Here is a 241,465-nt window from a genome sequence, read left to right on the forward strand (position 1 = left end):
TTTTTGACTTTTTGCTTATAATCATTATAGTTTTTATTTTTCTAATGTAATTGATGTTGTTAACAGCTTATGGAGAGACAGTCCAGTAGAAAATTTCCTCCCAATTCCAGATTCAAGACGTGAAGATTAATGCATTTTGTTATTGTTTTAGTTTAATTAGTTGTGATGTATTATTATGTCTTTTGTTTTTTGTAAATTTATGTTTTGCATTATGACGTAACAACAATATTATTTATTTTGTATTTTTATTTATTTTGTACTTTAATTTTTTTTATAAAAATATTTTAAAAAGTATTTAAATTATTATTATTTTTTAAATCGAGGTAATTTTAGCATACCATTTTTTTTAAGGGTGCTATAAAAACATTTTTTTAAGTTTTAAAGTAAAAAAAAAAAAAAAAAAACCAAATTTATCCAGTTATAACCCGGATCCGGATTAAACTTGGATATTCAGTTACAATCTGGATATCTGGATTGAATTTGGTTATCCTCTCGCCTGGATTTTAGCATTCGAATCCGGATCCGGTTATGTCCAGATATCTGGATCCGGATTTGGTTGAATACTCCTACTGCTAAAAAGACATTAATTGCATTATGTAAAATGACCTGTACGTATTAACCACACTCGATGACTTAACAAATGAGAAACTTTGCCATAGAAAATAAATCTAGGTGAATCCGTGCAAGTAACTTATAGGTTACATGTATTATCTTTAATGACTCTTTTATAGATAAATGATTTATCCACAAAAAAATTTATAAAAATAAATACATAAATAGATGTACTTTGATATGATACGTTAAATTATAAAACTATTTTTATTAAATATTCAAACGGCTCTAAGTCAATCACAATAATATTTTTCAATCATACAGTGCTCTTTTCTCATCTAATACTTGCAACAAATACAAAAAAACACTATTTTTTAAGCAGATAAATATAGTTATGCAAGCAAGGAGTGTTGAGAAAGCAGAAGTGATGGAAGGTAAGAAAAGTGGCCGTAATAGTTTTAAAATTAGTTATTTTAATGTGAAGATTTATGTGAATGAAATAATTAAGAGTTAAATTTATCTTATATTTATAAAAAATATACTTTAACTTTAACCAATCCATTGATTGAGAGTGCTAAGAATAAAATAAAACTATTGTTTTAATTATTTCAATAAGTACATAATATAAGTTAACCGAGGAAGGACACTAGTAATTTTTATACGACAGAAGGGGATTATTTTTTATATTTTTAAAAAAGAAAAAACATAAAGACACGTCATCGTTTAACCCAAGATCAACTTGGAATGTCTTGGATTGGTCCCTTCTACGTTACCAGGAAAAACGAAAACGAAAACGACAGTCGCTTTCTCTGGTTCTCCGACTCGTTCCGGAGAGGCGAACACCCACTGTTTTTCAGACATAACGGTATTCTATACGAAACAAATCTCGAACAAATTTTCTTTCCAGTCTGGAGGACCCCGTAACCGTTCTGCCAAGAAGCTTGCTGTCCAAGAAACTTCAAATTTTAACCGTTTCCCAAGGACCAATCCTAACTCAAGAAGATCCAAATATAATACCACTCCCATCACCCCCATGCTCCGAAACCCCAAACCCTAACGTTTCCCCCCGCCCTCTGTACATCGATGGACAAAGAGGTTCAAATCCTCTCTCGCCTCGCTGCGAACCACCTACGCCTAGCTCAATTCGAGCCCCTCCGAGCCATTATTCTCGCTCTCCGATCTCGGAACTCCGACGTCGCTGTCGCCATCCTCCAAACCATCGTCGCCCATTCTGACCGATTCGAAAACATTCTCTGGTCACCTTCTTGCCCATCCCCACCTCTCCTTGCATACCTGTCCACTCTCGAACTCTTGCAATTCGATAATGCCTCATCGGCTTGGAGCTTCGATCCTGAAACACTGCGATTACGGGCCGAGTTCTTGCTTTTAGTTCAGCAACTGATCGACCGTGTATCGGAGAGTATGCGTAAGAACTTTGATTTTGAAAACATGGAGAAAGATTTTTTGGCTGAGAGTGAGGGTTTGGAGGAGCGAGCCGTGGTATTAGATAAGAGCGAGGATTTGAGAGATGCAAATGGTGAATTGGATGATTGCGTGCGGGTCTTGGATAGGGTTTTAGAATTAGGCGCTGAGAGGTTGAAGCCAGATGTTGAAGGGGACGAAAATGACCGGAACGAGACTCGGATAAGTCCAGGTGCCATGCCAATTGATGAAGGTGGATTGATGTGTTTGAGCAGGGTGATATTGGATCATTCGGATGTTTTTGATGCGCTGTGTTGGAATATACAGCGGCAAGTTAGGGGGTGGGAGAGTTATGACTCGGGTTTAGCAATCACGGTCCAGGGGGGTGAGAATGCAAAAAAAGAGGAATTCTCAGTGGAGGAGAAGGATTTGAAGGTTCTTGGTTTAATACAGAGGATTGTTCAGTCCGCTCATCTGAACGCTATGAAGGAATGCATGAAGGAGGGCGATGTAGAAGGAGCGATTTCTCGAATTCGTTTTCTTCACATTGATTACGGAGTGGAAGAGGCCGAGTATCGGTATTTATGTTTTTATTTTTTTTGACGTATATCTCTTGGAAGTAGCGGCTACGTTTCTTGTTAGGTTGGACTGATAATGTTTTACATGACTTTACAACTCCTCCCAGTGCAAAATCAGTTGTTGTACTCTTACACTGCTTCGTGTTGTTAATAACTGCAATTAATCTCTATCTTTCCACACAAGAATAAAGGTGAAACCTAAGTGGCAGGATTCTTTTGATGGTTGCTTTGGGTGTTGCTGATAGCGGTTATTGACACATAGTTTAGAGCTTTAAAAGCTAGGCTTTGTTGTCTCGATTGCTTTCAAACATAAATGAGAAGTGCTGCCTTAGGTTGCTACATCCCTTGTGAATATGTCAGGGGATGGCATTGATGCAGTGTTCTGAAACTAGGCTAGAATGGCCATAGTTACTGCCTCAGCTTATAGACCTGCTTAGAGCTCTTGGGTTTGTGTGGGACCCTTCGAAAATATCACACGACTTTAAAGATTTTATGGGGTTGGGAGATTGTTTTAACAAGGTTCTATGTTTGTTACTAAAAAGGGTCCCCTTGTTCGTTTACAGACAAGGAAAGTAAAGAAATGAAAGGAAAAAAAGAATTCAGTTTCATTGTCCCTTGTCAAATTTAGTTACATAAAACTGTATTTAATATCATGAGTTTCCATTTAAACTAGGGGCATTTTTAATTGAAATTATAAATTCATGAAATGACAGTTATAGTTCACGGCTCATGTATTGAATATTGTTTTTTGTTGTACGAGTAATTCATGCTGCTAAAACTTGGAGAGCTTTGGTTTTCTTGGAGTGACCCCTGCTGTTTTTCTAATGGAATCGGGCCCTCGAAAATTGTTTTAATTTATCTGTGCTCAGTTTCTCATTTTGTAAGGAGATCATGTTGCAATAATCTTTATACATTTTTACTTATTTTTCATGGAGGTCAAAGTCTAGTTTTATGCTTTCATGTCCCGACAATTAAGAAACTTGTCTATATGTTTTGTTTCTGTTCTCTTATTCTCTTCTAGATGTCTATTTGAAGTCATTTGTTGTACCTTTCAGCATGGTTTTGCAAGATCTAATCAAGAGCATTTTGTTGAGAAGGGAGGGTTTTGACTCATGGCATGCCATGAGAGAAAAATTGCTATGGATTTATGAACAAGCCCTTTCATCAAATTGCAGACATCTTGTTCAAATGATTCAGGTAATAACTTTTCCCTTTTCTTGGAAGGGATCTCATCAGTAGCTTATTCTTTATCAGCTACAGCTGGCATGTTGTCAAAACTTTTGACCATGTTCTTTTTAGTATATGAGTTAAACATGTGAATCCGGTTAGCTAAGAGGTATGGGGGCTGTGTCGAGTAACTGAGTATTATTTGTCTGGTTTTTACTTTATTTTGTGTTCAGTATGCCAAACTCTTTGATGAAATATTGCCTAATTGGCATTGGATTAAATTGAGTTTAACTTGGAATTACTGTGAATTGGTTTATGCTAAGGTGCCCTTTATGAAGGCATGGAATTGTCCATTGGCACAAATATGTGCATGATCTTGTGATTTGACATGGGAAGCTAAAGATTTACAATTTAGTGAAAATTTATAATAGATATTATTTGGCCATTCTTGTTCATTCCAAGAATGTAGTCTCCGATCAAATTCTTTGAGATAGTAGTTCAAAGATTTCCACTGAAATACATCATATTTTATCATCCTTGTGGGGGTCCCAAGGGTTGAGTTTGACATTATCAGTTAAGTACATGCATATTGTCAAAATTTCATCCTCAATGAAGGATTTGACTTTATTTCATGCAGTTTATTCAAGACGAGTCGCTCTCTGAGGAGATTGGGATGAATGGAGCTCTTAATAATAGCCAGCTTCCACCTCCACTTGAGCGCTTTCAAAGATATCTTGTGGAGTTGGAATCTAATGAAGATAGATATGACAAGTCTTCATCCTTGAATATGGCTGTCACTTATTGTACAAGAGATATGTACCATTATGCTCGTGTTTCTGGATTACATGTACTTGATTGTGTCATGGAAAGTGCCCTATCTGCTGTGAAGAGGGAGCAACTTCAAGAAGCTAGCAATGTATGTGTCCAGTTTTATGTTTTAATTGAAGAAAAATTCTACTCATCATCCTCACACCACACATACACACCACACATGATTTTTTAATTTTTAATTTTTAATTTTTTCCCCTTACCAAATGTGTGGTGTATGGATGATGAGTAGTAGAATTCAATTAGTTTAGGAGGAATAAGTGTGGTGTGTGGTGCGTGGGGATGATGAGTAGCAAAGCTCTCAATTGAATATGTGAGCATGTAATTGATCCCCTTTTTTTGGGAAAAAGTTTACTGAAGTTACATTTTTTATTGTCGAATTGATTGCATCTTTAACCTTACAAACCTTGTTGGTCTGTATATGTGGCAGGTTCTTATGTTATTTCCACGGCTTCAGCCCTTGGTAGCTTCCATGGGTTGGGATTTATTATCTGGTAAAACAACAGCACGAAGGAATTTAATGCAAGTGCTATGGATAAGTAAGTTTCATGTACTGCAATTGGAAGAGTCTCTGCTCTATGGTAATCAATCGAAGGAGGTAACAAGTTTTAAAAGTTTATGATATTAATTTCTTTGGCACAGCATGATCTCACCTTTACTAAAAATCAGTAGAAATAATGCCTGTTTTGATCTTGGCAGATATCTTGTTTGGAACATCTATGTGATAATTTATGTTATCAGCTTGATGTTGCCTCTTTTGTTGCCTGTGTCAATTCTGGTCGAGCATGGAACTCAAAATTCTCGCTGTTGTCTGGAAAAGAGCAAACAACATTAGGATATGAAGGTGCCCAGTCAGACGATTTTGTTGAAAATCTTGTGTTGGAAAGACTATCTGTACAAAGTCCTCTTCGGGTAAGAATGTATGCAGTTTGTTAAGAAAGGCTAGGTATTGTCTGCCTACCTGAACTGCATCTTTACCATGCTATAGATTTTTTTTTAAGAATACCAATGACTCGTGTACTTTTTTTTTTGTTCATCAGTGACTCATTTTTTTGATAGTTAATTGTAAGTTTTATTGGTAATACCAATAAACATAGGCCAAGTACATAGGTTGTATACACAGGAGATACATCTAATTAGAATTAGGAGCCAATGTTCAGCAGTGACTTATTAATGATTCAAAGTAATAAATTGTCCTAAAACATAAAAATAAAACATCATATTTTTGGTATTTGCTTCATTTAAAATTACATATATTAGTGGTAAAAGTTATAACCATTAGTATTCACAGATGACCAAGTAGTGGAACTTCAAATTTGTGCTGAGTGTGGTTCCTTTAATTAATGAATGAACTCAAACCAGCAGAATAATACGGAGAGCTGTTGAGTCCTGCTTGATTTGTTTTGCAGACTATTATTAAAAAATAGGTAAGTGATGGTGATCAAGTTTGAAGGCCAATGAGAATAGTATGAAGTTAGATAAAGATTGAAAAAAGATACATGTAGCTGACATTGCTTGCTGAGCCGATTCCAATTAGTTGGTATTAGGACTTAGTGAGTAAATGTGGAATCGGTTGATCATTTGTTTCTGCATTGTGAGGTGGCAACGACTTTTTGGGACGAGATTTTCAGCAGGTCGGGTATTGCTTGGATGATGCCCAAGAGGGTGGTGGATCTCTGGGCTTGTTGTAAAGGATTTATGGGCAATCATCGCATTGCTGATATTTGGAACATGATTGCTTTGTGCTTAACGTGGTGTCTATGGCTGGAAAGGAATGGAGGCTGTTTTGATGACAGAGAACGATCGTTGGGAGAACTTGGAGAGTTTTTCTTTCGAACTCTGTCTTTGGGCGAAAGTTCTTGTTTTGAATGGGGATAGTTTAAATGTTTTTCTTTCAGACTTCACTAGTTCCTAGTCCCTAGCTTGTATGTAGGTGTTTCCACTTGTATACTTCTTGTGTACTTGGGCTATGCCTATTTACTTGCATTAATAAAATCTCTTATTACTTATAAAACAAAAGACTTAGGGAGTAAATGCCTTCTAAACTAGTTGAATCTTCTAATCCTTTGTTATAAGATAGAGAGAGATTACTCATAGGGTGCAGCCTTGGGGTGGACTCGATTGTCTTTGAGCTCTCACCAAAAGCAGGTATTTCTGTTCTGGGAAATGTTGAGAAGAGCATTAGGGTGGTGAAATTGTCGTTGGGCAAAATGAGGGTGGTTTGTGGCTACAGTGGAAGCAGCGACATGGGCAAAAGGACGGCCAAAGTTTGTGAAATCCTCCCATGTCAGAGACAGATCTTACCTTGGCCAATTTGATTCAATGCTCATGGTAAAGGGATGTTTTGATATAAGGTTTTCATGGATGGTTCCCATATGTTAATGTGGAGTATTTTGCACGGATGCAATGCCCAAACTTTTGCAGTCTGAGAAGGACAGTTGTAGAGTTAAAAGCTACAATATTTAGCACTCTTATGTTTGGTGGCTGCTTACCACAACTTCCAATCTCCGTGTTCTCTAGACTTCAAAGACTCTTGTTCTTTTTCTTCTTCTTGTTTGTTATGTCCCATGTACTTGAGCCTTGCCTATTCTTATTCTCATTAAAATTTTGTTTACCGATAAAAAAAAATATTTTCTTTGTACATTCTTTGTCACTTGGATCGCACCCCTTTGCACTGTTACTAAAATACGTTAATAATAAAGAACTTTATTGATAGCTGTTTTTAGTCTATTTGGGCTTAAACTAAGGGATAAGTGGTAGACTTGTTAGCATGTTGGAAAGGATGGTTTGATGGTAACCACAGTGAGACCCTGTGGAAATTGATCACGATTTATTTGATATGGTGCATATGGGGAGAGATGATCGGAGCTTCGTGAATAGCACAAAGACTCGGTGGACCTCAAGACTTTCTTTTTTAATCACTTTACCATTGCATGAGAACTTACCAATGTTTTTTCTTGCTTTGGCTTCTAGGATAAAACTTCTCTTCTCACAAAAGACTTAGGCCCTGGTTGGATACGCATTTGGTCTCATCTCAACATCCAAACACTACTCAAACACAAACAATTTTTAATTTATTTTTCATACATTTTCATCAAATTTTTACTAATTATTACAACTTTCCCAAACTTTCATATAAAATCCAAAAAACAGTTCAACTTTTTCAAATCCCAAAACAAAAATAATATTTTAACAATATTTTAACTTTATAATATTTTTTATTTAATTCTTTCTCCTCCTTTTCCAAAACCCAATAAAAATCTTAACTCAAACTATTTCACTACTATTCACAAACCATCTCACTACTATTTACAAATTTCTCATCTCATCTGACTATCCAAACAAGGCCTTGACAGTAATCAGGTTACATGTTTTAGAGCTAAATTCTCGTAATTCATTCCTTTGAAAGCATAAGTGGTTTGAATTCTTGCCAACGTGTTAGTGGAATTTTACACGGTATGCATTTTATGTACTGCCTTTTGTTCTTATTATTTTTTTGGTTATTATTAATTTCTTTTTGAAGCATTGACATGTGAAACACTATCTTTTCCGTAGGTATTGTTTGATGTTGTTCGGGATATGAAATTTCACGAAGCTATGGAATTGATCAGCCTGCAGCCAATTGCTTCAACCGCAGATGCCTGGAAGAGGTGTATAGGCAAATTCCCTTCTGAACTTTAGCTACTTTGTTTAGAGCTACTTGGAATCATTATAAAGTTCAACAATTTTTCTCTTCTAGGAAATGTGGGATCACATTCACCAAGCTTCCTTTCACTGTTTGTAAATTGGGGCATCACAATTTCTCCAACTCAAATGCTTGACACCCTCGTTAGGCCATAATATTGTGCCACGGTTCAAGATTTAACACGAATCAATCCCCACACTTTTAATTGTTTTTGACTTTAAAACCATTTCTAATGACCCAAAGAAAACCTTAGTCCCTTTTAAATTCATTCTCTAAGAGGACTCGCCAAGCTTACACAGTTGGAGCCTCTGGAATCATATAAAGCTAAGAACTTCCTCAAAAGCAACGTGAGGTCCCATTTTCCAAGGTTCCATTCACCCCCCCTCCTATAGATTTGGGCCGTTACAGCTTTAGAACTCACTTCTAGCAACAATCCAATCTTATCAAATATAATTCAAGGTCTTTCCTTTTTCTGATAAAATCTATTGCTGCCCATCATGCGAATAGTACTACATTTTAATGTTTTTCAAGAACATGTGAAAGTGTCATTGTCTTTCTAAGACGTAAAAAGGTAATGATATGGGTATTCTGATTGTGCTGTGCATGTAACAATAGCCAACAGGTATGTCCTGTTATGGACAAGAGCTTTAAGAGACTGTTAACCCTACAGATCTCATTACAGTTGTTTTCAAACGAGTCATTATAAATGTTGAAGATGGTCTATTCAATGAGTCCAGTTTATGTTGATGATGGTTTATACTTCCTCCTCAACATGTGATTATCCTCTTCTAAAAAAAATGCATCAGGAATATTTGATGCCTTGACATGGTTATTTTATTATATAACCTTCTTCCAATTTCCCATGTTTCAGAGCGAGGGATGGTCTATAGGATTGATACTTTGGGCTTTTCATGGACACTTGTTCCCTCCAAGTGAGGGATGCGGAAATAAAAATCTAAACTTGACAATTCAATATAGGAACACATTATGTGACAGAACAAATGGAAAGTAACCCTAATTTCTGTGATGGAGGAACATTAATTTAAAGCATTAGAAAAAAAGAATTGGACATTTAAGATATTTGGCAGTGCCCATGCATTATTAATTTTGGGGCATCTCTATTTGGTACCAATACTGAGATTTACACCTGATGTCTGTGTGTGTCATAGGTGTTGCTATTCAAGTTTTTTTTAACCTTCTCTGTTCGGTTTGCCTTTTTGACTTCCAATATGCTCATATATTTTGTTTTTGTCGGTTTTTTTTCTTTTTTGGGGGGTGGGGGGTTGTGGCAGAAAGCAAGATGTGGAACTTATGCACATGCGCTATGCTCTAGAATCAGCGGTTCTTGCACTAGGAACAATGGAAAGGGGCATGGCAAATGAAAGAGAAACCCATCACCAGTGGGTATTAGGCCATTTGAAGGACCTGCAGAACCATTTGGGAGCCATTAATAATATTGCCCGCAAGGTCAACTGCTTATTTTAATGAACCTTTTGCATTGTGGTTTCCTTCTTGTGTTGGGCTGTTGTTATCTTCGTAAACTTGCATGGCCAGTCCAATTTATGATCTTCAAACAAGCACGAACAGAGTGTTACTTTTGTTGAAAGTCTAGCCTGTTATTTTTCTTAGGACTCAGCTTTTAGGAAAAAAAATTAATTATAACTATTACTGATTCATCATATTAAATGTTATCTTCACCATTAGCTGTCGTGCATCCCATCATTGTATCAAAGACTAGCTGCATTTTATAGGCAGCATCTGAAGTGATTCTTTCTTGGATTTATTGCTCTTTTAAATTTTCTAACTTGACCTTTTGAGAGGTTGTAGTATACAACCCATGGGCTGATAAACTTTTATCACCACTAATTCATTTAGTTCCCAAGTTTTGGGATCATAGATTTATTGTTTTCTGTTTTCGTTATTTTTCCCATATCAATTCATGTTAATTGTATTCAATGTTGCAGATATTAATGGTGAATGTTATAATTTCGCTTTTACATATGGATGATCTCTCTGGGAATATGGTACATTGTGTCTCCCCAGAGAGAGACTCTGAATCTGGTTACACCTGTGCTTGGGAAAATTATGATCTCTCTCCATGTGATGAAGGAAACAAAGTGGTTATATATTTCACGGAGAGAATACTTGATATATTACATCGCAATCTTCCTTCAGCTGTAATTGAACTAGAGCAAGGACTGAGTGAGGGTGTAAGAACAGGTGGAAGACAGGCCTTGGAGTGGAGAGTCTCTGTTGCTAAAAGTTTCATTGAAGAGTGGGAATGGCGTTTGTCAATCTTGCAGCGCCTTTTACCATTATCTGAACGCCAATGGGGCTGGAAGGAAGCATTGACTGTATTACGTGCAGCCCCATCCAAACTACTCAACCTGTGAGTTTAATGAACTCTTTCTGAAATTCATAAGATGAGTAACTATTTCTTTTTTTGATCAGTAAATAGGAATTTTATAAGATGAGTAACTATTTCTTGCTCGCTATATGTATGCTACATATCTGTTATTAATTAGTTCCAATAATTTTTGCAGACCAGATTTCCGCTTCTTTGGTTGCTGATAAACTTGATTATAAAATGTGGTGAATATAAAAGTTTTTAATCTTCGTTGTTAAGTTATAAAGAAAAGAGATTTCTCAACCCATTTGGTGAACCATCATAGAGTTTTTATTTTTATTTTTTTATTTTATCAGTAAATAAGAATTGGAAAATGATAGGGTTACTACCCTCCTTCTACTCATTTACTACACTTTTTGTATTTGATTTTTTTTTAAATTTTTTATTTTACTTAATGGTTAAGGAAGTAACTATTAGTAAAATTATATATATTTTTAAATTTTTCTTAACGATTAAGGATGCTAAAAAAATACTTAAAAGAAAATGATAAAAAAATAAATACACTACAAGTAGTAAATGGGTAGTAAATAAGTAGTAACTCCATCACCCATAAGAATTTTATTAAAATAGGTGGAGCCAAGTACACGGGACATATGTGAACCATCATAGAGTTCAAAGTCATTATGTTCAAATTCCTTTATATTTGGATGGTTTCTCACAACAGCTGCCGCTTCTCTATAATTCATGGTTCTTTGTTCTTTTTCTTCTTCTATTTAGTAGGGTATGGTCTTTTGTATATTTCCCATGCACCTGGTTGTGCTCCTCTGAGCTTTTAATGAGATTGTTTTACTTATAAAAAGTAAGCTCATCTATGATGGTTGATGGCGGAGTGTTCAGAAATCCTCAGCAAGCAAGATTGGAGCTGTAGTGTTCAACACTTTTAAGGCCCCATTTGGATGTTGAGATGTCTCAACCCATCTCCTCTCAACATCCAAACACCACTCAAACACAAACACTTTTCAATTTCAAATTTTTAACTTTTTCATCTAATCATTACAACTTTTCTAAACTTCCGAACAAAACACAAAAAACAATTCAACTTTTAAAATCCAAAAACAAAAATAATATTAAAAAATAATATTCTAACAATATTTTAACTAATTTTTTTATTCAACCTTTTCTCTCCCCTTTTCCAAAACCCCATAAAACATCTTCACTCAAACCACACTACTATTCACAAACTATTTCACTACCATTCACAAATCTTTCTTCTCATCTCATCTCAACATTCAAACGAAGCCTAACTCTCTCTCTCTCTCTCTCTCTCCCTCTCTCCCCCAATATATGTTTCATTATAAGGTCAAAATATTCTTGACTTCGGTTTTGGTTGTGTCCTTTACATGTAAATTCTTTTAGTACTTTTAGTTGGGTGTTTTGCTCTGTCCAGCTCTCTGATTGATCCAGAACATACATGCTTGGTTAGGGGCAGATTTGATTGAAATTCTTAAAGCTGAGGGTCAGGGTAGGGCGAAGTGTTTCTTTTTTTAATGACTGCTCCTGATTTGTGCCTGTCTTGTTGCTATTATCATAGGCATTGATGAGACCCCTAGCCGGGCAACTTGCATCAGTACCTAAGGTGAATATTGTTATGTTATTCTATTTTGCAGTTGCATGCAAAGAGCAAAGTATGACATTGGAGAAGAGGCGGTCCAGCGATTTGCATTATCTGCTGAAGATAAAGCTACACTTGAATTAGTTGAATGGGTTGATAGTGCCTTCAAAAGAGCATCGGTATGGTTCCGGTTGGTCTTTTTTTAACTTTAGATTTTATGCTTTCCCAGAATTATTACTATTGAGTTCCAAAATGTGTATATATATGTATATATATATTTATAAGTAATGAAGTTTCATTAAAAAGGTCAAAAAATGCATACTCCATGTACACATGTTGTATACAAGAGAGATATGTATCTAGAAAGAGGAAAAGATACAAGAAAATCATGCAAGTTTAGCCCATTAAAGTCCCATGGAGTAAAATAATGAAAAGGAAGTCTTGAACATTACATGTAAATTTATTCTTTTACTTATAAAAAGAAAAAATTGTTCTTTGCACGAAGCCTATTCCATGATATACATATGTGTAGACCATATACACATATAATGTGGGTTTAAGACTTTGAGAACCTTTGTCTCCTTAAAATGCCTGTCAAGCCTCGTGGACTCCTCCCCACATGGACTTGAGAGTTAGGTCATCCAGTTTGGGCCTCCAAGCAAACTGTTCAGATAACAATTCCTTAACGAACTGTACGACATGACTCCTAATCTTATTTTGATCGGTAGGGATTGAGCCATCAACTAGGAGCATCTCAATAAAATTGTTTATTCGATTCGAGTTGGCCACCGGCAGCTCTTTCTTTTGCTTTTCTACTTTAACTAGTCTATGCCTACTACTCTACTTCAATTGAGCCATATATGTATGCGTTAGAGGCTTTAATAGTATCTAACTTTTTGATCACATTCGCAGCTCTAGATGAATGGTTTGATAGTGCCTCCCTTGGTTGGAAGTTAGAACATATTATTGACACTGCAGCCATTGACTGGATTTGCCAAACACTGAAAATTTGGGTCCTGTGACTTCTAATATGACGTTTTAGTTTACAAATTAGAGTTCGTGATTGATTGTTACATTTGTCTTAGCAGTCCCATCTTAGACTAAATAAAAGGGTATATAGTAGTTTCTATTATTATTGAACGTGGGGCATAGCTGCTGAGGCATGGTTACATGGAATTTCCTAGGAGAAGGTAAGTGACAAGGAGCATGAGTTTCTGGTCTCCCATCTTTGTAGGGTAGGTCTGAAGTTTTTAAAAATTTCTTTAATAGTTGTGAAAGCTTTTTGAAAGGAATTTCTAATTAAGTTTTGTGGAAGTGGTGAGACCCATTGAGAATATGTTTGGATGGAAAAGTTTTTTAGTGGAGTTTTTATGGATGGTGTAATAAGTAATTAAAAGACTTTTTTTTTTAAAGAAGAACATCCACCTCATGGTGACCACAGGGTGGACTAGATTGGGCCACAAGTAGTGGCTGAGTTCTGGCCACCATGGGGTGGTTCCTCCATTCTTGTTCAATTATTTTTGTTATTTTTATATTCATATTTTTAAAATATTATTTTTTATCTGGGAGAGTTTTATTTGATCTTTTGGCTGTTTTTGGAAATCCATCTGACTAGTGAGTTTTTGCACCATAGAGGTTTGGTAAGAAAATTGTCTAAAATATGAAGAATCCCAAAGGGTTCTTGACACCCAAACAATCTTGTTTCTTGAATTTTCTGGCTCTTTTTACTTTCTCAAACTGGGAGCTTTTGTTTGATGCATGTGTATCGTGTAATTTATTTTCATGGTTTTAATAAAACTTACCTCACTGAAAAAAGAAGAAGAAGATTCAGGTCATCCTCTAACAGTATAGGATTCTGGTCTGCAGTATCAGTTCTGGTTGTAGGCCTGGTTTGAGGTTTGTCTTAAAATAGTGGGTTTTCTCAAAGAAAATTTCAGGTGAAATTTTAGGCTTCTTTATGTATTTGTCGAAAAAAAAAATAATAATTTAGTTGGTTTTGGCGGAAAGGTTGTGACTGAAGACGCAAAAGATGCAATTTCTGGGTTGTTATTCCCTAGCTTTGATGGTTCTTTGGTGAAGCAGTGGCTTTTAAGTTGAGGGAAATTTTGTTGTTGTACATCAAGCTTAATTAAGATGATGCAGCCTTAAAATCTCGGAGGATGATCATGCCAAGTAGGGATTTAATTTGATTTATTTCACCGTCTAGCACTCAGGTCTTGGTATCAAAGATGTTATTCTTGCCCATAAACCTAAGAAAACAAGGAAAAAGAAAGCAGAAGAAACGTGTATGTCAAGGAACTTATAAAAAAAATCTTGCATTTTATAATTTCGTTAGTAAAAATTCAGGCTGTACTCCATGTAGAGTATCTTTCATCCATCATTTTAACTCTGGTCCTTTAATTTTTGAGGCGGTAAGAAGTTCAGAACACCATGCTGCTCCAAACATTTTGATGAATATAGTTCAAATATTGCCCAGAAGATTGTGTTGTGATATTTGATGTCTTTATGATTAGTACTCATACTTGCTTCTGAATAAATCTTATTTTCGTTGCAATTTTCAGTTAACTTGGGAACTTATGATTTTTGCCTATAATTTTTCCGTCCATTACAAAAGGGGATCTTCTTGTTTTCTTTAATTTATTTTTTTCCAGGTAGACGATATAGTGTCGTGTGCTGATGACAGTGCAGTACAAGATCTAGATTTTGCTTCTTTGCGCTCGCAATTAGGTCCTTTGGCTTCAGTAAGTGCCCACATTATTAATTCTCTGTTCCCCTATTCTCCATTTCGGTAAATAGTGAATATTACATATTCTCCAGATTCTCCTTTGTATTGACGTTGCCGCTACTTCTGCGAGGTCAGCAAAGATGTCACAAACGCTTTTGAATCAGGTATTGGTTACTTATCCACTACAAATATAATGTTCTTCTTTGGTGTGGTTGTAGTCAAATGAGTGACATCTCCTTTTCTTTTAACAATTTTATTCGGGTTTTTTAACATTATATTTAAATTTTCTAGTTCCCCGGCAAATAAGAAAGGAGAGATCTTGAAAATGTCAAGGAATTTTCACTATTTTTTAAAAATGTAATGGCAATGACACCAGTATCATATTTAGTTTTTTATGTTACTGTTGTGGAAGATATAGTGGAAATCCTTTTTTCTAAGTACTTAGTGACTCATATTAAATGATTAAATGATACCAAAGTTTTCTTTACCTTCAATGTTACTAATTTTCTTACACAGCCTATTTCATAAACTTTTGAAGATGCCATCTTTCAATTCTTGATGTGGAAGTGATATGCAAGAAAATTTGCTTTAGAAAGAAAATGACCTACCTTCATTGTTATCATTTGTCAGTAATGACTTTTTTTACCTGTAGAGAACACAATACTTTTGGATCAACTGCATTTGCTACATCCTCAGCTTTATCAGTTCCCCAGTGTATCAATAATTTTTCAGAATGATTTTCTTTTGCTCCATGTTTTGAATTTTTTAGCCACATCCTTCCGTCCTCCTAGTGAGATGTTGCCCTGTGGTATGTTTATACATTATTCATTAACTTGTATCATATGCAGGCACAAGTTATGTTATCTGAGATATATCCTGGAGGTTCTCCAAAGATGGGATCCACTTACTGGGATCAAATCCTTGAAGTTGGAGTGATTTCTGTTTCACGGCGGGTCCTCAAGCGACTACTTGAGTTCTTGGAACAGGTACAATCTTATATATTTATATGGTTGGGTATGGAGTTATTGTTAACCCATCTAATTTTGGTGTGGTAATAAGTCCGTGGAGTGAGGGCTTCTTAAAAAATTTGAGCTGTTAGTTGTCTCATAAAAATTTTAAAGAATGGTCTACAAGAAGATAATATGTGGCTATTGATCCTGTTCTATGGTCTACTCCAGGATAACCCTCCTACACTTCAGGCCTTGTTATCTGGGGAAATAATCATCTCTTCTTCTAAGGAGACCCACCGACAGGGACAAAGGGAACGTGCTCTTGCTATGCTACATCAGATGATTGAAGATGCTCACAGGGGCAAGCGTCAGTTTTTAAGTGGTACTTTTCTTTTTACTTCTCTTTTGGGGGTTTATGTTACAGACTCTCTAAACTTCTTTTTGGACTTCCATTTTTTCAGAGTTGTTTAATGTGTTTTTATACTGTAAAATTGTAGGTAAGCTTCATAATCTTGCAAGAGCTGTTGCTGATGAAGAAACAGAACTCAATTTCCCTCAAGGGGAAGGCCCACATTCTGATCGAAAGGCTCTCTCCAATTTTGACAAGGATGGGGTTCTTGGGCTTGGGTTAAGATCTGCCAAACAAATACCCTTAAGCCCAATGGCTACGGAAACTGGTGTGCAGCCTGTTGATTATGACATGAAAGATTCTGGGAAGAGATTATTTGGTCCATTAAGTACCAAGCCCACAACGTATCTTTCGCAATTTATTCTCCATATTGCTGCAATTGGTGACATAGTTGATGGGACTGATACAACTCATGATTTCAACTTCTTCTCGCTTGTGTTTGAATGGCCCAAGGATGTAAGATATTTTATTTTCTATATTGAAGATTATCCTTTTTTGTTTGCTTTCAAGTATTTCTCCTTTCAATTTCATTGTAGGGCAATTTTTTGAAAAAATGCTAATGCTTCCAGAGTCCATATAGTTATTTACTACTAAGAAGAATGGTATAGAATAAATTTGGATGTTCTAAAAAATATTAAGGAGAAATAATTTAGATGAAAAATACATCATTAGCATGTTTTGAGACCACAAATTTACCACATCACTTTGGGATTGGGGAATTTACCCCGTGTGTTTGCCCAACAGTAACTTAACACTAGTCAAGATACATGATTTTACAATATGTTTATATGATGAGGAATGGTAAAGCATGCAAAAGAAATTACGATAATTTGATTCATACCTGTTGAATAGCTTATTGTGTATATATTATGAGTTGAATCTACGCCTATTGATGAAATTTTTCCATGTCATGAATAATGATCAAGAAAACATAATTGCGAGGGATTTGGTTTTGAATAATGATGATAGAGATTTTTTTCAGTCCATGGAGATGTGCTCCAATGTTATTGGATTACATTTTTCTTTAAAACCCATGATTGGCTTATAAAAAATAATGATGATAGAGATATATGTGGGAAAATGTCCCCTTTTCTTATTGAATGATAGGTTGAGCTTAATGTTCCCAATAAATATGATTAACATGTTGCTTAAATATAACCGTTAGTCAAATAGAATTTAGTATTAGTTACATTAAGCTGGAAATAATAGTATCTTTTAACTACAGAAGGTATCTGCATTTCTTTCTTTCTAGGTTATACTACTGTTGAAATGCTACCACCAAATGCCTCATAGATGACTATATATGAATGACCAGTCTGGCTTGAACTTTATCAAGGAGATGTAGGAACTAGGGTTCTAAAGTACAATACAAGTTTTCAGCAAGCATCAATTACAAGTTAATGCTTTAAGGAGTAAGCATATCTTCCTTTCCGACAGGATCATAAATATGTTCATGTATCATTATTGTATCTTGCAGCTTTTAACTCGTCTGGTCTTTGACCGAGGCAGCACCGATGCAGCTGGAAAGGTTGCTGAAATTATGGGTGCTGATTTTGTGCATGAAGTGATCTCTGCATGTGTACCTCCAGTTTATCCTCCACGATCTGGGCATGGATGGGCATGCATTCCTGTCATTCCTACCTGCTCACAGAGTGACTCTGAAAATAAAGTACTCTCCCCCAGTTCTAAAGAAGCTAAACCTAATAGTTACACCCGTTCCTCAGCAACACCTGGAATCCCACTATACCCTCTCCAATTGGATGTAGTAAAACATTTGGTTAAAATATCTCCGGTGAGGGCTGTCTTAGCTTGTGTTTTTGGGAGCAGTATATTGTACTCTGGCAGTGACTCCTCTATATCAGGCTCCTTCAATGATGGATTTCTTCAGGCACCTGATGCTGACAGGTTGTTTTATGAATTCGCGCTTGATCAATCTGAGCGGTAAGATACTTCCACAGGGAGTATTTTTCACATGAAGGATTTACATTATGGTTTTCAAGTTTAACCTTGTGTTTTGCTGTACAGGTTCCCAACTTTAAATCGATGGATACAAATGCAAACTAACCTTCATCGAGTCTCAGAATTTGCTGTCGCAACAAAGGAAAGAGCTGATGATGCCAAGCTTAAACCTGAATCAAGATATGCTATTAAAAGACTCCGGGAGCATGACAATGATACAGAGTCAGAAATGGATGACACTATTAACAGCAGTAATATTTCAGCAGCTTTGCAAGAATCCAGCAGTCAAGGGGTTTCGGCTCTTGATCCTTGGCACGATTCCTTGAAATCTGAGGTTGATGAACTTGATGCCACAGTTTTCCTTTCTTTTGATTGGGAGAATGAAGAACCCTATGCGAAAGCCATTGAACGGTATTACTGCCTATAGTCTCTCGCTTCAGTATCCCTTACTATAAATCACTGGTTAACTTGTTTAGTTTTCTCGGTTGTATTCTTTAGTCATCTTTGTTTTCATGTTTTATATGATTGAAACATAATTTTTTTTGGATCAGTACTTCCAATTTTTTGAGTTGCCACATCCAATTATCCTGGTTTGAATTGTTATCACCATGGGGCTTGTTTTGTCACTTTCTTGTTCAGCTGTATATCTGGTAAGTTTGTAACTTGTATAAGAAGGATTAATAAGAATTGTAAATGGTTCTTGAGATGGAAGAAAAAAAAAGGAACAAAGACAGATGTACTGAATCTTAACCAGTAACAGTTTTCTCTATATAAATTGTGAATTGCATTTAAGACGTTAAGAAGTTTTTAGGAAGAAGTTTCCTGTTTTCTAATGGCGTATTGGTCAGAAAACATGTGTCAAGACATGACAACATTAACAGAATCAGTGCCTATCTTTCTAGTTTTCCTCACCACTATTTTCCCTTTTCTTTTTCTTTCTGGGTTTTGTTTTGAAAGGTTTAGTGGGCCATTTTCTTCATGTTTTGAAAGTTTTAGGTTTTAGTGGTTTGTAGTTGTTATTTTCTCCCCACGACTTAATATTTTTTGCACACTTTCTCCTTCTAATAGGTTGATTGATGAAGGAAAATTAATGGATGCTCTTGCACTTTCGGATCGCTTTCTAAGTAATGGAGTATCAGACCGGTTACTTCAGCTACTCATCGAGCATGGGGAAGAGAATAATTCAATCTCTGGACAACCTCAAGGGTATGGCAGCCATAACATCTGGAGCAATAGCTGGCAGTATTGCCTGCGGTTGAAAGATAAGCAGCTGGCTGCTAAACTTGCCCTCAAGTATGTGTGGGTATTTTTAGTTATTTTGATACTGGCGAATGCTTGCTTATACTTTTTTTATTAAGTGAATGCTTGCTGATACTTGAGACACAACATTTTTTTACGACCAGCTTCTCCTTTGATTCTTCTTTTCCCCAAATTTGAAGCAGTTTTTTCTTCTCCTTGTTAGTCCATGCTATCTGATATCTACGATTTTAAAATTGTTACAATGTTAGTATTTGCTTTATAGGAATTGTTGGTCCACTTGGTTCTTTTAAAGGTCATGGTTGAACCCTGGGTTTGGAACCCCGGTAGTTTCAAGTTTTTATTTCTAGTGTTTCCTTTTCCTCATGTTGATTTGCAGTTTTGGGCGAGGGAGAGGTATTTGGTCCACTTCCTGACAGTTAAAAAGCTTTTGGGTGGATAAAATAAACTGCACGTCCATTGTCTGATCACCATAAGAAAAATTTAGAAGTATTAATCCTTTTTTTTTTTTTTAATCAGCTTCTAGTCCTTTTTTTTTACTGTGATATTTAACCACGTCTTTCAATCAGCATAGTCCTTCTCATTATTTTTCAATCTTACAATATCTTTTGTTCAGCGCCATTAATGGAGGAGCTAGCTATACATCACTTATTAATAAATATTTCTTATCAAAATAGAAAATGGAGCTATACACGTTTTATTGATGTTTATGGGGAATATTGGCATGCTTATACCTGTAGGCCGTAATATTTAAACTCACATTTTATTCCAGGTATATGCACAGATGGGAACTTGATGCTGCTTTGGATGTTCTGACAATGTGCAGCTGTCACCTGCCACATAGTGATCCACTTAGAAATGAGGTGCTGGTTTTATTAATTGTTTTGCTTCATTGTATTTTTGTTGTAATTTGATGTGTTGATTCTTTTGTTTGAAGCTTGGCAGATTTCCTTTGTATTGTTGAATTTATATTGCTGCTTTAGTCTATTATTTTTCCTTGATGACATAATTTTTTTAGCTGCTTAGGTCTTGCAAATGAAACAAGCTTTGCAGAGGTACAGCCACATATTAAGTGCAGATGATCATTATAGTAGCTGGCAAGAGGTTTTTATTCTGTCCTATATCTGGATTAAGATAAAAAGCCTCGCAGAGAAAAAGTGCTCTAAGAATTTGCTGCTAGGAATTATTTCTCCGTAATGCTCTTTATTTTCAGGTTGAAGCAGAATGTAAGGAAGATCCTGAGGGCTTAGCACTTAGATTAGCGGGAAAAGGAGCTGTTTCTGCTGCATTAGAAGTGGCAGAAAGTGCAGGATTATCTATAGATTTGCGGAGAGAACTGCAGGGCCGGCAACTTGTGAAACTTCTCACTGCTGATCCTCTCAATGGTGGAGGTCCAGCAGAAGCTTCACGGTTTCTTTCTTCCCTACGTGACTCAGATGATGCTCTACCAGTTGCCATGGGTGCAATGCAGTTGTTACCTAATTTACGGTCAAAGCAACTTCTTGTAATTACTTGTCCTCTTTCTTGGAGATGTGATTCAATTACACTCATTGTCTTATTGGGTGTTGAAATTTCTTGTTACTTAATTATGACTTTCTTTCTGCCTTTTCAAAGGTTCACTTCTTTCTCAAGCGAAGAGAAGGAAATCTCTCAGATGTTGAGGTTTCACGGCTTAACTCCTGGGCCTTAGGTCTTCGTGTTTTGGCTGCCTTGCCTTTGCCATGGCAGCAAAGATGTTCTTCACTACATGAACACCCTCATTTGATACTGGAGGTGCTTCTGATGAGGAAACAACTGCAATCTGCAGCCCTGGTACTGCAGGAGAACGTTTTAGATGCTTAAACTAACGTGCATTTTTCTTAAAAAATAATAAATCATTTTGGACGCCCATTGATCATGCCTTCTTAAAAAAAAAAAAATCTTCCTATGTTCAGGTATTGACATCATGAACATTATGTTTGGATTATATTTGTCAACAGATCCTTAAAGAATTTCCGTCATTGAGAGACAACAACATAGTTATTGCATATGCAGCAAAAGCTATTACTGTCAGTATTAGCTCCCAACCTAGAGAACATCGGATATCTGTTTCTGGAACAAGACCAAGGCAGAAAACAAGAGCAGGTATTCCTGCACGGTCCTCTTTCACCAGCAGTCTAAGTAACTTGCAAAAAGAGGCTCGCAGAGCTTTTTCTTGGGCTCCACGAAATACTGGAGACAAGGCTGCTCCAAAAGATGTTTATCGGAAAAGAAAGAGTTCTGGTTTGACTTCATCTGAAAGGGTTGCTTGGGAGGCTATGACTGGAATTCAAGAGGATCGTGTTTCATCATATCCTGGAGATGGGCAAGAACGGCTCCCCTCAGTTTCAATTGCTGAGGAATGGATGCTGACAGGTGATGCTGTTAAAGATGAAGCTATTCGTGCATCTCACAGATATGAAAGTGCCCCTGACATTACTCTCTTTAAGGTATTCTAGTGAAACAGCTAAAATATGTTTTGTTCATATGTTGGAAGCTCAGCACTGTGTAAATTATATTAAATCACTCTGTGTACTTGGGTTTCGCTTACTCTCTTCTATTAATAAAATTCTAATTTTTCCTATAAAAAAAATCACCATTTGAGTACTGGTACTGCTGTACGTAGGGTAGCCAATTACTATGAACCTAGAATGGGACAAGTGTTAGTCGAAATAAGAGATAATGATTGTTGGTGCCTATGACTCATTGTGAGTGGGAGATTGTTTGTCTCAAGCTCAAAGCGGAACACATGTTACTGATCCAATCTTGGAGTTCATCTCAGGGCCTCACCATGCTTGAGTGTGGAGTGTAGTATTAAGTACTTGTTTTATACTATTGGTGCAACACAAACTAGCAAACAAAGATGGCGTAACTGTTGGTATGTGAGGTTGTGCAAGTGCAATTTTGGGTTAATCACACAAGTTTTTGCTTACATCATGAGTTTTTTTTTTTAAAACCAGAATTTAGATCCTAGATATCCTAGAAGAGAATTATGAGAAGTTGTAGTTATTAAAAGAAAAATAGAGACCAGAGTTATGAGAAGTTGCGGATTATGTATCTGTTGAAAATTTAGATATGTTGATAAATTTCTCCTTTGAAAGCAATACCACTCATATATGTAATGTAGAAAGTGGCCACTTTTGGCCTCGGAGTTTATGCATATGTTGTTTAGATTTGTGACTTGTGCATAGAATAAATTTTTTTTATGCTGCTGCTCTGAGTCTGTTGAAGGTTTGGGTGTTTTATTTCTAGGCACTTCTTTCTCTGTGTTCTGATGAGTCAGTGTCTGCCAAAAGTGCCATGGACTTGTGTATCAATCAGATGAAGAATGTGTTGAGCTCCCAACAGTTGCCTGAGAATGCATCCATGGAAACAATTGGTCGAGCATATCATGCCACAGAGACCATTGTACAGGTATTACATTTGCCTAGCCCTTAGAATGCATGTCAGGAGAAGCAATCGATTTTTCACATGTTTGTGTTATGTGCAGTCATTAGAAACCAAAAGTTAAAGTAGGCAAGGACATGCATTTTTTCTTTCATTACTCATGACCATATGGCCTTGTTATCCAATTTCCTTTACATGTCTAGTTTTTAATGCTTGAGATATATTTGCTGTGTTGCATGCCAGGGACTACTCTATTGTAAATCCTTGCTGAGAAAGCTTACAGGGAGTAGTGACATGTCAAGTAATTCTGAAAGAAGTAGGGATGCTGATGATGCATCTTCTGATGCTGGTAGCTCCAGTGTGGGTAGCCAGTCTACGGATGAGTTATCTGAACTTCTTACACTGGTAGAAATCTGGCTAGGACGTTCTGAGCTGCTTCAAAGCCTCTTGGGATCAGGAATTGCTGCTTCTCTTGATGACATTGCTGATAAGGAGTCATCTGCACATCTCCGTGACAGGTTAATTGTAGATGAACGATACAGCATGGCTGTGTATACTTGCAAAAAGTGTAAGGTAAACATAATGCGTAGACATTTTTGTAATCAATGTTGCTGGTCAATGGTGATATTGAGTTTAATATTTGGGGCTTCTGACAGATTGATGTTGTTCCTGTCTGGAATGCATGGGGACATGCTTTGATTCGGATGGAGCGTTATGCACAAGCTCGTGTGAAGTTTAAGTATGTAAAATCCCAGTAATGTTTTAGATGAGTTGCTTAATAAATTAATGAGATACATGTTCTCTCTCATTATCAAGTGGAAATGTAGATGGTCTTCATATTTGTTTCCCTTCCAATGATTTTCAGGCAAGCCCTTCAATTGTATAAGGGTGATCCTGCACCTGTCATTTTAGAGATTATTAATACAATAGAAGGTGGTCCACCAGTTGATGTTTCAGCAGTTCGTTCCATGTAAGATATCATGCAGCTTTTACATAAGAATTCCTATATTTATTTCTGCTTTGAGCTTCTGTTGATGTTGCTGTTGAACTTGTAGCTGAGCCATGTCCCTAGATCCATGCCAGGCTAAGTTTTAATTTATAGGAGATCTTGGCCCCTGCTAGTTACAACGTTGGCTTGATATTTGCTGAAAGCTTTGTATCTTGTATATTGCAATACTTCCTAATACTGTAGAATAACATATAATTAATTTGAATTAGCATAATTGCACACCTAGAACTACTGCCACTGGCTGCCAATTATCATGTACTCTGACACTTTAGACTATAATCAAGTTGATTTATTTTGTCTTCTTGGATGAGATCTTTTCATCAAAGAAGACCATTAGATAAAAAGTAAAGAACAGATAACTAACTTACTAAGTATTAAGTCCAACTAGACGTTAGGTGAAAATTCTTGCATCACCTGCCCACTTGGGGTGGGTTACATGAAATCCTCATTGCCATTGTGATATGTGAAGTGAGGAATCTTTTGGTATTCCTACGATAAAAGCTCAGGTTTTCCAAAGATCCGCATAGTATATTTGCATTCTAAGTGAGATCTGTAGTCAACTGCATCAAAATTAACTACATCTCTTAGCAACATTGCTGTTATAGATTCACGTTCTTCTTGTCTTGTACCTTGTTAGACCAGTTGAATCCTTTCGGTTGTGTTTCTATATGACCTTCTATGCTGACATAATTCCAGTCGCTTTTTGGTTGTGAATAAGTACAAGTACATTTAAGCTATTCAAAACAAATTTTCTATAACCAAGACAAATGTAAATACAGTTGTCAGATTCTATTTGTTGCTTACATTCTGACCAATGAAAGATATACTGCAGGTATGAGCATTTGGCCAAAAGTGCACCTACAATCCTGGATGATTCTCTTTCTGCTGATTCATATCTCAATGTTTTATACATGCCATCTACCTTTCCACGCTCAGAGAGATCCCGACGGTCTCAGCTGTCCACGGATAATAATTCCTCCCAGAGTTCCGACTTTGAAGATGGACCTCGCAGCAATCTGGACAGCATTCGATATGTTGAATGTGTTAACTATTTACAAGAAGTAAACTTCAACTTTTCATGACCAAGCTTATCTTTTTATGTCTGGCACTTAGATACCAGTTCTTTTCTTTTTCTTCTGGATTTAGGCTAGCAGATATCTCATGAATTAGTTTAGCAAATTTAGTTCTTATTCTGAGCACACATGGACATGCTTTTACACAGAGAAGTCAATAGAGCTGTTAAAGACTTACGTTTTTAAGAGGTTTATCTAGAAAATTTGCAATATAACTATGAAGAAATTTCAAATACCACTTACTGGACATGCCATTTTGATATAGCCAATTTGGTATCTTCATATCCGAGAATCCACAGATTCGACTCTGCTTTGTTCACAAAATATTGAGTACATAAAAAAGAACGATTCTGGCTTAAAGTTTGTTGTGCTATTTATTTTGATCCAGTATCTAGAATTCTGTTAAATCTTTTCCAATATTTCTCTTTGACCCTTTAGTCTTTCCCCATATGCTGTTGACTTCTGCAGGCAGTATGGTTATCACTGTTTTCAGTATCTCTCACCAGCATAGTATTTTAATATTAATTTTCTAGTTTTATTCATGGTGGTCTGGTTCTAAATATGCCATCTTCTAATCTTTGCAGTATGCACGCCAGCATTTGCTGTATTTTATGTTTAGGAATGGTTACTACAATGATGCTTGTATGTTGTTTTTTCCTCCAAATGCCGTTCCTCCCCCTCCCCAACCATCAACGATGGGGGTAGTTGCAACTTCATCTTCATCTCCTCAAAGACCTGATCCTTCAGTGACTGATTATGGGACAATTGATGATTTGTGCGAGTTGTGTGTTGGTTATGGTGCGATGCCTGTTCTTGAGGAAGTGGTTTCAACAAGAATGTCCTCAGCAAATCCGCAGGATGTGGCAGTAAATCAGTATACAGCTGCAGCCCTTGTCAGAATTTGCACCTATTGTGAAACACACAAACATTTCAATTATTTATACAAGTTTCAGGTAATTTTTTGAGATTATATTTTTTAAATTTAGGCTGAAAATATAAGTATTTCTACTGCTTTGATGGCTGTTATAACATTCCTCTTGTCCTTCTCCCTTCCCCTTCCCCTAATAAAGATGTAGGTTTGGGTGGAATCGACAGTTTAAGTCTGTTTAATTATTCATCTTTTGACATTTTCCCTTCGGGCATATTGCTGACTCCATATATCACAGATCATTTACTCTCTCTCTCTCTCTTTCTCTCTCTCCTCCCTTATGTTTACTCTAAGGTACTAACATTTGCTAGAGCAAAGCTGCCGGGTGATTCAATAAGCTTTTTTGGATGAGAAATGCTACAGCCACAAAGATATCGCACAAAAGTAAATCCACAAACTGACCTGGCTTGATGTGATACGTTAGATTGTAAAACTACTTTTATTGTAAAGTAGATCTAACGTATCATATGACGTTAGATTGTAAAACTACTTTTATTGTAAAGTAGATCTAATGTATCATATGAAATCATGCCAGTTTGTGGGTTTACTTTTGTGGGATCATTTTGTGGCTAAAGCATTTATCTTTTTGGATATATTGTTAAAGAATTCGTACAGATATGGGGTTGAACTAGTCTAGTCTGAGTGGAGGGATGTTAGGCAAATGGAATGGTCCTATATTCGTTTTGAACTGTTTTGAACATGTTCATTTGACATTGTTTCAGCAGTAATTCCTCCGTGGTTGTCCTTCATATATTGTAGGTTTGTATATGAAGTAGTAAGAGACTTTATATTTTCTTTCTCCTTTTAGCAGCATTCATTTTTGGTCAAACATGAGTTGCATGTTATTATTCTTGTTCTTTTTCATTTTTCACTATTATGCTAAAAAAAAAAACAGAACTCTTTCATTGATTGAGTTAGTTGAATTCCTATTTTTTCCAAAAGATTGTTTTTGGCTGAATTTTGATTGAAACTATTTTCTTGCTTCAGATTCATTTTAGGTGGATTAATCTGAGGTCTTCTTGGATTTAGTCACTGATCCAAGTTATGTAATGGTCCAGGTTATTAAAAAGGACCACGTTGCTGCTGGACTTTGTTGTATTCAGTTGTTTATGAACTCTTCTACACAAGAGGAAGCTGTGAAATATTTGGAACATGCTAAGGTATGTCCTTTATTATTTGATCTGAAATGACCTCAGTTGGTCTAATTTAGAGTAGAACGATGGCATTAGTTGGATAGCTTGGGAATTTCAGCACCATTGCTTGAGAAATATGGTTACAGTTGTTGGAGATTGTGTTTGGGTGAGTTTGGGACCGATGGAGTAATGGTTTGGAACGCAAGTGAGAGAATATGCTATGTATGAGGACTTTCCCAGATCTTATAGATGGAATAGCAACAGGTTAAAATTGATGAATGGGAGGGGGGAAGTAGAAAGTAAACTTTTTTTTCTCTTAGCAGAAGAAAGAGAACTTCACAATGCTCTGTTCTTTGCAAGTACAATAGACACATTTGATGTGCGATAAATTTATTGAAAAGTGCAGAAAGGGGGCTTCTCTAACACATGGTTTGTTTTAAAGGGCTCAATATGTAAATATCATTTCAAGAAGCACTGACTTGCTATAGACGCATCTCTTGAATATCAGTACAAATTATTTGGTACTGTGACAAGAATAGTAAAGTTACAAACCTTATGTGGACAGTAGTTCAAGATTACGGCAATGCCGTGATTAGAATCCTTGTTAAGCACTAAAAAGGGGGGAAAAAGAGAAAAAAATGGACTCTTCTGATCTTTAGTCACAGATATAAGAAGCCTTACTAGTCAAAACACATGCTTAAAGCTATTGAAAAAATAGACAACTAGCAAAGGTTTGCTAGGCCAGGCCAAAAGGCCTTCCCTTCCCCCTCCTCCCTTTGGGGTCAAACACAAGGGGATCTTATTTTGTTTGCATCACAATGCTCTTTCTTTGGAATTCAAGGTTGACATCCCTTATTGAAAGCATCTTTGCGTGCTTTTTTTCTTGCTAATTTAACAATGTACTTAGATAATACAACTTTGCCCAATAACATGGCTAATTTGGTAATACGTGCTTCATGAGTTTGTATGTAGTTTTTCCGTTTTTATTATAGATCTTTCCTTCTGTCATTGATTTTTTTCCCTCTGGTTATAGATGCATTTTGATGAAGGTTTGTCCGCCCGACATAGAGGAGGGGATTCTACTAAGCTTGTCACAAAGGGTGCTAGAGGAAAAAGTGCTTCTGAGAAGCTTACTGAAGAAGGACTTGTGAAGTTTTCTGCTCGGGTTTCGATTCAGGTAATGACATCTACTGGATATGGAGCAAAATTTATTACTTGTAAGCTGCTAGCAATCCTGGAAGACAATGTTCAAATATTCGGTGAGGACATTGGTGGTTGAAGGGTATGCTGATGAATATGTAATCAAAACTTTTAAAAAATATATTTTGGAAGATTACCTTTTCACTTGAGCAAAAATAGTTTTCCTCAGCTGAAGTTCATGCAAGCATTGTCAAAATTTGAGTAACCAAAGTTACATGCTTCTTAACTACACGCATAATGATGATTTTTTTGTGCTAGTCATCATAGCTGTATGTGCATGTGGACATTGATCTACTTTTGCGCATTGCCTAATAAACTGATTGGTTACAAATTCCCAAAACATGATAGTATATATGAATGTGATCTATCATCGTTTACCATTTATATTGTCAATGATATGTACATTCTTCTTTCACGCAAGCATTGTCAAAATTTGAGTAACCAAAGTTACATGCTTCTTAACTACACGCATAATGATGATTTTTGTGTGCTAGTCATCAAAGCTGTATGTGCATGTGGACATTGATCTACTAATGTGCATTGCCTAATAAACTGATTGGTCACGAAATTCCCAAAACATGATAATATATATGAATGTGATCTATCAATGTTTACTCTTCTTGAAAATTTCATTGGTCAAGTTCTCACGAACATCCTTTTGATTTGTTATAGGTGGAAGTTGTGAAATCCTTTAATGATTCAGATGGGCCACAGTGGAAATATTCACTTTTTGGGAATCCAAATGACCCTGAAACATTCAGGTTTGCGTCTATGAAAGCCAGTCTCAAGTAGTACATACAGAAAGAAAATGTCGGTTTTAATCAGTATAGTTCCAACTCTTTGTGTTATTTAAATATTTTATTTTTTAAATATTTTTTATTAAGTAATTGAAAATTTTATTACGAAAAGCAAAAGGCAGAGCCGAAATGTTATTTTTTGATGATGGATGGCAAAACTATTAAATGGAGAGCATAGAGTGCCACATTAGAGCTTCCCAAATTTGTTTCTTAGGGACATGTTTTAATTATTTGTGTTTTAGTGTTAATGAATGTTCAATGGATTTTTTCCCGTGTACCTGGATTATGCCTATTTCTATCAATAAAACTTGTTTACTGATAAACAATATGTTCAGTGGATTTTTTTACTTGAATATTTGAATAAATTGCTTCCTATTAATAAATAAGGCAATTCGATTGGGAATGGGGGCCTCCTGGACATAGGCTATTGAACATGGATGTAGTCCCCCTTCTCTCTCTCTCTCTCTCTCTCTCTCTCTCCCCCCAAAATCTATTTATCCATCTCTCTAAGACAAACCTGTTGGTAATCTTCATGGCTAAAATGGTACACTTTTTCTATGAATGTACATGGATTCCAAACTATGAAATCTTATGGGGTTATAATTTAAGTCGGTAAAAAAGGCTTTGCATTTGTACATTCTTCTTTTGTGGAATACTATCTCCAGAAATGTATTTATATACTAAGAGAGACTTATTTGCTGCTGCTGTGCAGGAGAAGATGCCAAATTGCTGAGACTCTCGTGGAGAAGAATTTTGATTTAGCTTTCCAAGTGATATATGAATTCAGCCTTCCTGGTAGCCATTACATTATGATTTCCAGTTCACTCTCACACTTCATCATAGTAGCATAGCTTTTGGAATTACTATTTTGTGCTTATATATATATATTTTATAAGTAAACGATTGTATTAATAATAATAGGCATACCCCAAGTGCACAAGATGGTATACAAGAGATAACACCTATCTAGGAAGAAACAGAGGATACAAGAAAGTCATGAACATCACGACCATTAAAATCTACAGCTAAGGCCCATAGAAATAAAGTTCTAATAAAAACAGATCTAAGTTCCTCTATTGTGCGCTCCTTGTTTTCGAACGTCCAATCATTCTGCTCCTACCACAAACACCACAGAATACAGATAGAAACCATCTTCCACACAATTTTGATTTGTGGGATACCTCCCAGCATTGTCACTGAGGTGGGCATAACCCAAGCCAAGTCTAATATGCAAAAAACTTCATCCCATAGTCCTCTAGCAAGCTCACAATGCAGTAAGAGATGATCCAAGGTCTCGCCAATTTTCTTACACATGTAGCAACAATCTATTATGATCACCCTGTGCTTCCGCAAATTATCCGTCGTCAAAATCTTACCCCGAGATGCTGTCCAAGCAAAAAATGCCGCTTTAGGAGGTGCCTTGTTTTGCCAAATCTTTCTCCATGGAAACTGAATGTTTTGCAACTATGTGAGAGACTTAAAGAAGAGCGAACCGAAAATGTGCCTTTACCTGTGGGTACTCACCACAACGAGTCAACAACTAGAGTGCTCGATTGCAACACGGAATACAAGAGACTAAAATATTCCTCAAAGCTACCAACTTCCCAATCTTGGGCCGCCTTGTTAAAGTTAATCTACAATTGGACCTGGTCCCCATATATCACCATTACATCAGCCACTGAAGCATCTTTCTCACTTGCAACACGGAAATCCGAAGGGAAGGATTCCTTTAAGGCATTATTCCCACACCAAAGGTCACTCAGAATTTTATTCTAGAGCCATCTCTCAACACAAGTCTAGTGTGACGAGTAAAAATCCCCCACCCTCGTCTAATGTGTTTCCACACTCCCACTCCTTAAGCTCCACTTACCTCTCTAGTGCACCAATCCCGCCACACACATCCATATTTGCAATCAATCAACAACTTCCATAGGGCTTCCGGTTCCATATTATATCGCCACAACCATTTCCCAAGTAAGGCCTGATTAAAAGTCCTTAGATTTCTTATTCCCAAACCACCAAATGCGATTGTGGAGCAGATCTTATCCCAATTGACTAGATGAAATTTGAGTTCATCCCTCATGCCACTGCAGAAGAAATCACGATAAAGTTTCTCAATCTGGTTTGCCACACTTCCTAGAATTGGGAATAGAGAACGGAAATACGTTGGTAAATTAGACAAGGTGCTCTTGATTGAGGTGATCCTGCCACCTTTGGATAAGTATAGTTTCTTCCAACCAACCAATTTATGTTCTATTTTTTTTTATCACTGTATCCCATATAGATTTGGCCCTTGAGGCAGCCCCCAATGGGAGACCAAGGTAATGCATAGGGAGAGAGGAAACCTTACATCCAAGAGTGTTAGCCAGGTAGTGGATGTTACGAACATTGCCAACTGGCACCAGCTCTAACTTGTCAAAGTTCACTTTCAAACCTAACACCGCTTCAAAACAAAGTAGAAGTGCCCTAAGTGCCCGAACCTGGTTCTGGTCTGCCTCACAAAATATTAGTGTCATTTGTAAACAGAAAATGAGAAATGGTAAGAGTACTCCTATTGGGGTCAACAACTGAGAATCCAATCACAAAGCCATTAAGGACCACAGTCGAGATCATTCTACTAAGCGCCTCCATAACCACAATGAAGAGGAGGGGGAACAACGAATCTCCTTGTCTTAGGCCTTAGGAGCTGTTGAAGAAACCAACTAGACTATCATTCACCAAAACTGAAAATTTCACTGTTGAAATGCACCAATTGATCCACGAACACCATCTCTCCCCAAAACCACAACTCCTAAGTAAGTAGAATAGAAAGTCTCAATTAACGTGGTCATATGTCTTCTCCATATCTAGCTTGCATAGGATACCTGTATTGGCGGATTTTGGTCTACTATCTATACATTCATTGGCAATGAGAACCGAGTCCGATTTGCAAGCACCTTAGAAATTATCTTGTAGACCCCATTCACCAAACTAATAGGCCGAAAATCATTAACCTTTGTTGCCCCAATCTTCTTAGGAGTCAGTGCAATATATGTGGCGTTAAGGCTTTCCTAAAATTTTTCCACCGAGAAAAGTTCCTGGAATACCTTCGTTAGATCATCCTTCACCACCTCCCAACATGATTGAAAGAATCCCATAGAAAAACCGTCTGGACCTGGTGCTTTGTCTCTTACCATTTTTCTCACCACTCCATGAACCTCCTCCTCCTCGAAGGGCCTCTCCAACCAAGAGACAGTATGTGGCTCAATTGACTCACAAATTTTTCCATTTGGCTTTCGCCGCCACCCTTCTTGTTTGGTAAGCAATGTTCAAAAAAATCATAAACATGTTCTCGAATCATAAGAGCCTCCATACAAGCCACATCATCTATATTTAGCATCTCAATGTTATTTGTTTTCCTATGAGAGTTAGCCACTCTATTGAAGAACTTCATATTTTGATCCCCTTCTTTTAACCACAAAGCTCTTGATTTCTGGCGCCAAGAAATTTCCTCTAATAAGCTCACTGCACACTTTCTATATATATCTATCTCCATCCAATCAAATACGTCCATAGCAGCCTCTGCTTTCTTTTCTGAAGCGGCTTTCTCGATAAGAAAGCCTAGCCCGCATACATATATATAAAAATAGCATTACATTAGTTGTTGCTTGCTGATGCAGCAAGGGAGGGTTAGACTATACCGCTTTGCAGATGCAAATAGGTGCCCCCTTTGGCTGCTCCTCTTATTCCATCACCGATTGCTTCTAGCGGCGGATAATAGGCAAACCCTTTCTAATTCTGATATCAGCTCTATCTTCTGAGATAACTCATATGAAAATAGAACCTGGTCCTCTTGTAACCTCTCTAACTCTTGTAGCTCCACCAACATGGATTTCTTCCGTTCACCTATGTCACCAAAGGAAAGAGAGTTTCAAACCTTTAAATCATTTTTTAAAGTTTTTAGTTTACTTGCAATTTTCAGCCACATTTTTTCGAACTTGAAGTACCGACGCCTAGGGGTGTAAATCGGTCCAGTCCAGTGATGGATTTTCTCTAGACCGGATCGGGCCGAAAATCCATAGGGACCGAACTGGACCAGTAGCTATCGGTTCGGTCCGGTCCGTTCAGTCTGGCCTAATTATTTTATTATTTATTTCATCTTTTTTTTTTTCAAATACATTAATAAAAAAAATTATTTAAATTACTAAATTAAAATTAAGTGAATTATTAATGTGAATTATGTAACTAACTCATTCTTTTACTATAATTATATTTATGATGTTGATAGTTATTACTTACTAAATTAGACTTTACTTTTTAGTATGCATAATTATTAATTGTTGAGGTGGATACTGGTTTTGGAGCTGAAAATTTGAGAAACAGTGAGTTCACTCGACTGTCGCTCGACCTAGCAGTTGAGCAAAGCTCAACCCGTGAGTTCGCTCGAGTATCGCGCGACAACGGACTTGAGTGAGACACAAACCCTAGTGTTCGCTCGAGCCATGCTTGACACCCCGTTCAAGCCAATGTTAATGAGTATCAAATAATTTCATTATACATAGATTATTCATACTTGTTTGCAACTTAGGTACTTAAAAAAAATTACTTAATTATTTGAATTAAGTGTAAATAGTAGTGTATGTATGATTCTATGAATGTATGATGTATTAACTATTTACATATAATGACATAAATTATCACATGATTTATGATTTATTATTAATTGATAGCATATATTATTTTATATTTTATATGGTCAATGATAATAAATCAGATGAAAATTACATCATTAACTTATAGAATTACTATATAAAAATAATATATTAAATTATTAAAAATATTTTTAAAAATATATATAGGGGTTCGGTCCAGTCTTGTCCAAAATTTGTAGACCTTGGGACCGGACCGAATTTCATCGGTCCACATATTTTGGGACCGAGACCGACCAGTCCAAAATTCGTTCCGGTCCGGTCGGTTTTGCCGGTCCGGACTAAATTCTTTACAGCCCTACCGACGCCCTTCTTGGATACCCCCACAATCCAACAATATAGGAAAATTATCCGAATAAAGACAAGGCAACCTCTTTTGACATATGTCGGGATAATGGATTTTCCATTCCGATGAGACTAAAAATTTGTCCAATCTAGACCATGACTGATTATTGCACCACTTGAATGTTCCCCCCATGAGAGGAATATCCACCAAACTCAAGTTGAAAATACACACTGAAAATTCTAACATTGCTGGCCGCAAACTATTTTCTCCAGAACGTTCACTTGGAAACCTTGTAACATTAAAATCCCCATCTATGCCATGGAAGATCCCACCAGCTATGAACTCTAGCTAATTCTTCCCATAAGAACCTTCTGGTGTTGTCCATGAACTCCCTAATGAATTCCTCTATTTTCTCCACCATCCTTCTATCCCACATCACTAAAACACTTTCAGAAGTGCCATCCGATGCTAGGTAAGCCCAATCCACATATGGACAACTCCAGGTACTTCAAATAAGTCTTCTTGTAATAAATTTCAGCTTTGTTTCTTGCAAACATACTATATCCACCTTTCACTCATGAAGCAAATTTTTTATACGAAGACGCTTATTGGCCTCGCTGAGTCCTCAGACTTTCCAAGACAATTTAAGTTGGTTATGGCCCACTTCAATGGTAGTGAGCAACGCTATGAATTGTTCTTCAAATCCCTCACACTCCATCCCCACACAACATTGAATTTCCTTTACCTTGTGTAGAACCCAATCAGAAACACTAGACTGGGTAGGTAACAAATAGTTAAGTGGTACGGGTGCCCCTTCTCTAGTAGCCCACTGCAAGCCCATTGGCGTCCCCATTTCCTCCTCCTCAAAACTAATCCCACCCTCCCATTCAGAGAGTCCCTGCAATGGAATAATCGTCTGTGGAGGTTCAACATCTCCTACATTGCTTCCCAAGAGAGAGAACTCATCGGAGGGAACATCTCGCCCTCCACAGTTTGCTTCAGAACCTCTGCCAAGGGGAGAACTTCATCCCTGCTGCTTATTGGCATTTTCTGGCTGAGATAAGGCTAAGATCCGGCGCTCGGAGGTAGAGAGACAATCAAATCTCTTTCTAGGCTTGCTTCCGATGACGACTCCACCGATGCCGTCACCACCTGGGTCACCATCGCATGTTCCTCCTCCCTTCACAACAAAGTCGGAGCCTTCTCCGATGAGGATACCAGACTCCCGCCGGTGGAAGACTGTGGATCTCCTCCTTCACGAACTCTCCATATGGTTTGGGTCCCCTTTACATTCCTTCCATCTTGCCCCATGGGCTAAGACCCAACGAATCGGCCCACATGCACTGTTGTTCCACGCTGGTTACAATTCTCACGGGCTGCTGTCTCGCTACTGGGACCAGCATTGAACGGGTCCAAGCCTGTATGACCCTTTGTAAGCTGCCTTTCTCTAATAAGGCCATGTTCCTCCAAACTGAAGCCCGTTTCAAAGCCCCTTTTCTCCAAGCCCACACCCACAACTCCTTTTTCCTCTTCATACCGTATTAAAAGGTCCACTCTGTCCTGCAGCAAACAAAGTTGCTCCTTCACGCCCAGCAGCGTAGTGTGTACGCTCCCCCTCTGCCAGGCCAACAGCAGGCCTGGCATTGCCACCCTTACACTGCACAGTGCATGTCCCTATGGTATGAGGATCTATGCCATACCCTTATCCATTACCCAGACTTGCAAAGGCTCCTCTCGGAACTTCCCTAACGCCGCTACCTCCACCCCTGTCACTGTGTTGCACCATCTTCAATGATGCCTACAGAACCTCCCTATAGGAGCGATGCTGTGGCTGAAGCACTGCCACCATAGGTGCACTACCCCTGTTACGTCTTCATTTACGAAATCCCACAACGCCTCCATCATCCTCCTCCATCCCTTCCCCACCACCTCCTTTGGTACGAAGATGAAGCTGCGCTTGCTACCACTATTGCCATGTACCAACCGCGAATATTAGAGCACCTCCCTTCCTGTACCGTGGTATAGAAATCCTTTGTTGCATCCTTCAAGCAATCCTCTAGTGCTTTGGCAAGCCACTGCACTGTGGATAGCCCCATTCTCACTGTATTGAGCACATTCCAGCTTCTCTCAGTAACGAGCAAAGAACTTCCCTTGAAAATGAAAGAGCCTTCGATTCTATCAGCAAGTGTTTAGGAAAACCCATTCTATTCACCCCAACAATTCCAAGCTTGCTGAAATCTCGCCATCACAGACTGTAGACCATCATCAGAGAGAAAAAATGAATACTTTCTCATCTAAGTTTTGGTTGTATGGAGAGAACATTTTGGTTGTACTATATATATATATATAAATATAAATCCATATATTCTTCTCATATCTTGCAGCTGTTGATATATACGCTGGAGTTGCTGCATCACTTGCTGAGAGGAAAAAGGGCAGTCAATTGACAGAATTTTTCAGAAACATAAAAGGCACAATTGAAGATGATGATTGGGACCAGGTAATGAGATTATATATATATATATATATATATATATATATATATATATAATGTATTCTCTTCATATCTTGCAGCTGTTGATATATACCATTTATATTGTTAATGATATGTTCAGTTGGCTGAAGAACTGAAATGATAGTAAACATTTTAGATTTGGGGTAATGTATCATTAATGGGGTCTGCTTGTTGGTGGATGCTGAGCATGCTTTTAGAATGATGAAGACATTTTTTTTTTTTTTACTTTGAGAAATGCAACAAGTCAAACCTGTGTGGGTCGGTCAGCCATTAGGTAGCCATGCATGTGACTTAAGTCTAACTTGGATAAATTCTGATGGCCTGCTCAAAATATTTACAATTTGTAATTTATATTTGCATCCAGAATTAGATTGTGAATCTGTATGAAGGATTCTCAAAAACTGAATCATGTTGACAGAAAAAAAAAAAATAATTCTGTGCCTTTCTAATGCTAAAATTATGTTTTATCAGGCATGCAGTTTTTTTTTTCTTTTTATTATTACTCTCCCAATTATGTTTAGTTTAATCTTGCTTGCCTAGCATTGCACATGCAAATAGGCATAATATGTGGGTCATCAGCATCAATGACAGAAGAAGGTAATAGTATTGCCTTCAACCACTTGATGGCTGCTCATAGCTTTAGCTTTTAGCCCTTCAGAACTTCCTTGATTTCTTAACTTTTTCTAGTTAGATATATCTGATGCATCCTTCTCCCGTACTTGGAAAGTACCTTTTGATTGTCAATAAGATTTATCTTACTCATAAAAAGATAGCACCATCATCATCCATGCATTTTGTATAATACAGTTGGACGAGCACAAATGTTGGAAAATTTGAAATGCGGGGGGATTAAACTAATAGCTTAGAGCAGAATAATTGAGCATGATGCTGGATTAAAATGCTCAGACGATTAATCATGCTGGTTATGCCAACACATGTACGAACTTGTCAGTTTATCTGGGAAGTTGTACCTGCTTGTCACATTAAATTGTTAACAGAGTTACTTCTAAAAAAAAGTGTTACCAGAGTCTTCATACTTACATCAATCGCCTCGCTTGTTCTGCAAGCTTGGAAAATTTTAATATTTTGCCCTACTCGCAATATACCCTCTTTGTCTAATAAAATACAAAAAAAAAAAAAAAATGTTGGGCGACATTGCAGGTCTTGGGGGCTGCAATAAATGTTTATGCTAATAAACACAAAGAACGCCCTGACCGTCTCATAGACATGTTAACCAGCAGCCACAGGTAATTGTTTCTTCAGCTACATTATATACTTTTGGTTATCTCGCACATATGGAGTCTTGTACTGTCCATAATTATTTTTTAGTGAACTTAAATGTACGTGACAGTCTGTCATTAATGCACTTGTATGCGTTGCCTATTTGACATCAGCATGAAAACCGATTGTGGTAGGTTGTTTTCAGGTTAGGTCTCTGGACCTATTTTAGCATTTTTGGAACATTTATGATTTTGTCTCCCAAAAAATTTAGTCTTACTGACTTCTACACACACACACTTTAAAAAAAGAAAGGTTGACTTTTAACTATTTTTCATGGGGACGTAAAACAGGTTCTGAAAAAAATCAAGAGGACCAACTCTTGTTCAAGTCCAAAGTAATGGACTGAAATTACTATTGGGACAGACATGCTTGGTAGACAAATACATGGAGAGTCATTGCCACCCACTTTGTTTGGCTTTTACCCTAGTGTATACTTACATTGTGTCCTCTGTGTACGTCTCTCAGTAGTTTACTAAGTAGTGTGAAGCTTTGAATTGGGGAGGAGCAATGCATTTAGCAATGATTAATTAATACTGCTTTGGTTAACAAATACAAAGTATTTCTGTTTATTTCATTCTATTATTTTACTTTCTAACGGGTAAGTTATTAAAATTTTTCTGACAAGTAATTTTTTATGAACATGTGAGAATGGTTGCATCAAATAGGTGCTTTAGTTTACACCATAATAATGATATCATAGTTCATAACTTATATGACCATATTTCTGTCTATACCCATTATTTTCTTCTCTGTTTCTATGCGAGACATCCAACACATGTTATCTTGACTTGTGCATGCAGGAAGGTTCTGGCTTGTGTGGTTTGTGGTCGTTTAAAAAGTGCTTTCCAAATTGCTTCTCGAAGTGGAAGTGTAGCTGATGTTCAATATGTAGCTCATCAGGTTAACCTTCATCTAACTTCCTCTCTGGGAACTTAAAAGTTATTTTAAGTTTTAGTTGGATTGTGGTGCTCCTCATTTTGAGATCCTGTTTTGGTCCTTCAATTACAATACATTAAATGTAGTTAATATTGCCGTATACGATGCCCCTTTTGAAACTAGAAAGATCATATGCATGTATAATTGTGGTGTAAAAAGAATTGACTATAAAAATATGGAAAATAAAAAGTGACTGATGAAGTGTATTAGCTTCTTCTGTGTGCGTATATTAATGGCAACATCTGATCAAAAAATATATGTTAATGGCAACATCAAGCCAAAGGAGGTTTGACGGCCCCACTCCTGACCCAAGCTGGTGTCAAGAGTCAAAATCAAGCATCTTCCTATGAGCAGGCTGCGTTTGAGTGCTGCCTGAAGATGTTAGATTATATAATGGTACATATGGCTTGTGCCTCGGAGGGTTTGGTCCACTTTGATGCCATTCTTTGGTCTGTATCGCATGACCCAGCAGGTTATTAATGGCATGTGGCATGCCATTCTTTCCAAATTGCATTGACATGAACCATCCGCATTGTCCAATCTGACTTTGTTTTTTTTATTTCCTGATATTTATCCCATTGGATCAGAGGGGAAATTTTCTTATCCTTGTGCCAATTGTTGTTTTGCAGGCATTACATTCAAATGCACTCCCTGTGTTCGATATGTGTAAACAATGGTTGGCTCAGTACATGTAATTTGCTGCTAGAGAGAAGAATTTTATTTTTGGCCAAGATGAATTTGAGGGCATTGGAATTTCAACGGCCACAGTTTTCAATAAAGTGGATCGCAGTGAAGTTACTTGAAAGTGCTTTCTTAAAATCGATGACCCCTGAGATGTTGAAAACAAGGGCTTATACCGTCATTCGTTTTCCTATGTGCCATTGTTTTGGTTCCGTTGCCTTTCTTTGCCTGCTATCTGGCATTGTTTAGGTTACTTTCAAATCGTCAGGAATTTTGGGTTGGCCTCATCTTATGTAATATGTTGTAACTTGCTGTTGGGGAGGATATATGGAGAAAAAAATCAGTCACGTGGCCCAATAGAAATTGCAGCAAGTCATGAACCATCCCGAGATCCTGAATCTGACTCCATTTGGATGTAAAGGGTTACAGTTCTGCCACAGCTAGAGTTGATTTGCGTGCCAATGTATAGATAATGAAAGAGAAGAAACGAAAATCGGCATGATATGCACATACATATATGTATTCCCTCTCACGGGTAAAATTTTGACTTTGTAAAATACGAAATTGGTTCATCTCGTTTATCAATGTCTTTATACATATTTCGTTATAGTTCCCTCAGGGAGAATCCGTTATTGCTAGGATCTATTAATGATGTTAAATTAGGTCCCCCATGGAGAAACCCTTATGCAAGGAAATAAAGCAAGACCTTAAATTCTTGCATGGGTGCTATGATCTGAGCAGACAGCATTTTTAGGCATTGCAGTGCCTACGAAATATAGCCAGTAGCGGGAGAATCCATTGTATATTTCCTTCTCGAGACTTCACGTCTCACTTTCATACCAAAGATATTTGTTTATACAAATTCCTCCGCATAGTAGTCGAAGGTGTTACAACAAGAGGTGCTGGAGGAAATACCCTTTCTAACAGAATTGCCTTGGGATCTGACCCATAAGAGGTATTGTATCATCTTTAAATCTCACTATATACAGTATGCTTGCGAGCCTTAAATCTTCTCATCAGGCTGTTAACCATGGGGTAATAATTCCCAGAAAGTACAAGAGAGACGCTACTATATTGTATCACAAGTTTCAGAAAGGACACGAATCATACACATGCTGTCTGCATGATCGCCACAGATGAGACTAGTCTCTATGAGTGCAAGCAAAAAAGGGTACAAGGAAAAAAAGAATTGAGGGGAAAAAAAAAAAAAAAAAAAGTAGGAAACAGAAGATCGTCTCCTGGTGGAGAACAGGTGGCAGAATAGGGTGGATCTTGACAGATCTCCTGGCCGGAAACAAGATGCATGACCAAGAAGGATCCCGATGATCAGGAGGTTCTGACTGGAAAGGTCGAGGAAAAAACCCCCAATTACTTGTGCATACATTGGAGTACGCATGTAGCAGTCATGGCTCTAGCCATTGCACTTGATCAGCCTCTTGTTTGGCGAGTGTTGTAGGATTTACAGTTCATGCATTTCTGAGCCACCACATGGTACTGCACTTTTGATGTTTTCCCACAGTCGTTGCAAAGGATCCAAACCTGCAAAACAGTATTTACGTCAGATTTTCTTAAACGATAACCACCATCTGTAACAACTGTGTACGGAAGGTTTCTGGACAGTAGTGCTTCCAAAAATTTGAGAGGGCCAAGGAGGAATTGGTGCATTATTTTGGACCATTAAGCCTAAGAACACGAGAGGTTAAACAAGGGTTTCCACAAGGATACCGAACTCCACAGTTCAAATTTTAAAACTTCCTAATCAAAACTGCAGTACAATTGAATTCTCTTAGCAGAGACAAATTGAACCAAACGAGAGAGACAGAGGCTGACCATTTTATTTTGATAAGGTTCTGGGATTGGCGTAGCTGCAATCTCCATGTCAAATTTCTCCCATACCTTGGACATATCACAAACAGACTTGGAGCACAGAGGGCAAGCATATCTGTTTGATCGTCAACATGATAAGGAGCAAGTCAGTAGGGTTGAATGCAAAATATTGTAATATTGAAAGGGGAGAAAAAGGAAATTGCCAGCACTCACTGAAGATGATCCTGCATCTCCTTCAAGCAGTTTTTGTGGATAGTGTGTCCACATGGCAGAACAGTCACATCATTTGTTGAATCAAACAAGTACTGAAGATCACCATTTTGTGATGAATTAGGCTTCAATCATCCAGATCAAATATTGCATCAACCAAAAATTGAACAAAGGGTAGCGTGTATTACCTCAAAGCAAACAGGGCAATCATGATGCATAGCTCCTTCTACACAAGGGTGGCTGTTCTTCAAAAGAATTGAGTAGCAACAACCTTCATCATGATCAGATATATAATAAGCAAAGATATTAAACAGATCACTTGGACTAATTACTTCCAAGCTCCCCAAGTATAGAATATTAGGTAATACAAAATGACAAGAGGAGAAGAGAAGAGTAGCTTACCACACTTGTAGCAGTGGAAGAAGTTCTCACGCCCTCCAATTCTGCAACAAAGTAAATTAAAAAAATGTGTAAAGAGGCCCCTAAAATAAAAAAAAAATAAAAAAACTTCACATAAATAACAGAAATTAAAGACAGTGTTCGCTGATGGTGGCTTAAGAGGGGCAAAATCTTCTATAACTTCTTGAGATGCTATGATGAATAAGCAATCCCTTGATAGCAGAGTTGCCGTTTCCCCTTACACTGGCCCTTGACATACACATTTGTTTGTATGTTTTTATGCATGTGTATATAACATATAGGTGTGTGTATGTGCACGTGAACCAGATTTTATGATCTGTGGTAGGTCTTCCCTTATTATGCTCTAAAGACTACCGAATAAGCGACATGATCAATCGTACCTGCAAATTCCACAGCCATTGCAATGATACTGTTTCTTAGACGTCTGCAGCATAACGAAAACAGAAACAATCAAATCAATTCTGTTAAATTAAATTACTAGTTTAAAGACATCCTAAAATTTGCAAATCAGGGTAAAATAAGACCACATAACAAGGACAAAATACATGTCTCTTTGGTGCACCTTTTTTGTCACCAACATTCATGAATACTTTTAAAAAATACACCGCGTGACGCTGAAAAGATGCATGAAATTGAGATCCTTGTTACTCTTTTTATTTTTATTTTTTGAAGTCTTTGGGGGAGGGGGGTGGGGGGAGGATTTGGGGTGGAGAAAAAGATTGCTACTCACATCATCATCAAACAACTTGCAAGTCTCGCAGAAGTATTTCCCCATACATACACCGCAATTACCACATACTTGCCGAACCTGTAATAGCAGCAACAAACATAACAAGCAACTTAAGTTGGGTGAAAATAGTTACTTCCGAGAGGTCAACATGAATAGAAGTTTACAAGGGAACAAAAATTATGAGCCGAACATATTATTTTGTCCTTGATTTGCAATCACATCCTAGCTATTATTAATCAACCTTTGGTACAGAATGTTTGATTAGCAAGCCACTTCTACAAGCATAAGATGCATAAGCTCTATTATATTACACACTTTTTTTTGCCCTGGCTATTAAATGCTTGATGGAACTCAATACGTGTTAATACTCTATACTCACCTCTTGTTCGGTGCCACAGAGTGAACATATCACCTGAAAATGTTTAACAAGGGGTAATTTTGTCAGTCTAAAGGGGTACTACAACCACAAAGAATGCATCAAAAGCCCAAAAAACAAAGAGAGTGAAATTCCTGAATGGACCTGTCTCACTAGATGGCGGGGAATGTCATGCCTTTGCTTTTGATCAATATTGATGCTATTCTGCACAACAACGAAGAAGTAAAAATCAATCGATACTTAAAAACTCAAATACAAAAAAAGATTATGCAAAGATGAACAGATAACTCACCTTTGCCTCATTATGACAAAGGCGACAATCGAATATCTCATTGCAACAAGGAGCTCTAATGTAGCATCTTCTCCTATAATGTGAACATCTGCAAATAACATTTATGACCTCAGTTACCAAAATTTAGGAAAATTACGATGCAAGTAAAAGTGGCAGATAAACAGGCAAGACTTTACCCGTATTGCATAAATCCTTTCTCTGATACTTCGGCAGTTTTTATAGAATCTGTTGACTCTTCGGCAAGGATGCATTCTTGAGTTGACTGTTCAGAGCAGACAGCCTCCATTGCATTCCTTTTAAAAGTTATATGTTGCATGTCTTCCAGCACAATTTGTTGAGACTCACAATGCTTAGTTGCCATAACCACTTTCCCCACGAATACTTTGGATGAAACTTTGAACTATCTAGAAGATGGAGGTAAGCCTAAAGCACCTGCATATAAGAACAAGTTAGAAACCATTCTAAAACTTTGAAAGGCATGTCCATCCACCCAACCATGCCAGGCAAACACCGCATGGCACCGTTGCTTTCTTCTAGACAGCTGCTGAACAACGGAATCAGCAACAGCATAACCCAAGTAAGGTTGAACAGCTCCAATCAGCAATACTTGAAGAGAAGGGTTCATCAAAACAAGTAGATCTATAAGAGTCCCATATTATGGAACTCCCGAGCCTCCAGCTGTGAATAGTAACCAATAGCATCTCACGATCACTTGATTCCTTGAAGAGGTATCAGAACCAAATCCAGTATACTGGATGGCCAATAGACGCCCCAACCTAAGGTAAAATCAATGCATCACACGATCAAATGCATTCTGAAAAGTTAAAAAGAACAATAACCAATAACGGGCAAGAGTGTGGGCTTGAATAAATGTGTCATGTTGGATGTCCGACAAGGACAGGCCTACCTCAATCTGCAATGCTGCTCCAAGTCTCCATCCACAACGGAACTTACCAAAAATCTTATGTCAAAAGACTTGACAGGCTTTCCTCCAATCATAATTTTGCCCAGCAAATACTCTCATTATCTAACTAGTCAAGTCTTGAACTGCAAGAATTGTCATACTCAAAGGTATGGTTGTCAGAAAGGAAATTCAGCCTTCTCCGATAATGAGGCTTATTCAAGATGCAGTCCTTACCCAGTTAGTGGAGCAGCACCTCACTCTACTAACATGGATCATAAAATTGACAGGCTTCAAGAAAAGTCAAAGAATTAGAAAGGAGAGAGGACGTCGGCAGCTTGTTAGGGGTCAAGAAATGAAACTAAAGACAGCTAAGAGAGGTGATTATTACAATGGCCAGTTCTTGTAAGGAACGGTTCCTTCTTCCTTAAACACTAACAGCGAAAACAAAAAACTGACAAATACTGATTATTTCTTCAGCACAATTTTTAATCTTGGAGGGTCGCAAAGATGTTGAAGTCATAAAGAGGTAGGGGTAAAAGGAGATAATAAGGACCTAGAACAGGCCAGGGGGAATAAAAGAAGAAATGGAGCTCCATAACAATGGCCTTTCTTCAGTCAGTCAGCCAAAGTTGAACTTTCTAGAGAAAAGAACCAAAAAGAGGTAGGGAAAAAAAGGATAACCATCTATCCTAGCCTCAACTAACTTTTTCAATGACTTTAGCATAAAAAGCCATAGATGTCATTGACCTAGATAACCATCTATCCTAGCCAACTCAACTAACTTTTTCAATGACTTTAGCATAAAAAGCCATAGATGTCATTGACCTAGATAAGGAACCAAGCATCATCACCTGCAACCTGAAGTATTAAAATACCTAAAACATGGATGAAAAAGCTACGAATACTGCTAGAAATATGAAAATAATGTCATGTAAATGAGCGTACTTCCATTGATGAAATGTAATTCCTTGAAAACAGCTTACAGGAAAACCGTTGCAGCTCCTAATATGCTTCAATCAAGCGCAACCAGTCATAATCTCAACTCGTATGCTTTTTTTTTCAATAATATTTAGCTTAGGAAAACTCTTTGTCGGTAACTTTTTCAACTTTCAAGCACAATACATATCATCATCCAAGAAGTTCCTGATATGCTTGAAAACCACAAATGAATCACCGCATGAAAGTGTCGACTACAAAAAGCCTTGTAATTGATGATGAGAAAATCTACCGAAGCAAAGACACCACCACATGCAACAAACATGCAAAATCACTCTCATTACACTAGCCTCGCGCATACTTTATAATTTTAAGCAAAAATGTACTCATAAAATCAACGTACAAAAGCGTAATCGTACAATAAGTAGCATATTTGCTACGATACCAGCACAGCCATCGCCATACTCTAATGAAAATAAACAACCAGATTCAACCAAAAATTGAATCGAACACAGAAATCAAGCGCAAGCCATTGTCCTATACAGGACGAGAATGAAACTTCGGCGTCATCAAATTCAACCAAGAATCACATTCGCCGCAGTTCACACATCGCAGATTTTGCACGGTAAGAAAACAGCCGAATTGATAGATAATCGTAGCTCAAAGCGAATTCAATATCCCCGAACTTGGAGAATTCATTTACTTAAGCGGTTTTCTTAAAACATAAAAGGCACCACACACGTACGCGAACAAACGAAAGAATCAATGAAACAAGCCTAGCGAAATGTTTGGCCAGCGAGAAAGCGAAATTTGATATTTCACAACCTCACCAACTAAATCAGAAAATGCAACATTTCAAACAATACCTCGTCAACTGAACAAATTTCTCAGAAGGCAGAATATACTCCAATCTAAACCAAAGTCTGTCTCTACATTACCTAAATAAGGAGTAGCATATCAAAGATAGGGTCGCCAATTTACCAAACGCGATTGATTTAAAGAGAAACTATAAATTCTACAAAATTAACAACAGGATAACGAACTTTCAAACCACGGAGAGACGTCTCGGTCGCCAGTTCGGATACAGGATATCCGAGTAGATCCAATTATAGCTTCTGGAGATCCAATTTCAAGTTCGCTTGCCTCGTTAACGTTAGAGTATGCTTGAGGGAGAGTTGAGAAACTGATGGGCAAAAGACGACAGTAGAAATTTCGAAACTGTCTCTTATTTATAGCTTCGAGAGCCTTCGAAGCGAAAGCTCCCAACCAACCATTTGTCGCTGACAGGTAGTACTAAAAAATTATTTAAAAACCCCGAAAATATCTCTCACGTTTTTGTTTTTGGATGCAAAAGAATCTGAGGTGTAAAGAAAGTAAAAGAAAGTGTATCCATTCTTCACGCTGACCATTGCCTCAAGTGGAAGGCTGACGCGTGTTACTAATTTCGGCCGAGGCTGTGATTACGTACCACGTGTCCTATCCGATTAGACAGAAGATTTTTGGTACTGAAATCACGGAAAATGACGTGGAAAGGATTAGAATGATATTAATTGATTCAGAAATTCTGGTCAGCTTGATCTGTCAGGTTGTCGATTTTATTTTTATTTCTTTTTTATTTTGTGAGATAGATTGTCAGCTGTTTATTCGTTCACGAAATTAATTTGTCTACTTCAATACTTATCCGCTAAGCGTGGGGATGCGCCACCTAGGTAGATGGATATGCATGCTGGTTTAAAAAAAATTGTAAAATATCGGACATTGTGACCTTTTGCTTAAGGAAAAAAAAAAAAAAAAAAGAGTACGTATTTGAATTGAGAGATGAGGTTAGATAATTTTAGATGAAAGTTAAAAAATATTATTAAAATATTAATTTTTAATATTATTATTATTTTGAGATTTAAAAAAGTTAAATTATTTATTATATTTTATATTAGAATTTGAAAAAATTATAATAATAAAATGAGATGAGATAAAATATTTTTTAAATCTAAATGGATTTAAAAGAAAGTCTAAAGGGCCCAAAATTCTGCACTTGGAGCGGCTTGGGCCAGTTAAAGAGTGTTTTGGGCTTTGAAGCTATTTTCTGTGGAATCGGACCTATCGTAGCCCAATTCATTATCAGGACTTTATTTGCGAATTTGAGGAGTTGTGATGTAATAACTAATAAAGAACCTGAAAAGTGAAAACCCCTTTTTGTTTAATTCTTATCAAAACAGGTCTTTAATTATTGGAAAATGATAGTAAGATTTTTAAATATATCAATTAAATATATTCACTCATATATTTTAATTTTATATTTTTTTATGATTAAGAAATTAACTATTAGTAAAATTATATTTTTTTTATTTTCTTAATAATTAAAGATGCTTAAAAAAAAAGAAAAAGAAAAACATTTGTATTGGTGTGCATATTTGGAGTGCACAGTGCACCCTAGCATTGTCCGTTAGGCGCAAATAATTCTATAGTATATTTGATAGATGTAACTTACAAAAATAGAGCATATACTTTTAAGGGACAATGCTAGGGGGCTGCCCAGTATGTACAACTGGACGTGCCCCTAGTGCATTTGAGAATTTTTTTTCTTTTATTTTTTTAATATCTTTAATCATTAAGAAAAAAATACACAACTTTATTAATAATTACTTTCTTAACTATTAAACAAAAAAATTAAAATACCGAAAGGATAATATTGAGGGGTCAAGTATCATTTTTCATTTTTAAGAGAGTAAAGGATTTTGGCTCCCAGTGTTTGCCTCTCTTACTCATCGTGATATCAATCCACACCTAGTATATATCGGAGGGAAAAACTCGAATAAATCATGTTAAAATAATTCTTAAAGTCAATTTTAAGATCTAATTCGTTATCCAATTATCTTAAAAAATTATAAAAAGCAGGGCGGTCTATGGTAAGGCCATTTAGGCCATTGTCTAAGGTCATATTCTATATAAGGCCCCAAAAATAAAAATGATGTGTTTTTTTTAAATAAAAAATAAAAACCATTTCATTAAATAAAATTTTAAATAATTTTTATAGTTTTCAATGTGTGTAAGGTACCATAATACTAAATTTAATATTTAATACAATGAATTTTTTTATAAGTAACACAATGAATTATTTATATTTTAAATATGTTTTTAAGATCTTACTAAATTAATAGCACAAAATCTACATTAAGACCTTATTTTAAGTTGTTATTGTAAATATAAATTCACAAAAATTGTATTTAAAAATTTTAAGTAAAATCTCATTTTATTGAAAAGTTTGAAAATTTTTTATATAATAATTTATATTTTATTATATTATTATTACGAATCAATCACTTAAATTTTACCTTAAGTCTCAATTTATATCGAACTGTTGATAAAGATTATGAGATCTTGTCATAACTACCGCAATCTATCTGACAACAAAGTGAGAACTAATTAAGCAAAGTATTTTGACCAATTCAAATTCTACAACCTCTATCGTGATTTTCTTAATTTTATTCAAATCTTAAATTCTTTAGATAAAATAAGTCTAACAAAATAAAAACATAATGTCATGAGGTTTATTTTATTTATTTTGAGCATCAAACTTATATACTCCCAGGAGAAAGAAAAAACAATAGCACTATCAAACTTATACACCAATGAGTCAAGATATTTTGACAATTAGTAGTGTAACATGTATTTATAATTTTATATATACGATTTATTTTTTAATTTTTAATTTTATAATTTTTAGTATATCAATACTGATACATCAAAAATTAAATTTTTTTAGAAGTTTTTCATAATTACAACCAGCATTTCTCTTTTGCCAACTCAATTCAAGATTGCATTGGATATCTGTTAATTATTTCCACCATACGCAATATTTATTTTGGATATCGTGGACTGTGAGCAGACATTCTTCAGAAAGATCGAAACCCATATTTGGATTCACATTTCGAGCATCCTCGTTGACTTGGTCAAATGTATCTTTAAAATTTAGCTAATATTATATTTTTTTTACATTTATCCAATCTATTTAAATTCGATCCCCACATTGGATTAACCATTCACTCTCTATATAATAATAAAATATTATTAAATTAATAATTTTTTATTTAATTAATTTGTATCACATTTTATAATTCTACCAATTTAATATTAATAATAATTATATTCTAATTAAATTAATATTAAAAAAAATCATATTTTCAAACGTCATTTAATATTAATAACCAAAAATTGAGATTAAACTTATCTAAAATTTTTATCTAAATTTCTTATTCACTAACCAAATATCTAGCAAGATATACATTTTAATATCAATAAAAAATCTGCACCTACATAAATACTTACAAGTGGTTGAAGTGAGAAATTAGTATTTTAATATTTAGTAAATCAATTGTGGTTTTCTATATTTGGCCAACCACTATAATAAAAATCTAAATTATTTTAGAGATGTCTAATTTAATGTGGAGTCTTTTTAATATAAATTATCTAAATTTTAATCGTTCTTCAACTTTAACCAACCCAACGAGATACACTCAGCAACTGCATGGAGTCCCAAAACCCCCAATTCCAACACACTTCAACCTTCGAAACAAATGTTCCCACAAACCCACGTCCTTCTCTCTGGCCAACTTCATACACAAAGTGAAAACCAACTTGGACCGAGTTGAATGGGGCAATGGGAGACTTGGGCACGTACATACCCATAGTTTTGGCCTTGACATTAGCTAATGATCTTAACCTTGGCACGACACTAATATTTACCGGGATCTACAACATTGTCACCGGTTCCATTTATGGCGTCCCTATGCCGGTCCAGCCCATGAAGGCCATTGCGGCCGCGGCGATATCTGGGTCTGAATTTGGGGTTCCGGAAACCATGGCTGCCGGAATTTTGACCGGGGGGATCCTGCTTGTACTGGGTGTCACGGGGTTGATGCAGCTAGTGTATAAGCTAATTCCTCTTTCTGTTGTCAGGGGAATTCAGCTGGCGCAGGGATTGTCATTTGCACTAACCGCGGTTAAATACATCAGAAAAAGTCAGGATTTTTCTAAATCGAAGTCCAGGGGGAAAGGCCTTGGCTTGGGTTGGACGGGTTGATCTTGGCTATTGTTTGTGCTTGTTTTATCGTTATCGTTAATGGTGCCGGCGAGGAACGAAGGGAGGAAACAAATGAAGAAACCAATGGCGACTTCGGTGATGAAGAAAGGCCTAGAGAAGAACTCAACGGCGATATGGGTGACGAAGAACGGACTATGAGAAAGGGAAGAAAATTTAGGAAAATTATCTTCTCGCTTCCTTCAGCTCTTATTATATTTCTGTGGGTGTGGTTATCGCCTTTATAAGAAGAACTAAATTAGGGGACGATATTAGATTCGGGCCATCTTCTATTGTAGTAGTAAAGATATCTAAGCATGCATGGAAGGAAGGTTTCATTAAGGGTGCAATTCCTCAATTACCCCTATCAATTCTAAACTCAGTGATCGCTGTGTGCAAGTTGTCATCCGATCTATTTTCCGGAAGGGAATTCTCAGCAACTTCAGTCTCGGTGACGGTAGGGTTAATGAACGTGATAGGCTGTTGGTTTGGAGCCATGCCAAGTTGCCATGGTGCGGGTGGGCTAGCAGGGCAGTACAAGTTTGGTGGTAGAAGTGGTGGGTGTGTGGCCGTTCTTGGTGCAACCAAATTGGTTTTGGGGTTACTATTAGGGAGTTCTTTGGTGAGGATTTTGTATCAATTTCCCGTTGGGGTCTTGGGGTTCTACTCTTATTTGCTGGGATCGAGCTGGCCATGGCTTGCAGGGACATGAATTCCAAAGAGGAGTCCTTTGTGATGCTTATTTGCACAGCGGTTTCACTCGTGGGTTCAAGTGCAGCGCTTGGCTTTGTGTCTGGTATGCTTTTGCATTTGCTTCTAAAGCTAAGAAATCTGATCAGAGAGCAACGCTAGCTGTTCTTCCATGAGTATAGATACGTCCCATACGCATGGGACGTACCCATGAGCCAGCCATCGCAGTTATCATTACCTAAGCTTTTCCAAGTGGTTTGTGGTTAAGGATTTGTATGTTCTTGAATTTACTATTGTAATGGCTGAACTTGTGTTTCTGATGTCTATGATGTGACCATGAAATAGAGGGCTGAGCTCAGTTGCTGCTAACTTTTCCTTCCCAACTATATCTCAAGTCCTATATACTTAATATCAGCAAAAAGTAGCCGTGTTTCGTTGGGTACTTTTTTGTTTATGCACGAATCTTCTTGCGATTTACGTTCTTGATTGCTTGCACTAATTTGCACTAGAATTTAAATTGCATTAAAGATGAATTTGAAATCATGGCATTATTAACTTGGAATTTAAATTCAAAATAAACACTCCTTTACCTAAACGCAACCTAAAAAACATTAAGCGACATGTCCATGTACAGCAATGGGCAATGACTCGAGAAAATAAGTTTAGGCCGTGAGACATTCCCATCTGTACGACTTCTAGCTCTCTTTTAACTCCCTCATTTGAATTCTTTTGTTCCTTGAAACAAGCTTGTTGCTTTACCAATAAAGAGCTAGGTAAAGAATGCGAATAACGAACAAAATGAGACATTCCCACGAGGCATTCCCAAGTTGCAGACCATTTGGCCAAGTTGGGAGCTACAGGGGAGACAGAGATTTATAGTTGTTGGTCGGATATCCCACGGAAAGCACTAGGGGTAATAAAACTAGACAAAATAGGCTTACCATATCTTCGTTGTAAATGATCAATTGGTGGGCAGTAAGTTTTTATAGTTTTGGTCGAAATGTAACCCTTAAGTGATATTTGTTAGTATAATTTTCTTCTGTCACAAGTGAGGTATTATATATATATATATATATATTTTAAAAAAATGATAACGACCCAATGGTTCATTGTATATGTTCTCGACTATATGCTAATGATATGAATCAGAGACGGACCATTATTACCCAATTTTGTTCCTTATATATAAAACTTGGATCGGAAATAGGTATCCCTCCTCCCACTTGGGTAGAGAGTTAAGAGGCACTAGTACAACTTTGATCTGGCAGGCCTTAAAAAGAGTAGTTTTGTTACGCAGCTTCCCACTTCAGATCCAAGATTCGCTGGGAAGTAGTAAAAGAAAAAACAGAGAAAAAGAGGGAAGGGGGCATTGATTTGTACCAATCAGTTTGCAAAGGGAAGTGCTGTCAATGCTTTGCAGTGCATGAACAATTAAGCAAGATTATAACGGCAAGTCATGGTGGGAGGTGGCATGTTAAGATCTATAGCCGAATATTTTGGAGTTATTGCTCTCCCCCTGGATTGTTCCTCATGCCAGATTCAATCTTAGTCCATCACAATCTAATTTGAAGTTCCCATCATGCCTTGAAGGGGGCCAAGGGAAGAAAAAGGGATACAGTCCTTCAAGCACTTCAAGTTCTTCAGTCCAGTATCATACATGGTGACAGCATACAGGAACTGTTATATTTCCATAGCTGTGAACACAAAGCAATCGGATAAGGATGGCAACCCCAAGTCAGCAGGAAACTAGACGTCTCCCTGAAGATTTTAGGGGGCTAAAGTAAATGACAGAAAATGGCACATAAGAATTGGTTCTCTTATTTATCCAAAAGGGTTTCCTCCAATTGAAGAGAAATGATTTGAGGTGCTTGGTGCTGAGTATTTTCCAGTCAATTGTTGAATTGTGTTTAAGGACCCGAACACATCATCACTGCCAAACGTACCGAGTCCTTGTGATCTGCAATGACACTCAAGACAACTCTGAATAATTTTTCATTTTTTCAATTAAGGAGATAATGTCATCATTGGCTAGTGATAAGAGAGGATGAAGTAATTATTGTTAAAGATGGTCCCATTTCGAGCATATCTTCTCTTTAAATTGAAAGAAAAACAAGAACTATGTGGCAACCAACCTGGAACGTGGTGTATTATCATGTTTTTGTATCCCCATGTACGCACCTGAGACTATTAAATTGGACATATAACTAAAACTAGGGACAACAAAGATTGGAAGTCCAAAGGAAATAACGACCTGAAAAAATATGCATTTACCTGGAGGCATGGCTGATACAAAAGAAGGTGAATGTGGTGGCATTGCAGATGCATAAGATGGTGATTGAGGTGCCATCAAACCCGAAGACTGGATACCAAGGCTTGGAGTATACAATAAGCCACTAGCAGGTGTCACATTTGGCAATGCACCTTGCACGGATGCCATGGAAGAAAACTACATCACAAGTAACGCAATTTTTTTTTTTTTTTGAGGTTAATACAAATTTTATCTGCATTAATTGGAAATTTTTAAACAAAATCCTTGCATGCGTACCAAAAAAATACATTTTAAAAAATGTCATTTAAACAAGAACATGTCATTACTAATTTGCTGATAATCAACTGGGATAAAGTACTTCATACATGTGAGTTTCATGTTTTCACAGAAAAGTCTTCAGTAAATAGAAAAGCCTCGGGCTTAATACTAGAAGGATCAACTTCTGCTTCACTTTACAGTTCGCCTGTTTCTACTCACACCAGTAAGTAAACATTGTCATCATACTGTCAAGAGTCCAAGAGTCTCGATAATTTTTGCCATAGCATTAAATTTGCATGTGATATAGCCTTTTTTTAATGCCATATGCAATATAGCTATCATCTACATGTTTATGGAAAACCAATAGATATATTAGCACAGCCACTTGTCTCCAAAATTAATGTATACAAACCATTCTTTTAAGTGGTGAACAGATTCTCAAGAATATGAATAACAAAAATGCAGTGGGAGACACCACGTTGCAAGTGATTGATCACATTCCAGTCTAATCACCTAGAGGACATAATATGAGATAATAATGTTTTTTTCGTTATTCAGAATAATCAGAATTGTTATGTGGTGTGTATTGTATAGGAATCTCAATTTCAATATCAGTCGATTTCCCAGACGCACATCCTGCTCTAGTTTTTGGCTTCTCTACTCCAGCACTTCTTAGCTGGCTAAAGATACAAGATAAAAGACTTCCTACAAGGACTAAATAAGCACAACTTAAAATTTAAGAAGTAGTCAAATGTCCAAAAGGACACTTGGATGAAGAAAAATATAAACAGTGAATGTAGTGAATTGTATCAGTTTGAATGTGTTGTGCATACTGGTGGCGCCTTCACTTGAGTTCTTTTGTTATCAAGGTCAAATGGGTTTGTTGATCTTGCAGGGTTGGGAAATGCTGGAATGGGCTGTACCAAAAACGAAAACCATATTAGCAGATCAACAGTCTGTTTATATTATGTAGATTTATTTTAGTTGATAATCTTGGTGCTTAATGTACCGTTGCATTAGAATAATACTGCATGCTGAATCCCATGCCATAAGGAGAACCATTTTGCCAACCCGCGACTGGTGCAGTGACTGTTGTGTAGCTTGCAGTAAAAAGGTCCTACACATGAAAATATAATGCACATCACCATGGAAACTATTGAAGGGAAAATTGAAATAGTTTAAGGTAATTTTATTACAGCAGGAAGTTCCTTTCTTCCATTAGTTTCCACTGAAAGAGGTTCAGATCCAACTCCAGGACTGATGTCTTGAGCTGATTTTGAATCAGCTTGAGAAGATTGTTCCGCAGGGACGCTCAAAGGGCTCTGTTCATTAGGTGGAATTGAGGAAATCCATAGCTGGAGATATGCAGAGAAGCAAGATGATCAGCAAATAAATAAACTCAAAACAAACAAATTTTATCCTTACACGGCCAAGTAGTTTTTCAACTAGAGAATATTTGCACATTCTGTCATTACCACCCAACACTAAATTTTTCTCTGCTGTAAAATTTGACCTTCTCTCACCACTTCATGCTAGTGTGCTGGTGTTTGATAAAAATTGAGATTTCCTCATTCGATTTGACCATCAAGATTGAAAGTGAAAATATAATTTAAATCCATTCAAGGCTTCAATGGAGTCTCTTCATGTGTCCCACCTGATTATTTGGAGGTCCAACAGGTGGGTTAGTCTGTTGCCTGATAGGGCTACCATCTGCCTCAGGGGATGCAGTATGATGACATTGCTGCATGTTGTATAGTTTCTGTTCTTCAGGTATTTTAGTAGAGTCACCATTGCCACTAGGTGCAACTTGTGGAGGACCCCCATTAAAAGGTTCTGCTGGCTTACAGTGACTAGTTGATGCAGTTGTAAAAGTGCTGACACTAATGGGTAATGCTGACATCTGCTGTACACCTGCAGGGATGGTGCCTCTGGCTGCAGCTGATAGTGAATCATCATTGCTAGGCCCTTCAGACATGTCACTAGCAGGTACAACTGAGGGTGCTGAAAATTCGAATAATAAGGATTCCAAGGTGTTTGTTGGAGCTTGAAATGCCCTCTTTTCAGGATGCTGATATGAGACCCAGTTGCCACCCCTATCCGAGGGAGGCATCTGATGTGTCTGGGATATGGTTCCAGCATCAAGAGGATTAGGATCAGGGCTCCAATCAATCAAGCTTCCTGAGCTTCTCTGTTTATGTTCTGCTGGACTCCTAGCAGTGGAACATAGGTCACTGGAAGAAGCAATTTTCTGCAATTCATAATGGATTAGAAACTTATAAAAAATATACAGTTTAGACTCCTAAGCCAACAGAATAACAGATTCAATCTGCAAAATTCAAGAATAGCTCATAATCATAACTCTTGCACAGGAAAAGTCATGTCCTAACAAACTACCTCCTTTGACCTCACATGGTCAAACAAGATATATATAACAGTCAAACAAGTATAGAAAATTAAAAAACTAAATTAGATGCAGAATAATATAATCATGTTGTCAATATTTCTTTCGTGAGAGAGAGACATAAGAGAGAGGGCACTAAAATAAAAGAATGCGTCTAACATTGCACTGGTGAAACATTACTTCTGCAGGAGAATTTCTGCCGAAGTGTCTTCCCTGTGTATGCTACATTGTATAATTCCTCAGGTGAATATATGGCAGGTGCATCCAGTTAAAAAGGCATAATTACATTCTGGAATGAATGGGGGCATTTAACAATAATGGTCCTCTGAATGAAAACTCATTGAGCAAATGATGTCTAAAGGAAAAAAAAGCCGATTCATACAAAAACATATATTTCCTGTAGAACTTAGGGCACCTGAGTATTGGCAGAACCATCAGCATCCTTCCCATCAATTGCCTTAGAAAGCTCACCAACCTGTAGAGGAGAAACAGTGTCTCCCAAACTAACTCTAGCACTGTGTACCACCGGAGAATGGGACCTATCCGTGTTCTTTTCAAAGTTAGGCGGCTTGCTTCGTATCTTAGATTCTGTTTTTGAGGCCCTACGGCGTCCATACTCACCATCTCGAAACCTGTCATCCACAACCTCAAAGCTGGCAGGACTTCTCCTAAGATCTCCATATGTTGAATTTTCTTGGGGATATCGAGGGCTTATCCTTTCGTCATAAGGATATTTGGAATTTCCATCCTCACTTCTTCGACCAGGACTAGATCTTTCGCTATAATGCCGTGTGTATCTGTCCTCATAACCTGAGCTTCTAGATCCACCACGATATGCACTAACCTTCCTACTTTCATAAGACGACTCCTTTTCATTCTGTATAAGATAAAGAAAAAGAAATTAGATGAGGGCAGCTTTGACTGCAGAGAGCTCGACAGAACTTCTGATGTTCAATCATATCCAAATTGATGAGGTCCAAAGTTGTTGAGCTTGCTAGCGTTGATATTATAAATAGATTGTTGTTGGACAAGCTTTCCACAGAACAAAATTGGTTATTTTAAAATAAGGATATATAATAACCGGGAACTTACCAATCTCAGTCTTGGGAGCTTGTCCAAACTCTTCACTCCGGTGTATTTTTTATCCACATAGACATGCTTAATAAACTCTCGGAGTCTTTGAACATTGCTGGAGGGAAATATGTCAATCAGAAACATTCAAATATAAATAAGATCAGCATAAAAGAAGTGGATAACAACCTTGCATCAGGGTAAGGATGACGCTGAGTATCCCAGGCTTTAAAATAAATTTGCCTTGCTCGCTATGAAATGATTTAATTAACAATAGAAGGAAAATAAGTATAATTAAGGATGAGAAGGAGCACTAAATGGATAAATTACAACTGAATATGAATGCATACCTCATTTCCCCCTGCTTGAAGGGCACTAACTTCTTCTGCACTGAAGTTAGCCATTGATACTGATTTTACTCGGTGAGTGAATTCTCGACTGGAACACTTAAAATGATTATTTTTCACTTCAAAATAGATGCCTTTAACTAGAATCATATAATTTAATACAGAATTTACATGGCCAACAATGTGCCCAATGATGTCATGTAGAATTTAGATTTGTATTATCTCAGAAATATAATACATCCATAAATACTTACTGCACTCCACTGCAATTCGTGCAAACAAATGTCAAGAAAGTTGTGCAAACATATTGTGGCCCCTGCTAAAAGGAAAACTGTTAGTTATCGCATCGTTTTATGAAAGAGATTGAACCATAACAACGTTTCAAACCAAATTTATTTTCAAGAAAATGACAATGCATGCAAAAAGACAATTGTCTTTCAAATCCATGACTAATATTAATTAACACAAACATTTCAGATAAAATTGTGTAAGTGGGAAGGCATGAAACGACCTAGCAATGGTCCTAAATACGAGATAGAAAGAGTGGTTCAGAAAAATAAAAGCCTTAAAGAGTAAAATCAACCAGCAAATATAATAAATTGTATAAATTTTCATAAGGTCACGCATCCTATCTGGATTTAAAACTATACACTGAGTCATTATTGATTAGTGAAACCTCCTATCCTATTTAACTCGTGAATCATTCTAATCACGCCCTTCTTAATATGCAAAAACCATATATAATAAATAAGAATGTAACAATTAGAGCGTTTTCCCGGTAATGTTGGAATATTGCAGCATACAAAAAGAGCATATTTAGAGAATATCAGTGTACACTCGCCCTGCCAGATTCTCATATGTAAAAGCACGTAACAAGAAGAGAAATCGCTAAAGAAGAAATTTCGTACCAAACTGTTGCAATTTATACATCTTTTATTCTCAGGAAGCCTCAAAAGACTGCGGATAGTCCTTTCAATTCTATCGCCTTCGTTCATCCGATTTGCCATTGGTCCAAAATTTACGCCTCCTTTATCCAGAAAACAACCAAAACTCAATACTTAGAAACATTTTTATTTGAAATCGACACATTTATGGTCAATCAGAGCCAAGCTAGTAATTTTCTGTTTATTGTTCGAACAAATTGGGAAGAGGAGAAAAGTCTTGTAAAATGTCAATCAGAGCCAGGTAGTCCTCCATTTCTACTTCTCATTCGCAAAAAATAAGATGTAAATCATTAGGTTTTAGCTTTTTTAAGTCTCCACTTTTCCGAAATTCTCTCAGCCTCCGAACAGAGGATAAGTTCTTGAACACCCAAAAAATTTCCTTTCCATTTTCTAAAACGAGCCTTCTCATTTTATTGATTAACTTTATCAGTAAAATCGAAGGATTAAGAACTTGTTTTAAATTTTCTCAGTAAACAAAGGGAAACAGGGGGTGAAATTCGGGAATAGACCTGGTTATTTGATGGATAGTTTGTGCCTATATACGAACCGCATTGGAAGAGAAACCCTATAAATCGGTGACTCTGAATACAAATTTTGAAGAAGAATAATAAGAAAGAAGAATAGCCGAGCCGGATTGCAGAGATTTGCAAAGTTTTTGGAGGGATTTGAGACGGACATGTTTACGATAAAACAGGGGGAGAGGAGGGAGGGAAAGTTGGCAGAAATAACGGTAAGGCGAGTGGTTTTTGGGGCCGTTAGGCTTTAGCTGGATTGTATTGTACGGTCTATATGTAGAGTGGGGCTCCGCTTCGAAAAAATTCCTTGCACGAGTTGTGCAAAATTTATGGTGAATTTTAGAGAAAAAACAAATAGGAAAAGAATAGAGCATGCGCTGCAATCCTCGTTGAAAAATGATAGGATCTTATTATTTATTTTATATTTATTATTTATTTTATTGAATGATTAAAAAAGTGACTATTAATAAAATTATATATTTTTTTATGTTAAAAAAATATTTAAAAAAAATGATAAAAAAATAAAAAATTTGAAATAAATTATAAGTAGTAAAAGCATACTAACCCTATCACTACCGATCTGCATTTTAGTAATTTTCTTTCTCCTGCCTTTCTTGATACGTTACTGATATGACGTCCATTTATGCCGCATAGATTACAATAAACACATTGATCGAATGGTTCTGGAGGTTTTGCAGTTTCACTATATATTGTAAATGCCAATATTTAATTACACATGAGATGAGATTGCGATTCTAATCATGTCGCGTTGTATTATTAACACCGGGTGCTTCTTTAATTATCAAACACTTAAAAACTGAGGTCAAGGGACAAGAAGAACCAAAAATTAAATGGGGAAAATTTTTCTGTACAAAGATTGGCAACCAAAAGCCCTAAACCCTGCAGGATCGGTACAACAATTGCGCTTTATGCTGGCCAAAAAACTGATGGAAGTTGCAAAATACCGTTGAAGCAACAATTCTTTCTCCTCTTTCACCGCTCAGAGCTTCACGTTAAAAGACCATTATGTAATCTATGAATCATGACAAAAGGCCACACCACCACCATTAAAGAAACAATGTAAACAGGTGGCTTAAGGAATTGGTGAATTTCCAGCTTTTCATCTCCCTCTTCATTTGGTGACTACCCATCTCCATTTATGTCCTTGGCAGAAGCTTTGATCGCTTCAGCAGTCATTAGAGCAACCACAGCTTTATGAATAGTTAGATCTGCTCTGTAAAGCAACCTCTGAGCCTTCTCTCTCTTGAGCTTAGCCATGTTAACTGCATGCTGGGCAGCACCAGATGCATCACGCAATCTGAACTCATCAAGATCGGAACCATCCAACTGTTCAACACCATGTCTCTGAGACCCATCCAAGTGATAATGCTGCTGTCTTGGCCTCTCTGGTGATCCCCTATTCCATATGGGAACCCCATTTATCTTGTCCATCATTCTCTGATTGTATAACATCACCATCTGCTGGTCATTCAGAGAAACAAATGTCCCAAATTTCTTTGACTTGTTCCTCTGAAGTCTTGGGATTTGGTTCCTATCAAAGCCATCGTTGTTTGTAGAGAATAATAACCCTGTGTTGCCTGCATTCTGTGGTGAAAATATCCTTGGTGATGCCTGAGGAAAAGGGGAATCGTCTAAAGCTTCATGGTAATGACCCGGATATACAGCCTTGTCATCGGCAATAGCAAACCCATTTAATCTTTTTCCTGAGGAAAGAGATCAAACCAAATTAAGGAAAAAGCTTTACAAAGCAAACAAGCCAAAATAATAACAGTACATGTGTAGAAATGTAAGACGGTTACCAAAAGCAAGGACACCATCCTGATCTCCTAATATGACATTGTTGTGCCCAGCAACAGAAAACTTCCTCTGCGACCTTTGCTTTGACCCCTTGTTGGGGACTTCCAAACCCCGTGGTTTTAAACAGAAAGCAAACATGGGTGGCTTTTCAATTGGTGCAGCCTTCTCCTGACATCCATTGGGGAGGTTGGTATTGACTTTGGTCATAGCTAGTTCCCACTCATCCACTTGTTGTTGATACTTTTCCCATAGAGGCGGCTGAATAAAACACACTGATATTGAGCTTTGCAATACGTTAAATAGAAGCAACATAAACAGGCGAGAATGAAATTACAAGTTAAGATTTATAATAATAGATGACCCAACATCGACTATATATCACCACTCAATTGTGTAAACACAAGGATAATGGATGTGAAAGCAAGGTCTACTAGACAACACATGGGTAAGGAATAGCAAGCAGTAAAAGTAGATCTAATTACTTCTTTTTCAAATTGCATATAAATATCAACTCAGAAAAATGTATTCCTCAGCAAGTTTCCATAGATGTACTAATCAAATTTCCTCTCTCCTCTTATTAATGTACTCAGCAAATTTCATGCCCATCTGACATAAAACATTTCCCTTAGTTTCCAAGAGTGTTTAAATCCAAAAACTACTTATATGATTTAGTGCCAAAGGAATACTTGCTAAGCTTACCACAGATCTTAGGAACAAATTTGTTTTTGGAACTTTTTATGATCAGTATTGGTAGCTTCTATATTTTGTCTGTTGGTCACTCCACATACACAAACATGTGTATATATGAGTGTGCAGATGTGGGTGTGGATGTGCTCTACCTGTGTTACATATCTAGATGTCTATGAACCAGAGAGGATCAAGAATACCAGGACAGTTTTTTTTTTTGTACGAATAAGAGAACAGTCATCAACTGAATTTAATATTATTTCAGAAAAGCCAAGTGATTTTCATCACTAGGGATGAAATCCCACTAAATTAGCCTATAGCATCTACCAAAAGATAATTATTATTGAATGATAGAAAAGAGATTATAAGATACCTGAAGATGTCGGATTAAAGGCATCCCTTTCTTCTGCCTTTTTTGCCGCCAATGCTCATAAATGGATTTGGTTATATCCATGGCTCCAACTCCATGCGTGAGGTCCTCAATTTCATCAGGTGTGAACTGATCACACTCTTGGGCATATGCAGCCTTCTCAAACCTGTCCATTGTTATTTCAAACATCTCCTCAGTGATCTTTCCCAAGATGCAGTTGTCAGTTTCAGCAGAAGGTGGATTGTTCAAAATCCACTGCTCATCATCACTATCCATGTCATATAAGACATGCGATGGATCCAAAGCAAGCTCAACATCTGTTTCAACCTGCCGCAAGTACTTGGAAGAACTGCGAACAAATGCTATTTCTGTTCCACTATCATCGTTTTCCTCTATCAGGCGAACCCCAGGAATGGGAATGTTTTTAATTAAAGCAGCACGAATATTACGATTGTAACATTCTTCATGCATTTCCTTGAAAAGAGCCCATTGACTCCTATCTGGAAACTCCAAGATCCAATCTTTTCCTCCTTTCCACATCATGGCATGAGTGTAGCGGTTTGTTGACCCAGGCTGCAAAAACTGATGTGCTTTGTATGAATACTTCGTAGTCCCTGAAAGTTTTACAGCAAGCCTACACTCATTATGATCAAAAAGCTCTAGTACAACTTGTGCCCCGCATTCTCTCCACCCTCTGTCACCAAGTGTGATTAACACGTTTACATCACAAGATAACAATTCCATGTTTCTTTGAGAACCTCTAGGAACATCGAACGATCTCTTCTCATTACCCCTCCTAATTCGTTTGTGAGGAAGCACTTTATGGTGATGACTTCTATGCTTCAAGTTAACATCAAAATCTCCAAGAGGCGACGGGTATGAAACTTGAGTTCGTGGCCTTTTAGGCCCATTGCCAAAACCATTTTGGAAGATGTCAGCCTTCCCCTCTGACCATCCATTTGAAAGGTACCCGAATGATGACAAATTATTTTTATTTCGATGCCATGTACTCCTGGGAGCAGTGGGGTTGGGGCTAGGAATAACGCCACCATTCATACTCCAAGACAGATCTGTAGAATGCTGAGCACTGTTCAATTCACCTTCCTCAGGCTTCTCAATTTGATTAAACAGTGGAATTTCAACACTGAGACCATTCAAAAAGGAATGGGAACTAGTATCAGACTTATCCCTCTCAAACGAAGGTCTCGGCAATAAAACACAAAGTTCTGGCTCTGAATGGTGGCTTTGCCACTTCTGCAGCTGAACAATGGCATCAGTTCCACCGTTTTCAGAATCTTGGGAACCAGCAGCAGAGGTTCCAGCCACATCAAGATTGACATTTTTGCACTTCCAAGAGAACTTTATGCAATCCCTATCCACTGATTTACCACAAGAAAGCCATCCATCACAAGCAGTGTCCTTTGACAAAGCCTTGAAATTATTTGCACCAGTATCCTTAGAGCAGTCCTCCATAACAGAATAGTCATCCACCACAAAACCAGAGTTTTCTGGATGCCCTACTAAATCATCGCCCTGGAGACTGATATGAGCCACACGACGTTCCATAAGCAGCTTCAGATGCAAGCTAAGAAAAAAAGTAGGCGCAGCAGCAAAACAAAGAGCAAATGGAGTGAGTTTCCAGGACATCTCATTGGAATTAGATGAAGGCTCACTGATATTAACATAGGTGCAATCTCTGGCCAAACCCATGACACTTATACCTTGATTAGACCTCTTCCGTAAGCCCTAGTAGGTGGAAAAAATTTAAGAGTTAATTCATATCATAAACCAGGTTAAAGAAAATACCCACGTTTCCATGCCTAACAAGGCCATGACAACAGAAGTATCTAGTCTCTTTAGTAATAAATTCATTCCACAAAGAGAAAAGACACTACATAACATCTAAATATCTAACGAAGGGTAAAGTAATGTAATTTTGAAGAAATATGCATAACCCAGGAAAAGTAGGAAGAATAAAAGGAATACCTTGATAGAGGAGGGCCGCCCACAATCCGAAGTTATAGGCAACTGATTTCCTCCATTTTGAAATGCATGAATATTATCATAAGTACATTCTGACAGAGGTAGTTGCCGGGTAAGCAAACAATAGCTCTTAAGTTTACGGTCTAGGTGCAACCACTTCGACTTCTTCAGTTGGGAGAAGTTGTAGATTGCAAATACAAGCTGCTTTCTAGCATCATGAACAGATGAGAATCTGAACCTAATCGAAGTTACTGGCAGTTGAGAGTCTACATACTTCCCCTGTTCCTTTGGTTCATGAAATACTCTCAGGACCAGAAAAACAAAGTCTACAACCTGCTTGATGCAACCTTCAAACAAGAGAAACCTCAGTCCAACTACATTATCAACAAAAAGCATCTCCAACTGAACCTTTTGCCACATGGTCATCACTATTCCATGCTGAAGTAGTAATATAGCTTGAAAGAACCAAAAGTTATCTGCTCCAAATGAGTCATTCAGGACCAACTGCACTGGGAAGCTTAACTCAAACCTCCATGATTCTAGCGGTGTTAAAGAGAAATCTAACAACCCTATATTGTCAAACAAACTGGTGTCCAACCTTCCAATTGAAACATCAGGTTCTTTGAAATCCTTGGTTTTGTCGTCAAAATGACAAAACGATGCAATAGAACCAGGTGCAGTTCTAGAGACAGGAGTGTCCTCGGAGGTATAAAATAAGTCCAGGCCTGACTTGTGGAGCCGTCGCCTAAAATAAACAATAGGCGTTTTGCTGTCTTTGGGGCAAGTGGTGGCCATGGTAGGCCTCTCAAGCCTTACGGTGTCAGGTAATCTGTCTGGTGATTCAGAATTAGCAGGTAATTTACTTTTATCGTGATCTCTTCTCGACGAAACCCCATCCAAACAACAATGCAGATTTACAGCTTCATCAGATGAACCAACAGACACAGGCTGCAAAGATGGACTGGATGTCTTCTGTTTCTTTGCAGCACGTGAAGGAGAAATTTTGATCCGACGAGTGGATCGAGCCAACCATGAGATGATGGGCTCCGAGTCCATAAAGCTGCCTATGCAACCATCATCCTCTGTGGTCAAATCTTTCTTTTCTTTTTGTTTACCCTTCAAGTGTCTTTTTCCCTCATGAGAACTTCTATTTCTCATAAATGATTTTTTCTGCCCCGCCTTACCAGGTACTTCACTAGGCAGCAGCAAAAGTTTGAACCTCTCATTCTTGAGGTTAATCCATTCCTCATCCCGGTCATCATATTTAACATGATGAAGCTTTCTTTCTTTATCATAGTCAATCACAAGGCCATAATACCAACTCTGGTCCAAAGGCCAAAAGACCTTTATTCGCCGGTTCAACACCCAATATGCATCCAAGTCCCCAAAAAAAAGTTCATAGAAGTGGCGCCTCTTCCTTAAATGTCCCTTCTCTTTGTGCTGCTTCCTTGGTCTCAATACTCTAAAAGCAGTATCAACTGATGCAGATTCTGACCCAGATAATGACTTAGACACACAACCAACAAAATCTCGATCTGGAGATGACAGAAAAGACAACCCATTCATGGATTGGAATGCAGAAGCCTTGCTGCTTGAAGAAAACCCAGTACAGCTTGGATTAAACCGTGATGATAGCATCCTCGCTGCATTCTCTTCAAGATTCTCCTCATCGTCTTCTCGCAACTCATCAGATATCCTAATAGAATTATCAACCAAAGGCACAGCCTCCTTCACTACACTTTTACAATCTGACGTCAAATCCCTCCTTTTTCTACAATTCCTCTGAGGTTTTGTCAAAGACAAATCACCATTGTTTACAACCAAAAGACCAACATGCCCTTCCTCCTTCGAGTGCCTAACCAAATTCAACTCACTATTTCTATTTTCCTTAAACTCGTCAAAAACTTTCTTTTGTTTTACTTTTGAAGACTCAACCTGCGTGCCTGAATCATTGGGACTTGAATTGTCTATATGATCAACAAGGGCCACCTTACTATTAGATTTGTCCACAGGCTTCAACACTTGACTGCCTTCAAACTTCTTTCGCCCGGCAAAACCCCGCTTACGCTTTGGGATCCAAATGAAATTATCATTCAAACTAAGAGAAACAGTATCAAACCCGCTACTACCATTCGACTTCTGACTTAAACCTGACTTCAAGTCCTTTGTATCACGGGAACCAGAACTGAATTGACCACTACACACTTCATCCACGCTCTTTTTACTACTATCATTAACATTTCCAAAACTACTCAGAGACACCTCTTTCCTAGTCTTCTTCTTGTTCCTCGTCCAGTCGGCATCCTCGGAACTATTATTATTCCTCTTCAAATTATTATTCTGAAGCTCTTTCGTCGCCCTAGGTTTATGCAAGCACTTAAGATCCAACGATCTAGATTTCTCAGGAATTGCAGCACCGTGTGAGTTTTCTTCTCTATTTTCCATCAACTTTTCCTCAATCCAAACGCCCCGAAACCCCCCAATTTTCACATTCCATCATATATGTCCCCTACGTTTTTTTCAGATCTGTTACACCAGAACCGTCATCAAAATCACCAAAAATCCTCCAGAATACGCTAAAATCAACGATCAAAACCCCTCCCCAAGGCATACAGGTAAATATTCAAGCAAAATGGAACGAATTAACCATGAATTTGTAAAAAGGAAGTAAAATTCATATACCTACCTCAATCGACATGACGTTAAAAAACCGAATCCTAGTGGTATTCACGAAGATCACGAACAATACGCGTGAATTGAAGTTCGAATCTGAGCCTTCTAACTTGAAACGCTACTAGATTCGTCGATTTTCCATGTTAATTTTTTTGGCAATTTTTTCCCTTATAATTTGTTTCCTTGGGAGACGGACGAGAGCTAGGGTTTCTTATTTTTTCTTTCGTGGGAGAGGGTTTAGATCCAAATGACCACAAAATTAAAGACAACAAGGTAAAATAAAGTAAATGAAAACGAAAATAGAATCTTATCACATAAAAGGGGAAAAGAAGAGGGAGAGAGAGAACAAATATAATGAAGTGCTTGGAGGGTGACATTGTGCTACGTGGTTCACTGCTCACCGTCCGATTCGTAAAAACATTCACAATGGATTAATCAAAACTAAAGTATACTTTTAGATAATATGAAATAAATTTAGCTTTAGCTATTTTATTTACATTAGCTGTCGTTTGGATCCGAATATGAGTTGAGATAAATTGTGAATAGTAATGAGATAAATTGTGAATAGTAGTAAAATTTGTAAATTAAAATTGATGAATAGTAGTGAGATAAGTTGTAATGAGTTGAGATTGGTTGCGAATACAAACATCTCGTCCTCACGTTTGAGTAGCTATTTTTTTATTATATAACAATCAAATAATATGAGATGAATTTAATTTTGGCTATTTCATTTACATCAAATTCCTACATTTGATTATCTATTTATTGTAATAAAATAATATACATTTAAAAAATATTTAATTTATTTATTTAGTTTTATCTAGACAAATGAAGCCGTGCATTGTTAAAAGATAAATGATATATACAAGCTCCGGATGGACAAGACTTGTACAATCCATTTTATAAAAAAATAGATCTCGTTATGGAAAAAGCGTGAAAAACTCATTTTTTATTGATGAGACGCACATTTTTACAAAAAAAATTGTACAAGACTGTTACATTTGGGGGAGAGAGAGATTATTCCTTTCATGTTTTGTCTAGTTTGCACGATTGAATCATTGAGATTTCTACCAATGCAAGTAATCAATCTATTTTATGAATTATCTTTTTCGATTTGTCTCACTCGTTTGTTTATTTATTTTTTGAACAATTTCTTAAAGATCTTTCATTGTTTGCATAAAACTCAATATGACTGACATAGTCTACCCTTATTCCAAGCGCACCACCACCGCTAGTGCTAATAACACAACAACCCTAGCCACCGCTACTGCTGCTCCTGTCAAGCCCCAATTGTGGTGTAGAATGAAAACAAAAATGGTCAATAACCTAATTTCAAACTATTTTCCCATAACAGTTACGGAAGATTCTCAATTCCGATTCAAATGTTTCGGGTCGAGTCTTAATTTATGATTAGAGTCGACCACGTGCTATTTTGTTCACTCCTTGGTATGCATTCCTAACCCATTTATATATAATTTGTCACTATATATGATATTTTAAAGATAAATATTTGATTTACAATGAAATCCCACCAAATTAAAATTAACAATTTGATATAATTTGTAGTAGTACTCCAAATTTTAAAGAGTTTTGTTTATGGAAAGCACGTATAATATATCATATATAATTATATTAATTTATAATTTTAATATTATACAATTTATTTGTAATACGAAAATAAGTTATTTTATTCTCAAGTCAGTGCACAGAACACACCATCTGCATTATTTAAGTGGTAATATTAGGTTTGCAAAATTAAAATTCTAAAATTTATACTTAAAATCAAATTATGTCATATGAACACTTTAATAAGTGTTATACATATTGATTTGATAATATAAATTTGATAATAAAATATATAACTAGATTAAATGCATGTTTGGATGCTTAAATCATTTAAAAATTTTGTGAACGATAGTGAAATAGTTTGAATGAAGATATTATGGCTCATTTATTTTCGAAGATGAGATGAGATTAAAGTTAAAAAGTTGAATAAAATATTGTTAGAATATATTTTTTAATATTATTTTTGTTTTGAGATTTGAAAAAGTTGAATTGTTTATTTTATTTTGTATTGAAAGTTGGAAAAATTGAAATGATTAGATGAGATGAGATGAAATATTTTCTGAAAGCAAACGAGGCCTGAGTGATTTTAGAAAATGAGAGAAAAAATAATTGAATAAAAATATATTTTAAAATAAGTATTTTATTGGAATTTATGAAATTAGATAAATAAAGTTAAAAATTTATTTGAATATAACTTTTTAATATTTTTTTTTCTAAAATTTATAAAAATTGTATTAAATTTTGTGCTTTATTTTGAAGCTTATAAGAATTTTATTGCTTTTTTTATTTAAGTACTGATTAGATAAAAAAATATAAAATTAAAAATTAAAAAATATTTTATATTTAAATAATATTTAAAAGTTTTGAGAAATTTAAAAAATTATCATATTTACGAATCATGCCTGAGTCCGGTCAGCTTCCGATCGAAAAATTCCTAATTTTCAAACTGGTGCAGAGTACACTCCGTTGAAGTAGTACCGAAATACCACCTTTGTCCTTCACACGGGCACAAAAACAAAAAAAAAAAGGGGAGGGGGGAAAGAAAATCTCCCCCTAGCATTTGTGCTAAAAGGCACTCTCCACCCACCCTTTTTTCGTCTGTCTCGTCCTTTCGACGTCTCTCGCCGGCATCCGGCAGAGAAGGAAAAACAAAAAAGAAAAGGTACAAGGAACAAGAGAAAGAGACTCCTCATTCTTTCTTCTCTGCATTTGCATTGGTTGATAGGTACTGGCAGAAGTGTTGCGTTTGTTTTTCTGTTCAAGTAGAAGATGTCGGAGGAGGAAAAATTGTTGAGGGATGCGAAGAAATTGCCGTGGGACGATCGGCTGTTACACAAGAACTGGAAGGTGAGGAACGAGGCCAACATTGACTTGATCGCCGTATGCGACTCCATAACAGATCCGAAAGATCCCCGTCTTCGTGATTTTGGTATGTTTCTCGCGCTCTTTTTCTGATTTTCTTTAGGGTTTCAAATTTTACGTCGCAGATCCGTGTTTCTTTTATTCTGGTGGTCGATCTGTGCGTTTCTTTCTTTGTCATTGCAATGGCGTGATGATACGGTGTGGTTCTGCTTTGTTGCGTGGATCTTGGCTAATTCTTGGATTCGACTTTTATTTTCAAACAGGTCCGCTTTTCAAGAAGACGGTGGCGGATTCGAATATGCCAGTGCAGGAGAAGGCGCTCGATGCTTTGATTGCCTACTTACGCGCTGCCGACGCCGACGCCGCAAGGTCGCGCATGAGTTTATATTTTGAATGCACTTTCTTTTATTATCTATTTTCTTGCATTTCATTTTCTTCTTTCTGGTTACTTGAATATGAAAATCTTGATTGTTAACGTTACAGGCATGCCAAAGAAGTATGTGATGCAATTGTGGCCAAGTGCCTCACTGGAAGGCCTAAGACGGTGGAAAAGGCCCAGGCTGCATTTATGCTATGGGTAGAATTGGAGGCTGTTGATGTTTTCTTGGTATTCTCTCTTTCTTGAAATCGAAATTTATTTCATTATTTTTTTGATATGTGATAAAAAAGTTGTATTCATAGAAATAGGCAAAACTCATGTACACATGGAGTATAAATGAGAATTATCTAGTTAGAGTTTACAATCGAAAGGAGAAAATCATGGACATTTAGCCCATTACAAACAATGGCCCCTGCCCATAAGAACAACGATTTAAAAAAGAAAACTTTAAGCCCATCCATTGTTCTCTTACGATCTTTGAAGTTTCAATCATTTTTCTCCCGCCAAATACACCAACACACATATAGGAACTATTCTCCAGATGGTTGCCACTTGTGAGTTACCTTGAAGGCCTCTCCAGCTTGCAAGGAAGTCCACTAGTCTAAGAGGCATGACTCATGACAATCCAATTCTTGTAAAAAAATCATCCCACATGGTGTTGACTACCTTGCAATGTAAAAGCAAATGATCTACTGATCCACCATTCTTCTTACACATAAAACACCAGTCCAACATCATCACTTGGCGTTTCCTTAAAATATATGTGGTGAGGATCTTGTCCAATGATGTTGTCCATACGAAAAAAGTTACTTTTGAAGAAGCTTTCGTCTGCCATATACTATTCCATGGGAACATGGTTATTCTAGGGCTCGTTAGAATTTGGTAAAACGATCCAACAGTGAATCTACTTTTCTTGGAGGGACTCCAGTTCATCTTATTAATGGTACCCTTTGTCATTCTTATGGAATACAATGCCGCCTAGAACTCTGTGGTAGTCTCCAACTCCCAATCTTGGGTTGTCCTAATGAAATCAACATTTCATTGTGGGGAGCCACTAGAAAAGACCAAGAGATCGACTATCATTGCATCTTTTTCTCGTGCGAGCTTAAAAATGGCAGGGAATGTGTCTTGGAGGCTTTGTTCTTCACACCATTTGTCATACCAAAACCTGACACGAAAGCCGTCACCCACCAGAATATGTTAATGTCTTCAGAAGATCGTCCAATGTCTTCTAATGTATTTCCACAAACCCACCACCCCATATGGGCCGCATACCTCATTCGAGCACCATCTTCCCCAAACTGTGAATCTATAATGGACTTCCATAGGGCCCTCCTTTTGTGTTGGTACCTCCACAACATTTACTCAACAAGGCTTGATTGAATTTCATCAAATTGTGAATCCCTAATCCACCTCCAGAAATTGGAGTATAGACAATTGACCAATTAACAAGATGAAATTTGAACTCTTCCCCCAATCCACTCTACAAGAAGTCCCGTTATAGGTTCTCAATATGGTTAGCAACCTTTGTGGGGAGCGGGAACAATGACAAAAAATAGGTGGGTAGGTTAGAAAGAGTATTTTTAATCAAAGTGAGTCTACCACCTTTTGACAAATACAACCTCTTCCAAGAATCTAATCTGCACTCCACCTTTTCAATCACAACATTCCAAATCCTCTTTGATTTAAAGGAAACACCCAATGGTAAGCCAATATACTTCAGAGGTAGAGACGATACCTTGCATCCCAAGAGAGAGGTGAAATTATCTGCTTTAGGCACCAATTCTGACTTTGAGAGATTAAGGGCCAATTTGGATCCCAAACTCATCTCATCTAATCATTATAACTTTTTCAAATTTCAACACAAAATATAATAAACAATTCAACTTTTTCAAATTCTAAAATAATAATAATATTAAAAAATAATATTATAACAATATTTTATTCATCCTTCACCTCAACTCAACTTAACTCAGTTCAACATCCAATCGCAGCCTAACTCTCAATCTCGAGACAACTTTAAAACAAATAAGTAGAGCCCTCAAAGATTAGATATGCCTAAGATGTGCTGGAAGTTTTACGTATCAAAAAAAGATATGCCTAAGATGTGCACCATAGAAGATGAGAGCATCGTTAGCAAATAGCAAGTGAGAAATATCAATGGAGCTATAAACACCATTCCCCACCGAGAAACTATAGAGTAAACCACATTCCACAAGGCCTGCAATCATTGTCACTAGCCATGCCATGGATTACTTTGTACACTTCATCTTCTTCAAAAGGCCTTTCTAGCCACCTTGCACATTGTTGATCTAATGTTGAAAAAGTTATACCATCCACTTTCGGTCGCTAGGTGTGCTGTTCAGATGGAGTTGTTTGTAATACTGCGTGATGTGGTTCTTGATGACTAGCTGATCCAAGGAAACTGCCCCATTTACCATCAACATATAAATAACATTGTTCCTTCCATGAGAATTATCTATCCTATGGAAGAACTTTGTGCACTTGTCTCCCTCCTTGAGCCATAGAGCCCTTGATTGTTGTCTCATGGAAATCTCCTCCATCAATGTTACTCTTTTCAGTTCTGTGATTCCTGACTCTTGTGAGTTCTCTCGAATTTAGAGAGAGTTCTTGCCTCCTCCTCACCTTCTGAACCCTGTAGCTCATCTAAGAGAGAGTGCCTCTGTTGAATCACATTGCCAAAAACTTGTTCATTCCATTGCTTTAGATCATGTTTAAGCTCTTTTAACTTTCTTGCCATTATAAAGGTTAGAGAGCCTTGAAAATTGTAAGAAGACCACCATTGTTCAACTTTGTCTACAAACCTGTCAGATTTAAGCCACATATTCTTAAATTTAAAATACCTTCTACCTCCTTGGATGTCTCCACAGTCTAAGATGATGGGGAAGTCATCAGAGTATAGCCAGGATAATCTTCTTTGAGTTACATCCGGAAAATGTAACTCCCAATTTGGAGTTAACAAAAACCTATCAATCCTCAACCAAGATGGGAGTTCTCGGTTGTTGAACCAAGTAAACATACCTCCAGTTATTTCATTATTCAATGATGATGTTTAAATTGTTTCATGTGCAATCAATTGGGTTTCTCTTTGGTTTACTAAAATTATGTGATGCATTTTTGTTGAATTGAATGGTGTATCTATTGCATATAGAAGCAAGTTTTCTTTTGGGGTGTATGTATAGTTATACGTGAACGGGTTTTTGTACCCCAGGAACAAGGAAACATGCATGCATAATTTGATTGATTCTTTTAGCTTGTCTGGCTAAATATGTTTGGTTAATTTTTACTTTGTTATAATGTAATGGTCTCTAGCATCGAGTAGAAGCTGTTTGTAACACCCCTTCTATAAGGTTAGGGACGTCACGTGCTTATGTCATTAAAGCCAGGCAAGAGACTTCATAATTTAATAAATCAAACTAAATAAATAATTAAAGCCTAAAATTAAATCCAACTGCTCCACCTAAGCCTAGCTCGCCTGCTCGTACTGATCACCTCACCTGAGTGGTAAAAAACATGAAATAAAACTAAAATGAGTCGAAAACTCAGTAAGAAATCTATCACAACGTAAACATAATAAATGTAAGGCTTTCATAAAAATTTTCATGCTGGGCTTAAAATCATGACTGATCATATTGATGCTTATGCTATGCATGACGTGTATTGATTTATTTGAATTAATTGAATGATCTGATTTAACTGACTGAGCTAACTGGCCAATACACTTCACCCCGTGTGCGAGGTTGTGCACAGGCCCCACGTCCTGCGGTCTCAAGAGGAGCCACTGATAGTATTCTGGCATATTATGGTGGACCACGCTTGCGTCCGTGGCTTGCACATCCATCTTGAAATTGCATTGGTACCATGCATTTGAATGACCATTTGATTAAACTGATCTAATCTTATCTCGCATTTGAACTTAAGATAGCTTACGTGTCTTATGCGACGTGAGATGCAAGACATAATACGTACATAATTATAATTTTTGAATCTGAACATGATGCATAATGATATGATCGTATGCTATACTAGATGACATGTTTGCATAATCATGACATGCGAGATACATAAACACTGGCTTTCAAGAATTGGCTTTAATAATACTTTATCTAAGTTGACATGTGATGATCTTAATTCGTGATCAAATTATTTACCTCTCAATGCTTCCGCAATCTCATTTCGTAGCTCGTCACCTATACAAAGCGTTAAATGTCACCAAATCTGTCTTGGAAACGTGTCCTAATATCCCATTTAATTAAATTCATACTATAGAAAATAATCAAATAAATATTCTGTTTAATACTAAAATTAATGAATGCTAATATCTTAAATGATTTAAATACTAATAACAAAGTTTGACTTTCAAATTATAATTTAGTAGAATACTTGGGCTATATTCAATTCTATTAAGATAAGTCGTGAAAACCTCAATTCTTAAAATAGGTTTACTTTCTTATAATTAACATAATTATTCAATCTTACAAGAAATCTAATAAATACTAATATCATTTAAATATTCTTAACATATTTCTTTATTTTCTAGTTATAACTATAATAGAACAATTTTATTCAAGCTGACAAAATAACAATGGAAATTTGTTTCGATAATTAGCTTACTAATATACAATTCAAATATTGGCAAAATTATAATTATAATCTAACAATAATTTAACACTAATAGCATATTATAATTTGGTAGGAAATCATATTTGATTTAAATCTATTAAATAACACTGGAAGCTCGTTTCATAAAATATACTTAATCAGACTTATCGTTTAAAATATAATTAAACTCTTATTGTTCAGTACTAAAATTTAGTTGTAAAAATTAATACTTAATAATATAATTTAGTTCCTTAAATATGTTCTTAAAAACAGAATTTCTGGGCTAATATACTTATTTAATTTAAAATTAAGCCCAACTTAAATGTTAGCCCAACCCAACATAAAAGCCCATGTGAAAATAAGTATAAAGCAATCTACCATTCCTTACAACTAAGGGCATTGGCGTAATATAATCAAAAGGTTCTTAATAGAAGGCTACACAACAACTTAACAAGGGCTTTAAAGGCATTTTAGTAATAATGGAAAACTTGCATGCACTTTTTGGGAAGGATTGAAAACCAAAACAATACAAGAAGGAAGATAGTGGCTTACGGGAGGGGGAAGCATTGTGCGACAGGGTAAATTCCAAAACTTGCTGAGAGAGAAGGAGATGCGACGAAGCTGGGGCTGAGGCGAAGGTGGTGAGTGCAACGGCAGAGCTGAGAGGGAGAGATATCGGTGTCGTTGGTTTAGAGAGAAAAGTGACAAAGAAGATAAAGAGGAAGATCGGGTATGGGCTTATTGAGGCGGCGAAAGGCTGACTGCAGTGAACTGACCAACAGTTTCTGTGGCTTTTTGGGTGGTTTTCAATGAGGAGTTGTGGGTATCTCGGGTTCCCGCGTTTGGGTCATTCTATGGTGGTTTTTGGAGTGCAAGTTGGCACGGGGTGGAAGAGACGTGGCTGGCCATTGGCTTACGGTGGTTGTCCAGGGCGTTGTCATACTCTTGAGCGTGGCGGTCAAATCAGAGCTTTGGCCTTCACTGTTGTGCTCTGTTTTGATGAGGAAGAACAGGGGTTGCGTTCACGTTGGTCTCTTGTTGTTCTTGGCAGTTGCAGTGATTCTAGGCATCCCTCGACGGTGGTTGGGTGAGTGAGTTTTTTGGTTTGCCGTGTCCTTTGGGTGGTTGGTTCCGTGCGTCGGGTGGTGGCGAAATTCCCTTCACTGTGCTACTTGGTGCGTGGCTGGCCATGTCTGAGATACCGCGATGGTGCTGAGATGTGTGATTGGTTGTTGGCTGTGAGGATGGGGGTGCTTCACTGCTGACTGTGCGACAAGGAACACGTAAGTGCAGTGACTTGATCTTGGGTGGCTGGAGATTGGAGTCTTCTGTTGGCCGTGGCTTGGTGTGTGGTGACTGCCTTTGTTTCGACGCACAGTGGGGAGAACACTGCAGTGAGCTTGAGGTTGGTTGTGGCTGAGGGAGTTGCGGCATGTGCATGGCTACGTGGGTATATATAGAAGTTGTGTAGGGTTTTCCTTTGTGTGAGTACGTCGGTTACCAAAAGAAAAGTGTTTCAACTCAAGCTGAGAGATGCGGGCCTAAGTCGGTTACAAAATATGAAATGACTAAGAAATTTATTCTAAGAAGATGAAAGGAAAAATAATGTGAAGGAAAGAGACGTATAAAAATGAGGATTTCAGCGCTTGCATTCCGTTGACAACATGATGTTGAAATTAATGTTGAACATCCGAGAGGGTGAAGGGGACGACGAAAAATCCCAAAATATTAAAGCGTAATTAGGAAAGATTATTATTAATAAAGATGAAAATATTAACAATTATAACTAAAATCATAGCTATAATAAAATCCGTATTTAAAATATAAACAACCTATTATTGTTGTCATAGAATTCGATAAAATTGATAATATTAATAATAACAATAAGAAAATTTTATAATAATATAAAACAACATTTGATAAAATTATTCACCTTCAATCCTTAAGACATATAGAAGAGCGTTCTTGATGATATCTCTCCACAAGGACCCCCGTTCTTGATGATATCTCCACAGCCTGCAAATTCCTAATACCCAAGCCTCCTTCTGTGATTGGAGAGCATATTGTGGCCCATTTTACCACGTGAAACTTACACTCATCATTCATCCCCTCTAAGAAATCTCACTGAAGAAGACTTGTAGTAACTATAGTTTCTATGAAGATGCTTTGCATCTTTTTGTATATTTAATTCAATTGCATCTTGTTTCTGCTTGAATCTATACCTAATGACTGAACTAAGTCTATATCCATCATGGGTTCATAACTTTATATTTGTATGTACATATAAGTGTTAGTTAAATAATACCTATTATAGTTTGTATGTTTGTTTCTTGATGCTTTGGAGGTGCTCTTGCACTTGAAATATGAAAGATTTTGTTAAGCTGGCCATGTATAATTTGAATATATGTCCTTTTACTTAAAAGTTGAAGATATGTCCTAACATTTTTTTTTTGTTTTTCTTGGGCGGGATGCAAGGCGGGGAAATGATCTTAGTTTGTTAATGAATGTTGCATATACATTAAATGTTAGGAAAATTACATTTTAAACCTATAAATGATCACTTCTTTTGTAATATTTTTTTTGATCAGTCACATCTTTTGTAATATGACTTCCAAACTAATAAAGTTGTCACTTACCCCCAAATTTGAAACATAATCACAATTTGTCCCATTCTTCAAGATCTGACTGTTAAAATCGTGCCTTGTAGAGTTAAATGACAACTACGATAGTTTGGAGGTTATTTCAAGTGATAGTTTGAGGGGGTAAAGTATAATTTCCCCTTAATTGTATCTTTCACATATTCTTCATAATTGGTGATCTCATGCTTCACAACACATAGCTGCCCCTTGATCTTCTTAAATAAGTAAGATGAGTTTTAATAATAAATAATTAGAGATATAGGCATCATCAAAGTACACGGGGTATACAACAAGTACACCTAATGAGAGTAGCTACCCCTTGTTCTTTGCATGCATTTGATATATATGGTATCCTACCGATTAAAAAAAATATGGTATCTGTTTTATTGTATAGCTACATGGTTTGGCTTTGCTGCAATTGGTCAACTTTTCTTCTTAGACTTATGGCTCATGATAATTGTAGGATGCGATGGAGAAAGCAATAAAGAACAAAGTTGCCAAAGCAGTTGTGCCTGCAATTGATGTCATGTTTCAAGCCTTAAGGTTTCATTTTACAAATTATGTATTAGTTTTTTGGCATTTCCTCCCCTTATCAAGAGATTGATTGAGAGTGAGGTCATGGGTTCTATCCAATGATGTATTGTGATTGTGCAGTTACTTTCATGGAATTGCATGAGGTCCTCCATTTTTTAGTACTTATTTTACTTTCATTGCTCTGATTGCATCAGTGAGTTTGGAGCAAAAATTGTTCCTCCGAAAAGAATTTTGAAGGTGCTTCCTGAACTCTTTGACCATCAAGATCAAAATGTTCGTGCATCTTCTAAAGGATTGACTCTGGAACTTTGTCGCTGGATTGGGAAGGACCCTGTAAAGTCAATACTCTTTGAGAAAATGCGGGATACAATGGTATCATATGTTAAATATCTGTTTCTATGGCTTTGTGCACCTTTCTTCTTTCTTTAGATGTGTGGCTCGAATTTATTTTTCTTTTCATTTATATCATTGGCTTGTCTATGTTTCTCCTATTGTCTGCAAATCAATCAAATAATTTTTGTTTTGTTTATTTTGTTTGTTTTTGGGCTGGAAGAAAAAAGAGCTGGAGGCTGAGCTTGTAAATGTTACAGGAATGGCTAAGCCATCTCGCAAAATAAGGTGAATGTCCTTTTGTGAAGAAGCATTGTAGATTTTGTGTACTCGCTTCATGATCCAGTCAGTTCTTTGGCAATATTTAACATGTTAAAGTGCAGTTTATTTTTACTCCCTGGACTTCAATTTTTTTGTAGCACTGATTTTTTTTTTTTACCTTCATGTATTACATTCTGTCTTTATATTGAATTCATGTCAGCAGCTCAAAATTAACTTTTGCATAACATTTGTTCTTTTTCTTTTTCTTCTTCCTTTTTGGTCAACAAATTGCTCATGAGCTGGTTCTGATCATGGTCTGATATTTATGCTGTTAGATCCTTCAAGAAGTTAAAATTTCAGTTTTTGAACAAAGAGTTTCTTGGACTGTGGCATTTCCATTTTCCTTCTTTCACACCCTAGGTTAAAATCGCTGTCTATTAAGCTGTAACGTGTATTTCCCTTTGTGCTATAGTAGTTTTGATATCATTTCCTTGGAGCCAGGAGTGAATTAAAAGAAAAAAATAGGGAAATATAATGAATTTTCATTTCAATTCACTTTTTGTTTATAACAAATGCACCTTGTGACTGCTTGCCAATCGCTGTCTAATCTGAGTATTAATCTTTACAAGAAATGATCTTCTACGTGAATAGAGCTTGTGTTTTTGGTAGTTCCATTTTATGGATGGAATTAATGGTGGCATGCTTATTAGGTCTGAGCAAGACAAAGAGCCAGAACAAGAAGCCGTGTCTGAAGTTGTGGGTCCTGTTGCTACTGCAGAATCCTCAGTTGAGGGTATGCAATTGATTCTGCAGGGATCCTTGAACTGCTTTTGATACACATGCTAAGGTCATAGCTATATTACTAATCTATCCTCGTTCCTGATGTATCTTGATTAGCAGCTCCTCAGGAAATTGATGAGTATGAGCTTGTTGATCCTGTTGATATATTGACTCCTCTTGAGAAGTCTGGATTTTGGGATGGAGTGGTCAGTGTTATATACCTTTTTTCATTTTGGGTAACAAGTAAACGGTTATTTTGTTGGGCTATTTGGTGGGCTTGAGTTTTTTATTTTATTATCAAATTATGAACGTAACGTGGTATCTATTTTTCAGAAAGCTACCAAATGGTCAGAACGAAAGGAGGCTGTAGCAGAGCTAACCAAGCTTGCCTCTACAAAAAAAATAGCGCCTGGTGATTTTACAGAAGTTTGTCGGACATTGAAGAAGGTGTGTTAATATCATTTCGCTGAACCAAGTCTTCCACTTTACTGTTTGAGATTGCTTCCTGTATTCTCTTTTGGATTGAAATATGGGTAAGTCTTAATAATGAAATTTAACCACGATTTTAAAGTTTATGTATTTCGTTTTTCGTAGGATGCATGGTGTTAAGTCTTGAGTTATGACATTATGGCCAAATTATTTCATGCTTAACCTTCTGGCCCAGAGAAATGAAGTTAAAATTAATGATGGCATGACAGTTTGAGAAGCATCTTGGATGCTCACATTCTGGAGCCCCTTATGTTCTACTCTTTTTTTTGGTGGTTAGGATGGGGTTACAGCTTTCGTTTTGTGAAGATTCAGGTGACATTTATTGTGTATGCAAGACTATATGAGTAAAGATTTAACAAGCCTTTCCTCAAGATTCTTTTACGTATGCAAGTATCTATATGTTTTCCATTAGTTTGGTGGCATATGTTTTTGAATGTTTCATTTGGGTGGTCAAAGTTGGCATGTTGATAGGCCAACTTTGTCAGCCCTTCATTTCCAAAGAATCCTGGATGCTAATAGGCCAAGAATCGCTCATAAGTACAACTTTGAAGTTTGATATGCGGGTGGTTGACTTGTTGTATTTGCATCTGTCGTTGGAAATACTCATGTTGTTGCTGTAGCATGTCCGTGATCTTCCTCGTGATCACCCCTGGGTCGTCCGTTTCAAGGTGCTCTCGGTTGCACCATAACGTAATGTTGCCACAAAATCCAAGTAATCACTCCCTCACTTGACTCTCGTCCAGTCACTATAGATCAAGCCTATGATACTAAAGATCAAGTCCTATTACTTTGATATGGTACCTAAGTGACATTATAGATTTATCGAGAGTCATGAAAGCTCTGATACCAAGTTGTGGTGCCCTTGGTAACTTACTCGGTGAGGGACTACTGTGCCAGGGATGCTAGTTGGTTTGCAACAACCCTGAATATGTAAGTGCATGTTCATATGGTAAGCACACACTAGGCATAATAAATCAAGGTAGAATATGTAAGGGGATTAGTCCAAGACTAATGCTAAAAGTACCATAGATGTATACAAAAAAATACATTCTTTAATAGTAATATCCAAAAGTCACTATCACTTTATCGCAAACAATATTATACACATTTATCAGTTCATCTCTTACATCAAAACATTTTTTTTTTGATCGGTAACATCTCTTACATCAAAACATAACGAGCCATAAAGCGTTCATTGCCTAACTATAAATATAATCACTAATAAGAGACAAGCCACCATAGCTATTCCTTTGGATAATCTTCCTGGGCTAAATTTCCATAAAGATCTATGGCTTTGATGAACGAAACCGTAGGTGGGACCACCACGGTGGGATTTCTAGTAAGCTAAAACCTATGACAATACTAACAATGAGAGACAATGTCAATGAATATACATGCACTGATCCATGTAAATAAAGTTGGATGCTCACATGTAAACTTTACTCATATAGTCTTGGATGCTCACATTCTGGAGCCCCTTATGTTCTACTCTTTTTTTTGGTGGTTAGGATGGGGTTACAGCTTTCGTTTTGTGAAGATTCAGGTGACATTTATTGTGTATGCAAGACTATATGAGTAAAGATTTAACAAGCCTTTCCTCAAGATTCTTTTACGTATGCAAGTATCTATATGTTTTCCATTAGTTTGGTGGCATATGTTTTTGAATGTTTCATTTGGGTGGTCAAAGTTGGCATGTTGATAGGCTCTGCATTTGCTCTTTTATAGTTTCTGATCTATGTATTCTAGTTGCTGAGTTCTGCCGATGCAGCTAAAGCTTGAGTTTCTATCTGAGAGTTTCACTGATCATTTCTGCATGCAGCTTATTACAGATGTGAACATTGCTGTTGCAGTTGAAGCCATCCAAGCGATTGGCAATCTTGCCAGTGGTCTAAGATTGCATTTTTCTGGGAGTTCAAGGTTCTTATTGCCAGTTTTACTTGTGAGTCCAATTAGGCGTTATTTACAATGGGAGTAATAAAATTGATAGGAATGGATTATAGTATGTTTGGTATCTTCTTTGATACCTTCTTATTTGTCTATGGTTCCATGTGTCATCTTGTGATAGCGTGCCTGTTGGTGAGGGAAAACAAAGGGTGTCTTTGGTTATGATTTTTTTTGTCGATTTCTTTTTTGGGTTTTGAAAATGAAAATTGTTTTTGTTCAAAAAACGAGATGAAAAGAGGGGTGGAAAGTGAAAAAAGTGACTTGTAATTTTCAAATTTCCTTGGACAAACAAGTATGAAAAAATTTCTCAAGTGCAGAAGCTCTTCTGAGCTAGGAGGGTGTTCCACTACTTTGTCCAAGAGGACGCAATTTCACCTATTGTGGAAGGAGTAATGAAAGGGAGGCCCCAGATTAAACCATGCGTGGAATTGGCTATATAGTTTGGAACTAAACATCTCTGATATTATGAAGCTTAACTGTAAGTGATTTGAGGGTTGGGTTGGTTCTTGTGTTATCCCTAGCCTTGAGTCCATAAGATGCTCCCCTGCAATTGTAAATGCGTTTTGCGCTATGTTTTTGGTTCCTTTTCTTGTTTCTTTTTTCTCCTTGTAAGAGAGTCTTTCTTATATTCATCATGTGTACTTGGGTTGCGCCTTTCGAGCCTAAAGATTTCTTATTTATAAAAAACAAAATTGCAATCTTATCTGGTTTGTATGCACTTGATTCTAGTTTTAACATTGCCGACCCCAATTGCAATAAAATTGGGGTCTTGTCCTCTTAAAAAAAAAAAAAAAGGTAGACAAGGACTTTTTTTTTTATGGGTAAATAGGAATTGTCTTGAAAAAGCCAAAGCCAAGTACACGGGACATATACAAGAGCACACGAGGACTATGCAATAGAAACACCAAATTGATTATTTTATGCTGATTGTATATTAGGGTTCATGTGGTTATTGAAGTTTGAATTCGGTTTGTATAACAAAGTTTCTTATTGAATAGGAAAAATTGAAGGAGAAAAAACCCACATTGACAGAATCTCTTACTCAAACTCTCCAAGCAATGCACAGGGCTGGATGCTTAAATCTTGTTGATATTGTTGAAGGCAGGTTTTCTTTCTCTGTCTTTAAAAAAATGCTTCCATTATCTCCATTGTGCATGGAGCTAATGGAAATTGTTCAGTAAAAAATTGGTTGTCAGTATTGATTAAACCTTTAGGCCTCGTTTGTTTTCGCAAATGAGATGAGTTGAGATTAAAATTTAAAGTTAAAAGTTAATAAAATATTGTTGGAATATATTTTTTTAATATTATTTTTGTTTTGGGATTTGAAAAAATTGAATTATTTATTTTATTGTGTGAGAATTTAGGAAAGTTGTAATGATTAGATGAGATGAGTTGAGAGGAGTTATGAAAACAAATGCAGCCTTAAACTTGTTCAGGAAAAAATTGAAGTCTATGTTTCAGACTTGTTTGTTAGTACTGATTGTAATGAATGCTATCTATTTGCAGATATTAAGAATGCAGTGAAAAACAAAGTTCCTCTTGTTCGCTCTTTGACTTTGAATTGGGTTACATTTTGTATTGAAACGAGCAACAAGGCTGTTGTGCTAAAAGTGCATAAGGATTTTGTACACATTTTTATGGAGGTAGGTGCCTTTGGTTTCTTCTGTGATATTTTCAGACTTCTTTTAAAAAGAAAAACTGCAGTAAACTAAATATAGTTTTTGTTGTTCTAACTTGAGATCTATGAACAAGCAGTATTTTTTTTTTATCGGTAAACAAAATTTATTGGCAAGAGCCCAAGTATACAGGACGTATACAAGAGCAATGCCTGAACGTGCTAGTGAACAAGCAGTTTTATTCTGCATTCTTAATGTTTGGGCTTAGTTAGCAATATATTGGGTTGAATATAAACTGTATGGAAAAAAGTATCTTGATATCAATAAAATGTCTTCTTACTTGTATGAAAAAAAAGTATGGAAAAAAGTAAGTGTTTCATTTTGTCTGAAGTCTTATTACCTATCAAAAAACTTTGTCCGAAGTGTTATGATATGTTTTAAAATTTTGGCTCCAAAGACAAATAAAAAAATATCATAACGCTTGTACCGGTTGATAGGTAATAAGACAAATAAAAAAAAGACTAAAAAAAAAGGAAGTTTTTTTATAACACTTTGTCTGGAGCTAAAAAAGTAAGTGCTTTTTCATTCTAATGGCTTAATCCAGTGGGATATAAGTAGACTTCCACAACATCTTGTCCTCATCATTACCACCAAGCCTCAAAGAGTATAAAAAACTGTAAAATGCTGAAAATGCATCAATCTCCCAATCATGGACAGCTCTAGTTAAACAAATATCCTGCTGGATTGAGCCATTCGAATGACAAAGAAAATCAGAAACTGCAGCATAACGATCGGAAGCCAATTGAAAGATAACCGGAAGCATACTATTGAGGGCTCAATCACCATACCAAGCGTTAAACCAGAAACGGATCTTAGCTCCCTCTCCAACATCAAAACTAACATGATTGACAAAATTCTCCCATCCCTTTCTAATGAATTTCTGAAGTCCCACACCATAAACCCCCCGAACTTCATTAGCACCAAGATTCCCCCCCCCCCCCCCCAAAAAAAAAAAAAAAAAAAAGCCACTTCCGTACTTCCAATCAATGACCTCTCTCCGAAGCGACTCTCATTCCAATTGATATCTCCATGGCCACTTTCCCAATAAAGCCTTATTAAAGATCCCTATGTATGAGGATGGGGGGTGTTTGCCCGCCACACTCGACTTGTGCTGGGGGATGGCTCTAGACTAAAATTTTGGCATGGCTTGTGGTGTGGAGAAAATGCCCTCAAGAACTCATTCCCTTCAGTCTTCAGGATTGCAGGTGAAAAATAAGCTTCAATGGCTGAACTCATGGAGATATCTGGGGGCTTAGTCCAACGGAATGTGAGCTTTACTAGGGCTGCCCTAGATTGGGAAGTTGATAGCTTTGAGGACTTCTTTCGATTCGTCTTCCATAAAACCAAGCCCTTAAAGAGTTGTCACACTGTGGTGGGTGCCCGCAGGAAAATGTATATTCTTGATTCGCTCTTTCTAGAAGTCTCTCACACAATTGCCGAACAACCACTTTCCATGGAGAACGATTTGGAGAAATAAAGCGCCTCCCGAAGTGGCGTTTTTTGCTTGGACAACTTCTTTGGGGAAGATTTTGACAATGAACAATTTGCGAAAACGCGGGGTGATCATAGTAGACTGGTGTTGTATGTGTAAAAACAATGGCGAGACTGTGGATCAAAGTTGCTTCTATGGGCCAAAGTTGTTGACTGAACATTTGAGGACAAGTAGCACACACTAGAGGAGCTGAGATTATTTTTTGTTAGAACTTTGCTTTTATGGGCCAAAGTTGTTGTTTTTAATGGCCTTGATCTTCATGATTTTCTTATTTCCATTTGCCCCTCCTAGATAGGTGTTACCTCTTGTGTACTTGGGCTATGCCTATTCTTATTAATACAATCGTTTAATTATATATAAAAAAAAAAGATCCCTAACTATGAAACCCCAACTAGGGGTGCGCTTCGACTCTGACGCCCACCTATGACCTCCGACTCCGACTGGGGTTCCCCTCTGACTCTGACTCTGACTAATGGAGCTCGGAGTCGGAGTCGAAGCTTTGATCGGAGTAGCAAATGGGCTTTTTCAGGCCCAGTTGCCCTACTGGGAAAATGGGCTCCGATTGGCCCAATATTAACCCTTGTTTAATAATGTAAAAAAATAATTAAAAATATCTAAAATACTGTAAAAAAAAAAAGTTAAAAAGCTAAAATTTCAATACAATAACTAAATCAAACTACAAATCGCAAACTATAAATTTAAATTTAAAACGACAAATTGCAATAAATTTAAATTTACAGCACCAAAATAAATAATGTCATAGATTTCATTCAAATGTGAAATAGCCACAATGCCCCTCATCAGTCTTGGACAGTCCATGCATTTGAGTCGATGACTCGATAGTGATTTTCAATTTTCTTGCATGAAGTTTTAACTTTTATTGATCAGATGCGCTATCTTTTCTTTAGTCATTTAATTATAGACTTCTAAACCATTAGCCAAGAGATATTATGAACTCACCTCCACCTTTAATTCTGACGAGTTTTGCATGATGGTAATCATCCCACAGTGCGTCGGTCTTAGACTCTCAGTCATCCACAATTAGTCTGGGGTTCACAAGTAGGTTTACATAATCATATTAATTATAAATTAAATAATGAAAACATTAAAATTATGTAAATAATCATTTTAAAACCATAAAGTTACCTGATTCATGCCTATAACTCTCGGCATCAACGGTATCTACTCCAATGGGCATTGAACTTAACCAGTTCTGTGTGCAAACGAGGGCCTCGATGGTGGTCGAAGACAATGAACTCCGATAAGTATCCAAGACACGACCTCCAGTGTTAAACGCTGACTCAGAGGCAACCATAGTGATAAGAATGGCTAGTACATCCCTGGCTATTCGGGAAAGGATTGGAATGGCAACCATAGTGATAAGAATGTGCATGGAGTGTGCATGCCAAGCCACACGCTGGGCTGCACGCGGCTACTAACCTCGCTGGCTTGCATGCTGGACGCCCCGTGCGTGTCAACGCGCTGGCCAAGGCATGCATGCATGCTGGGTGCCCCGTGCGTGTCACGGCACGGGCCAAGGCATGCGTGTAAGCTGGCCATGGTGCTGTCCTTGCCTCCCAAGGGCAGGGTCGAGACTTGTCCCGAGGCCACTTTTCTAGGGGTTTTAACATGATGGCAGACGGCGTTCAGAGCTCAACTTCCTCATGTGAAAGTGAGGACTTGCCGTGTGAGAAACTGAAAGTGAGGGGGGACGAAGGGGGTCCTGCATTTTGGACCCCCTTCCTTCACGAAACAACATTGTTCCACTTCAAGCGGAACGACGTCGTTTACCTACCTCATTAAGACAAAACAACGCAGGCCAAACGAAACAACATCGTTCTTCTTGAAGTGGAATGACGTCGTTTTGATCATGTGTCTTTTTTTTTTTTTTTTTTAAAAAAAGGTTAGAGTTCGGAGTTCGGATCTGATTCCGACTCTGAACTTAGACTATTAGGTTCCTCCGACACTGACTCTGAATTCCACAAACTCCGTTAAAACTCGGACGGAGGGTGGTAGTTTTGCCCCCCCCCCCCCCCCCCCCCCCCCCCCCCCCCCCCCCCCCCCCCCCCCCCCCCCCCCCCCTTATCAATCTGGTTGGCCACCCCTGGAGGCAATTTAAACAATGAAAGAAAATAAGTGGGAAGATTGGAGAGGGTACTCTTAATAAGAGTAACACTACCCCCTTTAGATAAGTATAGCCGCTTCCAACCAGCCAACATTTTCTCAACCTTCTCAATAATCCCATCCCAAATAGCACTAGCCTTAAAAGGCGCCCCCAACGGGACCCAAGTATTTCATAGGTAAAGAAGCGATTTTGCAGCCTAACAAACATGCCAAACTATTGATGTTATGCACCACCCCCACAGAACCAACTCCAACTTTCCAAGGTTCACCTTGAGGCCCGAAACAGCTTCAAAGCATAATAACACAACCTTTAAAGCTTGAATTTGGCCACAATCTGCATCACAAAAAATGAGTGTCATTTGCAAAAAGGAAGTCAAAAAGAGTAATAGATCCATTAATAGCATTACCAACCGAGAAACTTGAAAGAAATCCTCCCCCAACGGCGGCCTCCACCATTCGACCCATAGAATGAAAATTTTGAGACCAATAGATTGACTACATGTTAAGTTGTTTGTTTTACCGTATTCTAACATAGTGGCATGCTTTATCTGACATTAAAATCCTATTTGTTAAGTTATAACAATATCTTAGTGGATCTTGAGGAAAAATAGATTGTCACTAAAAATATGAAAGTATTGTTGTTTAATACATGAACTGGTTCTTGGCTTGGAGCATGATATGGGTTGTTATTTTTTAATTACATGGTTTATGCCCCCTGCTAATGTCTTTCTGAGTTTATGCAATGTATAGTTGTGGACAATTGGCTCGTTTGAGACCCGTATACTGCTATATTTTAGTCCCTCCTTTATGTTTGTCTGAAGATGGAACTATTTGGTTCATGCAGTGCCTCAATGATGGGACACCTGAAGTGAGGGATGCAGCCTTTTTGGCCTTGGCAGCAGTAGCTAAGGTAGCACTTGCAACCTTTGATAGTTATTTATGCGTGAACAGAGAACTTATCAAATAAACAGATAATGAATGAATTTTAGAAACTATTGCTACATTTTCAACTTGATTTTTGTTCATTCTTTTTTAGTTGGTAGGCATGAGGCCTTTGGAGCGGTTATTGGAGAAGCTTGACGATGTTCGGAGAAAGAAGCTCTCTGAAATGATTATGGGTTCTGAAGTTGCTATGTGCACTGCTTCAAGTTCAGGTTTGTAAATAATTGTACTCTGAGTTCATACTGATATAACGCACTGGTATTCTTTAGATTTTTTATATGTATGTTTCTTACGTCATTATGGTATGCCAGTCACAGTCCAAACTTCTGGTAGGAATGTGCCTTCTTTGGAGGTGAGTTGATACTTGTTTCTCAATTTAATTTTCTAGCACTGCATAGCATATGCTTTTCACATGTGGTACATTGATGATTTTCAATTGTGATCAATAGTCATGCCTTTGTTGTTTTGCCATTTCATTTGTTTTACCTTGCTTATCACACCTTGGAGACGTGTTGACTGTATTGCACTGAAAGCTTAGTGAGAAGATAAAAAAACAGAGGAACTCATGGGATGCCCCCGAGTTTGGATATTTAAGCTTCCTACGATCAACACAGGTCATCATTGGTATATGTTTAAGGCTCTAAATTTGGGGTTTTGAACAAGGATGATTAATGTAATTGTTGCGGACAATAAATGGAATTAAAAGATCATAATACCTATCAAGAATTGAAATGGAATTAAAAGAAGAAAAAATAAAGAAATAACAAACCTTGCAACCTCACCAAGGCCTGTAAAGATTTTCATCTATTAGATTTTTATTTCGGTCTCAAAAAAGGGAATTTATTCAACTCTCACTAGTAAGAGAATGTATCATCACATAAATAAAAATGTAATGGACTACAGTGGAAAAAACAACTTAAATAAGAAAACCCTAGTTAGTTCCATGGGCTATTATTATACACTCCATGCCCAACAAAATCTTTTTTCTTTTTCTTTTTTTAAATTGGTGTGTCAAACTAATCTGAACCGACCGTAATTTTTATTATTTTCTCCCTTGATACCACTGAGGTTGTGATCAACTGTAGGTTTCATGGTGGCCTCAATGATGCATGCCAACATTGATTTTGGAAATTTTGGGATCACCTCATTGTTATATTGCATGGAACAAATATCAACATGCCTTTAATTATATTGTTAATAAATGTTCAATATAAATCAGGATGGAAATCCCTAGTGTAATGTATACCTAGAATTGATTCTAGTTCTATATTGGCTGTCCTGAATTTATGAACTGCAGGAATTTTCATAGTTTTGTTTATGTTTCTGATACTCTTTTTACAATTTTGGAAAGAGCCCTGGCATATATATATATATATATATATATATATATATATATATATTTTTTTTTTTATAAGTAAACAAATTTTATTGATCAAAGAATCGGCAAAGCCATATAATAAGGTCTAAAACAGAAAAAAATGCCTTAAGCTACGTAGGCAGATTATACACAAGAAAATCATGTATGTCCATGCCATTGAAATCAACAGCAATAGCCCAAGTACAAAGTGTTCTAAAGAAAAAAAACTTTCAGCTCCTCCTGCGATCTCTCCTTGTCTTCAAATGTCCTGTCATTCCGTTCCTGCCATATACACCACATAATGCATATAAGGATGATCTTCCATACGGCTTTAATCTGTTGCATGCCTCTTAGATTGGTCCAGCTGGCCAGCAATGCCACCCCTGTCTCCGGCATAACTCAAGACAAGTCTAATCTACTAAACACCTCATTCCATAATACCCGAGCGGTCTTACAATGTAGTAGGAGATGGTTTACAGACTCTCCCCCTTCTCTACACATGCAACACCAATTTACAATGATTACCCTTTGTTTCCTCAAGTTGTCGATTGTGAGAATCTTCCCCAACGAAGCTGTCCAATACAAAAAATGGTGCTTTGGGAGGCACCTTATGTCTCCAAAGGCTTCTCCACAGAAACTGAGTTTGGAGTTCTTGTGTGAGTCTTGTAAAAAGAGCGAACCGAGAATACCCCTTTACCATCTGGTATCCACCACACTAAATCTTCCTGCTAAGTGCTTGGTAATATAGAGTATAGAAGACTGTAAAAATTTGCAAAGCTGCTCATTTCCCAATCTTGTGCCGCTCTACTAAAGGTGATGTTCCAACGGATCTACTCCCTGGATATCTCCATAACTTTCGCCACTAATACATCTTTAGCACTAGCAATATTGAACAGTGAGGGAAATATCTCTTGTAGAGTACTATTACCACACCAAATATCTCTCCAGAATTTGATCCTAGAGCCCTCTCCCAAAAGAAGTCTAGTATGTCTACTCAAGGCCTCCCATCCTCTTCTAATGTGTTTCCACAAACCCATTCCATACGCTCCCCCTTACTTCGTTAGTGCACCATCCCCCCCATAAATCCCCATATTTGCTCTCAATCACCAATTTACACAGGGTTTCTGGTTCCTTATGATATCTCCACAACCACTTGCCAAGTAACGCCCGATTAAAGGTCCTCATACTTATAATACCCAAACCACCATTAGAAATAGGGTGGCATATCGTCTCCCACTTGACTAGGTGAAACTTGAACTCCTCCCCCACTCCACTCCACAAATGTATGTATATATATTTGGCTCTCTGTTTTACAGATTTCTTTGTAATTTATGCAGCAGTCCCTTCCTTGGTTATGTACGTTCCTATATGAATATAGACTGTGATCCACTTTTGCCTTTTGGCACTTCGATGTTTATCAATTAAATAATTGGTTATGAGGTTCTAGGTGCATGCTGTATTGATCGGATCCAATTGTAGGGGATGCTTCGATGCAAGGTTTTCTAGAATATTTGTAGATTTTCTTTAAAGTAAAATAAGAATTTATTGAATGAAGGCGAGTACACAAGTGGTATACAAACAGCATACACCTAGTTACAAAATCAGGAGCTAGAAAGTGACACGAGAAAATAATCATTCAAGTAATCTCCATTAAAAACACAAGATGAGGCCCAAAGAAATAAAGTATGGAAGAAGAAACTTCTAAGCTCATCCAGAGAACGCTCCTTATCTTCAAACCTTCGACTATTCCTTTCAATCCAAAGACACCACATGATACATAGAGGAATCATCCTCCATACATCCGCTTTAAGTGAATTGGCCTTACACCCTTGCCAACAAGCAAATAAATCAACCACCCTCTTGGGCATCACCCAAGTAATACCAGCTCTATCAGAAAACTTTTTAAAGATGGGTTTTATGGGGCTTTGTGAAAGTGGTGAGACTCATTAAAAATAGGTTTGAATGGAGAACGTATTTTAGAAATGTTTTCATTGGGGTTTGAAAAAGTGGTTGGACCCATTGAAATTTTGTGTGCGAAGAAATTTTTGAGTTTTTTTTTTTTTTTTAGTGTTTTGTAAAAGTTTTGGTTTTGGTTTGTTATGGCAATGGAGGCAAGATGTTTTGATAACTGAGATTGTTTTGGTGTAAAGATGTTTGGATTGAGAGTGAGAAAATTTTTAAAAATTGTTTGTTCCCAAACATTTCCGTAGTGCATCATTAAAGTTTATTATTTTCCTATTTTAGATTTCAAGCTTTACTTGTCATACTTGATTACGCTACAGACTCAAGAGGACATGTTTGTGAGAAAGTCGGCAGCTAGCATGCTTAGTGGGAAGAGGCCTGTGCAGGCAGCTGTGAGTTTTTCTGCTTCTTCATGTTCTTAGTACTTAATTTATGTTGAATTTCCATGTGTTTCATTTTTGATTAGTTATGATTCTTATCAGTCCACTATAAAAAAGGGGGCCACTGTAAAATCGGGTGCCAACAAGAAAGGTGATGGAACTGGACAGCTGAAATCTTCAAAGCCAGTTGAGCCGTCTGAAGACATTGAGGTAAATTAATGATGTCTTTTTGAAAGCTCTGCTTCATTTTTTGTTTGCTTTTGCTAGCCCTTTGCTAACCGCCTTTAAATGTTTAAACTTATCAGCCATCAGAAATGAGTCTTGAAGAGATTGAAAGCAGATTAGGTTCTCTTCTACAGGCAGAGACTGTTTCTCAATTGAGGAGTACTGTTTGGAAAGAACGGCTTGAGGGTTGATCTCTTTTTCTAACTCTCTCGTTTTGCTTATTTAATGTTTACCTGGGACATCCTTTGTATGTTTCTTTGGGCTAGTCAGATCCTATCCTTCTCAAATTGAAAGATAAAAGATCAGTTTGGGTGGTCTTCTTTATAAAAAGGGAACAGGTTGAATATATATAATACAAATTTTGTTTAAAACTCATAAACTTTATCTATTGTGAAATGCCTATTGTCGTCAATGAAATTTACATTTACTTACTTTTAAAAAAAAAATCCAGATAGTTCTGTGTATGTGGGCTTTGGCTATATCTAGAATAAAACTTCCTGATTACCTATAAAAAAAAAAAAAAAATCCAGATAGTTCTAATACCCTGGGGTTTGTTTTTGTTATTTTGTGATTGTGAAAGGTGAAAATTAGGTGTTAATATTTGTTAGGTTTTCTTTCATCAGTTTTTATAACATATATATGGATGTTGATTTTGGAAGCTCTTAAGCCGTAATGCTATCTTATATGGGAAGTTGAGGGCAGAGATCTATTAGTGATGATGAAGGATCAAATATGTTTCAAATTTTCTTTGCCTGATGAAGGTCTTGATTGTGTTTAAGGTTACTAAAATTTAAATTTTCTTGCAGCAATTTCTTCATTGAAACAACAAGTGGAAGGTTTACAAGAACTTGGTCCGTCAGCGGAAATTTTGGTTCGTTTACTCTGTGCTGTGCCTGGTTGGAGTGAAAAAAATGTTCAGGTATTTAAGGGTTCTACTTTTGGTGTCTTGACTGGTTCATCCATCTATTTTAAGTTTTATTCCTTTATTCTCTCTGATAAAAATATATTATACCTTTTAATATGAACAATGCAGGTTCAGCAACAGGTTATTGAAGTTATTACGTACATAGCTTCTACAGTGACAAGATTTCAAAAGAAATGCGTAGTGCTTTGCTTGTTGGGTGGGTATTGTTCTTATATCTTGAACAGCTTGCTTTGTCGTTGGATTTGCTGTGTTTTTGCTTAGGCAGACCCGATGTCAACTTTTGTGCCGAATATGCTGTTTTTTCTTTTTCTTTTTTCCTCTGGTTAAATGAATGCTTGCAAGTCCGGCTTTGCCTAGATTCAATTAATAAAATTCTCTATTTTTTATTGCCAATCAAAAAAATAATATTCCATTACTTATCCAAATGAATGCTTGTTAAGTCAACTTCAGCCTTAGCTGAATTTATTATGCCCAACTTACAGGAATAAGCGAACGAGTAGCAGATATTAAGACCCGTTCTCATGCTATGAAATGCCTTACTACCTTCTCTGAAGCAGTGGGTCCTGGATTTGTTTTTGAAAGAGTAAGTGTATTTCTAGTTTGTGTAGTTTCCGTTTGTGTGTAAGTATGCATCTCAAGAGTCTACTGTAGCAAACTTAAGGATGCCCTGTGTTCAATTACATGTAAGTTCTCTTGACATTTGTCTTAACTAATAAAATTTCAATTTATAGCTTTACAAAATCATGAAGGAGCACAAGAATCCTAAGGTTCTCAGTGAGGGAATATTATGGATGGTTTCGGCTGTTGAGGACTTTGGTGTATCACATTTGAAACTTAAGGTGTTCATTTCTTTTAGAACATCAAGATCATGTACTGTCTTGTTTTTTCTCGTGGTTTTTCTATTATAAACTCCAATAATGTTGTTGTTTAAGTGAAGTTAACTTCAATTTTACAGGATTTAATTGATTTCTGCAAAGAAACTGGACTGCAGTCTAGTGCAGCTGCTACTAGAAATGCTACAATTAAGCTTTTGGGTGTTGTGCATAAATTTGTTGGGCCAGGTGACTAATTATCTTGTTGCAACTGTCCATCTGCTTATGTTTAGTTTGAAGGCTATAAGTCGTTCTCTTTTTCAGATATTAAAGGATTCCTTGCCGACGTGAAACCTGCACTGCTTAGTGCACTTGATACTGAGTATGAAAAGAATCCGTTTGAGGTATATTAAGTATTTTTTATGGAGACTTTTTTCGTAGCATTTTATGGGGAAATTTTACTCTATTCCCGCAAATCACCAATCTTTTTGCAGTATGACTACCAAACTGCTAAAATTGTCACTTGTCTCTGCCGAATTTGAAACATAATTGCAATTCTCTCACTATGTTATGATCCGATTAAAGTCATACCATGTTAGCTATGTTTTTGTCCATCGAAATGGTCAGATCTTAAGGAGGGCATACGCTGTAAGTTATATTTTGTATTTGGGTTAAGCAACAACTTTGGTAGTATGAAGGTCATATTGCTAAAAGATAGCTGGTTTTTGAGGACTGGGGGGAGTGCAATTTTTTCCTTGTTTTATAGTTTCACCCCTATTTTTCTTGTTTGTGGTTTACTGATTGTCCTCATATATCATCCTTCAGGGTGCTTCTGCAGTTGCAAAGAGAACTGTCAGGGAATCAGATTCAAATTCATCTATTACAGCTGGCGGGTCAGATGGCCTTCCACCTGAAGATATTAGCGGAAAACTCACCCCAACTCTGTTGAAGAGCTTGGAAAGTACTGATTGGAAGGTTTGATTGTTGAATATGATAACGCCAGTTTGGTTTCTATTATTGTCCTGGTTGCTGTGAATGTTTGGGAACCGATTTAAGAAAGCATCCATTACTTGGAATTATTTGGATTCTGAAACTTTTCTGTATTTCAGGTTCGTTTGGAATCAATCGAAGCTGTCAATAAGATTTTGGAAGACGCTAATAAGCGAATTCAGCCAGCTGGAACAGGTGCAATACCATTGTGGATCCTGATCAAGCCCTTTAAAATAAATGTGGCCACAGCTCGCTCTATTTTTCCTCACTCTCCCTTCCTTTCTTTTGTCAGAGTCTGTTGATGTTGTTCGTCGTGCCTTTACAATAAGCACCGTGTATTTAACTTTTTTGCATGCAAAGATACTCAATTTTTTAAAAAGTTCTGTTTGCTCTGACTGCCAGTTGAATTATTTGGGGCACTAAAGGGACGCCTATGTGACAGCAACAAAAATTTAGTCATGGCAACCCTAACAACTATTGGCAGCATTGCCTCTGCGATGGGACCAGCTGTTGAAAAGTCTAGCAAGGTCTGTTGACCCTTATTCAATAATTACCAAAATTCTATTTATGTTTATATCTTTTTTGAGACTTGAAAGTTATTCTGGTTTTTTTACAGGGCATTTTGTCTGATGTTTTGAAGTGTCTTGGTGACAATAAGAAGCATATGAGAGAATGCACCTTGACTACTTTAGATTCTTGGCTTGGTGCTGTTCATCTTGATAAAATGGTAACTGTTTATGTTATCTGGTGTTTTGAAAGTTCGTAGTTTTGGTGTCAGGTTACGCAACATTAATATTTTTTTGTAGGTTCCTTACATTACAGCAGCATTGACCGACACTAAGATTGGGGCAGAGGGGCGTAAAGATCTTTTTGATTGGTTGTCAAGGCAACTCTCTGGATTAAGTGATTATGCAGATGCAGTGCATCTGTTGAAACCTGCTAGTTCTGCTATGGCGGTAATTTTGTGCCAAACTTCTTATTACAACTTGTGCATACTTGTTTTTCTGTTTCCTTTTCTCCCTTGAAGTCACCAGTATGCGTTCACTCTTTCTTAGGATAAATCGTCAGATGTTCGAAAGGCGGCAGAGGCTTGCATTCATGAACTTTTGAGAGTTACTGGACAAGATACAGTATGTCTGCTAGATAAGATTCTGGTGCTTTGTTCTAATTCATCTTAGATATGGTTGGTGCCTGAACATTTTCTCAATATTATTGTTTGTTCAGATCGAAAAGATTCTTAAAGATATACATGGACCAGCTCTGGCTCTCATTCATGAACGACTAAAACTTTATGGGACTTTTCAAGGTGGATTTTCCAGTAAGTTGGCTAACTTTAGTTTTTATTGGTTATGAACCATGCTAATGTGACCTGTTTTCTTTTAGAACCATTTGAATCAGCAAGAGGAATGCCCATGGGGCCAACATCAAAAAACAGCTCAAGGGTAGGAAAATCCACTTCAAATGGTGTGATTAAGCATGGGAACAGAACTATGTCTTCGGTATGTTACGCTGTCTTTCAGTTACATATTCGTTTTAAAGTTTAAAGATTATATTGATAGTATTTTTCATGGTCTGGAAAGAGAGTCGTAACGAAGGGCTCAAGGATGGAGTCAGTAATATCTGTTCAAGATATAGCTGTCCAGTCACAGGCATTATTAAATGTTAAGGACTCAAATAAGGTATTTCAGCTGAAATTTTAGTATAAATTTTTTTATTACATAAAAATATTTGTAAATTACGTGTCCTTTGGAATGAATTATATGCCAGGAGGATCGGGAAAGAATGGTTGTTCGGAGGTTCAAGTTTGAGGAGCCACGGCTAGAACAGATTCAAGATCTTGAGGTTTGTACTTGTCTAGTTGTATAGTTTTCATAGAATGTTATGTTTCCCATATAACCACCAAGTTGCTAGTGATCTTTTTTTTTTTCTTTTTTTTTTTTTTTTTTTACTGATTAAAAAGTTGCTAGTGATCTTTGATACATGCCTTTGATGTAGAATGATATGATGAAGTACTTCAGAGAGGATTTGCATAGGCGGCTTCTAAGTACAGATTTTAAGAAGCAAGTGGATGGCCTTGAGATGCTGCAGAAGGTGTTTTGCTTTTCTTACATCTTTGATTAAACAAATTTAATTTGAGTGTATGAAGCTGCCTTATATGAATCTTCTATGAACGTTTCAGGCACTTCCATCCACGGCAAAGGAAATTATTGAAGTTCTGGATATACTTCTGAGGTGGTTTGTGTTGCAGTTCTGTAAATCAAACACAACATGCCTGTTGAAGGTGGCGCATTTTCTAATTTATTTATTAGTGATTTTTCCCTGCTCTGTTTGTTTCTTCGGATCTGTAAATTTGTTGACTCTATCATGTAAATATAACTTTCTGTTGAAATGGACAGGTACTGGAATTTCTTTCCAAGCTTTTCGACGTTTTGAGGGATGAGACCTACTCTTTGAGCGAGTCTGAAGCAGCTATATTTCTTCCATGCTTAATCGAGAAGGTTATTTATATTTTGGATTGAATGAGTTGGGATGCATATAATGTCATTCTTTATTTATTATCATTATTATTTTTTTTTTTTGCTTCAAAATTTGTGCATTATTTTTGTCTGTCATTGGGTCTCATGATGCTAGTTTAGAGGTAATTCGACGTGATATGATGTATGCTTATCATCTGCTATGTAAAGTTCAAATTGGTTACTGTGGAAAAGACTAACCTTTATGTTGTGCTGCAGTCAGGGCATAACATTGAGAAGGTACGAGAAAAAATGCGGGAGTTGACCAAACAAATTGTCAACTTATGTTCTGCATCAAAATGTTTCCCTTATATTTTGGAGGGTCTGCGATCAAAGAACAACCGTACTCGGATAGAGTGTGTCGATCTCATCGGATTCATCATCGATCATCACGGAGCTGAGGTAAAAGTCGAGGTTTCTTTTTTTTTTCTTTTTTAAGTAAACAAAGAAATCAAGAAAAGGTTTTTTGTTTGTTACTTATATCAAGTGTTGCAATATTACATTGCTGCTGCATGATTTTGAGTGTTAGCATACTTGTCCATTCTCATTTCAACAGATTAGCGGACAATTTAAATCATTGCAAGTTGTTGCGAGCTTGACAGCAGAACGAGATGGTGAAATTAGGAAAGCTGCGTTAAATACTCTAGCTATGGGTTATAAGATTCTTGGTATGTCATGATTTACCACTGGAATCCTTGTTGTGATTTGGCATGAGGTTTTGATTTTGTATACAGCTCACACCTTGAGGATTTCAGTGTCCCCCTCTCCCCTGTGCATCCTGCCTGGCTGTTGCTGAAAACTCTTTTTTTCCAAATTTTTTTAGGTGAGGATATATGGAGATACCTTGGGAAGCTAACAGATGCTCAGAAAAGCATGTTAGATGATAGATTTAAGTGGAAGGTGGGTATTATTGGTGCTGTGTCCTTTTAGTGTTACTGTCCATTTACCAAGATTCATTTTGTTAGGTCCGAGAGATGGAGAAGAAGAAGGAAGGCAGGCCTGGTGAAGCTAGAACTGCTTTAAGGCGTTCTGTCATGGAAAATGGGTTTGTTCTGCTCTTAATGCTTGTCATACACATTTTTCTGTAATTTTTCTTTGCTTTTTCTTGCTTCTGATCTCACATGTTTTGCATCATGATAGTCAATTTTTGAATGTGACGTGATTATTTGGGTATTTATATATGGTGTTCACAGTTTTTCTATAGGAACCCTTAAATGTCCATCGTCAATACCTCATGAAGCTTGCATGAAATTTAACTATGCTGAATATCTATTTCTTGTTTTTAAATGAGACAAAATAATATAATTAAAACAAGTTCGTGGTCACTATTTGCGAATTTTTGGTCATAGTTCTTCTATCTGTAAACAACCTGTGTAATCAAATACTTATTCCATTAGAAAGAAGGTGCAGAAGCAAACTAGGAAAATTTTCCATAACCAAAAGGAAACTTTCTTGTAAAGCGCATGAACTATATCTGACCATGGATTCAATACGTAGCTGTAATATTTTTGTTGCTGCCTAGGAGATTCTTTCAAAATCTCAATACGTTTCCTCTGTTGATTACCAGGTCTGATGTAGCAGAACAAAATGGGGAAGTTTTGCGATCCGTTTCAGGAACAATACATACAGGGTACAATAGATACTTGACTTTTAAATTCTATTTTGTTATGTACAGTGTATTTCTGTCATGGTCTTAATATCTCTTAGTTCCAGGAAAAACTACGGTCATACTGAACTTCACATGGACAGACATCTGGCACCCCATGCTCTTGCAAGTGCCAATGGTCCCACGGACTGGAATGAAGCTTTGGACATTATTTCCTTTGGTACTCCTGAGCAGGTGTGCGGCTTATCTTGTGTGTTGACATTTTTACTTCTTCAGTGGGAAAAATCATCATCCACCAAACCAATATATTTGATTTTTGTACATGTTGACACGCATGTTATGATAAGCTTGTTACAGATGTGTTGATTGATTCATTCATTTTTGGAAGTTGTCATTATGATTTTGAGTTGGAAAATCGAAAATGTTTTCTCTATTGAAAATAAATGTCGTTTAAAAGTATCGCGGTGATACTTGTATAATATAATCATATTATTGATTATCCTATTGTTTAGTCGACTGTCTGTCTAATTTAAAGCTGTATTTCTGCAACAAGGTTTAGGCCTCGTTTGGAGAATGCGGTGAGATGAGAAATCTGTGATTAGTAGTGAAATGATTTATAAAAAGTAGTGAAATGAATTGAGTTAAGATGTTTTATTGGGTTTTGGGAAAGAAGAGAGAAAAATTTGAATAAAAATATTGTAAAGTTCAAATATTGTTAGAATATAATTTTTGTTTTGGAATTTGAAAAAGTTGAATTGTTTTATTGTTTTGTTTGGAAGTTTGGGAAAGTTGTAATGATCAGATGAAAAAGTTCAGGATTTGAAATTGAAAAGTGTTTGTGTTTGAGTGATTTTTGGGAAAGAAATTATGAGATGGTTTGTGGTCCCAAACGGGCCTTGTAAACTAAGGTCATTCATGGGCCCATTCTCGTAAAAAAAACTCACATATGCAATCTGTTTATATATATGTATATATATATATATATATGCATGTAATTGTAGTGTAAGCGAAGTTCTAATCCTGAAATATGTCTTTTGCAGTCTGTTGAAGGAATGAAAGTTGTGTGTCATGAGTTAGCACAGGCCACTAGTGATCCAGATGGCAGTGCAATGGATGAACTTGTGAAGGATGCAGATAGTCTGGTTTCATGCTTGGCAAATAAGGCAATTACATATATGTCTCTTTTGATGATCACTCCCCCCTTTCTTTCATCCTGGCAAATAATAATTAGTATTGTTAATAAAGTATTATCGTCTTGAAAATCTTATCTATCCCTATCTCTTTTTCCTTTATAATAGGTGGCTACTACTTTTGACTTCAGTCTGACTGGAGCATCGTCACGGTCTTGTAAATATGTCCTGAACACACTCATGCAGGTAAGTTTACCATATAACTGGCATTTCCTTGTGTTTTACTGTCACTGTTATGTATGTTTTGGTTTTGTTGGAATCTCAGTTTTCTCTTCTGTGCCTTCTCAGCAATCAGACTCTGCATCTAATAATTATTTTGTTGCACCTTACTAATGATATAGACTTTCCTGCAGACCTTTCAAAATAAAAGACTTGCTTATGCTGTCAAGGAGGGTACTCTTGACGGTCTCATCACTGAGCTTTTGCTCTGGCTTTTAGATGAAAGGGTTCCCCACATGGACGATGGAAGCCAACTTTTAAAAGCTTTAAATGTCTTGATGCTTAAGATTCTGGTTAGCCTTACTTTAAATTTGAAAACTCATTGCTGTTGCAGTAAGATTTACGTATCTGTTATATTAGCTTAATAGGCAATTGTATTTACAGGATAATGCAGATCGAACTTCATCCTTTGTTGTTCTGATTAATCTCTTACGTCCATTGGATCCGTCAAGGTGGCCTTCACTGGCATCAAATGAGTCATTTGCTTCCAGAAATCAGAAGTTCTCTGATTTGGTTGTCAAATGCTTAATCAAACTTACGAAGGTAATTTTTCATCTTCAATACTCAGTTATTTTTCAGAATCTTTTTCCCGAGTTTTCTTAGTAATTTGGTCTGCACAAATGCAAGAGGTCAACAATGGTTCCAGAATTTCTTAAACTGGACAGATTACTTTGCAGTTAATGACTTGACCACCCCCTCTCATCGCCACCCCCCCCCCCCCCCCCCCCCCCAAAAAAAAAAAATACCCAGAAAAAAGATCAAAGACTTCGTAGTTAATGTTAAAATGCTGGGGTTATGTTTATAGACTACACCTCCTTTTAGGAAACCACTGAAGATTTTATTTTGTATACTCCCTGTGTATGTGGGCAACACCTATTTCATTCTTATTAATAAATTTATTTTAACCCATCAAAAAAAGAGGAAACCGCTGATGAGAGAGGGTTGCTAGACTCTGTATGTGCCTATGTGGTTAAAATTACCAAATGCTTGTCTTCGGTTCTAACTATGTATCATTATTGCTTCTTGGAATTTCCCAAATGAAGTTTTATCTGATATTTTTTATGAATATTAATTCTAGTTTTGGAAGGCAGTCACTTTCTCCAAGAGTGATGTTCATTTATAACTTTTAAGAAACCATGACTTCCAAAATTGTTAAAAGAGCCTGGGTATTGAAACTATATGGATGCGGCAAGAGTTAATTGGGGTAACCTGTTCCCTATGGATGAAGTATTATTGTTGAATGTTTTTTATTTTCTTCTTTGTCTGATTATGTTCACATATATACATGGATATACAATAATTCTGCTTCCATTTGGTACGGTACAGGTTCTACAAAGCACCATCTACGATGTTGATCTCGATCGTATCCTTCAAAGCATCCATTTATACCTGCAAGATTTGGGGATGGAAGAAATCAGGAGGAGGTATCTGCTTTTAATATATTTTTGTATGTTTCTTGAATATTTACCCTGCAGTTATAACTTTCACTCTTGTCTCCTACCGGATTTGAGTTAATCTCTTTTGTTCTTTTCCTGCCAAATATAAATCCACGATAGAGCTGGTGCTGATGACAAACCATTACGTATGGTCAAAACTGTACTACATGAACTTGTGAAGCTTCGTGGAGCTGCAATAAAGGGTCACCTTTCTATGGTTCCTATAGATATGAAACCTCAGCCAATTATTCTTGCCTACATCGATCTTAATCTTGAGGTATTTATCTAGTTAAATGATCTGCTTCTCTTGATCTCTTCATTTTGGATGGAGAATACCTATAATCATACTCTTTTAACTTTACAGACATTAGCTGCTGCAAGAATGTTGACCTCATCGGGGCCTGGGGGCCAAACTCATTGGGGTGATTCAGCTGCCAACAATCCATCATCTGGCACACATTCTGCTGATGCCCAGTTGAAGGTTTCCATTTACCGGAATTTTAGTGCTTACCATACAATTATTTATTTGGGGTTATCCCTCTTACATTGATTTTATTTTTCATTCTCTCTTTTTCTTTTTCCTGAGCTTTTCCATTTTCTTGTTGTAACTAAATAATGATTCATTTGGTTCCCCTCCCCCTACTTACAGCAAGAACTCGCTGCTATATTCAAGAAAATTGGTGACAAGCAAACTTGCAGCATTGGTCTATATGAGCTATACCGCATTACTCAATTATACCCAAAGGTAAGTACTCAATTTGTTGATTCTATTTCGACATTCATGTTTGATTATCCAGTTATGAGTGGGATGGAAACAATTTAGTTACAAAGCCACTTTATCTGTTTGCTTACCTGGTTAAAGTATTTGTCTTTCCTATTTCAGGTTGATATATTTTCTCAGCTCCAAAATGCGAGTGAGGCATTTCGCACTTATATTAGGGATGGTTTAGCTCAGGTTTTGTAGCTTCGTCCTTACCAGTGAATTTTTCTACTCCAGTAAAAGTAAAGTGAACACCAACATTTGCACACATACACAGACAAACAATTGAAATTATCAATAAGCTGTTGGTTTTGCCTTTTTGCAGATGGAGAAGAATGCAGCTGCTGGAAGGACTCCCTCGAGTTTACCAATGCCAACCCCTCCTCCAGCAGCCTTAACTATTTCTTCCCCTGAATTTGCGCCTCTTTCCCCTTTGCATACAAATGCTTTAAATGATGGAAAAGCATTGAATGTGAAATCTGATCCAACAAACTTTAATCTGCCACCATCGTATGCCGAAGACAACAGGGCCATAGATCCCCTCACTTATAGGGGATTCACCTCTGAGAACTCATTGGGTGACCAAAGAAACGAGAGATTTGTAACTGGAGGTAATCTATGCTAGCGATTCAGGTTGTGTTTTTAATTTTGATTTTTTCTCTTGGAATAAGGACTTAAGAGTGAAGTCCACATGGAAATTGCAGTAACCAGTGGGACATTAGATGCAATTCGAGAAAGGATGAGGAGCATGCAATTAGCAGCAGCTGCTGGGAATCCTGACACTGGAAGCAGGCCACTCATGTCCATGAATGATAACTTAAACCATGGACTTTCTGGTCACGTTTCTCATGCATCAGACCGCATTGGCTCAGAGAATGCAGTGCAGAGTGGGGTTCTTCCTATGGATGAGAAAGCATTGTCTGGGCTTCAAGCTCGGATGGAGAGACTTAAAAGTGGCGCAATTGAACATCTGTAGGGAGAAAAAGAAAAAAAGGATAAAAGTGAAATATGTGTCGACATCTTTCACCTTACATTGTAAATGGAACGAGTGCCAGAGTTCAATTAAGGGCAGTTGCCTCCGGTAGATCTGTATGGTATGGAGTTGCTATTTACCCAGCCCGATGTCATTGCAACCTTTGATGCGGTAGCAGAGCTATGAAGAAGTAGCACTTTTTGGCCTTCTGTGCATATAATTTGTATATTGTACTAGTTTAATCTTCCTTTTGGCAGGAATGCCTCGGTTTGCCCTAATTTTATACTGTTGTACACATTTCGTAGAGCAATGTGTTTTTCTTTCTTTGTTTCCTTTTTTTTTTTCTGCATTTAGTGAGTTACCTCTGACGTGAGGAAATTTTGATTGAATTTGATATCGATCTATACAAATGATTCTCGAGAATTTGCCAGGCTATTATATTGAGCATTCTAAATTGAACAGTATTTTCCTTAGGAATGCACAAAAAAATAAATAAATAAATACATGAGGTGTCAAAATGAAGGGGCAAGTTAAGTGGCCAAAGTAGCATTTTTGAGTGGTGTTACTATGCCGCTCAGAGTAGCCCGCCCGTTAGTTGAAAATCACATTTTTATTTTTGTCAATTTTTTTATTCATATTTTTTTATCATTTTAAAACATTTTTAAAAAATAAAAATAATAATTATACATTAAGAGTTACTTTTTAGAATGAAAATTCCTACGAGCGGGTTTAACGGCAACTAATAATATTTTGACACATCAAACTCCCTTATAATAAACATCAGCACCATATTACATCATATCAAAACAAAACTCCCTCCCACCCGTGTATGGAAGTGGATACACTTATTTTTTTCAACTAATCCCTTTCTGTCTATTCAAATTTCTGATGATGGCTTCCGTTTTATTATCATTTCCTCTGTTACATTTCCTGCGTGCTCTGCTTCACTGTCTTTCATGAAAACAACCAATCTTCTGTTTCAGGTTTTGAGCAGTGTGTGAAAAGAGATCCTACAATTTCCTCTCATTTTTATCATCGGCTCTTTCCCTTTTCTTGAAGCCAAGCTTTTATTGTTAAGTGGGTCTTTTGCGCCAAAAGTTGTTCTATTTTCTTTCAATCAAAACTACATGGTCAGGTTCATGGAAAATAAGGACTCTTTGATTTCACAAAGTCCTGTTGAAGTGAGCTTTTGGTGGCTCTGGAAATGGGATTTGTCAAATTTTCGATAAAAACTTGAATCTTAGGCTCACTATAATTTTATTGATATGTGTTTTTGCTCTTTTTTTGGGTGTTGTGTTTGAACTCTGAAAAACCGGATATATTTTTTTGACCTCGCCTCAAAATTTTGGTGGGGTTGTACAAACTCTAATACTAAGAAAAATGAAGCTATCCATCTTTGTACATAATGGAGGAGACTCATCAAGCAGGCAATTGATACATGGTACTCCCTTGTGGCTTGCAGCTACTCAACATCGGATGGAGGAGAGAGAGAGGAGGGGAAGGAGAACGAAAGTGGGGGATAATTTTTTTTTTTTTTCTTCCTCTGCAGTGCGGTCTGCCATTAAGAAAATGTGGGATCTACATGGATGACCGCCATTGGATGCTGTTGTTTGGAGTGAATCAAATGTACCTATGGGGAGATATTCTCATACTATTAAGTAAAAAGTCATTTTTTTAACTATTAAGTAAAAAATATTAAAAATAAAATAAAATACACGAAGTATCTAAATGAAGGATAAGTTAAATGAGTAAAGTAACATTTTTGTTTCTTTTTTCACATATTTGAGGGTGTTAAGAAACACCCACCGTCAAGTTGCAGTTGAAGAAATGACCAAATTGAAACTAGTGATTTTTTTTTATTATTATTTGTCGTTGTAAAATCCTTGGTACTGATTTTAGAATCAATCCAAATCTATATTAAACCCCCACAATGGATTGTTTGTTGGTATATTCTCTCGAGGAGTGACTCGATTGATTCTTTTTATTGAGATTTCTCAAACACATTCTGCACGAAGGATGGCTACCGACAAGTTATAAAAAAAAAAAAATCTTTTTTTGGATATATTTTATTATTTTTTTCATATCCTTAAATAATTGTTTTTAACAAAAAAATTCATAATATTCTTTAAAAAATACTTTCTTAATCAATTAATAAAACAAATTGCATCAGGACCTATCTTCGTGATTGATCCTCAGCGAGTGTAGATTTATTCTTAAATTTTACCTGTAGGGTATTTGCTGCATCCAACCAATATATTACATTCGGCATAAAATATTAATACATTTTTATGAACTAAAAATTTTTCTGTAATAAATTTATTCGTTAAATTATAGTATGCTATAATTTTTTTTTTCTTTCAAAGTAATGAGTAGTGCCATACGGAGGAAATATTTTAATTATAAAGAGATTTTATAAAAATAAATATACATATTGATGTGATTTAATTTGATATGTTAGATTATAAAATTATATTATAAATATTATTTTAAATAATATTGTAAATATTATATGGAGAAAATAATAAAGTAAATATATATTGTAAATAATTATATTTTAGACACATCAAGAGTTATGATTATGTAAATAATACTGTAAGTATAGATAGTAAAGAAAATGGAACGAGCCTGTGCTTCATACACGACGTCGTGTTAAAGAATTTTCCGCCCCTTCGTTAATACAGAGCCCTCTCGTTTCCACAAATCTTCGAATTTCGTCCGTGTCTACTTTTGTTCTCCCACCGGATCTGACATCGTGTGAGAATTCGTCCGATCCAACCCGACGAAAACCTCAGATATCCCATTCGCGTGAAGAACCTCGCGATTCTATGAAGGCTGACCTTGATCCAGGTCTAGGAACTTCATCGCTTCGTTCCTGAAATTAGACGCGATTCATGAGGATAATATTGGCTCCGCGGCTCTAGGATTTCAGATCTCGCGTCTTGAAGGTGATTTTCGCTGCGCTTATCCTTATACTCCTGTTCCTGATTGGTTGATGAGAAAATGTCTTGGCGAAAAAAAAAAAAGACACTAACGGTTAGAACGTATTCCGTACTGTTGAGTTTCAGGGAAAAAAAAACTTCAATTCAACTAGACATAATGTAATTTTATGATTAACTGAGTCGATAGTTGGCCCCAGCATAGCATGAATTCTACGATACGAAACTCTAATTTCCCCCCTTTTTTTTTTCTTTTTTTTTTTTTTTGGTTTCCATGAGAAAATGAGCACATTTATTTATTGAATGGATGTATATGGTTTTGAAGATATAGGAGGGTTATATTGCTGAGAAAATTGATGAGAATTTAGTATTGAAAGATTGGGAGCAACTAAGCCCAATTGTTTTTTAGCTCAATTGGGGTTTACCATTTATTTGTCGTTCTTGCTGGCATGTTCTGGTCCATGAAACATATAAGATTTATAATCGTCCATGAAACATATAAGATTTAAAATTTGAATATATTTTATCTGTTTCTAAAGTCACGGGGGTTCAAATCCAAAGATCTGAATGAATGTATGTGATGTCAGGTGGCTATGTTATTGTAGGATTTGCATTTAAGTTGAGAGTAGAAAATGCATGCCAAATCGGCACAATCGTTTCGTGATCGGACACACGAGTTCCAGAGCATAGCTGATCAGCTTAAGAAGTCATTTTCATCAGGGTCTGTGCCAAATGGACCAAGCAGTAGCTCAAAGTCAGAGGAACAACGATCTGCAGTTGCAATTCAGTCCGAGTTTAACAAGAGGGCCTCTAAGATCGGGTATGGGATACACCAGACATCGCAGAAACTGGCAAAGCTGGCAAAGTGTAAGTAATGAATTGAAAAGTTTTTCTTAAAGCGTTAAATTAACAGTCATAAAATATACTGTAGACGTTTTCTTATTTCAGTTGTAAATCCTAGTTAGGCATTACACATGTATATGTCCTCTGTACTCGGTTATGCCTACTATATTATGAATAAAACTTCTTGATTGATTACCTATAAAAAAAAATTACTGTGGATACAAATGTCGGAAAGAAAACAGCATGGGGGCATTCTTATAATCAAATGGTTGGATTGTGATGATATTGTTTGTTGTTATTCATTAAAACACAATTAATTTACAACAATATATGAAAAAGTTTTTTTTTTTGACAAGTTTTTTTTTCTTTCGATTTTCAAAAGTTAGATCAATGAAGGTAAACGGATGAAGAGAACTGTATGCTGCCTAAATAATCATCCAATCATACAGATATTTTAAGAATATGGGCTTAAGGGAATTTAAGTGGAGGTAAACACCATTGATTTCGTTCCTTTCTTTCCATGGAATTTATATAATCTATAGTGGGATCGCATTCCAGACGTTGCCTCTTATAGTCAAAGTTCCCCGTTCATGGAGCAAGCACCTATATAACTGCACTAGGCATCAGCACCTGCGTGAGTTATAACCCTGTAGAGCCATAACTTCTTAGCTCTTCCATCCCATTGACCTCCTCAACATCTTTTCTAAAGTTGCATTCCACACCACGTAAGCTTTGTCAGAAGGTCTGGATAGTAATGGTCCTACTTTACGACACAATATTTAACTGCAAAATCATTAATCCTTACTATCCCCTATTACCAGCTCGTTGTTACCCAATTTCAGTGTTATGATCATTGTAAATGTATTGTGTGAAGGTTGATGCCAACTTTTCCCTTTAATGTATTTTTGTTGATTTGTAGTGGCAAAGAGGACTTCAGTTTTTGATGACCCCACCAAAGAAATCCAGGAACTGACAGCTCTTATCAAACAAGATATTACTGCACTAAACTCTGCAGTTGTAGACCTTCAGCTTCTCTGCAACTCTAGAAACGAGAGTGGGAATGTCTCTAGTGACACCAATAGTCACTCAACTACAGTTGTAGATGACCTGAAGAATCAGTTGATGAGCACCACGAAAGAATTCAAAGAAGTTCTGACCATGAGAACAGAGGTATGGACAGTGTTGCTTGGTATCCTTGCTTCTTCAGCTATGCTGATTATCTCATTGGGATTCTGTTACACCATTGTTGCTTCATGGCTCTTTTTAATTATTACTCCAAGACTAATGGTATTTCATTGGCTTCCTGAAGAACTTGAAGGTTCACGAGAACAGAAGACAGTTGTTTTCTTCTACTGCTTCGAAGGACTCTACAAATCCTTTTGTGCGTCAGCGTCCGCTGGCTGCCAGGTCTGCTGCTAGTACCTCAAACGCCCCTCCTCCTCCATGGGCCAATGGGTCACCATCTTCATCCCAATCGTTTCCTAGGTAAGAGTAAGTTTGTTGGTTTGGCGACATTTGTACTGGGATATTATTATCTATTTAAGAGTTAGTTTGTTGGTTTGAGGCTAATTTTTGCTCTGTCTTTTGAGATTTCAATGTTTGTTACTTATCTTGGTTCCAGTCACGAATTGTAAGTTTTCTTGTAAAGCCAAGTTCTGCTGTGTTTGGGGTTGATGTGGAGTGGAAACTTTGTTTTAGTTATTGCCATTATTTTATTTGTTTCTGCAAGACTTGAAGCTAAGACCTACCCAACGACAAGTTATCACTTGAACCAAGATCCTGGGGCCTTGAACTTTTCTATTTACATTCAAGTGAAACCTTATTCCTGGTTTCTAAATTGACAGAAAGCAGATGGATGGGGAGAGTCAGCCATTGGTACAGCATCAGCAGCAACAACAGCAGCTGGTTCCATTGCAAGACACTTACATGCAGAGCAGGGCTGAGGCACTTCAGAATGTAGAATCCACTATTCACGAACTCAGCAGCATTTTCAACCAGCTGGCAACACTGGTCTCTCAGCAAGGAGAGATTGCGATCAGGTTTTACTTCATAAATATTTTTTTTTTATAGGTAATCAAGAAGTTTTATTCATAAAAGTAGGCAAAGCCCAAGTACACAGGGGGAGTATACATGAGAAGTACCTAACTTCATAAATATAATTTACTCTGCACAAGTCAGATAAATTATGGCTAACATTGACCGCTTTATATTCCAGTATATGTCACGCATCTCATTCGTAAAGTATTAATACCAGCTGCTAGACAAGTGAATCATGTTCATCATAAATCCCTCGCTATATTTTGGTTGGATTTGTTTGTTTTTTATATGATTATATCAATTATCGTAGCCTAAGCTAATTTATGACAGTAATAAGATTTCCACCGGATAAAAGATTATATTTAAGTTTCAGACAAGTTAAAATCTAATTTCTGACAGATATATTTGGAGTCATCATTATCTAAGAGCCTATGTATGAACTGGACAATAGATCTTGCCAATTTTTGCTTCATAACAATATTGGTGCTGAAATGGGCTGAATCTCAGAACCACTCCTGCCTTTAAAGAGCTCTCTCTCTCTCTCTCTCTCTCTCTCTCTCTCCCTCTTACACGAACTCACGGTTAAAAAACTATTCTTATTATTGTGAGATCTATATCAATTTTTCTAATCTTTTATAGTAATTTCATTCGATGATTGATATCCATATCAATTGTTCAATCTTTTGCATTATGCATATGCTCGACGGTTAAGAATGTGAAAGGGCTTTCGTGAGTTACATTTATACTAGGAATTCATTCCTTCCTGACCTGAAATTTTTTTTTTACAATTGATAGTGGTGTTTTTGTTGCAGGATTGATGAGAACATGGATGACACGTTGGCAAATGTGGAGGGAGCACAAGGAGCGCTGCTCAAGTATCTGAACAGCATATCATCTAATAGGTGGCTGATGATCAAGATATTCTTTGTATTGATCTTTTTCCTAATGGTTTTCCTATTTTTTGTGGCCTAGTCACTGCAGATACAGAATTGAAGAGAATGAAGAAAATGTTGTTTTTTCACTTGTGATGATGTTTATATATTTTCCTTCCCCGTTTTGCTTTAACCAAATATTCATGCAGGCGGAGATAAATTAAGTTTCCAGTTTGCCTAATGTGATACATATGTATGGATAAATGCAAGTATACATGTTGAAAACAATGAGAACTGCAAAAATTATTTCTTCATTTTTTTATGGGATATGCTATGATGTATTGTTATACTTGCTGTCTTCACTCCGAGTCTGTGTAATGTAAACAAGGGGAGTTTATTGTTGAGCTTTTCGGCACATGCTTTTGGTTTAGACTCCTGAGGTGCCATATTTCCAAGATATATCGCTATTGGGAAGTTGATTTTCTTCATTTAATGGTTACTATCATGGTGTATGATGAAAGCAGTTCAAGTTTTTCTTTGGAATGGGATTCTGAAAATTTTCGCACTTTTTTTCTGGCAATGTTATAGTTGGTAGTGTTAATGCTAGATTAGGTTTCTAGTTGGCAGTAGTTACTAGTTAGTTAGGGAAATCAACTAATCTGAGAAAAATATGTGCATAAAATTCGAATGCCAATGGCTTTTCATGAATGAACATAATCATTTGGCCTCTATGCACCTCAAAAACTGAACAAGCTATTAACCTGTAAAGTTGCAATGGTTGCTGTAATCTTTCCAAATAAACTTCCTACTTCAAGCTCTTGTGATGCTATTATCCATGTAGATTCATCGAATTTCTTTCCGAATGAACAAAAATAAATGAAAATATAATAATAGATGATTGTATCATTATTAAACGAATGGAGTATAAACCTGTTAACTCCCTCTAAATTGTGCTTGCTTCTCCCATTGCATAGACTTTTTGTATTTATCTATCAAATGGTGTCAGATTATCAAATATAATGCTTTTAGATGTTAAAAAGAGAGAGAGTTAACCAGAAGTTACACGAGATTTTTAAGCAACTCCCACAATTTTTTTAATGGCCCGTTAAAAATATTTTCTAAAGGCGGTGCCACAATGTTTTTAGGAATTCAACTTTTTTATAATGTTTAGGATTATAAAATTTAAAAAAAAAATCAGAAAATAAATTATATTTACTTTCATTCTACCGCTACGTATAATTAAAATTATTTAGATAAACATACTAAAACAATACTTAATAGCAACTCCATTTTAAGATATTTTAAATTATAAATATTAAAGTTTATTCTCAACAATTATTTTTAAAAATTAAACAATTGAGATTTTATTTTAATAAATGATAAATGTGGTAGATATCAAGGGGAACAAAAGGGGGGAAGGTATAAAGTCTATGAAGGACCGCCTTTCGCAAAATTTCGAGTAACAAGCTCGTAATTCTAAAGATTTTTTAAGTACCATTAGGTAATGAACCCAACCATATAAAAACTCCCAATTAATTGCTTCTCTCATTACGTTATCTTCTCTCTCAATTTTAGCCCTACTCTCTGCAACCTTAACAAATTAATCTCTCTCTCTCATTTATTATTCTTCCTCTTCTTCTTCCCCTTCCCTCTCTCTTCCTCTCGCGAGCTTTCCTTCTGTAAATTTTTCTTTCTATAACCTCCTCTCTCCGAACACCTAATCTTCGCTGAATCTCTGATCTCCCGGAGGACCCTCCATTTTTCGCGACTCTCATCTCAACCGAAGGAAGTTTCATACAGAAGCATAAAGTTTTCTGTTTCTTTTTTTGCCTTCACAATACATAGCAGTGTATTTTTGGATGGGATCTTGTTTGATCTCGCGTACTCGGAACCCTAAATAATAAGGAAATCCTCCGATTTGATATTATTCACAGCGAATTTACGCTTCGACCCGAGAGATACACTGAAATTATACATTTCTCCCTGAATTCTTTCTCCTAAATTTATATCCATTATCGCCACTTGGGGCCGATCTGGGAGCAGAGGAAAAATGGTGGGCGGTGGAAGCAGGAGAGACGAGGGGTCGATGGTGATCAACAATACCAACGTGTTTGCGGCGCTCGAGACTCTGCGGAAGAAGAAGAAGTCCGATAAGGACCGCAAGAGCAGTAAAGGTTCCTCTAAGGCCCAAACCGCATCAGCGACGGCCCAGCCCAAGGAGCCCGAGCCGCAGGTGTATTGGGCCCCGGCACCTTTGAATGCCAAATCGTGGGCCGATGTTGACGATGAAGATGACGATGACTATTATGCCACGACCGCCCCGCCCCAGGCAGTCTGGAGCGCGGCTGATCAGCATGATCAGCAGAATCAGGAGCAGGAGAGCCCTCTACAGGTGGGCGTATTTCTTTTTCTTTTATTGCACTCTTTGCATTAGCTGGTGACTGTTTTTTCTCTCTCTTTATTGCTTTTCTCGCTTTTTTTTAAACAAAAATTACGTGTCTTTTTGGAATATTGCCTGATGAAAGCAGTATGGATTGGCGATCCCAATAATTTATGTTTCTATCTTTTAGTTTATTTTAAACTATCTAAGAGTTTTCTCGTGGCTTGCTCACAGCTTTAACCATCTTGTCATATTTGAGACTCGTTTCCTGTGTCCATTTTGTAGTCTTCATCTTAGCAATAACTCCATTACTGAAAGTTGAAACGGGGGGCAGCCTTTCCTAGGTAGGGGACGATGGGATTATTATTATTTTACTAATCATATTCTCTATCGTCATGTATACAAAACATGAATGAAAAGTTCATGAACAGAAATGTCTTCATAGCCGTACCCAAGTGTAATTGCTCTCATGAATCCTCAAGCATCTTTGGACAACCATTGCCATCTTGTCTTGTCTTGTCTTGTCTTCTAGCATGTGTACATCAGAGTTGATCGCGTGAAACAGGTAGGTCTAGCCTACACCAGGCCTTTAAGGCCCTCTTGAATCCTGGAATTTACTTGAGAAAGTATGTGTTACAAAATGAAGGAATTAACATCTATGCATGAACTGGTAAAGAGGCTCGTGTGTACAGTAACTCTGAAACACAGTTGATGATGTAACAAGTTTGATGAATTTCTAAACACTTAAAAGTAAGATCATGGTTGATGGATAGATGCAAACTTTTGTTAACTAGATATGGCAGCATTAGGATGCAGAAGAGAAAGGCTTATGCTGCTGTTGTTTCAAAGGAAGTTTAGATAGATGGGATTTTGGTGACTTAGAATTTGATTGAATATGGCCATACAAAAGTGGTTTTACGTTGATGGAAGTTGTTTGAATAGAATCTTCTACTTAATAATAGAAAATTGTATGATCTTTCCCTCTAGTGTTGGGCAGGCAGGGGTTAGAAGATGGTTACTATGGCGACATGAATTTTTTAGATTTTTTACAGTATTTTTTATTTGGTTTTTGTTTTGGGTCTGTAGTGGGAGGTAACATTTTACTGTTTTTTCTATTGACCTTGCTCATGTTATTAATTTCATAATTTATGTCCATGGGAATCATCAAGAATCAGTTTGGTTTTCTGTACTGGAAGGCATTTAATTGCTTGTCTATCTGCTTTTACAGGATAGTGAGAGTGAAGAAGATATTCTTGATGAAGATGATGATGATGTAGAGGAAGAGCATGAACGTGAACCAGATGTTCCTGTGCACCCTGAACCAGTAGGGAAGAAACCCCTTGAAGTTTCCGAGCGACCTAAGGAGTCGGAGAGGCAGCTTTCCAAAAAGGAGAGGAAGAAAAAGGAACTTGCAGAACTTGAGGCCCTTTTGGCTGATTTTGGAGTTACCCAGAAAGAGAGCAATGGTCAAGATGAGTCCAGTGGTAAATTTTACCCATTCATTGTAAATGGGACCCCCTCTTTAATGCTTTTAATTGTGTGCCTGGTTCAGTTTCCCTGATTAAAATAGTGAAGTTCCCCTTTACAAATTCTGCTGTTCTTTTATCTCTTGAATTCTTTTGATAAGTAATGAAGGATTTTATTGATGAAAATAATAGGCATAGCCCATGTAAACATGATGTATACAAGAGAGACACCTATGCTTTATTTTTATTTTTATCTGAGTTTGGGATTTAAGAAGTTACAAGAAGCTGAATCGTAAGTTATCTTGTTCCAAGAGTCTAACTATCATCTCTTCTAGGGTTTTATGCAATAGATTCTACTCTCTCCCTCTCTATCTCACGTGCTTGTGTGACACAGACAGACAACACAACCACTGGCAGAGAAACACAGATGCATGCATGCGATTGCACATGCACATTGAATCACAATCTCTGAAGCTTAGGCACGTTTGTTGTTTGTTCTGTCCTTGGATTTCTCTCGTAATTTCAGGTTCTGATTTCTAATATGCCAATTTTTAGAAATATGAAACCTCAAGCTTATTAGCAGCTTGCATAGTGCTGGAGTTGCTCCTTTTGATGCTTTAGATTTTGATTATTTGGCAATTGTTTTAATTTTTGATGTGATGATAATTAGGCACCCTGGGATTTATATCAGCCAGTAAGCATTTAACATTTCACATGCATTAATGTTGGTAAATTTGTCTAAATTAGTGTATTTCTTGTCTTGCATCTTCAGATATTGCACAAGATAAGAAAGATGGGGAGCCTAATGCAGATGGAGAGAAAAGGGAAAATGCAGAGTCCAAAAGTTCCAAGAAAAAGAAAAAGAAGGATAAAACTTCCAAGGAGGTGAAAGAAGCCCATGAACATCCCAACAACTCGGATGCAACCAATGGGCAAGATGAAGCTGGTGTTACTGAACAGACAGAGGAGGATGCATCGGCTGTTGATGTGAAAGAGCGGCTAAAGAAGATGGCATCTGTGAAGAAGAAGAAATCTAGTAAAGAGATGGACGCTGCTGCAAAAGCTGCTGCTCAAGAGGCTGCTGCAAGGAATGCAAGACTTGCTGCAGCAAAGAAGAAAGAGAGGAACCATTATAATCAACAGCCAATGCGGTAAACTAGGAATTTGTTGACAAACAGAGCTTCAACATCTATATAGGAACATGTATCTCTCAATGTTCAGAGGACAGTCTGAAATAAACTTGGCTCTGGTTTTGTGGACGATGGCTTGTAGTTGATTGCCATGGACTTATAGAGGCTTCTCTTTTGGCTTTTTGGATCTTATCGTTGGTCATTTGTTATGGGACATTTCATTGTGGCAGTTTTGGTTCCTAAATATTCTTCCTTCGAAACTGGAAAGTAGTTCAACTTGATAGCTGTGTATTTCTGTAGTGCTTCCTCGTGTTTGCTTTTTTTTTTTTTTTTTTTTTCCGTGTTCGTATTATGGAAAATCTTTGGCACTGTGAAAAGTTATGGCAGTTCTTTGGAATCTTGTTCTGCTCCTTGCTGAAAGAGTAATCCCAGCCTTTTGTAAACCACTGTCAATTGGTGAAGTTCAGTCAAAAAAAGTGGTTACGGTATCTAATTTCTTGAGTCACGATTCATAAAAAAATGAATATGTATTCTAGGGCTGTGCAGAAAAGTCACTAACCCGTTCCGTCTGTATGACCTACAAACCTAACTCGACCGATAAAAGCGGGTTGAACTAACTTACATATCAAACTTGCTAATTGTCAATTTCGATCCGACTAAAACTCTCAAAATCTCAAACTGTTTGCCATCCCTCCTCAAATCTCAAATCCTAGCTGCCATCCTTCCCCATTACTCGTTGTCATCACCATCGACTCCAACAAGCACAACCTCAAATAAAAGGAAAATAAGGAAAATCGCATGGCTATTTCAACTCAAACAATATAATCATCATTCACTTCCCGATGACCCAATAACATATAAGCATTATGTATGGAGGGGGAGGGGGGGGAGAGAGAGAGAGGTACACATAAGGAATAGTGAATAAGAGGAGGATATGGGGGCAAAGTCGAATCTTAGAATATAAGTTTTGCTAGGTGAGGATTTGCCATTCCTCAACGCCGTGCGATTCAACTTGTCGTAGCTCTCATCCACCAAGCAATCAGGAATTCATCACAAGATGGCTGATTAATCAACAAAGCTCGCCTTAGCTAAAACATTTTGGTAGCCTGAATAAAAACATCACGTGATCTCATTCGAATCTTCAGGCCTTGGAAAAGAAATGGTATTGGGCATGGGAGAGTTTCGACTTTTAACTCAACTAGCAGATGGATTGACCCAACTCAAGTCGGGTCGGGGTTAGGCTCAAATCTAGGCCAGATTGGTCGGGTTGCAGGCCTAATGTATTCTGAGAATGGTAGGCTGCTACATTCAGGTGTTTTCAACTAAATCCTATCATGGATATTGGCAAAAATTATTTATTTTTTATTTTGTATAATATCTTCATGCATAATATATTGTACCGCATCATTGTTTTGGATAGACCTTGTAGCTTCTATAGGTTTAATTTGGCATGGACTTGTTTTTATTGGTTTGAGAAGAGGCAAGGTTGGATTACTTGCAAGGTTTTGCTGGTTCCTTCTATTACTCTTTCAAGTTTATGCAGTAGGAATATGAATGTTTAGCAATTTGTAGGTGCATTTTGGTTCTCAAGGGGCTGACTAGAAATGAGAGAGAAGTTGTACAGTGTAGAGTATATGTGTTAACGTCATGTTTTGTATGCTGGATAAGGTTCTCGCAACTCGGGCCGTGATCCTCTCCTGCAAACAAGAAAATAAAGGTGGGTCAGGGGCGGTTTGAGAAACCTCCGATACTTAAGTCAGTTTCACGTGTTTAGAGTATCACTTATAGAATAATAGAGTTTAGAGAGTTATTTGTACTTGAGACGTAACTTTTATACGATGTTTCAAGGGAGAACATTCTATACATGATGTCAGGATTTAGTCGTTTCACCCATAGCTGATTTAGCTTAAGTATTTAATGCAATGTGGTGTTTTGAAGTATAGCTTTTAATGCGACGCAACTTCTGAGATGACGCGTCCCATTTGTCCATCTTTGCCTAATGCAACTTAGAGGTCAAGGCTCTTTGGGTGACTATGAGGCTGCCGAGGGGTAAAATTCAAGTGGAACTGATTTCATTATTTTGTCCCAAGCCCCTACTAGTGCGGGTCAAGTGGGGAATATCCCTTAATCTTATTCTTGGTAATTCATATTTACGATATTACAATAAACGAGTAATGTTAAATATAATTTTAAGATATTCAATTCTCACATATTATCTTTTTAAAAAAATAAAGTCTATTATTAAAAAAAAAATATTTTTATATACTACTGCACCGCGGAGTCCGAATAAGTTTATTTTTGTCATTTGGAACATTCCCCAGTGGTATTTTCGTCAATGGCCGCCAGCGATATATTCCCCGTTTTCCTTCCTTCTTTCTTTCCCACCCAGACACAAAAATCTCCGGGCTATTCTTTGGCGAGACAAAATCCAAATTCCAATAGCGTCTCTCTCTCTCTCTCTCTCTCACACACACGCGCGCGCGAAAGCCTCTAACGTCAAGATACCGTCTCTCAAAAGCAATCGAAGTCTCGTTCTTTCCTATTTTCGCATACCTTCTTCGGGAAAATGCTTGCTTTCACTTCAGGTTCTAATTATCCCCCCCGAATCCCCCCAAGTTCTTATTGCCATTTTGCTGCCTAACGCACACACATATGCGTCGCTCTGCTCCGCTTCGTATATCTTTGTATGTTGCTGAGAAAATTTGAGGATCTCACCTCAAATTCATTAAGGCGCTGGTTGAGAAAGGAAAAATTGGAACTTCGTTCCTGATGTTGATTTTTTTTTTTTGTTCTTTTTAATAAAATTCGGGGTTATTCCACCACTAAGAACAATATACGTTAAGATTCAATGTTCTGTTTTTTCCTTAATCTTCTTTCCCCGTGTTTGTTTGTTTGTTTGCTTGCTTTTTCAAGTTGAAGACACTTACTTAACTGAAAGCGTTTTCCTACTTTTCTAGGATTTGAATGCTTGGAAGCTTTGTAATGATATGAATTGTTAAGGGGGGCTGAGAGCAGGTTCTTGGTCCCCAGCCGATGAGTCGCTGCTGGCTGAAGGTGTATTTCTGAGGGAAGACAATGAGTATAAAACTCCATTGCCTATTTCTTGGGACTCCGCTTAATGTCTCTCTACGTGGTAGAAACAAAGGCAAGTTTTTTTATCTGGACGGTACAGGCCACCTAGGAGAAAGGGCCTTTCGCCGGTGCACGCGTGCAAAGCAGGATCCTTGGATAACTCAGGTGATTAGGTTTTCGAATTTTTGTGGGCAAAATGTGGACTTATTGAGGAGAGCACTTAGGTCGAGAAATGAATCGATGGTAGATTGTGTTAAGGAACCCTTTTCTCGAAGCAAAGCTCTGATTAGGTCATTGGCGCCATTGAGGGAAGAGGGGTTACTTTTATTTAGAGGCTCTGTATTTGTAGCTGTGATTTTTGGAGCATGCCTTTTGGTATGGTATGGGCAGCAAAAAGCCCGGGGTTTTATAGAAACCAGACTTTTGCCCTCTGTTTGTTCAGCACTCAGTGAACATATTCAGCGTGAGCTTTTTTTTGGTAAAGTCCGAAGAATTTCGCCTTTGAGCATTACTTTGGAATCGTGTTCATTTGGACCTCATAAGGAAGAATTTTCTTGTGGTGAGGTCCCCACTGTGAAACTTCGTGTTCGTCCTTTTGCAAGTCTGAGGAGAGGGAAGATTGTAATTGATGCACTTTTGTCCAATCCAAGTCTCTTTGTTGTGCAAAAGAAGGATTACACTTGGTTGGGGATACCTTCATCCGAAGGTAGTCTCCAGAGGCACTTGTCAACTGAAGAAGGGATTGATTATCGTACAAAAACCAGGAGGATTGCTAGAGAGGAAGCAGCTGCTTGCTGGGAAAGGGACAGAGATGATACAGCTAGGGAAGCTGCAGAGATGGGTTACATTGTTTCTGAAAAAAAACTGAGTGCATCCGAAGGCGAAGCTTTAAAAGAAGATCCAATTCATTCAACAGAATTAACACTCCCCGAGTCTTTTTTATGCATGGATGAGAAGATGCACAGGTGTATGGACACAGGTGTTGACTATGATATGAAGCATGCAGATTTGGAGAAATCATTTGGTGTAAAGATTCCGGGTTCTGGGCTCAAATTCTGGTCTAAAGTGTTAAAAGGGCCTATAAAACACAAATTTAAAAGGAAGGCTAATGAAAGTGGCATTTCTGCCACTGGTATTTCTGCAAAAAGAAGAATTCTTGAGCGTAGTGCATTAGCAGCTCTTGCATATTTCCAGGGTCTATCATGTGTGAAGTCCCCTGAACTTTCACATTCATCTCGAGATCATGCTGTTATGACCTTTGACACCATTTTGGTGAAAGGTGAGATCGACAGTCATGCTGGTACTTCTATCATAGGAAGTGGTGAAGAAACTTCAATAGTTGATAATCAAAATGGAAATCAATGTGGGGATGTTGGAATCAAGGACCTTTCTATAGATGAAAATGGTAATTTTGCTTGCAATCTATCTCCCACGACTATAGGAGATCAGAGAGTCGGTGAAAGCTGTCCATCAAGTGGAGATGTTGCAGGCAGTGCCGACGCCAATATCTGTAAGGTTAAAAACGAGCATTCAGGTGTTCGTGATGGAGCATTCAAGAGTCAAGTAGGTCATAGATCAGCAAATTTTACGTTGAGAATGCTTGAGCCTTGGCTTACCAAGTACCATGCAGCTTCCATTTGGCCCCTGAGCCTAAAATCATGTTTGACATCTTTCTCTAGGAATGTGGAGGAGCTGTTATCTTGCTTTATCATTGGTCCCTTGAAAAATTTCAAGTTAGGCATGGGTCCAAAGGTTGAAGATATTGTTGCAGAACTTGTTGATGGGGTAGATGTTGTGCAGACTGAAGGCATTCAGAATCTGCTTCCTGTTACACTGGATTCTGTCCATTTCAACGGTGGAATGCTGATGCTACTTGCATATGGTGACAGGGAGCCTAGGTGGGTGCTACTTCTGTGTGTTTAGCACTAATATGTTCTCAAATTAATATTACCGTTTAACTGCCTGTTTAACTGCCTGTCTATGTAGGGCCACTGGTAAAGCAGTCCAACTCACAAATCAACTTCTTAAGAATTCAATGAAAATAGTGAGTGTATGAGGAAGTGGGTTAAATGAAGGCAGCCAGAAAAGTGGAGTTATAATTTGAGAAGAAAACTAAATGAAAAGCTTTAATCGAACAATTTGGAACTAATTTGTAGAATAACAAGCATAATCGATAATTATTGCATTGACCAAGCTGTCATGCTAAAAGTCTCTAATTGGATAAAATATTAGTTCCCACTTGATATTATTATATATGGCTAGAAACTGTGCCTTTTATTAAGGAACCAATGTTGTCAGTGAAGATCCATGTGCTTTATCATGCTGGCCGGAACAAGCTTGAAGCATGGCCGGAACAAATTTTTTGGCACTTGAGCTATGCCCAAGAGTGTGGTGGACCTATTAGCATGCTGGAATAGACCTCATAGTAGTGTCCAACTAGCAGCCGTGTGGCGGATGATTCCTTTGTGCTTAATGTGGTGTTTATGGTTGGAAAGAAATGACAGGTGCTTTAGTAACAAGGAGCGTGCAGTGGGGGAAATCTGGAACTTTTTTTTATTCTCTCTTTTCCAGTGGTTTTCTGCTATTGTATTGAAGGGAGGGAATGTTCATGAGTTTTTATCTTCTTTCTAGCGTACTAGAATGTAATTAGGTGCCTCACTTGGTATATTTCCTGTGTACTTGGACATCGCCTAATTTCATTCACATCAATAAAGATTATTACTTATAAAAAAAAAAAAAAATTTTGGCACTTGAATTCGGGTGATACTTGTTCTTTGGCTTGGACTTTGAAATCATAATTATAAGTCGGGAGAGCAGAGTAACTAACTGAAATTGCTTATAGCTTTCCACATAGAGTGGAATATCCTTAGATGATTGAGAATGGACAGGAACGATTGTTTAAGGCTTTAGTGCAGACATCCTTCTTGACTCTGGTAGATATTATTAGGAGGTGCATGCTCCACAGATTGACTAAAGTCTGTTTATATCTGCTTTCCAACAAACTAATGGAGAACTCATTCTTCTCCTCATATCTGTTTATGGAAAATCTGCTGATTACTGATAAAAAAAAAAAAAAAAAAAATTCTGCTGAGGTCTGGAAATATTTGCAAATGGGCATTGAAGACAATTAGCACTATGGGCCTGTCATGTGAGTTCATGCATATCTCTTTCAACAATTTGTTGCTATGCTTATGAATATATCCATGGCTGGCTTTACACTAACAGAGGATTGGGTCAATGCTCTATCTGTACGTATTACTTGCACCTCATGCATTTCAAGTCCCATTATTAGGCTTTTTTTCCTTTTACTTCAGCACAAATTCCTAGCACAAAAATAGTTGATTATGGCCTTTAAACTTGTGCATCTTACTTAAGCTGTTTGTATATGGAATTTGAGTGAGGTTTATTCTAATTAAATCTTTGAACTTATAATCAGTGGTTCATTCTGTAAGTTCGTTGCTTATTAGAATAGAAGTGATGATGGATGATGTAGTCTGCTGGAAAAATGAAAATTCAATTGATTATACATTATGGCAAAACTCTACTACTATACAATAATTGAAGCACATTTATTTTTATATAGGGAGATGGAGAATGTCAATGGACATGTGAGGTTTCAAAATCACTATGGTCGCGTGCACGTACAACTAAATGGAAACTGTAAGATGTGGAGATCAAATATAGTTTCTGAAGATGGTGGTTGGTTATCTGCAGATGTTTTTGTTGACACCGTTGAGCAGAAATGGCACGCCAATTTAAAATTTTCTAACCTCTTTGCTCCGGTAAGGTATACAATATGGTCAAAACTGCCAACAGTCAGCTGTATGTTTTTTGGTTAAATGGGCTGTTTATGTGCTTTGCATCCTCTGTCTTTCTGTGCAGCTTTTTGAACGGATTTTAGAAATTCCAATCTTGTGGTCCAAAGGAAGGGCAAGTGGTGAGGTGCTTCTTCAACTTCATTTTAATTCTTCTCCTGTCTGTGTTCCAAAAAATCTATTGATCACATGTCTCAATGTTAGGCCTCTTATTATATCCTATTTAGATTTCTTTACTTGCATTCCATTCTTAAATTTAAGAGATGCTCTTGTATTTCATTTGGACTGTAGTATGTTTTTGATCGGTAGTTGGACTGTAGTATGTTGAGAAATTCTTCTTCTTCTTCTTCTTCTTTTTTTTTTTTTTTTTTTTCAATTATTGGCACTGGGTGTCCATGAATAGTGTCCCGACTAATCTTGGGGGTGCATAGACCTTCGGTAAGGAGTTTTCTGCAAGTACACCTCGAGTAATTCAAAAGAAAAATCTCCTAGTCCGATGGCCCCTAGAGATTGTTTGCACCCAAGGGGATTTGAACCTTAGACCTGGGAGTAGCATACCCCCAAGCCCAAGGCCTTTAACACTTGAGCCAACCCCTAGGGGTTATGTTGAGAAAATCTTGTTGATGCTTTTCTAACACTCCCAAGTGGTGCTTGGATTTTAATCGAAATTCAAATAGAAAAGATGTGGAATCTTGTCTTCATATGTTTGCTTGTCAAATGCATGTTGTTACGGGTTTGATGAGTGAATTGTTCCACATTCGAATTCTGTTTAATTGGGTTTATAGTGGAAGACTTTGGAACAAAAAATGACCGTCTCAAATCGTTTATTTTTAATAGGTATGACTGGCTCAAATCGTTAAAAAAAGATGCTTTCTTGCAAGAAAATCAGCATCAAAAGATGAAAAGCCAATGTCTTGTTTTGTTTAGGGAAATTTTCGAGGGTGCGGTGCACAGGACCGGGGTTTTACTCTGCAGGGGTGGGTCCGAAGGGGCCTTGGAGATGTTCCCTGACATAAAAAAAAAAGAAAAAAGAAAATCAGTATCAAAAGATGAAAAGCCAATGTCTTGTTTTGTTTAGTTTAAGATGAGATGTGTTTAAATGTGTATTATGTTAAATTAGTAACCCATCTCTTGGACCATTTTAGTCTACTAGAGTCTAATCATTACCGCCTTAAAATTAATGGGAGTTTGTAAATGAAACGATATGCATTTTATCGAAACAAAATAAACATAAGAATCTTTCTAAATGGCCTTAAAAGGCTTTAAAGAGTGTTTTCAAATTTGAGGGCAATAAAGGAAAGGATGTTGTCTATTTTGAGATCGGGAGTAGATAAGCTTTAGTTTGGTTATATGGAAAATGTGAGCTTTGGATTTTTATCTTGCCAACAAGAACTTTCTGTATATACATTATTAGATATATGAAAAGTTTTTGTTTTTCCCTCCTACTTTGGTTGATCTCTTGTCTTCTAGAGATACAATAGTTTTTCAGAGGCATGCTTGCATGAGTTAAGCCTCATTTCAGTTTAGTAGTTCAGGTTTTGGTAAGACCAAGTCAACAAATTGTTTAATAAACGTGTCAATTCTGCTTGGGTGGTAGTAAGAACTTACATGACATGAGATTGCCAGTTGGCCCTCAACTTATACTGAAAATACTGGTATTTGTTCTTACTTCTATTTCTTTACTAGGTGTTATTTTTTGTATATGTCCATGTACTTGGGCTATGCCTGAGATTAAGTGGTTTTTTTTTTTTTTTTTTTCGAATAAAAAAAAAGAATATTGATATTTACTTGCACGAGGATTTTGTTTGGTTATCCTTCTCTCTTTCTTAATATAAATTGATGTAGTTGGTTCTTTGAGTTAATCTTTGATTGCATCTTATCCCATTTGCTAGTCCAATTTAAGTTACAATGTGGATCACATCTCTGTTTTCAGGTTCACTTGTGCATGTCAAGAGGAGAAACGTTTCCAAATCTTTACGGGCAACTTGACGTGACGGGATTGGCCTTTCATATATTTGATGCTCCATCATCATTTTCTGTATGTCCTAGTTTAATTTGTTGTAATCTCTTCTTGTTGGAAGTACTTTTGCAAAATACCGGTGTATCTTATGCTTAGCATCTCATTGTTGCTTGTTAGCCAGACAACTATATTTGATATGTGGCAGGCTCTTGGTGTTGATACCATTTTTTTATGGATATCTTGTCCTATGGCTTTTGTCAAGGTGAACTACAGAATTTATGCTATTGATAATTTGCTTTTTTGGCATATGTTAAACATATTGATTCCATATCTTCTAGACATGGATTCCTCCTTATCAGTATGCATGTAGGTAATTTGAATCCGTACATATGCATAATTTCTTCTTCTCGTTGCGTACTGTAAAGTTTTTCCTCGTTAATGTAGATGCGTTAACTGATTCTTAAGCATTACGGTGGTTAAGATGGGTTATCCTATAGAGATGGTGATTGAATCCAAGTGTTATACTCTGTCAAAAGCTGGTGGTGGATTATTGCGAATTTCCGAGAGAAGTTGGAAGGCAGAACATGCGGTGTGTTTGGGACCATCTTCGACGCAATGGCTTGGGAAGGTGTTAGAGGAGAGCTTAAGAGGGAGGAAGAAGGAGGTGTATTCGGCAACTATAGAAGGCTTTTTCAGCCTTATTGCTCAACATTGCGAAAATCGTAGAGGGAGATACCTTGAAGTCTCTGAGTACAACCAGGGGGGGAGGAGGAATGTCCTGTGCTTTCCAAAAGGAGAGAAGGGCTGGGGTTGGAGGAAATTGCGGGAGGTGTTGTTGGAAAGAGGTAAGGAGTTCCTTACCGTGGGTGTTTTGACTGGTGGAGGTTAGTCGAAGTATGGGAAGGGGACGGTGAGGCACCAGTCTCGGTCGTATAAGGAGGATCTCTCATAGACACTGCCGAACGAAGGGAGGGAACGGGATAGAGGTGCGAAAGGTTCTAACAGGGGACAAGGGTTTTGGAGCCGAGAAGCACCGTCGAATCTGTACACTGTGTCGAGCCATCCCCTTGGCAAGAAAACCGCGGCATGTCAAGAGGCGCGGGAGGTACGAAGGACGTTGATGGAGATGCAGGGTCAGCTACGGTTTCTGCAGAGGGGTAAGGTTGAGATTGTGGAGTTTGTTGGTCTGTTTAAGGAAAGTAAAGATACGGGTGTTTTAAAAGGGATAAGGGGCGGGCTAATGTAGAAAGATATGGGGGATGCACTCGGCTGATGCAGAAAGATAAGGGGCGGGCTGATGCACTGGATAGAGTTAAAAGGAATTAGGGGATGGGCCTAGTAAAGCCTAGAAAAAGGCCCAGCAGAAAGTTAAAAAAGGAAAGGGGTGGGCCGTATGGCTTAAGGTTGGTGGGCCTTCTCGGCCCAAGACACAGAGGAGTCCACGTCTCTCAGAAGGGGTTGGGCCGTCTCAGCCCAGGGCCCATTGTAGTGGGCATGGGTTCGAAACTCAGCCTAGTGGAGACCTAGCCCAGCGGAGATCAGCTGCTCATCCCTGTGGCGAGAACCCTAGCCCAGTTTTTGCAGCTGAGTTGTATAGACTCGGCTTCGTGCCGGAGAGCCCACCGCTGATGGCGGTTGCACAGACAGCTCCGACGGAGGCAGAGGAGGCCGCCGGTGAGACAACGTCGGCGTACTGTGCACAAAAGGCGCTGGTGGAGTTCAATTCGTGCTTTCTCCGTCAAATGAGACTTGGATTTCGCCGATATGAGGTGGAGGAGTGGGTTTGGCTCCGGCGGAAGTTTCTGTCAAACCCTTTTGATGGTTTTGTGCTAGATGAGGGGGATGAGGAGTCGGATGACCTCATGCACTCGGTGGAGGACAAATTATTCCTCCCTGAGGCTTGCGATCAAATGGGTTTGGAGGAGTTTACTGTGGGGGAAGAGTTCTAGAACTTCCAGAGTAACAGAATGGGAAATCCTATCCCATTGAATTATTGTTTCCCTGACCAAGCTTCAGATTGGGTAATTCATAAGGTGAAAGAGATCTAACATTTTGTGGGGATTGAGTGTGAGGGGTATGAAGAGCAGTTCATTGCCTTGTTAATTGCTATGGAAGCTGGTTACAAACAAAAAAGGATAGGGATTCGAAGAAGAATTGGGAGCTTAAAAGGTTGATGTGGTCGATGAATTCGGAGGGTAGCTCTAGTAGGAGTAGGGTGAAAAGGAAAGGGCCGGCTGTTCATCGATGAAACTAAAGATTGTGTCTTGGAATGTCCGTGGTCTTAATGAGATAGAGAAGTTTCTTCGGATCAATAGGAAGATTGTGAGGAGTATATGGAGCAATAATTATGTAGATTGGGTGTATTTGGCATTTTCAGGGGCATCGGGAGTTGTAGTGATGTGGGATAGACGGGTGGTGGAGAAAGTGGAGGAGTATATAGGGAGATTTGGTAGTGTGCTCTTTTAAATGTGTGTCAGATGGTTTCTTGTGGGCATTTGTAGGTGTTTATGGGCCAAATTTAGATGTGGATAGAAGATTATTGTGGGATGAGCTAGCAGGGATACACTGTTGGTGGGAGCTTCCTTGGTGTATTGGAGGTGATTTTAATGTTGCTAGATTCCAAAGTGAAAGTTTCGGAAATAGAAGATTGAGGCCAACAAGCTTGGAGTTCTCAGAGTGTATCTTTGACTTGAACTTGATAGACTTACCACTTGCAGGGGGCCCTACCACTTGGTCGAATAACCAAACTTGGACTCGTTTGGATCGTTTCTTAATTTCACCTGAGTGGGAAAGTCATTTTCTGGACGTATGACAAAAGCGTTTGGTACGTTTAGCTTCAGATCATTGGCCTATCTTGCTTGATTGTGGAGGCATTCAGAGTGGTAGAAGGTATTTTAAGTTCGAGAATATGTGGTTGAAATCAGAAGTCTTTGTGGAGAGGGTCAAACGATGGTGGATTTCGTATCGTTTCGAGGGTACACCCAGCTTTATTTTTGCTAATAAATTGAAAGCCTTAAAAAGAGACCTAAAGGAATGGAATAAACAGTCTTTCGGTAATGTTGAGGAGAACAAAAATACAAAGTGGATGGAAATACAGGACCTAGAAAGAATACAAGAGGGTAGACCTCTCTCTGAGGAAGAGCAAGCACAAAAAACCTTGTTGGTCGCAGATCTTAAGAGGATAATTTTGCAAGAGGAAATGTCTTGGCGCCAGAAGTCAAGAGCACTATGGTTAAAGGAAGGGGATTGGAGTACGAGGTTTTTCCTTAGTATTACAAATTCTCATAGAAGAAATAATAATATTGAGGTGTTGAAAATTGAAGGGGTGGAGTGCAGAGAAGAAGAGGTAATTCAAGACCATGCGGTTGATTTCTTTGAGAAGATCCTTACTGAGCAGGTGGGGTGGAGGCCTACTCTTGATGGGCTGGTTTTTAACATTATTGAACTGGGGGATGTTGCTAGGATGGAGAGGGCTTTCGAGGAGGAATAGGTATTTGATGTTGTAAGGAAAATGGTAAAAGATAAGGCTTCTGGACCTGATGGTTTCTCTATGGGCTTTTTCTAAGAATGTTGGGAGGTGATTAAAGAAAATCTTTTAAAGGTGTTTTAGGAGTTGTTCTTGGTTGGAAAATTTGAGAAAAGCCTTAACACCACTTTCCTTACCTTAATACCAAAAAAGGTTGGGGCTATTGAGATCACAGACTTTCGGCCTATTAGCTTAGTGAATGGAGTGTACAAGATTATTTCAAAAGTGCTTGCTAATCGCTTAAATGAGGTTTTGGGAAAGATTGTGACTAAGCCTCAAAATGCTTTTGTTAAGGGTAGACAAATCCTTGATGCGGTTCTAATTGTCAATGAATGTTTGGATGGTAGATTGAAGGCTGGCACCTTAAGAATTCTGTGTAAGATAGATATGGAAAAAGCATATGACCATGTTAACTGGGATTTTCTTCTATATCTATTGGGTAGATGTGGTTTTGGTGAAAGGTGGAGGTCTTGGATTAGATGGTGTATATCTACGGTAGGGTTCTCTGTGTTGATCAATGGTAGCCCAGAGGGTTTCTTCTAGAGTACTCGTGGGTTGAGACAAGGGTATCCGTTATCTCCTCTACTCTTTGTTATTGTTATGGAGGCACTAAGCAGGATGATCTCGACGTTGGTGGCTAATGGTTTTGTTAATGGTTTCCAGATTGGCTCTCCGAGCAGGGGTATTACTACTATTTTTCACTTATTGTTTGCAGATGATACGCTTATTATGTGTGAAGCGGATCGAGATCAGGTGCGGGCTGTGAAGGCATGTTTGCTTTGTTTTGAAGTAGTGTTTGGTTTAAAAGTGAACTACGATAAATCCAAGTTGGTGTCGATTGGAGAAGTTTAGAAAATTAGGGAGTTGGCTGACACACTGGATTGCAAGATAACGGCTCTTCCTATGACTTACCTGGGATTACCATTGGGTATAGCTTCGAGGGCGCGCTCAATTTGGGACACAGTGATTGAAAAAATAGAGAAGAGACTGGCAGGGTGGAAGAGAATGTACTTGTCGAAAGGGGGCCTGATTACATTGATCAAAAGTACACTTTCTAATCTACCCACTTATTTCTTATCCTTATTCCCTATACCAGCAAGCGTGGCGGGTCGTCTTGAGAAGTTACAAAGAGATTTTCTGTAGGGTGGCTTAGGAGAAGAGTTTAAATCTCACATTGTCAAGTAGGAGATGTTTTGCCGTCCTATCTCTAGTGGCGGTTTGGGTATTAGAAACTTACGGTTGTTTAATCGGGCATGACTTGGCAAATGGTTGTGGCGATATATCAAAGAACCAGAAGCCTTATGGAAAACTGTGATCGAGAATAAATATGGTGGTTTAGGGGAGGGTTGGTGCACTAGAGAAGTTAGAAGGGCTCATGGAATGGGGCTATGGAAGCATATTAGAAAAGGGTGGGAGGTATTTCATCATCACACTAGATTTTAGTTGGGTACGGGCTCCAGGATCAGATTTTGGAAGGATGCATGGTGTGGCAACCATGCTCTCCAAGATTTGTTTCCTATGCTTTTCCTGATAGCAAGTGCCAAAGATGCCACAGTGGCGGAGGTTATGGGAATCTCAGGAGGCAGTATACATTGGAGTATCAATTTCAACCGGGCGGCACAGGATTGAGAGATTGAGAGTTTTGTAGATTTTTATAATCTCGTATATTCTTGTTGTCCAAATATCCAGCATGAAGATGGTCTGTGGTGGGTTCCTGCAGGAAGAGGGGTATTCACTGTTCGTTCCTTTTATAAGGTCCTTACACAAATGCCGGAGATACAATTTTCCTGGAGAAGACTCTGGCAACACAAGGCTCCTCCTAAAGTTTCTTTATTTGTGTGGACAACATCATTAGGCAAGATCCTTACTACAATTAATCTGAAAAGGAGGAGGATAATTATTGTAGACTGGTGTTGTATGTGTAAAAGTGGGGGTGAATCGGTGAATCATTTACTTTTACATTGTGAGGTAGCTAGGACTCTCTGGAATGAGGTGTTTAAAAGGAAGGAACTACAATGGGTTATGCAGGAATCCGTGATGGATATATTGGCGTGTTGGACCTCTATCTGAGGTGTGCATCACATTAAAGCGATTTGGAAGATGATCCCTATTTGTATTATGTGGTGCTTGTGGCAGGAGCGTAATGAGAGGACGTTTGAAGACAGAGAGATCTATGGCGGAGCTAAAAGTTTTCTTTTTTAGGACTCTTTGTATTTGGGCCATTGCTATGGATTTCAATGGCATGGATTTTCATGATTTCTTAGTTTCTAATGCACCTACGTAGTTAGGGCATATGGACTTTGTAACTGGCAGTTGTTGCCCATTCTTGAATTAATAATACTTGTTTTACTTATAAAAAAAAACAATAATAATTTGCTTTTTGAGTGAAGTGTTGATGTGAGGACTTTCATGGGTGCTTGGAGGTGACATTCAGGTTAGAGGTTGTAGCATGAAGCAACATCTCTTCCGGAACAACATTAGAACTTCATAAGCATATATTGATGCTCTTTATATCAGCAAAGATTGGGATCAAGTGTAACCTTTTAGTAGGAATAGAAGTTTAGATGTGGCGTCATTTCACATCTCTTATGATGCCGCTTGTATTTTGTGGTCGTGTTTGTAACTTTTGACATTGTTAGATAGGATTTTCATGAGTGCCCATCGATTTGTACTCAGCAGGGAACTCCTAAGGGTCATCTTGTCTTGCGTCATCATTCATATTTGTTGATTTAAGTTCAGAAAAAATCTATTAAGGATGATTCACTGAGATGCCATACTTTCATCCTAAACACATCTACTGATAAAAGGGGGAATTGTGATCAGCTGAACAGATTTTTTTAGCAGAATTGGCATAATTATTGCTATGAAGGTTGAGCTGCCAAAAGAGATTGCCCTTTATTTTGGGCTGGAAGATAAGATATATGCAGTCCGTAGAGAAAAAAAATTTGACGTCTTTTGCTTCTCTGATTAAATTGTTCGGTCCATTTTTTGGTATTTTGAGAAAATTTTTATTGAGACAAGTAACAAGGTAAAGCCAAAGTACACAGGAAGTATACAATAACTGAAGCTATTACATGTCAGGAACTGGAAAAAGAAACAAGGAAATCATGGACTAAATAGTTCGGTCCATTGAAGTGTTAAACTTCCCTTTTTGAGTCCTTGGTTGGTTAATAGCTGTGTTTTAGATTATGGAATTTGCCTTGTATGGGAGGTTTAAAGATTTCGTTGTTTAAAAATCAGCAGGTTGGCAGAATTTTTTTGCACTTTTCTGTAAGGTAATATATATTTTTTTGCTTTTTTTTTTTTTTGCGAATTCCTATGATCAATAAAATCTTATTTACCAATCAATATATATATATTTGCTTTTGATGTTGGGCTTATTTTTGGGTTCAAATTTTCTTTTAGTTTAGTGTCTCTCTTTTATATGAAGGTTAGAGAAAGGTATTTATGCAGTTCTGGAGAAGCCATAAGTGCAGTAATTTAAGAGAATGTGAAGAAATTGGCTGAAAGTGGAGGAAGCTCAGAAAGATTTTCGACTGGTGCTGGGATTAAAGGCATAATGGCTCTGGGTTAACAAATAAACGGACTTACTGCTCCTCTAACCTAACCCACTTTATTTTATTGAGTTGTTGCAGACCATCTTCATACTATGCTTCAACAGTACATTGATTTCCTATATTTGTTTCATTTTAATCTGAGTTGGTCTGGTTTAATTGCTTCATGGTTGTCATTATGATTGTTCCCACCTCAGGTTTCATGGTTATACCGATATACTTGATACTACTATGCCGAGTGTGAAGTTTGAAAGCTAATTCCTTTTACAAGCTTGAAAGTATTATGATGTATTCTTCATTTCTCTAATGCAGGACATTGCAGCAAATTTAAGTTTCCGCGGTCAACGAATTTTTGTACATGATGCAAGTGGTTGGTTTGGCAGTGTTCCTTTGGAAGCATCAGGAGATTTTGGCATTCATCCCGAGGAAGGAGAATTCCATCTAATGTGCCAGGTAATTCTTGCATCTTGTTTTTTTTTATATGTAAGAAATTTATTAAAAACCATGAAATTAGGCATAGCCCAAGTACACAGGAAGTATACAAGAGAAAAAACCTAATTACAAACTAAAGCTGAAAAGCAGCATGAAAGTCAATGGAACCAAATCCATCTATTACAAAACCAAAGCCCAAAGCAACAAAGTATGAAAAAGAAGGCCCTAATCCCATCCATCGAGCGTTCTCTATTATTGAAACAACGTCCATTCCTCTCATTCCAAATACACCACATAAGACAAAGAGGAATCATCTTCCAAACAGCCGTTATTTGATAATTTCCTTGAATTCCTCTCCAACAAGCCAAAAGTTTCCCTACACTCTTAGGCATCACCCAAGAAATTCCAGACTTGACAAATACCTCATCCCACAAAGCCCTCGACACATCACAATGAAGAAGAAGGTGATCCACCGATTCTCCACACCTTTTACACATAAAACACCAATCCATTACAATGATTCCATGCTTTCTTAGCTTATCAATAGTAAGTATTTTCCCATGAGCAGCCAACCACCCAAAGAATCGGACCTTGAGAGGCACCTTGCATCTCCAAATATTTTTCCAAGGGAAAAAATCACTAGAAAAATGTGGCACCACGACTTTGTACAAAGATCTAACCAAAAATTTCTTATTACCAAGCTAATTCCAGATTAATCTGTCCTCCCCTCCAGATTTTAAATTTAAGTCATAGAGCAAACTGTAAAAATCAGTGATAACCCCCACCTAATCTTGGGCATCTCTAATAAAACTTACTGACCACTGAATAAGACAAGCAATGTTGCTCATGCAATCAGCTATAGAGGCTCCATTATCCAAAGCGATTCTAAAGAGGGAAGGGAAAGCAATCTTCAAGGCCATGTCACCACACCATAAATCATGTCAGGAGCTGATCCGATTACCCCTACCCACTCCATATGCCCCTTTAACCTCATTTGAGCACCAATTTCCCCAAATACTCGCATATTTGGCATCAATAACAATCCTCTAAAGAGCATCTCCTTCTTGATGATACCTCCACAACCATTTCCCTAATAGTGCCTTATTGAAAGTTTTTAGCTTTCTAATCCCCAAACCTCCCGAATATAAAGAAGAGCAAGTCTTATCCCACTTGAGCAAGTGGAATTTCTTCTCATCCTCGAATCCACCCCACAAGTCACGGAATATCCTTTCTATTCTATTAGCCACTCCTGTAGGCGAAGGGAATAAAGATAGGAAATAGGTTGGGATATTTGATAAAGGACTCTTGATTTAGGTGATTCTACCACCTTTGGACAAGTAGATCCTTTTCAGCCTGCCAACCTACTTTCAAATTTATCTGAAACCCCATTCCAAATTGCCTTAGATTTAAAAGGTGCCCCCAAGGGAAGACCCAGATATTTCATAGGCAAAAAAGGCACCTTACATCCAATATATCAGCCAAATCCCCTAGATTATTGACCAAACCTACGGGGACCATTTCAGATTTGGAAAAATTGACTTTTAAACCAGATGCAGCTTCAAGACATAACAAAAGAAGAGCCCTCAAAGAACAGATTTGATCAAAATTTGGCTCACACAAGATCAAGGTATCATGCGCATGCTGCCATGGACGGAATTGCCCACCGAGAAGCCCGAGATAAAACCCCTATCCACTGCCGTCTTCAACATTCTACTTAACACATCCATAACTAAAACAAAGAGAAAGGGGGACAAAGGATCCCTTTGTCTCAATTCCCGAGAGCTATTAAAAAAACCAGCTGGAGTGCCATTAACCAAAACTGAAAATCTAGCTGAAGAAACGCAATACTTCATCCACTTACACCATTTTTCCCCAAAACCATACCTACCAAGGATTTATATAAAAAAATCCCAATTGACATGGTCAAAAGGCTTCTCCTTATCCAATTTGCAAAGGATGCCTGGAACTCCGTCTCTAATTCTACTCTCCAAGCATTCATTAGCAATGAGAACAAAGTCAAAGATTTGTCTACCCTTGACAAAGCCATTTTGAGATTTTGTGATGATCTTCCCCATAACCAAACTCAAACGGTTAGCGAGCACCTTCGAGATAATCTTGTACACACCACTAACAAGACTGATGGGTTGAAAGTCTGTCACCTTTACGGACCCAACTTTTTTAGGTATAAGTGCAATGAACGTAGCATTGAGGCTTTTCTCAAATTTTATAAAAGAGTGAAATTCAAAAAAAACCTTCATGATGTCCTCTTTGACGATGTCTCAACATGCCTGAAAAAATGCCATGGAAAATCTGTCGGGTCCCAACGGTTTATCTTTGTTCAAACCTCTTATCGTATTAAGCACCTCCTCCTCTTCAAACATTCTCTCCAACCAAACTGCACTAGGCTGGTCAATCGAATCAAACACAAGCCCATCAACTTTGGGTCTCCAAGAAAACTGCTCCATAAGAAGTTTTTCATAAAAAAAGATAATGTGATCCTTAATAGTTGAATGACCCGTAAGAACACTACCATCGTAGTGGAGGACCTCAATTGCATTATTTCTTCTATGAGAATTAACATCTATGAAAGAATTTGGTGCACTTGTCTCCTTCCTTCAACCAAAGAACCCTAGATAACTTATTTAAAAAAAAAAAAAAAAAGCCCTAGACTTTCGTCGCCATGAAATCTCCTCCATAAGAGTAATTGTTTTCAGATCAGAAGTAACACTGAGTTTACTTACCTTCTCATCAATCGAGAGAACCCCTACAACCTCTTTTTCATCAAATCTTTGCAACTCCTCGAAAAGAGACTTTATTTGATCCCCAATGTTCCCAAGCACCTCCTCATTCCATTTCTTCAAGTTATTCTTCAAAGCTTTGAGTTTTCCAGTTAAGACAAAGCTGGGTGTACCCGACAACTGATAAGAGGACCACCATGCTCTCACCTTATCTAAAAAACCATCAACTTTGAGCCACATGTTCTTGAATTTAAAATATCTCCGCCCCTTATGAATACCCCCACAATCAAGAAGGATGAGAAAATGATTAGAGCATAATCTAGGCATGCGTTTTTGACATAATTTAGGAAAATGCACCTCCCAACAGGGAGAAACAAGAAATCTTTCCAGCCTAGACTATGCTCTTCCATTTGACCAAGTGAAATCACCCCTTGCCAAAGGTAAATCAACCAAGCCCATATCAAAGATTAAATCAGAAAAATCAACCATGGCCGGACCAATGTTGGAATTTCCCGACCTTCCACTCAGAAACCGAGTGATGTTAAAATCCCTTCCAATATACCACGGGCCCTCCCACCAATTGCACAAACCAGCAATTTCATCCCAAAGGAATCTCCTGTCCTTGTCAACATTGGGCCCATACACACCAGCGAAAGCCCACCTGAAACCATCATTTACATTCAAGAAAGAGCAAGCCATAAGAAATTCTCCAACATACTCGTCCACCAGAGTTACAACTCTCTTGTCCCACATCAAAATAATACCCCCGAAGCCCCCTGAGAGGCTAGTGAGACCCATCCAACATATGAACATCCCCACAAGCTTCTAATAATGTTTCTATCAATGAACTTCAATTTGGTTTCCTGCAAACAAATGATGTCTACTTTCCATTCTCGAATTAGATTTCTTACTCGAAGACGCTTGCACGGGGGTTCAACCCCCGTACGTTCCAAGAGAGGATCTTCGGCTTCATAAATCACTGCTGATTACCCCGTCTTTTTGCCTACCATTGCTTGCACTACCATCTCTTACATCATAATTGATGGTGCATGACAATCTCTTAAGTTTTCTTTCTTTTTGGAAAAGGATCCAAGCCAAAAGAGGTTGTTCCGCCTCAATAGCAATGAGAAGAGTTTTAAATTGTTTTTCAAAACCCTCACAAGAAATCCCTATACATTTACGGATTTCATCCACCTTCTGTAAAACTCAATCAGAATGTAAACCAGCCCAAGACTGAGCCGGAGGCAGAGAGCAGATGGGACTAGGCTCATCCCCATATCTTCCACCCCATTAGTAGAAACACCCACCCCAGACCCCCTGCATACCAACTGCAAATCATGCTCATCATCAGACTCAACATCCAAAATCACCAAATCTGCGTCCTCATTTGTACACAAAGGAAAATTCCTCCTCATCGATAATCTGAGTAGACACGCTCTCAGAATCGTCATCCATGACAACACCAAAGACAGAGGTGTGCAGTTGGTTACAATTGGGGTGAGATGAGAGGCCATGCAAAACAGAGATCAACGCTTGCAAAGGAGCTAGGGGACGACCAACAACATGTTATGTGACGACGAAGAGGTTCCTTGAGCAACCATTGGCTATGTCTGAGACCTATTCACGTTCGTGCCCGAGGAAGAGGCACCAGGATGAGCTTTAACCATCGGCTTTGACATAGGAAGAGGGACATCGGCGATCGATGACAAATTTTGTCACGACGGAGAGGTCCCTTGAGCAACCGTTGGCGATGTCTGAGACTAACACGCGTTCGTGCTCGAGGAGGAGGCACCAAGATGAGCATTGACCTTCGGCGTTGGCATAGGAAGAGAGCCTCCGACTGTTAGCGACAAGTTCTGTGACGACAGAGGGTCCATGAGCAACCACCGGCGACGTCCGAGTCATATATGCGTTCGTGCCCGAGGAAGAGGCACCAGGTTGAACATTGACCATCGGCGCTGGAAAAGGAAGAGGGTCATCGGCTGCTGGCGACAAGTTCTGTGACGACTGGGGAGGAGGGTCCCCTGAGCAACCGTCGATGACGTTTGAGTTGTATTTGCGATCGAGTCCAAGGGAGAGGACCCGAAGTGGGCTTTGACCCACCACGATAGAGAAACAGGCTTCAAGCCCAGCCCATTGCCTCCAACATTGTCTTTCAAACCCGGCCCATCGCCTCTACCAGCTGCAGTCTGAGGCCCATATGCTTTAGAGGAGGAACTTAAGTGGCTAGGGCCCTTCAAAACGCTATTTAAGCCCATAACCAAGCCCAAGCCCGAATCAATTTTATTCATCAAGTCAATGATATTTTCCAGAACACACGACAACTCAGCTCTAGATGCCCACAACATCCCTTCGACTTCCCCACTAACGGGATACACAAAATGCGAACCACCAACCCCACAAGCCTCCTTATGATGCCATTTGTCAGCATGTGAAGAGAACTGCCGTTCATTCTGAACTTCACCACCAATCACCTTCCCCTTCCTCCGACCATCACCCTCCATACCATTAAAACTATTACCTGCCAGAGGACATACCGGTTTCTTCAAGACCGATGCAAATGATGCACCGTTTGGGAGGAAGACCCTTCTTGCTGACGACACACTGCTTGGCCCCTTTCGATGCCATTCCTGAACATCGATAGCCTGAGCATATTGGACTTTGTTTTCTTCTTCTTGAACAAAGACTTCAGAACCAGCCATCAAACGCATGAAAAACGCGAATTCTACCCAACCTCTACCATGTAAACCTTCGAGAATAAACAAAGAGCCCTCTTTTGCTCCCATTCCCATACTCATCTAATGTCAAAAAATGACCCTCGATTTAGCATGCTCTGAATAATCACAACTCCATTACCCTCCCGCAACTTTCTGAAAAACCCATCACGCCAAGGGTGTGCCGACCAATCCTCCAACACCTTTGCCACCCATGACAACACCGGCACTCTTAAGAGAAACAAACTTAACCATCCTTCTGCTCCACTCGGAAATTCGAATATAATTTCCTCCTTCCTTTGAAAAAACAAAGGTCTTTGATTCCACCTTCAAACGCCTAGAGTTCAACATCCTAAACGCCTAGTCTAAAATTCAACTCATGCCAGAAAAATTCATTGGTTTATTGTTCACATCTAATGTTGCTTTAGGCTCTGGCATATATATTAATACTTCAGTTAATAAATAATCAGTTTCAATATATGTGAAGTAATTTTATCAGGTGAATAATTAGATGCTGCAAATTTGTTTTGACATGAAACCGTAGTGTTATGGCTTTTCGGTGGTCAATACTTGCTGCTGTAACTTGAACTTTACAATTCTTGCTCATGGTTCTGGTTTTATTTTTAGTTTTGTCTGATCTCTTCTGAAAATAAGTATTTATATCTACCGGTTTGTTGGATGTAAATATAAGATAATGGTTAGGTCCTTACGGAATAAATATGCAGCTGCTTGTGATCCCTCAAGTATTATTTTATTCGATGTTTGTTCAATTACCTCTCCAGGGATTGTGAAAGATGTTCTACTAGAAATATTCTTAGCACACTCGGCCATCTGCCCCAATCTCAAAAGGATAATTACTATGTTATATAACACAAAAATAAGGTTGTTGGGACTTTGATTCTTAGAACGTCGATTTGTACGGTGGAAACGACATTATCTAATTTGCCCACTTGCTATGCCTCTATTCCTGTTCCTGTTGGTGTGGCCAACTGTATAGAGTATTTTCAGAGGGATTTCTTGTGGGTTGGAGTTGGTGAGAAATTCAAGTTTCATATAGTTAGCTGGCCCTAGATTTGTACTCCGGTTTATTCAAGAGGGTTGGGAGTTAGAACTTTGCTGGCATTCAATCATGCTTTGTTGGGCAAATGTCTAAGGCACTTACGGTGATTGGTGGTGGAAGTTAAGTATGTTAGTATGTGGGGTAGAGGGTGTTCTAATGAAGTGAGTGGTCCTTATGGAATTGGAGTGTGGAAAAACATAAGAAGGTCCACGTAAGTTTACTTTTTGCTCGTGTGCATGCATTCTTATGTCTAGCAGTGGATATATGGTGGATCTCTTCCTAAGGTTAAAATGTCATGTTAAGATGGTATCTCTAGGTCAAGGGCCCATATCCATGAACTTGCTGATTGTAACAGAATCATACTCCCAAATCAAGACATTGCTTGAGCTTAATAGCTCATTTTTCTGTCATTTTCTAATGGATATGGCATCCAACTAATAATCTGTGTACTTTTATGTTCAGGTTCCATGTGTTGAAGTAAATGCCCTGATGAAAACTTTCAAGATGAAGCCTTTATTGTTCCCGGTAAATTTGATTTCATTTTCCATTTGGTCTAATATCTAAAAGTGCTGATGCTTAAATATAGGGTGTATGTACTATATATCCATGGTATATGCTCTATTTTATCTTTCTCTTTATCAAACTTAAGTGCTTTGCGTTTTTTGTTTTTGTTGTCTTTTTATCTTGCAAGTAATACTGGTATACTAGTTCATCCTAACCAGTCAACTTTGTTTTCATCTCCATTTCTTTCTGTATGTGCTGCAGTTGGCCGGTTCGGTAACTGCTGTATTCAACTGTCAAGGCCCACTGGATGCTCCTATATTTGTGGGAAGTGGAATGGTTTCTAGGAAGATATCTCATTCAGTGTCTGAGTTTCCTGCATCCTCTGCCTATGAAGTAATGTTGAAAAGCAAAGAAGCTGGTGCAGTGGCAGCTTTTGACCGTGTTCCATTTTCATATTTATCGGCCAATTTCACTTTTAACACTGATAATTGTGTAAGTAATGTCGGACGGTAAGCGAATTTACAAAAGAGTGGTAACTTCTTTTCTATGCAAGTATGATAATAGATCCTGTAAATTTCTTCACATATGATAGGTTGCTGACTTGTATGGAATTAGAGCTAGCCTCGTGGATGGAGGTGAAATTCGAGGGGCAGGGAATGCATGGATTTGCCCAGAGGTATCTGACTGCTTATGAAATAGCCTACATGTTAATTCATGCATTTATTAATTAATAAGTACAAATACTTGTCAATTTTTTTGATCGGTAATATAGTAATCAGCAGTAACTTGTCTATTAACAAATCTGATAATAGATCTTTTAAAGATCCATGTATTTGTTCAAAAAATACAATAGGATATTTCTTATCAAGAAATAGCCTATTGTGCTTGTTTATGAATTAACAAATGCATGGATTTGCAGTCACTTTCACCAATTGATGAGGTTTAGAGACTTAACTGTTTCTCCTCAGTCCGCCGCTTTCCCTATCCATGGATTGATTTTATTTATTTGCCATTACTTCTGAGTGTCATATTTGGTTGGCAAGCCAACTCATTTTTTCCCTTTAATGGGTTTCAAAAGAGGATCTTCTCTAGGGCTTTATCATGATCCGATCTGTAATGTCCCAGATTGATTATAAGAAAGGTGGTGAAGGGGACCCCAAATAGCTTGGGAAGGAGTTCATCCTTTATAATGATTTTAAGTGGCTCCAATTGTGACAGTGATTAGTTCTATTGGAGTATGGGTCTAGATGACTTTAGCCTTCTTTGAGTCGTACAAATGGTACAAAGTCAATCCCAATTAGAAGTGTGAGACTTGAGCCACCACCTATGATGGAATAGCCTGATGAGGATGTCAGGGATTTAAAAAAGGGAAATTGCATTGCCTTGAATTGATTATAAGGGGTTGAGTGGGATCCCACATTACTTGGCAAGGAGAAATTCATGCCCTTCATAATGATTTCAAACGGCTTTAATTATAACATTGACTAGTCCTTTTGGGGTATGGACCTAGACATTGCTTGGGTTTTCCTTGGGTTGTTACGTGATCATACTGTGTTTTATATGGCTTCTACACCCTTTTTAGACCCATTTTGGATGGAAGTCATTTCTCAATAGTCCTACTAGACATGGGTGTAAAGCAACATGTCTTCACTTTAGTCAAGTCACCTTTTTTTTTTTTTTATAAGTAATGATATTATATATATATATATATATCAATAGGAGTAACTAAGTACACTGTACGTATACAAGAAAAACACCTAGCCCATACAAGAAAGCCCCTAATGACCCAAAAGCCCATGAAAACCTATCCCAAAATACACCAAGCCCGAATTGGAAAACTATCGATACACCTCCCCGACTCCATCTTCTACATCCCACTACAAGAACATCTTCACAAAGCCCTCCCTTTAGCCTTCCCTCGACTTGAGCTAGCTCCTTAGTATCGTAGTTGATTGCCCAAGAAAAATTCTTTAACTCCCTGCTTTTCTTAAACTTAGATTTGGTTTCAAGCATGTGGCTCGCCTCGATTGCAGTTAGTAGTGCTTTAAATTGGTTTTCATATTCTCCCTGCTCTCCATATGAAAGTTCCAGGGTTTGTAGAAACCCATTATCTTTATTCAGAATCCAATCCGCTGTTGAACCCGCTATATCGTTAATCGGAAAAGCTTTTCTTAATTAGTGAATAACAAGTCACCTGACTAGTTATTGGGAAATTTTTGTTTGGAATCTGTGGTGATTATTCACTTTAGTTTTTTTTTTTCCTTTAATTAAGTTTATTTCTTTTTGATGTAGAATACTCTGTTTTTGCAGGGTGAGGTGGATGATGCAGCAATAGATGTGAATTTCTCTGGAAATATGTCCTTTGATAATATCATGCACCGTTATATCCCTGGGTATCTTCATCTGATCCCCCTCAAATTAGGGGATTTAAATGGAGAAACGAAATTGTCTGGATCTCTTTTGAGACCGTAAGATTCTTAGGCTTTTAATTGTTTGTTGATTAAATTTTTCCCATGCCATTTTTCTTTAAAAAAAATCCTGTGCTGTTGCCTATAAGTTCTATGCACTTAGTTTTTAAGCCAAACTGTAACTCGGTCCGTCTAAATTTGGGATTTTGTCGAGTTGGTTCTAATAATGTCAAATTTAGCAATGCCAACTGGAGAGTTTGGAATCAGTCAGTCTGATTCTTTTGTCATTTTCCCTTAAATTACTGCCTTTAAATGTGTTTTTCATTCCCATCTTTTTGCTTTCTCTCCCCATGTAAGCCCAACTTCCACCCTTTCACTCACCGACTAGTTTGACCCATAACCAAATCATGCCCTCTCCACCTCCAACACCACCCTATACTCCCAGATCTTCCTGAACTCTCCAAGGCCAGAGGATATGCTTCTTCAAGTATGGCTCTTGCTGCCGCTGAGCCAATATGTAGGTGATCTCCATCTTTGCAATTGTTCACATTGTTGCCTTCTGTGCCACCATGTTTGTCAGTAAGTGTGAGGAGTTTCTATGTTTGGTTGTTTGTGGGTTTGAGAAGTGAATAGCAGATGGAAGAATTAAGAGAAAGGATAGGTTTGGTGTTTCAAATCTGATTTCAATGCAGTTGGAGAAATTACAAAGAAAAAGGGAAAAAAGAACAAAAGGAGAGCTCGGGGAGGGGAGGAGTAGATATGGGGTAAGATGACAAGTGCCGCCCCCGGGGGGGGGGGGGGGGGGGGGGGGGGGGGGGGGGGGGGGGGGGGGGGGGGGGAATATAGAATATATATAGATATATATGCACTCTCTCAATCCTTCCCAATTTGAACTGGGTCAATGAAATAAATGACCAAATACATAGATTAAAGTGAAGAAATAGATGTAGTAATAGCGCCTGTAAAAAATGACCCATTACTGCTTCTCTGTAATTATTTTATTTTTCTATTTCAAAGCTTGTCTGCTCTATTCCCCCCCCCCCCCCAATATATATAGATATATATGCACTCTCTCAATCCTTCCCAATTTGAACTGGGTCAATGAAATAAATGACCAAATACATAGATTAAAGTGAAGAAATAGATGTAGTAATAGCGCCTGTAAAAAATGACCCATTACTGCTTCTCTGTAATTATTTTATTTTTCTATTTCAAAGCTTGTCTGCTCTATTCCCCCCCCCCCCCCCCCCCCCCCAAAAAACTCCCTCCCCAAAAAAAGCAAATCTTGGTTTTTCGTTTCCCTTGTGCTAGTGGGAATTGACAAGAAAACCAAATTGATGATGCCGAACTTCAAGGTTGACATTTTTAAAATTGAAATTGCAGTCATCAAATTAATGACGAATTTAAACATAGAGGGACCAAATTTTGGCTTACCTAATGTTTACATTTTATGGATGTTGATAATACTTCAGGTTGGCTTGTTCATCGTTATTTTTTAATGCAGGAGGTTTGACATTAAATGGGTTGCTCCAATGGCAGAAGGTTCCTTCAGTGATGCTCGAGGACATATCATAATTTCACATAACTACATCAAAGTTGATTCTTCATCTTTTGCTTTTGACTTGTTCACGAATATTCAGACATCCTATCTTGATGAATACTGGCTCAACAGAAAAGAGTTTCATGCAAATAGTGTCATGCCATTTAGTATTGATGGGGTTGAGTTAGATTTACGCATGCGTGGTTTTGAGTTTTTTAGTTTACTATCTTCTTATAATTTTGACTCTCCAAGACCCATGCATTTGAAAGCAACCGGAAGGATTAAGTTTCAGGGAAAGGTTTTCAAGTCTAGTAGTATTACAAATATGCAACCTGTGGAAATGCAAGATAATGGAAAAACAGATAGTCTTGTTGGTGACATTTTAATATCTGGTCTCAAGCTGAATCAGCTGATTCTAGCACCTCAGCTGGCGGGACAGTTGAGCATGTCACGCGGGTGTATCAAGGTAATGTAAAAAAAAAGAGAGAGAGAGACTTGTACACAAGTTTTTTCTTTTCGGAAATTGAGCCTCACATATTAGTTTTATTGGTTGAAATATGTTATATTGCTTGGGTTACTTACACCAGTAATGTATCTTAAACAAGTTTATCTTCTGAAAGAGGTTCTTGACTTTCTGTGTGAAATTAATAGCTATTTAACTGTGGAAGTTGTGGGTTTTGCGGTATGTCACAAGGGACATCAAAAGCCCAAGGAATCTAATAGTTATGTTCTATTGCGGGTGACATGGCACTGCCTGTGTTAACAGATGGTGGGATGTCCAGTAGTCCTTAATAGCACTATTTTGATCATGTTTTGTGCTACTGGTTTGTTATTGTCACACCATTATCATGTACACTTGAGTATTTTCAGAATCCAAACATCTTTCCATATAGTTTCCTCTTGATGTGCAAATGTTAATTTTTTGTATTGGTAAGCTTTATCTCCTCGTGGAGAAAAAGGCAGAAGAAACACTGCCTATATGCCACTGTTTTGTGACTACATGACCGATTCACTAAGAATTTGTTCTAGGTAGACTCATCTGTTAATTTGTTTATATGCTAATTTGCTAGAGTGAGAGGTCAGGTATTATCAGTCACAAATATATGCTAATTTGTTAGTGTGTCACGCATCGTTGAAAAAAAAATTACTTATAAAAAAACCTATTTTTGTTTGTTTCTGCACTGCTCTGCTTACTAAGTCATACTGAAATCTTAACTCTATCTGGCAATGCAGTTGGATGCCTCAGGTAGGCCAGATGAAAGCTTTGCAGTGGAGGTTGTAGGGCCACTGCAGCGTGGTAGTGAAAATAATTCCCAAAATGGAAAATTACTGTCCTTTTCCCTTCAAAAAGGACAACTAAGAGCCAATGTTTGTTTCCAACCACTTCATTCTGCTAACTTGGAGGTGCTTCTACTTTTTGTTATTTCTATAGCAATTTAATTTATTTCCGTTTTCCAAGCTATTAGGTTTGCTTGTATATAAGAGCAACAATAGTATGAGAATAGGAGTTATTTATTTTTCATGACTTTGTGTGAGCTGTTTGCAGGTACGGAATCTGCCACTTGATGAATTGGAGTTGGCTTCACTAAGGGGAACAATTCAAAGAGTAAGTTGTCCCCTTTATCTCTTGATTTTATTTGTATTCTTTATGTCTAAAGCTTTATTTGACTTATCAAAAAATTATTCTATATGTCAAATGCTGTTCTTTTATCGTCTTTAATGTGCATCGGATCATAATGAGGTGGGTTGACCAGTAAAAAATATTCCAAATTCAAGATCATATAACATTTTATCTTAAAATTTTTTTGATAGAAAATATTGAGAATTGCAGGAGTGTCCAATATTGTTCTTGGTATGAAGAAGGAAACTTATTAATATCTTCACGTATAAAATAAAGAAAATTGTGGAAAGCTTTCTTAGTTTCTTGTTTGGAACACAGCCATTAGTCCTTATTCCTTGGTGACTTATAAAAAAAAACTCCTTAGTGATTATGGGGAACCGGTTATTCTTTTTCTTGGAACCTAATATTTACTCCTAATCTTATTTGAAATTCACTGGGAGTTTTTTTTTTTTCCCCTTCAAGTTTTGAGATTCTGGTAGTTATCAATGGTGGTGTGTTTTATCTTCTTTCCACGCTATTATAGGTGAAATTTTAATTAACTCTGTCAGTAGCAATTTGAAATTGAAATTGTTACTCAGCCAGTAGCTGGTTGTTTACTTTCAGGCAGAAATTCAGCTTAATCTTCAGAAAAGAAGAGGTCATGGTGTATTATCTGTGCTTCGGCCAAAATTCAGTGGTGTGCTAGGTGAAGCCCTAGATGTGGCTGCCAGATGGAGTGGGGATGTTGTGAGTACTTGAGCTATAGCTCTTACCTTGAATCTTCCTCTTGATCTTTTGTTATTGCCATAGATGATGATAGTAATTCTATATTGTCATTGTCCTGTAATAAGCTGGATACATTGTTGTTTCACTTCCTAATGGCTTTAGCTTCTTCTCCAACTATTATCATGTAAAAGTCTTGGATATCTTATTTTGTAGGATTACCTTAATCACCTTTAACCCTTCCAAATGCAAATATGATAATACGGATGAAAATTACAAAAGAGAAACTGCTTAAGAGGTGAAACAGTACATCAAATTTTAGATGTCCACCTGTTTTCAAATATCTATCCTACAAAGTAAACAAGCTAAGGAAGTAATCTGTTGTTCACGTAGTTGATATCAGATGTCTGTCCAGTTTCAAATCTTAAGCTTCAAAAGTAGGCCTACATCGCATTGGTCAGTAAGATTTTGCATTCTACACCCTGATGCTAATGATTGTTTTTCCTTGCTGTTATATTTTCAGTTTAAAGACAACTCTTCTGAGATTTCCTTCAAAAAATAATGCATGCTATGTCTTTTTGTCTTTAGCTCAGCAGATATCTTTAATGCTGTGTCAAAATCATCCTAGATTATGTAACTCAAGGAGTAATAGTTCTATTTATAAACAATTTTCAGGAACTCTTGTTTTTTCCAAAAATAAAATCGCTTATTAGTATTGTCTTACATAATGACATTGGAAAATGATACATTACTCTTATGACACTGATGATAAAATTGTTCTGGAACAAAGTTAGGGTTGCAAAGTAACTATATCAAATCATGTTCATTTGTTATGAGCGTTAGTTCCTATATAATTAATTTATTTGTGTATATATGGCAGTATGAATGACCTGTCTAATGTTGTACTGGTTGATTAGATCACTGTTGAGAAAACTGTTCTGGAACTAAGTAACAGCCGTTACGAGCTTCAAGGTGAATATGTTCTGCCTGGTACCCGAGACCGTACCCTGCTGGCAAGGAAGGGGGTGGCTTGCTGAAAAGGGCAATGGCCGGGCATCTGGGTAGTGTCATATCTTCTATGGGAAGATGGAGAATGAGACTCGAAGTCCTACAGCTGAGGTGGCTGAGGTGCTTCCACTTGCCAGACTTCTTTCTCGAATCACGGATCCTGCTGTTCGTTCCAGATCAAAGGTTGTATTCTACTTAAATGTGTTGTAATTGAATACATAAAATAATAATCAGCTGCGCATAGGTTAACCATATATGGTTGCTTGAGATTGACTTCCAAGTTTCTAAGCTTTGATGTTGGCGCAAAGCATTAAATGTTGTTATCTTACAGAGCATGGCTGACTACTGTTATTCTCCATCATTTGGATCTATTTCAATGTCCTCTGTTCTGCAACACACCCTTCCTCCATAAGTGGAAGTATCAAATGAACAAAACATTAGTGACCCTTCCATAACATAGCAAAACTAATGTTTAGCATTGTGTTTGAGATGATTTGCCCCGAGGTTGTGGATGCAAATTGGGATGCATGATGCTAATTGTTTACTGATTCTTTTCCTAATATGTAACTAGATCTACAATGTTTTTTAAAGTCTTTAATATCCTTCACTATTACAAATGTAATTTTGCTTGTTATAAATCATAACTCTTCAGTATTAAAAAGAAAAAGAGAATTCTGACTATGCATGTTTATGGCCCTGCATGCAGGACCTTTTTATTCAGAGTTTGCAGTCAGTGGGATTATATGCTGAAAATCTTCAAGGACTGCTTGAGGTACTCCATATGACTTCTTATCCAAAGCTGCATTATTGATGGCCTGGCTTGGTTCTCACAAAACCAGATAGACTTTGTTTCTATTGTTCTCCTGTAGAATTCTTTTCTATTGCTCCCCTCATTAGAAATAGGATGAATGGTGTAGAGGATACCAAGACTCAAGGTTTCATGTTTTCATTATATTGTCTGTACAATATTCAGGTTATGCGGGGGCATTACACTTCCAATGAAGTTATTCTTGAAGATGTAAGTCTTCCAGGTTTGGCTGAACTTAAGGGTCGCTGGCATGGGTCTCTTGATGCAAGTGGTGGAGGCAATGGAGACACAATGGTAAATATCTTTATATGCTTGTTCAAATGTCATAGATGTATGTGTTGCAAGAAGTGAATGGTTAAAAATGTAGACTGCCAAAATTACATTACCATCTGGACCACAAGATGTTGGGTGCGGAAAACCTGTGTTTGGAATTATGAGGGTTCATTTTACATGTCTCATTTTACAACCAATGCAATATTACTTTTGAAAACAGAGCAGTTTTTAGCCATAGTTTTTAGTCAAGATACATCTAAAAGCTGTAATAACTTAGGAAAACAACGACAGCTTGCTATTAAGAGTGTTCCTTGAGGTATTCACTGGTAATGATGTCTAATCGTCCTGTTGTTTATCGTCTTCTTTAGTTTGGTTGCATTCTGTTGTTTGTCAGTTGTTATTTTAGAGATGGATAGGAGTTTGCGTATAGAATCCAAGGTATTTGAATTTAGGAGAAAAGGAGGTAATGTGTTCTGTATTACAGAAAAGGGAAGAAAACATACTATGTCTTTATATCTATCTGGGGGAATGGTGGTTTGGTTTGCTAAGGAGATAGAGGTTTGTTGGAAGAATCTTGGTAAGATGGTTGATTATCAGACTAGAAGGGAGGGAGACAAAAGTTTTTATGTTGCGGGGGCCCATAATCAGTCTGGTAGATTTCTGAAGATGTTAGAATATGGCACAGGTTTGGGTATAGGAATTTTAGTCATCCTGAAGGGAGGAGTGGATGTGGATGTGGATGGGCTGGTTTTGTGAGATTCTTACGAGAAATGGTTGGGTCCTCTTCCGCTGCGACATATCATGCTGATAGAGGTATGTCCTGTCAAAATAATGTGAATGGCCGAATCAATTGGCCTTTGAGTGATCTGTCTATTATATATCAACTTTACAAGATAGCTATACATGGAAAGAAAGTAATTTACGAGTGATTCTAGCAGTCTATCCCTATATGGAAACTATACCCTGTCAATATGCTATGTACAAGCCTAAGTAAATTAAGGAAAGATGAAATAAGGAAAGAAGAATAGAAGAAGGATTATGGACAGCAAAGCTGTCCATTGACATGTCCAAGGTTGGACAGGTTGTAAATCATCCAAGTAGTAATTTGATGGCTGCTACTTCTTTACATGCTGGTGATGATAAGGCTGGAGGAGGTTCTTATGTGGCAGCATTGATGAAACCTGTGCAATTTTCAGAGAGATTAGGAGGTGCCAAGAGTAGGAAGGAGGTTATCTCACCGGAAGATGGAAGGAGGAAGGAAGGGGGGATAGAACTCAGGCGTAATTATGGTGACGGTAGGAGTTACGAGGTGTTGGAAAACATAAAAGTGGAAGGGACACTTTGGCATTTACATTCTGAATTAATGGGATGGAAGGATAAAATTGTCTTTTTATTGAATAAGGTTGATGGAGGGCTGGGTTTAATGATGGTTTTGGGCCATGAGATGGATGCCCAAGAAAATAAAGTGAGGCTGGTGGAGGGGATGAGTGGATCAAGTGAGGTAGGCTATGGTAGTGGGCTGGGTAGAGGCCCAATCACGCGATCTGTTTGTTGGAGGCCTAAGGAAAGCATTGTGGCTATTTTGGGCCCGAGAGGAGAAATGAAGCGTTGGCCCAACCCATCGTCAAAGCTGATGGCTCGTTTGTCATCACAGAGGGGTGCGACGGAGGGAGGCGATCCTAATGGGAGTTTTCCGACGAGGAAGGGCCTGGAGTAGAGGGTGGTACTGAGATCTATTGGCTCGATAAAGGAGAAGAAAGCTAGATCCAGCTGCTTGACGGCACCGTTGGTGGATTTGTCTACACAGAATGGAGCGACGGTGGGAGGTGAGCAAGGTGGGTGTTCCCCGACGATGAATGACACAATGGCGACGCCATCTCAGGATATATTGAAGAGATTGGATTCCGATAGTTTGCAAGATAGACTGGGATCAATGATCTGTGTGGTTTCTTCATCACAGAGTGGTTCGATGATGGAGGAAACGTGTTTTGGTGGGCCCTCGAGAGTGGGAAGCCATCTGGAGACTGAGATTGTGCATTCATCCTCGGTCTCATATAGGGATCAGGAAGGGTTGAGTAAGGAGCAAGGTAGGAATGAAGAAGTTGTGTCTGTTCATCACTATTAGGTGAGTAAGGGAGGGGAAGTAAGGGAGGAAGGTGTAAAGATGGTGGACGAGGTAGTTGAGAATGAGGGGGTGGAGAATTAGGTTTTTAATGTAGTTGGGATGCTGGAGAATGGAGCTATTTCTTCTGAAAATAATATTTTTGAGTTGCAAATGGGTCCTATTTGCTGTACAGAGGAAGAGGATGGTGAAGGATGAGGGATTTGTGGATAGGGTGGGAAGTGGTGGATTTCTTATAATTTTTCAGGTACTCCTAGTTTTGTTCTGGCTAGAAAATTGAAATCTCTTAAGAAAGATATAAAGAGATGGAATAAAGAGGAGTTTGGGAATTTGGACAGCAAGAGGAAGTTTCTTATGGAAGAGTTGAGAGGTTTGGATGAGAAGGAGGTGCAAGGGGTTATTTCGGGGGGGGACAAGAAAAGAAAAATAGGGGTGGCTTTTGAACTGGAAAATATAGCGATAATGGAGGAAATTTCGTGGAGGCAAAAATCTAGGGTTCTGTGGTTGAAGGAAGGAGACTGGTGCACTAAATTCTTTCATCAAATGGCAAACTCTCATAGAAGAAATAATGTGATTGAGGTTCTTCGAGATGGAGACAGACTTATTATGGATCAAGAAGATATTAAGGCTCACATAGTGAATTTTTATGAGTAGTTGTTTTCGGAAGATTTTTCTTGGAGACCAAAACTGGACAGACTTTGTTTCGATTCTATGGATCTGGTTGAAGCTGATTGGCTAGAGAGAAAGTTTGAAGGAGATGAAGTACTTGATGTGGTTAAGGGTATGGATAGGGACAAGGCTCCGGGTCCGGATGGGTTCTCTTTGGCGTTTTATCAAGCATGCTGGGACGTTGTTAGAGAAGATATTATGAAGGTGTTCGCTGAATTTCATTCGTACATGAGGTTTGAGAAGAGTTTTAATGCAACTTTCATTGCACTTATTGTGAAAAAGGTAGGGGCTGTGGAGATGAGAGATTTTCGGCTTATTAGTTTGATGAATGGAGTGTATAAAATCATTTCTAAGGTGCTGGCCAATCGTTTGAGCATGGTGATGGAGAGGATTATTTTAAAATCGCAAAGTGCCTTTGCGAGGGGAAGACAAATTTTAGACTCTGTTTTAATTGCTAATGAATGTTTGGTGAGTAGAATTAAAATGGAGAAAGCTGGTATTATAATCAAATTGGACATGGAAAAGACTTATGACCATGTGTGCTGGGATTTCCTTGTTTATATGCTGAGGAGATATGCTTTTGGAGATAAATGGTGTTCGTGGATAAAGAATTGTGTGTCGACTTTGAGATTTTCAATTTTGGTGAATGGAGAACCGGTAGGATTCTTTAGTAGCTCGCGTGGTTTGAGGCAAGGTGATCCCATCTCTCCCTTTCTTTTTGTTATGATCATGGATGCCTTGAGTAGAATGATTGAGAAGGCAGTGGATGGTAATTTTCTGTCCAGCTTTGTGGTGGGTGATGAGGACCAGAGTAGTTTAAGCGTTTCACACTTATTGTTTGCTGATGATACATTGATTTGAGTGAGTCCAATTCTGACAGTCTTCGTGCTTTAAGAGCACTTTTGCCGTGTTTTGAAGCCATATTGGGGTTAAGAGTTAATTTATCGAAATCTGAAGTCGTTCCTGTGGGTTCTGTTCAGAATATTTCAGTCTTGGCAATATTCTGGGGTGCAGAATTTCTTCACTCCCTTTGAGGTACCTCGGGCTTCCTTTGGGGGCTTCTTATAAATCTGTTAATATTTGGGATGGGGTGATTGAGAAAATTGAAAGGAGGTTAGCTGGTTGGAAGATGATCAACTTGTCTAAATCTTCCTACTTATTTCTTATTTCTTTTTCCATTGCCGGCAAGGGTAGAAAGAAGAATTGAGAGTTTATTTCAGAACTTTTTATGGGGTGGTAAAGGAGAAGAAGGTTAGTTGGAAGAAGGTATGTCAACTGATTGATTGTGGTGGGTTGGGGATAAAAAAAACTTCAGATTTTTTAATAGAGCATTACTTGGGAAATGGCTTTGGAGATACCACTTGGAAAGAAATGCCTTATGGAGAAATGTTATTGATGTAAAATATGGTAGTTTATGGGGAGGTTGGTGCTCAAGAGGTGGGGTGAGTTTGTGGAAGTTCATTAGGAAAGGATGGGGGGAATTTTCTAATCATATTAGATTAAAGGTAGAAGATGGGAAGATGATACTTTTGTGGCATGACTTGTGGTGTGGGGAGTCTACACTTAAATTGGATTTTCCCTTTCTTTTCAGAATTGCAAGGGATCATAATGCAGCTGAGGGATATTCTTTCTTTTGCATTGACAATAATATTCAGTGGAATGTTAACTTTTTTAGGGATGTTAATGACTGGAAAGTGGATGATGTTAAGGCTTTTCTGGAAAGGCTTTACAGTTCAAAGTTGATGCTAGGTGGGGAGGACAACAGGCTGTGGGTTCCTGCAGGAAATTCTAAGTTCTCAGTTTCCTCTTTTTACAGCATATTAACCCGTCACAGGAGCTGTGAATTCCCCTGGAAAAACATATGGAAAGTGAAAGTTCCTTTCAAGGTAGCTTTTTTCTGTTGGGTGGTATCCCTGGGCAAAGTGTTGACAATTGAAAATCTTAGAAGGAGAGGTATGACATTGTTGATTGGTGTCTCATGTGCAGGAAGGATGGGGAATCTGTTAATCATCTCTTTCTTCATTGTGAAGTGGCCAGGTTCTTGTGGAATGAGGTTTTGAATCGGTTTGGTCTTCTTTGGGTAATGCCTAAGGAAGTGGTGGATTTATTAGTAGGGTGGAAGGGATTGAAGGGTAGCAAGAATGCTGTTGATATTTGGAAGATGATTCCGGCTAAAACTTTTGTAATGGTTGATAATTTTCAGAATTTGTTTTAGATTTCCTTTTGGTATTAGAAAGTAGTAGGTATGTCCTGTGTACTTGAGCTTATGCCTATTATTGGGAATAAAATCTCTTATTACTTATAAAAAAAAGTTATACTTATCTAACTTGGAGGAAAGATTAAGTCTTTTATTTTTTTACTCGACTTTTTGGCAGTTGTGATGATTTATACTTTCTGGAGAAGATAATTGTCATTTCATCACTCTCATTAATGTTCTTGGGACTTCTTCACTTCCAATTTTGTCATCTGATAAATTTATTTATTATTATTTTTATTGTCAGGCTGAATTTGACTTTCATGGGGAGGACTGGGAATGGGGAACCTACAAAACTCAGCGTGTTTTGGCAGTTGGTGCATACAGCAATGATGATGGTTTGCGCCTTGACAGACTTTTTATCCAGAAGGATAATGCCACAATCCATGCGGATGGGACTTTGTTAGGGCCGAAAACCAATCTTCATTTTGCTGTGCTAAATTTTCCCGTGAGTCTAGTCCCTACGCTGGTTCAGGTCATTGAATCTTCAGCTACTGATGCTGTCCGCTCATTGCGGCAATTATTAGCACCGATTAGGGGTATATTACACATGGAAGGAGATCTCAGAGGCAGTCTTGCAAAACCTGAATGTGACGTACAGGTAAGGCTCCTTGATGGTGCCATTGGGGGCATTGATCTTGGACGAGCTGAAATTGTTGCTTCCCTAACCTCAACTAGTCGTTTTCTATTCAATGCAAAATTTGAACCTATCATTCAAAATGGCCACGTACACATTCAAGGAAGTGTCCCTGTCACTTTCGTTCCAAATAATATTCTACTGGAAGAAGATATTGAAACAGATAAAGGAGCAGCAGCTTGGTTCCCTGGTTGGGTGAAAGAAAGGGGTACGGGTTCTGCTGATGAAGCCAGTGACAATAAAGTTTCTAGAGATAGAAATGAAGAAGGTTGGGATACTCAATTAGCAGAAAGCCTGAAAGGTCTAAACTGGAACATTTTAGATGTTGGAGAAGTTAGAGTTGATGCAGATATTAAAGATGGGGGTATGATGTTGTTAACAGCTTTGTCTCCTTATGCTAACTGGCTTCATGGCAATGCTGAAATTATGCTCCAGGTGAGCAAAGTCATGCATTCTGTAAGGGCTTATCTTTAACTTTAAACTTATATCTGCAAAAAATGGTAAAATTTCACCTTAAAGTAATTAGTCCGTGCCTTACTTTCCTAAGGTTTGCATATGTTCCAATAAATAGGTCAGAGGTACGGTTGAACAGCCAGTGCTCGATGGATCTGCTTCATTCCACAGGGCATCTATATCATCACCAGTACTCCGAAAACCGCTCACAAACTTTGGTGGCACTGTCAATGTGAAATCAAATAAACTATGCATCACTTCATTGGATAGTAGGGTGGGCAGAAGGGGAAAGATTTTTCTGAAAGGGAATCTGCCCCTCAGAACCAGTGAAGTTTCCCTTGGTGATAAAATTGACCTGAAATGTGAAGTCCTGGAAGTACGGGCAAAGAATATACTTAGGTTTGTAATTGCTATTTCTCACATAAAGATATTCACTAAGCATATGTTCCACCTCATTGATGGCAACTTAATTGTGGGCGTACATGTGCATGGTCCCTCTGTTCATGTTTCACATTTGATAATGTTGCTCCTTTCTATATATTGGTTTTTGTTTTGTGATCACCATCCAAAAATATAAACAAAGCATCTGTTGTCTATAATGTTGTTTATTTATTCATTTTCCTTTGAGCTTACAATCCATAGATATTTTTTTTAAAAATAAATTTTCTTAACTTCTTTCCCCTGCTTCAACTTGCACATGCTAAACTCACTTCCGACTAAAACTACAGTGGTCAGCTTGACACTCAGATGCAAATAACTGGCTCTATATTGGAACCAAATATTTCTGGAATTCTAAAATTGAGCCATGGAGAAGCATATCTGCCACATGATAAGGGTAGTGGAGCTGCTCATTTTAATAGATTGGCATCGAACCAGTCCCAGCTTCCTAGCAGTGGTGTCAAATTCAATCATGCAGTTGCTTCAAGATATGTTTCACGGTTTTTCAGTTCAGAACCTGCTACTTCATGGGCCAAATTCACCCAATCTCCAGGTGGCACACTCGTATTTTATAAGTTTCAATGTGATATGTTGAACTTTTACATCAATGATCTTGCACTGAACTCATGAGTTTAATGCTTTCTTCCATGGGCTGCTTAATCTTGACTCAAGTTTTTGCAAATAGCCCTACGCTATAGTTGTCCATTCTGTTTGTTCACTGTCCTAACTTGTAACTAGGTGTTCTCGCTTGTATGCTTGTGTACTTGGGCTGTGCCTATTTACTTGATCAATAAAAAATTTATTTTACTTGTCAAAAAGAAAAATGTTTGTTCCCTGACCCAGCTCACCACCTTTTCTCTATCTACACTAGTGATTGGGTTAAAATGATATCTGTCTGCTGCTTCATATGAAATTGGGCTTTTGATTGTAATTTTACCAAAGTAAATTGAAATGTGAGAAGTTTATATTTAAAAGGTACCCAAGTTAAACCTATATATATTTCAGTTCTTGTGTGTTCTTTCGTTCACATTTTTGCTTAATCTATGGATATGAAATAAAAATAGCAGTAGGGTTTGAAATGTTGTTTCTGTGAGAAGTTTATTTTTTTATTTTTTTGGGTTTTGAATTAATACATAGAAAGTAGTCAACATTCTTTACTTATGCCACTGTGTGTTTCGGTTTTTTCCTTGTATGAGGAAAGACTATCCATGCTGTGGCATATATAATAATATAGGCATAATTATCTACCTATCAAAAAAGTAATCAACATTCTATGTCGTTATTTAGCAAAAGCTGTTTTGCTTACATTGTTTCCGCACCTTGGCAGTTAAATCAGCTGGAACTGAAAAGGAAATGGAGCAAGTGAACGCCAAAGCAAATTTAGATATCCGCCTCAGTGATTTAAAGCTTGTTCTAGGACCAGAATTGAGGATAATTTACCCTTTGATTCTTAATTTTGCTGTCAGTGGAGAGCTTGAGCTAAATGGCCTGGCTCATCCCAAATTGATAAAACCTAAAGGTATTCTAACATTTGAAAATGGTGACGTGAATCTTGTGGCGACTCAGGTGAGCCTCATGTTAACTTTGTAGTGTAGATTTTCTTGTGCACTGCTTGTTATCTTATTAGTGTTTCTGTAGTCTGGGTTTTGTTTTTTGTTGAAAATGTGATGTTGGCCTATACAAATTCAGGTGAGGCTTAAGCGAGAGCATCTGAATGTCGCAAAATTCGAGCCTGAGTATGGGCTAGATCCAATGCTTGATTTAGCTTTGGTTGGATCCGAGTGGCAATTCAGAATTCAAAGTCGGGCCAGTAATTGGCAAGACAAACTGGTAGTGACCTCAACACGATCCGTGGAACAGGATGTCCTTTCACCTACTGAGGTAGCTTCTGATACTTTGGTTGGTTATGAATTTGCAGTTTCTTCCCATTTATGTTAAACAATCAGCCTTTTCTGGCTTTAAAACCCTTTCTCCCACAGATTGTTTCATGCCACATTACACATGCACTTGTAAAGTGTTCAAAATATGGCGTAGATGATACGTCAGATGTTAAAAACAAAAGAAAAACATACCTATAGAAAAAACCAAAACAAAAGAAAAACATATGGGATTTTTTTTTTGTACACAAGATAAGAAATTTATTGATAATTGAAGAGTTGCCATACTTGTACAGGGAATACAAGATTAAAAAAAGCGAGGCAGATAAAGAGAACAATAATCCGGAAACTAAAAATGAGAAACAAAATTGAGCTTAGCCAGTCTTTTCACAATTCTCAAAGTTTCGATCTTTCCTTTCTTTCCGTTAGCACCGCATTATGCACGACAGGATCAGCATCCATAAAAAAGTATTCCCTCTCAGAACTAGAAAACTTCCTTTTCCAACTTAACAAAAGATCCACCACTATATATAGCATAATTCATTCGAGTCGAAATAAGCCAAAAATTGTGTTCAACAGAACACTAGCTATCTTAGAGTGAAGTAGTAGATAATCCATCGTTCCCCATTCTTTGTGCACATACAGCACCAATCGACAAGCATAATATCTAAAATGTTATGGCCAACGATGAACAATAGAGGAAAAGTGAAAAATCAAATCATACACTGCCACCAACATATCATCAGGCTAGATTTTCAAAATTTCTCATGTTTTGGAAGTTTTCTTTGGGGATGCAAAAAGGTACTTAATTGGTGGGGTGTGCCTCTGTGTGTGTGTGTGCATGCACGCCCGAATTTTTCTCTTTGCAATTGGAGAATCCATTCACCTTCTGGTTTATTTTATTTTTTTCATGTACCATATCTACATGATTTGATCTCATAAATCTTATCAATTCTCACAGGCTGCTAGAGTCTTTGAGAGCCAATTGGCGGAGTCCATCTTGAAAGGTGATGGCCAGCTGGCACTTGAAAAGCTTGCGACTGCAACACTTGAAACATTAATGCCAAGAATTGAAGGAAAAGGAGAATTTGGCCAGGCTAGGTGGAGATTAGTATACGCGCCACAGATCCCTAGTTTGCTCTCTTTCGATCCGACAGTTGATCCTCTCAAATCTCTGGCCAATAATATTTCATTCGGTACTGAGGTTGAAGTCCAGCTAGGGAAACGCCTTCAGGTTATCTTGAAACTCTTTCAATTTGCACAACTTATGAATGATGTTTTTAAGTAGCTTTCTTGTGAAAAACGTAAATAAGTGGAGTTGGATTATTCATAATTAAGGGGAACCGAATAAAAATATTAGATTATCATCAAGTTGAAGAAGCAAGCCCTCTTTTCCATTCAAGCATTGTATAGTTGCATTTTGAATCTTGCTTTCGGGTATTTGTCCAACAAAACACCTTTAATGGGACAAAAAAAAAAACTTGGTTTGGTTAGAAACAGCTCAAGAATGAAATGTTTTGAGGTCCTAAGGTGTTTTATATGGTATTTGTTATTATTTTCGTTGAATGTGTATACCGCCTTTTAAACCATCTATTATATTGTCTTATCTTTCTTTCCCCGTTTTCTTTCTAGGCCTCCATTGTTAGGCAGATGAAAGACTCAGAGATGGCAATGCAGTGGACCTTGATCTACCAGCTTACAAGCCGATTGCGAGTGCTCCTACAATCCGCTCCATCCAAACGCCTTCTTTTTGAATATTCTACCACATCACAAGATTAACACCCCGGTCATGTTCTCCCATCTCTCTCTCTCTCTCTCTCTCTCTCTCTCTCTCTCTCTCTCTTCAAATTATAGATATTGTTCTTGGCTCAAAGAACTTGTTCATATTAGTTAGGAATGCTGCTTTGTACAGAATTCGACAGCAAAGTAATACTGATTTGATTGAACTTCTGGGCAAATAAAATATTTCTTCCTGCAGTTACAGGTAAATTACAAATTAGTCGTCCTCTTCTTCAAGTCAAATCGCCTGTTTGCAAGTCTTTTATACAATAACCCAATCTGTGAACAATGTTTAGGTTATCACATTTGAGCTTTTGAAAAAGTGTTTTACATTTAATAGTCGTGATCATCCCTCTTAAATCGATTTCCTTGATAATTGATAAAAATAAATTTTTTTTTTTTTTAAATTATGACCTTTTTGCTAAAAGCTTTGCTACTCGTCACACACCACATTACTCAACTTACATTGACAGAACATATTAGAACTCAAATTCTTCCAAAAGGAAGTAATAAGGTCGACGTAGATAATGTTACATTAGTACCTTGATATTTCATTAATATATGACTTTGACATTTGAAAATCGACTTAGGCTTGAATTTTATTCCTAAGAGATATAAAATTATAATTTTATCCTGGCCCTGGGAAAAATGCGATTCATAATATTTCGAACTAGTGAGAGAGTCATGTCGACTGTAAGTATTTTTTACAGGGCTGCGATATGCATTGGATTACATCCAGAGTAGCAGGACTCTTTTAACACTAACAATGTTTTTTTAAGACTTAACAATGTCGTCTTTCCATCTATAGTTGTGAACGGGGAGGACTAGCAAAAGGCTATTGTAACACGATTGTCATCTCACATGGCATAAACAGCCCCATCGACAAGACAACGTTGTTTAGAAACGGAATTTGGAGACCATAAATTAAAGTGACAAAAAAGTGAACATCAACCAATATCAATGATTAATAGTTTATATCAATCAAAATTATAAAATAGTTCACCAAAATCTCCACAGATCCTTGTAAGGAGGTACATAGTTTTCTGTGGGAGGATTAAGGTGAAAAGATGCCACTGTTTTCTCCAAGAAAGGCCCCATCTGAATTACGTTAAAGTCATTTTTCTTTTAATTATTCAAGATAGATCCTAGAGATTTGAGTGTATATATATGTACATCATTATCCTCAAGCGTGCAGAACAACAGAAAGGTTTCAATTGTCATCAAAAGTAATATACTGCAATATCAATCTATCTTAATTTCTGAAGTGAATACATATATGCCTACATGTAAGTGTGTGTGTGTCAGAGAGAGAGAAAGAGTCACCTTATTCCACTGCTTGCTAAGGGTTGAAGCATTTAGAGAATACAAATAACCTACAATTCAGTTTTTGAAAAAGTCCAGTGTAAAAATTATCAAGTGCAAGAATTAAAATCACAAGATAAGACCAAGATCCTGGAGTACAGCAAGTACATCTGCCATGTTGAATAAATCAGCCTACCCATTGAATCTGACAAAAAATAGCCATACAGAAGACATCCATGCACAAGTTTATTTTTCCCTCCAATTTGAACTTGGATATTAGCAAGTTCATAAATGACTGAGTTTTTTTTGTCATTAATGAATTTAATCGCTACAATGCTTTCAAGTGCTTGATATATATGTACTTCAAGAAACCTTCAAGAGCAGGATCAGCAAAGACAGCTAAAAAAATTGCAACATGCACACTACTTCATAGAAAAGACTGAGAAGTAATAGGGTCATACCATCTCGTTCAACTGTTGACGCAACATAACGTCAATAAAGATTTGGTTCTTGAGCCTGCAAATTTGATAGAAGCATTGAAAAACCTGATAGCATGTATCTATTTTTGCATTGAAATTGCTACTGAAGCTATAATCACTTAAATTTTGGTAGGCGATTTGCGAACAAGGTACTCATAGTACCAGTATGGCTCCCCATCGATCTGGAACAAGCAACTGTGATCAAGTTCTACATATATAAATTAAGTTGCAAAAACATGCACACATGTGCATGTTTGATTGGGCGCATGAATGTATCCTATACGTATACAAGTACATAAAATAGATACAATGATGCTTTTGGCCAAGTAAGTACGGGAGTTTGTACTTATGTTGAGGTCAATAATGGATGAATAAAAGAAGTAAAGTTTGAGAGGTCACTTCACTAGAATGTGCATCAAGAATTGAGCTCTCAGCCATGCGCTGACTTGAGGTGACTCGCTGCAAAGTATAGTAGCAAGTTCTTCAAATTAGAATTGACTTCCAGGGAGTCATGCTTTTAGAAGGGAATACTACAGCAAAAGCACCAATGCAATGAATAATCTCCCTTGTTGTTCTTTTCATCCAGCCAATAAAGCTTATAAGTAGTGTGTGTGTGTGTTTCCCTTTTGATTTTTACAGCTTTTTACTTTTGATATCTTGAAACACCTTGTTATGCATGCACATACCATCAGGCCCATAGTCAATTAGCATGTAATTCCTTTTCAAGTTGGCAGGTCGGTAATCTCTCATCTCTCAGGTTTTGAATCCTATTTGATATTTGGGACAAAATCTAGCCTTGTAAATGCATCCAAAAGAACTGAAGTTGCCCCATAAAACTTCCAAGGTTTTATAATGGTTCTCAACAAAGTAGTAAACCCCCAAATACTCTTCCTAAAACTGAAGATCTAGTACATATGAGACAGGCAAAGTCAATTACCAAGGCAGACTTGTTTGACAAAACAGAGTCAGCAACGTCTTTTGCAGTCCATGTCCTCTTGTCCTTTGTTTTTATAAACTTTGAATTTGGGGGACCTATCTAAACTAAAGGATAAAAACATAAACCTGGAGAAAAAATTGAAAGGGATTTGACTAAGAAAGTACATTCTTATATCAAAAGTTACCGAGACAGATATGATGAGGTTATCAATAATGTCAACACGCTCTGACACAATGCGTAGGCAGGCATCAGCTGTTTCACAATCAAAACAATATCCAGTTAGTACCATATGGGTGATCTTCTTTGCTTCATGTTATTCTGTATAACAGTTCCCGAGTGATCCAAAAAATCCAACTGCACCAGGTAAAACTTGGACATTGGAGCTGCTACAGAATGATTATCATCAATCCTACTGCAGAGTAAGATAGCCAAACTTACGAGATAGTGGTGCAGTTGACGAATAGCGTTCTGGCTTCCTAGATTCCACCCTTTAACATACATTTAAAAGAGTCAGGTTCCTGTAAATTAAACAATGAATGACATGCATGATTGTCTTTTGAATGAACAACGTATAAAATTATAATCTTTTTATGCAGAAGACCTACCATTTGAAGAGGAACTTTTTAGATGGCAATTCAACTGGGTACAAATAAGAATAAGCATTTATATCATCAACCAGTGAAACCATTTTCAACTCCTCCTCTGCATGAGAACCTGCAAGAGAACAGAGCAAATTTCGAGGATTTAGCAGTATTTCTCGATGTATACAAAACATCCAAAAACAAACAGAACCAGTCTTAAATAAAATAAGAAAAAAAGAGCCCGTTAAGTGCAAACTAAGTGTACCTAAAGACGAGAAAACTAAAGATAATGAATAAAAGAGGCCGAAGAGCACCAAATCCCGTCTGGAGAACCCATTTTCCGTAGTGGATTCTGAAGTATCACACGCACAAATATGTAGTTTCTCGCGTATTCTACATTTCTTGTGGTCGAGCGTAGTTCTGGTATGGTTTCTGATTGCCAACACGGAAACATTTAATACATTCAAAACATGCATACTTACTACATACATGCATCCACACCAGTAACTCGGGAAAAGAAAGTACCTAAAACAGATATGGTGTGGAAGAAAAGGGTGGTAGGTTGTGAAGAGAGAAGGAGAATGAGAGAGAAGAACCATTGTCATGGATCCTCTCTTTTTTCTTTCTGGTAACTTTGTCAGCTCATCCACTAGGATTACGCAGGGGAGGAGCAGGAGCAAGAGCACCCCTCCTAGTTTTCGCACTTGCTCAGACCGTGGAGATATTTGGTATTGTAGATGGATAACTTTGGTTTTCTCTGCAGTTCGTCACGTTTAGTTCTCTGCAGTTTGTCTGTTTCAATATAAAAAAAATAAAAATAAAAAATAAAACTTAACAAAGATACATGATATTTTAGTATTAATGAATAAATAAAAATTTACAAAAAGAATTAATTTTTTAATTATAAAATTAATTTTTTGACGTTTATACAAACTATCTAAGAGCACTGACATTAGATTAGCTAAATGTCAGCCAAGTCGAAATTTTGATTGCCTAGATTGGATTCAAGAATTACTTCATCTCATTTCATCATTACAACTTTTCTAAATTCTCACATAAAATATAATAAATAATTTAATTTTTTCAAATACCAAAACAATAATAATATTAAAAAATAATATCCTAACAATATTTTATTCAACTTTCATCTAAAACTATCTCATCTCATCTCACTATCCAAATCTCACCTAAATTTTTTCAAAATCAACTGTATTGGACTAGTCAAATCACTTCAAATCAAGTTATGAGTTACCGTAAATGAAAAACAAAAGTAATATTTGGTGAGTTACTATTCACCAACCAAAAGAATTTTTTTTAAAAAGTATTTCCTTTCTCTTCCGTTCTTCTTCATATTAAATAATTTGTTTAGGCGGTAAAAATTAAATTATTAATTAATATATGACATGCATTTATAAAATATAAAAATATATATATATAGAATATAATATTATTATTTTAATTTTAAAATAACATGTCCAACATAAATTAACTTCTTTAAAAATTTTGTATTTAGCCAAAATTTCAAGTTTTTAGTAATGACTGGCTCTAAATAATTCATGTCCAAGCCGTCGGCCCAATCTTGCGTGATCGTAGACAAGGTGTAGGTCGGCCCTAATACAAGGTGTCGAAGACTCGAACTTCCGCTGCGGTTCTATATATCCCCCCCGACCCAACCCCCCCCCCCCCCCCCCCCCCCCCCCCCCCCCCCCCCCCCCCCCCCCCCCCCCCCCCCCCCTCTCTTCTGTTTTTTTCAGCCTTTGTCGCGTGAACCCCAGAATAAAAAAAAAAAAAAAAAAAAAAAAAAAAAAAAAAACCAAGAGTTTTACAGTTTGTATTGACAGAGCATAAACATTCTATGTGAATAAAGCATGCAGCATACACAATGGGAGCCCCCCCTTCACTAACATTCAATGTTCCACATTATTCTTGGAAATGCTTCGGTAACTTGACAATTTCAGGATTTGGAAATTTTTGCCCTACATCATAAGCTTAAGCTAACCCATTCCCTAACTACCATCTTGATGCGCCCTTTTCAATTCCATGGCAAAATCGGTTGACGGCTTGCTCCAGAAACTCAAAAGCTAACCACCCTGTATTACACTTGAGCTTACAAAATTGCACAGAACTTGTAAATGGGGAATGACACTTTAACTATACAAGTGAGACAATATATATATATCAGAAGCCACCATTTTGGGGGGCATTTTGTCGCCAGGCCACGCCTTGCTGCCCAACACCTCGTCCGGGTACCCCATAAAACTGCCCTACTACATTAGGCTGACAACCTAAGTTACTTGGTTGCTGGCTATTCCCCTGAACAGGAGGAACCCACCAAGTGCCGCCTTGATGTGGTGGCTGCTGAGGAGCTGATCCCAAAGGTGGTTGGTCTACCATGTGCGCTCTCAGCATTGGCTGGTGAAAGCTGTGAATTGACGATTGTTGGGACGATGGAAATTGGCCTTGAGAGGCTTCTTGTGGCTGCCACTCCGGTATGTCGTCATCATCATCATTCCATGGTTGAACCGCAACCCCAAAACCTCGATTGTCCAGCCAGTTTCCCGAGGGCCCGCCTGCTTTTGGTTGTCCATATTTGTGTATAAGTTCTCTCATTTGGTTTTGGTCCACGGGGCGAGCTGGGGTTTGGGAGAGTGAATTACTCGCCCCAGAAATATTTTGGAAAAATATTCGTTGTGAAGATGGTACTGAACCACCAGAAAATTTGAACTCGGGAAGATCATCTTCATCCCGGGGGCCAAATCCAGGAGGAATATCATCGTCCTCATCAGGGGAGGGTGTCAAATCGGTGGGGGTTAAGCCCCGAGGTGGGTTTGGTGGCTTGGGTTTGAAACTGGAATCGATATTTGTTTCTTGCTGTCTCCTAGAAGTGAGATTTTGCTTTTTATGTTTATGGTGTGATGATGAATTGGGTGATATCCGGGAAGTTAACTGAGCCTTTCTCCATACAATAACACCAATTAGGCCATTATCAATATTATTAAGTGCCTCAATGTGTTCAGCCGGGAGGATGTTGCCGAGCATTTCACGTGTTCTTTTTTGTGGTGGGCAAAAATAAAGTTCCACTCCAGGAGCAGGCTCCGAGAAACCCACTCTCTCATCCAAAACATAAGAATCTGCTACCTGCAGTTGAGGTCACACCAGGTACGTGAAACGACTGCCAGTCCAAATTTGAGAGAGAATATTTAGAAGTCATCTGACGGTTCTTACCTCACGAAGACCTGCATGCTCGATCTCAGAGGACCCCTCCACAAGAACAAAATGCATTACCTGAAAAGATAAAAGACACTATTGAAATCCCATTATCTTTTCTAATAGAAAACAGCTCAAACTGAGTATTGGAGATTTTGGGCGAGCATTTGTTTCTAAGTATTTAATCCAGAGTCTTTTCAACGTGCATGGGAGTAACACTTTCACGAGTAAGCAAGAGGGAGAAAAAGAGCCTACACTGTTCACTTTAGAGTTACAGCTTATATACAACGTTAACAACTCTTTTCATTTTTAATTTCACATTCGACAGGTGTTACGTTCTTGTGTGTCACTTTGCAACTATCCAACAACGTCCGATCAGTTACAGAATTTTTTTTACCGTACTTGGAATTGACATCATCAACTTATCAATACTATAGCTAAACAAAACAAGCAGCATGAGGAAGAATGCAACCCCAGCTGTTTTAGCCATCCATGTTTCCCCAAAAGCCTTGAGCTGCCAATTTGCATTCAGGTGATGAAATATATCCATTACCTCTTACCGGACAGCCAACAAGGTGCAAACCACCCCATCACAATAGACAGATCATAGTAAAAACTCCAAAATATATAAATGCGAACATTTAACCACATAATTCTTTTTTTTGTTTAGGATATAATTACTCCTAACAAATCTGATACAGGGTCTCACTAGCCTGAAACAAAAGTCATTGGTGTATGAGAAGACACTACACGATGTGAGTGCCATTGGAGGGCTAAATGAAAACATCTTAACTCTCATTCGGGATTTTGTCTTTCTTTTTATTGGCTTAGAATAGTAGGATACAGCAATACCATGAAAAGAAACATTAGATACCATGACAGCACGACTTCGAGATAGTGAAAGCTCTTGGAGAAACTTCTCAAATGCATCAAGCCTTACTCTCCCCTTGATCTCAAGTGAACTGGGCCACTCTTTTGCAGATGTTCTTTCGCCACTATAACAATTAAACACGATCAGCAACCAAGGAACTAAAGCATAAAGATTCATAATCAGTTCAAAAACCAAAATTTAATGATTCTCTTACATTCTCTATAGATAAGAATGAATCAGATCAACTGCTACAACAGATAAAATAGGTCATAATGATTTAATCAAATTGACTGATATGATCAATGGGTATAGGTTTTCTGACGTCGACAGAGGTTCGTGTTATGATTCAGTATAGAACTTCTCATTTGTAAATAAGTCACTGGTACAAATACTTTCACATTATCCACCAAAAAGATGCATATTGACAATCACACAATGATGCAAAACACATAGTCATCCATCCCCAAGCATGATATTTTTTTCTTTTTTTAATTAGTATACCTGTTCACAAACATCACGGATAATGTACCTTCAACCTCTCCAAACAGTAATGGAGTTAAATAATACAAAAAGTCCGCAATTTGAAATCTATTGGTCATCATTTTTTAACATATTCGGATGTTAATTTGGACAACTATTACCAGTGTATCCACTCTAACTCCCAATTTATTTTCAGTCTCATGATCAAAGAGAAGAACTTACAGGACATTCTTACATGCACTTGTAGTGCTGCCACAATATATGCATAATGGTAAGAGTAGTTACAGAAACTCAGTTTGTAATTTGAGTCAAAATAGATAAATATCCAACAGATGCGCCGGCCCCAAAACCATAGATAACCACATCAAGCAAATGAAATCCATATATAGTAGATGAAGCACTTTCGCAAGCATGAGGCACATAATCCAAAGCTAGAACAAAGCATACAATTTGAAAGATAAAAATGTAGGTCATAGGTCAATAGAGCTGTTCTTGTAAAATAAGTATTAGACAAATATTTACAGCACAGAACACTGAATAAATGTAAGATTGAGTGACTAGACACACCTTTTGAAGATGCTAACCACAGAGGCCTTGGCTGAGGTGTTCAGCTGAAGTGAACCTTCCCAGACATGATCACCTTTGGATACACCAGTAGGAGGTACAACTTCTGATTTTGCATGGCTGTTTCTAGGTCTGAAATCAGCATAACTTTCACAGGATTTCACTTCAGCATGTCTGACACTTGAATTTACATCAGTGTTAGTGTTACTCTTAATAACAGAGTCACCATCATTATATTTCACATCAGTATGAGAATCACTTGGTTTCATGTCTGCATGACCATCACCGGATTTCACACCAGCATCACCTTCATTGAATTTATGGCCAGCATCTGATTTGGAGTATTTTACATTAACTTTTTCAGGTTCGTCTGTGGTAATATCATCTTTCAGAGCAGACTCGGATGACTTCAATGCCAAAGTTGGCTCTGAGCCATCCTTGTCTGAAATGGGGGTAATCTTTCCAGCATCCACTGGTAAATTTTCAAATGGTGGCTCTGAATCAAGAGATTCCATGAACTCATCTAGAGATACAATAGGAGGAAGAAATTCTGCATCCTTCAATGCATCATCCACAACGAGCCCTTGCATTAAATCAGTACTCTCACGGGAAGGAATAGAGAGCATATATGGGATGTTCCGGACTTCCAAATTACTCTCTTCTCCTAAAGTATCGACCTCATCCTTGATTTCACCACGTTTAGAAGGGTGAGGGGCGTCCATCTCTTTGATATCTGATTCTCTTCGAGTGAATGAACTAGCACCGACAGAAACCTCGGTTGGAACACTATCATCTTGTTCAATTTCTACTTGAAACTCACCCTTGTGTGTTTTCTTCACCAAACGTCTAATATCAACTTCAGCATCTGGCAAGACAACCATTTGGGCAAGCTCTTCTGCCTTTGCTATCCGCCACTGGGAAAGCTCCTCAGAAGCAAGTTCCTCTGCAGTCATAGAACATAGCCGTTCTGGGGGAATATCTCCGGACATGACTCTTTCTCTCAGTTCAGGATTATTGCGATCTTTCAAGTTGAACAGAAGAGACCTTCCCTTCTCTTTGTACTTCTTATTCACACCACCAAATAATTTGAAGAGTTCAGCTTCAATTTTAAATGCCACGATTTGTGGACTTTGAATGGCTTCTTCTTTCTGACCTCTCCCCATATCATCATACACCGGCTTTTGTTCTTGGGCGGTATGGAACTCCCCTTTTTCTGCCACCTGCATTTCTGAATCCAGTACCCAAGAGAGTCCATTTCCCTGCAAAAGTTCGTCTTTGGCAAAGAAGTCGTCAATAAAAGAAACATCTTCACCAGGCAAAACATAACTCGATCGAGTTTCGTGACAATTGGATTTCAGGGTGTGTGTAAAATCACCATTAGCCTCAGCAGCAGATTTCAGGGTGTGTGTAAAATCACCATTGGCCTCGGCAGCAGAAATCCTTGCAGACCCACTTTCGCCATTATTGCTTTTTGGTGCAAACCGGTCATCGCGGGAGAGCAAAGTTACTTTAGGCTCTACAGATGCACTATCAGGGGCATCAATAGCAGCAGAAAGAGATCCAGCCAGTTGAGAATTTTTCTGAGTCTGCCCTGACACACTTGCAGAGTCACTATGAGAATTCTGTTTTGGACTTGAAGATTTGTCTTTCTGTTGAGAAACCAATGCCAGTGCACCAGCTAGTGATTCCCTCATCTTGGACCTAACAGACTCAAAAGATTCAGTTTGACCCTTAGAAGTTGGTTGCAATGCTGCTGTTTGATTTTTTGGAATAGAAAACCGCTGTGAACCAGATTTACTGGATACCACTTTCTTAACTGGTGTCGGCGAACGTTGTGATCCAGGAGTGTTGGACAAGTACTGCATCTGTACAGCTGATTGATTTGGACCAGATGCTTGCTGCAGCCAAGGTCTATGTTCCAACTGAGCTACCCGTTTGTTAGGAAGAAATAATTCCTGCACGGCAATATTATTGTGCAGAGGTTCCGCTGGTGCCTTCCGCTTATTTGATGCAGACAACTGCTGGTATCCTGCATTATTTAGCAAGGTTTCCATCGGTCCCAGTTGCTTGTTGGGGATAAACTGCATTAAGCCTAGATTAATTGCATTCGGTTCTCTACCTACTGTCTGTATGCTTGTCATTGATAACCTCTCAAACCCAGGATTGCTTGAAAAGGGATCCATTAGTCCCACAGGCTTATTTGTTATCAAATTCTGATGGGCTGCAGGAACATTGGATACAGATCCCATCAGTCCCATTTGCATGTCTTGTACTGATGAGTCCACCTTGTTCAGAATGGGTTCCAATTGACCCATTTGCATGCTTGGTATCAATGACTTCTGAGACACGAGATTGTTTGACATGACCAGCACGAATAATTTACCATAAACCACAATAAGAATCTTCAAATAGTTTCTTGATCCATTATAGTTCAAAACATGCTCCTAAGACTGCGCACCCTTAAGACATGAATCTGCATTCAAAATATAAATACTTGCTGAAGATCCTAAAAAAAATACAAACTGAACAAGATTGGCAAAATAAAATACCTATAACACATGGAGATCTTAAATTTCACAGATAAACTTCTAAAATGTAAAAAGTCAACCACAGAAACAACCAGAATAAAATACTGCAATAGCAAAATTTTATCAAAACGGATTTTGTGTGCATGAATGTGTATGAGTTTAATACCTGTTTACTTTTTTTTATTAGTGATGAACTTAATATGAACTGACCAAGATACCCGCATTCAAGTCCCAGCAACGGTATAATCTTTTCATAGCATAAAATAAGTGATGAACCAATGTTTTTAAGAGGAGCATATGGTTTAACAGGTCTATGCAAGAACTATCACAAGAACATTACAGGCTGTCACCATATCCGCTACACAATTTCAATTTATAACATTCAATTAGTGCTGGAAGAAAAAGCTTTTCAGTGAAATATAGCTCCTATAATGAAAATCTATCAGACAAAATTACAGGAGATGGCTGCTTACGGAATCAGAACACAGAATATGGAATTTGTTCATCCAATTTCAACTTTTGTTCATCCAATCATTCTATCAGATTAACTGGCAGGATCCACTTAAAGCCAGAATCTTCTGTGCTCTTTGGTAAGTATTAAATCACATATACTCCTGAAGTGCGAGTTAGCTATCTACCCACTGACATTTAAGGTGTATATTCCTTTTTTCTACCCCCTTATGACTGATTTATTGCAAAATTCAGGGATCTTGAATAACATACTCACAACAGATCAATTTCCAAATTTCCCAAGTGATGAAACCAAGTTAATGAATCGCCATCTAACTACATTTGTGACCATCTCCAGTAACATTTCAAAGAAGATGCAGTGTCTTTCAACTAACCCTGAATCAGATGTTTTGTGAACTTTCAAGGGCAACTGGGGAGATCACACAACAGGAACACGCCCCCCGCGAACTTTCAAGGGCAACTGGGGGATCACACAACAGGAACACCCCCCCCCCCCCCCCCCCCCCCACAGCAAAAAAAAAAAAATCTCCCTCTTTCAAATATGCTTGCAATGAATTTTTCCTTAAATCACATCATAACTCTCCAAACCCGTTACGTTTCAAAAATCATTAGCTTATTAATGGAAGTCTCTATCAGCATACCATTTTGCATAGCCCACATTTGAACAAAGCCCAACTTAAAAGATTCCAATTAAAGCTATGTTTTCCCCAGTTACTAGCCGAGTCGTAAAACCTATTGTGAAGTATTTAAACCCAAAACCAATAAAATAGTATAAGCCCTAATTTTCGAACACTCGGTCTATCAGAATAGTAAAAGCCATTAAGCCCAAAACCAATAGACCTCGAACGCCGTCTATATATTTCAACTATGAAAAATGAACATATATCAGATTTCACCAATTTTATAGCAGGAAAACCTAATCACAGAAATCCCACCAGATATCAGAAGAGGACGGAGTAAAGCCCGATTTATGAACGCACATATTGGCTTTTCACACGCATCAATGACAAGTTTCCATCAATTTGCTTCCACAAAACCCTAATGTCATGAGAAACACGAAACGAGAAAAACCCAGATCGAAAACACTAGCCCTTTGCAAAAAACGAAATCAAACAGACTTAAATGTGTGTGTGTGTGTGTGTGTGGAGCTCGATTCAAGAAAGATCCTAGGATTTTGTTATGGCGGTGGGTTAGGCCCGATTGTTACCTGAACGTAGATTCGCCAGAGAATCAGCGAGCCCTTAGTCCAAAAGCTGAACTCAGAGAGAGAGAGAGTCGGCTAGAGAGAGATAAGTCTTGGCCTTAAAAGCTTCGCTGTTGCGAGAATCGTAAACCCTAGAAAATGGTAGATATCTTATATATATTTTATAATTTATAATTTGAGAAATATGTACCTGAACGTAGATTCGCCAGAGAATCGGCGGTTCTCCAGAGCCTGCTTTTGACACGTGGAACACAATTTACTTATGAACTAGGGTCATACTATTATACTATGCTAAATATAAATTTAGGACATTCAAATTTCGTAAAAAAAAAAAACAAAAAAATCATTTTTTTTATTACAAAATTATCGTTTTTCTAAAGATTTATATAGGATTTATACACCCTTATTTAAAAAAAAAAAAAAAAAAAAGGGATCTGTACACCCTTGACTGCGAGCAATAGGATTAAATTCTAAAATCACATGTTAAATACAATAATATAAAAAAATAATTTTCTCTCACCTGTTCTTAAATACCAAATAAAGGTAAATACAATCTCGTATTATTTGATTTCAATAGATGTCAATTATAATCTTTATTAATCTTTTAATAGTATTGGTCCATATGTAATTTGGATTTTCCTTGTATCTAAGGATAATAGAGCAAAGTTAGTTTGTAGAAATTTTTGTGTGGAATTGCTTTGTGTCTTTAGTAATTTTCTTTAAATATTGAAAAGTGATACACTTGAGCTATATTGTTTGGCTTTTATAATGATTTTAAATTATTCAAACTATAATACTAACTGGTTCTTTTATGAGTATCAGTCTAGATATGACTCACTTCGATTGAGATCTTCTTGCCATTTTAATTTATTATGTTATGACAAGTTTTGAATCAATTCCTCCCATTAGAAATTTTGTTGAACCTAATTAATGAAAAACGAGTTAAACTTGGTTGTGAGGAGAGAAACCCCTAAGGCCTGGGCCTGGGATTTGGCCCGGACCCAAGCCTGCATACAGGACTTGGGATGGCTCGGGACGACCTCAATAACCTAGACAGCTCAAGAAGAATGGCCCAAGACAGGAGTCCCAACAAAAGGACTGGAGATCAAGCCACATGGCACCCCTGATAGAGGCGCCCCCAACCCTGACACAACGGAATGGCCTAGCATCCAAGTGTACAAACAATCAGAGGCGTCCACATCTTTGACACAACTATCAGGATGGCATAGGTGGGCAAGCGAGCTTGTCTGGGCCACGCCGCATTTAAGGATGTTGGAATGAGCACGCATGGTAGGGCCATGTTGCATTCAAGCATCTTGGGGTTAGTATGGAATGGCGTGCCCACCCAGGTGTCAGCAACAATCTAGGGTGAACTTGACAAGTCTGACCAGACGCAAGAAGTTGACAGAGACACCTGATTCGATACGGATCCGCACACCCGTCACAACCATTTCATGACAGACTTTTTTCAAGTATAAATACATCTCTTCCTGTCAAGAAGGGGATTACTCTCTCTCTCTCTCTTGGACTTGAATACTATTTTTATCTCATTCTAATATATGTTCTTTCTTCCTCTTCCATAACTTTAGACTAACTTGAACGTCGAAGATACCACGACCCGCGACCTCCCCCGTTCTCCTTCTTGTAGGGAAGAGCCCAAGCATTGTTATTGTGGAGTGGCTTAGACATGCGAAACACAACATCAACATTGACAATGTTGTACTCTAGTAAAAATAGGTATAATATGATGTCTTATAGAACAAATACACGACTCTCTACATTACCAATAATTTAAAAAAAGCTCTTGAATAGAAAAAAAGTTATTTTATTTTTAAGTCGGTGTATAAAGTATATTATTTACATAATTTAAATATAATATTTGATATGTAAGATTCAAATTTTAATTTTTTAAATTAAATTATATCATATAAACATATTTTATTCGATATGTTCTAAATACCGATTTATAAAACTAATTTTTCATATAAGAAAGTAATATTAAAAAAGTGTATGATCACCAACGATCGAAACATCCATCTCGATGCTCCCTTCTCCGTATAAAAAGGGCATCTATCCATTTAATTACAATAGATTATATGCTGTAATTTCAGTTGTAGAAGTTTAACTGTCACAGTTTGATAAACCTCGTAATTGATCTGTTTCGTCGCCACCGGTTCGTTATTCTAAATAATATAAAAGAGAATATTACAATGATAAATAGATCCACAAAAATAGAATTTAATCAATTTATAAATTTATTTTATAAAATTTATTTTAAAAATATTTTTCAGACTCATCTGACGGCCCATAATACGTGTCACCAGGTTATCATCCTTACCGTCCAGCGCATTAGAAACTCTTTCTAAAACGAAAAAGACTGTTTTTACTAAAAATACATAATATATATATTTTTTATTATGTCTTGAGAAGTACCTGCAGTTTTTTCCCCAGAAAAGCCACAATTTTCTCGTCAACCGAGAAAAAAAAACCTGAAACCTGGTCCATTCTTTGTATTTTCAGGAGATCAAACAACCCACAAAAGCTCAAAAACCTTCATTGCCCCCAATCCCCTTTAACCATATACTATCGTAGATCTCCGTCGCTTCTATTTTCGAACTTTCTTCCCTCTTTCTGCACTGCATATGTACATTATATATCCATGTATATCTGTGATTTCTCTCTCGCTCTCTCTTGTCTCCATATTAATTTTGTCTCACTAATTTTGTTAGGACATTGGAAGAATAAGGATGTAACTTGCGATCACAACCTAAAATATTATACTTTTGTTGTTCCTCTCAATCTCATTCTGTAGCGAGGGAAGTCAGAATCTTTTTTTGTCTGATTCTGGGTTTTCCGAAAATATCGAACCCACCCGTACGTTCAAGATCTGTTTTTTCGCCACTGCCCAATGCAATCCCAAAATTTCCACCCTGCTCCAGACTTCTACGACGTGGGGATCATTTAAGTGTCTCATATTGCTCCGTTTTCCCTCCTGGTTCATGACTATAAGATCTCGGGTTCTTTACCGCTCACCTCGTTTGAATATTTCGTAGTCGTCTATATCAATTTAACCCTTGATGGGTGTTTGATCTGAAAGCCCCGGGTCTTTGGTTGATATTCTCAAGACCGCCATCATGTTGAAGCAAATTCTCAGTAAACTCCCACGGAACAAGTCATCGTCGAAATCCGACTCTCCCCGGTCCAACTCGGCTCGTACCCCGCGATCCAACGGCGGGACTTCGTCCCCCTCATCCGCGTCAGTCAGATCCAACAACGCGACGAAACGCACGGCGGTGTTCCCAGCCAGCGTTGTGGCCGGTATCGAGCCCCTGGTGCCCTTCAGGGACGTGCCCAACGCCGAGAAGATGAACCTCTTCGTGAGCAAGGTCAGCCTTTGCTGCGTCACCTTTGATTTCACCGACCCGTCGAAGAACTCGGTCGAGAAGGACTTGAAGAGACAGACCCTGATCGAGCTCGTCGACTTCGTGGCATCCGGGTCGACCCGGTTCACAGAGTCCGCCATCTTCGCCATGTGTAGAATGTGCGCCGCCAACCTCTTCAGGGTTTTTCCGCCCAATTACCGATCCAACTTGACCGGGGGCGAGAACGACGACGACGAGCCGATGTTCGACCCTGCCTGGCCGCATTTGCATTTGGTGTACGATTTACTACTTAGATTCATCACCTCCTCGTGCCTCGACAGCAAGGTAGCGAAGAAGTACATAGACCATTCATTTATACTGAGGTTGCTCGAGCTCTTTGATTCCGAGGATCCCAGAGAAAGGGAGTGCCTGAAAACCATTCTGCATAGGGTTTATGGGAAATTTATGACTCATAGACCTTTCATTCGAAAGGCTATCAACAACGTGTTTTATAGATTTGTGTTTGAGACCGAGAGACACAATGGGATTCCCGAGTTGTTAGAGATTTTTGGGAGCATAATTAGTGGGTTTGCTTTGCCTTTGAAAGAGGAGCATAAGATATTTATACGGAGGGTGTTGGTTCCGCTGCACAAGCCGAAGTACGCGGGGCTTTACTTTCATCAATTGTCCTACTGCGTCACTCAGTTTATAGAGAAGGACCCCAAGTTGACGAGTATGGTGCTAAGGGGATTGTTGAAGTACTGGCCGGTGTCGAACAGTCAGAAGGAGGTGATGTTTTTGGGTGAGATAGAGGAGATTTTGGAAGCAATCAACATGGTGGAATTCCAGAGAGTCATGGTGCCGTTGTTCTGGCGGGTTGGATGCTGCATTAACAGTTTCCACTTCCAGGTATTCTTTCCTTTCATAACTTTCTCTTGCCTGTTGCTTGAGATAATCCAAGAGCAGTTAATTTGCCTTCCTTATACAGATGAGATACTTTAATACAATAATTTTCACAGCTCTTATAGCCCATGATTGACTCAAGTATATGGGGCTTGAAAGATATAATCTTGGCAACTAGAGGGTGGGCGCCTATCAATGAAAAAGATAAACTTACTACTCTTTTATAACTATTTTACGACTCTATTTCAAATGTTATGTAAAATTGAATATATTTTTAATGGAGTGACACAGTTACATTGGTTGATTATAAAATGGAATGTAAAATATTTATAAAAGAGTTATAAATATTTCATTACTTACCTATCAATACATTATTTTAGTTTCGACTCCAGAGTACCTAAACAAAAGTACCCATGATAGATTGATTGACCTTAACCAAATGAAGGTGTTTATATGTGCACACATGGCGAAATTTCACTTGTGTTTAAAACTGAAATCAATATTGCACTATGGTGCAGGTGAGCCTCAGAGACGAAAGACACTGATGATTTGGCAAGTACATAGGACCTAGCATGACACTAGCAGTTATAGGCTATTACAGGTGGCTAGTTGTGGGATGAGGTCTATTTGTTTAGCTTGGCATGTCATTGAGGCGAATGCACAAGGCTGGGTATTATGGGCAGAAGTGTATGTGCCTTCCAGTCACTCCTTGCATGAAGAGTTTCATAATTTGACATCTTGGTGACAGGATTTTGGTTGAAATTCTTGAGATGCAAAATGAGAAACTTGATAGAAGGTTTCCTGGTCGGTCAGAATAGGATCACTATTAATTATGTCATTCATTGTTTAAAGATGGTATAATTTATCCTAGTTAGGTGTTACTCATATATAGGTCCTGTGCACTTGGGCTATGCCCATTGCATTATGAATAAAATCTCTTGTTTACCTATAAAAAAGTGGTATATTTTGTTTATAAACACCATTATTTTCTCAATCACCATTATTGAAAGAAAATTAGAAGCCTTTCTTAGGTTTTTTGGTGCCTCCAGTTACTGGCTCTGTTTACTTGTAAAATTGTCGGTCAGACTGTCAGTAGTTCCACAAACCTATAGTACTTCCCTTTAATAATGATTTGTTATTTCAAGTTTGGTCATCACTCGAATAGATCTGCTTCTCTCTCGTCATAAATAAAGGAGGATGAGGTCACGGGTCCAATCCTATTTGACTGCATTAGTCATGTATTTGCTTACATCTTATATATAAAAAAATTACGTTTTTGCCTACAAAAGATGATATGGTATAACCGGCAGATGGGAACTGCACCCTCAAAAACCATTTTTTGAGATCACACCACTTTCGAGGGCTTCAGTGGAAGGTTTTAATGAAATATTTAGCTTTAGCTAAAATTTGGTTCGTCTTTAGAGGAAGGAAGTATATCTTTTTTGTACTGGTTTCTTTATGGGAATTAGTGTCAAGTTCTGAGGAACTTATTAAAGTTGTGTGATTAGAAAAGAGCTGCAATCTTACATAGTCAGACACGACCATCATTATTGGACTTCTCGTTCTTGTCCCCCTCCCCATCTTCTGGGTTACTTATACAAGTAGTGGAAAGCTTGTGAAAACTTTATTGTGGTGATTTCTGTGTCTTGTGGGAGTTTTGAGAGATAATCGAGGATTATCTTCTCTGTTTAGGCACATTGAGCAGAAATGGTCTTTTGGGACTGCAAATGCCAAAATTTTATGCGGATTATTCCTGTTTTTTGGAGTTAGTTGATTCCAGTTTCAAGGGTTTTTACATCCGCCAATAATGATGCAGATTTTCTGCCTTGTGACATGAAACATGAGATTCTAAGTTGGGTGCTGCGGTTTCATCCTTCCTTCTGTTGGTTTATTTGAGCAACTGTCCCCTCCCAGACACTGGGAAAAAAAATTGTATTTTGTTTTCCTTTAATAGCTTTTGATCAAGCATGTCTTTTCATCGACTAAGGAAAGAAATCACAACGTTTTCCCCCAACTAATTTTTTCAGGTCGCGGAAAGGGCCCTTTTCTTGTGGAACAATGATCACATTGTCAACTTGATTGCACATAACCGGATGGTGATTCTTCCTGTGGTATTTCCAGCCTTAGAGAGGAATGCTCAGACCCACTGGAACCAAGCAGTGTTCAACTTAAGTTTAAATGTTAGAAAGATGTTCATGGAGATGGACGAGGAGCTTTTTGCCTCCTGTCATGCTCACTTTAAGGAGGAAGAAGCAAAGCTAAGCTTGGAAGCTGAAAAACGGAAGGAAGCATGGGAGCGACTAGAGAAAAAAGCCAGTATCCAGCCAATAACCGGAAATGCTGCTGTTCTGGTAGCTCCTTTAGCAACCTCAATTGCCTGTTAAGTGCCGTTACAAATCCATTTTCTCATTCTCAAGGTTTTCTTTCTTCTCTTTTCCTGATGTTACTACTAGGAAACCAGAAGAAATGGCACTTAAACAGAAATGTACTAAAACGGCTGTTGTTTGGGTTAAAAGAATTTATTTTTTCAATGACAGCCCAGTTGTAACTTTAGTTTTGATCCTATATTTTCCATTGCTACCGTGGGGGAAGAGGTGTTAGGCTGCTTCCTCTAAAAGGTTATGGGAAGGGCCATGCTTTTGATTATAAGATTCTGTAACCAACTGATGCCTTATTAAAAATTCCAGATTCCAGATCTCATTTTGATGATATGACATTATCCTAATTTTTGGTTTTTTTTTAGGAAAAAAACAAGGATTAATAAATAGCATCACATAAACTGAGTGGGACGATATACTTTGATTTATAAAACAAATTTAAATTAAATTATTTTATAAATTAAATTCTTATGTTTTTAGTAATGTAGCGAGTGTCTTTAATGTCAACTTGTTAATATAAATTTTCTTTTATTTAGATGGAGGTTATAACCCAAAAATAATTCTATATAATTTGGCACCTAGTAAGAGGAAGAGCGTGTTTGCAAGATAGGAAGATAAGAAGAGGAAGAAGAAAATAGACAATTATACATTTTTAATTATTTTACAACGCATATTAAATCGATATAATTGTGTAACTTTAACAAAATTAATCTCAAATTTACATAATTACTCTTTATTTGAAACAAAAGAGTTGTAAATATATATATATATATATATATATATATATTATTATACACACACACACACTAGCAGTGGCGCAACGTGCGAGTCACGTTTGCCCAATTGGAAGGAAACAAAATTTACCAGAATATAGAGGTCCAATTGTAGAAGAGATAATAGCACAAATTAATTAAGAAATGTGTTCATACTGGTATTAAAGCTGTAATTGCTTAGAACATAGCAAATGTGCCTCACACCTAAAGCCATTACCATAGAATGTAACCTTGTATTTGTTCTTATATTGATCAGTTACTACAGTAGAATAATTTGTACACTGCAGGCAGATTTCCATGTATATTATGTAGCTAAAGAGTCTTGACAGATCATAGTTAAATCCACACGAAAAACTGGTATCTTGGTGGAAAATGATCTCCACAGAAAGAATCGGCATCCTAATTCCTTACTACTGTAAAAATACAATCTCGGGATTCTCATCTCTCAAAAAATCTTACATACTACAATAATACGGCAACTGTTGGCAAATACAATTTCCAAAAGTAATGGCTACTTCTATGGGGACATGATCTCCACAAGAACTATGTGCAGGAAAATAATGGTTATAAACATAAAACCCAGGCTTCTTCAGCTACTTGTCATCCTGGCTAAAGTTGCGGCAATTTTCCTCCACGATCCTCTGAAACTCTTTCACTGGCCTCGATTAGGTGTTTAACAATGTCAAAGGAGGTAAGCCTAATGCTGCAGTAGGAGAGAGAGGGAAAAATGATAATGATAAAATTATATTCGTTTGTTTGAGAAAAAAGAAAGAAAGAAAGAGACCAAAGATTTAAGAATCAACTTTAATTATGCAGCAAGCGTGCTTGGAATTTTTAGAACTGAATGTACAAATTATTCTACTGTAGTAACTGATCAATATAAGAACAAATACAAGGTTACATTCTATGGTAATGGCTTTAGGTGTGAGGCACATTTTCGCGGTTGGAAGAAAAAGAGTGTTACCAGAATATAAAATCGCTCTATGAAAGTGTAACCAAAACATTAAATACAGAATAACTCCCTGCATGCGATATAGAATCGGATCTGAGATACCTGTTTTTCCACTGAACTCTTGAAATGGAATGAAAACCTTCACTTGATTAGATCCAGAAAGCTTAGTATGCCCCCTGCATTGAATGTAAGACCATGTCTAAAAAGAACAAAAACAAAATAAAAATAAAGATAAAACAAAACAAATCTCATATACTAAGAAGCTGACCCATTGGGACCATGAAAATAAAATGCTTTTTGTTGCACAAGATCAACAAGACCCTTAAAATCATCCTCCAACCCAACTGGAACTTTGTAACATGCATGGTTAATCCCTCAACCAAAAAAACCATCAAATCACAAAAACCCAAAAAACCCATCAGGTGAGATTATGAAGCTATGAGAGAGAGAGAGATAGCGTGGTGAGAGAGAGACCCTAGGCAAAGATTCCGTCGGTCAAGATTCTAAAGCTAGTTTCTGTCGAACGTGAATAATCCTAGGTGAAGAATCGGAAGCCTCTGAGCAGAGTTTCCTTCGAGCTGGCCATCGTCGACCTTGAAGAGGTTGTTTCTGTCAAGCCCTAGGAATACATTTGGAAGCTTGAGTAATACCAAAAAAGACAAGAGACAAGAAAAATAGCAAATGAAAGCATTACAGAGGCATATTCAAAAGCTCTGCATGACTGTTTTTGCAGTAAAGAAAAATAGCAATAAAATCGGGTTGGCTTCAAGAGCTATTGAATCTAGACTAATAGCGAATCAGAAATTTCCTCTTCAAGAAATCTCTCTTCCCAGATTTGATGAATTATAGAAGTCCATCTCCCAGCTCTTCTACTCACTCCTATATATTAGACAATGTTATTTAATTTATTCGACAACTGGAAGCACATCACTCCACCAATTTCAATGGTACCAAAGCCTTTTTTTTTTTTTTTTTTGTAAAACGACAAGATGGTTGAGATTCTAAAGAGATGTATATCAGTACTTTGCAGTCTGCTAACTCTATGATGGCTGAATATTGAGGATAAATGTTTGCAAATATTAGAGAATGAGTATTGAAAAATTTCGGATGATGAAATCCTCAAAAGTTTTTATGAAACTCATAGATTAACTACTTACATGAATTGTCATGAGATGTGGCAAACAGAATTTTAAAAATAAAATAAAACACCTTTAAGAACCGAGAACAGTTTTTGAGAATTGAGCTGTCTTTGATATATCCCAGCTTATTCTTTTTAAATGCTTTGGTATGAATTCAACATCATATCTGTCCATAACTTCAACAACCTAGACACCAAATTTCAAATAAATAATCATTGCACTTATGAAGGTACAAACGGGCATGCAGGCAGCAGCACGATAAGTTTGAAAGTAACTATAGAGAACGCTTACACTTCGGGAAGCATGAAGAGCAACAAGGTCGATGGGAATGAAGATGGTACCCATCAATAGAAATATAGAAATGACGAGCATAAGAGATTCTCAGCACTACAAGCACACAAATTAGGATGAATAATAGATTATGAAAGTCAAAAGCAAATAATAGTATTTGAGAAGTTACCCAAGCTGGTGTTAGTACTGGTTTAGAATATATAAACAGGAACATTGGCGGCTAATGTATTACTTTTAAACAAGCAAAAAATAGACCCCCATAAAGCTTTAATTAATAGAATTTACCCATAAGATCCCAATAAACAATCACATAACATATCAAGCCAACAAAACTATTATACAGTCAGGTGCTTATGTCATTTTTGCTTTTTTGTTTCACTGACATTTTGGCCCTTATTTCTATATTGTTAAGCACATGTATCAAATATGCACATATTAGTTTTCTATCAAGAGGGGAGGGATACCACAGTTACCCAGGGGTGCAAATAGGCTGAAAAAAGGTGGTGTTTCTCAGAAGAATAGTTCGGGGCCGAATGGTCCCATCGCAGAATGGTGTTCCAAGCAAGGAACCGGTCTTTGGATGCAGAAAAAAGCTTTCCCCCTTCAAAGATGAATCAGATTTATGTGGCTAAACAGACTACAAGTGGGACAGTATCATGAGGAGCATAAACAGAACTACTTGGATTTGAGGAGAAAAGCATCAGGTTGAAGCATTTCTAAAAATGAAGCTTGGCCTACATTTTGCAGCATCTATCGTAAAGGCAGGATCCAACTGGTGTTGAATTGTGAGGTGGTGGAAGCTGCAGAACTTCATGTATCGTGGAGGCCCATCTCTGCTACGCTTACTCTTCTTCTTATCTTTCTAGCTTTGTAATGCTCTACTTTTTAGCATCTAGAAAACGTGGAATTGGTACAACTCCAAAGAACGAGGTGTGTAACCAGAAGAATGGATTATATCCAAGCGCCAAGCTTTGTAAACAAGATGGATTCTGCAGAAAATACAAGGGCACGTTGGCTAGTCCATGGTTCTTATTTAGTTGTGAGATATCTAGAGCAAAAGGGCTTGTTCTGTTGCAGAAGTTGAAAATGTAGCTTAGAATGTAGACAAATCACAACCAAATGATTCTTTTGAAGTCTAGCCCGTGGAGCATGAAATGTTTTTCTATCTGATTCTTTTGAAGTCTAGCTGTGTCTTTAGTTGATGTATGGTATTATCCGTATCATCCTTTATATCGATACCTAAATACCTGAATGTCCATATTTATTTGAACATCCTCTCAAATTTGAATAAAATTATATTTCAAGTGCTTTGACTGTTTAGATCTGTTGGGACCCTTTTTAGATTTCAAATCATTTACTTTTCTTCAAGTGCTCGTTACCCCCGCTCTATGCCCCCAAGTACGTGGAACATAAGAAACAAGAAAAATCTAAGCCATTGAAATCTACTTTGGAATAAATATAACTTTGAAATAATGGAGGTAGGAAAACTGCGCTATTCAAACTGTTCTGGTTTTTTGGATGGATGATGGGTCATGGATTCTGTGGAAATTCTCGACCAAGTTTGACAATCATCAGTAAAAACGATTTTTTTTTTTTAATAAAAAAAAGGGATTTTCTTAAAATTCATAAGATTGAATGATTGATTTGTATCCATTCGGCGTAACCTTCATTCGCTTTCAAATATGGCGTGCATGAGGTGGGAATCCGATCCAATCCAAATGATAGAACTCTGATGAAACAAACGTATGGTCCACATTGGGGGAATTCGTAAACGGGGGGTATAAGAAACAGAAACACATTCAATTCATTTTAATTTTCAAGATGTTGATGGCTAATAATAATCCCCCTCTTCCAACAGTCCGATTGATTGCATGGCTCGGTACAGTTTTAGAAATGATATTTACAGTTATTGATTGTGTAAGTATAGCATAATTTAAAAAAATAATAATAATAAATACGAGACTTACATAAAAAAAAATAATTTTTTAATAATAAATCTCACTTTTTTTAAAAAAAAATAATTACTTTATACTTACGTATTATATAATTAGTATTAAATGTTGGAGACAATCGAGGACGGTTTCTTAAAACAAAGAAAAAAATGAAAAAAGAAAGAAAGATATGGTAGCTGATGAGCTTAGCTTCACACCAAGAGTTGGAGGAAGGAGTGGTAGCAGTCAACAAGTGTACTTGAGAGAATCTGTGTGTGTACCCAAATTCCAAAGTGGCCATTACTTCTACTTGCAATTGCAAATTGTTAATGCAAAATGCAAATGCATCACAACCACATCGTACCAACGCCAATTCCTCTCTTACACGCCTCTACTTTTCCAAGCACTTCTTTTATAGGGCATTCATTATTTAATACTCGACTTTCCAAGGATAAGATATATATGTATATATAGTCTTTGTCCTCTCACATTATTGCAATCTTTCTAAGATTAGGATATAAAGATGATCAATTTATATATAGTCTAAAACATCATAACCATCCTCGTGTTTTATATATATATATATATATATATATTGGAATTGAGGTTATGGGTCATTTTTATGCATTTCTTTTGTAGTCAATTGGGAAGATCAAGGGATCAAACTCATGCCAAGATTCGAGTAGATTTGGATAGACAGTTCAGATGAGATGTTTTGTTGAAAATTGAATAAAATATTGATAATTTTTTAGTATTATTTTTATTTTAAAATTTGAAAAATTTGAATTGTTTATTATATTTGTGTATGGGAATTTGAAAAAATTGTAATGATGAAATAAGATAAAATATCTTGTATGTCCGAACCCACCAGTCTTGCACCATCCATGAGTGGAGATGGCAACTGGCACAAGCGCCATTGGTATATCTTCAATTGGTATTATATTAAGCTTTTAACAGAAGTGCTTTTGCATCTGTGTGATCTCCTCTTAGGAGAAACAGCTCACATAAGAGTCGTGAGAAATTCAACTTGGGTTTGTTTGGATTATTGAGCTCATGCAATATGATGCAGTTGTTTTAGTAGATGAGTGGTGCTACTCTGCCGCCTGAGTAGCACCGCTCGTTTCTACTGCTTCTTACATTTTAGTTTTTTTTTTTATATTTTTTTAAATATGTTTAAGTATTTTTAAAAAATAAAAAAACATACCAATACACTTAAAATCACTTCCTTAATCATTAAGTAAAAAAATATGAAAAAAATAAAATTTACAGCGGTACACTAGAGCGGTTCATTTTGAGCGGCATACAAGCTTTTCCCTTAGTAGATATCCTCTACTCCCAAGTCTTAAGGGATGTATGCCTCTGAACCAACACATGGAAATGCCATCCTCAAGAAGCTTTGCAATTTCATTTTAAAACAGGGTTTTTAATTATTATTTTTGGTTTATACATAATAATCAAGAAAACTATATTCTCCTCCATGAGAAAATTGGCTCCGATTTTTTAACAATTTTTTATTTTAGAAAAAAACCTGAGCTCAAAAATCATGTTAAAAGCAAAGTGTTTCAGAAACATAAGCTCACAAAAAAAAAAAAAAAATCCAAATCTAAGGAAATGTGATGACTTGTGAGTTAAAACGGTCTAAATACTTTCAATTAAACTATTTTATAATAATCCAAGCTTCTAATAGTTGTTAAATTGTATCGTTATCTAATGATTTGTTAGTAGGAAAAATTAATAATTTACATGATTTTACGAAATTAATATATATTTTTATTATTCAACAAACAATTTGAGATTATATGGTTTACAAACAGAGAGGGAGAGAGAGACACAGAGGGAGGGAGACTGAGCGAGTCAGAGACAGGAGAACCTTTTGCTTTTTATTGCGCTCTCTCTCTCAGAAAGCCTGATTCTCTCTGTTTTTCGCTGTCTTTTTTTTATCCTTTTCAGAAAATCGTGCGGTCTTTTCTCTCTCTGTCTCTCTAGTTTCTCTCTCTTCAGTAGAGAAGTTATGCAGAATAGCAATATGGGGATGGTCCGGATGGAGAAGAAATGGCCGTGCAAATAATGGCTCAGCAGCACACTATGCCCAACAATGCCAGTACCAACACTAGTGGTAACAATACAAGCCACACCCAACAAGGACAATTATCTAAGACAATGTTCCATGACTTTCTGGGCATGAAGAAGCCCACCGATTCGCCTGTGGGTCTAACCCCCAAAGCTGCGGAGTCGCCTTCTGCCTCGGCCTCTCTAGGGGCTTCCTCTGGTGGTGGCCGTGGCCTCATCTCCACCACCTCTGATCTGGGTTCCGGTGAGTCACTCAAACTCGCTCTCCTCTTTGTTGATTAGTGGCTGCTGTTTTATTTTCAACAACTGTTTGTTCTCACGTCCTCTGTATTTTTTGGGTGGTTTTGTTTTGGCTTTCCTATTATTTGATGTTTTAAAAAGATGTTTTTTTCCCTCTTGTTAACTAGAGTCATCTGGGAATGTAGAAAATTTATTTGTTTCTCTGGAGGCAACACCGTGTGCTTGTGTGTTTGTGTGTCCCTATAATCGAGTGGAGAGTTCATCTGGTGATGAAGGAAACTCTCTCTCTCTCTCTCTCTCTCTCTCATAGGAGTCATAGTGTGGTGGGTGCCTTTGTTTTAGGTTGGTTCAAGTGAAGTCAGTCAGGGCTTGGTTGCTTTCTAGTTCCTCTCTCTTTGCTTTATTTACACGGATATGTTGTATCTGTTATACCTTTTTACTTTTTATTTTTCCTTTCTTTGGGACAATGATTTATTATTCTATGCTCCTTTTTTATTCGTTGTGAACGGGCCTAATTTTGTAGTGTTTAGTGTTTCCTTTTCAATGTGGTTTCGTGTGATTCTTTATTTATTTATTGTTTGCTAATCCTGGTGAATTAAAATGTTGAAAGTATAGTATGGACGATTTATTATTTTTCTCTGATAACTTCTTCTCGTTAGAAAGCAAGAAGTCTAATTAAGCATCTTCTTATGCAGCTGTGCTCCTTTGCCTATGCGTTATGATGATAATATGATCTGCATGCCTTGTTTTGTTTCTGTTATTTTCCTTTTTTGTCTTTTTAAGTGGTTTCTTCCATCTTAGACCTCAATAAATGGGCATTACTTATCTGAAGGTTTAGTTCTCGTTGTTTTGCTCAGCTGCCAGGCATTTAAGAAAGCTTGTTATTCTATTATTATTATTATTGTTGTTATTTTCTAGATTCGGGATTTTACCCATCTGAATCAAAGTTTGATTCATTTTCCTCATCAATTTTAGTAGAAAGACAGGCTGGAAATCATCTTGAGGGTATTCCATTCTATGGTCCAAGGAGTGATATTTCTGGGCATGAAATAAGCAACAGAATAGTTGGAAGTAAGCGAAGCAATCCCGACTCTGCATTTTTGGGGTCATTTAGGGATGGGATCATAAACCTGGATCATGATCCCCTTGAGAACTCGCATTTGATTAAGGTTTGGATTGTAATGACTTTTGTTTCCCCATTCTCAGAACAAGCCACAAACCCTTAAGGGGTTCGTGCTTCTATAATAATGTTATAATGTTCTACTGTAGTTACTTCGAAATGGAACTGGGGGGGAGCAACACAGAAGGTCCAATGATGATGAAGTATTCTTTGGAATGCACCCACTAAGGCCAACTTCTGCTTCTCTTGTGTTTCAGCCTCCCACTGGCAGTAGAACTGATGCTAATGTTTCCAAATGGGAAAGGCCTGCCTCTATGAATGTTGGCCCTGCTGTACAATACCCCCCACGTGGGGGTCAATTTGGACCTATCCTGCATCAGGTGCCTTCAAACAGATTCAGGGATGGCACTGCAGGTCCTTCAAGTATCTCTCAGTCAGCTGCTGATGAGGGATCAAGAACTGGGATTAAAGGCCCTGTAGTTTTGAGTTCCATCAATGCCACTAGTGGTGCCTCCGAGAGAAACTCATCTGGTGTGCTGCCAAGTGGCAGCAGACAGAAGTCTGGGACTAACACATTAGACCCAGAATCTTCTGCTCCTCCTAGGTAAATGTTAATACTATTTATCCTCCGCCAAATCTCATTTGCATTTTCATTTCAAGAGGGGGCATACTTGATGCTATGTATTTGCATCTGTTGTGATTGCAGTCGACTTGGGTCGACATCTGCTGGTAGACAGATGACTATATTTTATGGTGGTCAAGCTCATGTTTTTGATGATGTTCATCCCAACAAGGTTTGTATTCTGGTTTTCTACCAATAACAGAGGCATCTCTGGTTGCTATTATTGGTTTTTTACTGTCAGGAAGATGAATAAACCTTTAACATGTTATTCTGCTGTCTCCTAGTTGAATAAGCTTATGGTGCTTGCTTGACCTAATTGGATTATGTTGGTGAATCAATTTCATGTGCCATAACTTGCAAAGGGCCTTGTACTCAACTGTTCCGTTGAAAAATATTGGCTTGCATTTCCTTGTAATGAGTTCCCAGGTGTCGGTAAACTGGCCTTTCATTCTCTCAGCATGTGTTAGTGTACCATGTGTGACTTGCTCAGTACACACCAGTTGTATCAAATTGGAACATCTTTTTAATATCTTAGGTGCCACCATAAGCTCATGGCTGTTATGCATAACTTTATTTTATTAGATTACCCTGGTGCTGCTGTTGGATTCATGAGCAATCGGGCCTCAGCTGTTACTAAGAATTCATTACTCAGCAATGACACTACATATGTGACAATAGAGCTTTTGATGAAGCTATGAGGATTGTTTATCTGGAAAATGTGGACTTTCCTTGACAATGACCGCCAGAATCATGCAATTACTGCCTTGAGGTCATCAAGGTGTTTATGAGGCATGGTTTTGGACATTTTTAGGGCCAAGAATTGCTCATTCATATGCCACTTATCATTCTTTCTTAAATTGTTTTCTTTTTTTGTTGCTTCTCTGCCCTGGGAAGATAATTTTTCTTTTTTCCACCTCTGTCACAAGTACACAAAAGTTGGGCGTAGTTCGTTGTTACCATAATTTGATGTGGAACATCAAGGATCTTGTTGTAAAATCAGAAGTAAACTGGGTTGTTAAAGAAAATAAAAAATATTGAAAAAACTTCAGTTTTCTTGAGCTTTTTATATGCTCTACCAAATAAAGCCCTTAGTTTATACCCACTTCAGAGCGAGTATGCAATACTATGTAGTTTTTGGATGCACAAATTAAATTCCAAAATGCACATTTTGTCTTCTTCTCAAGGGACAGCTGAAGTTAAAGCTAGCAAAACTTAAAGGAACATTTGAAGAACACCAATATTTGGCACTTGCTTCTAAGTTTCCTAGGATTTTTAGGCAGTTCTCGTTTCATCAGATTTTATGCAGTTAGAGTATCAGATATAATTCAATGGACATGAAAATTCACGATCACTATTTGATTACCACATATATTTCAGGCAGACGTTATAATGGCCTTAGCTGGATCCAATGGAGGATCTTGGTCGACAACCTACTCCAAATCTTTGAGGCCAGGTGGTGAAAGTAACAAGCCTGGTGGAGACAATGAAACAGGTATGGCAGTTAATACGCCACTATCACGTGAGTTTCGCGGAAGGTTATCTGCCAGTGGCATTTCTAATCACGGAGTTGGCTCTGGGGATCAAATATCCACACCATCAGGTGACCCTCTAATTTAGTTACATGTACTGGAGGTGCTGTGTTTGACACATTGAAATATGCGACATCCAGTTCGGTTTACATGAATGAGTTAATTCCGTCGTCCAGGCATGAAGGACTGAGTCTTTTATTAGGAAAGTAGACAGATTACGAGTGGGAAGTTTCCAAGTGAAGTATTGATCCTTCTCCTTTATTTATTTATTTATTTATTTAAGAATCATATCAACAAACTTGGTCATTATAGGTTCTGCATGAGGACTTTTTCCAAATCCCCCGTTCTCTCTCTCTCTCTCTCTCTCTTTTTATCACCTGCCCATTTTACTGTTATTGATTGCTAAAAACTGTTGTTGTAGGTGTACATCAATACAACATCATAGCAAAAGATTCAAGCAACCCTATTCAAGCTGCAGAACCTAGTCCAGAAGCAAAAAGAGAGCTATGATGGTTGAGTCTGGAATTAGTGTTAATTTCTTTTTTTCCCATAATCAATATACAGGATAGGGTAATTGAGCTTTTTATTCCTCTGATATCTTTCGGGCTTCAACCTTTTTCTTCTTTGATGGTGGGACGGTACTCTCATTGTTTATAGGGGGATCCAATAGAGCTACCAGATTCATAATCAGATACAGCACTTGCCAATTCTATAATCTGCTTTTAGCTCGATGCATCTTGGAAATTAAACCATTTCAAATCCTTACGTACAAGTTTATAATATTATCTCTTATCAATGGAACATATTGTTACCACTTTTTATCAAGGACTGGAGTTGTTTACGTTGTTCAGCAGCCGGATTTGAATTTCATAAAATTCTTAGAGCTTACAGTGAGAGAGAGATTAGGGGCCCGTCTCTCTCGCGTGATGTACAGTAAACGCAAATCAAATGGATTATTTATCATCATTCGGCATGGCCTTGATGAGCGGTGGGCCAGGAAAGTCTGTTTAACGAGGCCAGGCCCATCTACTTTTCTCATTGGACTTGTTGTGGGATCCATTATGATTAAAACACTAATACATTTTTTTTCGTCATTCTGAAATCCATTCTTGTATAAAAAAAAAGAGAGACTTATAACATATTTTATAAGGTTTTTGATTACCATAAATTAATAACTATTTAAAATGTATGTACATCTCTAATGACTTGGATAAAAGACAAAAAAAAAAAAAAAAAGGCATAATCATTGAAACATGCCCCATGAGGAAAAGAGAAACCAAAAATACTAAATAAAAAGGTTGTCCCACTTCAGCTGGTGTCCCCCTCACACACCACCCTCGAAAATAAACAAATCCGATATATTACTATTATTATTGTCCTAAGTAGGATTTTCAAACGGTGAATCCCAGTAAGGGGGTTTTTCAAAGGGTGAATCCCATTTAAGCAGGATTTTCAAAGGGTGAATCCCATTTCATCACTGCCCTCTATACTTCTATTGGTTTCTATAGTCCTCCGCCACCACCCTCATAGGTTAGGTGAGCGAGATCAGCGACTTAATTCCATATGTATATTTATATGTACTTTTTTTTTAGTCTTCTCACTCGCATGTAATTAACCGGCTTACATGACTTGGTTGCAGTGGATGCAATTTGAAATTTTGAAGAATATTTATATTTGATTAAGTCATATTAATGTACAAGCTAGCAACCAATATGATATATATATATATATATATATATATGTATATATAGTGTTATGTTGGGAAAAATTCATTACCCAAAATTGTATAGACACTAGTGCAATTCCACATATATAAGTTAGAGAAATTAAATCTAATAATTATTAATATTTACATAATTATGTTGAAAAGGCTAAAATATGGCCTATATATATATATATATAATATGCATTCTTATAACCTTTTTTTTTTTTTTTTTAATTCTCTAAAAGATCAATCATGTTTGACTTCATTCTAACAAAGGGAATAAGCTTAATTAATACTGAAGTTTATCTTTATATATATTGATGATCTCGATCGATCCCTTGCATATATGTCTACGTACGAAGTCTTAACTTTTTAAATTCATATCATGATATCATGTTAGTAGAATGGATATTCTGAAATATTAATTTTCTTTCTCAACTACCATTAATGTTTATTAAAATATTAGGTTGTCAACTTCAAGGTGGTACTTAATTAAGAAATTCATAGATAATTAAAGAGATTAAATTAAGGGAAAATTAATAATAATATTCTAAATTAAGTAGAAATTAGAATGAAAAATGCTAAATATACTTTAAAAAAAACTTATTTCTTCACATGTCAGTTATTGATTTGCTGAAAATCATGAAATTTGAATTTCTAAAGAAAATTAACAAAATAAATCTTATAAATAAAAATATAAGTAAAACTGTAAATACATATAACACTACTCAATTAGAATTGTCTAGCTCGTCAATCGATCCTCGATCCGGTCCTTTGAAACTCGGTTATAAAAAACTTAAATTTCTTCCTCCTAATAATTATGTGCTGCTTGACTTCAGCCTAGCAAGCAAGCTGCTAGCTATATAGCTCGATCACATATTTTCCATGAGACTATTGACTAAAATCACGTCGTTTTGCGTATTTTGTTTTGGTCCGACAAGAGTATTATTAGGATACATCTTAGGGTGTATATTTTTGTTATACACTTTCTCATCGGTATCGTGAAAATTACGTCCAAATATAATTGAAGTCTATAATCAATGATGGAAATAAGAGGTATATATTAATAATGTTGTGGGTAGATATTAGCGTAATAGATCTCCAAGCCTCGTATAATACCGTCTAACTTGGTTTAGTCAGAAAAAACCGTCAACTTGGAACTCTTTGCCTCAGACGAAAACAAAATAGTATGAAAGGGTTTCTTCTTGGTCTAACTAAAAGGTTTCCCCAACTTCACCGACTCTTTTTTGGACGTCCAATTATAAGAAGCTGCCTCCCCAATTATCTGTCTAATAATATAATTAACTTCTGTTTGGTCAGAATAGACGGATCATTCTTGGACGTACGTCGTTATAAAAAAACTGTTTATTTGTGACCAATTAAAAATAATTATTTTTTGTCAAAATGAATCTGTTATCGTCGCAAATAATCGTTATTATCGCACATTTTGCCCCTAATTCGATGATCTGCCGTACAGAAAAAAAGTAATTTTGATTTTGATTTTGGGTACATTTTATAATAAGTGATCATATTAATTTGTTTGTAAATAACATAACTCGAATGAAAATATGTTATAACGGATATATATACATGATATAACATAGAATTAAGTTATATATATATATATATATATATATATATATCACGTCATGTCATATCGAGTCTTAAAATCTATTACTTCAAAACAGTCTTTAAATTAAGTCGTAATTTACTAACTAGGCTAGTATAAATACAAGAAGCAAATTAATCAAAATGGAAAGAAATCGTGATTCGTGAAAAATAATTAAATGGCATGCTTTTTTAATTAATATTGTTGGCCAATTATGATTTTGAAAATGAATGGGGTCCATTAATTACAAGAAATTCTCAAATCAAAATTCCTTTTTTTTGTTTTACGCAAATGGTCAAATCTTCATGTCAACTAATTCCGATCGAGTATTATAGGTATTCAAAATTATCATGACGAAAATACAATATTCTAGCCTTAATTAATTCCCATTGATCTTCCCATGGCCCCATGCTGCACCCACCCAGATTCAAAATGCGTCTCTGGCCTACAGAGAAGTCTTATATATATGTAATTAAACGTGCCCGCATGTGTGAAAAACTCTGAATAATATGTCAAAAGTTCCACATGATCGATGCATGCATCGAAAGTGAAAAAAGAAGAAAAAACGTTGTCAAAATCTTATTGTTCTTGTTCTCACATCATGAGCAAATATTATATATTTTGAATTGCTAGCTCATCCAAATATAAAAGTAAAAATAATAGAAGCAACGGCAATATAAATAATTTCTAATTAATTTTAAATTTATCCCCTACTTACATATTATTCAATTTTTTAAATTTTACCGCTTGAGTTCGATAAATTAATTAGTTTTATTTTATTTTATTTGAAAAGGGAGTTTCGAATTCTACATCTCCATTTTAAAAGCTGAAGGTTATGCCAACTAGACCACTGACCATTAGCAATTAATTAGTTATTATATAAGACGTGTGTGTATATATATATATATATATATATATATATATATATATTAATTAGTTATTATACATTCGAGCTAGGCGTGTTCCTCAAATAGCATCAAATTAAAGGGCATAAGTTCCGGACACCCGAGTCGTCGTTCAACCCTATCTTCTCCGATCAAATTTTCAACTTAGCATGCGGACAAACAAGCTTTTAGGCAAGTCCTTTTGATTGCAAAAGAAAAAAGAAAAAAGGAAAAAGAAAAAAAGAGGACCCCCACCCCACCCCCTATCATGGAACAAAGAAACATGTAATATTTTTTTGATGATCAGTCTTTGAGATGCCACAACTTTCTCGTTTTGTTTGTTCTTTCCTTTGTCCCATTCAACCATTCACTTAAATACCCATATATCCCAAATCCACGTACAGACACAAGTCCCTCCAAGAGCCACCCTCTCCCAACTGTATCAATATTTTAATCTAATCCCATTGGGATTATATTATATATATATATATATATTATTCATGATCAAGATTATTACATGTTCGTTCTGGTTAATATAATTCAGTATTCCATTGTCAGACATCTATCCAATATCCCTGATCTAAACCTTAAGTTTCTGGCAGCTTGCTTCATTTTTGTTTCGCTTTCAAATTTCCAGGCTACCTTATAACTATCATCGATCGCCATCCTCATCATGAGTACTCTCTCTGAAGCCTACAAAGACCAACCTCTCCACCTCAAGCATATCATCCCCCTAGACTTTGCCTCCGTTGGATCGCTCATGCCGGACTCCCATGTCTGGCCTGGATCCGGCGATTTCCCACCGTCGGAGGAGGAGTACAACCGGTCGTCGGTGCCGGTCATTGACCTGAGAGATCCCAATGCCTCGGAGCATATCCGACGGGCATGCGAGGCGTGGGGTGTGTTCCAGCTGATAAACCATGGGATATCTCCGATACTTATAGAAGAGGTTGAGCACGAGGCTGAACGATTCTTTGCTCTTCCAGCTCAACAGAAATTGAAGGCGCTACGGTCCCCCGGTGGGGCCACCGGATACGGCGTCGCTCGGATAACGCCATTCTTCTCCAAGCATATGTGGCATGAAGGCTTCACCATCATGGGGTCTCCACTCGATCATGCAAGGGAAGTTTGGCCCCATGATCACCAACGGTTTTGGTAACTAATCCAATATCCATGCACTTCCATGCACGTGGCCCTTACACTTGCACAGATTATATACTAATTAGAGCTAGCTAGCTTCATAATTCTACTATTATTTTATTAATTATACTTCGGATTTGTTTGGCAGCTATATATAGCTAGCAATGTTTTATTATTATTTCTAATTTTTACAGACAAAAAACCCAGTAGGTTTGGTTTCTGCCTTTCTTCTGCATATATATATATATATATTTATTTATTTATAGGTTTTCAATGGTGATGGCCTTTCACAAGTACATGGACAAGGCCCGGACTTCAAAAATATTTATACGATTTAGTTCAATCGAAAAAGTAGTACTCATGGAGAGAGAGTGACAATTAATTTAGCTTTTATCTAGTAGTACTAGTACTAGACGTAGAAGTGGCCACTGGGGAATAATTCTTTATATATATATATATCTTATATAAGCTAGCTGTTGGCGTTCTATATATGACCAGCACTAGTAATGAGAATAATTAAGCAGGTAGATATATCGCTTCTTAATAATCAAATAATATTTGTGAGTAGCACTATATATATATATATATATATATATATATATATAACATATATATTAATTAGCCTTAGAACTTGAAATCTGAAAAATTATTTACAAGTCTTTTTTTTTCCTAGCTAGACTAGCTAGTATTCTAGATCAGTAACCATTCATTTGTTTAAGTTGAGATTGAATCGTACGTATCCCATGATCTCATCGATGATCATCTAGCTGTCCTAATGATCTCGTGTCAAACAGTACTAATTAATTCGAGAATAATAATTAATATAGTTTTTAGGAATCTAAAAGTAAGGTTAAAGGCTGCAATAATATTATAATATTCCTTCTCAGACGACTGACCCAAAAATTCATGCGAATTAATCCCTTTAATTAGTTTGATAAACTCAGAGCTAAAAAATAATTAGCTACAATCCCTTTACACAATATTATATATATATATATATATATATATATCTCACTTTCGAAGCTCAGCTTTAAAAAGATGATGAATTCAACATCTTTTATCATTCATGTTATTCATAATTTATACCATGATTCTAATCACAAGCTTCTCTTTTTTTTTTTTTTGGGTCTCTGTTTGATTACAGCAATGCAATGGAAAGATATCAGAAGGAGATGAAGACTCTAGCAGAGCGAATAATCCGTCTAATCTTCAGGTCATTAAGCATTAATTCCGAAGAAGAGATAAGCTGGCTAGGTTCAAGCTGCAATGTCTCCACAGCTTTACAGCTAAATTCATACCCTTCCTGTCCGGACCCAAACCAGGCCATGGGTCTAGGCCCCCATACCGACACCTTCCTCTTGACCATCCTCCACCAAAGCCAAACAATAAATGGCCTCCAAATTTCCAGGGATGGAGTCGGATGGCTTCCTATTTCTCCACTCCCCGGTGCACTTTTTGTTAACATGGGAGATCTCTTCCACCTTATCTCCAATGCCCGATTTTCAAACGTTCTTCATCGCGTGGTCGTGAACGGCACTCGGCAAAGATTTTCCGTTGCCTACTTTTATGGTCCGCCAACGGAGTTTGTCGTGTCGCCTCTGTGTAAGGGTTTGAATTCAGGACAAGTACCTCTTTACCGCTCTGTGGCAGTGAAAGATTATGTTAGTCTGAAGGCCAAACATATGGAGAATGCGCTTTCTGTTATCAGAATTGATTAAATTAAATGAAGAATTAAAAAAAAAAAAAAAAAAAAAGGAATAAAAGAAGAAGAGGATGGATGAAAAGTCAAGCTAGGCCGGCAAAGTGATGCATGTAATATATATATATATATATATATATATATATATATAATTGTGATTTCAGTTGCAAAAAGCTTAGACAGAAAGTTCATGTATGGAAAAGGGTTTTTATAATTAGAATCATGATGCAGTACTCATTAACCATTAATTTCTTTATTTTTACTTATTTATATATATATATATATATATATATATATATATATATATAAAGTAAATTTTCTTATCGGCCTTCATTTCGATGCATTAAAAATGCTTACGAATTATCATGTGTTTTCTATTGACTCGTATACTCATGAAAAATCGTTAGATCGATATCATGCATATAATATAACTGTTTAATTACTTGACCATGCATATATACAGGGACGGACCTAGCCCACACCAACACCTGCCCTGGCCATAGACGTTTGAGCTAATCAGACTGCATGGCCATCCTGGATCTATATAATATATATAGTACTGATCTTGGTTCTGTCTTTGCAGTAGTGTGATTAATTATATCAGTTAAAACCTTTTAGTAGTTAATTTTCCACGGGTAGTTCAAGTTTTTAGACGATGCATCGACGCTTTAATTGATCAGAATATCTCTCTGTGATCTCAATCGATCCTAACCTCTCTTTGTGCCAATCAGTGAGGGGAGAGGAGCTCTTCATCTTCATTTACCCACCATTTCCGCGCTCGCGGTCTCTTCCAGCTTGCTAAGACTTAAAGATTATATGAGTGATGATCAATATTATTCAATCATCTCCTTGACACAAGCATCGCACCACCAACTTTTTAGGCTATCAATCTACAAATCAAATGAAACAAGGTACATCAAATTCATAGGCGCATGATCAGCCCCAGGAGCTGATCAAGTCTCAAGCGGCGTTGTGTCTAGCTACGAGCTAGCTAGCCTTCTGGAGCCGGCCACCAGTACGCCAATTCATCATGATGAATTAAGTTTACAACTTCAAATAATTCTCAAGATCTATAATATTAGTATCGATGCTCGATCGAACCAGTACCAGTACTGCCTCATGTATCGTATCTTGGATGTCGACAATGCTTTGATTGGATTGATCGATCCATTGTACCTGCCTATGATATTCTTACTTTCTTTTACCACGTGGAATCCTCCAATGTATAATTGATCACCACGACAAACTCATACAACCTCTCATGTCCCGACACACTCACTGCAACCCATGCAAGTTGCAACAGACAACAAATAAAATTAATGGTACGTCCTTAACACGCTGAATCACTCAGTATACCAGCTAGCTATCATGTGGTAGTCATTTCCTTAACACGTGATTGGTCATGTCAAGAGAAATTTCCATGCATGCAATTAGATCATCATCATCAAATTACCATGTCAAATTCATGATTAATACACACACACACACACACATATATATATACCGAAAGCTAGCTAGCTCAAAACTTCTTTTCTCTCCTCCGCTTCCTTTTAGTTAACTTCTTGTTGTACTTCTCCCCATGATCCAAATGATCTGTTTTTTCTGTTATAATTTTTTTTTTTTTAAATATGTTATCATTATGTTTTTGTTATGCCATCGTATCTAATAAAATGCTATAATATTCATGCTATATCTAAGATAAGCAACCCTTCAATTAATTAATTAGAAATTAATCAAGTGTGTATATATATGAGTTTGGCTACTCATCATCCTCATGCATACTTGCACATAACACACATTTGTTTTAAAAAAAATTGGTTTTATTCTTTCTAAATTAACTAATTAAGTTCTTTTACTCATCATTCATACACCACACATTTGGTAAGAGAAAAAAAATTAAAAAATTAAAAAACTAAGTGTATTGTGTGGTGTAAAAATAATGAGAATAATTTTTCTATATACATAATATTCGTTTAGAGAAAAATATAAAATGTTTTAATTATTATTTTACATGTCAATCTATCCTTATAAAGAAAAGACACAAGGAATAAAAATATCTTAAATTCAACAAGCATTAATGTGGTGAGCACTAGTACTCCGAGATGCGTCACATTCGTCGGTATTAAAGTCAATGAGTCATCCTACACATGGGCCGAGGGATACGCCACAAGTCTTGTTTATAACGGAGAAAATGGGATGTCTGTCAGCTCAATTAATTTACGATTGGGAAAAGAACTATCTTGGCTACATATGCATGCAAAAAGATAATGATCCAACGTATATATAATGCAACACTTCGCAACCATTGATCGATCCCGATCAGTAGTCCTAAAATCAAAGATATAAAAAGAAGCTAGGCTAGGCCGGAAGGAATATATATTAATATTACTATTAGAAACCAGCTTAACCCTGCTATATATATATATATATATATATATATATATATATATATATAATATATCAGTTCCACTGCAGAGTGGTCCGGCTATTAAACTGAGAATAGCAGCCCTCCATTTATATGGTGACATGTAGACAAAAATAAAATAAACTAATTAAGCCTCACAACACAAAATTACCACAAGCAATTCACAAAAATCGGATTTCAAGCAATAAACTAATTAGTCTTTGTCTCCAAGCACTTCCAACCTGCCTCAGTGCTGCGCCACCAAGCCGCCCACCACCACCATCTAATTTCGATGTCGATATCCGTTACCACTGCAAAGTAGATCATTTTTCATCTGAATACACCCATTCGAGAAGGACCCTTCAGTCGTGCCTCATTGCCTCTAACGAAAACATAGCAGTTTTTGCATATCGGCAAAACCAAACCCGTCGCTGCACCTTGAGACACTAGACTCGTTGCCACCACCAAGCTCAGTCGCTGCCACCAACCTCCATTGTCCCATCTAGCTCCATCGGCCCCCATTGAGATAATTCCTCCATCGCCCCCCGGGGGGCCCCGGCGACTTGCTCTTATTTGTGTTGATTTCGTCTAATTTGTGTACTGATTTGGAGTTATTTATGATGTATAAAAATGCTGTGTACCAAAATCAACCCAACTGACACAGCTTCTTAACAATGAAAAAAATGTGAGCTCAAATACCTCATCTTCTAGCAAGGCTTGTTTTTCTACTTCTACAATTTAGTCATGTAGCAGACTTTCCACGAGAACACTATCAAGAGAGATTCTATTGGGTCTTTTATTTAGTTGGTGTCCTTTTTCTCTAATCACTATTCACAAAAATCCAGAGAATGGGACGGGAAAGGCAAGAGCAAGGTGAACTTTGTTCGCCGTTTGAAGTGGTGGTTGTTGGTGATGTTATGGGTAAGGGCGGTCCTTGGTCATGGGCTTTGGTAGTGCAGTAGCATCAACAAATATGTTGATGGCTTGTGTGTAAAATAAAGAGGAGAGGGCACAGGAGGAGTTTTGTGAATTTTTTATCAACTGTAGTCAGGTGCACAAAATGTAAAATGAAGGATCTAAGTGGCAAAATATTATTGGAGGGCTGTTATTTGGGTATGAATAGCCTGACCGGTATATAGGTTTTCTCTATATATAATATATGTGGAAAATGTTAAATATACTTAAGAAAAACTTATAAAAAAATTTCTCCACATATCAATTATTGATATGTTGAAAATAATGAAATTTGAAATTCAAATTTTGAATTAAAAAAAAAACTAACAAAATGAAATAAAGTTGTAAGTACATATAATATATATATATGTATATATAGCTGGACCGAACAATTTCATGCAAAAAATGAACATTTTTCTACATGAAATGACACATATATAGAAAGTAGGAAACCTAAGAAGAACACCGAATTCAGGATACGTGACAAACAAAATTTAAGGCACCCACAAAACTCCAGAAAATCAGCGTAAGCATGCAGGAAAAAAAAAAAAAAAGCAGAAAACCGTCCAAAAGACACAACACGTCTTTTACGCTCAACCACGGCATAGGCACGTGTAAATTCGTAGAAACCTAAGACCTATTTCACACTACATGATTTCGGATAAACAGCACAATCAGTAACGACAAACAAAAGAATAAAACAAGAAATAGTACTTAAAGGCTATGAATTTGGAATTTAAAAGTTCATGTCACGTAAAAGGGAACTGTCTTTGGGAAAAGGACCTAAAGTTTCCATCTTTGAGGGGATCGAGCATGTTTTACTTTAGATATATTTTTATGCATAAACAAACGTATATAAGTGCTGCCGTCACAAAAATCACATAAAAATAAGGGAGGATTTGTAACGATGGCGACTTTTTTTTAGGAAAAATTATTATATTTACAAGCGTATAAAGGATACGCGTTTATACTCCGACATGCCAATATGTAATTTTAAAATAATTGAATTTTAATTTTATTTTAAAATTTTAATTTTACTATATCATCGATCCATGTCATTTATTTATGGTCCAACTCGCAAATATAAAAATATCTATTTAAACTTGTATTTGATATATATATTTTTTTTAATTTTGAAGGACAAAAATGATTTTTTGATAATTTCTTAGGATGACGAGCTTTATTGAAAGTAAGTTTTTTCATAGAAAAAATTTTGGTATCAACCGATTGTTGGGCGCATCCCCCACACCCCATGTGGCAGACCAGTTCACTAAAAAGTGAACCGGTGCACCTATCCCTAACTCCGCTGGGTCCCTCCCCCCTCCCCTCTGTTGCAATTTCTCATTTCCGTAGCCCTCATTCGGCTTCCCCCACTCGGGAAGCCCCCAACCTCGCTGTGCGTACACTTTCAATGTTCTCTATTTTTACTCACTTCGATTATTTTCTCATAACTCGGAAACTTCAAATTCAAACTCTATCCTCTTTCCCCCAAACAACAACGTCTATGTAGGTTTCACTCTATCCCAGTGGATTGAAAACTAGAGGACTTGGAAAAAAAACACAGAACCCAAAGAAAAACCTTTGGGAAAAAACCAGAATCCAATGGTTTCACTTCATCTATATTCTTTTGGAGATATATAATGAGTGAGTAGCTAGAGAGCGAGTGAGTTGCAATGGTGGCTGGAAAGGTGAGACTGGCCATGGGGCTGCAGAAGTCTCCGTCCTGCTCGAAGCAGGAGATGCCCCCGAACCGCCATTGCCATCACCGAGCTCGGCTAAGGTTCCCTAGAAAGTGGTGTTCTCCAGGTCCTTCAGGGCTCAGGTCCAGCCTCGCCCACTTGATGTCATGGAGCTGCTTCGTCTAGCCAAGGAGCTCCGTGAGAAAGAGTCACGCTTGAAGACCTAGCTCCTCGAGTACAAGCTTTTGAAAGAGTCTGTCGCCATTGTCCCTATCCATGAGAACGAGATATTTGCCAAGGATGCAGTGCTCGAATGAGCCTTCAACAGAATTGAGTGCTTGGAGATTGAGAACCAAACATTGAGCATGGAACTGAAAGGGTTAAAAAGGAGGATGGAAGAGAATGAGAGAAAAGAAGGCGATAAGAAAGTCAAGGTAATAGAGACTTAGATTTCGGAGTTAAAGAGAACAGTGTTGGATCACAACAGAGTAGAGTTGATCATGGACAATGACGACCTTTCATCTTCCTAGAGGTTTCATGACCTAATAGAGATGTCAAGTGTGGGATCAGCTACAATTGCTAGTCTATAAAATTTCTCTTTTAGATAAGCTACAAAAATAATCGTGATGGTTTGTAATTGGCGTGATATTTCTCTTTCTTTTGTGTCTCTTTGCCTTTTTTAAAAAATAAAAAATAAAAAAGAAGAAAGAAAATTACCGTCTTAGAAAGTAAGTGAACACTATATTCTAGTTGTTAGAATATAGTTGATTATGTGATTGGGTTATCTATCTCTCTCTGCGTCAGCCTACTGCAACTCTAGGCTTAGACAAAGTGAGAACAGATACGGTAGGTTGCGTAAGGGTTCATCAAATCCCTCAAATGAGTACAAAGAAGATCTCTTGCTTAGAATGCAAACGAATCTTAAAAAGAATAAATAAATAAATAAAAGAACAGGGGTCTGTCAACAAATTTAAAATTGAAAAAGATAGCGTTATGTTCGTATAGATAATAATTGTCGTTTTCCAATGAAATGGAGCCAAGGAGCAATCTAATTTAACTCTATTTTCCAGGCAATCAATTAAATTAACAAAGTGTTGGTGCAAATTAAAAATCCTAAACGGGTCCGACCATTAATTGGAATTGTCACTAATAGAAAATTTTAAACAGGCCATTATTAATATTACTCTTTGTTTTAAATTTTATAATATCTATAGATTTAAATTACTTCTTATAGAAATATAAAATTTTGAAAAAGATAACTAAATATAAAAGAAGGGATAAATATATTTTGTACACACAAAATTTCTATTAGTTAAATGATATAATATGTCGATTTTAATAATTTAAAATATAGAGTATAAAATGACTGAAATTCTAATAGGATAGTTTTCGATTAATAAGAGTATGCACTTTAGAAAAAAAAAAAAAAAAAAGTATGCAGGACACATGGGTGGTGGTCCTACATTGCCTACACCTTTGGCCCATCTAAAATTGTCCTTATACGGATTGTTTGGGCATTTGAACACCGAGTGTGGATGGGTGCCGTTCATTGGCTGGTGCTCACACTGGACGCTTGGACACAAATGGCTGGGTTGCTCTCTGTCAGTTCATATATACGACAAATTGTCATCTGGATATTTAAATATATATATATATATATAAGCTCATCTCCTTTTTGTAAGGATTTAGTTGCTCTCTCTCCCTATTCATCATATACACGACAAATTCTTATATTAAATTCAAAAAGTTCCGTGTCCTTTTTGTTTGAATTGTCAGGATTACAATAAGACCTTCGCTTCTTAATAAATACCAACCGAGAGAGAGATAGAGAGTATTCTAATTTCTCAATACACACAAATATTATTTCTACGTTTGGAACATGGAAACAGCTTGTTCATCTGAATTGAATTCAAATTAAAATCTAACTAAACGTTTAAATACATAACTTTTAAATCACTAAATATCATTAATTCAATACCTCTTTATACATAAGACTCATAATTTTTTTTAACTCAACATCTCTTTACACGCGAGACCCAAAATCATTTTCAACTTCTCATAAATATATCTAAACTCATCTTAACATCCAAACACATCTAAACTCATCATAAATAGATTCTACAAAACTCACTTCAACATCTCAATTCACTATTATACAAACTCAAACTCATCTCATCTTCGCGTCGCCTCAGTGCTCTGCAAAGTGCAGTTCAGAACTTCAGATAAAGATCATTTTGTCAGCTTTGCCAATTTTAAATTATCTATAACAAATATGTCTTTTTTAATCAGCACGGAGTCAGCAATCACGTGCATACTGAATGCAAACAAAATTCAATAGTTGCTGCATTGTCTTGGTGTTAAAAGAGTTGGGGAAGAATCCCCACCCTCTAGTCAGGGATAATGGAGATCAATACGAGAAAAAGTTAAAAAATTTACTGAATTAAACTTTTGTTTATTACCACTTAATTATTATTATTATTATTATTCTTTTATGGGTATACCAGTTATTGATTTCCGAGTGAGCAAAAGACAACATATATTAATAAATAATGAAGCCAGCTTCATCGATTGTTTATAAAAATTACAGATCTATACAGCAAAAACAGGAGAAAATAACAGAACTCACATAGAAATTTGACCTGCAATACTAATCACCTCCTCTTCCTTCACACAACAGGTAAGCACTATGTACAACTTTGGCAGCGCAGTTTTTCATTCTTTGCGCATTCCTCCTGGAAATCGAAAGATTAGGTTAGGTGATGCGAGTGATTAGCCATGGAGTAGGACAATTAAAACAGAGCCCAGCCAAAATAACGAACAGTCAGTAGTCTAGGAACTAATGGTGACAAAACAATAGTGCATAGCTGTTAATATCTAACCCATAGCTAACGAAGTATTGTTACCAGTCAATGCACAAAAAAAAAAAAAAAAAAAAAAGGTTTTAGATTATGCTAGATGCTGTGCTGAAACCTTATTTTCAACCAAACAATTCACCCTTTTTTCCCAAAAAGAAATTCTCGAACCTTGGTTGAATCTCACAAAAATGGCAAAAGAGGTTGAGCATAGAAAGGACCAATCCACAAACCGTCAAAACAGGAGGTCTTGGGTTCCTCAGTATTACAAGTTACAAGTAACAAGTGGACTTTACTGTCTCACAAACCCATTCTGAACCCACACTAGGAAGCAAAAACAATAGACCACATTTTCTCTTTATGTAAAAACATCCATTAATAGTATTTGATGTTGCTAACAATATAACTACTACATTGCTGCATGATTATCACAATGGTACCTGGAAAGCTTTTAACAGAGTGTAACAGCGTCTTTGCTCTGCAGAAGCAGCAGCATTTCGCTGTTTGAGAGCATCACAAATCTTCTGCTCTTCTTGAAACCCAAGTTGGACCTTTTCTTGTTTCTATAAAATGGATGCAGCAGTAAGAACTTCAATGACTAGAAAAAAAAAAAAAAAAAAAAAAAAAAAAAAAAAAAAAAAACACTACAGAAGCACAAATATGAGTATCATTTTACACCTTTTAGTACACATATCATTTAAGTCTTTTTGTAAAAATCATGTAGTTTTATAATTGGGCCAAAGAAATATCCTCCCCACCACCCATTTTTCTAATCATCTCCCCTCCCCTTAGTCATTCCAAAGGGCCATTATTCAAGCAACAGATCTATGTTAGGAGTTCTGTTACCAAACAAGTAACAGCATAAATCACTCTGTAGGAAGTAAATTTGATGATATTTTAAAATTTGACAGCCTGCCTAGTCTTGTATCTGAATTATAAAGCCAGAGGTTCCTCCTTTAACTCTGCCCAAGACCCTAATCAAACCCTGTATCTTCTTTGAGAAAGAAGTGGTAAGTACCTGTTGACTGCTCTTCACAATTCCCTCCATGGAATCAATAAGTTTCATGCGACCAGCAGCATTAGTAATGGCTTCTTGGAACTTCACAAAGTCGCATGTAAAAAGGAGATGGTAGTGAGATTTAAGCAGTGACAGAAAGGGCTGTAACCTTCAGCACATAATTAAATAACTGAAAACAGCAGCAGATCCCTTTAGAGGCACTTGCCTCGCCTCAACATCTTAAGAATGTTGATCTCGAGTCATGCAATCCCATTGGTGGGCAAATGACATGCAATTAAAAAAAAAAAAAAAAGCGCACCCCATCTAAATGAAAATGATATGCAGCTGAACCTGAGCCTTTATTTTAGTTGTTCTCTGCATCACCTAAAACAGACCATAGATTCCCACTCTTTCTTTCTAAATACTGTTTAGTAGTTAAGCAATTCAGTTATAATGAAACATCCATAAGTCAAAAACTGTACTTGATCCTTCTAAAAATTTAGTTATATGGTATTTTTGTCGTTGAGAACTCAAAAGTAACGATCTTGCAATTAAGCATGTAAATCTAGTAGGCCTGAATAACATGCACTATCAAAATGTGAGCTCTACTTTACAATCTACTCTTTCTGCTCGCTTAGCATACAGCCACATCTAAAGCAGGACAATGAACGACCCAGTGACCAAGATTTTGCAGTCACTGAGGATTCAAAAGTAGGATCTTGCATGGTGATATGTCAATATACTAGACCTGAGGCTGAAAAACATGCATTACAACTTCACTATCTCCAATCTTTCCGTTTAATTAGCATATAGCCATATCAAAAGCAGGACTGCACCATGCAAGACCCAGTGGTCTGGATTTTGTATATATGAGATTATAAAGCAAAATTGGCAGTGTAACCAACAACAATTGTTGCTTCTGACATTTAAATAATGAGCAAATTTGAGGAATAAAAACCACTCGATTTGGTTCAAGCACCAATGTACGCGTGCGTGCATGTGTGAGAAAGAGAGCATATACAATAGAACTTTCATAAAAGATAGAACATTTCCTCGACTTATTTGACCAACCTGGGAACTTATTGAATTCAATAAAGATGTTTCCTTTAGCATCAGTTCTTTTATCTCCAAAAGAGCATTATAGGTACCATAATATTTACGAGTTTGGCGATGCTTTTTCTGCACAGCAGAAAGACTCACATAAACCTCTACAAGAGCTAATAAAAAAAAAAAAAAGATTCAGGGTAAAAGGAGAAAAGGAGAATAAAAAAGGCAGTCCAATCAACCGCTAGAGCCATTCTTATTTAACCTGGATATGGACATACAGTTCTGAAAATCGGCGTTCATACCTGCAACATATTTATCAAGAAAGTAAGCAGACTATCCAAAAGAGATTGTCTTAAAGCTATAAGGTATGAAGGGCTGAAAAGAGGGCCATAAACGTTGATGCAGATAAGTGACATTGATTTCCAGTATCTCATGGGCCCCTTAGATTAACAAGAAAATGTTAAAAAACAAGTGCAACCATATTGAGAATGGCAAGACAAATGATAAATGATACTATAAGCCAACTTCACTGTTGCCATTAGCTCCCCAACTTTTCCAAAATGTTCTCATGACAGAAAATGAGAAATGGACTGAAACCCTGAGAATTTATGAGGAGGATATAAACTGAATAGCAATAAGAGGCAAGAAATGTATCAGGAGGATTACGATCACTTTTTTTCACCGGGTGTTGAACGTTTCATCTGATTATTTAGATATGAAGAGGAAATGGTGGGTAATAGCTTCTGCTTTATCAAACACTCAATATTTTATTAGTGTCAGTCCCTAAGAATACTATGCCTTTAGTAGTATTTAAGAGAAACTGATTATAAAACTCCATACAAGTTTGAGACCATCTCAGTGTAGCAGAGAACCATATATTGTAAGGGGTAATAATGTATTGTAAGCAAAATGAAAAATAATGTCAGGAAAAAATAACAACGTACTGGATGAGTTCTGATTGGGATGGCATGTCATCAAGCTGCCGCTTCACAGCAATAATTGCCCTACATCTAGCTGCAAGTTCCTACAAGAAGCATACATGCATTGTTTATTAGTGATCAGTACAAAATAAAAAAAAATGGTCTCTCTCTCTCTCTCTCTCTCTCTCTCTCTCTCTCTATTTCTTATGCAAAGGAAAACTAACATCAGGCTGATTTTCTTGCAAAAGGAAACTTGCAGATAGGGATCAAGAGAGAAAAATCTACTTTCTCAAAAGTCAATCATTGTATCATATAATTGGTCACTTACCTTGACTGTCAACATTAACAAACAAACAAAAGAATAAGTAAACTGAACTTTGGTAGGTCAGAATTGAACAGGAAGTCTGCTGCAACGGGGTGATTTGCTGTGATTGTATAGGAAAGCTTTACTTTACTAAACAAACACTTGGATCGGTAGAGATAAATTTTTTTCCTTGAACGGTGAGCATTAAGAAATGGAAACGAGAAACTTTCGAGATAATTCAAACATCTTGTTTTCTAGAATACAAATTAGGAAGTGGGCATAAGAGTAAGTTTTTTTTCTTTTCTTTTTTTATTGGCACCGGGTGTCCAAGAACAGCATCCCAACTAATCCCGAGAGTGCACAAGGCCTTAGCAAGGAGTTTCCTGCAAGTGCACCTCGGGTAATTCAAGGAAAAAATCTCCTAGTAAGATGACTCCTAGAGATTGTTTGCATCCAAGCGGATTTGAACCTTAGACCTGGGGGGAGCATACCCCCAAGCCTAAGGCCTTTACAACTCGTGCCAACCTCTAGGGATTAGAGTAAAAAGTACTTATAAGAAAGGAAATGAAGCAACTCAGCTCAATTAGTTCACACGTATTAAATATCAATTGTGCACTACCGCCAATTTGAAGAGATCTCATGCAGATTGTTTATTATGATATTCCTGCGGGATGTGCCCAATGTGGTGCCTTAAATCTTCCACCACAAAGGAAGATGAATAAATAAATATTCTTAACTACAATTTACCTTTTTTGCAGAATGCAGTTCCTCCAAAGATTCAACCAAAGAATGATTGAGACTATCAGAGGGAATCTTGCCATCCCAGTCACTTGCTATTCTTCCCTCCAATTCAATAATATCAGCTTGCAGTTCAGAGCGTTTTACATTACAATTGGACTGGAATTCAGATTCTTGCATTTCCAGATTCTGAACAAACATTCCACTAATGCGCATCAACCACTAAATAAAATGCATAAATGAAGCTTAATGGAGAAAGATACAAAAAATACACATAGAATTTCTCTTTTCAACTGGCTTAAGACAGACCGGTCACAACATCAGTGGCCAAATATCTAAGTGATGTCCGTATGTTCCATCTGTTGTTCAGGATTTTACGGTAGCATTAGCTCCCTTTTGTCTTAACTATGCTGAAACATCTTGTAATCTCAGCATCTTATATACAGGAAAAACTACCAACGTTGATGTGGAGTTACAGCAGAAGTCCATCTAGGAAAGCATTCTTAAATTTCAAGAGAGAGGCACTCTGAGAGGGAGATGGGGATCAGGTTCCTCTCAAATTGGAGGAAACTCCAGGTGATGTGATTCTTGCAAGGCTTCTCTCAGATGTGTGTGAATAACAAATTTTAGCATTAACATGAACTAAGATGTAAACACAAACAATGTTCCTATTTGAGTAAGATGCCTGAATATATTCACAGATCAGAAACATAGCCCACCTTTAACGACCCCAAAAGTGGTATCAATTTCTGCACAGCAATAGTAGCACCTTCCTTATCTATTCTCTCTCGTAGAAGTTTAATTTCGTTCATAATATCGAGCCCGAGCTCTTTTTGATTCTGGAGCACAGAAAAGAACAAACATGAGAATGTAAAAATGACCAGAGGCAAATCAAATCAATCCGACCACCCCACCGAAACCTCAATTGTTTATAAATAGTCTTTTTTTTTACTAGTTAAAAGCTTGTTAAAAAATAATTGCCCGAATCCCTATGCACGTCTGTTTAAAACCTTTCCGCATTGAAGTAATCTCGCGCTCAAATTATGACATTATAAGCAAAATCGCCTCTTAACCCTGTGGAGTTTAGACATCCTTACAAGGACCAAGCAACTTAAATCGTACAAAATATAATTACAATAGCAGTTCAAAATCAACCGAATATTTGGAAACCCTGTTGCTGTTTCGAATGAAAAATAACACAGAGACATAAACCATGACAGTCGTGTAAATTAATAATCAAAAGCGTTAGGTTACAACGAGTTAGTTACCTCATGATCCCTGTCATCATCTTGTAAGGTCCTAACACGATTAACAAGCCACTGTACAACGGGAAAAATGGCTTTGATGTCTAGAGTTTCAATTTGAGAAGCTTCAAGAGGGTGTGGACAACCGATTAACCTCAGAGCTTCCCCAATGCGATTTTCAATCTCACTGCACCCCAATAACGCAAAAGGCAACATCAACATCAACCATCAAAGAGAGATCTGAACTTTTTTATTCAATTATGAAAATTATTCACGGCATTGATTGCAATCATATCGTGGCGCGTAAAGATGATTCGGAGAGGGTTACGTGCATTTCCTCCAGGTGTGTTAGGGTTTCGTCGTTGACGGCAGCGATGCACCAGACGATGCCTGAACGGAGCTTTTCGGAGGCAGATATATCGGTTTTTACGGCGTCGGCATAACCGACTGAGAGGAGAAGATCATAAATACGCCCAAGAGAAATCGGTGATCCGGACTCGGACAGGAAGTGAGACTCGGCCATGTCGGTTCGACTCGCTCGTGAGAGGGAGTTTCGAGTAATCATCCCTTTTATATCCAACCCTCCATTCGGACTGCTTTGTAATTGTCGAATGTAGATAGTTGAAGTTGGGCTCGCTAGTTCTGTTATCGGTGGACTCTGGCCTAACAGCCTCTGGGCTCTCCTTCTATGTCCTAGAAATTCAACCAGGCTCCGAAAAGAGAAAAGTATTAATTGCAAAATTCATCATTGGATTCTCACTTATTTTTTTCGGTTGTAAGTATTATGAACTCTTTTTTTTAAAAAAAAAAATGAGATTTATAATTATTATTATTTTTTTACATGACTCCCATATTTTCTCATCTTTTTCAAAAAGAGTATACGGCGCTTGCATATTATATAATTGCAAATTTCATTTCTCTATTTTTTATAAGATTTTTTGTGATTTTAGCTTTTACTCAATTAGTCTCTAGATTTTAAAACACTAATAATTAGATCTTCACTTCATGTTCATCTTTTATTAACTTTTTAACGGTCCAATATTCTGAGTGTCCATTGATAAAAATCGACACATGCATTGTATATAGTTCCATTTGAGCAATTCTAATAAATATATCCTAAAAGACTATATTTTTTTTGAAGTTTAATATATACCAAGGAACGGATAATTTTTTTTTTGTTTTTTTGAAAAATATAACCTAGATTATATATAATTTGAAATTAGGCAGGACTCAAGAATCAAAGGTTGAAATTAAGAAAAAACAAAAATTAAAAGATTTGTTGTGTTGTTTGCTAAAAAGTTAAAAAAAATGGATCATCAACCATCGAATAATGATCTTAATGCATTGATCGCAAATTTATGTGTAGAGGTGTAAATTGATCCGGTCTGGTGATGGATCAGAATTGTAACATCCGGGCTCAGCACAAAGCTCAGGCTAAGCTAATATTCTATAATTTTTTTTTTTAGGTTAATATTATGAGAGGCCCATTTGAGATTTAAAGAATAATTTTGAATAGGCCACAAGTCCAATATTTCTTACGGTGGATTATTGGTTTTTATTGAATTTGATAATTAAGTTAAAACCCATTTATTATTTATGGATGCAAACCGATAAATACTATGTCCCCATCTATTTATGAACTCCAAGCCCATGAAATACTTCAATTCAAACACAGTATATTACAACTCTAGAGTTATCTACATAATAAAATTCCTAACCCATTCCATGACTAAAGCACCCAGTTTCTATAAATTATGGACCAATCCCATAAATTGATCTTCCTCACCACAATCTAGGTTTTCAGCTATATATATATATATATATATATATAGACCCGTGCGTATATCTCCTTCATGCATCACAAACTTCTTCAAGCCCTAGAGATGTCATTCGGTTCCTCAAATCACACTGCACCTTCTCCATAAATTTCCATCAAGCGTGACGTGACCACCACAACCCTTAGCATGCACGTTCGTCCCGATGTCCCCACGTCCAGGAATATAAGCCCATCACTATGTTGACATCACCATCACTAAAAGCCTTTTGTTTTTCTTTTTCCTTTCCTCTTCTTTCACGCCACACTGCCTAGGCAACGCCTTGTTGGATGGCATCCTTGCACCACCAGAAGCCAAGCATCCCATGCAAGCCGAACGTAACATAGTCCCTTCCCGTTCACACACCACCATAGAAAAACAACCGAGCTACGGTCTTGGATCACGTTGTTAGCATCGCTGCACCAGACTACTGTGAACCACCACCTAATGTTACCGAGCTCGCTCCTGCACAACGGAAGTTGCTAGGCCCACTGCCTCACGCTTCCATCCTTCACCACTGTACCCCGTTATGGCCACCTCGAACTGTTACACACCACTGCTCTTTCTCCTCACAGAATCGCAACGTCAAGGAGTTGATGTCGAAGCCGTTGCAAGCAACATAGACCAACGCCAAAAACCTCCATGCATCCAACCTCACACGACAGTCTCTGTTTTTGCTCTTCAAAATAGAGCACCTAGCTGCTTCCCCCACCGTGATTTGCGGGAGTTGAAAGCCTCCACATCCCAGCTGACGGCGGAAGCTGCCACGTTTAGTCACTGCTGCACTGTGAGTCTCCATCGCCAAACACCCCGTGTGTAGCCCTCGGTTCTCTCGGTAATCTCTCTCCCCCTTACGCCATGATCTCTCTCTCTCTCTCTCTGTTCTATCTCTCTTTCTCTCTCACTCCCACAGTGCACTGCCACATCAGCCGCCTCGCCACCACTTCGTAGCTGCTTTCTCGATGAGTATCTCGCACGGTCCCTCCCTCACCAGATGTAGTTCTTGATCTAAAGCTTATTTTCTCCAAGTTCTAACCTTGGGTTCTACCACTTATATTACATAATTACCTAAATGTCATTAGTATTACGTGTATTCCCAAGGAAAGATTCTAAGTTTTTTTATTTAATTATTTTATTTTTTTTATTAACTACATCTTTGCCCTCTAGTTGGAAGTTATGGAAGACCGTTTTAATTATTTCATGTGGGTCTTGGTCAGATATTGGGTCGGTTGTAATTATTACAAAACACTAATAATATCTTGTGTGGGTTTGAGTTTGATTATTAAATAGTCTTGTGATTAAGCTGGAATTAGGTTAAATGAATATTAAATGAATATTGATGAATTTGAGAAGTGACAATATTTTATGATTACGAGAATTTTAGAATTTTAGGAAAATAGGTTCATTTAACATTTCAGGTTTAAGTATTGAAATAAGTGTTCGATTGAAAATTTACAGAAATTACATGACTATTTTATAGGTGACGATTAATATTTATTCAACATTGTTGCGAAAAGATTTTGAAAAACTAAAAAAGTCCAAGTAAGTGAGGTTCCTACGCTAGTTTTTGCATAAAAGAAATGAACTGATTTTGGTTTTGGAAAAATATGTTTGTTTTGTTATGAAGATAAATTTGAAACAACTGCAGTTATTAGTTCTACATTACTCATGAAATATGTATAAAAGAAGAAAGTACTTTTGTCATGATTGGTGTAGACATGAGCAAATTTTTAGCATTTTGTTTCTAACTATGCAAAAAGAGCAAATATGAAATTTAAAAATTTGTACATGTTATTTGAAAATGCTTTGAATTTGTTTTGAATATGTGAAAATAATATAAAATTGTTCAGTACTCTGTTTTGATATGATATGACATTTTAAAAACCTTTGACATGACTTTCTGATTCTATCTATGATTATGTTTCTGGTCATGATTCAATGATTCTGATTATGTTTTGCTCTGATATATGACATTGTCACGGGTGATAATAGTGGCATCTGACCCTGTCACAGATGATAATAATGACCTCTAGCCTTGTTACGGGATGTAATAGTGACCTCTGGCCTTACTATCGGATATAATAGTTACCTCTGACCTTGTCACGGGATATAATAGTGACCTATAGCTCTACCACGGGACATAATAGTGGCCTCTGGCCCCACCACGAGATATAATAGTAATTTATGTTCTGAGTGCAATCACTTTGGTATCATGGTGATTTATGCTCTGCTTGGCTTTCCACAGAATGCACAACCCTACCACAAGTGTTAAATATGGTCTTTGCTCTGATATAGAATGATATGATATGGTAAGATGATGATGTTTAATCATGTTATGACAAATGATATTTTTGTATATGAACATTTTGAATTGTCGCTCTAATATTCTGATAATATGTTTTTTGGATCCGCATTCTAAAACTAAAATGTTTTGTTCTACATTCTGAACTCTGTGAAAATGCTCATGTTTATATACTAATATATGTTCTTTACTTACTAAGTTGTTAATAACTCACCCCTTATCTTCACAATATTTTCAGATATTTTAGATGTTTCAACTAGGGATCAAGAATAAAATGCATGGGTAAGACTATGTGAATATAGTGGATTAAACACAAAAAGATGTCATGGTTATTGGAGAATTTTTATTCAATAAATTTATTGTACTCTGATGACGTGGTATGTTGAGAGGTTGACATTTATATTAAAAATTTGTGGTGTTACTAGTTAATTATTTGGAGTATTTGAGTTAAAACAGTGAGATCTATATGTAGTTGAGAGATTGGAGTCTATATATGTAATATGATATATAATTTTAAGTGAAATGTAGTAACTCTTCGACTCCGTCCGGGATTAGGGCGTTACAGAAATTTCTAGCCTATCATTTTCTCCGGACCGAACATCTATTGGGACCGGACCGGTAGCTATTAGCCTATCAGTTTGGCCTAATTATTTTATTATTTTTTTCAAATAAATTAATAAAAAAATTATTTAAATTACTTAATTAAAATTAAGTGAATTATTAATGCGGATTATGTAACTAACTCATTAAAAATATTATTTTACTATAATTATATTTATGATATCGATAGTTACTACTTATTAACTTAGACTTTACTCTTTCGTATGCATAATTATTAATAATTTCATACATTTTATATATGGTTAAGGAATATTAAATAATTTCATTGTATATAGATTATTCATGCTTGCTTGTAACTTAGGTATTTAAAAAAAATTACCTAATTATTTTAATTAAGTGTAAATAGTAGAATATGTATGAATGTATGATGTATTAACTATTTACATATAATGACATAAGTTATCACATGATTTATGATTTATTATTAATTGATAGCATATATTATTTTATATTTTATATAGTCAATGATAATAAATTAGATGAAAATTACATCATTAACTTATATAATTACTATATAAAAATAATTTATTAATTTATTAAAAATATTTTTAAAATATATATATATGGGTCCAGTCCGGTCCGGTCCAAAATTTGTAGACCTCGAGACCGGACCAAATTTCATCGGTCCACATATTTTGGAACTGAGTCTAACCGGTCTAGAATTTGGTCTGGTATGCATGGTCGGTTTTGCCGGTCTGGACCGAATTATTGACAGCGCCCCTACTTATGTGTAGGGTTTCCTTGTTCTAAAGGCTACGATATGCATTAATTAAACATAAGAAGGCGAAAAAAAAAGTTAAAAAAAAAAAAAGTGGAAGAAGAACAGAAGTAGAAAGGATCGACAACCACAACAGTATTAATTAAGCCAAAGTAGAGCTTGATTTTACATGCATGCTTGTATAAACCAAATACTACTAGTACTGATCATGTCATCGCCAACAAGTTAAGTTCTACATCCCTGCAAATGCGAGCATGTGCATATGATAGTCTATGGACCTTGCCTTCTCCGAATAGGTGAAATCGAGATAATCCTTGTAACGGAACTCTTTGAGCACTTGGGGATGTTCTTCATCAACAAGCTGTTTTGGTGCCTTGATATTGCTTGCATCCATGGGAACTGCAAAAACTCCGAAAGAATAACGCTCTTTATCTCCAGTCATCATCACCCTATGATTCACAGCATGCATTCTGCAATTACTCCAGGCCTGCAAAATCAATATATATCAGATGTTGTTAATAAAAAGTTATGTTTGTAGGATATGATCTCCAACTATAAAGATTCATATATACCTTTAGGAGATCTCCAACAATAAAGATGAAAGAGGTAGGAGATGGAGACAATTTAATCCATTGCCCGTCCTTGGTTTCAACTTCAAGACCTGAAACTTGATCTTCACAGAGGAATGTAAACAATACTTTATCAGTATGAGCTGCCAACCCTTTCACAGATTCCCCAGATGTGGAATTAGTTTCGCATCTCATTATCCTTAGAAGTGTCTCACATTCCATTATTGACTCTAATTTCTCTCCCAAACCATAACCATCAAGAATCATCGTTCCAATTAAATGGCTCAGCTCGTCCAGCAACTTCATCATGGAAGTAACAGTTTGGCTGCAGTGGGAACATAGATAAAAAAATTAAGAGAGAGAGAGAGAGAGAGAGAGAGAGAGAGAGATCAGAGAGAGAACTTTTTGATGAGCTAGTTTTTAGAATTTGTTGAACATGATGACAAAGAGAAGAAGAAGTACAGTGATCATGACCATTAGGCCACATTAAATCCATGAAGCTTTTGAGGGAGTCATAGTTAGTGCCGTTTTCAATATCAAAACTCTCGAACAAGGGACTGACAGGATCCAACGTAGCCACGGCCAGGCCTTGTTGGATTAACATTTTTCTGCTTTATATCCGAAGGAAGGCCATAAAGCTGTCTGATCACCGAGAATATCTCAGCTTTTAATGTATAGGTATCTCTTCAAACATTAGTTCGAAACATCCATAATTTTCACAAGCCTCCCGAACTTTGTCGCACAAATTGTTCCACCCTTCAGTTCCTCGGTCCAATTCTTTCAGCCCCTTTGAGAACTTGATGACTGGAATAATCTGAAACGTCTGAGGATTCAAACCCATTTTTGATTTCCACGTTTAAAGAAGTTGATGATATATACATATACAACATATATATCGTATGCATGGCTAGCTGTTACAAACTAGGGTTTCTTGTTATGACATAGTTCACAAGTTGACATTGAGATAGAACCAAATTGCCGATTGGAATCTTGGATCTAATCGCAGGACACGTAAGAGTGACGTTGTCATTACACTCTAATTTAAAGGGAGGCCAGGGGTAGGTTGGGACTTGGAGAGTAAATTAACTAATTAAACAATGACGTTAATGCATTAATATTAATTAATATATTTTGACTAGAGGCATAAAATTAACTAGTACTACTGCCTATTTACAAGATCCAAAGTAGCTTAAGCTAGCTAGCAGATTTCATCACTTTCCTTGTGCATTCCCTTTCACGTCAATTTTTATGTTTAAAATTTAAATGGCCCCGAATATTACAAAAAAAATATGCTTCCAGAAGCAGAAGCTGAATTCTAAAATATAGATTGAAACGCAAAACACATGAAAATGAGTAAATATTTTACAGCAGGTTGATTCATGACAAGTTCAGACAATAATATTAATTATGATCATCATGATATAAATTATGTGATATATAAATGATAAACATACATAGACATTTTATATATATAATGGATACGGGTTTCTTGCTGATCAATTCATAATAAACATGCTGTTGATCATATCCATGCATAATACTGAATATTTATAAAAGAATTGATTTAGGATACGTACCCAAATGAATCTTTCCTATGAATAGCACAGCCACTTGCTATTCTAATCCCCTCCAACTTACTGATATAACAACGTACGTTAGAAGTTATAAAAAAAAAATGATAACGTGTTTCATTTGTGACAAAGAATCATGACTATTTGCGATGAGAATCAATTCATTTTGGTAGAAAATGATTATTTGGTGGATGTGTTTTGTATCACTACCAACGACCTCTAGTAACCTGCAATCAGAAGGTAGGTGAATTCGATGGAACACTTTCGATACCTAAGTTAGTATATAGTGCGGAGAGTATTTCAAGCTTCAAGGTGATCAAAAGTTACCTAAGGCATTTTTTTTCCTTTATTTATATGAGCTGATCACGTGATGAGAAGACTTATTAGACGACACGACTTCCACTGATCCTTGTTGGGTTGCAGATTGTTAGGGATCTCAATCAGCCATTATGCTAGAGGGATTTAATACCCTGAACAATTATTCTAGACGTATATTACGCTAGAGGGAGATTATTTGTCTATTATGTCATTAATCCGTGGTAAATGATAGCCAGATTCAAATTCCGTATTGGCACATCTTGGTTGTTATTCAAATTTTGATATTTTATTAAAAAAGTAATTACGTGGCGCTTACGCACTCACGACTACAACTATTATGCATTTCTCTATTTACAATAGGTAGTCCTGAATTTCACTTTTTCAATAGAATATCAAAATTTGAATAACTATTGGCAGAAAGTTTCTACCCAGCATCCACATCATAATTTAATTTAAAAAATAAATTTTAAATTTTACACATCAAATTATATTATGTGAATGGTGTGTAGTAAATTTAAAATATTATTGCTCAAAAAGCCTTTTAGCTAGTCATGTATTGTCATTTTTTGTATCGGACTTAGCTTCATTTTGTAAATATTGATGAATGACAATGTTTACATATATAATTCATAATTTTTAACTTTGGCGTCTATTACATCAAAATATCGATATATTCTTTTGATACTTAATCAAAACATCTCAATATATTTGTGTCATTGCATAAATTTATTATGAAAAATTTTACTCATTATCTTTAAATTATATTTTATTTATTTATTTTTTAATTTAATAAGTATGTGATGTAATCATGTAAATATAATGAATAGAAAAACTTAATTAATTTAGTATGAATAAAAAAATTAAATATATATATATATATATAAAATATAGTGTAATTAGATAATAGGATCGATCTCACGTCGTAATTACGTACGCGGTGATCGTATCCTTCTTTGAATTTTTCTATGGCATCATGTCACATCATTTGGATTAGCCCGATCGACCTGTCGACTAAAGTCCCGAGATGATCAGAACTCCAAAATAAATTAATGAAGGTGGGACAAAATAAATAAATAAATAAATAAAAGTTTAATAACAGAATTAGTCGAGTTATAAGATCATGAAACAACGACTAGTTTTTTAATTCATTAACGATTTGTAAAAATTTTAAGTATAAAATCCTCACATAGTTATTTTTATAAAGGTGAATCATACCATAAAGAAATATAAATGTTTTTTTTTTATAGACTTTAATTTTTTTAAAGAACTTAAGACTTGTAAAAATTGAGCACCAGTAATACTAGATGATCACCCGCCAGTATTATTTTATTCATGCGTATAAGTACGTAGCTAGTATGGCCAATGTACGTACGTACAAGGCCAGTTTATTTAGCCAATTACTGGCTAATATATATATATATATATATATATAGGCCGACGTACGTATATGTTACATGCATGCATGCTTTAAACTGAGTACCACACTGTTTATATTTGAAGTTCAATTTATATCCCTGCAAATGCGAATATTTGCAATACGTGATCTGGGCGATTGTCCCGTCCACCGGCCTCGAACTTTCGAAGGTAGAACTTGACAAAATCTGCGAAGTCAAACTCTCTAAGAAGTTGTTGATGTTCTTCATCAATAAACTCTTTTGGTGCCTTGACAATGCTGCCATCCACAGGAAATGCAAAAGCTCCGAAAGAATAACGGTCTTTATCCCCGCCCATCGTCACTCTGTGCTTTACGGCATGCATTCTGCATTTACTCCATGCCTACAAAATGATCGATCAATACCCACTATCAATTAACATAAAATATTTTTATGATCTGGCCTATATATAGTATATTTTGTAACGTTCTGCATGGGTTAATGTCACTTAATTAGCAAACAAGCTGAATCTATATATATAGAGTAGAGAATTATATGTATATGTACCATTAGACAATCTCCAACAAAAAAGACGAAGGAGCTAGGAGATGGAGACAGTTTAATCCATTGCCCATCCTTGGTCTCAACTTCAAGGCCTGAAATTTGATCATCACAGAGGATTGTACCCAATCCTGTATCAGTATGAGCTCTGAGCCCTTCCATAGATTCTCCTGATGGGGGAGCCTTGTATTTCATTAGCCTTAGTAGTGTACTTTTGCATTCCACGATTGACTCTTTTTTCTCCCCCAAACCATAAGCATCAAGAATCATCAATTCTAGTATATGTTCCAGCTCGTCCAGCAACTTAACCATAGAAATAAATGCCTGGCTGTTGAAAGCATGCAATACAACATGCATGCATTAATATGCACTATAAACGATTAAATATACAGAAAGAAAGAGCGACCTTAATTTTTCTTTAGCTTATTAATTAGGCTCAATATAAGTACTTTATACTTCGAGTTCTTGAACATGAAAAGGCGGACTTGTGATCGGTATTAATGATGATTCTCACAAGTTGATTCAGTGATTCTCACCAGAATTGGTCATTACCATCCGACCATATTAGTTCCGTGAAGCTTTTGAGGGAATCATAGTTAGAGCCATCTTCAATTGCAAAGGCCTCGTACAAGGGACCTAAAGAACTCTGTCCCATGTAGCCACGGTTAGGTCTCGTTGGATTTACTTCCAGCTTCCTTCCTTCATGGTGCACATGCAGTTCTGATCAAGTTGACATTATTGATCGGATACAACAAAACTGCCGATTGGAATCTTAAACCTAATCACAGAGATGGGGAGTTGGAGAGTAAAGTAATCAATTATGACTGCCAGCAGCTAAATCACGACGTACGCAACACTGATTGAAGTGACAAAGCTGATCACTGTTTAATTACAATATCCCACATAGCTTAATTAATTAAGCATCTCGATCGGTATTCCCTAAACAATATATATGTGTGTATGTATATATGCTTGTCAATTTTCATGTTTTAACGACCAGTACATGAGCATATACAAAAGATATCCTTTGGTCCAGGCCAGCTGGTTACGCATCTTGTTAAGATACACATATAATCATGTAATTCAAAACACATGGAGATATGAAAATATTTAAAACCAGCTGGGTCCACTCAAGAAAATTAGTTCAGACAACCATATAATAATAGTTAGCCACTTCATATATATATATATATATATATATATATATAATCATGTTGAAGATGCAAAAATAGACTAGAGGATAACATAATTGTATTCACTCAAAAGATAAAGATTACAAAACAGCATTGCTGTTTATATACATATGTTCTCATAATAGATGGGATTATAAGAATAAAAGGAAATTACAAGATTACAATAAATGTAAAAGATTACAATGTATATAAAGGAAATAATAAACTTTTATATGGAAACAAAGTAATAGATTAGGCATTGTCAACTGTCCAGTGTGTTGCTGTCTTTCCAAACTTGCAGATTCGTGATCTTGGGCAGCTGTGCATGATTTGCATTCAGATCTCCATCTGAGGCTGAATTGGAGGCAGAGATCAAGCCTCCATCTTTATTTATTGAGTCTGTTGCTGAAGAACTTCTAACAGAAGAATGCAATTAATAAATATATATATGTATATATTATCTAACATGCACGTCATATGCTTAGATGATATATTTTATTCAATAAAACAATTAAATGTAATTAAGCAGCATTTTGTCCGTACGTGCATTTTTAGCTAATAATTGCAATCTCTTTATGACAATTTATTATCGGGCGCCGCCGGCCGGTGTGAAATTTTGTCTTGTACATGAAGGTCAATGGTCTTCGTTTGTATTCCGATTGACCAGTTATATTTTTGTAGTGTTTGGCCGGTGATATCATCAATTCCCATAAAAAATATTTAAAGTTATGTAATTAATTTGTTGACTAACTTGAAAGCTCTTATAATTACCAGCGTCCGTGATCTTGGCTTAGATCTACTTCACACCACTACTTTAATTTTCTGATCATGATCACGATGTCCTGATCCCAGATCAGTTCGCGTCGTTAATTACATTGTTTCATGCATTAATCCTTGATCATATATATATATAAATATATATATATATATATCTTTATATATATAAAGTGACTATCTAACGAAAATTTTTATTTTAACAGATTTTATTATTTTTCATTAAAATTAACGCATTTTTGAGATGATGACGGTTGGCGTTAGTTGCTCCCAATTTTGCATTAAGGCTGGGCTATTTGATCTGTGCGGCTTAAGGTGACTCTTGGCTTCTAGTGGTGGTGTAAGGATGGCGTCCACACCGTGCTAGCTTGGGATTAATATATTTATTTATTTGTACTGTTTATTAAATTGCTCGCTAATGGGCCGGTTTCAATTATATTTTTTTTTCTATTGATTTTGAAAACCGACTGAAACAAATCACATACATTGATCAATCTTTTTGTGAGGATGGAAAATCGATATAGGGTTTGATAGAATAAAATAATATATAGAAAAATAAAATTAAGTTCCATAATTCAGAAACCAAAAACAAATTTAAACAACAAAAATATGGTTCACACAAGTCATATTATTAAATCAAGAATTTTGTGGAGCCATGTATTGATCAATTAAAAAACAAATTCACTACAACAAATCTGTTTATTTATTGTCAATTCTTTTCTATAAAAATGAATCTATTCTCTATGTTATAAACAATTATTTTCTTCGTAAATAATTTATCATAAATTTTAATTTAATTAAGAGAAAGATCGGTAAACATGTAATCAATAATTTTAACATTCAAACACATTGAATGAATAAATCTAATCATATATTTAAAGTGAGCATGATTTATGGAAGTTTTTAGGAATTGGGGAGTCTGGATATATATTAATTAAACTTGGAAGCCTGCAGACAGGCGGGCAAGTTGCTTATTCCTTTCAAGGTGATCTGGGTCAATTCGCAAACTATCATCTTTCACCCAAAAATCAACAATTAAAAAAAATAAAAATAAAAAATCATAACATCCAAATAAAAAATTAGTAGAGGAATTTTTTAAAATAATTAGTAGAGAAATAGTTGGTAGTTGCTTGGAATGGGGAATTAAGTTTGACAAATAGTTTCTAAAACATTTTTTGTATGTGATATTGAAATATGTTTTTGTTAGATTCCAGTTCATAGTATTTTATTATTTGATTATTTATTTAATTGAGCGTAGGAAATAATTGTTATTTCTTTATTTCATCTTGCTTGTGTAGAACAGTATCCAACAGTTGAAACAATCATTTCATTCATTAACATAATGAGAAGTGGTAAGATTCTGTAAATGATGTTTTACAAAAAATTTACAAACGAAGATAAATTAAATTAATAAATTAAGATTTGCAACTCATTGCGGTAAACATTATTTTATTAGTAATAAAATAAAATATTTACAAAAGCATTCTTTTTTAAAATTGATTACGATTTAACGTAGAAAGTAAAATTCTGGATAGAGGCGAAAATAATTAATGTCATTGATTTGAACCAAATATTTTATTACAAGTCATGTATTGGCTGAAATATAGGATTTGGATATAAATACAATGAAAGCTTCGTTTGTATATATTGTAAAAGCCAAAGGGTCTGCAAATCACGGTATGTATCTTACGAGTGAAATTAAAAGGGGAAAAATATTAAAAAACGAGAAACAGAGATCAATATATATATATATGACAGCTGGCTTATCATAAGATATATATCAAGGTTGATAAAAACGGTACGTTCCGTTTTAGGTTGATTTTTTTTAAAAATATATTTGAATTGTGCAACCGTCACATAATCGTTTTGAAAAAAAGTAAATAAAACATGAGATTTACATAAAAAAAATTATTTTTTAATAGTAAATCCTACTTTTTTTCAAAATAATTACATGATGTTTACACATTTCATGATGGTATGTAGAATTACTCTTATATTTTTACCTCAAAAATTGCCCTAAAACGTGAGGTAAAACCAAACTTGGGCTCTCAGGTCTAAAAGTGGCCTAAAACCTGTCCGATGACCATTGAAGGCTGACAAACTTGGGCTCTCAGGCCCTTTAATTAGCCAACCAGCTTTAGTTTGCATTCTTAAACTACGTACTATCAACGGTTCCTAAATTCCTGCAAATGCGAACACTTGCTTATCTGAGTTTATGGCCCTTGCCTCCTCTGACAAATTTAAGTTTTAACAAAAAGGAAACTAGCTTTATTTCACATTCATGAACAGAGTAATTAACGCCAAGAAGTCCTATATTCCTGCAAATGCGAACACTTGCTTGTTCGAGTCAATGGACTTTCCCTCCTCTGAATAGGAGAGAACCTCAGAAAATCCATGTAACCATAATCTTTAAGAACTTGGGGATGTCCTTCATCTACAAGTTCTTTTGTTCCCTTGATGATAGTACCCTCCACTGGAATTGCAAAAGCTCCTAAAGCTAGCTGATGACATAGTTTTTGAGAGCTTATAAGAAAATAGAACAGGGAAATCATAGAAAAAGAAGTGTTCTTTTATATAAAAAAGATTCTGATCGTGACCATCAGGCCGCATTAATTTCGTGAAGGTTTTGAGGGATTCATAGTTAGATGCATCGTCAATGCCGAAGCTCTCGAACAAGGGAACTGCTGCATTCTGTCCCAAGTAGCCATAGTAAGGCTTTGGATTATCATTTTTCTGCTTTGTTTTCAATGGTCGAAGGCCCAAAAAACTGCTTCATCGTTGAAAAGATATCAGCTCTTAGTTGTACAGGCACCAGCTTATCGTACACTACTTGGAAACAACCGTAACTTCCACAAGCCTCTCGAACTCTCATGCAAAGACTATTCCACCACTTAATTCCTCGGTCTAAGTCTTCAGAGCCCACTGAGAACTTGATGAATGGAATCTGAAACTGAGGATCTGAACCCATTTTCCATAAAGGTATGCTGATCTTGTGTTGTTCAGATTTATAGTACAAGGGTGTTAGAAGAATTTCTTTAGGCGGCAATCGGCATAGTTCTCAAGCTGACATTGAGATAAAACCAAACTGCCGACTCAAATCTTAGACATACTCACGAGGCATGCATGCATGCATGCATGCAAGTGTTTCATCATATCTTTTATATATTGTTTGAAGGAAGGGGCGAGTAAAATTGATCCTTGATGAATGTCAGCAGCTAAACCACGATGTAAAACTTTGAATTGGATTAACAAAACTGGCCGTTTACAAGATCCGAAATGGCTTAAGCTACCTGAGCATAGTGTACATATATTATTTATGAGTAATACTGTACACCACATTCTCATCTTATTTTGATTATACTTATAAGTAGTATGTGGTACATTCATCACTATTAGATGATAAAGAAACATGCAATAAATGATCATTTAATGGTGATAAATTAATGTGTTACATCTTACTTAGTGGGATGAAAATAGGATAGTAATATGGTGTATATAATTGTTTATTATTTATACATACGATAAAACAGAGTTACAACATTAATTTCAACGGCTCCAACATATACCAAAATCATTACATAATACATATGAAAAATGGGTACCCTCAATGTGGGCATTCCAGAAAACTACGAGTACGAGTAGCTTCGTCACCGTACTAACTACGACCCGAAACAAAAGCCCACTACACACAAAGGCAAAGAAAGGGCCCATAAATACAAGTTGTGATTGATAAGTGCCCGAAATATCCTTCCAATAATTACAAAGGTCTAACCAAGATCCCCCGCTTTCCAGTTAGCCCAAACCTAGCGCCTTAAGCCCAACTAGTCAGGATAGGTAAGCCATGCTTAATTTGGTCCATGTTAGGCTTGGGCTCAAACTTCGGGCCCAAGAAGAGTACCTTGTACGAATAATATTCTCATTCGGCCCTGAGCTAATTTTTCCAAATAAAAAAAAAAAAAAAAAAAAAAAAAAAAAAACTATTGGTTAAGAGGTTAGGATGTTCCAAACTGGAAGTGGAAGTATCATATTCTTGATAGAGAGAGTAGTACAGAATGTTTATGCTTTTCTTAATAAGAGTACAACATGTTACAAGCAGAGCAGTAGTCCAGAAGAAAGCCAGTCAAGACAGCATTAAACAAATCTCCAATTTAAGACAACAAATACAACTTACAACAACAATACTACAAAAGGTTAGTTTCTGGGGTAAGTAAGAGAACTTAGAAGGAGCGAGCTCAAGTGATCCACAAGGAAAAATAAATATGTGAGCCAGATCAAGCGCAGCAGCAACCAAGAGAGTCGACAGACAAACTACTACAAGCATCTGATCCACAGCCAACCAAAGGAAAGAAAAATTAATCTCGTGCAGTTACTTCACTTCCACAGCTTAACAAATTTGTCATGACTAGCTGAAGCAACCAAACCCGTCGCAGTCGACACTGCCAATGCAGCAATAAGTCCTTCATGAGCCGACAGCGTCATCGTCTTATTCTCGGTCATGTTCCAAAGCTCCAAAGACTGCAGCAGTAAGGAATGCGATCATCCCGTGTAGTAGTATTGAATTGAACCAGACCGTGAATAATCAGGTAATAAAAATAGAAAATAAGGCAGTGTCAGTTAGAACCCCCATTTCCAGCCACATTATTACTATTATTATTAGTTCTTTTTACAGAAGAGGCCGCCTTTGTAAAATCACCAGATCATCACTTTTTCCACAAACTTACACCACCAAAATAAGAGAAAAATTAATTAAGTTTGCAACTTATATGATCCCAATACTTAAAGCCCCATATTCCTCTCGAGAACAATTTACAAATGGGAAGCTCCAAAGACTTTTATGCGCACCTCAGCTTCAAGATTAAACTGGGTTGGACAAAGTATACCCATACAATTATATATGCCAACCCAAGAAGTTTTGAAGGCCAATTTCAACTTATACATGCAAAATATAGCGAAGTGACAATTCAAGAAAGAAAAAAAGTCATCATAAAAATCTATATTGCCAACCTAAGGAGCTATTAATCATAGAAAACAAACTGATACAAAGAAAAAAAGCAGATGCTTGCCTGATAGCAACCAATGACCAGCAATGAAGGATATGTAGGATGGAAAACACAGGAATGGAATATATTGCCATTACAGCTGAGCTCATGTACACATTCTCCTTCGCTCCCTGATCCAAGGTTCCAAACTCTGACAGAGTCCTTGCTGACAGATGCTAAGAACTCACCAGAAGGGTCCCAGCACACAGAATGGATCTGCTTAGTATGTCCCTGCAATTACAAATCCACAATCAGGGGAAGAATGTTAGCCATGCCACATTTTAGGAGGTAGAATGCAGGAGCCAAAAGAATATAATCTTAAAAGACCGAAAATTCCAAAAAAGTGTTCAAGAACTTGTGAAAGAACAAAAAATCAATTAGAGTCACCAACAACAACAGAGATGCTTGCCGCAAACGCATAAATTTTCCTCCTTTAACAAGCATCCCTGTTCTCAGTGAAACAAAACTGGCTTGCCTAAGAATCCAAGAAAGTAGATTATTAAAAAGAAAGAGAAAGAAAAGTAGAAGGGGCTTACTTACAACTTGATTTAGTTTCATTTAATTCTAGAAGATGGGGGCCGTTTTTGCTATTTTAAATTTCTAGATATGGGCTGTACGTGTGGCCGTGGGTCTCATAATGAATTTTCACATATTACTAGGTTTTTACATGCGGTTTTTATTACTTATTTAGATTGATTTCATTAGAATCAGGTACCATATATGTATCCATATACTAAAATCTTTTTCTCTTTTGTAGTTTGCTAGATTCTCTAATCAATAAAAATCTTGTTTACCAACAAAAAAGAAAAATCAATATTATTAAGTTTATACAAAATTAATCTACATATCAAATAGGTTAAGATAACATACAGACGCGATATTTTATGTATCATGGGATTTTTAGCATGAGAGACTCAAAGTGAAGATTTTAAGAGACAAATTCCAATCAGAAACCATCCTGCATGAAAGAGTAGAAGTATTTGCAGGATCAAGCAGGGCTTTCCATCTATTCTGCAGCATATTACTTCGCCTCTGCTTACAGAATTCATCCTTGGTCTAACTCAAAAATAATAAAAGAAGTTAAACGGACCTTTAATGAGTGCCGACATGCTTGTGTCTCCACGTCCAGTATAGATACAACGTTCTCTGCAGCTGCAGCAAGGTACCTTCCAAGGCGGGGTTGAAATCTCATTTGTGTCGTACCACCCTATTATATGTAATAAAGTATTAATATTCTCTCCATTCACAAAACCAATAAGTATGTGGAAACCACCACTACCCAACACCAATCATACAAACATAGGCCTGCGTCATAAGAATATTCTTTTTAAATTGGTAAGTTACACACGTCCATCAAGAGACACCAGATTCACTATTACGTGATTGTAACACTCCAATAGAAGGCCTAAACCACATGGCCTATACTCCAAAAAGACTAATCAATGATACAATTGGAGCTCCATTAGAACATTATAAAGAGCAAGAACTTCTCATTCCCAAGTAACGTAGGATCTCGCACACCACCAACCCTTATCCTTATTATATGGGGTATCACAATCTCTCTCCCTTAAATTCCCAACGTCCTCAGGCCAGTCCATCGTAGGTGGCATGGTTCAAGTCCCACATTTCTAGTTGGGATAGGCTCTGATACCATTTGTAACGCCCCAATGGAAGGTCAAAACCACATGGCCTATACTCCAAAAGGATAGTCAATGAAACAATTAGAGCTCCATTGTAATATTATAAAGAGCAAGAACTTCTTCTTCCTAAGCAATGTGGGATCTTATACACCACCTACCCTTATTCTTATCATATGGGGTATCACGGTGATTAACCCTCATTGGTCTTTCTCGAGACCAATTATATATACATATATATTATATGAATATAAAAAAAAAATATTTTATACCGATAAAAAAAACAGTTACACACACCCATGGGTCTTGAACCCACAACCTCAATCTCTACCATATTCCCATGGCAAAGAAGGTGCCATTTGAACTAAAGTTTATTGAGCCAATAGTAAATAAAACTCTACCTTGGACACCCTCGCACAGCTTCCATTGTTAATACTCCAGTATCGTATCTCACCATCTTCATCACAAGAGCAAAAGAGGTCATCTTTATTTGGGTGGAAGTCAAGTGACTTAACAGAGGCAGAATGCCCCGTAAATGTACGAAGTGAATAACCAGGCTGCATATAAGACATAAATAGAGTCACAAATATATCCGGTTCATTGAGGCATCATACTGTGAAGATATAAAATGCAAGTTCTTAGTAAATTTCGACCACCATAACACCCAACAAAGAAACTAAAATAGCAGGCATTTAGCAAACATTGGCAAGATTAAATGATCTGAAATATGATATGCTTTCATTCTTGAAGCACAGCCCATGAAATCTATTTTGCTAGATATTAACTTATTATTTAAGAAGTAAATTGAGACTAAGCACAAGTTTTCCACCAACACAATCAACACCAAAGCACCAAGAGAGCTAACCATCCACTAATATCTTGTTAGCAGGAACTGAAATTGTATACCTTTACATGCTAGTGGATTCAAGGTGACTATTATCCAAATTTAATTCTGAACCACCTCTTCACCAAAAATAGGCATATCCACAAGCCAATACCACTATATTTATCATCGGTCTATCTTAAATTGCTTTCAGAAATTTGAAATGTGAAAATTCATTACCTTTTCAAAAGCAGCATTTGGAATATTTCAACAATTAAGGTAGCACATATATATTAATAAGTAGTTAAGTAGCTTGTATTGAAGTAAATCAATAGCCCCTCATGTAGATAGGGAATGTAAGTATGTAGCCCCTAGGGGTTGGCTCGAGTGATAAAAGTCTTGGTCTTGGTGGTATGCTCCCTCTAAGGTCTAAGGTTCGAATCCTTGGGTGCAAACAATCTCTAGGGGGCCATTGCAACTGGGAGATTTTCCCACTGAATTACCCCAGGTGCATTTGCAGGAAACTCCTTGCCAGACACCTGGTGCCAATAAAAAAAATGTAGATAGGGAATGTGGACCAGAATTTCTCAAAAGATCATCAGCCTGCATCATATAAGTATCAATTGATACTACCAATTTACAGTGAGTTTCCCTTGTCAAAAAAATTCATAGTGAATTTCCCATTGTCGTCTAGTGAATTTCCCATCATTAGCCTGCATCATGTAAGTATCAATTGATACTACCAATTTATAGTGAGTTTCCCTTGTCAAAAAAATTCATAGTGAATTTCCCATTGTCGTCTAGTGTCTTATAGAACCAGCTTTCATGTTGCAAACAACTACACAATTATTATGGCAGAAAAGTAGAGCGAGCAGCAACAAAGAACCAACAGTTTCATAAGCAGCAACCCATGCCCATGTCCTTTTATTCCATGTCGCCCTCGGATGTCACACCATTATGTTTCCATATTCTAGGTTCATAAGTTATAAAGGCGCAGTTTTCTACCTTCATGCTGCTAATTGCATTAATATGTATTTAAAACCCCTAGATCGAAACCCACACTAATCTGCTCTCTCAGCAGTCAGCTAATGCTCTTTTTTCTTTTTCTTTTTTTGTTCTTTTTCTTTTGCAGAGAAAACCTGGCCAGGCATTAATAGCCAAGGGAGACAAAACTGGAACTTATGCACATCTAATTTTATTTTCTTTAACCAAACATCCATCCTGAAGATACAAGGAAAAATAACCTGTAATTCAATAATTGTCATTATTATGCACGATTAAAGAGAAGAACATGGGAAAAATGTAAGGCAAATGACATAGTCAAATGTATAAAGATCAATACAAGAGAAATGAAGTAAGAATTCAAATACTATTATGGATCAGGAAAAAAAGGTTCAACTAACATTGTCGGCATCCCAAACCCTGACAGTTTTGTCAAATGAAGACGTTGCAAGACGTGGCATGCTTGGACTGAACCGGACATCAGTAATAAAAGAAGAATGCTCTTCAAGTGAGGTTTTTGGCTTTAAAGAATCCGTGTACCACAGTACAGCCTGTGTCACATGATCATCAAGCAAACAATTACAGTTGCTCTTATCTAGAAAAAGCAGAGAAAAAAAAAAAACATTTTTTTATTGGCACCAGGTGTGCTCAATTTAACATTCAGGAAATAAGTTTTCTAACACAGAGCAGCCACAGCACATATTTGATTATTTTAGATAATTGTTGCTCAATACATCACAAAATATTTGTCAAAACTCTTGCACTCACCTTCTTATCGTGGCCACCGCTGGCAAGCAATTTCCCATCTGATGAGAAGTGGCAGCAGATGACTTTGCTTGTGCTTGCTCGAACAGAATTTACTTCTGAAAATGTGAACCCTAAAGACAAATGAAAGTAAATCATGGTAAAAACAGCCCAAATTCAGATTAAAATCCAAATTTCACCCACTGCCCACCACCTACAGGTGGATGAGTTCGGGTAACAACATGTTTCATCACTAATCTTATGCTCCTACTCCCATGAAAGTTTGTTACTCGCAGCACTGTAAGTACCATTTTGTCCTACTATGATCATTTTCTAGGGCAAGAATTAAACTTGACCCATGAATTAAATAATTTGCAAACAGTTGAGTCACAATTAAGAAAAATATGGTACATAAACAAGACAAACAGCACAAACTAATCATAAACTCTTGATAAAAAAATATGCATCACGACTGCACCTTTGCTTATGTCCATACCACGACCCACAGCATCCCTAGGGTCGGTATCATCATGGGATAAAAATGATTCGACATTATCCTCATCCTCTACAAAACGATCAATGTCAGCCTGCAATTCAAGATCCTTATCATCCCACTGCCAAAATGGAATGCCAATGAGAATACAATGCAAGGAGTTTTTGAGTTCCTCAATAGAAGATCACAACAAGTACACTCACCAATTGATTTGATGGTGACGTAAGGGTGCCAGTAGTATCAGCACCAAACATCATCAATGGCTTGGAAGAACTACCACTGTGAGGCAAAGCAGGCATCGATATCACATCTCCAGGTGTATGCGTTGAAGGAGTTGAGGGTGCTGAACTTGGAGAGGGCCCCGCTGTGTTAGCAGTTCCTGAGCTATTGGCAGGACCAGAAGATGACACTGGCTGTTTTCTCTTTCTCCCAGTCTGGTTTTTAGAAGCCTTAAAACAAATTCAGGAAAAATGTTAGGAACCTCCCAAACTTTACAGAGCATATTTATATTAAAATTCAGAAATATCCCCTCCCCAAAGAAAAACACAACTATATTTTACCACATCCCAGGGTTCAATAACATAATTGACCAATTCTAATTCAACCCTCTCAACCACTGTTTTAGTTTCATCACATGAGATTTCAGCCACAATCTTTATAATAACTAGCATGGATGAATGGAAATGGCTTCAAAAACCTGAAATCTTAGGGGAGAGAATTTATAAAAGGGTGGCTCTACAGCCACCACTGGGAGCTCCCGCTAGTTGATTTTACTTTTTTTTTTTTTTTTTTTTGCTTTTTCTTTATATGTATTTTTTTAACACTTTTAAATTTCTTTTAAAAAAAAATCACAACATTATTATAAAACACTTAATTAATCATTAAGTAAAAATAAAAATAAAAACCAGCGGGAGCTACCAGTGGTAAGAGTAGGGTTTTCCTTTATAAAAACACATGACCGTATAGGACAGACATTACATGCGATGGGAACAAATTCTTCTCTACCTACTTTTCAAAATAGTAATGCTTATAATTCATACAGCTTAAACATGTCAAATGCAAACCTCAGAGAGAGTTGGGCACAAAGGTTTAAAAAAAAAGAAATGTTAATACCTAACAAGTTAAAAAAAACATGATTCATATTGCTAAAACCCCAGTTAGATAATGTAGAATGGATGGCTGTGATCAACTTGTACAGATATGTCCCACAAGAGAGCCCAGATGGCTCCCACTAGGGCATTACCACATCATGGAACATAAATTATTCGCATGACTGATATTTTTGCTAAACAAGTCATGTTGTACACATGAACAAGAAGGATTTCAAATCCAATCCAAAAAGATGTTGATACGAGCACAAGACAATGTGCAATTTACACGATCATGGCACACCAGAAGATGGTATCAAGAGCAAAACATATCTCAAGCATATATTGCTAGAGTTGATATAAGGACTGACCTGATCATTTCCTCGAAAGGAATTCGACATGCTACCATCCACAGTCCCACTGCCAGCACCTCCCATTTTATCTTGTTGGTGAAGACTGTGATTTGAGCTCTGAGATTGCTGATTTGAAAGAGCATGCTGTTGTGGATTATTGTTCGGTTGCTGCTGTAACTGAGCCAATTTTAACTACAGAAATAAAAACTCTTTAGTAACATCTTAAGCCCCCACTCAGGGGGAGGGGGTTTATGCCGAAAAAAGTTGTAGGAAAACATCTAACTGCAGATGAAGGGTAATTGACAGTGAAAAGGAGAACCTTAAGTAGCATCTCTGTATCTCCACGACCCAAAAGAGGACCACCAGATTGAAGAGGTGATCCAACGTTCGGAACCACATCACCAACAGAGTTTGTAAGGCCATCCTTCCCAAGACCAATGTTTCGATTATTCAAAAGCATTCTTAGTCTTCTACTTTCATCACTTGCAGATGGTGATGTCAAGTTTTGCTGTGCAAGCATTAGCTGTTGCTGATGTGGTGACAACATCTGAAGTTGGTGAAAGGGCTGAGGTGCCTGCATAAAAGGCTTTTGTTGCTGAAGAAGCCCACTGCGAAGCTGATCAAGTCCCTAACAAATAAGCAAAAACATTAAACTGTTGCTAAATAAAAACAATAAAGGCAACAGCAGCAATAAAAATAAAAATGATGATGACGATGATGAAACACCAATAATACGATGATCATAACTGCAATAAAATCCCAGAAAAAATAATAAATGTAAAGAACAGATATTTCAAACCAAAAAGAAGAACTCACGAACTCAATACAGAGGGATAAATAATTGCCAAAAAGAGGAGTGGGAAGGGGACAAAAAGGAAAATCCACTCTTTAAAACAATAAAAAAAAAAACAACAAAAAAAAACAAAACGAACAAACTTACAGTTAGGGGCCATCCTTTTAGAGTCAAATTATTACTACCTTGATTTGACCCTGAAACAACAGGAATTTAAGTATTAGATATAAGGATCTTAATGCAATTACAATTAAAAATCTCATAAGATGTTGTGACTGTTAATTTCCAGAAGCTATTCAGTCAACCGGGCTTGTTAATTAAAAGGAACGAACACAAAAGGATTCATGTTTAATCGTGTCACAAGTGTTCCAATCATAATTCAAACGAATGTTTTATAAGTATTCGAGAATTGAAGAATTCAAAAGGCATAGTGCAGTACATAGGACATGCACACAAAATTATTTCCAACAAAATTCAAAAGAATGTGACAATTAAATTAAAGAAGATAAAGAAATCAGGCAAAGAATACCAGGAATTCCCATCAATGATCCTTCAGGACCTGCAGCTCTGGGATTTAAAACTGGATTAATCTCACTCTTGATATCCTGATTCCGCATTAAGTCAGAGCAACACAAAGAATAAGTAAAATGAAAAATAATGAGGTCACTTGCATGAAAATACTATACCGGCATGGACCCTGGTAGTTGCTGATTGCGAGCTTGAACTTGTGGAGACATCCCACCAGCTGTGCCATGCAACACTTGCCTGAAATTAAGAATAATTATATGCACTAAATAATGCTGCTAACGGGAACAGGAATAAGATAATACATCCTTATTATTTAAACATAAGATGGATAGGGAATGATTCCCTCAAATTAACCATAGAAATTGAAGGTGCAAACATATATTCACACTTCACTGCCAAAAGATAAAGTAATCTTTATCAAAGATTCCAATATCCATCTCAAGCATTGTTTTTGTATAGTCTAAAGTCCTTGCACGTTCAGACAAATACAAGATTAATTAAAATTTTATGCAGAAATCACTTGATTTCATTTCCGACTGTACCCAAAGGCTATCAAGTACATTCCTAGGGACAAATTACATTTTAATCCCTCTACTTTTGGTGTTGTAATCAATATGATCTCTGAGCTTCTAATTTGGGAAATTACACCATAAATTTTGGTTTTATTGTCAACATAGCCCATACATCTGGTTCCATCAAAGCTTGGGACATTAAGCATCAAACCTTTCCATTCCTTTTTCTTTTCCTTCAGCCCATCTCTCCTCTCTCTCACAAACAAAAATCTTCCCTTGTTCCTCTCTTCTCAAACACCACACCCCAACCTCCAAACCTTGCAATCTCCAGCAGACCACCCTCACTCCACTCTCTCCTCTTAACACCACCAAACGCTACTCCAATGGTGAGTCCACAACCAGCCCATCTAGCATTAATGCGCCTGATAGTCTAGGGTCATGCAGCAATCCAGTCAATATGTCTTAAAGACGGCATTTTGTTCATAGGAATACAATTCATAGCCCTCCTTGAAAAAGCTACAGGAGCCTTAAGGAGTATTATAAGATCCAGCCTCCAAAGAGAGAATGCGCAAGGCACAAGTTAGCATTCTCCAAGAGCTAACATGTGCCTTTAGGATTTTCCTTAATACAATGGTTTCTCAACAACTCTTCTAATTAGGCCATGTTTGGCTGCAAAAAATTTTGCGAGTTTTTAGTTTTTTCATGAATATTAATAGACCTAAAATTATTTTAAACTTTTTTTTACAATCAACCATTGTGACTGTGCCACCTTATCAAAAATAAGTTTACTTTATTTGAATCTTTCAACTTACATAATTATCCTAAGAATAATAAACGAGTTGTAAGTGTATCATTACTCATTTCTTTTCACTTTCAATCCAAACATCTTCAAAATTTTCCATCCCTCAAAAAATTCCAATCTAATCATTTGACTCAATTAGACAACAAAAACACAAAGACTAGAACAAATTTCGCAAAAAAAATCTCACAAAACTTTCTGGTCAAAAAATATTTTCAATGGGCCCGACCACTTCACAAACCCCAGCATAACTTATCTCAATGATTTGAGAAATTTTTATGAAAACCTCAATCTTGCTATTTCTTGAGTTGGAGGCCAAAGAAGACCGGTGGGGGCCACAGGGATGGACACTAGAAATCACAATGTTTTGGGAAAGGGTGATGTGGGTGTTAATAGAGGAATGGGAGGGAGTGCATTTAGTTTAGAGTGGGACGGCTAATGGGTTGAAATTTCTTAGGGAATGAGAAAGGAGGGCCACATGAACAATAAACCAAACTTTAGGCTGTAAATCTTGGAGAAAAGTACCCTGAAGGCTGGCCAGTTGCTGCAGCTGACTTCAATATCGAGGCATGATTTGGATCCAAAAGCTGGCTCACATTGTCCCCAAATCTTTGCTGTAACAATTTCCTAAGACGGTGAAAGACTTGAATACAATAATAATCAGGCTATCCAGAAGACTAAATAGTCCACCAACCTTTATTGCTGCATCATCCAGAGAATCCCTCTGAAGAGGCAGTTTTAACTTTTCCTCGTACATCTTTGTTGCCAAGGCATTTGCAGTTCCTGGGTTCTGTCGCATAAGAGGGTCATTTCCAACAAGGCCATTTGTACTGCCATTAATAAGGTGAGCCCCATCTCTTCGCTGCTGTTGCGGCGTTGGTGGCTGCTGCTGCTGCTGCTGTGGCTGCTGCTGTTGTTGTTGCTGCTGTTGTTGCTGCTGCTGCTGCTGTTGAGCGTGCCTCTGCAACAGGAGCTGTTGCATCTGCATATGATGCTGCTGCTGCTGCTGCTGTTGATGCTGGGGTTGTTGGGGTTGCTGCGGTTGCTGCTGTTGTTGTTGATGCTGTTGTTGCTCCCTTGCTTTAAACAACTGCGTCTGCAATTTAATAAGTCCATGAGTTTCCAAATAGCACCTTCTTTCAAACTTTTTTTTCCCTTTTATACTTTCTAATTGTCAAAGAACTTCAACAAACACCATTGTACCCATACAGGCAAAGTGTGAAGTCCACCAATTTAATACAACAGACACAAAGTTCCACTTTGACCAAACTCCGAAAGCCATCAACTAGCCTAGGCATGTTGCCTGTTTTGCACCACAGCCACCCTGGTACACTAGTAAAGATTGACCTTAGGAGTATAATATATAGACAAATGTGCTTGTACTGGCACAGATTCCCACTAGGGGTTAGTAGGCACAATTCATACACAAGGCTAGAGACTTGAGCAACAAGATGTGTATCAATGGGTAGTTGTGTGATGACATCTCTGAAGATAACTAACGAAGCTTCAAACCCACAACCAAATCTTAAAAGACCAATTTCCACCGCATAACAATTGACAAAGCAAAAGAAAAGCAAAGAAGAGACACAATCAAGGAATTTATCATAACCTGTATGTATGTTTGACAGAACAGCATAGAGGAGTTAAGTGACTATTCTTTACTCAAACATCAAAGAGCAAATGATGCTTGAGCAAGGACATACCTAGCACAGGTTTGTGAAGAGAGATGAGGGAGAGAAGTAACTATTGCCGTAGTTAGGAAAAGAAAATAAAAACCAAGCAAGGAGAAGGAGAAACCACATCTCAAAAGGTACCCTTGTTGGGCTTCTTAGCATGCTAAGTATCCATCATTTTGATTCTTAATTCTTGTCACAATCAAGGACAAATGCAAGAAAAAATAATCTAGCAACAACTGTCATTGGAGATGCAATGTCACAAAATGCCAAAAGCAGACACAGGAACAGAAGCGGTTAGTCTCACTTTCTAGCAGCTGGGGGACAAAAATGAAGTGATTAATAGCAGAAATCCCATACTAATAACTACTACTGCAATAAACACACGAGTAGCAGGAATAAAACAACAAATATAGAACTACTGAATCACAATATCAAGTATCAACTGATATCCAGGATTCCAATTTCCAACACCAAAAAAATATCTAGGATACCATCAATAAACAATATTCTTTAAAAGAATTTGAGTAACTTTGTTGAGCAAAAAAACTAATCTACATGTAAAAAAGAGAATCTTGTTAATTCTATTCAAGAAGCTCAAAATCCATGCTTTTCATGAAAGCATCAGCGCCTTGAGATGAAACAGTTTGCATATACGTGGAAAAAGTGTTCTAATGGCGTTTGAACAGCAAGTTTCATTCTTCTCTCATCACACAGAATAGTTACCACATTTCCTCAGCAGCACTCTCTTCGTCGCAAACATAACCTAAAAGAGCATATCCAAGAATGATAATAAAATATTCTTTAACCAACCTCAATGTAAGATGCGGCCGGCTCTGAGTGCTTTTCATTGGTCCTAGCAATGAATATATCCCAAAATACTGACCACCACTCAAAGAGAAACCCCCCGGGGCATCAATAGCTGTAAATCCATTTTCCAAAAACTTAAAGAGATCAAAATGTATAAAAGAAAGAAAAATGTCTCAGAACTGAAAAATGTCTCTGTTTATGCACATAACTCTTCCTGACTATACATACCGACGGGATCAGACGACACTTTCCCTTCAGCTTGAAAAGCCTGTGCAGAAGCCTTTAAGTCCCTCTTCACTAGATAATCGTGGATATACACATCTAACCTGTTATGTAGCGTTGGGAAGAACATATTGTATCAATCATGCGTATATGGGAAAAAAAAAAAAAAAAAAAAAAAAAACTTCTATGAATGACAATATCTAAAATAAAAATTAAACCCAAGTTTACCGTCAATAGAGAGATGATAGGAAGCCAATAGAAAACAGTAATGTTACAACAAAAATTCAGAGACGAACCCCAAGCCAAGAGTTAAAATAATATATAAAAATATACATATGAAATAACTACTAAATAAACTCAACTACCTTAGAAAGTAGGGGAAAAAAAACCTAAATTACCCCCACTTACAAATACATAGTATACATGGAATAAAGAACGAATCTAAAAAATACACTCAGAACTCAGAAAATCCCAGTACCACGGAGCCCAGATCAAACAGGATAAGACACGACAAGGGCATTGAACGAGAGGAGAAAGATACCCATAAATAACAAGAGGAGAACAATATGCAGGAAGGAAAAAAGCACTTACATTTTATCCGCTTCCCAGTTCGTCTGGGACATGGTGCTGAATTTAAGAGTTCACACAAGCAGACGATAGTAAGGATTTTTGGTAGAAACACCCGCTTCAGCCTCCCTCTACCTCTGACTATAATCAAGCCCAGAAAAGCAAATTCTTGTCACTAAACATGAAAACCTGTTAAAGAAAGAAAGAGACGATACAGAGACGACAGGGAGATGATCAATGTGAATGAACGGAAGGCCTCAAATCGTAGCGAATAGAAACGAAGATAATAATCTAATATAAAACGTCAAAACATTAATATGATACAAAATTCAATGAATAAATAGAGAAAGTGAACAATGGATAGATATACCTACAACTGCAACTAACCCCTCCCCTCCCAAAAAAAAAAAACAGCTTTTTTGTTTATAAACCTTTTATTTTATCTTTTTCTGGAAGATTTTTCTCATATCCCTTTGGTGGTTTGAGTTACTGTTGCAGATACCATAATGCTTCAACCGAAATTACCAAATCAGCCCTCAAATTTTCCGTCTGAGACATCTGGTGCATCGACAACTTTTTACATCAATTACAGAAATCCGCTTGCAAGTCCATATAAAGTACTACCGAGTATTTTGGCCAAGAGCAACACTACAGCTGCCGCTGGACTCTGGAGCTCCTGTATTTTATATATATTTTTTATTATTATTTTTTTTTAAAAAAATTTCCAATATCATTAAAAAATACTTTATCAATCTCAGAATAAATAAAAAATCTCAGCAGAGCCCCAGCAGAAAGACTAGTATTGTTCTATAGTCAAAGTTGTGTAATTTGGAGTCAAAATTCAAGAGGGATTTTTGGAATACAAATATTTTTTAAGTATACTTATATATTTTTTAAGTTTTTTTACATATTTTTTTTTCAAACATCACTTAAACACAATGTTTTCAATTTCAAATTCTTAATTTTTCAATCTAATTATTATTTAATCATTATAATTATTTTAAACTCTCAAACAATACAAATTTTTTAAATTTTAAAACAAAGATTTGATTCAAATAATTTTTTAATTTTATAATATTTATATTTAATTTTTTCTCATTTTTTTTCTAAAATTCAATAAAATATCCTAACTCAAACTATATTCACAAATATTTTAAAATATTTTAAGCATCAAACAAACCCATTTTGATCTAAGCTGACTAGCTGAATTCTCAGTATTATTATTCGGAATAATGTTATTTTAATATATTTGTATGAGCGAGCAGCAGCACTTTTATTATTTTATTCTTGAGTTTTAATTTAAATTTTTATTCCTTAATTCTCAACAATCTTTTTAAATAAAATAATTCAGTACCCTTTACTCATGATCTCTACAAAAGGAAACAAAATGGTGTATTATTTCGTTTATATTTTTATTGTTTCTTATGATTATCATCACTATATATTTTGATTATAAATTATTTAAAAATAATGTTTATTTAATTGAGTTGTTGTGCCCTTCATTCTGTTAATGTAATATGGAAAAAACTAAAAAGTACTTGATTGGAGAAAAAAAAAAAAATTGTCTAGCCTAGATAACGAAACAATAAAATTGAAAATCTAATTAAAAAAACACCCCTTCTTTTTCTATATTTATGAATTGATCCCTTTTCGTTTTGGCCAAGAGAATTTCGGTTTTGCCCTGTCCTTGGACCTTGACCTAACCTTAATCATTGGTTGGTAGCCCTTCCCTTGCTTATCAACCACGAAATTACAATTTTGACCAGATTCAAAGTGTCGTCGAGACGACTTTTAATGCTTTTACAGTCTAAAATGGTTGAATTTTAGAGATCAAAAGTGTGATTATTCAAAGGAAAAATGCCAAGGATAGATTCTAATAAAATTGGGGCATAAACTTAATTTCGAGGAATTGAAGGGAGAGTTTCGAATTAAATCAAGTCTTATAACACGTCGCGACATGTTATAAGTACCGTCCAAGCTCTTGCCCCTCGACCACACGTTATTAATCAATGTAAATAAAAAAATGCACTACTTTACAAAATAAGAATGAAAAAATGCATGTACTACTTCTTTAATTAATTGTGACGTGATGGATGGCAATATTAAATGAGATGATTGTGATCAACATATATTTGTAAGGTTCCAAAATGTTATGCATTAAACGACACAATATTGGACCCACCAAAATTTTTAAAATTCTATGTAAAATATTATAAGATTGTTAATTTATTTTATCATTGCACCCATTAAAAAATAACAAATTCTCACGCAAAACAAAAGTAGAATTTAAGTCAATATTTTAAAAAATTTAATTTCAACTCCAAAACAAATAAGCCGATTTAGATGGATAATGATGATGACGATGATGATATGTTTGACTAAAGTGAGATTTGTACAGTAGATTGAAATGAAAATTGAAAATTGAATAAAATATTGTTAGAATATTATTTTTTAATATTATTATTATTATTATTTTGTGATTTGAAAAAGTTAAATTATTTATTATATTTTATATTAAAATTTTAAAAAATTATAATGATGAGATAAGATAGACTAAGATGACTAAATCCACATGGGACCTAAAGCAACCAACAAAAGCACCCCAGGTGGCCACAAGGTATAGTGGCAGACAAAACATTGATGGCCATCTGGATACCAAAATACGTTGGGCTTTCTCTATCGGCCCATATTTGTTCTCACCAATGAGTTATCCTGGGTTGGGCCAGTCAAACCCAATTTTGACTCGAGTAGATTCAAACCAACTCTGATTCATCATCAAACATCCTCGTTAAATCAGATAGATATAGACTATAGTTGTGTCCAAAATTCCAAATACATTATATCAATACCTCGCTTGAAATTGCTTAAGATTAACACAACATCGTCGGACCAACTCTATAAAGTTATTTGTTTCATAGCCATATTCTCGTATATTTAAGAGAATCAAGCCACTGTGTCGTGTTTTGGCCCCTTACGAACATTAGGATAGCAGCAGATTAACAGAGTGAGTGGGGGTGAAAAATCCAAACAGGAAATGTGGAAGAGAACGAGAAAGGGTAACCATTGTGAGGTCTCTCTCTTCCTATATATAATCTATATATAATGGTAACCTTTCTCAATGTGTCAGCACGAGCTATGCTGCTGCAAAAGCAACATGCCACTGAGATCCAAGTGGGCCCAAATCCAAGAGAATTCTCTCGGGGACCTTTTTCTTATATCATCATCGTCTCATCACTAAAAAAAAAAAAAAACATACAAAAACATAACAAATCCAAGAATCCCAACAGTAAATGGCAGATTTTCAATGTTGTCAGCGTGCATGTGTGTAATTTAAGAGAGAGAGAGAGATTGCATGGGGATGGCATTGGCATGCATGCACAACCATCAGTCTCTGATCAGTACAATTGCATGCCATGTCATGCCAACCTATACTTGCTATAGATACGCCCCCTGCAATATGCATCGAAGTCTGAGTAAATCCCACACAAAGATTGATCCCTCCCAGCTCAGCGCGTCCCCAACAACGAACGGCCTCGATAGCTCCTCCAACACTAGAATAAAAAAAACAACACAACATTAAATCTAGAACAGTGTTGGTCAAAAGTATGATAATTAAACCAAGGATCAGAATTAACGAGGAGAAAAACAACGGAACAACCATATGTCATCTATATAGTTTCAAGCTGCAACGACAATAAATTTGCGTACCGCACACGGTTTTTGGAGAGTGTGGCCGGCGGGTGACATCAGGTGTGCATGGAAAGAGTGATGAGATGAATCTATATCAACGGTTAGAGAGAGAGAGAGAGAGGTTTGTTGAGCTTCTTCGATAAAACCATGCAATCTGCCTCCCAGTCCTCTCTCTGCAAATATGGGTCACTCGACTGATCAGCTGGACAGCGAAGGGAGAGAGAGAGAGGGACAGACAGAGACAGAGAGAAGATGACGTAAGTGACACCGAAACGCGTGCTTGGGAAGCGTGTGATGAGGATTTCGAATTCAATGCCTAAGAAAACCCTTCTTTAACTCACCCATGGACCTTTTTCCCCACCCTCCCCACAGTCTATACCAATACACGAGTATTCAGTCTTACATATTCACCCCACTCCTTGTCTCATGGCGGCACACGCACAGAGAGATCAAGAAAGAAAGAGAATATCGACAATTTCTATATCCCAGAGAGAAGCTTAAGCTTGCATCAGCACCTAGCAGAGCAGGGAGAGAGGGAGAGAAGAGGTGCAAGAGTACTGAAACAGAGCTGTCAATCCGTTTCTGAGGCTTTCGTACATTTTTCTCTCTATGGGAAGAGAGGGCGTCAGAGCCCCATCATTGTCTCAATTATCAGAGTGAGAGAGAGAGAGAGAGAGAGAGAGAGAGAGATATCAAAGGCTAGCTACTTACTATAGGACCTTGGCATGCACTGTGCGTCATGCTTTCCGATCGTTGCAAAAAAGAAAGTGTTAAACTCCTTTGCAGGAGCAGGCTTATACCCATGGTATCGATTGCCTTTGGAGGACACATGTCCTAATTTCTATTTCAAGACAGGGACAAAGGACACCAATCGTTCGTAAACATGAAGAAATAAGGCGCAGAAAAGTCTAGTTTTTTAGTTTTACCTAGTATCATGCTTTAAAGTTAACTTCAATCGTTGTATTGTGCTAAAGTTCTTGAAAATAAAACTCCATTTGACATGGACGTGTTTTTTTTTTCCCAGTCTCTCGTCCCCTTTCCTCATGTGCAGTTTTGCTTTGGTCGATAATGCATAGAATTTGAAACTAGCTGCATGTCGTAAACAAGCTATATATCCAATTACGGATGGATTACCGGGTGTAGAAATAGAAAGGTACATGATGACCTACACCAACCTCTGAATAAAACGAAGCTATTGCGCATGCATTCCTGACCCTTCTGGGGAAGACGCTGTATTCTGGAGGAGTCAGAACTACTGTTCTTTCAAATTACGTTAGCTGTATATATATGTTTCTCTTTCGCCATGATTTTGAGTTTACTATCTTAATCCGTCACGATATTCGTCTCACGTACGTATGTTGTTCATCTTGGAATTGTATCATTATATTATAAGCTTGCGTATATAAGAATAGACAAATTATAAATCAAACCAAAAGCTCTAATATTTATATGCAACTTGACATTGACATATATAATTATTATTCTCCAACAAATTGTATCAGAAACCTTGTTTAATTTGTTATATTTATTATATACTAGGAAACGGTCCGGGTGCGTTAGTCTCGGCCGGGGTGCACCTAACATAATGATTTAAATAAAAAAAGTAAAAAAATTAGTAGTTTATTTTTTTGGAAAAATAAAATACAAGATTAAAGAAAGAAAAAAAATCAAGATTAAAAAAAAAATATAAACTTCAGCAAAGTATGAGTATTGGTCTGTATTCATATTGAATTATCTATTTACTCTCTATATAATAATAAAATATTATTAATTTTTTATTTAAAAAAATTGAAACAAAAGAAAGGAAAATGAATACACTCTTCGAACAAAAAGGACATGAAAAAGAGATTTCAATTCATGTGCACCGTGAGGCTATTAAGGACTTTTTGGTAAAATATGATCCTTTATTAAATTCTACAATGGAGCTACACGTTAAATGATTAAGGGTTTTAAGGACCTTTTGGTAAAATAAGATCATTCATTAAATTCTACAAGAGAGTTATATGTCAATAATCAAGGGTTCAAAGAGTCTTTTGATAAAACATGACTTAACAGAAAAATAAAAAAAATTAACTAAAAAATAAATAAAAATTATTATTTAGATAACTACTTATTATAATAGTGTGTATACATGTATATGTGTGTAAGAGAGTTAAGAGAAATGCGCCAAACGATGGATGTTTCGTGAAACTATATATCTTCCCACGTTAAAAACAAAATTAAAGGCCATATGGAGTATGGACCACAGAGATAGGGTAACACTCCCCAAGGCCCTTATAGAAATCACATTGGCAACCGATATACTGTACCCTTTTTGGGCATTTGAAAATTAAAAAAAAAAAAAAAAACATAGAAGAAGTGATCGATCAGATCCATGGGTCTGCCCGCCCAAGCAATTCAATCTGGCCCATGAAAAGTGACCTACCATCCGACAGCACATGTCAGCATAAC

The 241,465-nt window shown here is 37.0% G+C and overlaps 16 protein-coding genes, 1 long non-coding RNA gene and 2 pseudogenes across 33 annotated transcripts; 9 read left to right on the plus strand and 10 right to left on the minus strand.

Moving 5' to 3' along the window:
* Positions 1–1,308: 1,308 nt before the first annotated feature.
* LOC121261278 lies at positions 1,309–40,035 on the plus strand. Its single transcript, XM_041163572.1, has 36 exons — positions 1,309–2,552; positions 3,608–3,749; positions 4,357–4,635; positions 4,978–5,145; positions 5,247–5,459; positions 8,103–8,197; positions 9,525–9,699; positions 10,197–10,621; positions 12,247–12,370; positions 14,843–14,932; positions 15,009–15,080; positions 15,765–15,902; positions 16,095–16,248; positions 16,364–16,731; positions 17,753–18,216; positions 18,301–18,645; positions 19,303–19,527; positions 20,264–20,354; positions 20,518–20,595; positions 20,705–20,995; positions 21,106–21,303; positions 21,471–21,959; positions 22,762–22,923; positions 23,140–23,469; positions 23,553–23,635; positions 23,762–23,866; positions 24,738–24,966; positions 25,563–25,931; positions 26,965–27,066; positions 28,073–28,216; positions 28,912–29,000; positions 29,749–29,831; positions 36,395–36,510; positions 37,687–37,772; positions 38,607–38,706; positions 39,372–40,035. Exons 1-36 carry the CDS (start codon positions 1,636–1,638, stop codon positions 39,435–39,437), a joined length of 7,605 nt encoding a protein of 2,534 aa, XP_041019506.1. The 5' UTR covers positions 1,309–1,635; the 3' UTR covers positions 39,438–40,035.
* A 441-nt stretch (positions 40,036–40,476) lies between these two features.
* On the minus strand, positions 40,477–44,353 carry LOC121261279 (probable E3 ubiquitin-protein ligase RZFP34). Of its 2 annotated transcripts, XM_041163574.1 has the most exons (12): positions 44,186–44,353; positions 43,455–44,054; positions 43,279–43,366; positions 43,131–43,190; positions 42,990–43,022; positions 42,611–42,688; positions 42,261–42,304; positions 41,863–41,903; positions 41,649–41,731; positions 41,464–41,555; positions 41,254–41,365; positions 40,477–40,962 (listed from the first exon to the last, which is right to left on the minus strand). In XM_041163574.1, exons 2-12 carry the CDS (start codon positions 43,637–43,639, stop codon positions 40,852–40,854), a joined length of 927 nt encoding a protein of 308 aa, XP_041019508.1. In that variant the 5' UTR covers positions 43,640–44,054; positions 44,186–44,353; the 3' UTR covers positions 40,477–40,851. The 2 variants fall into 2 exon arrangements, with proteins under 2 accessions (XP_041019508.1, XP_041019507.1); XM_041163573.1 differs by having other exon boundaries at positions 43,455–44,353.
* A 5,407-nt stretch (positions 44,354–49,760) lies between these two features.
* LOC121261282 (molybdate transporter 1-like) lies at positions 49,761–51,325 on the plus strand. Its single transcript, XM_041163580.1, is given in 4 exon segments — positions 49,761–50,162; positions 50,165–50,417; positions 50,420–50,845; positions 50,848–51,325. Coding segments are annotated over 4 exon segments (1,266 nt in total). The 5' UTR covers positions 49,761–49,775; the 3' UTR covers positions 51,048–51,325.
* Positions 51,326–52,379: 1,054 nt separating this feature from the next.
* On the minus strand, positions 52,380–58,998 carry LOC121261280 (probable ADP-ribosylation factor GTPase-activating protein AGD14). 6 transcript variants are annotated; one of them, XM_041163577.1, is made up of 14 exons: positions 58,685–58,998; positions 58,140–58,258; positions 57,486–57,547; positions 57,235–57,322; positions 57,074–57,135; positions 56,906–57,002; positions 56,229–56,690; positions 55,067–55,660; positions 54,609–54,767; positions 54,422–54,529; positions 54,246–54,329; positions 53,157–53,331; positions 53,018–53,063; positions 52,380–52,842 (listed from the first exon to the last, which is right to left on the minus strand). In XM_041163577.1, exons 2-14 carry the CDS (start codon positions 58,236–58,238, stop codon positions 52,707–52,709), a joined length of 2,172 nt encoding a protein of 723 aa, XP_041019511.1. In that variant the 5' UTR covers positions 58,239–58,258; positions 58,685–58,998; the 3' UTR covers positions 52,380–52,706. The 6 variants fall into 6 exon arrangements, 5 of the variants coding, with proteins under 5 accessions (XP_041019511.1, XP_041019509.1, XP_041019510.1 ...); XM_041163575.1 differs by having other exon boundaries at positions 53,018–53,069; positions 58,685–58,996; XM_041163576.1 differs by lacking the exon at positions 58,685–58,998 and having other exon boundaries at positions 53,018–53,069; positions 58,140–58,412.
* A 441-nt stretch (positions 58,999–59,439) lies between these two features.
* On the minus strand, positions 59,440–66,537 carry LOC121261283. Of its 3 annotated transcripts, XM_041163582.1 has the most exons (5): positions 66,235–66,535; positions 63,552–66,074; positions 61,569–63,311; positions 60,511–60,766; positions 59,440–60,414 (listed from the first exon to the last, which is right to left on the minus strand). In XM_041163582.1, exons 2-5 carry the CDS (start codon positions 65,991–65,993, stop codon positions 59,834–59,836), a joined length of 5,022 nt encoding a protein of 1,673 aa, XP_041019516.1. In that variant the 5' UTR covers positions 65,994–66,074; positions 66,235–66,535; the 3' UTR covers positions 59,440–59,833. The 3 variants fall into 3 exon arrangements, with proteins under 3 accessions (XP_041019516.1, XP_041019517.1, XP_041019518.1); XM_041163583.1 differs by having other exon boundaries at positions 63,552–66,535; XM_041163584.1 differs by lacking the exon at positions 59,440–60,414 and having other exon boundaries at positions 60,659–60,780; positions 66,235–66,537.
* A 2,292-nt stretch (positions 66,538–68,829) lies between these two features.
* On the plus strand, positions 68,830–103,140 carry LOC121261284 (protein MOR1-like). 4 transcript variants are annotated; one of them, XM_041163585.1, is made up of 54 exons: positions 68,830–69,216; positions 69,413–69,518; positions 69,633–69,756; positions 77,254–77,333; positions 77,519–77,696; positions 77,878–77,942; positions 78,626–78,708; positions 78,813–78,901; positions 79,029–79,142; positions 81,004–81,123; positions 82,127–82,229; positions 82,635–82,771; positions 87,265–87,330; positions 87,457–87,574; positions 87,674–87,714; positions 91,002–91,073; positions 91,164–91,271; positions 91,367–91,472; positions 92,093–92,205; positions 92,320–92,407; positions 92,694–92,794; positions 92,943–93,050; positions 93,167–93,272; positions 93,348–93,427; positions 93,849–93,998; positions 94,133–94,208; positions 94,416–94,540; positions 94,630–94,740; positions 94,820–94,969; positions 95,069–95,143; positions 95,238–95,319; positions 95,397–95,512; positions 95,594–95,692; positions 95,781–95,855; positions 96,009–96,104; positions 96,193–96,294; positions 96,410–96,511; positions 96,746–96,928; positions 97,083–97,194; positions 97,350–97,426; positions 97,492–97,571; positions 98,094–98,156; positions 98,234–98,366; positions 99,173–99,295; positions 99,431–99,508; positions 99,676–99,834; positions 99,926–100,084; positions 100,868–100,965; positions 101,098–101,254; positions 101,342–101,458; positions 101,627–101,722; positions 101,861–101,932; positions 102,063–102,348; positions 102,442–103,140. In XM_041163585.1, the coding sequence occupies exons 1-54, from the start codon at positions 69,057–69,059 to the stop codon at positions 102,711–102,713; spliced, it is 6,090 nt and encodes a 2,029-aa protein (XP_041019519.1). In that variant the 5' UTR covers positions 68,830–69,056; the 3' UTR covers positions 102,714–103,140. The 4 variants fall into 4 exon arrangements, with proteins under 4 accessions (XP_041019519.1, XP_041019520.1, XP_041019521.1 ...); XM_041163586.1 differs by having other exon boundaries at positions 78,816–78,901; XM_041163587.1 differs by having other exon boundaries at positions 68,831–69,216; positions 98,240–98,366.
* Positions 103,141–105,324: 2,184 nt separating this feature from the next.
* LOC121261285 (syntaxin-32-like) lies at positions 105,325–109,712 on the plus strand. Of its 2 annotated transcripts, none has more exons than XM_041163590.1 (6): positions 105,325–105,655; positions 106,252–106,513; positions 107,409–107,659; positions 107,799–107,974; positions 108,334–108,528; positions 109,339–109,712. In XM_041163590.1, the coding sequence occupies exons 2-6, from the start codon at positions 106,279–106,281 to the stop codon at positions 109,496–109,498; spliced, it is 1,017 nt and encodes a 338-aa protein (XP_041019524.1). In that variant the 5' UTR covers positions 105,325–105,655; positions 106,252–106,278; the 3' UTR covers positions 109,499–109,712. The 2 variants fall into 2 exon arrangements, with proteins under 2 accessions (XP_041019524.1, XP_041019523.1); XM_041163589.1 differs by having other exon boundaries at positions 105,326–105,655; positions 106,234–106,513.
* A 1,227-nt stretch (positions 109,713–110,939) lies between these two features.
* Positions 110,940–114,665, plus strand: LOC121261287 (stress response protein NST1). Its single transcript, XM_041163591.1, has 3 exons — positions 110,940–111,790; positions 113,007–113,262; positions 114,017–114,665. The coding sequence occupies exons 1-3, from the start codon at positions 111,449–111,451 to the stop codon at positions 114,397–114,399; spliced, it is 981 nt and encodes a 326-aa protein (XP_041019525.1). The 5' UTR covers positions 110,940–111,448; the 3' UTR covers positions 114,400–114,665.
* Positions 114,666–117,073: 2,408 nt separating this feature from the next.
* Positions 117,074–156,526, plus strand: LOC121261288 (protein TIC236, chloroplastic). The gene is given in 26 exon segments (XM_041163592.1): positions 117,074–117,211; positions 117,332–119,344; positions 121,030–121,228; positions 121,329–121,388; positions 123,195–123,299; positions 130,614–130,754; positions 137,708–137,770; positions 138,011–138,241; positions 138,342–138,425; positions 140,060–140,217; positions 141,662–142,163; positions 142,931–143,101; positions 143,244–143,303; positions 143,922–144,044; positions 144,938–145,028; positions 145,031–145,123; positions 145,126–145,211; positions 145,735–145,800; positions 146,002–146,130; positions 151,402–152,226; positions 152,363–152,643; positions 152,973–153,235; positions 154,010–154,248; positions 154,372–154,563; positions 155,521–155,793; positions 156,192–156,526. Coding segments are annotated over 25 exon segments (6,477 nt in total). The 5' UTR covers positions 117,074–117,211; positions 117,332–117,449; the 3' UTR covers positions 156,339–156,526.
* Positions 156,527–157,294: 768 nt separating this feature from the next.
* LOC121261289 lies at positions 157,295–160,360 on the minus strand (annotated as a pseudogene).
* Positions 160,361–161,706: 1,346 nt separating this feature from the next.
* Positions 161,707–169,177, minus strand: LOC121261290. Of its 3 annotated transcripts, XM_041163595.1 has the most exons (6): positions 168,966–169,106; positions 168,694–168,796; positions 164,763–167,232; positions 163,719–163,839; positions 162,863–162,922; positions 161,707–162,775 (listed from the first exon to the last, which is right to left on the minus strand). In XM_041163595.1, the coding sequence occupies exons 3-6, from the start codon at positions 167,120–167,122 to the stop codon at positions 161,816–161,818; spliced, it is 3,501 nt and encodes a 1,166-aa protein (XP_041019529.1). In that variant the 5' UTR covers positions 167,123–167,232; positions 168,694–168,796; positions 168,966–169,106; the 3' UTR covers positions 161,707–161,815. The 3 variants fall into 3 exon arrangements, with proteins under 3 accessions (XP_041019529.1, XP_041019530.1, XP_041019528.1); XM_041163596.1 differs by lacking the exons at positions 168,694–168,796; positions 168,966–169,106 and adding an exon at positions 169,153–169,177; XM_041163594.1 differs by lacking the exon at positions 168,694–168,796 and having other exon boundaries at positions 168,966–169,117.
* A 2,215-nt stretch (positions 169,178–171,392) lies between these two features.
* Positions 171,393–175,952, plus strand: LOC121261291 (serine/threonine protein phosphatase 2A 57 kDa regulatory subunit B' kappa isoform-like). The gene is made up of 2 exons (XM_041163597.1): positions 171,393–173,233; positions 175,255–175,952. Exons 1-2 carry the CDS (start codon positions 172,097–172,099, stop codon positions 175,609–175,611), a joined length of 1,494 nt encoding a protein of 497 aa, XP_041019531.1. The 5' UTR covers positions 171,393–172,096; the 3' UTR covers positions 175,612–175,952.
* An 806-nt stretch (positions 175,953–176,758) lies between these two features.
* On the minus strand, positions 176,759–177,748 carry LOC121261292. Its single transcript, XR_005939867.1, has 2 exons — positions 177,433–177,748; positions 176,759–177,081 (listed from the first exon to the last, which is right to left on the minus strand). It is a non-coding gene; the product is annotated as an uncharacterized LOC121261292 (long non-coding RNA).
* Positions 177,749–182,478: 4,730 nt separating this feature from the next.
* LOC121261293 (protein TIFY 8) lies at positions 182,479–186,987 on the plus strand. 2 transcript variants are annotated; one of them, XM_041163599.1, is made up of 6 exons: positions 182,479–183,005; positions 183,980–184,170; positions 184,271–184,725; positions 184,828–184,915; positions 186,121–186,343; positions 186,694–186,987. In XM_041163599.1, the coding sequence occupies exons 1-6, from the start codon at positions 182,744–182,746 to the stop codon at positions 186,780–186,782; spliced, it is 1,308 nt and encodes a 435-aa protein (XP_041019533.1). In that variant the 5' UTR covers positions 182,479–182,743; the 3' UTR covers positions 186,783–186,987. The 2 variants fall into 2 exon arrangements, with proteins under 2 accessions (XP_041019533.1, XP_041019532.1); XM_041163598.1 differs by having other exon boundaries at positions 182,485–183,005; positions 183,977–184,170.
* A 3,890-nt stretch (positions 186,988–190,877) lies between these two features.
* On the plus strand, positions 190,878–193,363 carry LOC121261294 (gibberellin 3-beta-dioxygenase 1-like). The gene is made up of 2 exons (XM_041163600.1): positions 190,878–191,625; positions 192,755–193,363. Exons 1-2 carry the CDS (start codon positions 191,144–191,146, stop codon positions 193,326–193,328), a joined length of 1,056 nt encoding a protein of 351 aa, XP_041019534.1. The 5' UTR covers positions 190,878–191,143; the 3' UTR covers positions 193,329–193,363.
* Positions 193,364–200,520: 7,157 nt separating this feature from the next.
* Positions 200,521–207,015, minus strand: LOC121261295 (coiled-coil domain-containing protein 93). Of its 2 annotated transcripts, XR_005939868.1 has the most exons (11): positions 206,781–207,015; positions 206,473–206,635; positions 205,924–206,043; positions 205,214–205,393; positions 204,187–204,266; positions 203,505–203,544; positions 203,267–203,374; positions 202,217–202,297; positions 201,639–201,761; positions 200,973–201,078; positions 200,521–200,542 (listed from the first exon to the last, which is right to left on the minus strand). XR_005939868.1 is itself a non-coding variant. In XM_041163601.1 (10 exons), exons 1-10 carry the CDS (start codon positions 207,011–207,013, stop codon positions 201,031–201,033), a joined length of 1,176 nt encoding a protein of 391 aa, XP_041019535.1. In that variant the 5' UTR covers positions 207,014–207,015; the 3' UTR covers positions 200,887–201,030. The 2 variants fall into 2 exon arrangements, 1 of the variants encoding a protein (XP_041019535.1); XM_041163601.1 differs by lacking the exon at positions 200,521–200,542 and having other exon boundaries at positions 200,887–201,078.
* A 5,022-nt stretch (positions 207,016–212,037) lies between these two features.
* On the minus strand, positions 212,038–212,797 carry LOC121261297 (probable 2-oxoglutarate-dependent dioxygenase AOP1.2). The gene is made up of 2 exons (XM_041163602.1): positions 212,476–212,797; positions 212,038–212,390 (listed from the first exon to the last, which is right to left on the minus strand). Exons 1-2 carry the CDS (start codon positions 212,779–212,781, stop codon positions 212,136–212,138), a joined length of 561 nt encoding a protein of 186 aa, XP_041019536.1. The 5' UTR covers positions 212,782–212,797; the 3' UTR covers positions 212,038–212,135.
* A 3,070-nt stretch (positions 212,798–215,867) lies between these two features.
* On the minus strand, positions 215,868–221,550 carry LOC121260312 (annotated as a pseudogene).
* Positions 221,551–222,283: 733 nt separating this feature from the next.
* Positions 222,284–235,891, minus strand: LOC121260313 (transcriptional corepressor LEUNIG-like). Its single transcript, XM_041162136.1, has 19 exons — positions 235,827–235,891; positions 234,764–234,861; positions 234,539–234,642; positions 233,042–233,148; positions 232,747–233,005; positions 232,578–232,666; positions 230,900–230,978; positions 230,743–230,818; positions 230,361–230,410; positions 229,740–230,048; positions 229,439–229,612; positions 228,183–228,428; positions 227,965–228,100; positions 227,511–227,620; positions 227,144–227,293; positions 225,319–225,474; positions 224,371–224,487; positions 223,305–223,511; positions 222,284–222,756 (listed from the first exon to the last, which is right to left on the minus strand). Exons 1-19 carry the CDS (start codon positions 235,889–235,891, stop codon positions 222,613–222,615), a joined length of 2,676 nt encoding a protein of 891 aa, XP_041018070.1. The 3' UTR covers positions 222,284–222,612.
* Between the last annotated feature and the right edge of the window lie 5,574 nt (positions 235,892–241,465).

Source organism: Juglans microcarpa x Juglans regia, chromosome 4D (assembly GCF_004785595.1).
Source record: "Juglans microcarpa x Juglans regia isolate MS1-56 chromosome 4D, Jm3101_v1.0, whole genome shotgun sequence".
In the NCBI taxonomy this organism is placed as follows: domain Eukaryota; kingdom Viridiplantae; phylum Streptophyta; class Magnoliopsida; order Fagales; family Juglandaceae; genus Juglans; species Juglans microcarpa x Juglans regia.

Bases quoted from the DNA above. Each gene is read 5' to 3' on its own strand.
- LOC121261285 (XM_041163590.1), top strand. From the start codon at position 106,279: ATGCATGCCAAATCGGCACAATCGTTTCGTGATCGGACACACGAGTTC. The intron at 107,660-107,798 runs GTATGGACAGTG...GGCTTCCTGAAG, and splicing joins TTCTGACCATGAGAACAGAG to AACTTGAAGGTTCACGAGAA. The intron at 108,529-109,338 runs GTTTTACTTCAT...TTTTTGTTGCAG, and splicing joins CAAGGAGAGATTGCGATCAG to GATTGATGAGAACATGGATG.
- LOC121261293 (XM_041163598.1), top strand. From the start codon at position 182,744: ATGGCCGTGCAAATAATGGCTCAGCAGCACACTATGCCCAACAATGCC. The intron at 183,006-183,976 runs GTGAGTCACTCA...CATCAATTTTAG, and splicing joins CACCTCTGATCTGGGTTCCG to TAGAAAGACAGGCTGGAAAT. The intron at 186,344-186,693 runs GTGACCCTCTAA...CTGTTGTTGTAG, and splicing joins TCAAATATCCACACCATCAG to GTGTACATCAATACAACATC.
- LOC121260313 (XM_041162136.1), bottom strand. From the start codon at position 235,891: ATGCACCAGATGTCTCAGACGGAAAATTTGAGGGCTGATTTGGTAATT. The intron at 230,819-230,899 runs GTATAGTATTTT...ATGCGGAATCAG, and splicing joins AACTACCAGGGTCCATGCCG to GATATCAAGAGTGAGATTAA. The intron at 230,411-230,742 runs GTATTCTTTGCC...CTGTTGTTTCAG, and splicing joins ATCATTGATGGGAATTCCTG to GGTCAAATCAAGGTAGTAAT.
- LOC121261290 (XM_041163596.1), bottom strand. From the start codon at position 167,122: ATGTCAAACAATCTCGTGTCTCAGAAGTCATTGATACCAAGCATGCAA. The intron at 163,840-164,762 runs GTGTGTCTAGTC...TAATTGTTATAG, and splicing joins GTGGTTAGCATCTTCAAAAG to TGGCGAAAGAACATCTGCAA. The intron at 162,923-163,718 runs GTATCTAATGTT...TTATCTTTTCAG, and splicing joins CTCGAAGTCGTGCTGTCATG to GTAATGCATTTTGTTCTTGT.
- LOC121261280 (XM_041163575.1), bottom strand. From the start codon at position 58,238: ATGGCAAATCGGATGAACGAAGGCGATAGAATTGAAAGGACTATCCGC. The intron at 54,530-54,608 runs GTAATAAAATTA...TTTCATGTGTAG, and splicing joins GAAGAAAGGAACTTCCTGCT to GACCTTTTTACTGCAAGCTA. The intron at 52,843-53,017 runs GTTGGTTGCCAC...GTGTCATTGCAG, and splicing joins GATAATACACCACGTTCCAG to ATCACAAGGACTCGGTACGT.
- LOC121261279 (XM_041163574.1), bottom strand. From the start codon at position 43,639: ATGGCAACTAAGCATTGTGAGTCTCAACAAATTGTGCTGGAAGACATG. The intron at 43,191-43,278 runs GTGAGTTATCTG...GTTGTTGTGCAG, and splicing joins TTTGTCATAATGAGGCAAAG to AATAGCATCAATATTGATCA. The intron at 42,305-42,610 runs GTGAGTAGCAAT...GTTATGCTGCAG, and splicing joins GCAAGTTGTTTGATGATGAT to ACGTCTAAGAAACAGTATCA.
- LOC121261297 (XM_041163602.1), bottom strand. From the start codon at position 212,781: ATGATGAAGTTGCTGGACGAGCTGAGCCATTTAATTGGAACGATGATT. The intron at 212,391-212,475 runs GTATATATGAAT...TTGATTTTGCAG, and splicing joins TTGTTGGAGATCTCCTAAAG to GCCTGGAGTAATTGCAGAAT.
- LOC121261283 (XM_041163582.1), bottom strand. From the start codon at position 65,993: ATGGAAAATAGAGAAGAAAACTCACACGGTGCTGCAATTCCTGAGAAA. The intron at 63,312-63,551 runs GTATTCCTTTTA...TCCACCTACTAG, and splicing joins GGCGGCCCTCCTCTATCAAG to GGCTTACGGAAGAGGTCTAA. The intron at 60,767-61,568 runs GTATCTTATAAT...TGTTTTATTCAG, and splicing joins CTTTAATCCGACATCTTCAG to CCGCCTCTATGGGAAAAGTA.
- LOC121261291 (XM_041163597.1), top strand. From the start codon at position 172,097: ATGTTGAAGCAAATTCTCAGTAAACTCCCACGGAACAAGTCATCGTCG. The intron at 173,234-175,254 runs GTATTCTTTCCT...TAATTTTTTCAG, and splicing joins TTAACAGTTTCCACTTCCAG to GTCGCGGAAAGGGCCCTTTT.
- LOC121261287 (XM_041163591.1), top strand. From the start codon at position 111,449: ATGGTGGGCGGTGGAAGCAGGAGAGACGAGGGGTCGATGGTGATCAAC. The intron at 111,791-113,006 runs GTGGGCGTATTT...CTGCTTTTACAG, and splicing joins AGCAGGAGAGCCCTCTACAG to GATAGTGAGAGTGAAGAAGA. The intron at 113,263-114,016 runs GTAAATTTTACC...TTGCATCTTCAG, and splicing joins TGGTCAAGATGAGTCCAGTG to ATATTGCACAAGATAAGAAA.
- LOC121261294 (XM_041163600.1), top strand. From the start codon at position 191,144: ATGAGTACTCTCTCTGAAGCCTACAAAGACCAACCTCTCCACCTCAAG. The intron at 191,626-192,754 runs GTAACTAATCCA...GTTTGATTACAG, and splicing joins CATGATCACCAACGGTTTTG to CAATGCAATGGAAAGATATC.
- LOC121261278 (XM_041163572.1), top strand. From the start codon at position 1,636: ATGGACAAAGAGGTTCAAATCCTCTCTCGCCTCGCTGCGAACCACCTA. The intron at 4,636-4,977 runs GTATGTGTCCAG...TATATGTGGCAG, and splicing joins AACTTCAAGAAGCTAGCAAT to GTTCTTATGTTATTTCCACG. The intron at 27,067-28,072 runs GTATGTCCTTTA...CTCTGGTTATAG, and splicing joins AATATTTGGAACATGCTAAG to ATGCATTTTGATGAAGGTTT.
- LOC121261295 (XM_041163601.1), bottom strand. From the start codon at position 207,013: ATGATTACTCGAAACTCCCTCTCACGAGCGAGTCGAACCGACATGGCC. The intron at 206,044-206,472 runs GTAACTAACTCG...TCTGTGCTCCAG, and splicing joins ATGATGACAGGGATCATGAG to AATCAAAAAGAGCTCGGGCT. The intron at 201,762-202,216 runs GTACTTACCACT...TCCATTTTATAG, and splicing joins TTGTGAAGAGCAGTCAACAG to AAACAAGAAAAGGTCCAACT.
- LOC121261284 (XM_041163585.1), top strand. From the start codon at position 69,057: ATGTCGGAGGAGGAAAAATTGTTGAGGGATGCGAAGAAATTGCCGTGG. The intron at 93,428-93,848 runs GTATATTAAGTA...ATCATCCTTCAG, and splicing joins ATGAAAAGAATCCGTTTGAG to GGTGCTTCTGCAGTTGCAAA. The intron at 98,157-98,233 runs GTACAATAGATA...AATATCTCTTAG, and splicing joins TCAGGAACAATACATACAGG to TTCCAGGAAAAACTACGGTC.